A 288,358-nucleotide genomic window follows, 5' to 3' on the forward strand; every position below is an offset into this window, starting at 1 on the left:
GTCCAGGACTGACGAGATGGCTCAGTGATGAAGAGCACTGGCTGTTCCCGCAGAGGACCTGAGTTTGAGTCCCAGTACCCACATGGCCGTTCATACCTGTCTGCAGCTCCAGTTCCAAAGGATTGAATTCACCATTCCATCGTCCTTGTGTTCACTAGTCCGTCCTCCATGCACAAGGTGCGTGGACAGACCTGCAGACAAAACACCCACATGCATTCCTATGGTGAATAAATAAAGTGATTAAAGCTTTTAGAAAAAGAACTGTGCTGGGCCCTGAACAAGGGCTCAGAATTATCAGTCGATGGCCCAGCACAATGCCTTGGCGGAGAAAGATGCCTGCCACCTGAATTCAATCCTCTGGCCCCACACAATCGAGGAGAGAACTGCCTCCAGCAAGTTATCCTGTGACCACACATGTGTTCATGGCATTACACACCTACCTACATATTAATATACATATTAAATAAATAAATGTAATAAAAATGTAACAGTTGAGTACTTGCATCATTATGTTAATAAGATAGCAGGGAAATTTTTAGATTCTGTTGTTCTCCTAAATTCAGTTTTAAAAGTTGTATCCATTCATTTTTTTCCCCTGAGAAGAAAATTTACGCTGCCTTGTCAAATTGAATTATCTATCTTTAAAAAGAAACCCACATAGGTATTGTTTGCCAGATTACTGCGCTTTTCCACATTACTCATCCTATAAGGTTATTTTAGGTCTACTTCCCTGAGAATGTACTCTTTCCCACTGACAAGCCTTTCCCAAATATCTCCAAATACTACAACTTGTCCATAACTAGAACCGTGGCATGTTGAAAGACTCAATACAGTACATAAAAACTGATAGGAAAAATCATGCAAATCTGTGAGGATAGATATTAAAAACTGAAGACACACTGACCAATGCTCAGCATCTTTTAAATTTCCCCTATTGTAGCACTTAGATATAGCTGGGTGGTAGCTTCTTCTGCACAAAGCTGTAGGTTCAATCCTTAGCACAAGAAAGTAACTAATTATTGTAAAAATATTTTTCCAGATCATTATATGCTCATATACATAGCTCATTATAATATTAATAGCATTATAATAATAATAAATATATCCACCATCTGAAATAGTAACTATAATAGTATGCCTAATAAATGTTAGACATGCTTTACTAGAAACAGTAAGAATTAATTTGTAAGTTTCTTTTTTTTTTTTTTAATTTGTAAGTTTCTAAGATTTTCATGTCTTCTTTGCTTGTTATTATTTCTACTGCCAGCAAAGCTAAGGCAAATTTACCTTTCTAGTATACTCATTATAAAACTTTTCATGAAGTAAAATTTCAAATATTCTAGTATGTCTCAAATTGTTATCAGACATTTATATTTTTGTTAACCAAAAAGAAGTTTTAAATCAAACGAACCCCAAATTCTGCTTATATTTATTTTGAATATATCACAAAAAGACATATCCAAGGATCTGATCAGTCACGTGGTTCTCTTCCGGGAGAGCATCTCCACAAACTACCTTTGCAAATACTTAGGCACCAGTTTTGCTCATGTTTCTCTTTCTTTTGGCATCCCACTGTAGTAAGTGTGAAAAGCCTTCAAACGGCTGGACACAGCACAGTCTTCAGTTTCTCACTGAGAAAATAATTTGGTAAGACTGTCTTATATTTCTAAAAAAAAAAAAAAAAAACAAGCACTAGAAAAACCCTATAACATGAATTATTTTGGCTAAATTAAAAGCTCTAGTTCTCCAAACACCAGCCTTATGACGTCACTTCCTTTCTTGTGGATGTGGCATGGATTTTCCTTCACTGGGTATTTGCCTTACTCACTGATGCGTTCTGTCCTTTGCTTTCTCATCTATTGACTCACAGTCATTAAACAACTATTTCAAAGCGTCCATGTGTGCACTGTGTAAGTGTGGAGGGCTGCAAAGAACTATTGTAGCACTTAGGCATAGTTTGTCAACTTTGGGCAGGGGTTACAATAAAAATACCTGAAACAACTTTAAAAAGTGGGAACCATGGGGATTTATAGAGTTATAGTGAGTGTCAGCATCCAAATATTCTAGGGTAAGCTTTTAGTGTATGCTCCTATGTTTGTGGATAATGTTTCAAAATCTGAGTTCAAATCAACAACATGAGAATTATTTGAGAAGTGACTTCCTCTTGCTCCTGATTTATTGTTTAAATTCACACACAGTTCTTTAGCTTTTGTTGTTGTTGTTTGGTTTGGTTTTCATAGCCCAATGGAAATAAAAATTAGCAACCCACATACAAGTTGGTCACTGCTGGATAATTGATCTCTAAGCAGGGGCCCGGTAAGGTGTATTTCTTCTTATGGTGAAGATTTCAGTTTAAAATGTTTTCCTCGGTTTCCTCTACTCAGCAAAATGGTACAGATTCCACCAACTTTGTAAAGAAACGCACGCTTGATTTTTAGCCACATTACATATTCTTTAAACTGTGCCCACAAGGCAGGACACGTTGTTATTTACGGTCTGTGTGCTCATATTTAGATTCCAAACCATGTTCAAACTAGTTTGACTGTTTCAACTGACTACTCAGGGGGTTGGTGCACAGTGATATTATTTGAACTGATCAAATCAGTCTGATCAGCCTTAAAATGCGAACTACTCACAGAAAGGGAGTGCACTGCTAACTCTCATGGGAAACACAACCCAGTATCTTAAAAGAACATGTTTCTAGTCAGTGTTCACGATTGGGCTGAAAAACAAAAGAAAGCAAAAACATAAGAGCGCCCCTTCACCTCCTCTTTGGCATCCTTTAATGTCAGTGTCACTTGCTGTGATTTGCACCGGGCAAGGGAAGGCACTGCCCTTTCCTCCCAGCACATCAGACAAGCAGGGACACTCTGGGCATGTTGTACAATGGAAGGTCCATCAGTAAGTCCACTTCCCCTTCATCCCCTTCTGCCGGAGCATAAGAGATGGGTTACTTAAAATTCAAGTGTCAGGCAAGTCCATTGTAAAAAGAGAAATATTTTCAAATGAATTCCGTTTGATTTTTTATTTTTTAATAAGAGGTTCCTTCCAGTGTCTGTAGACCCTGAAAACCAATTAGTCTCAGCGCAGAGACCACAGACCAGGTTGAAATGGCTCCTTTTTAATTTTAGGGGATATAATTTCAGCCAGGAAGTCTAGTCAATTGTCAGATAGTGTACTCAGTACGTGTTTAACTCTCAAGCACACACATTGGAGTGCCCTTCGGAGAATGCGGATTTGGGGAGCCTGACTCCTAGAAATGAATTAGATCTGGTCGCCTTCCAAATCCTGCAGCTCTGACAGTGGCATAACATCACAGGGCCACCTCATCTTTCACATAACCGCGCCAACCAAGTTTTCTAAGAAGCCTTCTGTCCCAGCATTTCAGCAGCTTTTTCCTAGCCATACCCTGCCCCCATTTTCCATGCAATTCCTAGGGTTAGAGGCTCCCCCCACCCCCCACCAGCCCCCACCGGTTCCAAAGTAGCAGAAATAATTGGAGTAACTTGGATTTTAATTTTTTTTTTTTAAGTGCAGGTCTTTGGGAGAAGGAAAATGTGATTCAAAAGGGGGGAAACCGGAAACAATTAAAGCCTTTGCCTGACTTCACCTTCTTATCCTGAACCTGGCTTAATTCTTGAAGGTGAAAAAAGCACCAGCTGGGTTGGCCTTTTCTTTCTCAACATTGCAGAGCCAAAGAGGGGTGTGTGTGTGTATGTCTGGCGCTTTGAGAGGGTTGAGGTGAGGGGAGTCTTGATACCCCCCTGGGAAGATCAGCAGAGCGGAGGAACCCTGGGGTCGCATCCCCCACCCCCTTGGTGAGAGCCTAGTGCCCTAGCGGCTCCTCCTGCCCCTGCAGCGAGTTCTGCGCTTTGGAGCTGTGCCAGGACCTCTGACAGAGCCTGGCAGGTTCATGAGTGGGGGGCGGGGGCTTGGTATTCTATTTGCAGAAGACGCCCATCTGGGGGTCTCCCCTATTTTTCTGGCGCTTAGTGGCCCGCCCCCATCTCCCGACCCCTATCATTTTAACACTGATCACACACGATGGTGAACTTGCGGCTCAGCTTCCTGCCGCCTCCTTGACCCAGGAGCACCATCAGCCTGCGGGCCTCGCCCTCCGCTCTCCCTCCTCTCCTGGAAACCCCGCGGCCTCGGGGCGCGGGTGGGGGTTTCGAGTGGGCCGGAACTACGCCAGGGGCGTGCAGGGCGCGGGGTCTCGGCAGGGAGCTCACAGAGAGCGGCGCCAGGGCGGCCCAGCTTCCTGGAGCTGTGCTCCTTTGACCCCAGTGGCAGTCCCTGTCACTGCACCGCTCGCACTCCCTTCGCTCGCCGCGCCCTCGCTGCCTCTTCTCGCCCCCTCGCTCGATCTCTCCCCAGATCGGAGCTGCTCGGGTCCTCTCCACCTCCCCCTGCAGCGACCCCGCGTCCCGCTCGCGCCGCGCCCCCGTGCCGCCCCCCAGGCCCTGGATCAGCGGCGGGGACCTCCGGGGTCGAAGGTTCTGGCCCGCCCGCGCCCCTCGCCCCTGCACCCCCCAGCGCTGCTCTGAGCCGGCTCTTGTGGCTCTGCGATGGCTCGCCCGCACACCCGGCGCTGAAGGCATCCCCGGGACCCGGAGCGCAGCCCGGGAAAGGTAATCCGCCCGGGGAAGGGAGGCGGAGGGCGGGGGAGGGGGGAGGAGGCGGCCGGCGGCCGGTGCCGGGCGCGAGAGGAAGGGGAAAAAAATGCACACACAAAGCGGAGCCCGGGTGAGAGGTGCCTTGTCAGAGGCGCGTGCGAGGGCGCGGGGGCTGCGGAGCGCGGCGGCCCCGCCGACCCTGAGGTTGACCGAGTGGACACTGGAGGACCTGGGGAGAGCAGATCCCCCCCCCACACACACACACAGCGAGAGCGAATTTCTTTCCATAGCCGTCCTCCCTCCCACTCCCCATCTCATCCTCTGTTCTCCTTCCCCATGACCTAGCCTACAGCCACCGACCTTTCGGGGTCCCCACCTCCCTGCCCCCTCCTCCGCCCCGAATTCTCTAGAAGGAGGGGGGGTGTCCGCTACAGCCGGCGGCTGAAACCCCGCGGCTGGGATGGGGGTGGGGCCCAGGAGTCCGAGGTCTGTTTACTAGAAAGTCCTGGGGTCGTGCGCTGCAGCTGCCCCGGCCTAGGCCCGCGTGCATTGTTTTGGCCCGAGCCCTGTGCGCCGGCGGCGGCCCCGGGCCAGGTGCAGTGGCTGGACGGTTCGCAGCAGCTTTGTGCTCGGGGCTCCCGCGCGCGCAGCGCTCCCGCGCGGACCGCGCTCCGACCTTAGTCTTCGGTCTAGGCGATCGCTGCCTGCCAAGCGAGGGAGCTGGGAGGCGGGGTAGGGCAGCGCGGAAAAGTAACCGTGGCCGCTCAATTTCTTTTCTACCTAAGCAGTAGTTGTGTGGTTTTTTCCACCCTACTTATATTTACATGTGCCAAGGTTGTTGTTTTTTTTTTGTTTTTTTTTGTTTTTTTTAATCTTTTGAATTCTGGGCTTTTGCGGCCTAGGAGGTGGAGATATATATATATATATATATATATATATATATATATATATATATATATATATATATATATATATATATATATATATAATTTTTTTACTAGAGGTTCGAGAGGGCGTTGGAATCCCCAGCAAGAAAAGAGCACAGAAAGATGAGCAGTAGGACTGATTTATAGCGCACCCCCGATACACCCGGAATTAAGAGCGAATGAGGGTCATGAAAAATGTGTAATTGATTTGTGATGGTAACCACATTAACAGGTCAGGGTGGGGGAAACAAACACAACTTTAACTGGAAAGGAAAGACTTCCAAAAAAAAGGCGGCAAGGCGGTGGCCTCCACACCCCGCTCCAGCCTGGTGGCTGGCTGGGTCCCTTCACAACCCAGCCATTCCGGGGAAGGCGCCTAGCAGCTCCCGGACCGAGCGCGGAGACGGGTGCTCTTGGTGCGGAATCCGGCTCCAGTCTGTGCTCGGATATGCCAGCGCGCTTCAGAGGCTTGCGTCCCAGAACAGGGGCTACTATGCCCCACCTAGGAAGGCAGCGGCGTCAGAAACCATTCTACGCTGTCCTAGTAGGTCCCCAGCTAGGAGAGAAAAGGTGTAGGGTAGATGCTTAGCCAACCCTAGGGCAGAGAGTCTAGTATCCTTACCAGGACCAGGCAGCGAGAACAGGGCAGGGCAGGGCATGTGAGTGAGTGAGTGAGTGAGTAAGTGAGTGTGTGTGTGTGTGTGTGTGTGTGTGTGTGTGTGTGTGTGTAGTAGCTGCAGCCTCCCACCTCATCTGCCCAGCCTAGATTTAAAACAAACAAACCAATCCAAAGTAGAGAATTCTGCGCCCCCACTCACCCCACCATATATAGACCCCACGCTTTGTCAGAGGCGCAAGAGAAAAGTCGTGCCCTCCCTCTCCGAAAGAATGTGCCAGCTGGGTGTCAGCAGTGCTGGAGACAAGTTCAGGTGTAAGTGTGATTGGAAGGGAGGGAACTTAGTGGACAGAGGCACGTGGAACTTTGTCAGCATCTCCAGAAAAATAAACTAACGGAGCAACTGCAGAGAAGGCGTGTGGACATCGCTGCCGCATGCGGGGATGAGTAACTGGAAATGGGCATTAAAGAGCAGGGACCTGAGTTAAGAAGGTTCTTGATCTGTGAGGCAGAGGGAGGAGAGAAAGAAATTTGGCGGGGTTGGACCTGGGACGAACTCCAAAGTCCCTCCACCCAGTTAGTGGGGCGGCTATCTTCCTGATTAAAATGACCACCATTCTTTAAGCAAGGAAAGCGAAGTCCAGGGCTCATTTCTCTTAGGCTTGGCTTGGACGGCAGGGGCAGGTCAGAAATTGTTGCTTTGAAAGTTTAGGCAAATCGGACTTCTGGTGTCTAGGAGATGGAGACAGTTACTTAAGCCTTTAGTTTTTAATCCCTTCCTTGCCAGCAGACTTTAAGAGGTTTTCCAAGTGGGTTCTTGGAAAAGAAAATTTCCAGTCCTACCGCTTAGGAAGTGACTGCTGTCTAGGAAAAGCTCAGTGTGCTCACGTGGGCTTTTTTTTTTTTTTTTTCAAACAGAAACTAACACCAGCGTGAATGCTTGGCAGTAACAGTCCTGTTTAGATTTTTCTTTAGGCATTTGGGCATCTTGTACTGTGTGCCTTTGTTTGTGGATAAAATGCATTGAAGTATAAAATTAAAAGAAGAAAGCTGCTCCCTTTAACTGTTGAGAAAAGGATGTGCTTGGGAGGGTTTACAGCCTGAGTATTTGAAGGAAGGAGATGCTGCTTCTTTGAAGGTTAAGGTGGGATCCTTGCATCGTTCAAGCTCTCCCCCAAACCTCATGTGAAGTGAAGAGGTTTTGTTCATTTTTTTTTTTCACGGAGAGCCCCACCCAATTCCACATACACCAGTCTCAGGATATGTTCATGTTCGTTTTGAGGTGTGGATGGGATTGAAAGTAGCTTTTTTTTTTTTTTTTTTAAATAAGCCCTCTCTTGGCTTGTCTGTAAAGGTGCTATGAAAGTTTTGAAGCTCCCTGCCACAGTCTGACATTTCCTTCAAAGGACATCAGATTAAAGAAGATAGACCCGGCAGGTGCACTGTTTCGATAAAACATTTGAAAGGGAACAAGGCAAAGATGAATTCAAATGAGGTGCCAGCCACCCATTTAGCCCTTCAGAATTGCAGGGGTCTGGGCTTGCTGATAGAGAGATATTGTTTGCCTTGCTGGGGGCAGAGGTGCAAAGAGGCATAGGTGTTTCCTGACAGAAAATGAAAATCTGCAGGGTGACTTTAGCATAGAGTGGACCACTTAGAAGTGGGACTCCGGTTCCTAAGTTCAGCCTCTTGGCTTCAATTAGGATGGCTTAAGAGGGTACCCTTCTAACCACTTTGAGTCACTGTAAATACTCAGTAAGTGTATTTTATTTCTGGCCTATACTCTCTTAGTTTAATTAGTAAGTTTTCTCTCCAAACATTTAGATTCTTTCTGCCAAGGGGTACAGATACTGGCTCTGAGGTCATAGTGGCCTAGACATGAATTTGGTTTCTGTTGCCTCTGAGATGCTCTGTATCTCACACAATAGACATTGATGGAAGAAAAATAAGAATCGCCATGCAATTTTTATACCGTTCTCTAATTTATGCAAACACTAAGTTCTCGTATTCTGAAAATGTGTATTTTCCCCCTCTGTGCTTTGATGGCTAACATTCTTTTTAATGACAGTCATTTCTGTAACAGGAAGATGTTTTCATTTGTATTTACTTTTCAGCAGCACGCAATTATGCAGCTCCGCGCTTCAGTTGTGTCTCGGCACTTTGTGTCTCAAAAGAGAATTACAGCACTTGGAACAGGACTGCAATTTGAAGCAGGTGTTGTGTTTTACTGTTATGCAAAAATAACAGTAAAATATAATTGTGTAGGAAATTAAGGAAACAGCTGCAAACTTAGTATGAAAACTGCTACATTATGATTGGTAAGCAGTTCTTGATAGATATCTTTATATCAGAGGAGCAGGGCAGGGTTTGATTTAGCTAATCCTACTGGTCAGATAGCCTATCAACTAGTACTTAAGGGAGCCATACCTCCCATGAAGGCAGGAAGAAGGAGAAACCAAGGTAACATTTTGCTGAAAATGTCAAAACACCAGAACTCCTCTCTTGGCTGTGGGAATATTCTGGGAACAGAGGCCAAGTGGGTGTAACCTAGCTTGCTTTACTGATGTGAAGACAACAATCTTTTGAGTAGAACATCCTGGAATTTCTTAGCCCAGCTAGCATATGGAGGCCTACAGGAGCCCTGAGTTGCAAAATAATAAAATAAATGGCCTATGGCAAGCCATCTGCCTTTGGTTCGATATTTTAAGGTGTTTCATTGCCAATTCCAATCTAATCTTATTATTCTAAATATTTTTATTTGAGATAGCTGCTAAGATTTCTGGAGCTTAATGGTGCACATGGCAAATGAATTTGGATGCAGTGTTTAGAGAGGAGAGCAAATTAGCCAAGGGTTATCCAAGGAGTGTGTGGCGCCTCCTCCTTCCTTCAGCTGATCATCGATTGCAACAACTTCAATGCAAGGGCTTGTTTCCCTCCATCTTTGAACATCTGCTATAAGAATAGACACCTTTATTTCCATACCCTGTGTGGCAACTAAGAGATTGACACTTACAAAAAGAATCAGAACTGCTGAAAATTTCCACCTCCTAAGAACTGCATAGCACCAAGAATGAGGCCACAGATGTAATGGCTGCCCTCCCTAAATGCTCCTTTAGGGAGGGACAAGGGAAGTCAGGGTTACAAGGTGACTTATGATTCTGTGAGCATCTGGCTTTCCATTGAGTGACTGGAGTATTGAAAGAAAGCGTGCCACAGCTAGCTCTTAAAAGTATTGGCCTTACCGTAAAGTTCTTGGCCAGAGAGAAGTTTGTATATACCAGCCATGTGTATTTAGAAAAAGTGTCTCAAGGCGGATTTATGTGTAGCGTGTGCAGTATGCTCAGTTTTCTGTTCATGAGCACAGAACCTTAAGTTTGCATTTGTCATTGTGTTCTGTGGATTGTAGAAGCATCAAGATTTCAAGTGATTGTATAATGTGATACCAATTTTGTAAGAAGCAAATATTTCAATTAGCTGGAAGGCTTGGAAGAGTCTTCAAGCACAAGCCATTTATAGCCAGACACCATGGCAACTGTGGATTTGGTCCCTCTGCAATCCACGCTAAGTGCCATCATTATAATTAGAGAGGAATTCTTAGTTTGAACTTCATTGAGACAATTCACCAGCATCTAGTTATACCACCTAGGGTGCAACGTGCATTGTAAGGGAAATGCAGAAAAGAGTAGACAAGTTACAGCCACGAGGACATAATAATGTTTTTTTTTGTGTGTGTGTGTGTGTGAACCAGTTTTATATCTAGATTGCAAACTTAATGTTTTTTAGAACCATCTTACTCATTGTTCTTATTTTAAAAATTTATATACACACCTACACATATATGGTTTTTTTTTTTTTTCTTCTAGAACGTACAGTGGTATTGATGAGTAGATCCTTGGATTCAGAGGTTGGCTGAAACACACCATGCCTGCTTCCAGCTTTTGCTCCGGAGAGTTGTGAATTGCTAATGCCTATAGGGAGGAAGGATGGCACATGGGATTCCTTCTCAAGGCAAAGTTACCATAACGGTGGATGAGTATAGCTCAAACCCCACCCAGGCATTCACACACTACAACATCAACCAGAGCAGATTCCAGCCGCCACACGTACATATGTAAGTATTTCTCATGAATGTAAAACAGAAAAAAAAAAAAAATAGCAATCAAGAAAAGAGAAGCAAATTGAAAGAAAAACTAGTCCCTCAACATTTTGCTAGGGAGAGTGGAAGTCAATGATTTCCAAAACAGATGGGTATCTGTGGTTTTAAATGTAGCCCAGGAGGAACCCTTTGCATCTGCATAACTATTCACTTTTTTTTTTTAACAGCACATTCTACAATAAAAAGAAGCTAGGTCTTCAGAGTCTCTGAAGGATTATGATGAGAACCGCGAGGTTAAAGAATCTTCCTAATGTCACATGGTGGATGTTAGCAATGTCATCTCACCCTTAGTTTGCTCTACCAAGTATTGCTTACGTCCTTGATGAAATATTTCTCTTTAAATTTTCTCCAATCTTTTCTTACACTTCACCCTACTAAGCCTTGACATTCAGCTGGGAAATAGGCCTAATTGGAACTAATCGTCCAGCTACTGCTAAACCCATTGTCTCGCCTGTTGCTAGTGAAACATGGGCCTCGTTGTGCAAGACTTGAACAATGTGGGGAACAAAGCCATAGGGGAGAATGGAACAGTTGGTCTCAGGAATCTTACTTTTTTTTCACTCCCTGATATTACGGAAAACATGTCTAGCTTTAAGCTATTTAGGGAGAAAGGGTGGGAGAGAGCCAGAGGCAAGGGCGGCAGAGCACCTGGTCACACAACAACGTTTGTCTGGTCCTCTGCTGCAGGAGTACCAGGCTTTTGGTGGAAGGGGCAGGGGTCATCATCTCTCTTGTTTATTCAAGGCCTGGTGCCCGTTCTGTAGGGGCTCCCTTCCGATGTCTAACATGAGTCTTTTGTGGCGGGACTGGATATCTTTGACCACCATTGTGTAGTCTAGAGAGAAAGGAGGTTAGGATTTTGTTGGCTATTTTTACTTTTGGCAGAATTGAACTCAGGGCATGCCCAAGTCACAAGCTCTTTATTCCAGTAATTGATTTATGTGGGCATTTTAAAAATGCCCTACTTCTCTCTCTCTCTCTCTCTCTCTCTCTCTCTCTCTCTCTCTCTCTCTCTCTCTCTCTCTCTCTCTCTCTCTCCAATTCAGAAACATTAACCAAATAGAGCAGTATTTTCCTTGATTGTCTGGATATTAGTGTAAATAGTGGGGTAGTGTTTTGTAAGTAAGCTCTGGACGGCCACATAAAGTACCTGTGATGAGGTTTATGCAAAGTGGGAAAAACCAAAACAACAGGCTTGGATGGGGGAAAAATACCACTACCACCACCAGCAGCAACAACAAAAATCCCAATGAAAAAGAAAAAGAACAAAACCATCTTTGCAAAGGGTTGGTTTCTAAGAACTTCCTGCTGGCTGTTATGGGAGACTCTGCTGGTGATTATGAGGGACTGCTCACAGAATATAAGACAGAGGTTTGTAGGTGATGTGTCCTCTCTTTTTTGAGATGGTAGGTTTTCTGAACAATAAATACGTATTTGTTTCAAGTACTCCTTTTACTGTTTCCATTTGTGTTATAAAATCTGTGCATGGCGCAGTTTGGGGATCCCTGTAGCTTGCTTTGGCAGGCTGATGTTTGTGTTACAGAATCTCAGGGAAGTCTGGGGATCTTGTTTCCAGTGAGGCGGCATGAATGCTGCTCTGCCCAGATTCCTTGGGAAATGAGTGGAAAGTTCGGCTATTGCCAGGCTCTGTAGACACCTCTTTCTTGCCCTTGACCACAGGAGTCCACTGGTGAACTGTGACTGCTTGCTTAGAGTTTTGAAATCATGTAAGCTTAGAACAGATCTTAGATACAGCTATGGAAACTTTGAAAGGGGTCTCTCTGTCTCTTTGTCTCTCTCTCTCTTTCGGAGGGGGGGGGAGCTAAAAACAACAACAACAACAACAAAAGGGACTTTTTAATGGCAACCTAGACAGCAGTGGGGCCTGTCACCAGACTCCAGCCTGGGAATACATGGGCTCCTCCCAGGAGGCTGCAAGTGGGTTTTCCCTTTCATTCTCGCTCAGCGTGGCTTCCTCTCACCTGACAGCACCTTGAGCCCCTGTGTCAGTGCCTTTGAGTTGGCTCTTTCTCATAGCTGGGGCTCTTTTCTGCTCTGATTGTCATTGAGGTTCTGAGCTAGTTTAGTTTCCTGCAACTACCGGAAGCCTCTTGTGTTCTGTCTTGTTACTTCCTTCCCAATTCAGGGTGATTCTGTGCACCCTAGGTAGTTGTCTTTTAATTTCTAGGACTTCTATTGTCTGTCTGTCTATTTATCTATCTATCTATCTTTCCTTCATCTGTTATTATCTTTTGCTATCTGTGTCTAACATCTGTCATCCACTATTACTTTTCTATCTACCCAACTATCATCTATCATATTTTATCTATTTAGTTTTATTGAAATAATTTATTTTCATTTATTATTAATTTGTATCCATTTATAGATCTATATATTTATGTAAATTTGCATTTATTTTATTATCTTTAAGCTAGCAATATCCATCACTTACTTCATATATCATATTTATCTATTTATCATATCAAACATCATAATATTTTCTATTTTATTATTTTTCTATCTATATTAACTATTACTGTTTTCTACCAATCATATATCACCATCTGTCTGTCTTCTGTCTACCTACCTGCTTACTTGTCTGTTTGATCTTCTGATCAATACATTTGATTGTGTGTTGACAGGCGAAACCAGGGTCATTCTGGGAGTGTGAAGGTATGCTTTGCCAGGAGTGTGGTTCCCCATCCCCTCAGCCCTACCTGCTCATGGAAGGGTCTGCCATTGCTTGGCAGGGTGATGGCCAAGCTTGTGATGATAGCCCCTGGTGGGTTGTAACTTGTGATAGCCCCTGGTGGGTTGTAGCTTGTGATAGCCCCTGGTGGGTTGTAGCTTGTGATAGCCCCTGGTGGGTTGTAGCTTGTGATAGCCCCTGGTGGGTTGTAGCTTGTGATAGCCCCTGGTGGGTTGTAGCTTGTGATAGACCCTGGTGGGTTGTAGCTTGTGATAGACCCTGGTGGGTTGTAGCTTGTGATAGACCCTGGTGGGTTGTAGGCGCTTGGGCATCTTCCTTGACTGCAGTCATGTTCTATTTTGGTTGCATTAAAAAACACTACCCTTTGTCAAAATAGACACTTTCAGTGACCAGAAAAATATCTCCGTGTGTTGAACCTAAAATTTCTCCAGAGTTTTGGGAATATCCCAACATGTCATGGCAGAGTTTTGGTCCATTCCTATAGCGAGTTTGTCTTTCCGCTTGAGGCATTACATATGTATTTTGCTGCGGATTCTTCAAGCATTCACTTTGTTTTCTCACTCCCATCTAAGGTCTATGAAGGCCCTTGATAAATCCTAGGGCGCTTTGTCTTCTTTTGTGTGCCCTAGTGGGAGCAGTGGGTATGGCCTGATGTGGTTGGTCTCAGCTCAGCTCTGTATCTCGCCCTTGTGCAGGTCCCCCTTCTGATCAACCTCCCTTCCCCAGGCAGCAGAGTATTGATTTGGTAAAATAATTGCACCAAACGACAGGCATTGTTTTCAACCGTGACTTTTAAGGCTGCAATGAAAACAGTGCCACTGTGAGGGACAAAATAAGAGGCAGTCTCCATCATTATGAAGCGTACCTACTTTAGAGCTGGGCTTGAAGAGGTTTGGGGTTAGTCCTTATCTGTTAAACTCTAACAAGATTGCTACCAGACTTTCTAAGAACCATCGCTTTGAATTTGCTTCTGACGTAGGATTTTCTTTCTTTCTTTCTTTCTTTTTTTTTAAGTAATCCTATCTGGCTTTAGAAAAGAAATATCAAAGCACAGCTGGAGTTAGTAGACCAAAATGTAGCCTAGAATATGAGTCTTTTCTTACTCAGTCTTGATTATACTGGTAGATGAGATGACCAAAACCTAGCAATTAATAGGTCTTCATGTGCCCACAAGCCCTTCATCTTTCCCGAACAGAACGTTGACAAAGGTATTTAGTGTTTTTAATGATGATTAGAGAAAGCATTAAAAGAACCATTTTGGTTCTGAAGACTTGTGTTTTTAATGAAGGAAAGCCTAACCATACACTCTAAAACTGTGTTGATAAGGCGTCTCCAGCCCTGTTGGTTCTAGTACTGGAAATTCGACTATGAGAAACAAGGCAGGATGGTCAATCACACTACTGAGATTAATTTATATTCTTTTTCTTTTTTTTTTAATTTATATTCTTTTTCATTTTGTTTCGTTTTGTTTATGCACTTTGCCTTGTCCACACTTTCAGTTACTAGGGCCCCAGCATTTTCTTTCTTCCCAGCTCTTTACCAGACTTTAGGAAAGTGGCATCAGGTGAGAGTGGCTGTCACCAGTGGAATGTCATTGTCTTTTTTTCATCTGTAAGGTGAGGTTGGTAAAAGGTTGTGAAAGTAAAGGGGTGCAGAAGAATTCTGAGTGGTACCCACTGTATATCTAGTGCCAGTGATTTTATGAGTGTCTGTTTCACTGACTCCGAGTTTCTTATTCCATTCGTATTTGCTGCTCTATCCAGTCACTGATCAGTTTTGTCTTGTCTCCTGAAAGGAGTCACTGGGGGGCACCATAGAGGCTTTTCCTGGTGGGATTTGGGGTACAGTCTTCTGCATTGTCAAGGTTAGCAGGTGATTGAGTGCCTGTCAAGATCATAAGGAGCCAGGAAGGTCTTTATACCTGCAGCTACACCAGGAGAGGAGCAGCCCCAAATGGGTAGAAATCCTATACCATGTGGCTGTTCAGTGATGAGCACCAAGCTTTTCCTTCTCCTGGTTGGGCCTGACTTCTGTGCCCCTGTCAATGTCTCTGGCTGCCCTACTGGTATTTGTGGTTAAAACAGACACATGTTTAGCAGGATTGTTGCAGGCTACCTCAGCAGAAGAAAGGGGATATGACAGCTGAGAATGTGTAATTATGCCTCTTACTGGCTTGTTGGGGAAAAATGTGTGGTTCTCAGTATTGTCATCTATGAAATGGGCTTAATGTCATAAGGCTTGTTAACCCTAAATGCACCCCTTTCATTGCCCATGCCTGCGGTTACCACCAGCATCCTTCGGGTCAGACAGGACCAAAAGGAGGTGCTTGGTATACAGATGTGATGCCAGTTGTGTTTTTGTGTATTCATGATGACCACAGAATTCAGAAGCTTCTGAACTTTTTGGCCATATAAAACATGTCAGGTCCAGCTTTGTTCTCGTTGCACTGTTGCCTTGTATAGCATTCATCTGTCCTGTTTGGGCACTGAAAAACCAAGATGTGATCTTTTGAGGTGCCTGAACAATCATCTCAGGACAGACTCATATAGTTTTAACAGATGTTTCATTTGATCCGAGGTTTCATTCTTTGAGAATGTGGTAGGAAGCACATTGTTTTCAGGGTTCTGTTAAGTAGCCATAGTTCAGGAAAAAAAAGGAGAGTGAGGTGTGGATGTGAAATATCCTCACATGCACCTGTCAGAAAAACTTGGCTACAGCTCATGATGCCTTTTGGGGGTTGTGGATGCCATGGCATGTGGGGCCTAGCTGAAGCAAGTTTATCACTGCAGGACAGGCCTTGCGATCTGCAGCTCAGCAAAGTACCTTCTTTGCTTCCTGATCCCCAAAGGGCAGAGTGTGGTCAGGCGCCCACTGTCATGCCTTCCCCGTCACAGCTGATTGGATCTCATCATGCCGCCAGCCAGAACAGATCCTGACTCCATTAAGTCGCTTCTTGATGAGTATTTGGTTGTGAGAACAAAACAGCAATGCAGTTATTATATAAAACGATGTTTGCTTATGTATATAAACTCGTGGGAAGGACAAACATCAGTTTTACCGATGATAGCTTTCTTAACCACTTGATGTCATTATTTTGGGTACTGACCTTTCTACGTTATGGACTTAAATATAGTTGGAATTAATTTTGTAAAACTACTAGTACTTTTATGTTATTTTTTTCAGCAGAATGATGATTTGTCTTTTGTGCTGTGTTTTCAACAAGGTTTGTGTTGAAGGCTTACTTCTGTTTATATCTTCTCATTTCTTTGGGTCTCACTTAGCTTCCTAGGGTGACTCTCTCTTCTTTATAACGCAGTCAAGGAGCAAGCCAGAGGCTGTTCATCTTGTTCCCGTGTGGGAGAGCAAAGACGATGTCAGTCATACTGTCTCCTTCCTAGGCCTCTGGACAAAGAGACTTTTAAAATGTTATTTTGTTTGCTGTGTGCGTGTCTGTGTGTGCGTGCCCTCGCGCACACGCACGTTCACGTGTGCCAACGTGCATGTGAGTGTGAGGTCAGAGGGTAACCTTTGAGGGTCGTTGTTCTCTTTCCCCCTTATTGGACGGTGTCTCGCTTGTCCCACTCTAGACTCCAGGCTCGCTGGCCCATGAGCTCCCAGGACATTTTCCTGTTTGCTGGGTTTACACATCCCCCTTTTTTGTGAGTTCCGGAGGTTGAGCTGCTGTTGTTGGGCTTGTATGGTGAGGCAAACACTCCTCTGACCCCCACCCCCACCAATGAGCATTTCACTCACTCAGTGAGGAAAGTTTTAAAATGTGTCTTAAACCCATTCTGAGAAGGCAGCAGTGACTAATCGTATCCACAGCTTGCTGTCACTCACACAGGAGTGTTTCAGGGACCTTGGATTCTGGTCTTGTTGGGGTCTCCAGGGAGCTAGGCTTCTCTGAACTCTGGGCTGCTCCCTAGCTACCAGCTCCATAGCCTTGAATATCCTCATCTTTTTCTGGAATTTCTGTTCCTTACCTTAAATCCATGGGGAAAGAATATTAGCGGGACATTGTGGAGACGCTGTGTGGGAAAGAAGTGATCTTGAGCTGTCTGTCACATTGGGGAAAGTAGTACCAGTGAGTGAGTTAATGTCTGGGGTTCAGCAGAACCTCTAACAAGGTAGGTATTTATTCTTTACTTGCAAGGCTGAGCTGCATTAACTGGTTGTGCAAAGTCTAAACATACACTTCTCTCAGAAAGCCACATTTTCTTTCTTATTACAGGCTTATCACTGGCCTGCACTAGCCTGACCATAAGTTATAAAAGTATTTTCAATCTGAAATTTGCCTTGTATATACTGAATGGTCCTTTTTAGTTTGCACAAAGAACAGTGGCTTCCTTTTCTTTCCCTCTCTGTTTTTTTTTTTTTTTTTAAACATAAGTTCATTTTCTATGCACACCCCCAGGGCACCATCTTGTGATCTGTGACAGTTGGACTTCATTTTTCAGCTAACTTTCCCCTTATTTTGCAGATATCTCTATTTGCATTCAAGTGATAACAGTCTAAGATTAGGTATTTTGTCCACAAGGGTTTATTCTTAGGAACCTCGTTGTACTAGTGTATAACCGGGTAGACATGTTTTGTCCTTCTTTGGCAACTGGGATACCAGGGAGAAAAAATAATTTAGCAAATAAAACCATCTGGGTTTTTTAATTTATTTATTTGTCTGGGTCAGATCTGGATTTTTTATTTGTGTGTACATGTCTCTTTGTGTATATATACATTTGGTGTTTGTGCACATTCAAGTGTTCTTAAGTATACTGGGGTGTGTTTATTTATGCACACATGTGTGGTTATTCGTATGCAAGTGTTCTTAAATGTGCTGGTGTGTGTGTGTGGCTGTGCACATGCAAGTATTCATATATGTGCTGGTGTGTGTGTATGCACACATGTGTTTTTAAATGTGTTCTGTGTGTGCATATGTGTGTGTTTGCATGTTGTGTGTTTGTGTGTGGGGGCCAGAAAAGAATTGTGGTTGTCATCCTCAGGGACAGTGTCCAGCTCCTTTGACACGAGGCCTCTTATTGACCTATTGCTCACCAGTAAAGCTCAACCGATTGGCTAGTGAGCCCTAGAAATGCTCTAGTCTCTGCCTCCCCAGTGCAGGGGTAACAAGCATGAACCTCCATTCCTGGCATCTTTATGTGGTTCTAGGGATCAGTTCCATGCTGTCATGTGTGGGAGGCTTGCCTTTTCCTGCCAGGCCATCTCCCTAGCCCTGAATCTGTTAGTCGGTCTTTGTTTTGCTCTATACCTCAGACTGACCTTAGATAGCCCATCTTCCCACTTCAGCTTCCAGAGTTCCAAAGGGCTGAGCAGCACAGCACTCAGACACGTCTGTGTTTTTGTTTTCCATATTTGGGGCACTGAGAAAGGTGATAGAGAAAGCATGCCCACAGTTAGTGGGCAGATAGGCCATGATGCCTGGAAGTCCACAGGCCAGCCTTTCACAGTGGTTTCTCTCTCCTGATTTACGTTCAGGCTTTTTCACAGCTTCTTTGCCTGAGATTCTCTGATGGAATGACAGGATGAAGTAGGTGTACAGGTCATAAATTCAGCTTTAATTCTGAGATTTTTTTAGAACTTATGAAGGTGAGATTTTAAGATGTAAAAGCATGGTTGATACTACTCAGCCTTCCATCTCTTACTACACCGAGGGCCATTATGAGGCAAAGTCTTCCGCGTTCTGAAAGGTCTGTGTGTGAGTGTACTTCTTCTCTTCTCAGGATTTCCTCAGGTCTCTTCTCACAGCACACCAGTATGGCTAGGCGATACCATATCAGTGTAGACACCCTGAAGACCACTGTGTCAGTGTGGCTTTCTCTCTCGGCACACAGACTTCCAGTCTAGTCGGTGTGGCAGTAGTAACTTGAAAAAATGGTTGGATTTCTTGGCCCTTGTGGTATTTGGGTTCACATATTTTTTTACTATTTGCTTTGGAGACTTTTTCTCTTCAGCTTCTGTCATTGACAACGAAGGGGTGAAATACATAGGCATGTAAGAAAATGCATTTTTTTGCAGTGTTTCCGATTTTTTCCTTTCTTACTGTAAATCAGGAATATAAGCTATTCTAGTTTATGTTTAATATTTTGTCCCTTTTTAGTGTTATGTGCTTTAAAAAAAAGGAAAGCAACAGCAAGGCAGACAAGGTGGCTCAGAGAATAAAGCTGCTTGCCACCAAACCCGATGCCTCGAGCTTGCTCTGCAGCACACACATGGCAGGAAGAGAGCACTGATCCCTCACGTCGTCCTATGATTCCCGCAAGCCTGCTGTGGCACAGGTGCACCCCACCCACTCCACTGCCTTTAAATAAACAAACAGAACATAGGGAAAAATGTATTAAAAGCAGAGAAGACAAGCTTCACGAGCATTCAGTAAAGCTAACAGACAAAGTTGTAGTGTTGCTCTTAGAAACCTCAGCAAGAGCAAGTGTTATTGGTGTTCCAGGCTTGGCTTCTGTAAAAGACAGCAGGACTCTGGTTCATAACATGGACCCTGCTCAAACCCATTTATTTATTGTACAGACAGCCCATGAAACCTTCCAGCTCAAAGATTTGATAATTCTTGGATGACGCAGATGCCTTTTCCCATCTTGCTGTGGGCTATTTTGGCATTGACGCTGGTTGGCTTAGTGAGTGCATTACTCTTAGTTGGTTTCAGGGATCTGTGTCACAGTCCAGAGATTCAAACCTTTTACATGTTGTTTTAAAATGTGCTTTGAACAAAGACAAACAGCTGAAATCAAGAAAAACTAACTCCTCGAACTACGCAGCCTTAGCATGCTTTGCTAATTCCTTGAAAGATTTATTAGCCTTTGGCTGTGACATAGACATTTTACCAGCTCGGTATAAGTTTTGAGTTTTTTTGGGAAAAAAAAATCTCAATTTTCTCTCAGTCGGATTTGCTCTAATATTTAGAGATAATATGAAATCATCAAGTGGTGCATGTGTGTGTGTGTGTGTGCGTGACATGTGTGTTTGGGAGTTTGAGTGAACATCTGCATTTATGTATTTATGGGGAGGGTACAGGTCATCTCTACCTTAATTTTTTTAAAGACAAATCTCTCCCTGTGGCTGGAGTTCACTGTCTGGCCACTGATCTTCAAGCACCTGCCTCCATCCATGCCACAGTGCTAGAGTTACAGGCATATGCTGCTGTGCCCAGCTTTTACATGGGCACTGGGGCACAGAACTCAGATCCACATGCTTGAGAAGCAGCAAGCACTCTATCTACGGAGCCATCTACCCACCCTGTATTTTATTTTATAATTACAAAAATCCCCATTGCTCTTATCATGCTTTCTTTAACACATTCTACTTTTGAAACATATCCAGTGCTCTCTCTCTCTCTAATATATATATTAGAGGATATATATATATCCTGCTTGGATCAATGTTATGTGTGATATTTAAATATTTGTGTTTCTTCAAGATTTATATAGTGAAATTCTAATGTCCAAATCATAATATTATGAGGTGGAGCCCTTGGGAGGTGGCTTGTTCCTGAGGGTAAAGTCCATATGAGGGTGCAGTAGAAGGATGGTCATCTTTGAGTCAGGAAATGGACCTTCATCAGACATGCAGTCTGCTTTGACCTTGAACTTTCTGGAGAACATATAGTAGATATATCCAAAGATCAGAGCTCTGATGACCTGGCCGTGGCTTTCACACTGGGAGAGGATCAGTATCCATGAACTCTTTGGTCAGCAAGGAGATGAGAGAAAAATGCCTGGGTTTTCTTGAGATCACAGCATGACTCAACATATCAGTGAGTCTACAAACGGCTGGGACAGCAACTTTTGGTGTGTTGTTGACCCATTTTTATTTCCGTGATGGAATGATATTTTTTTTCAGGCCATTTTAGATAATTCAAAACTTAACATTTGGATTTCATTTTCCTTTGTAAGTCCGTGTGACACGTGGTGAACTGTGAACCGGCTTTTGAGAAACATAAGAAGGCTTGAAGCGATGGTGTCCTGAGTTCACCATCCGTTAGGACCCGGGAGATGTAGTGTATGCCTGAGCCCCCACTCTGACTTCTGCAGCCTCGCTTGTTTTCTAGCTTGCTTAACCTCACATTTTGGGCATGGCTGGTAGCACTGAAATGTGTTTTGAGCTACCAAACCTAGAAAAGGGAAGAATGGGGAAGGGTGGATGCTTGGTGAAACTGGACAGGGAAGAGCTAATCCCTTAAGAACCTTAAATCTTAATTCATCTATACCGCATACCATAGAGTCTGTCTTCTTCCCATCCTGAGGTATCCTGTCCTACCTTGAGATAGGAAGGCTTGGCTGTTCTGCTCTGTATCACATAGAGACCCCTGTTCTCTCTGAACTCCAACAGCACGCCCCTGATAATCCAGAAAGGAAGAAATAACCCCTGGGAGATGGTCTGTGCCCCACTCCCGCCCTTGATGATTGGTCCTGGATGGCTCCTTTCCCCTTTTCCACCCCACCAGGAGGCTAATGACCATGGCACGCTTCACTGTTTATCTTGGAATTTGATACCATCATCTTGGCAACCGAACTGGGACCTTTATTGCTTGGATTGTTTGTCATTTGTTGTTAATTATCTGTTTCCATAAATTCTTCACTTTGAGAAAAAAGAGAATGTTTTGAAATATTTCCTCCAACATGTAAGCAGGGCTTCATTTTCTGCAGACAAAAAAAGAAAGAACGGTGCTCTTTGGTAACTCAGAGCCACCAAGTGTTCTGTTTTTTTTGTTTTGTTTTGTTTTTTTCCCCTACAGGCTCAGCTAGACCCTGCTAATTCAACCAGGATTTGTGCTGAAAGAGCCTTTTGCTGGGGTGGGGGGTGGGGGGAGGTGTTGGGGCGGGGACAGAGACTAAAAAGAACAATTTAACTTTACATAAGGGCTTTGCTTTGGTTCTAAGCTCTTTATGCGAGAGCTTGGCTTTGCGCTTGCTGGGGTCACTTCCCTTCAGCTGGTCTGAACAGCTCAGGGTGAGAGAGCCTTCTGCCTATGCGTCCTCTGGCCATTAGAGCACTTTAGTCTGGAGCTCACACTGCACAGGCAGGGCTCACCATGTTATACACACGCAGTGCTGTTTTCTGAGGTGCTGGACCCCAGGCTCGTCTCAGCATAAAGGGCTAAGTAGTAGAGATGTGGGAATGTGAGCTTGAGTGCTTGTGCTTTAAACTGGGGAGTTTGGGAATGGTGTGATCATTGCAAAGCAGAAATGTGGGCGCAAGTAAAAGTATTTGTGAAAAATGAAAACATTGGGGAAGTCGTTAGCACAAAATATAGACAGACTTCAGCTGACCCCTTCCTTGTCCGCTTTCCATGTGCTCTTCATGTTTAGTCTCTGCTACTGAGGACTTGTCTTTATAGACAAGATATTTTTTAAAGAATTTTTAAGAAGGGAAAAAAGAGAGGGAGGAAGGGATGGAGAGAGAAGGAGGGTGTGTGTGTGTGTGTGTGTGTGTGTGTGTGTGTGTGTGTGTATCAGAGAAAAACTGTGGGAGTCATTTCTCTCCTTTCTACCATGTGGATCCTGGGGCATTGAACTCAGGTCACTAGGCTTGGTAGTAAGTGCCTTCACTATAGAGTCAGCTAAAGGCTGCTGGAGAGGATCTTAGTGTTGTGGCCCCCCCCCCGCCCCCATTACCAGCAACAGGGACAATGACAAAATGAGTAAGGTCGTTTTTGACCATGCGTGCGGACCTAAGTTTGATCTCATAATATCTATGTGTGTACATGCATGCATATGTGTGTATTCATACACACACACACACACACACACACACACACACACACATATCTAATTAGAATTTTTTCAAGTAATGCTGAGTGTGGTGACATGTACCTTTAACCCCAGATCTCAGGAGGCAAAGGCAGGCTGATCTCTGAGTTCAGGTCCAGCCAGGGCTATGCAGTAAGACCTTGTATTTAAAAGAAACCTAGCATTGGGAGGTAGAGACAAATGGATCCTAAGAGGGAGCTTCCTGTCCAGATAACTTGGCTGAATGAAAGTTCACGTCATTGAAGCGTCTTATCTCAAGCCTGCACATATGTGCCCATGGCCACTAAGCCCCTCCAGAGTCGTGTTCTCGTAACACACATACATTATAAATATTCATTTAAAGAGTATAGTATCTATACCTTTTCTGCTTTTAGAACTTAGTAAAGCTTTCTTTAAAAAGTAATGCTGAGGTTCTATTAGATGATGCGTGGTGCTTATGCAGCATGATTCAGTTACTGTTATTAATAGTGCTATCATGATTATGTCTGTGGCACCAGCACTCCAGCAGCCTCAGTAGCAGTAGTATATGGTCTGCCGTTACTGTGGCTTTTTTCCCTGCTCTTACATTTGGTGTGCTGGGGCACTTTTAGGGCAGTACTGCCTCCTAGGAGATCTTGAACCGGGACAGAGGAAGTGAGTCATGGTGAACTTTCTGACAGGACACAGACACTCAGTGAACACCATGCCCCCTACTCGTACAGTACACCACCTGGCCAGGGGCCAAGGGATGGGATGATGTGACTCTCACTGTGCCTGTCACTGGGTTTGTGGAACCAAAAGGGCAAAGAGGCTTTTCCCAAACTCGTAAGCAATGAGGTTCCCGTTCTGTCCCTGATGTCAAGCAGTGTTTGTTTCTAAGCATTTTGCTTTCATCATCCTTTTTCTCGCTCGTAAGGGATTTTTTTGAAGTGTCACATATAAAAAAAAAACTTTAGGATTGAGTAAGTATTCAAGACATTAGTGAACTTAACAGCTGTTTATTAGAATAGGAGATTGGGGGATAGTGGGAATTGGGGAACAAACACCTTCTGATTGCTCTGGGGGAGGCTGGGAAAAGGATTTAACACTTCAGATTTTTGAGAAGCCATTAACCATCTGACTGGATCGGATTACTTGACTGCACATCTGAAACTCGAGACTCTTGCCCTAAACCATGCAATTGAGTTAAGCTCAGAATCCAAGGCCTCCCTGTAAGCCTGGCCTCTGGGCGAGCCACATTCTTGATCACAAAATTATTTCCTTTGAGAAGAGCAAGACTACAGAGAGGTTTTCATGGCCAATTTAGTCTGCATGTTGGTGCCAGCCAGACATTTGGCAATGGTTAATGCCAGCTTTGGTGAGATGTCCACTGACATTTCCCAAGGTCTTCAAAGCTGTCTGGATTCTGTGCTGACATTGAAGGAAAGCTGCATTTCAATTCCTAGACACTCTTTATTTCTGGGTTTTTTTTTCCTAATGGAAGAGGTATGGTGGGTGCCCAAGATCAGCAGGCTGGTCCTCTACCCTCAGTACCAAGTCTCTGAGTGAGCCTGGGGCTCTACTACCATTCTTGTCACTTTTCTCTGTGTGTGTATGTGGGAAGGGGTGTGTGTGTGGTTGGAGGTTCTCATGTTAGCCCAGCCTGGTCTTGCATTGGCTATGTAGCCAAGGATGACTTTGAACTTATGATCCTCCTGCCTCAACTTCCCAAATACTTGGAGTAAATGTTGAGCTATTGGACCTTGTTTGTGTTTTACCAAGGATCAGACCCAGGGCTTCATGTGTTAAACATGATGTCTGTGAACCGAACTACGTGGCCTGCCGCTGTCATCACTTTTTAGGGAAACCCTCTAGCTTAAACTCAGAGTGTTGATAACTAAGACTTACCTCCAAAGTATGTTTTCTTTCTAAAGATTGATTTGTGTGTGTGTGTGTGTGTGTGTGTGTGTGTGTGTGTGTGTGTGTGTGTGTTCTGCCACATGTGTGCAAGTGTCTGAATGATACACAAGAGGACATCAGATCCCTTGGAACTGGAGTTAAAGGAAGTTATGAGCTGCTTGACAGGGGGACTGAGATCCCCTCCAGAGGAATAGGACACACTTGCTCCTGATCAAAGTGTATTCTCCCATTGTGAAACATTGCCTTCCACCAGGCTGTAATCTGAAGATAGCACCTCTGTTGACTGTTCTTGTTTTCTTTCTCATACTTGTATACCATGCCATGGTCTTAGCTGGAGTCTGGGCAACCTTCCAATACCTGTTGAATGGAGCTGCGTTTCCAGGGTTTCAAAGGTGGTATGTGCTTCTCCAAGAAGTCAGCGGCATCTGGTAATATCCCTTCACTTTGAGACCATGTACTTATACTTAACATTGTAGTTAGTTTGCATAAAAGATAATTTAGGAAATTCTCTCATATGGTTTTCAGGATGGAGCTGAAAGATCCTCAGTACTTGGGTGGTTCCTACAGTAATGCAGCAGTCTATTCTGCCTCGGGTCAACTCTGACCTGGTTTGCAACTTTCCTAATACGGTGACCCTTTAACAGTTCCTCATGTTTTGGTGACCCCCCCCCACAGCCATAAAATGGTTTCCTTGCTAATTCATAACTGTAATTTTGCTACTGTTAGGAATCATAATGTAAATATCTGTGACCCCAAAGGGGTTGCAACCCACAGGTTGAGAAACACTGAATTAGGCCCTAGAGATTCAAAGTTCCTATGTTGATTTGTAACTTTAAAGGTGAGGGAAAGCATAGTGTTTTAACTCAGTTACTGCTCATGTCTTGATCCTGTTGGAAGTCAGTGACTGTGGACTGAGGGTTAGAAGTGTGAAATTAACTTAGATCTATCTATTTCTGCCCATGTTCTAGGAATCTGGCTAGCAACTCCCTACTCTGTGGCGTATACTTGCAGGGAAGACTGAGCAAGCAAATGTATTAACTGCCATAACAGGAATCATGAGTTTTGTATAAGGCAAACTGTATTCTGTACTTCTGTGTTTTTAGCAGATCTTCTGTAGTTTTTGCAATAGTACATTCATTCTTTTGTCTCAAAACTTTTTTAAGTTAGTAAAAAAAAAAAAAAAAAAAAAGTAATGGGTTTCAGTACGATATTTTCACACATATACACAATTATACTTTGTTTTTATACAGGTCCCCTACCCTCAACCCCTCTACCCTCAACCCCTCTACCCCCCAACCCCCTACCCTCCCCACTCCACCCCCCGCCTTTCCCTCCTCATTTGTTCCTTTCTATATTCTGAAAGATCTCATAGGTGGTCATGGCAGTGCACACCTTTAATGTCAACACTGAGAAGGCAGAGATAGTCTCTGTGATTTCAAGGCCAGCCTGGTCTACATAGTGAGGAAAACAAAACAAGCAAACCAAAAGCTCTTATAGATCCACTGTCTTCACAGAGTCTCTGATTACAACTTTGGTATTATAGAAACTGGAAAGCCTTTTTAAAATGGACTTAAAGGGAAACCAAATAAAAGCCAGACCAAGACTGTGGCAGAATTTTAAGTATGAGCAGATGATTAAAAGAAGTAAACTCCCCAGAAAAAAAAAAAGAAAAGAAAACCCTTCTCTAAAGTTCCCATCTTAAGAAAGAATTTTACATGGGGTGGAAACGCTCAGGAAGGAGAGAGAATAAGAGAGTAATGCTGCGTTGCATTGTAAGCCCTTTGGGAGTAGGAAGTTTTTAATTTAGGTGACTGAGTCCAAGTTTTCTCCCCAGCTCTTCCTGGGCTGTGGCTGCCCCAATGGGTTGTGTAATTAGCCTTTCTGGCCATGCCCTTTGGCTGAGGACCTAATTGAGTCTCTGGACTTACAAGCAGGGTTAGAGCTGGTGCAGCTTTCTAGCCTGCAGGTAGACACACTTTGATGGACCTGCCTCTTTGAAAAGTACCCATAACAGCTGGCAGTGACATTATTTGGGTAAAGCAGGGTTTAGTAAGTGGGGAGTCAGTCCTTTTTAGTATATGACAATCTCTCTAAAATAGAGAAAACACCAAAATCCACACGTACAATTTAAATGAGCCTGCATTGTGCGTTATAAATATGCACCGGATGCCAAGTAGAAAACACCGGAACACTCTCTCAGGATGCTGTTAGGGCCAAGCGGAATCTCATTAGGGACAGCTTCAAAGATCAGTTCCTCGTGTCCATAAAAACAAGTGTAAATTATCTGGTGCGCGCCTGCTGTTAGTGGCTGTGGTGTTGCATTATGCATGATTTGAGATTGCACAGAGGAGGTGGGGCAGCACGGAGTTCACAATAGACATGGGGATTTCTCACCTTTGTGTGTGTGTGTGTGTGTGTGTGTGTGTGTGTGCTGAGTCTACATTTTGGAAATTTATTGGTGTGTTTCAGCTAATGGAGGATGCCATATATAACCGGCGCCTACATTTTTGATGAATTGGAGTCAGTTCAGAGAGGGATGATAAGGTCTGAGTTGTTTATAGGAGCCACCAATCCACTTAGATTTGTGTATCTTGTTAGGTTACATGTGGATTGGGCGAGGGCATAGGAAGGGGGTCCTTGTAGGTAGAATCCAGTGAATTTGTTTCCGTCCTGTGCACTCTCTCTGTTTCTCGGCCTTTCTAAGAGTGGAAGTGTTCAGAATTTAAGGAAACATGGTAACGTTTGACATAAAAGGTGTAGTAGTTCTGAAATAGGTTTTGAGATCTAGAATTATATTCTCAGCCTTTATTGCTTGAGGAGTTAGAGACTCAATAGGATGTAGTGTTCGGGAACATGGGCTGAAGCAAATCTGAGTCATCCACTGTCTGTCAGGATAAGTACTTAGTAGAGTTCTTAAGTGTGGGCAGCTAAACTAGTCCCCTGTAGTACCAGATGATTAGGAGAAGAAAAATCCCCAGGATAAAAGAAAACTTTAAATGTCTAAGTGCTTCCCCAGAAAATGGAGTGATTCCTGGTCACAGGGTTTTGTTTGTTTGTTTGTTTGTTTGTTTAACTCAGTTATTATTTATGTAGCCATCCTGTTGTGTGTTATTTATTGAAGTGAACTTTCCTGTTTTCTTACTTGTAAGTGGGGGGGGGGGGGATTGTTGTGTTCCATCTGAGCCAGTGGAAATGTTAAATGAATTGATGTGTATATCTTACCTACGTTTCCTGGGCTGCAATACGTCTCGGGGAAGTTTTTATTTGCTTGGATGTTACCATCGTTAGCTTGTTAGGAGGCAGCAGGTTTCCCAGTGTGCCCAGGGATGTACAGGTGTGCAACCCTGAGCCTGCGTTCACAAGCCTCTGTGGTTTGAGTGTGTATGTACTCCTGCATGCTGAAGCTGAAGGCAGACAACCTTAGGGAGCAGTTACCTTAGGGATAAGTAAGCAGGGGGAAACACAGGCACAGAGAACTATGTGACCCTGAGGAATGGTAAAGAAATAGCCAGAAAGGCTGCTTTCCTGTCTCTTGCTGGGAAACAGTGTCTGTGCCTTCTCTTGGTTGTGTGTGCTTTTTTGGAGCCTAGTTCCAGAGCAGAAAAAGAAAAAAACCAAACAAAGTCAAAAACACTTACATGAGAGAAAGAGCAAAAGGTCAACCTTACTTGATGTCACATGACTTACTCCCATGATCATTCTAGAACCAGTTACTTTTGGTTTTGAATTGACAACTTGTCGAATATCTGCATTGACAGTTCTAGATGTCAGCAGTTTCCTTTCTGGAGTAGAAGCTCTTTGAGGAAAGGCTAGATGTTGGCTCATCTTGAATCCTGCAGTGCCCCTGAACCCTCCTTTATGAAGTGCATCTCACGCCCATCACTGAAGTCTTCAGAAGCCATTTCCTCTGTTAGATTGGCTCAGAGCCATTTCGCTGTGAATCCCCTCTGCTGAGAGATGTCACCCACATCAATATGCTCACTCAGTCACTCCTTTATTACTTACCTTGCTTGCCTCAGATTTGCTCTTTATGGTTTCCCCTCTATTTCCTGTCACTTGCTCATTAATGTGTTAAGGAAGGCTTATTTTTGGCACATCTCATATGGGACATTAAGTAATAGTTGGCTACTTTGGGATTCTACAGTCCTTTGGCACAACTTTTTTTCCCCATGTGAGAAAGAGAAATTGTTTGGCCGCATATTGGGGTGATATTGAAAGTGTCACAATTAGTTGATCAATTGACTTATTGAGAGTAGCAAGGGGAACAGAGACCATGGCTGTACTGTCTGTCTCCTATGCATAAGATAGTACCTAGTATATGAATAAACTGGTATTGACAGATGAGTGAGTTTAACAGGCAGAATAATGTAGAACCCTAAACCACCCAGTCCTCATTAATTATGAAGGCAGTCAAATAAGTCATGATTAAACAATATCTGTTAAAGTCATCATACATAATATTAAGGTTAGGACACACACATACACATGTATGTTCACTGTGAAGGAAACAGGAGTAGATACCTTTACCTGTTAACAGCTCAGAGACATTGAGAGGACCACAGAGGATGGCTGGTTTTCAGTACAGTGTGCCCCTTCATGACTCTTAATTGGCTTCTGATCTCTAGGGAACCCACACTTAGAGGCAGACAATACATGCTGACTAAGGCAGAGAGTCAAGGGAGAATTTCTTTAACACCATAGCTAAAACAAGCCTTTTAAGGATATTGGACTTGATTCTACTACATGGCCTTTCGATGTTACATTTAAAGTTTCCCCAGGAGACATGCACCAGGACAGTTAAAAGGTTCTCAAGTCTGATTCTTCTCCTAAACCTGAAGGAAGGTAGGTTCCCTGTAGGAGGCACCATGCAATGGAAGATTACATTTTTAAAAAGTATCCACCTTTCTAAGTTGGCAGAGCATACTTTGCTTTCATTTCAGAACATTTCTTCCTGTTCCTGCCACTCTGTGCCCCTTTTCTCCCTCTCAAGTCTGGCAGAAGCTCCTGGCCCAGTGGGTTCTATAAACCACTGCCATTTCTCACACTGAGCTTGTACACACTTGGACAGCAGTTGCATTTTTGCTAGGATGTGGGAGTTGAGAAGTGCGCAGCCATATGCCATGCACTTGGATGGTGGCTTACATTCCAAACAAGTTAGATGCTTTCTGGCCCTCAGCTTGTGCTGTGGGGGGAAATGAGCAAACCTTCGTGTTTCTAGGTCTTTCTGTTTGGAGACAGGAGGATAGAAGGTTGAATGTGTCAACCCAGTACATTTTATATAACTCACTTTGCATATTGTTTTGAGACCTACGTAGGGTGGCAGAGCCTAAGATCTAGGGTAACTTGAAAGTACCTCCTCTGTTTGAGACATTCCTAGATGTTATTGTTTGAAGCGATGTCTCTAGCCAGAAAGAAGTGGTGCCATTGCTCAGAAAATTATTTCTCTCCATCGCTGCTTTTGGCATCCCTTGTAGATCACTGAAGTGTGTCACCCTCACTGGGGTTTGAAAAACGCTGTGGCCACCCCTTCTCTGGGTAACATTTTTAGATACAGGCAATTTCCTTCTTGGAAAATGTATTGTGGCAGGTGGGAGGCATCACATGAAACTTTTTCATGTTATAGCAGCAGCTGGGCCCAAGTTGGCTTGGCAGTGGTCCTCTTTGCCTAGGATGCTGCTGGTCTAGCTGTCAGTCAGGCCTGAGCCAGATGCCTAAGTTGTAAGTATTGTGGCTGGTAGCTGAATATTGGTTTGCTGGCCATGGGAGGTGTGTGTGTGTGGGGGGGCATCCAATAGTATCTGTTTTGTCTTTAAGACCAGAGCATCATAGGAAATGGAAGATTTCTGCCGGCTCTTGTGCTCTTCTGGGGAGATCAGAGAAGGCACCACTTTCCCATGTGGTGACTTTCACATGTAGTTGATATGATTGAACAGCACAGTGAGCTTGATTGTTGAGCTTTATAATAGAAAAATTATAAAAGCTCTCAGTTTTGGGGTGATGTTGAAAATAGTATCCCTGGAGTGCGCAAGATCCAACTTACTAGACAGAGTTCTTAAAATATTTCCTGTGAGGCATCCAACTAGTGAATATATTTGTCACAGCTGTCTTCACTTCACTGTAAAAATTACACATGATATTATATCTATAGAAGTGTGTGTGTGTGTGTGTGTGTGTGTGTGTGTGTGTGTGTGTGTGTGTGTGTACACCCACCCAGAGAAATGAAGGTTTTGGATCAGACACACTTGTGTTTACTGAACTATGTGCTTGGCCACCTGAAAAACAAAATAAGCATGGGCCAGTGTCTGCCTTTGGGCCGCACATCTCAGCTAGTGATCACTTGCATAGTTGACCTTGCCTTTTATTGAGGGCACCGGGGAGCCACGTTATTAAGCACCTTGGGCCAACCCTGATTCACCTTACCATCATTTTTCTTTCTGCACAGATGAAAAGGTCCTCAGCCAGATTGTTTTCTTTTTGTTCTACACTGGGTGGTAGTGATGGGGTGGGGGAGAGGCATGATTTTTGCATGACTATGGGTCTGCTCTATAAATACGCAAATTCAGGCCTTTGTTTTAAATGTAATCAGCAAGATTGCATTTGCATTGCTTGTAAGTGAATCACATAAGTGAAATTACATTGCCTGCATCTCATTTGGTATCATAAAATGTTATGGGATACAGGCTGTTTTTCTCCAACTAAAGTATCTCGAGTTAGTATTAGGGAGCTTGCTTTCATTTTCCTTTGTGACCAAATTTGTTGTGTTCTTCAGAGCCACGGTCGTATTTTCACTTATGCTGGTTAGGAGAGAAATTCTCATTGGAGTCCTCTAGAATGAGCTAAGATATTGGTTCAGTAGGGGGTAAATGGGAGTTTTAAGACTATCTCGTCTCATGTCCTGTCGTGTAGCGAGCGATTGCTAATCACTTTCTGTCGCTAGTGACAACTGCTTACTAAGAGTAAATGCCAGTCACTGTTGGTTGGGGGCTATAAAGCAATTTGAAGCTCTTCAGGCAGTTGGCTATGGAAAGTAGTTTATATGATTAAAAAAAAAGCAATCTAACTTGAGTCAATTACCATGTTTTTGGTAACACTTTGAAATCACATTTTCCTAGTTGTCTAAAAGATATCCTTAAAGCCTGTGACTTGGACTGCATTTTGAGATTTCTTCACATTTTTCCTTCAAACAATTAACATAATAAAAATTAATAGTGACTTCAAAAGTCCCAGTAACGAGTGAGCATGTCTGATTTCCTTTCCCAAATTTCTCCTTTTTTCCTTTTCTCTTTTAAGATGCAGTCTATTATATAAATAGTTCAGCTTGGCTTCGAAGTTGTGATCCTCTTGCCTGAGTGCCCCGAGTGCTGATTTCACTGCCTTGTTCCCCCATGTCCTTTGAAGGTTTTTGTAATTCACGGGTTTAGGTGTGGTTGCCCACAAAACCTCTTTATTAGGCACATGACTGATAAAGCCCAGCTGAGCATGAAGACCATGTTCAAAGATAAGCCAGTTACAGCTGACCCCAGCGAAGCACAGACCCTCGGAGGTGAGGCCCATCTTTGGCTTTGGGAGCAGTGTTAAAAAGATACCTCTTCAGGTGGGTCAAACAGGTCAGAGAACTCGGAAGGGTAGAATGTCGGGGATGAAAACTACACCTTTAGAGTAAGGTAAGTTTTACTTAGTTGGTTATTTCTCCTGTCAGAATGGAAGATTTCAGCTTATGTGAAGAGAAAACTTAGCTTTTCCCTTCACTTATTTTCAACAGGATTCAGTTTCATACTCTTAGGTCATTAAAAAAAACATCTATCCATGAGAAATACATTTAATAGAGAAGAGGAAGACTGAGTATGGTGTCTCTTTAATTAGTAAACTCTCAATTGAAACATAACAGGCAAATAGGAAGTCTTCAAGTTAAATGTGTTCTAGGCTATAAACTCCTACAAAGCAAACATACTTGTGTGACCAGTTTGGAGTGTAGTTTAAGGATCGTTTTGTTTGTTGTACTTGGTAAGATAATATTAAAAGGTCATAATAATTAAAATATTGTTGCTCTCTATGTTTTTTTAATGCACAAAAAAGATGGTTTTCCAATTGCCAAGCGGTTCATAAAGGAGATAACTGCATGGGTTGAAGTTCCAGTCCCTCCCGTAAAGCCCTTCGCGGCTGGATCTTCTGGGGTATAGAGTTACCTGCCTGTCTGCTGTGACTTTTATTTCACTTGTAGTCACTTAGGATTTCCTGAGCATTGCTCTCTGATTGAAAAAAAAAATTCTCTGGATAGTGTTTCCGAATTGATGGCCTTCTTGAGTTAAGACATTTCTTTTTTTTTGTCTAGCTTTACAGATAGCTTTATTTTATATTCCATTCATCACCATTTTCTCATTGAAAAAATTAACTATGCTTATCCAGCTTCAAATGAGCAGCTGCGCTTTGAAACCGGATCTGACTCTGGGCTGTAATTGGCCCAGTGAAGGAGACCAGGCTTGCTCATTCTGAAAAGAATTGCTTCTGACTGTGAAGCATTCTTCTGCTTTCTTCTTTCTTCTTCTTTTTTTCCTCCAAATTTGGAGTCTTCCCAAGCCATGAAATAAAAAGAAAGAAGAAAGAAGGGTGAGGGGGAAGGAGGGAGGGAGGGAGGGAAAGAGGGAGAGAAAGAGAAGAGAAAGGGACTAAAGAAAGAAAAGACAAAAAAAGGGGCTCACAGCAGTTTTTGAATACTGAGAGCAAAGCACCCCATTTCCTGTGCCTTCTGAGAGATGACTTGAGACTAAGGCAGGGTGGAGAAGCCGGGAGAGGGAAGTGGAACCGCTCATCCCAGAATCTAGTTGAAGCCTCAAAGAAACCAACAAAGCAGCCAGAACTACAGTGCAGAGAGCAACTGTTTAAGGTCCTGGTGTCTTCCAGCCATAAACCTGGAATTTTCTAGGGATCTCCAGAAACTCCACTTACAGGCAGAAAGCGTGGACTGACCCCCTTGTGAAGCTCTGGTGACTGCTGCTCCCACCTTATCAGATTATAATTCCATCCAAGGGATCCCCAGCACCACTTCACATACAAAGGAGAGAAAAGGGTTCTTAGCAACTTCTGACACGTGACTTGACAGCCACCAAAATGGTGTATATAGCTGGTGTTTAACAGTCATTTTGCCTGTCTCTTGAGGAGCCAGTACCCACCCTTGAGGCTGTCTTACTTTTCCCTACTCTTTCTTTAAGAAGCTGACATTCAACTTCACCATATCATTACCTGGCTAGTACTGAAATTATTAGTGTAAGTGTCACAAATGCCCTATATGTATGACTTGAATTGAGCTCCCTAAAAGTCTAAGAGTACTCCCTGGGCTGCATTGTGCCATTGTGTCTCTGTCACATCACAGCTGTTGGCTTGAGTCTTTATCACAGAGCTAGATTTTTCTCCTTTTAAAAGTACATTTAACAGAATAAGCGAAACAGTTAACAAGGTAGGTCCCATGCCTGTGTCTGGGTCTTTTGTGTTTGTTCTGTTGGGTAAGTTATTTCTACAGTACTCAGGCAGCCAAGAGAGCAAAAATCAGCTCTATGAGAGAGAATTAGGCATTAAGAGCAAGTTTATGTGGCACATACAGAGTCTTCTTCCATGTTCCTCAGCCCCAGAAATCATCTTCACTCATAATCATTCAAATAGCTCAGGACCTGGCAAAGTGCATACAGCAGTAAATCTCATGAGTAAGTTTTTACACTTCACTTTTTCCCTCTGGGCACAAGGGTCTTTAGACTCACCAGGCTAAATGCCTTGGATTGGACCCATCATGGAAAGTTTTCTTATGCATATTGTCATAGCAACTTTCCACTTGCTCACAAAGGTATTGGACTGACTACTAGAAAGCTGCTGTAAAAGTTGACCCCAATGATCCTTTATACATGGCAAATAGCATCTAATAGCTTAGAGGCAGATAGTTGTGTATTTTGTTTTTAAGAGCATCAAGAAAAAATATTTGAAATGCTCACTGGTAAGTTATTTAATGAGCACTATTTAAACAAAAACAACAACAACAAGCCCAAACAACAACAACAAAACTAGGAAACAAGCCACCATACTATACTATCTGGCTATGTGTATATTATACCCCATAATAACCAGAAAACAGCATTTTCAAAGAACATGAATCATAGCATTGTTTATTGTATTGGAAGCTAATAATATGTCTTGACTGTATAGCTACTTTTGGGATATCAGCATCCATGAATAAACACAATTCTAAACGGATATTTGATTTTTGTGTTATACAAATTGTGCATTGTCTCCTAGAAAGAGGTTGGAATTGATGCCTCTAGTTAAAGTAGACATGTTCAAAAATCTTATCATAGCCTTGTAAATAGAATGGTGAACTCAAGTATTCCATTTTGATAGGCTTGTTTGGTATAGTCCTTCTTTTACTCATTCACTCATTGTTATTGAATTCCTGATATATATTGCCAGGCAAACAAATTGCAAGTCTGGAACTTTTTTAACAACTTGGAATGAGAATCTCCTAAATTCATTGTGGGCAGAGTTGTTCCATGCGCTGCCCACAGATGATTTGTTTGTCTAACGCTTATTCTTTTGGTTGTTTTTCTTCATATTACTATTTTATGCTAGTTAAACATGGCCTCTTCTCTTTCCTTCAGGATATCTTAACCTCTTTGAACTACAATGCCTACATATAGCCTAAGTTAGACAAAGGAAACAGCTCAAAAGAGGCAGACCAACTGAGCGGAAGCAAACCTCACCAAGACCATGTTGGTGATGGTGGTGATAACGATGGTGGTGATGATGAGGAAACGTGTTAGCCATGTGCTAGTTATCCTAATAAAATAACATAAATTGTCCCTACTTGTAGTGGGGTCCAATGGTACCTGTGTCCCAAAAAGGTACAATGGTAGTTCCTTTTTGTAGATGAGAGAACCAAATGAAAGGGAGCTGTCCAGAGTGACCTGGATTTCATAGTTGTTCAGTTTGCTGAAGTTTATTGTTGGTTTTGGGTCCTGCTAGTCTCCCAAGGAGTCCTTGATATAGATTAAAGATGTGGGTTTTCACTATTTTCTTTTACAAAGCGAAGTGTATGATAAAACCATGTGGACCTGAGGTCACAAAGAAATGTAAAGGAAGTATAACCTAGACTTGCAAGCAGATTTGGAATGGCTCCACTGACAGAGGATCTGTGGAGAAGCCTGTCCGAGGATGACTTCTTCAACTTGAAACACAAATACGGAGGGACTCGGTGTAAGGAGGCGTGGAGAAATCATGTTGAATGTGGAGTTAGCAGGTAGCTTAGGCTTCAACTCCCTTCTTTGTACAATGAGGCCAGTGTTGGCTGGAGCCAGTGGTCCCCAAGGCTCCTTACAATTTCAAGCATTCTAAGCGATCAGGACAAAGTTACGTAGCTCTCCTTACATCAGATGCTGGACTTGGAAAAAGTTGCATGGATTGTGTGAGAATTCAGTACAGAAGTCCCCATGGAAACATCACAGTCATATACTCATAGGTCATGGATTATAGAGGGACCACTTAAAACTGTTATTTTATTCACCTAAACACCCGAACTGAGGAGAAAAAAAAATATCAAAAAGAAAAGCTCTTTCCCAACCTTGAGGTATTTTGGAAGCCTCATGAAAGGAATGTCTCAAGGGTCAGGCTGATACAGAGGCTTTAACGAGGTGAAGAGTACCCTGGCCTGTGACAGGTTGGAATAAAGCACTTGAGATTCTGGAAGAACTGGTCAAGGGTGTTCTGCTTCGAATCATAAACACATATATGGCACAAAACTATGAACACTGGCCTAAGCAACTGTCTCGAGCTTCTAGTATCAGTATTGCTGTTGATTCACTTTTAATTCCAATATCTGACTCCCATTTTATTTACTATGAAAGGTGGACTTGGTACCTAGAACCTGCTCCCTGGTTCTAGCATTCTGAATGGGTTGGGATGGCTCCCATAGCTCAGAGTAGGTTTGGAGTAGTTAGGTTCTCATGGGGGATGGGTCATAGATGTAACTGGTTTGAGGATAGTTTCTATGAGAGGGGGAGACAAAAGAGAAGCCCACCATGTACAGATAACTCACATCTGAGTCAGAACAGGTTGCTGTGTGGAGTCGATGATGACGCTGCTGTCATAGACACTGGCATCTGGAAAATGGCAAGAGAGGCAGGTCAGTGCTTCACGGCATTGTTGTGGAGTCATGGAGACCGTTTGCTCTGGGAGTCGCTGAGCCACCATCTTGAAATAAAATCTGTGGAATTCTGTGCTCTAACTGCGGTCAGAGAGGCTAGCATGTGATGCCAGTGCTAAATGCAGCAAATGTAAGGAGTCTTCCAACACCAGGGAACTGTTTCCAGCTTCTCCAGAGGAACAGAACCAATAGAATAAATATTTATTACAACGAAGTGTTAGGCTGGGTAGTCCAGCAATGGCTGCCTACACACTTGAATACCTGAAAGCCTCAGAGCTTCCCAGCCAATGAGGATGGATGCCTCAGTAGACACAGTCTGGCACTGGAAAGCCTGCAGGAATCCTGGAGAGCCACTGGCCTGCGGTCCATGTAGGAAGGCTGACGAAGTTGATGTTGACAAAGGCTGGCAGCACAATAATGTTGTAGGTGCGCCCACCAGCAAGAACTGAAAAGGACAAGGGCACACCTCTGCTTGTGCCTGCACATCTAGCTGCTGTCAGGAAGTTTAAGTCTTCCTTCAGTTAACGCCTCCTGGATATACCCTCGCAGACGTGCCAGAGGTCTGTTTCTTAGTTGATCCCAGATATCATCAAGTGACAATGTTAGTCATCATGCTGGGCAGTGGAAGCTGGACTCAGGTGGACATGCTGGGACTATAAGGAAGAAGCTTTAAAATCTGAGCCTTTCCTGAAAGGAGGAAGACAAGGACAAACTGTAGTCTCTGGAATTAAGCCTGTGGTCTCACAGCTTAGTAAACAGTGCTGAGGTCTGTTTCCTAACCTGAAGTAAGGCGAACAGAGAGAGAGGTCGGAGTGGTTTATCCCCTTCTTGTGTGAAGCTTGGATTAGAACTTTTTGAATGCAGCCATCGACTGTCAAATTGAGCTCAGGATCCTGGCCTTGGACTGAGCTGAGTGGTCAGGCTGCCACATCTTTGGGGAGCTGATTGGCACAGGGCTGGAAATGACGGCTCTGCAGTTGGGATGTTCACAGACTGCAGAGAAGGTTCTAAATTTGGTGTTCTAAATCGAGGCTGTCTCAGGATAACTTGGGAAGGGTGCGCGTCTCTCCCTCCTTCTTCATCACGTACATAAAATGAAAAAGAAGTACTAGTCTTAATTGTTTAGCCTCCAGGCCCTTGGTGTTTGCTGTGTGTACGGTCATTTGCTTCCCTAAACTTCCATGCAGTTTGACGTTGCTGACAGCTGACATCCTGTGGTATAAGAATTTTCCTATTGCCTCTAATTGTCCACTAATACCGAAAAGCCCTGGGTTTTGTTTTTGTTTTTGTTTTTTTTTTTAATGATATACCTGCCTGACATCCCGCATGGGGTTTGGCATTCTAGATGCCACATTTAATACCCAAAGAACTTTTTGAAGCGGCTGTTGACAGCCATGAGGCTTGAACCAGAATTGTCCCAGCTCTTCTTGTGACACGGTCCGTTCTTTTTCATTATATTATTCTTTGAATTTGATGCATTTAGTTCTGCATTCTCACTCTGGTGTTCTCCAGAGCAATGGTGATCTTTCAGACTTTTCTCGTGCCGTGCCTGGAAATTTAAAAATGCTGTCTTCTCTTTGCTTACCCTCTAATTGCTTAAAGCAGGAATCTACCAGCATTTGCTTGTTTTAACTGTGGGAAATACCAATGAAGCTTACCATTTGTTCTGTTCTCCGTACCACCAATGGTGAGTGGAAAGATTTGGCCCTGAGTGATGGTCATGCCTGATAACACCAGAACTGAGTGGGCCCTAGTGATGGTGTTGGCTGTCATCAGCTTTATATACTTTGAAGATAAACAATTTCACTATTGTTTTCTTTACTAAACTCTTGTCCTTCTTTCTTTTTTTTCTTTTAACCCATGAAAGAAAATAAAATGAATGTGATACAGCCCATAAAACAGATTTTTATGGTACACTTGGTGGCCAGTGATATTGAGTGGTGATGGAACAGTGACTTCAGAAATAAACTGAGTGGAGGGAGAGGAGAAAAGAAGCCATTCACATCTGGGCTCTGATTTGCACTGAACGTCAGCTGCAAAGGTGGGAGGCATTTTTGATTCTCCCTGTTCCCGCTGTGGGTGGCCAGAGCTGCCAAAAGCATGATTTTATTTATCTTGGAGGAGTTGCTGTAATTGTTGACCAGAGCTACTGGCATTTGAAACTCATATACTGCTGAATACATGGTCTGTTGGCATTCGAAGAATATGGCCATGGTATTTCTCACCCCAGGACAGAAGTTACATAGCTGGTTCCCTCAATGGCCTGGCTCAGGACTATAGGCATCTCCCATCACCCGGAATGTACACAGGCAATTGTGTCTGGGTTTGACAGCTTAAATGCCCTTGGGGTGGGTTCAGTAGAGAGAAATGGTTAAGAAAATTGTGACAAAACCACCACATGCAATATTCTGCAGCCAGTGCCAATGTTTACAAGGAGCCTTTGGGAACATTCAACATGCTGATGTTATAATGATTGAAGTGGAACAGGAAAAACACACACACAAAGAAGAAAACCTAGAATATAACATTTTGAGCACATAATGATCCCAATTCTGTTTTTTAAAAAAAATCACAGAAGGAAGAGGAAACGGAAAGATACCAGAATGTTACTAGTAGCTATTTCTGGGTGGAAGAATTACGAGCTCTTCTTTTTTTGCTTTTTATACATGTGCACTCTTGATTTTACCAAAGTTCTTCCTAACTTTAGTAAGCCTACATTTTTATAATCAGAGGAGCACTTTTTTTTTTCTTTTTAATAGTAAAACCTGATTTCTCCTACTTTGGGGGAACTCTCCTTTGTGGACAGGGACACTCGCTCACCGCTGGCCTCTGTGCTTTCTCTGAGTGACTGCACTAACACATTGTGGTGTGAAAGTAACACCTACTTGACAGGAGCATGAGGCAGCCCTGGAAGATTTGACAGTGTATACGGTGAGAATACGGAGTGTCAGGGATAGGGCTAACTTAAGGAGCATGGTTTCCTCCAGTGAGGGGATGGGGCTTTGTTGTCTGTTTATATACCAAGACTGGATGTGGAGCAGTTCATCAAGGACAGTATTCAGGTTCCGTCACCCTGCTTAAATTAGGGCAATCCCAAGGCAGAAATAGCAGAGAAACAATAACCCTATAATTAGTGGTCCTCTGCCTTGTGCTTTGTGGCTTTTCATTACTTCTCCGCAGTATCCTTAGGAAGCAAGTATTTTTACCTAAATACAAATTCAAAACTGGAGCAGGTTTAGTTCTTGCCTGCATCTCAGAGGTTGTCAGTTTGTGCATTTGGAATTTAAATCTGTGCCCATGTGTCTCCAGAACCTACTGTGCTCATGAAATTTTCTCTCGAGAGTCTAGTAAAATTCACGCAGGAATTTATATTAAGCCATTTGCTTTTCTTTTAAATGAAATAAGACATGGAAGCCAATGACATTTGGATTAGTAAAAAGACCTGACAGAGAATAGAAGTTTTTAGTTTTTAAAGTATTCTCTGTTTGGCATTATCAATGTTGTCAAAACTAGACTTTCAGAAAATTTTTAGGTACTTAGAAGTAATTTATTTGAAATCTGATGCATACTTGTATTTCTCCCTCTGAGCATTGGATTACTTAGAAGAAGGGATCAGCCAGGGAGGCAGTACAATGGTGAATAGTCCTAGGAGTCAGACAGACTCCTCATGTAGTTGAAGCTTCGTGCTTTATGGTGGTTCTGACATTGGGGAAATTATTTAACTTCATAGCCCACTATCTCTCATCTGTAAAATGGGATTGATAATACCCACTTCAGGCTTCTTGCAACAAATAGATGATGTAATGCTTGGAAAGCATTTGGCACAGTTCCCAACCCATGGTCATAGCTCCCATTGATGACAACTATTATTTTTATTGCTGGGAGTTGAGAAGCTTGGAGCCTGTGCTCAGTTCTACTGTTGACTTTGGCTTTAAGAAAATCACTCAACCTCTGGCCTTAGCCTCCCTGTGGGATAGTAACAATGTTCTAGAAGGTAAAGATGGGACAGAAATTATGCATGAGGAAGTGTTCTCAAAGGGTGTGGGACCTCACTGATAGTTGTGAGCAGCGGTGAGCAGCAGACAGCGAATCATTCACTCTTTTTGGGTTGAAGTCTTTATTCTGGCTCGTCTATGGGAGCGCAGCCTGCACAGAACAAGTCCACGAATTACACCGAGTCCCCCTGGGGTAGAGAAGCTTTCTTTTACCCAGAAGCATTGCAGTGCTATCCATCCATCCGCCTGATTTGTTGCCTCTCAACAAGGAAGAGCTCAACTCAGACAGGAGCCTGGTAGTAGAACTTAATGCATCTTTCTGGCTTATAGAGAGTCTCCTGACAGGGCTGCTGCTGTTGGTGCTTTCTTTCAGGAAAGAGGGGAGGGTGAAAAGAGACTGTTGCTTTCTGCCTTGCAAGCTGTGTAAGCATGTGGGGGGGCTGGGGAACACCAGACAGACGCAATGACTGTGTGCCTGTGTGTAAGCTTATCTGTACCCCTTAGACCAAGTGACTGCTCATCTTTGCTGCAACCCTTTGCAACCCTAGTTGCCATCAGTGTTCAGCAAAACTTCACCCTGGTAAGTTCACATCGAAATCCCTGCCTCTTTTTGCAATCCCCATAGTGCAAGTATTGAATAGCTGCACTCTCGTAGTAACCATTTGAGAGTCAGAGCAAATAGAGGGAAATTATATTCTATTCCCACTGCACCCATGGCCACGAATTCAGCACTCTTGATGTGCTTCTCGCGTGGTGATGCAAGAATGAGAATGGCGCAGTACGTTCTTCAGAGCCAAAGGCTGACTCTTGCTGGGGACGAGCAATCTTTTCAGAGACAGTTTCCCAGTTCTCTTCAAATATTAGATTCCCTGGGGACTTCCACTGCCTCCACAGAAGAGGCCCAGCCCAGCATTAACCAAACTTAGTGTCTCAGCAGAGCCTGCTTCCCTACAGTGGACATTTGGGGATGTCACCTGCTACAGTGACTTGTTTCCCATTTTCTGGGAACTATTCTGGGGCTTGATAAGGGAGCCGCCATGTTTATATTACTGTGACTATACAGAAGAATACAGACTCAAAGGTGTTCCCTTAACTACCCCTCCCTAAAAGATGATTTAAAGCAGACAGCGAGCTACAGAATTTGCAAGGCGAACTTTCTCATGTGGAAGAGAAAAATTATTGCGATGCCCTTTAGCTAAGTACACTCACTTTAGCCTTTATGGATGGTGGCGGTCTAGTGCTCACTTCACAAGGAAGAGAGCTTGAAGCTATTTCAAGGCAGAACCCAGAGATGGCCTGGAAAGATATGTGATACTGCAGCACACGCAGTACCTGGTGAGAGTAGCTCTCTCTCTCTCTCTCTCTCTCTCTCTCTCTCTCTCTCTCTCTCTCTCTCTCTCTCTCTCTCTCTCTCCTCTCTCTCTCTCTCTCTCTCTCTCTCTCTCCCCACACACACACCCCCACCTCTCTCTTTCAAGGAAGGTGTGTGTTCCTGCAGAAAAAGGCAGAATGAACTAAGCCCTCTTCCATTTACTCAGCAGTGCTTTAGCCGAGATGGCTGCCGTTCCTGAGTCTTAGCAGGGCTGCAGAGGCTACAATAAGCTACTTGTCAGAATGCACATGTGAGGCGTGCATCTTGTGGAGTTTAATATTCACAAAAGTACATAGAAAGAAGCGTAAATGGAAGTACAGTTGGAGTTGTACAAACGGTGGATGAAAGTTTTCTAGTAAGGCTTCAGCAAATGTTGACACACAACCGAGGATTAGCTGCAGTTCGTTTCACCAGCCAAACTATCCCAAGAAGTGTCTGATGTGGAGTAGAACAGGAAGGATTTGGATGCAAACCATCATGAGACCAACAGAATGAGGAAAGGACATATGAGCAGACACAGGAAGAAAGTGGCTCTTCCTGAGTGCAAAACCGGGATCTTGAGAGGTTTGTGTACTGTTTTACTGTATATACATACATGTATGTGTACACATGTAGGCTAGCTATTGTTTCATCTGGATAGAGTTTGAGCCATACTTTCGGCTTAGAAGTTTTCACTTGTGCATTTCTGTTGCTTATGAAGTTTGACACTTTATTCCTGAAAGATACTGAATTAATTGGGGGGGTCAGTCTTAACTGTAATAATGATTAATGTTCAGATTTTGTAAAAATTGATATTTGAGTAATAATTACAACTAGGCGCCAGTAATCTTGATGCAGTTGTGAAGGAGAAATACAAGCTTTAACGAATTTAGGAAACGTCACCTTGCAAATGGAAAACTCTTCTTGTAAACTTGAACTGAAGACTTCACCATTTCTTCCCTTTCCATCTTCCCCTTCCAATGTTAAATACTGCTTCTGTTTTGTCAAAAAGACTTCACTCTGGCTCTCCACTGTTAAACTACTGAGTTTTCATGGAGCGGGCCAAAGAAAACAAGCCCTCTTCAGTGTAGACATCCCCATCTCCAAATAATCCCTTTCATTCATGTTTCTCATGGAAGACGGTCATCAATAGTAGATAAAGCAAATGTCTGTGACAGCATGTGAAAGATGGGTCATTTATAAAGAAAGTCTCCATTCTGAGTTCTGTTCATTAGCAAATCCAGGATCAGGGTGTCAGTGTCTGCAGAGGTCCTGTTTTGCTTGCATTGTCCCAAGGCAGAAAGCAGGAGGCTGGGACATGGCATGAGCAAGAGGAGGCCGAGCTTGCTTTCATAGTAAACTCTCTCTCCGATGAAGAATCACTGTAAAGATAGATGACAGTGCTGTTAATCCACCAGTAGCCGAGGGTGCCACCTCTGACACTGTTGTGTTAACAGGGGTTAACTTTTTAATGCTGCTTGAGGGACGCACATGGGAACTGTCCCAGTGTAGCAGTTATGCCTTTGTTCAGCCTCAGAGGCAAGCCCAGATTACAGTTGTAAACAAGCAGTCACTTGTTCAGGGTAGAGCCATGGTGAACAGGCAGGTCTTGATCCTCTAGATGACCTGGAGTGTCACACACACACACACACACACACACACACACACACACACACACACACACACACGTATAATTCCTTGCATGTTGATTATATTTTGTTATAATCATAAATGGAAATTGAAGACTCCAGATGATAGAAATAGCCTTGTGGTACTCTCCTGTCTAGATGTAAGATGAATGCTGCCAAACTCTTATCGTGGAAAGGATGGGGCAGAAAGTTATACAATCTCATGTGAAATTAAAAAACATATTAAACTAATTTATAAACACACAGAAAATTAGAGTAGGAGTTAGTTGACCCTCAACTGAATGCAGGTTGTTTGCATCTACAGGCAAAAATTATTTTCATTGCTTTCAGTGCTCTGTAAATTGCACAGGTTTAGAGTGGCCCAAAGAATAAGGCTGGTGGCCTCTATTAGGTCATGTAACCCCAGTGGCTTGAACACTGCCTTAAAGGACGACTGCTTCAAAGCCTTACATTTTCCTCCACACCACCAAGGGACACTACTATATAGCAAAGAGTGCATGAATTTAAACAGGCCAGGATCTAAATGCAAATCTCCAGGATTAGTGACTGAACACCAAGGAATTTTGAAGAACACAAAAGAGGTGCACAAATGCACCCAGTCTTCCCAAGATTAAAGGTAACAATGTCCCAAAGCCCCAGACACAGAAGATGAGCGATGCTGACAATTAGGCCTCACTATTATGAAATAGGGAGCCTGGCTCTCTCACTTTAAGTTGTTACTTAGAAGATGTCTGCTGGGCTGGAGAGATGGCACAGTGGTTAAAAGCGCTTGCTGCTCCAGCGGAGAACCTAGGATCAGAGCCCAGCTTCCACATGGCTGCTTAGAACCATCTATAACTCCATATCCAAGATTATTTGCAACCCTCTTCTGGCCTCCTTGGCTAGATATATCATACAACAAACACACACACATAAGTAAAAAGAAAATACATCTTAAAATAATGAATGCAAATGTCTGTTGAGTGGCCGAATCCAGAGACGGCAAACCTTGCTGTTGAAGCTCTGACTATGCCACTCCCAAATATGATATCCTGGTTATTCAGTGCTGAGTCACTTGGAAAATAGCAAATGCTCAAGAGGTTTTCTCCAAATTTTGCTTATCTGCCTAAAGACAGCTCCTCCAAGAGACTCAATGTCACCCCTGTCTGTCCCAGAAGTTTCATCAGCCAAAGAAATTCGAATGCTGTCACAGGAGAAAAGGCCTGCCAGTGAGCTATGCCACAGTGATTCTTCCTGTTTCTCCCCAAGGACCCAGGCCCCCTCCCTCAAAAGCATCCTTACCTAAGCTCTCTCTCTCTGTCCCTGTCTCCTTTCCCTTGGGAAGGCAACAATATTAATGGCCAGGTTTCCCTGCCTTTTTGAATGCTTGCTTGTGGGTGCACAGATGCATGTGTGTGACCTATCCTCTAAATGTCTAGACAGTAAATATTTTAGGCTTTACAGGCCATATGGTATTTGTTGCAACTATAAAACTCGGCCTTGGTGTATTGAAAGCAGCCATAGACAATAGTTAAACAAATAAATGTGGTTGTTTGCCAGTAAAATGTTACAAAAACAGTCACTGGGCTAGATTTCGTCTATGGCCTAGACTAAATAGATAGAGAGGCCAATTGGAAAGGGTAGGGAAGATTGGTTGCCCAGTGTTCTTATCGGTAGACCTTGCTGGTGTCCTGCAACAGGAAAACTCAGGCAGAGCTTGGGCAGTGCTAACAGAAACTGCAGTAACATGAGAGATGGCATTGCTCGGGTTATTGTTAGACATAATTGGGCGCTAGGATTCCAGTCAGACCTCCAGCGGATTTTCATCTCAGCTGATTGGCCAGAAGCACTCTAGTTTATCAACTTGGATACAGCAACTCATAGAGAAGCATATATGTCGAGCTCTAGCTTGGCAGCACCCCCAATGCACCCCTCAGAGTGGGGAGAGGATAGTCTTCCATTGCCACTAGTCAGTTAGTTAGCCATTTCAGCGAGGGGTATAAATGCAGGACTAAAGGCTTTTGAAAAGTAATTAAATGTTAGAACCTGTTAAGGGTCTTAGAACTGCTCACTTACCTTGAAACATATTTACATGAATTTCCATATTTGGGTGAGAATTGTGTTTTTGCCTTAAGCATGACTAGTTTTGTGACTCTATCAACTAATCAAAGATGGAAAAAGAAACCAACAATGACCCGTAAAACCTAGTCCAAGTGGGCCCTGCTTTCTTCTTCTTCTTCTTCTTTCTTCTTCTTCTTCTTCTTCTTCTTCTTCTTCTTCTTCTTCTTCTCTTCTCTCCTTCTTCTCTTTTCTCTTTTCTTCTTCTTCTTCTTTCTCTTCTTCTTCTTCTTCTCCGTCTCCTTCTCCTTCTTCTCCTTCTTCTCCTTCGCCTTCTCTTCTCCTCGTCCTTCTTCTCTCTTCTCTCCTCTTCTTCCTCTCCTTCTTCTTCTCTTCTCTTCTTCTCTTTCTTCTTCTTCTTCTTCTTCTTCTTCTTCTTCTTCTGCAAGTGTGTTGCACAGTACCCAGCATCTAAATAAATACAACTGCTACCATTCATTAACTGTCATGATGCTATTTTAAGAATGCTGTGTATTCAGATCATGGTTGCAGGAGACTGCCTAGGTGGCTGCTCATATATACCCCTTGTGCAAGTGTGAGTATGATGGTTCTGTGCATGATGTCGTCACTTCCCTATTGCCTCTCCCTCATGTTCTCAGCCCTGTTTCCCCCTCTCGACTCAGCTTGCCTGTGACACCATGTGTCTCTGGCTTTTGTAGTCACTGCTGAGCTGACCTTTCCTCTTTTGCTCTCCTTCTCTCTTCCCCTATGTGGAGCCATGTCTGTCAGCTTTCCTAAGATTAGGAGCCCCTTTGAAGCTGTGAGGCCTCAGCTCCATAGTCCGGCTCTCTCTGGCTCAGTCTCCCTCCAGTCTTACTTGGGCTTCAAAACTTCTGCTTCTCACAGTCACAGGGACACTCTTCCGGCCACACCTCCTTACTCACAGGTCCCCCGAAGGCTAAGTAGCTCCACAGACCTGCATGACCCTTATTTCTTCCCGACTTTTAAAGTTCTATGTTTTCATCCAAAGTCAGATTCCAACATTGGGTCATTCTTGGGTCCCATCTTTCTGACTCCTTAGAACAGACAGATACTGCCTCCCACCTTTCCCTCCCCCAAGTACCTGACATTGACACACTCACTGCCCTGGGTTCTGAGTTCACCGTCATGCCCTTTCCTTACTAGCCACACATAGGCAGTGCCCGCTGTGCTCTACTTTATCCCATACTCTGCAGAAGTCTTCCATTGTGATGCATGCATGTAGCTCCCCATACCCTGCGTTCACACGCCACATCTCAGTGCTCCTGACAGCTGCCTCCACAACCCCTCATGTAATCCGTGGGCTCTAGGAGGTGCTCAGCAAGTCCTTGTGAAATAACCAAATCACCAAGATGCTTGCCAGTAGTAGTTTTAACTTGTTGACTATTGCAGAATTCTTAAAGATTCTTTGTCTCCTTGCACCCTGCATGGTTCCTGACACACATATAAAATAAGTGGTTAAGAAATAGTTGTTGACTGACTTATCTGACCAGCTCACTGCTTGGAGGAATCAACTTCCAAGAAAGTGTCATATGTCACCTTTTGGCAAGCATAGGACCATTATCTAGAATTTTAAGCTAATCAATATGGCTGTCACATTGGAGTAGAGACAGACATTTAACCCTGGACAATGTGTGTCTGGTGGGTCACTTACACCTAATGCTGTGCCATCTGAGTGACTTCCAAGGTTGATACAGTAGCTGGCGTGATGGGATGCAAACACCTCGAATGTCACCACACTTGTGGAACTGTGAGATCACATCACATGCAGTGCTTTATGATTTAAATTGTTACCACTTAATATTCACTGAACGTCAGCACTGTACTTTCGTACTCAGGAAAAAAAAAATAGAGGCAGCATGCACTCGTGAAGTGGGCTTTGTTCTCTATAATTAGTTGGTGGTAGAACAGTGTTGATACAGCGGTTCAGCAGTTACAGGGGAGCGGTGCCCTCGGTGCAAATGGGAATGTATTTATATACCTGGTTCTGTTCTGCACACTCCTTCACCTCTGTGATGGTTCTCGGGTGTGGTGGCCAAACCAGGGAAGCTTCATCAGCTTGTAGTTTCAGGAAAAAGAGAACAGCTCCATCTGGAAGCACCTTAGTTAGAGTGGACATTTTTTCCTTTGGTTTTGTGTGCTATCTAGTATTCGGTCACCCTTCGCAGCAGCAGATACTCCTCGGAGCTCTGCCTGGACACTGGAGTTGCCAGTTCATAACTCTTCTACAAAGTCTCCCTAGTTCTGTCTTTATTTGGGTGGGTCTGGACTGCAGTTAAGGTTATCAGGGACCCAGACTGTGAAGCCAAAACAAGAAGATGTGTTAAAAGACCTTAGCACCCAGGTGTGATGTCACTTGCCCACAGTCCTAGCACTAGGGATGAAGAGGAGGGAGATTCAAGAATCAGCACTAGCCTTGCCTACATAATAAATTCAAGGTTGGCCTGGGTTATATTAGACCCTGTTTCAGAGAGACAGAGAGACAAGAGAGAAGGAGGGATGGAGGGAAGGAGAGAAGGAAGGAGAAAGGGAGGGAGGGAGAAGATGGTGGATTGTTTTCCTGGAACCCTGTTGATCTGGCCCTGTTTCTATACACAGGAAAGGAGGAAGTGGCATGCCCAGTGTCTGGAAGGCCACATGTACTAAAAGCACACATCCCTGGACTCCATGGTCAGGGCTCGTTTTAAGGTTTATCAGTGGAATTAGCCTCTCTTCAGAGACCCGCATTTAAAATCACAAGTTTGTGCTTGTGACTTAAAATCTTTAAGAATGCAGGTTTCTATGTCCAATAGTATTTTAAAAATCAAACTTTTATGTTGTTCTTTCCCTTAGTGCACTATAATATGAGTTAAGAATTTGAGAGTCTTCATAAGATGGTAACTTTCATAAGAACTGAGGTCTCTTTAAATATTATTGGCTGACAGAGTTTAGGGGATTGATTTATTGGACTTTTCATCAAATTTTATTATTTTTTATTTATTGTGTGTGTGTATGTATGAGTGTGTGTGTGTGTGTGTGTGTGTGTGTGTGTGTGTGTGTGTGTGTGTAGGCAGGTAGGTCAAGACAGCTTTCAGGAGTTGCTTCTCTCTTTCTGCCATGTGAGTTGCATGGATTGAGTTCAAGTTGTCAGGCCTGATAGCAAGCATTTTTAACTGAGCCATTTCACTGGCCCACATTTTACGATTTTTAAAATCACTATATATTCTTCAGGTCCTGATAACTTCCAAAGCAAAGTGGATGAAAAGAGAAAGGTACTGGAGCTCTGAAGCCAGGATGTAGCTCCTCAGGGAAGTGTGAGGCACTTTGCACCAATCAGTGTTTCCCAAAGTGTGAGATGTGTTACTATTGGTGCTGGGTGAGATGTGTTAGAGTGGATGAAGCTTAGATAGAATTGAATTTATTTTAATGTGTAATTGAAAAGAATGGCAAACATAACATCAGAGATGATATTCTTCTTGTACAAACTAAAAAATACATAAAGTGTGAGAACTATAAGACCCTTAAGAAATTAACAGTAAACTGAAGACTGTGAGTGAAGCTAATGATTACAGAAGATACAGATGTGGTTGAGCTGAGTTCTTTCCAGTGTTAAGAGCTCTATAATTCTTAGCCTAACCTGTATGTATGTATGTATGTATTTATGTATGTATGTATGTATGTATGTATTGTAAGATTGTTTCTATGTGTATATGTGTTTTGCCTGTATGCATATCTGGGCACACATGCATGTCTTGTGTCTAAGGATGCCAGAAGAAGGCATCTGGATGCCCTGGACTACAGTTACAGGCAACTATGAGCTGCCATGCAGGTGCTGGGAATTGAACCCTGGGTCCTCCAGAAGAGCAGTCAGTGCTCTCACATGCAGAGCCATCTCTCCAGCCCCATTCCTTATGTTTTTAATTGTTGTACTTGCAGGTTTTGCATTTGTCTTATATCAAACAAAATGTCTAGTTCTGGAGGTATTATAGCGCACATAGAATTTTAGCTTTCATGCTATCTGAAATATTCTATGTTAAAAATGAAAAACTTAATGTCACATTGGAAGGTTTTGCAGATAAAACCAGCAAATTGCATCAGTGAGACGTGATGGGTTTAGAGTGGAGCAGAGGCTGATAAATACATTGAGATCCTGTTGAAGTGCTTGATAAGGGGCATATTCCACCTTCACAGCAATGAGAGGCTAACACAGTGATTATTGTGCTTAGGGTCTAAAGAATAAATCCATACCACATGGTAAGGACATTTCCTAAAGATTTGTTAATGGACACACTATTGCGGAAGCAGTGGTACTCTGATATTTGGGGGAGAGTTGGTAAAAACCACAAATGTGTCAGTACTAAATAGTGACATACTTCCTTTGTTTGAATGTCCAACTTATACTTAAGCTCCAGAAACAACATTTGAGACACGCAGAAAATGGGTATAGTTTGAGGCCCGAGAGAATTTAAAAAACAAGAACAACCCAGGGTTCCTCTGTGTAGCCTTGGCTGTCCTGGACTCACTTTGTAGAGCAGACTGGCCTTGAACTCACAGTGAACTGCCTGCCTCTGCCTCCCCAGTGCTGGGATTAAAGGTGTGTGCCACCAGGCCAGGCTAACTGTGTAGAGTCTTAGTAGTTCAGAGCAATTGCTGCTCTTGTGGAGGACTTAGATTCTGTTCCCAGAACCCTCATGGTAGTTCACAAATTGCCTGGAACTCCAGCTCCTAGGTATTTGACACCTTTTTTCTGGTCTCAGAGGTCACCAGATGGAGGCAATGGTGTACAAACATACACAACAGTAAAACACTCATTAAATAAGGCAAAACAAAATGGAGAACTAATTGGAAGTGAGTTCGAGACGGTCGTTTGGACATCTCCATGGTCTAGGTTAGTGCTTGTTTTTCATGAATTCATTGATCTGTCAACTCACACAATGAATTCTGACACCAGAAGTATAGCGGCTCCAACCAATGTCTCTGTACCTAGGATAGGCTCCCAGGGTTCAGAGATCACTACGTACCCTGAAACACACAGGGAAAGTGGAGAAACTGACCACTTGGCCAGCGTCCCAATTACAGAGGACCACAGAAGATGTTTTGAAATACTTGGAGAACTGTTGTGTGGAAAAGTGACTGGACTCTTATTCTCTTACTATTTAAAAAAGCAGAATGAGGACCAAGAAGCAGTGATGGCAGGAAATAAGTTCTCAGAGTGTGGACTCTATGGCTATTTTCGTGCCATATGTTGTGTATAAGAGAGATCACCTTCTTATTTTCATGTGAATGTGCCTGTTGTGTGCATATGCACATATATGTGGCAACAGGCACTATTATATCCCCTTTCTTCCAGATGAAGGAAACAGGCAAAGGGTTAAGCCAGTTAATGTGATTTTTTTTTTTTTTTTTTTTACACCATGCATGGTTTGAATCTGAAATGTCCCAAAGGCCATTTGCTCTTTTAAAGGTTACTTTGCTAGTAGTCTGTGGTTGCTGTTGGGAAGTGGTGCAGTCTGTAGGAGAGCAGTGAGGAAGTGAGGCCAGGGGAGGCATATCCTTGAAGTAGTAGGACCTTGGCCTCTTCTCTCAGTCACTATTAGCACAACTATGAGAGCAGCTTTGGTCCACCACACGCTCCTTGCCATAACTTTTGGCCTTAACCCAAGTCCAGAGCAACAGGACCAAGGGACTGTGAACTGAACCGCTGCAGTTGTGAGCCAAAGGAAACCTTTCCCCGTTTAAGTTACTCATCTCAGGTGCTTTGACACTATGACACACACTTTCATACCTGTTAAGTGGGATTCAGAGCTGTGTATGTAGTCTGGCTCTGCAGCCTCATGTACTTTGTTACTCTGCTTCGATTTTCAGAGCATGTGCTTTGTGCGTACGCTGTATTTGACAGTTTACATTTTCACAGCAGCATAGCAAATTAGGCATTGCTATTTTCATTTTATAGACGGAGAGAAACAAGGCTCAAAGGAATTAAGAAACTTGCCCAAAGCAAATGACTCAGAATTGCCACACAATAGGATTCTTGGATCATGCTTACTTCCCCAAGAGATACAGAATCTGGAGCTAAAATCTTTTGTAAGGGGAGTTAGGTATCTTTCACTCATTGAACATTCTATGCGTTTATATCATGTATATTATCCATATCTAAACAACACTACTTCCCTGGTTCCTTCACTCCTCCCCTCTCAGCTTGCCCTCCTCTTTTTCTTTTTCTTTTCTGTTATTAATAACCTTCCAGGTCCAATTAGTGCTGCCATATGCACATGGGTGTCTGGTCACCCACTGAGGCACAAGTAACCTAGCAATGGCCACATGCCCAAAGGAGGGTGACTGACTCTGCCTTCTTCAGCAGTCGTTGATGGCCAGGAGCTCCTCCCATAGGGTAGGGCCTCTGCCATCCATGCTAGAATTTTAACTAGTTTGGTCTTAGGTCTTGCGTGGCTAACCATAGCTATTGTGAGGCAGTGTGTGGAGCAGCCACATCGTGTCCAGAAGTCAGCATTTCACAGCTCCCCTCACCAGAGTTCTCTAAGCTCCTTCTACCTTGAAGCTCCCTGAGCCTTGGGTGGTAAGGGCTTGATAGAGACAACCCACCCAGAGTTGAGCATTGAGTTAGCTACCCTCAGCACACCAAACAGTTGTGAGTCTCGGAAATAACCACTATCCACTGCAAAGGAAACATCTGTGACCAAAGTTGAGAGCTGCCCAAATCTATGTTGTTTGTCTGAATGGGACGAAAACTATGTGCTGAGGAAACTTACCTCAGCAATTGGAATGGCACTGGGCAAATAGAAGGAGCTTGAGATCTCCCTTTCTCTGCAAACTTTGGGATGGAAATTAATGTCAGCTAGGCAGGGAAAGGGTAAAGGGGATGTAAGCTTTGTACAAAGTATTGAACAGGACACTAAGATTTTGCCGTTGTTTGGGGGTTTAATAAAAACTGTGTTTTCTTCTCATCTCTCCACATAATCTTGTTTCCCCCTGAGAGTACTCAAGTGTGTGCAGATCTCACGCTGATGTTTGAATCTGGCCCTGGGGCTTCGGTGGCCTTGGTAAAGTGCTCACATCTTAAGATACTTGACATGATGCTCTAGGGAAAACAGTGGGTCATCTGAGAAGTCAGTGGCATGAGCAGTGAGTAGCAAAGCTATTGACTACAGAGAAAAACGGGGTGTGAGTCTTCCCACAGGTGAACGGGCAGATCTGCCTCCCACAGACAGTCTCTTGCGCGTTCTCTGTAGCCAAAGCATCCGGCTTGACTTGTCTTTTCAAGGTGTTTATCAGATGCTCAGTGTAGAAGCACTAGTTTTCTGCGGGGTTGTCTCCACTTTAATTACCCCTACTGAAACTTACCTACTGTCCCAGACATCTTACTGTCGATTTTGGAGTCTGTGGGAGGAGATACGTTCCTTTTGTGGACTCCCAGGTGATATTTATCAAGCTGTCCTATGATGTGGCCCTGTGGTGCCCAGTCTTATCTTCTGTAGCCATCTCCTGCTTTGAACTTTAAGTTGTAGGAAACGACCTTCCTGTCTCAAGGTCAGAGTGTGTGCATTCATTTTTTTTTAATCCTCCCCAGCTGCTTTCTTCAGTCATTCCTCTGTCCGTCTCCCAAATGCGTACCATTTGTCTTTGATAATATCATGCTGGTAGAGTCCATGAGTGACATGTCTCTGCATGTCTTTTCTTTCTGTCTAACTTGACGTCTTCAACTCATTCTGGCCCAAAGTGGAAGTGAGGTATTTTCTCTCTTGTTCTTGTCCCCCACCCCCATTTCCACTACCGTGCACTCCATGCATTAATTCTGAGCTTGTGTGTGTTTCTCTGGAGGGTGTGGGAGGGTGCAGAAAGAAGCTGAAGTGACTCAAAAAGCGAGGGCGTTCCCCATGGTTTCCCAAAGATCACTGTCCAACGAGTAGTCGAGATGGGGAAACGTTCTGTGCCGTGTGATGATTGGCTGCTGGCATGCTGCTAAGATGGGAACCATCGAGGCTGAGCATGGGAGCATCTCTTGAGTATAGTGAAGAGGGCTCACGAGCCATAGATGAGATCAGTGGGTCAGTAAACTTTCTCTGGGTAACAGCATATTCATTCATAGGCCTGACAGGAAAAAGCCTTGGATGTGTTTTGTACATGTGAAACTTCATTTGGGGATTTCTAATTAGATTGACTTCAATCACTGCATCTGAGCTCCTGACTCCGCCTTACTCTTCTCTCTCCTTCTTCTCCTTTCTTCTTCTTTACTTTGCTTCTTTGACAAAGATGAAAAGAGTACGCTCACATGGAAGAAATTTGAGGACTATCCAGGCTGCATACGAATGTCTTTATTTTTCTTACTGCAATTACCTTGTTAAAGAAATTGTTTTTCTAAGAAGACAGAGAAAAAGAAATTAAATAAGCCCTGCGGAGGCATTCTGCATCAGAAGATTATATGTGTTTCCCTGTGTTGTCTGATGCCTGCCAACTATCAAGGGTGGGGCTGTGACATAAAGTACATTTCCTTATTTAATGCTTGACACTCCAACCTCCACTTTGCCTAGTCTCCTCTCTGGTGGCCTTCGCTTCGCCCTTAGAACGGCTGCTTTCCCTCTGTAGTCCACGACAAGTGCACATGCCTGAAGAGAGACTGAAGGAGGCTGTCGGAGGAGAGTTGAGACAGTTGAACCATCTTTAACTTGGAACAAACCTCTTAAATAATTAAAACTGTATGTTCCAAGAGAGCCAGATTTGCATTCCTTTACCACACTTATTTTAGCACACTTTGTTACACTCAATTAAATGAAAATGTTCTGTTTCATTTTCTCTACTTTGGGTTGATCACTTTGCCTTTTGGTTCTTATGGCCCTCATGTAATTTCACAGTGCTTAGGTCTCTGAAACTGTATGTGTAATAATGCATACACAGGTATACACAAATCTATTAGAAGACATGCTATTTGTACTAAAGAGAATCTTTGCCCAAGGTGTCTGAGCATCCCCTCGAATCTAAGGGGTAATGTGGACTACAGGTAATTCCTGGCGGTAAAGATGAACTTGACAAAGTTCTTCTGGTGTTTAAAAACAAGCAAACAAACAATGCCCTCCACACAAACAAACAAAAGCAAAACAAAACAACAACAACACTAAAAAACCCTATTATGTGGCATTCCTTCACCTCCCCCACAATTCGATCAGTAAACCTCATAGCAAAAGTCTGCAGACATGAGAATGAGAGTGGAAAGGAAACTAAAGGAAACTGACCGTGAGTGCTGTTTCCACATCTCCTGGCTGAGCATGCGCAGGCTGCTCTCTGGAAATTAGCTCTTCGCTTAATCTGTGCATGTTTAAGAAGGAACAAATGAGATATCTGCTTCCCAATGAGCGGTGGGATACTGGAAACATGATGAGAGAGAAGGGCCATAATCTCACTTCCTCGGTTGGGTCTCAATCTCCTGAAACTTCAGTATTAATCACTATCAGTTGCTTGGACTTTTTCTGACTCTTCCCTTTTAATTTTTTTTTTTTTTTTAACCAGGTAAGTCACACACTTAAGAGTTTTCCTAGTAGGACTGTAGATGAGGAATGCTGTCTTCTTCATATCCCCCAGGTGTCCCTTTCTGTCCTTGCATTGGATTGTTTGGGTGTGTGCATGATGACAGTTGATATGTATGTGTGATGACTATTAACATGTTTAACTATTACGGGATCTATTATGTCTACTTCAGGGTCGACCCCATCCCATATGACACTCCAAAACCAGCGGGCCACACGCGGTTTGTCTGCATCTCAGACACACACTCCAGAACAGATGGTATCCAGATGCCTTATGGGGACATCCTTCTCCACACAGGCGATTTCACCGAGCTGGGACTGCCCTCAGAGGTTAAGAAGTTTAATGACTGGTTAGGTAAGGAATGATTGCGTTCTGGCGGCCCCAATTAACCTTTCCCGGTCTGAGTGTCACTCACTGCGTCCTAATTGAATTAGAGCACTTGGAAGCCAGCTCAGCCATTTCTTGTATGATATGCTGTGGTGTCTAGCTTTAATCCAATTTTGTTAATTAAAGATGAATTTTTAGATATTTAATTTTACTGTGCATCCTTTCGATGTCTGGCCCCAGCGGCTCTGGGGCAAAGAGATGGGAAGCCCTGAAACCAATCTTGTCTCTCTCACCCTGCTTTAATGAGGACATCCACTGGCACACACACAAGGCCTAGAATCATATTTCAATTCATTGGCTCTAGTCTTTCTGAGCCATCAGGAGCAAAGATGTACAAATGATGTAGCAGAAAGCGAATACTGATTAACAGAGAGGGTGAGAAAGTCTCTCTAGGAAGCACAGTTCCTCAGCTCTGTACTGCCTAGAAAGTGCTTTCCTTGATGTCCTCCTGAACAATGCCCAGCACTCCTCAGACATCAGCTGTCCTGACATAAAATTCATCAGATTTGCCTGAACATGGGGGTTGGGGAGGGGGGAGGAAATACCAAGGGATAACTGGACAGACATGGACTATCCATTGGTCCATAATTCAAACAAACCTTGGGGCCTGGGAAAGTAGCTCCCAGTTGTTAGCATTGCAAGGCCACCTGGATTTAGTCACACCTGTATGAGAAGAAAGCTTTAGGGCTGGCGTGCAGCTCCGTGGTAGAGTGCAAACCTACCCCCTGTTCATCTGCAAGCTCTCGAGGTCAGTCCAAGCACCATAAAGGAAATAAAGAACGCAAATAAAATAAAAAACAAAGAAGGGTAAAGCATTTCTGAAGACACTGAAGAATTATATGGTTACAAGCAAGAAAATAATTCTGGAAGAATGATGCCACGAGTATTATGTGAGCCAATGAAAACATAATGACTGTGGAGACTTAGACAGAAACCTTAAGGGGTTTGTTTTTGTTTTTTAATCAAACTAGAGCAAGGTAAGGAAAAGTTTTAAGTTATTGATTAGAGATGATAAAAAACATGTGTTAATTGACAATAATGCTCATTGAAATGTTTAAAATATATTAAGAATAAACAATAAGATGAACTATGATCAATTTTGCTTTTTCATGTGTTTGTGGCTATCAACTTGTACATAATTGTCTGAGGAGTCTCTATCACTTTTTGCTACTTTTGTTTGATATTATTGGTAGGACTAACCATCTTTGTGTGATTTCCATATTTATCCCTTTTAGTGACAACATAGCATACTGTCTATAGTATTCTTTGGTAAGATGTATATTTGAAAAGATAGCAGTTTGCCCTTTGGCAGCAAAAACTGAAATGTAAATTTTCTGATGTATATGTCTTTTTTTTTGTTTTGTGGAGACACTGACTTTGTTTTAAGTGTAAAGGACTACTTAGGAGTTAAAGTCTCAAGCCAGAGCCCTACAATTCTCTTGTTGCAGCTGTGTACCGTGGTCTCCGGGCTCCATTAGCGATGAGTGATGCACCTGTCTATCATATCTCGCCATTGGATGTGGGTGCTTTTACATTTTCTGCCCTTTCAGAAGGTGCTCAGTCGTATTTAAAGCAGACAGATATTTTAGAAGTTATTTAGCAGAGTAATCTCGTTTTTATACATGTCAGAGATGCAAAGAAATTAAGGGACTTTTTTAGTCTCTCTGGGGCAGGGTTGGGTGTAATCCAAAATCTTTTTTTGCCTCAGCAAACTTTTCTTTCAAGTATTATCTACTCATTTTAACCACTCTTTAAAGTCAAAGGTGTGTGTGTGTGTGTGTGTGTGTGTGTGTGTGTGTGTGTGTGTGTGTGTGTGTAAATGCTGAGTCCAAGAAAGCCAGAGGTGTCAAATTCACTGAAGATGGAGTTGCAGGCTTTTTTAAAGCCACTCTTTATCAATGACCTCTTTGCAGCTAAAGTTATTTGGGAGTAAGAAATGAGTCTGTTTAGGCATTAAGAAGCTGTATGGACCATATTTTGTTGTTGTTTGTTCTGAGGAAGGGCACAGCTTCGGGGAGGTGTTTAGGGAAACACAGACAGGTTAGGTCCTGGTTATGATCTTGTGGCTATACTGACCTTGGGCGCCTGAGTTCACCTCTTTCCCCTTGGTTTCCCTCCGCAGAACTAAGGATTAATACTACCTGTCTTTCTGGATTGCTGTGTAGATTAATCAGTAAATGATTGTTGGTAGTGAGTTTTGTGGGCCATTAATAATGGAATGGGGAATGTGGTGAGTGAACCATCAACAGATATTTAAAGGGTAAAAACAAGAAGAGGTCAGAGGAATTATTTAGTAGATTAGAAATAAACACTTGGAGATTTTATAAGGGAAAGTACTCCATAAATGGAAATGTGCCGTAACTAAGGAAATAAAATGATAAGGAAATAAAAAGCTAAAGCCCCGCTGCACATCAGATCCTCTTCCCTCTCCTTCCCCAGCCCCCACCCATCTAGTGGGGCAGGAGGGAGAGGTCTCAGTAAGGGGTGTAGAACAAGAGACCAAAGGGAGCCCATGGGAAATGGGTAGAGAAGCTGGGTTCCCATAGAGAAGGCTGAGAATAGCTCACTGTTACCAGGGCAACTCAGGGTGCTCAGAGGGTGAGAGATGGTGTGTGATTACTCTGCCACTTGGCTCAGACAGGAACCTCTCCCTGGAAAGGGTGCTTCCAGCCCTCTCTGCAAGGTAGGAGTCGGGCTGAGACTAGGGCCTCTGCCACAATAGGACACTGGACTCTCACCAGCTTGGGTCAGTGACCTCTCACTGACTGATTCTTATCTTTCCACTCCACGGTCCTGCTCTTTGCAAACAACACCGTGTTCTCTCATGCTCCATTTCTCTACATTGGGTCAGTCTGGTTCAGTGACAGCCCAGGCCCTCTCCATCTGTCTGCTAATGTTATTCCCATTTTACAGGCAACTTTCTCCAAAGTCATTTAGTAGGACTTCAAAGGAGCCAGTGAGATGACCTAGCAGGTGAGGGCACCTGCCACCATGTGTGACGACCTCAGTTCTATTTCTAGGTCCCACATGGTAGAGAGAGAGAGCTGACTTCTACACATGCACCATCACACACACACACACACACACACACACACACACACACACGCACACACACGTACACACACACACGTACACACACGTACATATATATACACATATATATCATAAATAAATGAATGTAATAGTAAATAAAACTCCAGAGGAGCTAAGTGCTCTGCCCACATCTACTCATTGGGTAAATGTGGGGCTGTGCGGCTATAAAGTGTGACTTCAGTCCCTGCTCATGAGCTTATGAACATGGAAGAAGCTAGAACTACATCAGCAGCTTCACTCGGAAGTTGAGGAGCTGTTTCCCAGGTGCTCCTGGTGTACACATTTGAAGGATGGGCTTCAGTCCTGCTTGTCCTCACGCTCACCCTGACCCTCCTGTCAGCTCACTGTTCATTCAGAGATGGCAGGCCCTCATTAATATTTCCATATGGCACAGGGCAGGTGTGACACAGAAAGTTATTAATATGGGATAATTTATGAGAAGAGCTACAACGGTCACAAGATCAAGCTGAAAAATGGGATAGCAAGTTGAAGTTATAAGCAGTGGAATACACCTGCTTTCCTATTTACTGTTTTAAATAAATTGCTTAATTTCCTGATTGACTTTTGGGGTCCCTTTTTGGTAAAATGGGCAATAATAAAAAATGTTATTTCAGCTGGGCAGTGGTGGCACACACCTTTAATCCCAGCACTGAGGAGTTACGGGCAGGCAGATCTCTGTGAGTTCAAGGTCTACAGAGCTGAGCTCCAGGACTTCCAGGGCTACATAGAGACACACTGTCTCCAAAAACATAATAATAATAACAACAACAATAATAACAATAATAATAATACTTCATGGTTGTTGTGGCATGTCCCAGTCAGGGTTTCTATTGTTTTGATGAAACACTATGACCAAAAGCAAGCAGAGGAGGAAAATATTTATTTGGCTTACACTTCTGTTGTTCATCATTGAAAGAAGTCAGGACAAGGACTCAAAACAGGGCAGGAACCTGGAGGCTGGAGCTGATGGAAAGGACATGAAGGGGTGCTACTTACTGGCTTTTTCAGCCTGTTTTCTCACAGAACCCAGGACCACCAGCCCAGGGATGGCACTACCCACGATGATGTAGGCCCTTCCCCATCAATCACCTAGTAAGAAAATGCTCTGCAGCCAGATCTTACTGAAGTATTTTCTCAAATGAGGCTCCCCATTTTCAGATAACTTTATTGCATCAAGTTGTCATAAAACCAGCCGGCACATGAGGGTCTACTCTGGGATCCGGCTTATTGCATTATGTAGTGTGCCAGCATGATGGTTAGTGTTGTCACTTTGACAGAATCTAGAATCACCTGGGAGATGTACCTCTGGGCATGCCTCTAGGGGTATCTTGATTGTCTTAATTGATGAGGGATAGAGAAAGGGAGCAGAGAAGCAGTGGGCACTGGTTGCTTTCTGCGTTCTGATTGTGGGTTCAATGGGACTGACTGCTTCGCTTCTGCTGCCCTCACCTCTGCACTTAGTTTCTCACTGTTAGATAGAATAAACCCCTCTCCCTTAGGTTGCTTTTGTCAGAGTATTTTAGCATAGCAGAAAAGAAACTAAGACATCTGTCCACAGTTACTGCAGAGGAAGAGAAGACAGTCATCAGCATAGGCTTCAGGATACAGAAACTCAGCGGGGGTGGAGTGGAGTGGGGTGGGGGTGGAGGGTGGGGGTGGGGGGCGATGGCCCATGCCTGTAATCCTAGCACTCTGAGAGGCAGAAGCAGCTGGATCTCTGTGAGTTCGAGGCTAGCATGGTCTACAAAGCAAGTCCAGACAGCCAAGGCTACACAGAGAAACTCTGTCTCAACAAACAACAACAACAACAAGAAAAATATGCAGAAACTCAAAGTTGCTGACACACGGGTGTAAAACAGCTTGGGATGAAGCCTCCCTTTCCACAGAGTGTTTAGACTGGAAGAACCCTCAGATGCCTCTTGTTTAATAGACATAGAAAATGGAGAATTCAAATGATTTGCTGTGCATCTCACTTAATAAATGGTCAAATTGGGACTAGAGCTTGTAAGTGGCAGGGTGGGATGGGTGCACTGAGACATCTTACCTATGAGGAATCAGCCCCAATGTCATGTACTGTTCCATGCAATCCTCTAAATGGCCTGTTAGTAAGAGCTAAGGTGTCATTAACTAGTTAAGTGCATACAACTAGGAAGTGGCCTCAGGTTTTGATCAGAGATCCATCAGACTCCAGTGTCCAGTCTACTGAATACCTGTGCCCTAATCTGCTATCTCTGCAGAGAAAAGCTGCCTTTCACTCTATCTAGCTGCTGTCTTCTAGGAAAACCAGGCCAGGGTTAGAAAGAAAAGTGGTTTCTAGAGCCAGGCATTGAGTGTGGGATTGTGGCAAAGAGACATACATCCTTCTTCCCCAGTTTAAAAAAGAATGGTAGTTACATAATATAGTCCCATCTGTATTTTATCCCATACATGCTGCAAGGATGTCAGGAGCATGCAGACACTGCTTAGCCAAGCTAAGGCCCCGCCACCCATCCAAATGCGACGTTTCCTTTTTCACCTTGGCAAAAAATAGATCCCAGTCCCAGCTTTGGGTTAAACTTGTTAACGACAAAGTAGCTGTCAGTTAAAATGTGATTATTTTTATTGCTTTTTCTTAAATTCTAGACATCAGTAGCTTCTAATACCACCTTCCCTGGAGGCACACTTTACGAGGTGCCTTTTCTGATTGCTGTTGGCCATGTCTTTCCACTACCAGAGCCTGTTTACTGATGCTCGTCACTGTTCACTAGATTTCATCTGTGCTGGCTTCTTGTTTTCGGAATATATCTGGCAGGCCTCTTATTATTGTATACGTGGTGACAGATGCTATATCAATGCCTTTAGGGGTTCTATTTAATTGTTTAGCCCTTTTCTCAGAGCCAACTTTCAAGGACTCCTCCATTGAGTTTCTGCCCACTTCTCACATGCACCATGCCCCTTCCCACCTCTTTCCATTTGTAAACCCTGTTCCTACTTATTTATAAAGAGACCTTTTTAACAGAGCTCGCTCATCCCTCGGGACGGTCCCATAGATGCTTCCCTTAACACGGTGGCCAGACAATCAGCACAACCCGTCCTGTGGTTGAAGCAGAATCATTTGCCTGTGTTTCACTCTACTGGGCAATGGCATGCACCTCACGAGGGCTCTTCAAACATGTGATGTACACAGATGTTTGTTGAATCAGTGAGTCAATGAACATAAAATATAAGACCTTTTTTTTTTTCATCACATACTCTGGCCCAAACACTAAAATTGAGTAACAGTGCTTTCAGCCTTTCTCTTCCCTCTCTTCTCTGTTCCTTTTCTCATAAAACCTTTTCTAGCATCCAGCTCCTTGTTGCTAGTGACTGGCATCCTCCACAGAAGTATGAAGCGTTTGCTTCTGCTGCTGCTTGCCTTCCAAGACAATGAACTGGGAATACAAAGGTCCTGTGGTCTATTCTGACAGCTGGAAGTTCATGCATAATAATTGAGTTAGCCAGAATGCTCCTTTAACATAGCCCCAATACCACAAACTCCTAAATAGGACTTTTCTTTGGTTTGGATTATCACTGAATACCTCTGAGCTTTAGCTTCTCTAGGACCAAGAGGGAGGGTGCAAATGCTTCCAAGACTCTCTTGGGAATGGTCTGGTTTTAGGAGCATCATGTGAGAGATGGTTTTAACTGTGGGACTGTAACCAGCATCCCAGACGTACACACAAATCAATTTTGCTCCACTCCAAAGACCATGCTCCCTTTCCCAAGATTTTGCTGTTGATACAACAGGAAACGCCTTCGCAGCCTCAGCTGTTAGCCTTGTATATACCCTATGTGTGTTCATATTTACAGTTTAGAAAACAGATTGTGGTAGGAAGGAGGCAAAATACCTGTGGAGAGATAGACATAGCCACATGAATTTTAATATAAATCCTTGTGGAATGTTTTCTGTCCTGCCTCTAACACACACACACACACACACACACACACACTTCCACAGAAAACAGCAATGCTCTTTTGTAGCTGTTTCTTAACAACATATCATGAACAACTTTAACATCAATCAAGATACCTTAAATACTTTTTCCCAAAGAATACTTTCATTGTAAGATACACGCCTATTAACTATAGAAGTCCAAATATGTGAACATGCACAATTGAAAATGCACAGGTCTCCACAATCCTGTCTCCAGAGGAATTATTATTTGGCAGATACTATGTTGGAAATGTTTCTGCTTTCATTTATGCTTTGAAAAGCCTTAGTCATAAGTCATATATACTCTCTGAGGACTTTAATGACAATTAAAAAAACAACAACAACAACAACAGTTAGTAGAGCTGTACGTGTTAATTTGCAACTTTAAAACACGTAGCCTGCTATGCTTTGTTGGTGTCAGTAGGGCGTGAGTTTACTGCTGTTTGCTAGTCCCTTCTCCACCACTAAACACCTAAGGTGTTGCCTGCCATCTTTCATTATCAGAGGCACTGTTGTGGTCAACACCGTTCTTGCTCTGTCTCTGTAAACATCATAAATTACATTTGTAGGGTTAACTCCTAGAAGTAGAGTGGTTCCTTCGAATGACATACATTGTAAGAAGAGCCTTTGTATTATGTGTTACCAAGTTTCCATGGTGAAGGCTGCTGTGTCTCTTTAATACTCCTGGCGGTGTTAGAGGATCTGTGTCATGCGTGTTTGAGTGCCCTTATTGGAAGGAAATCTTACCCTTTAAGTGCTCACACAAAGTGACTACCCACTCTTTTTCTTTCTAATTCTGAAAGTTTAGGTGGTTCATAATTTTTAAAGCTAAAAAGAATGGTACACACAACAATTTGGGGTTAACAGTGTACCCCGTCGCCTCCAAGCAGCTGCTCTGAACAAAGGCTGTACATGCTGTACATACATATACATGTGTGCATACGTATATGTCTAGCCATGAAGAGGCGGTGTGCTATCAAGAACAGTGTGAGCACTGAGTGTAGTCTGCCAGTGTTTAGATTCTGGTTTACCCTTGTTAATCATGGGATCTTCAATCCATTCACCTGTAAAAGGACAAGCATTACGAGTTCCAAAGCTGAGCACAGGGCTGTTATGAGATTAAACACAATAAAGCATACCCAACACGTTGAGGTAGTGCCCTAGTTTGCTTTCTATTTCTGTGATAAAACATTCTGACCGAATGCACCATGAGGGCAGGGTTTATTTGGCTTACACTTCCACATCCCAGTCCATCGCTGAGGGAGGTCAGGGCAAGAACCTAGAGGTGGGAACTGATTTTGTACAACCTAGAACCACCCTACCAGGGATGGTACCACCCACAGTGTGCTGGGCCCTCCCACAGCATAGACTTACCTACGGGACAATCTGATGGAGACATTTTCTTAATTGAAGTTCCCTCTTCCCAGATGTCTCCAGCCATGTCAAAGTGACAAAGACACCACTAACCAGCACAAGTGGAGGAAGGTGAAGAATGTGATTTGCCACTGCTATGTTTGCAAAATGTGCCGCATAGTCCTCGTACCTGATTGTTCCTTTCTTGTTCCTTGGGAGGAAGGGAATTGAGGGCAATAGGATGTCTGGGGAAGTGACATTATAGTCCTTTGTGCTACACTCACCCACTTCCCCCTCTGCAGAACAGAGAGAGTGAGTACTCTGCCTTTGTCTGCCCATCAGACACCTGACACTGCCCACTCTATAAGCATGTCAGACCAAACACGCATGGCATCTCAGGTTCTGGTCGACCTCTGACCCCTTGAGAAAGGTCTCCTGTTCATCTCCTATCCTCCCCCCTCTTTTGTTTCTCTTCTTTATTCTCATTACTTGCTCTCCCCTCCAGTGTCCCCTTTGCTCCTTCTAGAATGATCCTTACAACTCTAGCACACCAAACTTCAGCCCAGATATCAGGGACAGGGTTCAGTTCATGTTTAGAATTGTCATATAGTACTTTGGAGGCATGACTTGATTGTTTAAGATTTTTGATTTTTTTTTTTTTTTTTTTTTTTTTGGTTTTTCGAGACAGGGTTTCTCTGTGTAGCCTTGGCTGTCCTAGACTCGCTTTGTAGACCAGGCTGGCCTCGAACTCACAGCGATCCGCCTGCCTCTGCCTCCCGAGTGCTGGGATTAAAGGCGTGTGCCACCACCGCCCGGCTGGTTTTTGATTATTTTTAAATAGCTAAAGTTTTTTGAAAGTGGAATTGGCAAACTGAGCAGTTTGGACTCTGCCATTTTGAGCAAAGAGTGGTGCAGTAAGGTCTGCTCACGAGGGCGGCACCTGGCACATGAGAGCTGGGGTTAAATGGAGTTGTGTAGCCTCATGGCAGTATCCAGTCACATTATGGCCACTAACCAGTAAGACCTAATAAAGAAGTAAAAGAAGGCAGTTGTAAGATGGAGCATGAGTGCTTTTTCCTGTGGTTTCCGGAGGCACCTGAGCCAGAGTTCCAAAACCAAACCCCCTGGTCCTTATGTGGGGCATTTAAGACCAATAACATTTCTTACTGTTTGCTCACAAATATAGTTATCTGCCATGCTATCCTTTTCAGTTTTTGAGTCATATTTGGTTTTTTTTTCTAGTTACCTTTCTAGAATTATAAATTTTAAATAGACTCTATTTCAAGTCTATTAAAGTCTACCATTCTCTCTCTCTCTCTCTCTCTCTCTCTCTCTCTCTCTCCTCCTCTCCTCTCTCTCTCTCTCTCCTCTCTCTTCTCTTCTGCTCTCTCTCTCCTCTCTGTCTCTCTCTGTGTCTGTCTGTCTCTCTGTCTCTCTCTGTCTCTCTCTGTCTCTCGTGTGTGTGCGTGTGTGTGTGTGTGTGTGTGTGTGTGTGTGTGTGTGTGTATGCTGTGGTATGTGGCTGCATGTTTGTACACATATGTGCACATGCTTGTAGAGGTCTGAAGCTGACACTGAGTACTTTTCTGGATCACTATTCACCCAGGCAGTGTCTCACTGAACCTGGAGCTCCCCAATCCGGCTAATCCGACCAGCCAGTTTATCCTGCAGGTTCTCTGTCTCCAAGTTGCCAGTGCTAAGATCACTGGCAGGCCATCATGCCTGCCCAACTTTACTTGGGTTCTTGGGATCTTGACCAGTGTTATAGTTTTGCCTCCTGTTACTGTGACTGAAGCACCCTGACAATAGCAATTAAGGGAGAAAGAGTTTATTTGGTTCACAACCCCAGAGTATAGCCCATCACTGTGGGAAATTCAAGGCATCAGGAACTTGAAGCACCTAGACACATCGCATCCACAGTTAACAGCAAAGAGTGATGGATTAAGGAGTGCTTGCTTTTACTTGGCTCGCTTTCCCCACTCCTATACAACCCTCCCCAGCCTTACACACAGGCATTGCTCTACACAACCCCTCACTGAGGCTCCCTTTCCAGGTGATTCTAGATTGGATCAAGTTGAGAATGAATACTAACATTTTTGGAAGGTACTTTCTCCACTGAGCTATTTGGCCAGTCTGGCTATTTTTTTTCTTGGTCTGTAAATCTAATATTTGATCAGGTTCTCTTGATTTGCCTACATAATCTATCCTGTGACAGTTACACACCTTGCATTCCCGTCTGTGATGTCAGATATGTAGTTTGCTTAATCTGAATAACAGTTGGTTTGTGCTTATTATTTACTTGTCTTTATGCTGAAGAGTCTTTGTTCTAGAAATAAATTATTTTATGAGTGGTCTAATTTATATATAGGTACATTTTATCAGTAAAGACAAAATTAAAGTGTAGTTCAGATTGGGTATAGGATTAAGTTAAATTCTTTGGAAAGAAACTGAAGCCAAATATTTTGTCAAATGAGTTGACAGCATTGGGTTTTATCCCATTTGATGGGCTCCTTGGTGACCCAAGGGCGTGGTGACAGGTCTTCTGTGATCCATGTGATCCTGTCCCTCTGTGTTATGGGTAGTCTTTTAAAAATTATATTAATTATAATGCCTATAATTTAAGTGACAGCTTTCATACAAAGAACTCAAAGTACCCTTGAATGTATTAGCTCATTAATGCTCTATAATGGTCCAGGGAGGTTGATGTGAGCAGACAATAGTAGCTCCGTCTTACTGACAGATGGATGGAGATCCAGAGAGGTGGGAGGACAGTGGGGACACACGGCATCCAGTGCAAGAGTGAGGCAAGAGCCAGTTACTGGCCTTTTCTTGATGCTTCTAGCTCTGGATCCTAAAGCTAAGTGCACTTTCCGTTTCTGAGAGAGCTGTACTTCACAGGGCAAGAAACATACATGTACTCCTTGCTTTCTCAGCTTAAGAGAAAACATTAGGTCAGAATTCCCCTTAGAAAGGCTGAGTTATTAAAGCATTTTACTGTTTTTAAAATTGTGTTATTAAAATTAAAATAAAAAGGAAACTGTTTAAAACCACAAATTTTCCCAAACCAAGCCAAACTTTAAAAAACCCAACCAGCTTTTTCAAACCATGTAATCAAAACCAGAAACATGTAGAGCCCAATCTCTATCCTAAAGCAAGGCCCTTGTATCTGGAATGTATCGGGATAGCCCAGCCATGGTGGCACTTGCATGTAATCCCAGCACCCAGCAGATGGAGACAGTAGGATTATGAATTTGAGACCATCCTGGGCTACAAAGTAAGATCTTGTTTAGAAAAAGGTGGATGAGACAATGAAAGAAGGAATAAATGAAGGAATTACTAGGCATGGTGGCCCAAGTTCTTTGTCCCAGAATTCAAGATGCTCAGACAGGAGAAACATTGTGAGTTCTGGATCACATAGAAAAATCCCTGTTCAAAATAAACAAATAAACAAACAAAACAAAAAACTAAACCTTGTTTGAAAAATAAAACAGCAACACAAAGAAATTTAATTCTCAGAAAATTAGTTGCAGACAGTCTAAAGGAAGTGTGAGTCTGGGGGGAGTTGGAGAAGAGGTACATGAGTACTGTTCAAAATTCTCAAAAAACTAATGAAAAGGTGTGAAAGAAGACTGTAGCAGTCTGCCTTATCCTCTGGCATCTGTGGGTGCCTGCACCATGCCTTAGTCTGAATCTGTACTCAGGAAACTGAATGATAAATATTTGTACTTAGTCCTGGTTCTTATTGGACCTGAATGCCATGCTCATTGTCCCCTGAGAACGCTTGCTCACTCTTCAAAACTCAATTCAAAGGTGCCCTCTGTTACGACACTCTCCAGTTGGTCTTTCCCTCCATCCTGTGTTCAGATCACAGGCACGCACAACGTTTAGCACTTCTGGGCTCCTCTCTCCATCAACTCACTGGTGAAGTCCTTAAGAATCAATAGCCTTTCAAGAAATGCTTACTTTTCTTCACACCCCTCTAATGCTCTTCTTCTGTGTATGTGGCTTCCCTTTACTACTTCTTCTCTGTATGAAGGAGAGGCAATCACAGAATTGAATGAAGTGTAAAGACCATCCTTGGGAGATGTGCGGTGCCATGCAAATGTTAGAGATGACTGTCACTTCCTTGTTAGCATCCCGACCTATCATCGACCTACATCAGAGACATCCAGATGCATTTCCAGGATGCGATGAAGTTCTTGCAGGAGGACTGCAGTCTCATATCCTTTGATTTGGCTTTGAACTTGCTGATGCTGCATAGATGGCTTCCATTTTACTCCCCCTACCTTCCCCAGGCTGTCTGCCTATTGTTTCCAGGAATCTTGATTCCAGCTGTCCCCTGGGTTTTTGAATGACATTTCCCTGGCCTTTCTAGCTCTGCAGAGACTCAGTTCTGCTTCTAGTATATCATTCGACTCACTGATTCTTGTCATTTCCCCTCCCCACCTTTGACTGATAAATTTTCATTATTGGTTTTACGTGAACCTCTTCAGAGTTCCACGCTGCCTGACCCCTGTGGTCACTTAGTGATTACATGCGCCAGCTGAGGTAATTTATTCACTTTGTTTTGGTGTGAACATGTCCCATGGGGCTTGTAACTGTTGTAATCACTTGACCCTGGTGACTGTTAAATGCTTTAAACACAGTTATTTTAAATTTATAATTGTTTTCATTAAAAATCCCTCCTAGTAACATAACTGACCTTGCTGTCAGCATGGCATTATGTGCAGGAAGAAGAAATGAAAATATTATGATGCACATAATACCATGGTCATCAGAGATGCGTGGCAAATCATTAGCTTATCCTACACACTTTCATTTGGAATCCCGCAAGGCAGATAAAAGGGAAGGACATAATTACAGCACCCTCCCTGTAATTCAATATGGCCATTCCCCATTCAGGCCAGGCTGGCAGCCTAGGGACTGGAAAGTGGTATGGCGTCTGAGGTGAAGTACCAGAAGGGCTTCGTGAGGTCAGGCTCATTGCCTGTGTACATAGTGCACATAGGCCTGATGAATGATTTTTTAAAAATCTACATAGTTTAGCTCTCAATTTGAAATATTTTTCAAGTCTCATAAAAGTTGCAAGGATACTACAGTGAACCCCCATGTGTGCTCCACATGGATCCCGTTGGCTTTGTTCCTCTCTCACCCTTCCTTGCTCTCAATTCCTGGGTCTTCCTGTTATACACAGACATGACTGTACATACCTCACCAAGGTCAAAGAACACAGGTGTTAACTGAATGAACTCACTATATTAATCAAAATCAAGAAATATGAAACACTTGGGTATAATAATTCCAATACCTTATTTGCATACTTTCCCCACATATTTACAACTGTATTGCTAATAAAGATGTGTGTGTGTGTGTGTGTGTGTGTGTGTGTGCATATGTGTGAGAGAGGACATCTGTGCCACAGTACACATGTGCAGGTCAGAGTGCAGTGGCCCTCAGCATTCATCCTGAGACAGGATCTCTTGTTTCCTGCTGTGTGTACTCCAGGTTGAGCCGACTGAGCACTAGTGTCAGGAGCTTCTGCCTCCATCCCACCATAGGACACTGAGATTAAAGACGAGCACTGCCATGCCCCACTTTACTTTGGTTCTGAGGATTTGAACTTGGGTCCTTGCTTTATGTACTAAGGCATCTCCCCAGCTCCAATACTATTCTTTATAGCAACTATTTTTCTGTGTCAGGATCCAGTTCTGAACCATACATTTAATTGGCTCTAGAAATCCAACTAAATCAAAACAGTTTATCACCTCCTCTTCTTCCTCCTTTCTCCTCTTTCTCCTTTCTCCTCCTCCTCCTCTTCTTCTTCTAATGAAAAAGCTGTTATAGTGGAAACCTGATCATATGAAACTGATATTTTTTACTTAGTTTATAAATAATAAGTTTACACGTTTCTGGGTAGTAAGTCACAAGGAGAGGATGCTAGGTGATTATTTTAAATACATTTGTTTCATTCAGTCCCCCTAAATACCAAGAAGTCATTCTTGATCTGCAACTACAGTGGATGCAATTTCTGGAAGTGACTGTGTTCTGGGTCACATAGCTCTCATGGGCAGTGTCCATACTCCAGCTCTTCTCTCTGTAACACATGGATGTGGGTGGGGGTGGGGTCAAAGTGGAACTCAGTGCTCTCAAGACTGAGGCCAGGAGAATAGGAGGATATTACACTTGTTTCATTTCTAGTTTTTGCTTTGCCTGGCAAATATTAGAAAATACAGATATATTTCACTTGCCTGTATTTTTTGGCTCCTAAAAAGTCTACCTGATATGTCAATTATAAAATTTGAGAAAAGTAGTAAGAAAATGCCACACAAATTTTGAAGGAAGAAGTCCTGCACACACGCAACTTTTAAAATCATGGTTCCTTGGTAATGGGTCTGGTGTTCCTGAAAACCTCAACACTGAGATACAGTGTGTGTTCCTGGCCTGGTTAAGTTTGTCCTTGTAGAAAATTGAAGATCTATTGTGGATTAAAAGAAAGTCTTTTTAATTAAAACTTTATTGTAAAGAATTTGAAGGCAAAAAAAAAGTCACAGAGAGATTAGTCAGACCCCAGGACTACACATCTCAATGAACTTTTGTCCAATTAGAACAACCATGTGGATGCTGGGGAGATTCACGCTGGATCTTACAGTTCATTGAGAATCACTGTAGGACATTCAGAGTTAAGCTCCAATAGGGGAAAATTCAGTCCAGAGCACACAGTTACATCCTTATATTTGCTTTTGCTTATTTTTTATTTTTTCTTTATTTTTTTGTTCCATGAGGATGGGTAGGAAGCAGAGGTAGTTTTGCACTTTAGTTTGAATGCTCTTCTGTTTTTCTAATGTGTTATTCCTGGTCAGGGATGCTGTTTGTCAAGGAATTGCTTTTGTACAGAAGTGTACAGGGTCATCCCCAGGGCCCTGTAGTCACATGCTTAGTGCACGGCAGACAGCACCACTAATGGCGCAGTGCACCAAGAATCTGTAGTCTTCTCTGTTAATAGATGTGGTGCCAAATGAATATGTGTTTTGTTTGTGGATCCATGCCACCACATTTTAATTGCCTGTATGTGGTGAATTTTCTTGTGCAGTTGCTTTTCTCTACTTACTACCTTTTATGTGTCATTTTCGTGTTTAGTATTTTGAAACAAGGGATATTTAAGGCATTTGGTTTTTGGCATCTTATAAAACATGTATACTTCTAAATATATGAACTTATTCCACCAAGATGTCTCTAACTTTAGATATTTAAGGAAATCTTTTTCATGATGTTCCAGAAAAGAACATCATTTTATGGGAAAATGACTGTTGACATTGGCCATACTGCTTGCGTGTCTCAACTTTGTTTACATTTGCAGTTTCCATTAGAACCACGTTTGCTACATCCAGGGTAAATCATTAAGCAGCTATCACATGCACTGTGGGTCTCCCAGATTTAGACATTATTGTGACAAATTTCATAGGCATTATGAAATTGAAGCGAACTTTTTCCCATAGGGTTTTAAGAACTCAGCTCAAATTTCAGAAATAGGGAATGAAACCAACCAACCACACAACAAAGAGGAAAAAAAAACTCCCTTTTTCCCCCTTTAATTTCAGAATACTGTTGTATAAGTGAACTGTGCTGTCTTTCTTCTCCTGGGTGTGCACAGTCTCACTTAGCTTTTCTGCTTCTCTACTTAGTTTGGAATTCAGTAGACTGGTGCTCTCTCTTGTTTTGAGGAGACTACTCTTGGACACTTTAGAGCAGGGAACCCCAGAGCATGGGTTCCTCTGTAAGATACCCAGAGTGAAAGAGCCTCTGTTCTGTTTTCTGACTCTGTTGATTGTATTATTCCGTTGTTTGCGACTCGGGCACACTGTGCTCTGTGCACTTGGTTCCCTCTGTCACTTGAATTTGGAGCTGATAGGCAGCCAGCAGCTCAGAGCAGTAGTCTTTGTGGTCATGGTAGAGTTGGTAATACTACCTGGTGGCTCACTTTCAGCAACTAAAGAGTTTAACCAGTCAACACTTCAGACAAAGCAAAACGCCCTTCAAATAATAACCACATAAATAACAGATTCTCAGCCTGAAGCATGCAGAGGTGTGTGCTATAGCATGCAGGCCTCTCCTGTGAATGCGGATAGAGTCATAGTCCAACCCTGTCTTCCTGGGGCACGCCATGTTTGTCATTTTGCTATTTGAACCATAGAATCCTATATTTTTAGCATATTTTTAAAAAGTCATCACAGCGAAATTATATTATTATGCAAAGGAGTGTAGCTAAGTGGTCTGGGGCAACTGTACAGGGAGTGGCCACGTGCAGGTGGCTACGAGGGATGGCTGCTGATTCTCAACAGTTTTGACATTATTAGTCACGGGGAACAGTCAGAGTGTGTCTCAGGACATTGCTGACTCTTATCCAGACATTAGATCCAGACACTCTCAGGAAGGTTCATTGTGTGAGTTTTCGTAGCTCTTCTCTATGCAGTGTCTCACTGTCAGCCATTAGCACCTTAGTTTGCAGATGTAAGCTTTTAGCTCCTCCTTACCCATGTGAAGATGAATATGTCTTTACTGCCCACAAGTCAGTGTGTATGCGGATGTCTTTGTTTTTTATTATAAGTAAAACACACTGCGGCTCAGCTCCATCCTCCATGGGGTAAGGTATCAAAATACGAACTTGTGAACTGGTGACATGGCTCAGTGCCTAAATCTGTACTTCCTGCCAAGCCTGATCACCCGAGCACCATCCCTGGGACCCACATGTGAGAAGGGAAGAATTGACTCCTACAAGTTGTCCAGTTGCCCTCTGACACACACACACACACACACACACACACACACACACACACACATCACACCACACACTTTTCTCTTCCCCCATAAACAAACAAACAAACAAAAAAGAGGAGAATGCATGTTAGGAAGAATCCTGCCTTTCTGTAAGCTCGAACATGGTTGTCCTCAGGCACACATCCCCTCCTGTGATGGAAGGAAGAAGGAGCAGGAAACCTATCTTGGATGCCTTGCTTCCGTTTCTTATTTCTTATTTTTATCAGAAATAGAGATTTAAGACTGAGATTGTCCCTGCCCTTAGACAGAGGTCTTTTCGTTCTCATTAATAATAATCTTTCCATCACTCATGGAGTGTGAGAAACCTGCCAACTGGACAAGAGCACACCCCTGACACTCAGGCTCATACTCCAGCAGGGTTCCTGTCACTTTTACACTTGGCACATCTGGAGTTTCTGCTATAGCTGCTTCACTGAACACCCACCATGCAGTGCAGAGCATCCATCTTCCAAACTGAGCATTACTCCTCAGTGTGTCTGGTTTTGAAATCCCTTTAGCCCATGTGTACATTGGGCTCTATGCTTTTAGAAAACTTCTGCTTGTGGTATTAGGAAAATATGCCTGGCATTAATATTATTATTTTCTTATGCCTTCATGTGAAATATAGATAAACACAACTCACAATAGCTATAAAATGAAATCTTGCACAGAATCATACCCTCCCTCTCCAGTCAGCAGGAATAATGCTTTTAGGGTTGAAGATGAGCTATCTTAATGAGGAGGTAGGAACGTGGGCAGTAAAGGGTGGGTCATAGCAGCTCAAGAAGTCAGGAGGAGAATGCACTGCAAATTTTAGTATAATGCATAATGTTGGAAGACATTTTATCCCATCATAAAGATTAGCAGGCTGTGTAATTCAATTTAAAATTGGTCGGCGTGTCCTGACTATTATAAAGCTCTTCTTTTTTGTTTTATCACCATTGCATCCTTTTATGTTTTACCCCGGTGTAGAATGGAGCATACAGTGAAATCATATAGAATCTCCTTCCACGGTCCCCACCTCTGGGAGAAATTGTTGATGAATGGAAGAGATTACCTTAAAATGAGTTAAGAAAATGCTTGTTCAATTGAATGCCTCCTTGTTTTCTTTCTTTCTCTCCTGTTTAATGGAAAATGAATTTCTTCTGAGCAAGCACCCATTGACAGTGAAATTCTTTTAAAAGCATTTGCTGGACACAGGGCTTAGCTCTCAAAATTAGCACTTATCTCCAGTATTGTTGGCTTCACTGTGGTATTGAAAACCCAAATGCAGAAGCTTATATTAATGCAAGACTGACAGACCCATGTCTGATGGCCTTTACCCAGCCTAGGGGTTAATAAATGGGCTTACGATTGCTCTCTTGATTTTTTTTTATTATAAGAAAAATGGGCCATTCCTAAGCCATGCCTACTGGTTCTTGCTAGCAGCCTGGATGAGTTGTTAGTCAACCATTTTGGTTCTAGTGCTTCATAAGCTCTTCACAGTTAAGCATTCTTGTTAGAGAAATGCCAAACTTGCACACACACAAACACACACACGCACACACGCACACGCACGCGCGCGCGCGCACACACACACACACACACACACACTCACTTACCACACGCACATGCACACACACACCTTAAATGAAATTCAGCAAACATTTATCCAAGTTCCTTTTTATGTAGAGCAGCTGAAACAGTGGGGGATGAGACAGGATGCAGCAGAAAGGATTTGGAAAATGGGTAGGTACTACTTTCTCTCCACATCCCCCGCCCCTTTTCTAGTAGGGAGAGATCTGGACCTCTTTTTTTTTCACATTTAGAGATGGCTTCAGAGAAATCCCATTGGCTAGCTCACTTTGTTGAGAAGTCTGCTCATGTCCGTTCTGACTCAGTGGAAGAGGTGTTATGATTGATTAGCAGTATGTGCCATGCTGTAGGGCAGGGCTGAGATTAGTTCCAGGACAGCCAAGGCTACACAGAGAAACCGTGTCTCAAAAAGGAAAAAAAAAACCTTACATACTGTGACTTTACTACTTCTGGTTTAGTGTCATTCATCTTAGGGGAACTATGTCTCCTTAAACAGCCACTGGTGAAGGAAGCAGCCATGACTGTCCACCAGACAGGATCCGAGCCTAACTCTACCTTTCCTGAATGTGTGGCTTCACAGAGAAAGATGCAAAATGTTCAGAACTGTGAGGGCTGTGCCATGATGGCTTCTAGTAGGCTGTGACCATTGTTTCATTTGTCTATGAATGCATTTGCATGCTATCTTCAAGAGAGTGGCCTATTTTTATAAAATGGTGTCCATTTGGCGTAATTTATTATTATGGCATGCCATCACTTAGCCATTGCAGCCTTGGTTGACATTTTAAAATACTATACTTGATCACCTTGTTCTCTGTCTTTTTTCTTTTTTCTTTTCCTTTTTTTTTTTTTTTTTAACATTTATCTGTTTGGTGTATGCATGCTTGTGTGTGCATGCCATGGCATGCAGAGGTTAGAGGACCTTTGTTGTTGTTGTTTTTGAGACAGGTTTTCTCTGTGTAACCCTGGCTGTCCTAGGACTCACTTAGTAGTCTAAGCTAGCCTTGAACTCAGAAATCCACCTGCCTCAGCCTCCCAAGTTCTGGGATCAAAGACATGTGCTACCGTGCCCTACCAAGAGGACAGCTTTTGAGAGTTGGTTCTCTCTTTCCACCAAGTGGATTCCAAAGATGGTACTCAGGTTGTCAGGCTTGGCAGCAAGAGCCTTGATCAACTGATCCACATCTCTAGCCCTTCCTGTCTTATTCCTGATTTAAAAAAAAAAAAAAAAAAAAAACAACTTATACTCCCTTTCTCTTTGACCCTTTCTTCCTTTCTTTTGTTTTATCTCGTGTCAGTGCCATAAACAATCTAAAGGATCCTTCTAATAGTGTGTGAGGTTTTCCTAGTATACATGAGTCAAGATTATAGGATATATTGTGAGGTTGAACTCCAAAGATGTGGGAGGCAGAGCCCATCTGGGAGTGTTATTAAATGGCTTTCTTCTTGGAGATGCATGACTTTTATCACTTTGCCAGGCTGAAACGAGAGTCCTGACGACAGCCCAGAAGGCATCCTCTTAACAATTCCAGTTGATTTACTTATTGACATCACTGGTCATAGACAAGTTTGGCTGGAGCTGGAACCCATTGGTACAGAGTGTCAAGCATCCCGTATTGTGCCTGCTGAGAGACCTACACCAGCTCACCACACTGCTCCCTGCCAGCTGTCTGAGCCCATTCCCTTTGGGCATGGCCTGTGTAGCTCTGTGACTAGACTGATGACTCCCTCTTCCTATGGGTTAGAATGAAAATGGGACACGAGGCTTCTCTTTCAGCTCTTTGCTAGGGTACTTTTTTTTTTTTATTAAGTGCTAGAAGAGAGTGGAAATACAAATAGAAAATGTTTTCCCTTAAGGTCATGGCCCACTCAGTTCTGTAAAATCAGAATCTCCTCAGCTGGAGACTGGAATCTGACCTCAGAGGGGAAGAAAAGAAAAAAAAAAGAAGAAGAAGAAGAAAGAAAGGAAATTCCTCATGTAATTCTCAGACCGGCAGGTTTAGGAGAAACTGGCTGAAGAGGCTGTGTGTTTTGGGCACCTCCGATGACTGGAAGGGTTGCACAGTTCAACTGGTAGGGTAGTGCATTTCCAACTATGTTCCAAAGGCTTAGAGAGGAATCTATAAGCACCTCAGGCCAGAATCCCATCCATTTCTCCATCTGCAGCCTGTCTTAAGTAATGCAGAGAAGCTTAAGTTTCCTAGTGAATTTTGCTTTAAACAAAAATTTTCCAGAATCCTCTCATATGCTCCACCATGCTAACTAACCATAGTGACCTGTCACTGCGCCAAGATACAGGCCTGACTCGCTTCTGAGTTCTGTGGTTATCATGTTGCCTTTGGAGAGCTAAGAGCAGAGTTCCGTCAAGGCCCCCGAGTATCTGAGCTTTTGGGAAGTAGCTGTGGAAAGTCTGTGGTGGAGGAGTGGAAAGACCATGGAAGTGAGCCCTGAGCCGAGGACTAGCCCCAAGAGCTCCTGGGGACCCAATGCCAGTGAGCACTGACCTCACAAGGACTGGCAGTGCCGTATGCCAGACATCCTCTTACTCCAGCCATTGTGTTCTGACAACCTCCAAGGAGGAATCTAAGGAAATAAGTGTTGCTGAGATGCTTCAGGCCAACCCTGCACCACAGCTGACTTTCAGGGCAGGCACAGCCTTACTGTGTGTACACTGCTTTCTCACAGTTGTCTCAATAGTACAGCCTCACTGTGCTATCTTCACTAAGGCAGGAGGCCGAATAAACACATTTTTAGAAAGATGTTTGAATACAAGGGCAGGCTTTTAAAAATCCAGCCAGCGAACCGTAGAAGAATGCTGTGTCTGAGTGTTTTTATGAAAACAGATTTTAAAGAAGCCAAATGCTTTCGATACTGTTTTATCATCTCTTCTGTATATGGCTGGGTGTGCTTCCTGCCCTCTTATGCTACACGGGGCAAGGGAAGTAAGTTTTTTTTTTTTTTTTTTTTGTGAATCTCTACTGATCATTGCTCAAAGGGTGAGCAGACAAAAGAAAATATGTTCGTTGATTTCCTTCAAAGGGATCTCCCCTGACTGCCACATTTCAGTCATTTCCTGTTACTCTGGTTCATACAACCTGATAACTTTTTTCTGAGCTTGGCCATGAACGTCTCAGATGTGACAGGCTCTCTTTACTTCTCTGGGTGTCTATTGGTCCCACCTGAGCATACCTCCAATGAGGGTAGATATACCTTGTCACTTTTCACAGCATTCTTCCCAGCTGTCACTAAATGCCTTGCCTGTTAAATCCTAGAACTCCAGAAAATGATAGTGGAATGTTGTAGGAAGATTGAGACCATTCCGTCAACACATGGAGACCCTATTTAACTAGGAAACCTCATCTTGACTTTCACAGGGGTCAGAGATCGCCTCATGGGATTAAATGGGACCTGGTTAGAACTCTTTTCTAAAACGTAGTTGGATTTGAAAAGTAGGTTAAGACCTGACTTTGCTAGAGCATTTACATAAGCTAAATGGAAATAAGAGTGAGGGAAAAGTAGGAGTCATGGAGATGGGTGCTCACTGCATGAAAATGGCAGGTTGAGTGGGGATCCCAGCATGCATATAAAAGCCAGGCACGGAGGAGCATGTCTGCAATCCCAGTGCGTTGAGGTGGAGCTGCATGGCTCTCTCAGAGGCTTCCAAGTCTGGCTCAAGGTCCCAGGAGAGACTTTGTTTTAAAAAAAAAAAAAGACGGAGAGTGTCATAGGAACACAGCAACATCTGCATGTGGCCTCCACATACGCATGACACACAGGTGAGCATACCCCACACACAGGAACACAGACAGACCCACAAAAAGTAAGAAAAGGGAGAGTTAAATCACAAAGTGAGCTACCTGAGGATTAGAGTTGAAAATGAAAATTTTACACAACAGAATTAAAAAGAAAAAGAAATTTAACTCAAAGTACTCCAGTCATACCAGAAGTTTTGAATGGCTTTGGAGAGAAGGATTTAAATGCCAAGTTAGGTTACAACCTACAGAACATTGTCTTCCTTCGGTGTGCTTCACTGTCAAAACACACTGAAGGAATTCAACTTTAAAAAAAAAAAAGTCTATGATCAAAACACATTGTATGAATCTCAAAACTCTCAAAGAACTAATAAAAATAAATAAATGTAGCTTATTTTCAAAGAAACTTCTGACCTCCATTTTCAACCTTTAAGAGCCAGTAATCTTGGCTATTGTTCCAGGAGGAAATACAGTTCCTTATGAGGAGGATAATCCCAGTGAGAAACAAAAAAAGGCTGGATTTCAGAACCACATACCGAGGACACTGTCATTGCAGTAAGCGTACATACTACAACAATCTAGGAACATTTACCCTGCAAACATTGACAAAGCACTTTGTTACTTGAAAGGAAGTGGAGATGCCTTGTTGGTTGAGTGTAATTGAATGTAGCCCCTTAGCTATTGACACAGAACAGAAGAATTGAGATAGGGTATCCCAGTATCGGTAGTCTCCGTTTTTTTAAAGGATGTTTCATTAACTGCATCGTGGAAAGAAGTGAAATTTGGAGGAACTGGGTCTGGATCAGGGAGGTTGTTTCCATCACCTTACCTACTCTCTGATCTGAACTCACAATGTAAATGGCCGAACTGATGACTAAAATGAAAAGAAAAAAAAAAAAAAGGCTGTGAACTATAATAGAAGGGACTGAAAGAGAACAGCCAAGTGTGTTAGACTGTCACCGTGTGATGCAAACTGAGAGAAACAGAATAAAGGAGATTTCTTTTTCTTGATCTCAGAGGTGTCGGTCCATTGTCTTACAGCGCCTTTGCTTTAGGTGTGAGACAGGTGAAAGGTTATGGCAGTGATGGTGTGTGAATGAGGACGATGTTTTACCTCATGGTAGCTAGGGAGCAGAAGGCGAGGAAAAAGGAGGTAGGGACAGTGTCTATCTTTCCAGGGCAAATCCCAGCAGGCCAGAGCAGCCCCTTACTGTGAGTTCATTAAGAAATTAGTCAGGCTGGGTGATAGTGGCGCATGCCTTTATTCCTAGCACTCAGGAGGCTGAGGCAGGCAGATTGCTGTGAGTGTGAGTTCGAGGCCAGCCTGGTCTATAGAGAGAGTTTCCAGGACAGCCAAAGCTGCACAGAGAAACCCAGAAGAGGTGGTGGGGAGGAGAGAGAGAGAGACCCATTGATCAGACCAGGACCTAGAGGAGCCAGTCACTTAACGAAGACCATCAGTTGGCAATCAAGTCTCTAATATATGAAGCTGTAGGAGATATATTAGATTCAAATACACGTGGCTAGAGTATCCCAAGGATGAACTCTGCGCTGCCATCAGTATCTGAGATAATAGAAAATTTTTATGTATGCCTTGTATATTATTTGCTGTTACCTCTAGATAGCAGCGGGTTTTAATATAGGAATTCGCCCTCATGATTAGAAAGATCATATTCTTTAGAAAAGCCTCAGTTCCTCTAAACTGAAAAGTTCTGATCTGTAAAGCAAAGCACGAGAACTATCTCAGACTCAAATGTTGACCGGCCCCCTTGTGTGACATAGTGGAGGAGGAGAGGATGGGTGTGCAGAAGCAGGCATCCCATGCTGTCCCTGACTTACCAGCTGAGCTTAGCGGAGACTTGCAGCCTTGAGAGGTCTGTTTCCATTCCAGAGAAGGAAGGACTCTGACTGCTGAGGGCTCTGCAAGTTTGGAATTCAGTCAGCCTGGCCTCAGAGGAGAGGTCAGTAGCACCCTGCTGCCCCTTGATTTTCTGGTGAAAGACAAAGGAGAGAGCTGGGCCTGCACATAAATTAGCACAGATTCTTTCATCTGACCCAGTGTCTTGGGGGCCTGAGAAGATGCACCCACATGTCCTGGATGGGCCCAGGCCATGGCTCATTTATAAAGAGTGGCCTGTACAGAACCAGCTGTCAAAACAGAGGTGATTTGTCTGAGTGGCCTAGGAGTGAAAACGTTCAGATGAAGAGATGCAATGAGGAAGAAATACAGAAACCTCTTTCAAATAATCAAATAATAAATGGCCAACCTATTAATTCCATCTATTTTTTCCAAATACTGGGAAAAAAGGATGGAAAATTTTCCGAATGAGAGATATTAAATAGCAAAAACAATATCCTTCTCTTTCAAAATGACAGTGCATTATTTATGGGATGCTTTCTTGGACTCGTTTATTTACCTGTTCGCTGTTAACTCAGTCAATAAAATTGAGTTTTTACTACATTGACCCACCTTCTTTGCTACACTTTGACCACCAAAGGGTCCACCTTATAACATGCTTTCAAAGTTGGATTTAGCTGGAATTCTGGTGAGATGACTGGGTTGGTAAAGAGCTTGGCAAACATGAGGGCCTGAGTTCAGATCCACAGTTCCCACATAAGAGGTGTGGCAGCATGTGGTGCCCTTGTAATCCTGCAATTGAGCCAGTGTGGCAGAAGTGGAAGAAATAGAGGAAAGATACCTGGCGCTTTCTGGTCAGCCAGCCCTCCATCCGGTGGTCTTTGAATTGAATGAGAAACACCTACTCAAAAAAAACAAAACAAAAGATGAAGAGCAGTGGAGGCAGACAATGGTTGCTGACTTCTGACCTCCACTTGTGTGTGTACACGTACAACATGGGTATGCACACATGCACACACATACAAACATGTGTACCTACCCCCCTACATACACACTTACACAAAGATTTAGCTGGGCATGCAAATGTAAGTATAATCCCAGCACCTGGCATGCTGAAGCAAGAAGAGGGTGTATAAAAGTCCAGCCTGGGCTACATGCTGAGACCCTGTTTCAAGAAAAAGAAGAGAAAAAAAATCAGATTTAGTTTCTTGATTACCAGTGAATCACATATCTCAGGATGTATTTAATTGTTGACATTCTAGAGTAAAATACAAGTAGGATTTTTAAAACTTTGAAGCTATATTGAATACAAAATTGTGGTACAAAGCCAGTATATTCATGGTAGAGTTTGACTTCTCCTGAGGGTTTTCCTTGACTTGTAGATGACTGTCACTTGCTGTGTGTCTGGCTTTCCTCATCTGTATTTGCACCTCTGGTCTCTTTACGTCCAGTTCTTCTAAGGATGAAGGCCTACTGGGATGTCCTCTTTAAAGTCCTCGTAATGTGTTGAGGTACTTAGGGTGACAGCCTCCTCTTGTGAATTTAGTAGGGGCAGTTTGGCCCATCCCAGAAATGAGCTGCAATCTGAGTTTGTTTTTTTTTTTTTTTTAATACTGTCTAACGAGGGTATGCAGGAAGAGGGTAGAGATGCCCATTACAAAGGACACAAAGTGCATTGTGAGAAGCAATTCTAAGCAGTAGCAGGGTGTATTCGCTTTACTCCAAATGCCCAGGAGCAGAGACCCTGGCAGAACAAGAGCCACTCTGCTTTGTATTCGCTGGACTGGAGCAGTGGGAACTGTGCTCAGTAGACTGCACTGTCCCCAGCTCCTATATATTCCTTAAAACATTGTGAATTATTTAACCAAGAGCTTCAAAGAATGCCTTATATCTCATGCACCCTGCTATGCTATGACAAAGCATGGGTTCCAGAAGACACAGTGTGAATTTACCTCTTCAGTTGTCACTTAAGCTGGAGCTAGGTCCTCAAGACACCAGAAAACAATGAGAATACAAATGACAGGGACCTGACAGAGACCTGCAAACTAGAAACACCGGCTCTCAAGAGACATGACAGACTTTTCTAGAAATACGTTAGTGCTGAAGAACACACATTGTGCAGTTTGGGAAGGGGACTGTGGCATCACAACACAGAGTGGTGTCTAAGGAGACCCTGGGAACACAGTGCCAAAGGAACCAAAGTTCATCTGTGGAAGTTCCCTTAGCATCTGTGATTGAGTGCAGTTCCTCCTTGTAAGAAATTGGTGCCAACTGAGAGAAGAGACAGAGAAACCCTGGAAGAGAAATAAGCGCCATCTCTGTCTCCCCTATCTTATCAGTGTCACCACTGATCACAGTAACGTCCCCTGCGAGGTTTCCCTGTGAATTTTACCCTTGAAGTGCTTCATTACACTTTATAAAAGGGGAAAAGTCAATTTTATTGGATCCTAAATTTTACTCAAAGCAACTTCCTGTCCAGGGTGCAAATTATTAAAATTGACATAGGATGCATGTGCGAGGTAATGTCCCCCTTCGTAGGCCTCTCTCTAAATTTAAGAAACTCTGCAGAGTGGATTAGATTTACAGGGTGTGGGGACTCTGAAAAGAAAATAGAATTGTGTATTGATGCCTTCAGAAATATTATTTGATGGCAATAAAATATTCCCTGAAATTCCCTTCAGAGGGGGAGAAAATGGAGTTTGTTTTCCGTAATTGCATTTTCTAGCATTTGCCCTCACACTTTCCAATATAAGCCAATTGCAACCTGTGATTTGGTTTTGCTTATTGGCAAAAATACCATGTAAATTGATCTGTGATGCATTTAAAGAAGATGCTTTGAAAGTTTGGAAATCGAGATGGCTTTTTCTTATTAGATTTCGAGAGTATTAGGGTTCATTTCTATATTTTAGTCTAATGTAATATTAGCCAAATATGTTCTTTTTCAATTTAGTTTTAATCAAGTTCTAGAAGACCATTTTCATCCAGCCCCAGTGGTGCTGTTAAGGCAGAGATTGTATTTCTACTGTCAGCCCTCCACTCTGGCTTCTGCAGCCCTCTAAAGCCTTGCATGTTGAATCTTCACATTCATGGACGCCAGTGTTATTTGTGGACAGAAAAAGAGCAATTATTTCAGAAGGATTTTTTAAAAATTCTATTTTCAAGGTTAAGGAGGAGGGAATTTAAGAAGCCTCTAAAATAGTTATTTCTCTTAAAAGATATGGCCTTTACGCCTTGTGTTATTTTTATTTAATTTGGTCTTCACCATGCTTAATGATGTAAAATGCAAACACACGGGATTTGCATTTGTTCGCCTAATTATTCAGTAGAATAATTGCCACTTATTTTATAATCATTGCTGGGAGGAACACCTTCCTCTCAGTTGCTTTTGAAAGGCTTTGTGGGGGGAAAAGAGCCAACATATTTGTCAGCTCATCATAGAGCCTTGACATGGGCACTTCTATGTTAATAAGGAAATTTACTGAGCACTGTCTTAAAGGGCTAGGAAGGAAGTAGGAAGTCAGTTGCTTAGCCCGAATGAAGTTACAATGCAAAACAAAGTGTAGCTCTGAACTACAAGAGTAGTCGTTAGCATTTGTGTGTCCGGCATTGTATCCAATCTTTGCTGATTCGGCATATTTTCCTGTCCACTTTGTAAGGTAGGTCACGTAATTGTCTTTCTTCTGATGGATCATATTAAGTTAAATACCGTGTTTTCAGTTTGAGTTCTGGAGGGAATAAGTGATGGAACCCGGCCCCTGATCTGGGGTTTGTGTGGTCCTGAGGCCAGTGCTCTCTCCTCCATGTCTTGTATTCGTATTCTCCCACCCTCTGCAGGGATAGAAACATACAGCTGACAGGGATGGCACATGACAATGTCTTTACCAATTTGTCTTGGTGCTGTCTTATAAAACCCTGATTTGGATCCAACTTTCTGTAGTGGAAGGAGATAGCTTGAAGGGTGTTTAGAAGGTAGTCCATTCAGTTCAAATTTGCTGCGTGCTATTCTACATTATTCTCAGCAAGCCAAGACCCTGGTCTGTAAGGAAAAGGCTTGAGCAAACAAACAACAGAACTCACTGCTGTGGACTGCTGTTGTCCAGACAGATAGTACTTATGTGACTGAGCCATCTTCAGTCAGAAATAGCAATATAGACAGGTACCACAGTGGCTTCACATGTGCCACATAGCATGCTCGGCTGGTGGCAACTTAGAGGCATATTATTCACTAGAGAACAAGGAGGTGTCGGTCATTATGCTTATTACACATAATGTCGGCACATAAATACAGGTATGGAGTGGGGAGAGGGAGGGAGGGAGTTATGTGTTAGCTAAGTTATGGTTGAAATAAAAATGCATATAAACAAGAAGTTGCTGGGGGACTACAATCCCTGTGTGTCGTCATGGTCTCTAAAACTAGCGAGCACTAACGGCTTCACTCTTGTGGCTTTGCACTTCTCAGTTATATCAGTCCTCATTGGTGAATTGGTGACTATTTGGGTCAAGAGAGCACTTTGGGGCCCTAGGGCGATGAGGTAGACTTCTGTCTCCTCTGTGTGCAGCAATGCCTGTAGTGTCTCTGTTACCTTTGCAGTCTCGCTATAAAGGAGGCTGAAGAGGATGAGGGAGCTTCTCTGCTGCCTTTGTATGATTCCCCGTAATTCCTGCAGTGGGCTGTCAGGCTTTCCTCACTCAGCATTCCTTCGCTCTCCTGGGATTCTGGCTCGGCCCTGACATTATTGTAATCTAGTTTTCTGTGTTTAATATTTCTTAGACTTGGTTTCCCATTGAAAGCATGGAAGAAACCCTAATGCATGAGTTTCAGAGGAGAAGGTAGCAGTCTGAACCTGCTGTGTGGCTCCATCAGCAAGTGTGAGTATTAACGTGAGAGCTGTCAGGACTTGTGGAAATTAATGGAGCCTGACGGGGGACAGACTGAGGTCAGAGACAGAGCTTGCCCTGACTGAATGTTTCTGGTGGTTTTGCAGCTGAGGCAAGTGAGTGCGAATGTGGAGCCAAGAGGAATTCCTGGGTGTCTGTGCATTCATTAAGTGCGTGGGCAGTGGGCATCTAGTGCCAAAGTCTTTCCTAGGCATAGGAGTTGCCACAGGAAATAGTGGCCTCTTCCTTCTTGTAGCTAATTGTGTTCCCTTCTTCCTAATAGTGCAGCCTTCTTTGCAGTCCCCACCTTGTAATCCCCAAGCAAGGAATTGAGAGGAAATTGTCTCCTCAGGCATCTTGAGCCTCATTTCTCCTATCCGCCTAGCCACTGGGGTTACTTATTCTTCCTTTCATCCTTCTGCAGAATTTTCTGCTTGGTCAATCTTCTAGCTTGAGTTTTTCTTAGTCATTCCTTAGCAGAACATTGCCTGCGGTCCTCCTGGAATCACAATTTTTAAAATATAATACTAATTTTAAGCAAGAGCATCGCAGAGTCTGTGTGTCGAGCTGGTGTTCTAACATCCCTGCCACTGCTGCAGGACGGCACAAGACCTCAGGAACCTGAATTCCTGAGTTGCAGTCTGTCGATGATATCTCTCCTTTTGTTTAGAAATGATCCAACGATAACCATGGTGTGTTTACTATTAACTGGGCTCTGTGTGATCCTACAAGTGAGGTTGCTATCCCGCACACCAGGCCAGAAGGAAGGTGAGCCTGGGGCTGTGTGTGAGTCTGATTTCCCTGAGCACCTGGACGCCTAGCGTGGTCTCCTGCTCTGACCTTGCCTCTCTTTCTTCTCTTCTTGCTACAGTCTGAGCTTTACTTACTGGCAGTCTTATGACATTGGTAACCTTGATGTCTTTGCACGTTTTCAAAATCTCTAATTTAGGAGACTGGAGAGGATTGCACACAGGAAGTAGAGGTCTTAAATTTTGCTTCAGAACTAGGTTTTCTTTTACAGGTGAAAGCTAGAGAACCACATTGGCTTTGGATTTGTTTGTTTGTTTGATTGATTGTTTTCAAGACAGGGTTTCTCTGTGTAGCCTTGGCTATCCTGGACTCACTTTGTAGACCAGGGTGGCCTCAAACTCACATCGATCTGCCTACCTCTGCATCTTGATTGCTGGGATTAAAGGTATGTGCCACCACGCCCAGCTGTTTTAGTTTTGTTTGTTTTCTGCGCCTGTGCTAGAGTTCCCGCATGGCTTTAGCAGACACAAATAGGAGATCACAATCAATTAGCCTTCTTTACAAGTTTCTTGATTTAAAATATAGGCCATGGGGAAGGTGGTTTTGTCATTAGCCACAAACTAATAAGCCACTTGGTTGCCCCATTTCCCATAATCCCTACTGAGGAGGAATGAAAAGTGTCAGGCAAGCCCATGTGGAAGGCAGATGCCCTGGAAAAGCAAATTGTTGAAATACCTTCTATAATGATTTATAGCAGGAAAAATGGGCTGCAGTTATATGATACTTAATTTTGAGGCACATTAATTTTTATTGAAGGAGTGGAGCAAGCTATTCTGAGAATCTTATTTATCCAGAATAGCACTTGTATATGATCATTTAAAACTGAAGAACCAATACCCTATTTCTAACGCTCTCTATTATTTTCCAGGTTACTTCAGTTCCCAGGCCTATCCCATGCCTTTCCAGCTCCTATAGGTGTTTGGACTTATTATCTTTGCCTTCCATTCTCTTTTCCAAGCTTTGTCCTACTTCTTGTAATACAGCCAATAAATTTCAAAATTCTGGAGCCTCACATCAAGTTGACCCTCCCTTCCTAGGGGAGGTGCCCATATTCTCCTGGGAGATAGCAAGCTATACCAACAGCTGCAGTAGAATTTTGAGAATGCCTTAAGTGAGCCAAGATATGTGTTGTCATAGCATGGGGCTGACATTGCTCCCCCCCCCCCCAATGGCTCATGCAAAAGAAACCCATGACATAGCTAGAGAAACATCTAGAATGGAGAATTCTGTTTCATGTTACAAATGAAAGGGGGCATATAGTTTAGAAATGGAGAAAAGATCACCATGGGTAGGGAAGTGGCCCAGGAAGTTCTAATAACACTCTAGTAACACTCAAGAATATGGGCGGTTGCCATATTCTTCCATAGTTTTCAGAGGTTTCTTTTCCATATTCTGTTGTGATTCTTTGCCTGCAGTGGTATTGTGTGTGTGGCATCAAGGAGGGATCTAATCTGTGGAGTGATGCCTCTCAGAGGGCAGTGGGGAGGTGTAGTCTCCAGCAGTAGTGACAGCTCAGCTAATATCTGCTGAGTGAATAGAGTGTCAGAAATTGTTTAGGATCCTGCTTAATCCCACTGAAGTCATACTATTATGCTTTCCTACTTATATTTTAAGAAAGCATAGTTTGAAAGGCATGTACTAAAACTTAGCTGGCTAGGCCAGATGTTGAAGTCACAAAATAGGACACTTTATAAAAACTTAAACTTGGAAGAAAACATGACACTGAGTTACATTTTGTCATAGCCTTGTATGCCAAGCCTAGTTCCTAGAGTGTAAGAAGCTTCTGGCAATCCTTGCAGAAGTTCATTCATTGTATTGCTAAGCAAATATGAGTTGTGTACTTACCATTGGAAAGTATTGGACTGAGTTCTTTGAGTCAAACAAGGAACCACAGCCACTATCCATGCCTTAAGTCAAAAAGGAGATGAGCCACACATGAGAAGCAACACTGAAAGCTAGAGTTCCGGTAGTGGCCATGTTTACTTTGACATATATGTGCTTCTGAAGCTTTAAATCGTGCTACTGTTGCCATTGTCTCCCTGAGAACAGAGGGCATATGTCAAAGCCATGCAGTCAGTACACAGTAGGGCCTGCACTGCTTTTAACCCCCTGATCCTCTGCAGCCATGTGGTACTGGATTAAAGCTGAGTTGTAAGAATAGAAATTTGAAAAGTATGAGAAGACAGCACTACATAATATCTGAAGATGTAAGGAGGATGAAGGAGGGCATCATAGAGTGGGAGAGGATGCAAAGACATCTAAAGAAGAAGAGAGAGGTGACACTAGATAAGAAGGCAGGGGACACAGAGAGCATAGCATCTGAAACCAAGGGGGTGGGCATTTGCAGTGACAGTGATGTCAAGGTTGTCAGACCAGCCCAGGTAAGAACTGAGAAGAGACTTGGCTTTGTCCCCCAGGCAGTTATTAGTGATGTTCCAGGAAAGCTTTTGGAGGATAATAAAAACAGAACCCAGATTGCCTTGGGTTGTGTGTTTTTCAGTATAAAACTATAGTGGCCCATCAGGGAAAGCCAATGTGGGCCAAGCAGGAGCAACAGTAAGAGCAAGAAGCTCAGTAGAATTTGTAAGTGCTGCTGGATATTTTTGGTGTTCCAAGAGAAGGTGAGAAGTCCTGAAATTGTGTGTGTGTGTGTGTGTGTGTGTGTGTGTGTGTGTGTGTGTGTGTAATATCTTCTGCTTTCTAAATGTTAGTTCATCTTATAAAAGTAAAATTCAGTGAAGAACTCAACAGAACATACCCTTAGGTTGAACTTATCATATCTGGGCTTCTTCTAGGAGTTTCAAAGCGAAATGTTCAAACATCTTGATTCATTTGGAATCATGTTTGCAGCAGATACACCTGTTTGCATGCTAATGGTCACTTGTTCTTACTTACCTGGGAGGGGTAAATGTAAACTCACAGCAGAAGAGTCCATGAATAGAAAACTGATGCCCAGGAAAGAAGATATTTGAAGACCAAAACAAAGTGTTTGTGGGCATGTGAGATTAGGAGTTTAGTTGATGTTGGGCGATGGTGGCACACATCTTTAATCCCAATACTTGGGAGGCAAAGGCAGGTGGATCTCTGCGTGTGAGGCCAGCCTGGTCTATAGAGTGAGTTCCAGGGCAGCCAGTGCTACACAGAGAAACCATGTCCCTGAAAGCCAAAACCAAACCAAACCAAACCAAAAAAAAAAAAAAAAAAAAAAAAAGTTGAGTTTCTAGAAATATAAGTTGCAACCAAGATGGAATGACGGCAAAGTGAAGACTAAGAAGAAGCAGAAAGGCCTTTTGTCCTCCTTCGTCCATGTGGTTGACAATCCAGAGATTGAAGAGAAACTGGAAAAAGTTCATGGTCTTTAAAAACTTTACAGTGTCTGCAGCAACCATGACGGGCAGTTGGCCTTCATGTCGTCTGCTCCTTTTCTGAGTACAGAGTCTCACTCTGTATCCCAGGTTGTTCTAGAACTTTGTTGGGACTGCAGGCCTGAGCTAACACACTCAGCCATGGGTCTCTCTATGTGCTGTGTCTGAATGCCTGTCAACCCACTCAGAATCTTTAACTGTACCCTGAATTGATGGCTGGGTTCCTAGATTTCATTCATTCATTTGCTACCATTGCGACATTGTCGCTGTGCCTGTAACTGACCTGTACTGTTGTTTATTCAAAAGTGGTCTGACGGTAACATATGTGTGTGTATGCATATATATTCCACATATGTTACATATATTTTACTACATATATGCAAAAATAGTGCTACAAACCACATTTACATGAGCTCTCCAACTATGCATTTTAAAGAAACATATAAACTACTTAACATTTTATTGAGAGCTCCTCTTCATTTTGCCTAGAGTAATCCTGGCTGTCGCTCCCAGGACACGCTATCTAATTCCAATAGTTAGTTCTTCGGGTCCTGCAGAGCAGGGATTTCTTGTGCTTTAGGAAAGCAGAATATGGCCTTGCTTTTTATTCAAGTGGGTTGGCCTAGATGGCCTGATCTGAATAAAATGGATAAAGGCAGGCACCTCTTTGTCTGACAATTTGAAAGTGATGCTATTTGAATACCAAGAAGCTTGAAGCTTGACTGCGGAGCCTTCCAAATTAATCTAGTCTTGTGGGAGGAAAAAAAAAAAAAGAAGGAAAGAAAGAAAATGCCATCAAGTAACAGGAGATTTGTCAGCCGCCCTGCTTACACTTTTCATATAAAACAGAAAGGTTGGCAGATTATAGATGAAAGGTCAGCTCGGCAAAAAGGAAAATCTGTCAGACAATCTCATAACATAGGTAACCCAGGGCGGAACTTGGAAACTGCTATTGGATTCTCAGAGTGAGATGAGTCTGTCGGCGGCGTGTAAATATCATCACCGCTCCTGCCGCTGTTCACTTCGGTGGCTCCTTCGCTAGCGGAGTCTCTGAAATCTGATTTTAAAAACGCGGAGGACGCCTGTTTTCCTGAGGAGGCTTTACTTCGCCGAAGCTTCACCTTTTATTTCTTGTTTGATTGCTTTGAACAGCTAAAGGAGTCGGGGAAGGCACCTCTGTTGCCCAGTGTTTCATTCTCAACTGTTCTGAACCAAAAATCAAAAATGAGGACATAGTGAGACCCAATGTCTGTTGCCACACCAGTGGTGACTACGAAATGAGTTTCCAAGGAGCCCACGGTCACTGACCGAGGTTACAGACGGCCATGGCGTATAGTGTGCTGTGAACCAGAAGCTAAGGCCCACTCAGCCAGCACCTGCCTCAGAACAGACTGCAGCTCATGAAAAACATTTTTAGCCTGTTCTGACATGCGGAGCCCAGGTGAATCTGTGGGTGCATTATCCAACCACAGAGCCATGATAGCAGAGTGGTGGGGCCTCACCAGTTTCAGCACAGACAGTGCTGGGAATTTGAGGCCTTATTGATCCATCTTTCATCTGTGCTTCAAGTGCAGGAATTATGCGCAATGGCAGCACCATTCTAAGGCGCTTGCGACACACATCCCCTCCTAATTACCCAACTTGCATGAGCATGCCTTTGAGAGTAGCTTCCTACTCCAACTGCACTCTTCCACACAGCTCTGCAAATAACTGGGGCCAACGGTGTGTCCCACAGCAGTGTGCATGGGTCACCACCAGGCATCCCTTACCTCTTGGCCTGTGCTTGTGATTCTCTCACTTGGCTTTCACCTTTCCCTCTAGCCTCTCCATCACAGTGCATGCTATATATGCGATTCTGTTACCCATAGAAACTGGAAATCAAGAGCTGAAGAAAAACTGTAATGCTATACGATGTCGCCACTGTCTTACTCATGGCTGTATGTGCTTCCGGCTGGTGGCACGGTGGGGACTCTACAATGCAGTCTTAACAGATCGCTCTGCTGAAATCCAAGTGCCAGTGATAGAAGTTACTACCACTCACAATAAAAAGCCTCTTCCCACTAAGCTTCCTTAATTAAATCATCAGCTCTGGCTTGCTGGTAAGGATCAGTTCGTACAAGAGCATTCTATTTCCTGCTCAGAGTAACCTTAATTCTTCCCAGAATAGCAAGCAACATTAATTTTGCGCTGGACCCTGGAGTCTCAGCAAGGCGGAATTATATGTGCCACTGTCCCACCCTTTTTTCCCTCCAAAATAAAATAAAGCCAGCCCATTGGTGACTTTTGAGGAATGCATAGCCACAGAGCAGCAAAAAAGGCATTAATCTCAGGATGGAGATGGCTGCCCGGTTCTATCTCCCCTTGGAATTTTGGTTCTTACAGCATCACAGTGAGTTATTAATATGTATGACCTGTACTTTATTCAAACATTATAAATCTATGCAGAAGTCTGGTGTTTGGGTTTTCCTTTATAGCTTTCATTCTTCTTCCCAGAATTATCTCATTTCGATCGGGAAACTTTTGCATAAAGAGCGCACACCGAGAACTCCCATTTCCATAGCATAAATATTAAAGGGGGGTTAAGCCTTACAGTTTCTTTTCCCATCCCAATGGGAGAAGAGCTGGCCTTCCAATCACGGGCCCTTAATAATGTTCTGTTTACTCAGAAGCCAAAAGATAAATGTAAAATTAGACTTGCAATATGGCATTGTAGGTTCCTTATCTGGTCTTAGGATGCACTGTTGAATGCTTAGGTGTGCCACGTCTTTTGTTTGAAGGATATATTAAAAGTCTAGCATTTGTGCAAGCTGTTAAAAATACTTCGTTGTCTTTTTTTTTTTTTTTTTTTTTTAAGAACAAAACTGAGTCTAAACCTTCTCTTTAGGACCATGGTGAGTCTCAAAACAAAACAAAACAAAGACTGGATAGTTGTGTGTAGAGTCATCACAGTGGATCTGTAAAATCTAGACAGAAATGGAGCCACAAACTTGATGGCTTCTTAGCAGCTGTTTAGCTCAGTATGGCTCCCTGTCTGCAGGTTATCGTCATTTTGGGTAGCACAAAAGAACATCTCACATATAGAAATATGTGAGCATCTTATTTGAGTGAGCCATCTGCTGATCACAGTCTTGGCTATTGTATTTTGTGATAGGAATAAATGAGCTAATTGATGCTTTCCCCCCTCCTTATTATTGTTACAGGAAACCTGCCATATGAATATAAGATTGTGATTGCTGGGAATCATGAACTGACATTTGATAAGGAATTCATGGCAGACCTCGTTAAACAGGACTACTACCGTTTCCCCTCTGTGTCCAAATTGAAACCAGAGGACTTTGACAACGTTCAGTCCCTCCTGACAAACAGTATTTACTTGCAAGATTCGGAAGTCACCGTGAAGGGATTCAGGATATACGGTGCACCTTGGTAAGTGCTCATTCCACAGATGTGCTCTGTTTTCAGGTCGGGAACTAAGGGAACATGTTTGGGACTTAGTTGCTTGACATGAAAATGACTAGCATGGAAGGAAAGGCTCTTGCTTCATTGACAACAAAACACATCATCTGGTACCGCTCATCATCAAACAGACTCCTTTAGGTGACAAGTACGAGAGGAAAACTTTGGTAGACATGCATGTGACTGGGGCTCTACATGTGTCTGTGCAATGTAGATTTGCAAAAGACTATCCTGGTGCTCTTCACAGGTTTAGCTATGCTGAACAGTTCATGAGAGTATTCCCCTATCAGTTACGTGGAAGCAGTCATGACCTGCCTGGCATATAGATCAAGTTCTCTTAGGTCTCTCTACACATCGCACTGACCAGGTCTATAAAGACAGCTTTTGAAACTCTAGTCCCCAGAACCCCCTGATTCTCCTCCCTTAGAGAAACCCCAGAGACCCATGTTTTTATAAAGGCTTTCCAGATGAAACAGATGCTCAGGCAAGGTGGAGGTTGTTGATTGACAGCACAGTACTGGGAGTCTAGAATTGTGCTCCAGGACATGTGGACCAGGCACATGTCCTAGGAGCCTCGCAGGGGGACTCTAGATCTTGGTTCTGCTGGTTTTCATCACCAGGTTTAACTCTGTGTTGCTAAACCTTAGATTTTGTACATTTACAATGGTGAAAATAAATAGTGCCATTGAAGGACTATGTTGGTGACACATGCAGTGGATTTAGAGGAGAGCCTAGTAATTGGTCTACAATAACTGTTATCAGTTTTATGCTCTTGGCTTCACCACTGTGCTTTGGGTAGAAATGGGCAAGTCATCCTGCAGAAACCAATGTTTTCATCTCTGAAATGAGAAGTTTGGACTGAAGATTATCTGTATCAGTGTTCCAGTGTTGTCTGTGTGCCTTGAGCAGACCAACTAACCTTTCCCATCCCTCCTGGAAAAGCCCACAAAGTCCTTTGCTACAAACTGGGGGACGGGACTGCAAGAGGAGTGGCAGGGTGAACTCCCATCGCCTCTCCAATCAAAGGGTCCGTGTGTGTTTGAAAAAGATCTTGGTATTCATAACTGATAAGGGGTGTGGTTTTGTTTTCACTTCAACTTGACAATGACTGTGAGTTCCTCATCAACTACCATAAGCTGGGCACTGTTTTAAGTCTGTTGTATCAGTTGTCTAATTTAGTCTTCAATCTGCCTATAGGATTTAGGAACCACTGTGATTCTCATTTGGCAAACATGCAAACTGAGGCACAGAAGGTTAAATGGCTGCTTAGGAAACAACAGGTAATAAATGGTAGCCCTACTACCCTAAAATTGTGCTTGACTAAGGGGGGGATATAATGTGGCCAAGGCGTTGAGTAGCGATGGTAGTGCTGGTGGTAGTGTGATAATTAGTGGTTAGAACTTGCAGGTCCAGTTTAAATGTGGCTCTATTAAAATCCATCCATTTATTTTTTTTTTTTTTAATGCATGAGAAGATGGCAGAGGGTAATAGGATGAGTAGCAGGCATGAGCCCTGTTCAGTTGTGATTTGAAAAATGATCTCTGAGTGAAGCAGAGTGCTGATGTCTGTGGTTCTGGGTACCAGCAAGGGTGTGAGCGGTTTTGGTCCAGTTTTTAATACAATTTAATAGTTGAAGAATGACCCCTGGTTTTCAGAGATGCTTGATGTGTTAGCTAAAATCATTTGTTTAAGTATGTGGTGTTTTTTGCGCAATCTTCAAAAGGCCAGGACACAGAGCTGGTTATGAACAGCTTTCAAAGATCCCAGATTGCTAATCACTGGAACAATGACAGGAAAATGGAAAAAACATCCCCCATGGCTTAAGCTGATCCAAATCTGTTCAGAGTAGAACTAGCTGAACAAAATTAGAGCTGTGATGAATGAGTGGTTAGGATCCCAAAGCAGACACAGGAGTATCCCACGATAGTAAAACAAATTGGTAATTGAAATATGGGTTACAGTGGGGTATGACCCAGTCTGGGTGGTCAATTCAGGCTGCAGATAAAATTTATATCAGAACTACCTTACTATCACTTACAATTTTTTAATCACTAAAAAATTTTAAATTCAATATTAGAGAAGGTAATTGAAGCCAGAAATTAGGCAGCACGGTTGTGTCTTGAAATGTAGCCCTGAGAAAATGTTCCTTGTAGTGTGTATTGAGATTTTTTAAAGAATTTGACTCCTCATTCCTGCTGAACACGTCTTTACACAGAAGATAACCTACAGATAGGATTTGGGGCATCTGTAGGTGCGATTCGTCCCACCCACCGAGACGGTTGGGAATTTGTTTTGTTTTGTTTTGTTTTGTTTGATGAAGAATGCAGATACTGGTGAAGGGGAGATTTCCATTTCATCCTATTCTCCTGAGATATCAGTTGTTTGAATGTGGCTATGAATTAAATGACTATTCCGAGGGTTGAATATTCTGAACGCTGACTCCGGAACTTCTGCCTCAGTATTTCTGTGCAGTGAGGACCATGTTCCCTGTTTCCACCACATACTCCCTGGGACCCTTGGATAAGTTCTTTGTCTCTACTTTGTTTGACTTTCAACCTCTCCGTGCCTCTTTCCAGTATCACTTCCTTCAGATGGTTGTTTTGAAGATAAACTTTAATGCATCCACAGCATAGAGAAGACACCAAGCCAAGAGATACCATTTTAGAAGTGTACCTGTTACCAGGAGCAGTGAAGTATTGACGCTGTTCACTCTAGTGGAGACTACACTCAGGGTCAGATGGGTGTGTTCTGACCTTGGTTCAGACTCTGCTGATTGGAAGACGCTAGATGAGCCATGTGACTTCTGGATTTAGTATAGGAAACAGAAGAAGTGACGTGTGTTCTAGGCTCTTTCATCCTTCAACCACATAAATGTACACCAAAGCTAAAATCTTCAAAGATAATACATATTGGTAGACATGGATATTTTTAATGTTGTACATAATTTTAAACTTTCACTCTTAAAAATCTGGATAAAAGCAAAATTTGAGGGAAACTACACCACAATCAGTACTTTTCTCATTTCAGGAGTTAAGGTCTTATCATTTTTATTGTATCTCTGAGATTTCCCTCCAGGTAAATACCTCCACAATGGCCCAATAGATTTTACAAAATAATAGAAATTAGTTCATTTTTACCTCCATGCTTTCCAGTGAATTTTCTAGAGGAAATGTTAAGTTTGGAACTAATGATACCACTAGTGCTTTTCATTCAAAAGCAAAAATCTGAACAAGAATCTTTAACCTAGGGCTTCCCAGCATGCCATCCGTGGGCTTCACAAAACCAGGTGCCATCAGACCAAGGAAATTGCTCTAACTCTTGAATTTTAAAAATCTAAAATTGGAGCGTAGTGGGCATGCTTAGTATGCACAAGGCCCCAGAGTTTTGTTCTGCAGCACCACATTTCCCCATGAGATAAAATAAAATGGTTGTTATGTGCTTTAACTTCAGAAAAGGAATTCATCTGCCTTCATTGTGTGTTTGTAACTTGTGTCACAGCTGAAGGCTTCTTAAAGACTAGAGAGAATACTGTTGTTTCCCGGTTTACAACTTAACGGGAATTTATATACAGAAAGTAGCTTGCGATGTGTCTCAGCCTTCGTGTATTTTTGCAGCTGGAATGTGCTATGCCACTTACTGTGTCTCCAGTGAAGAGGGTTTGGATGTGCCTCAGTGGGTCTGAGAAAATTTAGTGTTCCAAACAGCAGAAGTTGTAAACGGGATGTTAGTCTGGAAGGAGAGGGGGGTAGCTCCTTGGAAGGATGACAAGTCTAGGTGAGTTTTGCGGGAAGCTTCTTGGCCTCAAGGCAAATGTGGCAGGAACAGTTTTCTGTGTTCTGTCTGCATTCCTTCACCAGCTCCTTCCATGAACCTAAAGAAAAGCAGTCAGACGTGCTCTTTACTAATTTGCTCACAGATTGTCTTAACTTCTGCAGTCATTTTCTTTTGTTTGTTTTGGGAGGCAAGAGAGTGGGGTTGTGTTGTTATCGGATAGCTGGACCAGACTTCAGCTTTGAAAGCTCATAGGCTTCCCATGCCTAGCGTTTGTGCTTGGCCTCCACGATGGGCCTTTGTTTCCTCTTTCTGGCTGCCCTCTGCAGCATCTTTCCCAAAGGCGAAGAATACCTGGGGAAAAAGAAATTATAATCTGTCCAGTATCAGCCACCGTAGTACTAACTAATTACTGTCTGTTGGTACTAAAGGGGAGGTGGAATTTTGGAGTCATCCTCACATTTTTGGTTACTGAACCTGTAGCCAACCTTTTAATGCAAGTGGGTTTAGTTTAAAACTTGCAGAACAGACTGTGAAAATCAACCGGGTCTTCTTTTATTACTGATCTCAGTTGCTCTTTTGATAGCAAAATGCTGTGTCAAGGAAAAAACAAACCCACACTTAAGAGATCAGCAAACCCTGTTGCAAAAAGTAGACAGACCCTGGCCATAGCCCTCGCACTTGGACTAGAGCTGTTATCTTTTTCCGTGCTGGGCTGCAACTTACACCTCTTGCACAAAACCAGTCTCCCCTGGTGTTTAATGAACTCGAGTGGAGCTCTCCTGTGTCTGGGAATTTGGTCTCTCAGCCAACCAAGGGGTCAGGAACAAAGAGCGTGTTTTCCACGTTAGAATGGACACAGGTGTAATTTGTCAGATTTAGTGACTGGAGAAGAAGTGCCTTAACTTCTACAGCAGGAAAATTAGGTCAAGCCCAGGCCTGGCAGTTCTAAAATGGCCAAAGGAGGGAGAGAGGGCCCACAGTTCATTTCAAAGGAAGCATGAGCAGGGACCCCCCCCACCTTCTTCCTCTGTGCCCTTCATTTGGTGTCTTAAACATGTTGAGTCCATTCATTCATTTAGATGTAATTTCCTCTGCGTTCCTTGAAGCCAGAGTTAAGTGTCGAGACTACGCTGTGGCATCGATAATTGCGTCTGCACACAAATCGCTACAAGGTTGCTGGTGCTGCCTTGTTGTGATCAGGGCGGCAGTGCTTTATGGTCACCCTGTCAGAAAAGCTTCAGATGTTTTTATTTCCAATTATAAGTTCCGTGATGCATCATGTATTTTGCTGACAGTCTCCAAGTTCTTGAAATAGCGAACAAATTAACAGCAGATACTGAGTGAGAGGATTAGAAAGCCAATTGGCAACTCATGATAGAACTCAGATACAGGAATTGGGTGGAACAGGCTCATTTATTTTATTTTCACAGTCATACTTTGTAATTAGCTTGGGCGAAGGAAGGAAGGAAGGAAAAGAAAAAGAAAAATCTCAGAGTGTCTTCATGGTCAACAGGAATGTCTGTCTATGCTAAGATCAGGTTATAATCACCATTGGTTCTGAACACTGTTTTCAGGGATCCCCAGCTTTTATCTAAGAGAGTTCCACAAGGTACTGGCACAGAAACGTGTGTGTGTATGTGTGTGTGTGTGTGTGTGTGTGTGTGTAAGAGAGAGAGAGAGAGAGAGAGAGAGAGAGAGAGAGAGAGAGAGTTAAACAAATATGCACCCTGCTTTTACATGATTCTGTTTAAAGGCCCAGGCTAACATTTCATTTTGTTTGGCTCCAGGCCCATAGGCACAAACCTATGGCCGCTCTGACTTGGTCTAGAGTTACAGGGCTCTGTTTACATTATTGCCTGTTTCAGAATGCAGCTGACTGCTCTTAAAGCCACACAGGATCAGATTCACTTCTGGTTTTAACAAATGCCTTGTTTATTTGAAAAAGGGAGAACGCAAAAGCAATTGGCTTTGCTTCCTACCTCCCATTGATAGCCAGATCAGCACGGTAAATACCGCCTCCAAGGCCAGTTTATACAGTTTGTCACCTTGGATCCAATTCAGACCTTTCTTGCAGCAGCTCCAACCAGCTCATCCTGTGCAGCCTCTCCTGCTTCAAACCTTTACCTGATATGGGGAGGGGACCAAAGCATGATCAGTCGCACTTCCCTAGGCTTCGAATTAGCTGCTACCACCATTTAGAGCTTTGCTTGCATGTGGCTGAGCCAGCAGCTCAGCAAACAGCACTGGTAGACTTACATGTGGACCGCGGTATTCACTCAGAGCTTGTACAAATGATGTCTCCTTTGGGCAGCCTAGAAGTTCTCAAAACCATGTCGTCACTCACAAGAGTTAATCAGACCTAAGATTTTCAAGCATTGATGTATCAGGTGTTCGGCTGTATTGTTGCTTTTGGACAGAGTCCAAATTAGGGCAGAAGGTGATCAACCTCCCCGAGCCAGTGTGAGACATAGGACCCGGATCTAGAATTGTTTTGCCAGGCTCTTTAAATTGAGATAGTCCAGCAAGGACATCCATCCACTCCTGAGACTGAACCAAATCAGCCAATGACCGCTCCTCCTTATCTTTGAAAACATGGATGCTTCCATTTAGTTGTAAAAGGTCTACACGTTAATCCAGACCATGCTGCACTTGAGGGGATCTTGTGGGATTTAGTGTTCCTATGGAGAAGGGCAATAGAAGTATTGAGAAGACAAGGATGATTTGGTGTCTTCTGCATGGTATGCTTCAGAGACAGGGCGTGGCGGGGGGGGGCGTTGAAGAAGAGAAATCTCCATCTCCATATATTGCATGACATTCTGGTCTTTCTGCTTTGCTGATGTTCTGCCCACACCACAGATCAGGAGCCAAAAGCCCATCCTGTCTCCCCAATCTGAGCATTAATAGCAAGAGGAGTGAGGGTGGCTGGGCATAAGCCTCACGTGCTGGCCCCTCAGAACCAGGTTGACATGGACCTCTGGAAAGATCTGAACTATCTCATTGAGGTTGGCCTGAGCTGGTATGCAGCTGGGTGCTCTTCCGTTCTTCATGTGATAGGCTCCTCCTCTTAACTCCTAGTTGCTGCTAGTAGGGAGAAGGGGATTCCAACGTAGCTTCAAGCTCCCCAAACATAACCGTGACCAATCGGCTTTGTTCTCTGTGCTTACTCAGGGCTAGCTCAGTGCAGACCTACTGAGTGCCCAGGCCATATCTAATGATCAAATGAATAAATGAACAAATGATGGTGGCAGCAGAGATATGAACCAAAGGTCTACACAAACAAGGTAGCACTTGTAAGCAAAAATACCTCCAATACAAAGTCACACAGAATGGTGAACGGAGAGAATGAGAGATGGAACAGCAAAGTGGAAACAAACAAACAAACAAACAAAGATCTAAGCTGTGCCCCAAGCCTTCAAGAACAGGTCTGGATCCTTCCCAGGCCCTGGGGTCTGTGGGGAGTACAGTGCGTCCGCAGGTGAGCCTGGAGAATGTTCTTTCAAGGCTGTATTCAGGAAGGGCAGCACAATGCTGAGATTTTTGGGAAGTTAGACCAAGTGGACTCTGAACATCCTCTGGATATTGCAAAGAGGCCACAGATGTCCACTGGATGGCTGAGTCCCCACTGCCTAGATTCTTTATGTTAGAGCACAGAGATTCTTTACAGTTTATTATTGAGGTATTTGATAGATGGAGAGTCTGTGCTCTGAATTATAAACCTAGGGTGGCTTTTCTCAGATTGTACCACTTAGTAACCTATTCAGGTCCCATGACAGACTCCGCCCACATCAGCCTGCTGCTCTGTGTTGTGCCCTGTAGCTCAGATGTGTTCATGGACCAGTACAGGTCACTGTACATGTTGCTTTAATGCTTCCTATGGTCCGGTAATGAAGGCGAAGTGGGCCCAGTTGCCCTTCCACCCTGCCTCCCCTTCAGCTCACTCTGCCTCTTCGTAGCACCACCACAGAACTCCCTTCCCTCCTTTTCCTGAAAGTCTGCAAGCTGCCAGTTGTTTCACAATGCAGTCTGAACAACCTAAAGCTAGGCTGCATTCTTTGCTTGACAGGAAGAAGCCCTCTGCTCTTCTAGGCTGCTCTGTGAGAGGGTTGTCAAAGCATGATGTCCTTTACTGTCCCAAGAGTTCATCTGTAAACCTGTGGGAAGCTTGGTAGAGCACAGGCTCCGCCTTGTTATACTTAAAAACATCCTGCTGCCATTGAAGACCTTACCGAAACTGGGGTAAGCTCTGCTTGTGGCTTCTTTCTTCTCTTAAACCGTCTGTTCGTCAGGCTAACACTTGTGCCTAGAGCTTCACCGGAGGAAGACATATGCTGAAACCTTAGCTCCCTGTGTCAAACAGAAGCAGGCACTACCCAGTCTACCTGCCGAAGGAGGGAGGGAGGAGGCAGTTCTGTAAACCTGTGCAGGCTCTGTGCATCTCAGTTTTACCAGCTAGACCTTGAAAACCACTATCTAACTTCTCTGAGCCATAACTTTATCTGTGAAATGGCCATGCAAACCCTAACCCATTTTGTATAGAGCATCACCTACATGTGAATACATACAGCATGTGTTTAAACTTGGCCTATACATTCCTATGATGTGCCATTATCTCTCCACCTCGGAAAACAAGAGGATACAAATCATTACAGAAGTTAAATAACTCACCTAATATCCTCACTCCTCAAAGGACAGGAAATCCCCCAAAATCAGACGCAAACTATGTGGACCTATAGTTTTTTCTTTTTTTTTTTTTTTTTTTTACCAGTCATGTAGTCTCCATGGAATTAATGAGAAACTGTGTATGTTAACTTCTTGGTACTCATTAAGTGATAAATAAAGCATCCTTTTATTCCCTGAACAGTGAGTTTTTAGTTCTCTGGTGGCTGGTATTATTTGTTTGTTTGTAATCATACTAAGGTAAAGGGGCAGAAGTGAAGTAAATATCTGTGTAAGTATGTGAGAGAGACAGAGACGGAGACGAAGACAGAGAGACAGAATCAGTGCATCAGGAGGACAGAGAAAGAAAGAGAGTTTTAAGAGGTAAATATCGTCCACTTCCCCTGGCATGACAAGATGCTTATGATGTAGGCTAGTAGAAGCCATTTAGAAAATAAACCCTGTATATTGGTTGCATTTGGTTCAAAAGCATGGAAGAATGAATAGATGATGGAAGAGTGGATAGATGGCTGTTACATGAAGACAAATGGGACAGTTTTAAGTTCACTGAAATGGAGTATCATTTTCAATGTATGAGTAACACTTAGCAGAATGTCCTCACCCAGGAAAGATAAAGGTAATGTTGGAAAGTGACTATAAATTCATGTGGACTATTCTAGGAAGGGTGTTTCAGCTAGAGACTAGAGGCAGATTTGCAAGCCTCTGGGTTAACAGAATGTGTGTAAATTCTGCACAAATCAGGGAAGATGAGCTGAAAAATCTGCATTAACTCAGGACAGGATGGAAGACGACTGCTCAAGAGTTAGAAAAGATCATCTGTTAAAATACAAACATAGTCACTGCAACTAACAATAGTCACATATGCCATTTGCATCAAAAAGATGGGCAGGCCATTAGAAAACAAGTGTCTGGTATATATGAGACATAGAAATAATATAGATATAGATATACATACCCCAAGTTCTTGCACCTATGTGTGGTATGCATGCACATATGGATTGTGCATCTGTGTGCACGTGTCTGTACCCACAGACATGTGTATACTGCATATGTCTTCCTGGATGGGCATGCATGTGTGTGCCCACAGCAGAGACTGGGCATCTTCTTTGCTGTCTACTGAAAGAAGGCCTCTTGCTGAACCCAGAGCTCACTAAATCATTAGTGTCAGCTTCCCGAGCACTGAGAGAAGAGAAGCCATCAAAGGTCCTCAGCTTTTCTGTGGGTTCTGGAGACCCCCACAGCAGTCCTTATGTAGGGTCAATTTTCTTAACCAATATATTTTATTAACAACTTAGTGACTGAGCATATGCCACTTATAACCCGACTAGCCAAAACAATAGGAAATGAGGATTAATGGACACAATAACAAAACCTTAAGGATATCAGTTCCGAGGACTGATTCTCGAGGCGTGAGCTGCAGGATTTCTTCTGCTGGAACCTGGGGTAACTAGAACCCAGAACCTCAGCAGGAGCCAGAGCCTCGAAGCTTTCTCTTGAGTGGTTCTCTCTAGGAGAGTCTTGAAGTGCAGCGATGAACAGCCAAATCTATCCCAAATCTCCAAAAGCCCCCACCTCCAGTTCTGGGCTCATTTATACATCTCCTCCCAGAGTCTATTCACGGGATCTTTTCAGCTGGCAACACTTAAGCTCCTGCAGGAGGTGGTTGCTCTGCTAGTGAATTAACCTCACCTGTTCTCTCACGAGACCGTTCTGATCCCACACTTGGAATCCTAAAAAACAGGTTTACCTCTCCTTCATCCTTATGCTCACATAGCAAATGTGTTATGTCCTGAGCCACCAAGCCAGCCTCTGGCCTCTGTTTTTATTAAGCAATCAGGAACCAGTAGAGAAATTCTTCTTGATTTTATCTTTTCAGTACAAAATAATAGATACTTAACTAAAACCTGATCAGAAAGTGGGGGCAAAACCAGCTGGGCATGCACCTTTGTGTTTGCAAGGCGCCTCTTGTTCTTTCTGTCTCTTTGATGTTATAAGAAGAAGCAAGTTTGTTTTGAAACACTTAGGTATATTTATAGGTGGATTTTTTTTTGTATCATTTAAAACAGCTGGTACACAGGTAGCCTTGGAGAATGAGGGTTTTAGACTCTGTGGGTGCTGCCTGTAATGAAACAAATTAACACTGTTTTCTCCCCCTCAAGTTGGAACTGCAGATTCCATGGTTTTCTTGCTCAAATGCAACCTTTCCTAAAACGAGATTGAAAACAAAAAAGGTACTCACCTCTTGGGTCAAGAGTCAAAATAAAAGCAGGAAGCGACAAGTGTTTGTTCGATTGAGAATCTGACCTTTACTCATTTACAGAGATGTTACTAAACGTGAGGGCAGCCTCAGAGGAGGCCGGAGGCTGATGAGGGAATCTGCAGGACCCAGGTCCCCTTTCAGTCCATTGCATGTGCCGCCCTATTAAAGGGAAAACCCGAGGCCTGGGGATAGGTTAAGAAGTAAATTAACCTTCTGCAGAGTTTGGACTCCTAACGTGGAAAGCAGAAGAGACACAGGTGCCTTCTTGGGGTGTGTAGAGGTGTGGCTAACCTACAGACATAGACTTAGAAGTTTTGACTATTGATACAAGTTTTCACATTGAATTGGTTTTGCCCTGTTGTCACATTAAACAAAATAACAGAATTATTGATAAAACAGAGCAAAGATCACCAGAGGATTCCCATTGTCTGTGTCTCTTTCAAAGCCTCAAACCAAACACTCTTGAGAATGGCATCAGAAAAATCTTTGTTTTGCACATAAGGAAAAAATGGAGTGAAAAATATTTAAAAATCATCTAGGATGATGTGTGGTGACTGTGCTTCAGCAAAACTGTTTCCAGCCATGTTCATATCCCTTTGTTTTGTGTGTAGGAGAGGACTTGTGTGAAGGCCATAGCGAAACTCGTGGCAGTCCATTCTCTTTTTCCACCATGTGGGTCCAGGAAGGGAACTCAGGTCCTCGGGCCCATTGGCAGGCCCCTTACCTCTGAGCCATCTCACCAGCCCCAGACCTGTTTTGAATGGCATTTCTCTAGAATGTTCTCTGTTCAGATGGTGAATGAGAAGCTAGGAATACTACTACTACTACCACCACCGTCACTGATGATGATAATGATGATGATAAGATAAATAAAATGGTATCAGATGCACCATAGGAATAAAGCTCTGTTGTTTTCTGGGATTTTGTTGTTTGATTTTTCCTTTAAAGACACTGCTAGATGTCTCTGCAAATTTGTTCAGATGGTTGTAGAACCTGAGAAAGCTATTGCTGCTACTAATGCTGTGTGTGTGTGTGTGTGTGTGTGTGTGTGTGTGTGTGTGTGTTGTGTGTAATTTGAATTTCTGGAAAGTATCCCAGTTTACTGTGTGGAAGTGACATTATTCTATAGAAATTAACAACCATGTTTGGTGTAGAAATGTTACACTTATTATTTTTTCTTTTCTTTTCTTTTTTCTTTTTTTTTTTTTTTTTTGCATTTTTACAGGAGTAATGCCATGTGTTAAACATGTAAGGGCTTATCTTGGATTTGATTGCAGAAACTAAAATTCTCTGAATAATGAAGAAAAATTAGAAAATCATTAAGCATAGAAACTGTAAAGTATAATAGGCATCTCAGTGTTTGATGACTTTTTTCCTGGTATAACCATTCACAATTCCAGTAAAGCAAATCACAGCATCATCTCAAGTGTTGTTGGACACAGAGGATCTGGTGTCATTTATTAGAGAGACTTGTTAAGTCTGGCTTCTTTTAATTACCAATAAGCATTTTTGAAGCCATATGCCTACCTGAGTGTACCGATGGATTCTAACATTATAAAAATGGCATATATCAACAGGAAGTCAGAGGTAGGGATGCCATCCCTCAAGGACAGCAGGGAGTTTGCCACGAATGTCTTTCCTTTCCCCTCTACTTTTCCTAGGATTTTGTGGGTTCTTATGGAGTCAGGAAAAAAATAGGCCATATTCTGTAGTTTTAAAACGTGCATCCCTTGGTGATAGCAAGATGAACTGTGGTATTCTGACTTTTGCTCTGCTTGCTTATACAGTCTGGGGCATTTGCTGGCCTGTGCTCAGGCGTGCACTTCACAAATCACCTGTGGGACAGGCCATTACGAAGGATGGGGGAGTTGGACGTGTTTGCGCTGGTCAACAAGTGCCTGGCTTTGCCCTGCTGAAATGGAAGCCGTCCCCCCAAAGCACCCAGAGCTATGCATCCTACCGCTACAAAATCCTGTTTCCCTTTTAAATCAGAGCCTCAGGAAGGCAGAACCATGGTGCTTCACAAGCTGGCTAATAAAAGCCAGCCTTCTTTGGGGGCTTGCCTTTCAACTCATTCCTTAATGTGATACCCTGGGAAGGGGAACCCTGAGTCTAGCTTTACAGGCTGTGACTTCAGTAGAGGAGAGCCTGGTGCCTACCTTTGCTGATTTGTATGCTAGTGCCGCACCGTCCCCTCCTCTCGTATGTCTTTGTTCTATTAATCTGTGAAACAGGGCTCAACTCGTGATTAGTCCTTGGAGCTTGTTTCTATTAATCAGTCTGCAAAACAGGTCGCCTCGGATGCTTTTGTTCAAGAGCTTAATGTGGTTCCCTTGTCAAGCTGTGGCTCGGGCTGCAAGCTCTGCCTTAAACAGAACCAAGCAGCAGCGGGATTTGGGTTTGTATGCTGATTGCATTGTCAGGGAAGAAAACACTGTCTGAAAAGACAACAGAGGAACACTAGTGCAGAACGGCAGGATTAGTTTTAGAAAGGACACATGTTTGTCAAAGATATGACTTACGTGACCTAACTCTGACCCACAATAAACGGGGTTGTGGAGCTGACCAGAACAGTAAACAATGCCTTGTACTTCTACCCCCAGAAATACTGTGTCAAGCAAGAGTTGCCTATTAATAATACTTTTTGTGCGTCGGAAGTGTAATTCTCTTTTGATAACTCCAAGCAGACACATGGTCCTTTAGCCACTGCATTAGGTAATTATGAAAAGACTAGATGCTGTTTGTGAAATTCTTTACTTTGCTCTTTCCACTCTCCCTTGTGCCAAATGACGCTGCCACGGCTTTAAAAATTATTTTACCTGTTACACAGGGGAAATTCTGTCTCTCAATTTTCTTCGTTATCAAGGGACAAGGACTGACCTACCTGTGGAGATCGAGTGGGTTAACGAAGTGATGGTTATAAATTGCTTCATAAAATGCTCATTATCCCCGTTGTAAAAATTCTCCTAATGTGATGAGCAAAGGCTGGCGCTGCTGGGAAAGAATTCTGATGGGCAGTTTCTCCCTGTGTCCTGAGCTCTAGGAAAAAGACTTTTCCAGTAAAATTCTTGAGTATATTTAGCATTCATTACTTGTGAAATAACTGCCCCCCCCAATCAAGTGTATGCAAGGAGCAGATTCTGATTCTCAAATTAAATTTGTCATCGGTGATAAATTTAGTCCTGTAAGATACTTTAATAAGTGCTTCAGTGTGATTTATTGGTTGTGTTAGTTAACATGCTTACATTATGTCTTGTACTGGATTTTAGCAGAAGCGGTTTCTGAGTAGACCTTTCCTTGATTATAATTTAAAAATGAAAGTCTCATTTTTGTCACGACGGTAATTATTTTAGGACTAAATTGGAAGGTAAGCACACTGTCGCCCTGTCATTGTTTTAAAAGTAAAGACAGAAAAGAGGAAGAGAGATGTCAAAATGTGATGGGGAAAGCATTGAAAAGAGTCTACGTCTTTATGTTTGGACACCCTGCATTCCTTTGTGTGTATGCAGCAGAACATCTAGGCTGTTTTATTGGCTGGGGCTTAAGATGCAGCCCTTGCATATATAATCGCTAATGAGTGTCAGGATTCAGCTGCTAATTTGAAAAGCTTTGTGGCTCTTTCACCCCAGACACTAGCAGCTTCATTAGGCACCGCTTTGTCCAGCCTGACCTTCGCTGGCCTGCGGATCTCAGCTAAATACCAACATTGCACTAGCACCCTCCCGCCTGAAACAGTCCAGACGAGATCCTTCAATGCAGCCCTTATCAGAACCTGCTGCTGACGTAAATGTGATTGGCCTGTAGCTTAGCTTGCTACATAATTAGGATTACCTTCCCTAGAGAGGTCTGATTTACTTAAACCCATGGGGGTGTTTAGCCGCTTGCAAATTTGAATTTTAGAGCAGTTAACAATTTCTCAATATTCTCTCTCTCTCTCTCTCTCTCTCTCTCTCTCTCTCTCTCTCTCTCTCTCTCTCTCTCTCTCTTTCTCTCTCTCTCTCTCTGTCTGTCTCTCTCTCTCAAGTGCATTATTATAAAACATAGCTTTAAATATGTGTGTTCATGTCTGATTCTGTGAAAGCAACAGCCAGCCACCTGGGCAGAAAATGTATTCAGGCCATAGATAAGAGAACTAAGAGGAAAAGCTAATAGTATCTTTTTCTTTGGAGTTTTGTCTTCTGGAAGTCATTCTCCTTAGAATCAAACCACGTGGGATAAAGGTGTAAAGAAAGAACTTCAGGTTTGTTTTTGTTCATATCAAAAGCCTGAGAAATGCAAAGAGGGTCATGACTTGTCACACTTTGGTTTGCTATTATTGTTTATTGGTCAGTAATGTTGCTTCTGTGTTCCTCCCATATTGTTCCGAACTTCCAGAAGAAAAAAAACCTTGTTTTTGCTTAAAATTGTACCCAAGTTACTCCTAGGAAGCCATGGTTACTTGGAGGGGTCTTTTGACATTTTGTGTAATTAATGCAAACAAACTAATAAACAAACAAAAAGTGTCAATAAGCTTTCTGCTTATCAGTTTCAGTCTTCTGAGCCAGATCTTATTTTGAAGGGGTTTGAATTCTCCTCCCTTTTAAGAGAGACTCATAAAATTAAGGATGGGAAAGAAGTGTTTGATGACATCACTTTTTCCAGCCCCTTCGCCAGTATGATCCCCATCCTTCTGGCATAGTCCCCTAGTGTTCATCAACTTCCCGTCAGATAATAAGATTGAGGAGAGTGCTTGTCTAGTCGCCTCTGGGAACAGGCCCCACAATCCTTGACATGGGAACATGCAAGTCAGCATGCACAGGAGCCATTTTTCCTACTCTACGAAAGCCTGTGCATTCTTAGGTTGAGTCTCATTTCTTGCCCTTCTTTTGCTGCTGTTGTTTGTTTGTTCATTTGTTTTTGGTTTTTGTCACAGGGATTTTCTGTGTAGCCCTGGCTGTCCTGAAACTCGCTTTTGTAGACCAGGTTGACTTGAACTCAAAGATCCACCTGCTTCTGCTTCCAAAATGCTAGGACTAAGTCATGCGCCACTACTATTGTCCTTCCTTACTTCTAAAAACCTCCAGAACTTTTACTTTTTTGAACAGTGTATTATGAAAACAGTCACAATACACACATAAATGGTTTTATCTCTATTTTTCCATTTAACTATGTGTCTAAGACTTGCACATATGCTAATGGTCCATGAATTTCACTTGTAGATGGTTTTCATAAATCCTTAGCCATTTCTTAGATCCTGTGACTATAGCTTCCTGGGATCTTATTGTTGTTGAGACTTTGGGAGGATCCAGTAGTAAAAGGAGAACTATATTTGGTTTTAGATAAATAAAATTAAAATAATCCAAGTTCTTCGTTAATGACAAACTGTCATGGTTAGTCCATTTATTAATAAATATGCTGAATATTCATTAACCCATGCTCTCACAAAGATCTAGAACTGTGACATAATTTTATTTATTTGTATGTTTTCCTGGAGATGCTCTTGTCCCCTAAGTGTACAATTAATCTGTCTTTTTCCCCTTGCTTGCTTAACTTGTGTGTGTGTGTATGTGTGTGTGTGTGTGTGTGTGTGTGTGTCTGTCTGTCTGTCTGTTTGTTTGTCTGTGTAAACATCTTATAGCTATTATTTTTGGAACCTTAAAAAATTCTTTCAGTTATGGAAGGCTGAGCTTGTAACAGATTGAACCTTCCACAAATAACTGTGGAAAGTTCTGGGAGAACAGAAGCTCAAAACTTGAGGACCTGTGGCTCTAATTCAGTAGTGGAACACTTGCATAGCATGTTCAAGGCCCTGGCCTCATCCATGAAGTACAGTCATAACAGTCATAAATAACTCTCAAATCTTTGTTGAGTTAGGGTGGATGCGGACCTTGCAAGAAGCTGCTGCTGCCATGGACCTCTTCATTTCTATAGTCTGGGCCCTGGCAGTAGCCACAGTTAACTACAGCTGTGGTATGGCTAAAATTCCAACAGAGTTTATTCATTTTGGCAACAGGAGTTATTTAGAAGAGCTTAGAGTAACCAGAACCACCAGAAAGTAAGGCAGAATCCCAAGTGGAAGAAGACACAAATAAGAGGAGCACCAATTCTGAGAGTAACTGGTATGGATGACCACTGACTTGTGTGTATGGACAGACAGCATCTGAGTGCAGATTGTGAGCTAATAGCCACCCTGCAGTAGAGTTGGGAGTTTGGTCCTCAGCAAGTTAATTATGTGCCAAAACAAATGATCTGCCTGGCTCCACAGGTGATACTTAAAACATCCACTAGTGTTTGACATACGAAGAGTCAGGATAAATTTTACTTTCTGCTAAGGGAAGAAACAACAGAAGCCAGCTTTAAGATGAATCAGATTACCAGACACCATTTTAAAGTATATGTTATAACTGCTAAGTATGAATAAGGGAACTGTGTTTATAGAGAATAAAATCCAGCAATGACAGAAGTAAAATAGAAAATTTTAAACCAACCAGAAAGTTTGTAATGGAAAAAAAAAAAAACATAACATTTGAAAACATTATTCACAGATGGGAGTCAGTAGCCTATCAGCTGAGAGAAAAGGAAGAGTGCCTCTGACGTTAGGTTAACAGATCTAATTTGACAAGAGAATTATTGAAATGAATATCAGATTTAAAGATATGAGATAATAACCAAAAGTTTAGTAGAGTGATCTGAGACCTAGAGTAAAGGAAAGAATTTGACTTTATGAAATACAACATTTTACATATAGCAAGGTATAGCTAGCTAGAAACCTGAAAAATATGAAGAACTATGGTGAGGCCTAAGATACTTGGCATCTAAGAAGAAGGAAGCGTTTAGATTAAAACAAATTACTTATGGGGAAATGATGAAAATCACAGGGCTTTTTAAGTAAGAGTTTTAGGTATTGCATGAAATGGTGTGGAATTAGCTAACTTTAAATAGGCTATAAAATGCTAAGGATTTATAATGTAATCTTTAGAACAACCGATAAAGACATATAGTTTTTTTTTTAAACCAATTGATAATTAAAATAGAGTTCTAGTAATTTTGAAACAGTACAAAAAACTCAAAAAGAGACTACAGAAATAAGAAAAATTATTTAAGTATGTTAGAAAACAAATGCTACCTAAAAGCACATTTAAAGTATTTTAAAAGAGAGTGGTATGGAAGAATGGGAGCATAGAAGGACCCAGAGAACCCAGGAACCCCACAAGAAGACCATCAAGGCTGGTGAATCTGGACCCAGGGGGGCCCACACAAACTGTTGTACCAACCAAGGACAATGCATGCAGTAAACCTAGACCCCCTGTTCAGATTTACCCAATGAACAGCTCATTCTCCACAGTTGTGGAGAGAGTAGGGACTACCTCTGACATGAACTCTACTGTCCTGATTTGATCACTTCCCCTTGATGGGGAGGCAAGCAAGCACACAGAGGAAGAGGAAGCAGGCTATCTGGATGAGACCTGATAGGCTGTGGTCATATAGTGGGGAAGAGGTCCCCTTCTGTCAGAGGTCTAGGGGAGGGGAATAGGCCAGAAGTAGGAGGGAGGGTGCAATCAAGAAACTATAAGTGAGGGGATAACAATCAGGATGTAATCTGAATAAATTATAATAAATGTTTAAAAAGTAAAAAAGTAAAGATGCACTCTAAATAAAATTGGTTGATGTGAATGGATAGGATTATACGGGTAGATACAGATGGTTAGTGTAAGAAGGCTGGAGTGGCTTTGTTAATAATCAGGTGAAGTAGATTAAGACAGAAGAGTGTTACCAAAGGTAACAGGGGGCAATCAAAATGGAAGAAAAAGGAGTCAATTCCTCAGAAGGACAAAATAATTACGAGCCTGTATGCATTTTTAGCCTTGGACCTTAAAAATACACAAAATAAATAGTTATAGTATTTTTACAAGTCCCCCAATCATAAATAGTTTGTAATATTCTTCTCTCCTTAACTGATTTAAAAACTAGACATACCCCTCAAAAAATTGATAAATAAATAAATAGGCAAATAGGGGCTTTGAACAACAGGACTGATTACCTTGACCCAATCTGTATTTGTAGAACATGTCACTTAACACAAGTACAGAATGTAAATTCTTTTCAAATGTATATGGTACTATCCCCAAGTCTAAACCATGCTGGGCCATGAAATAACTCCCACTAAGTGTAAGATAGAAATCATGTCAAGTTCTTTGTTTGGGTATAGTGAATCTAAGAAGTGAGCAGCAGTGAGCCCCAGTTCCTACCCCACCCCAACACTAGGATGTTAAATGGCACAGTCCTAAGTCAAAAAAAAATCTTCAGATATTCTTTCAAATTGGATGATACAGAAGTGCAGCACATTACAATATGTGGGTACAAATAAACCATGTCTTTATGTTGACACATTTTGAAACATTACATTGAGTGCACAACTGTCATTAAAAATAAACACTAAAAAGGAAAGAGAGAGCACACAAAATAAGATATAAAATGTGAGTGTCGTGTCTCAATGTAATGATTAAGGTGAATTCACTTAAACAACCTTTCACCATGAAAATGTAAGTCACAGTGTCTCTAATGATGAGTTTCATCAAATAGTCAAAGAAGAAGAGAGACCACTTACCATCTTATTTTATGGTCAACATACCATCTAACAAAGAGAAAAAACTATTATAGAAAACTGAATGATACCATGAACAGACACACACGAATATACTATATAAAATACTCACAGATCAAATCGAACATCATGCAAAAAATAAAAAATAATAGTAACACTAGGCCAATTTAAAACGATCCCAGAATCAGGATCTGTGTGTGTGCCATTATAGAGAGGGAGGGGGTTGGGAAGGAGGTAGGGTGCAGGACTGGAAGAACAAGTGAGACAGGGAGGGACGCACGGAGGGAAGGAAAAGAGAGTAGTAAGTCAGCCAATGTAATTGTTTCCATTGGCAATAAAGAAGAAACTCAGGTGGTCATATCAGTAGGTGAGGAAATGATTTTTAAATTACAGTCTATGATTAAAAACTCTTAGAAACAAGGGTGGGAAGAACAATTAATACCACCTTAACCTCTGTTTGTTGCACTTACTCTCAGATCAGGTCCACATCAAAGAAAAAGACTGGCCACATGTCTAGTTGCTACTTTTACAAATGTTTTAAAGTATCATGGAGCACAAATAAGGAAATGAAAGTTGTAAATGAAGAAAACTAAAAGGATTTAGAATTAGAAAAGGAAACAAGACTAACAGAAACATATAACTATACACTAGTGTTTTTCTGTTGCTGAAGACCTAAACCAGGGCCTTTTAAAACAGCACCAAAGGTATAAAATGCTTAGGAGCAAATATGGCAAAACCTATGAAAATTTTCTTTACTGAAAACTAAACAACTTGACTGAAAAATATTTTTAAACCTATACAGACGAAGATGTGTCATGCTGTGGTTTGCTTATTCTCAGACTTGTCTGTGGATTCAAATATAAATTTGATATCTATTCTAGATTCTAGATCCAAGTTCTAGATCCCATGTCGATGGATTTTTCAAGCACTGCAGAACGGCCCCTCAAGAACCAACAGACTCTAGAGATGACGGGCTGCATTTAGGAGAGGTTGCTGCTCTTGCAGAGGACCCAGATTTCATTCCCAGCATCCACATCTATCTGTAACTCAAGTTCCAGGGGATCCAACACTCCCTCCCATACTTTGTAGGCACTGGACACACACACACACACACACACACACACACACACACACTGTACATGTGTGCAAGTATGCAAGCATTCACAAGAGGGAAAACGATTATTTAGACTATGTCTTATAAATGGATTTGTTGTCCTTCAGGAAGCCTTGGCTTGTGTGGAGTAGGGAGAAAAAGAAAGCCAAAGAGAGGCAGACGGTAAACAGCCTAAGACAGCCTTCTGAAGCTGTCATCGTGGTTGAAATGTATTCTTTCACTGTTTTGAGTTTTATATGGGGGGTTAATTAGCTTAGTTATTGAGAGCCTGTTCCATGCAGTGTGTCAACACAGTGCTTGATGCTTGAGACCTGAGCGTGACCAAAACAAGCCACTGACCCTGGGGGACCTTGTAGGACACTTACTAAAGAAAGAGACAAGCAAGAGATTTAACCACTAATGTTGTAAGGTTGCTTTGGAGACAGACACAGTGAGCAACTAGTCCAGTCTGGGTGGGTAAGGAGATGCTTCAGGGAGACTGAGAAGAACCCGGAAGAGGATAGATAATTCGGGTGCTAAGAGACAAGCACACATATGGGAATAGAGCTAGTGGTCGCTAAGAGCTTAGGATGTGCAGGCAATTGACCTGCCCTGGAATGCCATGCGCGGTGGGCTGAGAGCAGCCTGTCAGGGTCACAGTGCTTTGTGGAAGAGTCTGGATAGCATCCTGTGGCTCCAGGGAAACTTACTTGGTTTTGTCTTTCTTTTGGAAGAACGCTAGCTTCAGTGCATACTAAAATGAAAGTATTGAGGAAGGAAAGGGGGCGAGGACAGCAAGCGGGAGCATTGCAGCTCTCTGGAACAACTGAAGTTCTTACTTTACTTGAGATATGCCAAGGCATTAGTACTGAGAGATTAAAGTCTTACGGGCTAAAAGCAGGTGAGAAATTGAGATTAGACTTCTGGCCTGCTGACTTGCACGAAATAATTCTTGCAACTTGATAATGAACCAGTAATTGTTTTCCAAAGAGGGCGGTTGTGAAAGACGTTTATTTGCTCAGGCTGCAACTGGACACCCTCTGCAGATAGGAAGCACAACTTATTAGTTCCTCTCTGGCATTATCTCTGACATTATCTTAGCTCATGGAGAATCTTAGAGATTGGAAACCTAGATACATAAACTGGAAGACAGAAGGCAGAAGAGGCGGAGAAGCCATTGTCCTAGGCAGCAGGGGACACAGCTAATGATGGAGCAAAGGGAGCCTGGAAATATAAATAAGCCATCAGGCTCTCAGGTGGGAGGAAAGGAGGTGGCTCCTGTGGCTCCCAGGAGCACAGGGACTAGTGAGTTAAGTCTGTAGGTGACAAGAAGATATTGAATATCTACCTTTAGGTGGTGTTTGGTGCTTTATTATAGGTTTTGCTTGCTTGAAAGACCATCCTGAACCATGGGACTGGGGAGAATGTGAAGGAGAAAATTTTTCAGGGTTGCAGCAGTGACCAGTGATAGCCTGCTCGCTTGTACACAAGCCCTGGGTTTGATCCTGAGCCCTGTAAATTAATAAATGGGGAAAATCAAAGACAGATTTAAAAAAAAGAAAAGAAAAGCTTTCCACAGCCTCTTGTTTATAATCATGAATTGTCTACATGGCTGTTTACCTCAAGATGGGTCATCCTTTTATGCTTTGAGTGTGAAATGATAATAAAAAAGCATAAGAGAATATGCTAAAAATAAAAGTGATAGAATGATAACAAGAGATGGGCGAAAAATTCAGGTGTGAAGCGCAAGTATATCGCACACAAGCAAGCAAGACCTTTTTGAGCTGAGGCAGCTGCAAACCATGCATTTGATGTTGCTTGAAGGCTATGGTTCAAGGTAGGCTAAAAGCACATCTCATAGGCTTCTCTGGGTACCTTCCCAGACACTAAAGGAAATCCTGAGGTTAGAACATATTTTTTTTTCTTAAACATTTGTCTGTTTATATTGTCAGATTCATAGGTTCAGAGAGGAAAGTAGAATTGCCTCCTGATCAGTGGGGACTGTGGAAGGAGGAGCCATTGTGGTTATAATGGCATTGGTGCTGGTAACACCCTGCACTTGGAGGCTTACAGTCCTGCAAGCCCGAGCCCTCTAAAGGACTATACCCACCTTTCCGTTTCATCTTTGTAGCCACCCCTCCTTAGGCACCTCCAACGCTGCAGCTGAAGGCTGGGTTCAAAGGAATTAATTAACCCCCATGATATTAACTCTTATTAGAAAGGCAGAATTCACTTTATGTGTATAGTGTGTGGCAGCTACATCTTGAACTCTGAGTTGCTTCATTATAAAAAAGGAGGAGGAGGATCATATCCATTTTAGCCCCAGTAGATTTTTGGCTCTGGACAACATGTAGAGGAGTTAGTACATGGAAACTTTCAAGTCTCTTACTTGTCTTGTCAGTGTTCAATGAATATTGACCATCATTTCATATCATTGTCATCATTATTTCATACTATCTTGCATATCTATTTTATGTGTATGAATGGTTTGCTCACATGTACGTGTACATCACAGGGTGTGCCCAGTGCCCACAGAGGTCAGAAGAAGGCATCAGATCCCCTGGAACTGGAGTTATAGATGATTGGCTAAGCCACCATGTGGGTGCTGGGAATTAACCATAGGTCATTTGGAAGAACAAGTACTCTTAACCACTGAACCATGTCTCCAGTTCATTGCTATATTTTCAGTCCTTTTTAAAAAGGGTTCTTCTCATAAGAAAAAGGCACACAGGACATGGAAAACAAATGCACACACGTGCGGTCACTGAAACCACCATTCTTCTTGCTCCACCAAAGGCTGTCAGTGTGTGGGACCTGCCATTGTGTATTTATTCAGACATCAATCCTAATCAGTTCCTTTGCTGCTTTGGCGGTAAGGGCATTGTAATTCTATTTTTATCGGTTCCTTCCTGTGCCCCAGACATTCAAAATAGCGTGAGTAAGGATCAAAAATATCTTAATAGGTTTGGTTCCCAGAGATATCGGTGACCAGAGGAAGAGTTTTGCAAGGATTTCTTCCTGAGATGATAAGGAGGGTAAGTAGGGAAGGAGAGGGTGAGTCCCCTGTGCACAGGGCCACATGTCTCCAGGGGCAGAAAGTCACAGTTGAGTGTCATTGTGATGCAAGGGACCCTGATGTGTAACAGTTGAGGGCAATGCTGCCGTTCATGAGGTAACTGCCCTTTTGATAAACAGACTTCCTGGTGCTCAGGATCATCGCTCAGACACATGCGCAAACACAGCTCTCTCTCTCTCTCTCTCTCTCTCTCTCTCCTCTCCTCCTCTCTCTCTCCTCCACTCGCTCTCTCTCTCTCTCTCTCTCTCTCTCTCTCTCTCTCTCTCTCTCTGCCATTAGCATTTCTGTTTGCCCAGGAATCTCTTCCTGTATCTTATTCTCCCTTCTTTCTGTTTGTATCACTTCTTCACTCTCTTCTACCTAGCGTTCTTCTTCTTTCAGTAATGTTTTATATTCAAACCCATCATTACCTGTAAGTAATCAAAGTTTGGAAGCCATGAGAAAAGGAAGAAGACACTAGAATCAGAACAGCTAGTGCCACCGTTGTACAATGCCTAGATGCACACTTGTCTTTTAGTAATTTGGCATTTTTACATGCATATTGCAAAGTGTATGGGTGTGTGTAGCATATCACACTTGTAATTTCATGGATATTGTCATTTGGGGTGAGGATAAATTTAAGTAATAAAACTGTCCGTGTGTAGAGAAATATTTGGTAGACATTAGTACAGGTGTTATGCAGATGTGGCAAGTGAATCATGCCTGAAGCCCATCAGGGCACAAGCTAGAGACACACTCTGGTGCACAGCATCTTTTTTATTTCAGTTAGGGCTCAGTAGGGAACTCCAGAGGATGGAGGTCCATTCCAAGTCACCTCCAAAGAGCATCCACAGCACCTCACCTTGGTTCTGTCATAGCTTCAGTGAATCTATCTCAGAGGTAAGGGTTGAGAATGGAGCTAGCCTCCTCTTAGGCACCTCAGCTAAAAATTTGCCACAGTTGTGTGGCTTAACAAACGCCCAAGGCATGAGCAATAACTTCTGCGGCAGCAGCTCTCATTTTTAAGCATTTAAAAATGAATGGCAGGTGTGAGTGTTTTTTCAGTATGACTTGCAGATGCAAGTAATTGCACACCAGGGTGTGTGTTTGTTTTTAGAGTTGAAGCACATCGCAGTCTGAGCCCTTGGCCCTCAGTGTGTGGGGTAATGGATGTACTCCTGATAAAAGATCTCTGTGTGGGTTCCTAGTCAAGGCCTTAAGGATACACCGTCTGTTTGGAACAGACTGTAGGGATCAGTCCAAAGCTGGCCTTGGTTTGCAACTCAGGCCCTTGATAAGAGGGCGTGGCTATTTTCTCTGGCCTCATCTTAGAGTCCCTGCCCCACCTTAGGGTGAAAGCATGATTCGGCTGCTGTGCGGAGTGCTACACAGCTGTTTCTTCTGACAGCTTGTCATTGCTCACTCGCCTGCCCCTTGCCAGAACTTCTATTTGGACCTTCACTTCACTTCACCACAGACCTGTTTTTTGTTTGTTTGTTTGTTTTGTTTTGTTTTGTTTTGTTTTTCTGCGTAGGAACCCCCTCTTTTCTTGTCTTGATGCTATACAAGTCCTTCCCTCCATCCAATCCCCAGAGGTGCTCTCCAAGCTCCCTGGCTCAATGCCCATCAAGCTTTTTGCCTCTGATGAAAGCAAAAAACTAGGAAAGGTAAAGGTGACAATTTTTCTAGAAACTTCTGTTTCAGCCATCACATATAAACACTCCTGAGGCAAATGAACACAAAGGCTTTCCTAGAATAAAGGAGGGGAAAACCAAATACAGATTGGTGCATCTATGAACTGTTTTGTCGTGTACAAAGTAACAACATTTAAGTGTGTACATATACCTAAATTATGTGTCATATTGTTAAACACATTTTCGTAGGCTTTGTGCTCAGATGAGCATAGTATCAAATGTGGCTTTCCAATCTTACCAATCCCAGCTCGTACAGAATTATAGGCTCTAAGTGCCTGGCTTGTTTGCGTTTCAATGATCATCATTTTCAAATACTTTTTATCCAGAAACATATTAGGCATTTGGGGCTGAAAAACCACCATTTCAGTTGAAATTGAAAAAGTGTTCCAAGCCAGGCATGATGGTGCACACCTTTAATCCCAGCACTCCAGAGGCAGAGGCAGGTGGATCCCTGTGAGTTTGAGGCCAGCCTGGTCTACAAAGCAAGTCCAGGACAGCCAGGGCTACACAGAGAAACACTGTCTTGAAAAACCAAAAAAAAAAAAGGAAAAAGAAAAAAACAAGAAAGAAAAGAAAAAGAGTATTCCGAAGGGGGTAAGGAAGCGCTCTCTCGGTAGCACCCTTCGGTGTGCTGATCTTTGGTCTCTTCATTTGCACCTACGCCCTGCCCTTTCTTCTCTACTCTGTGCGGCATAGCAGAACGGACTCTGCCAATAAGGGTCTTTCCCCGGACTCCTTTGCCAGCAGGCTATCAGTTCTGCATTCTGGCTTCCATCAAAGGTCTTTTCTTGGACAGGCTCATGTTCTGCAGGTCAGGCCACAATGACACCAGCTGGGGGTGGTCCTGGCATCCCGGACCAACACTTCCTCTGTCACTCTAGCCCCAAGCAGTAAGTGATATCCATCAGTTGCTATATTCACAGTTCTCCGTATTAGTTATATTAATTCTTTGATTGAATTACCTGACAATCATACCTTACTCTCCTGGCTGGGTCTTAGATCAAGGAGGGAAATTGATCGATTTGGCTTCACTAAATTCCTAATTTGAAAATAGTGGTTCATGGGGGCTGGAGAAACGGCTCAGCGCTTAAGGGCACTGACTGCTCTTTCAGAGGTCCTGAGTTCAATTCCCAGCAACCACATGGTGCCTCACAACCATCTAGAATGTAATCTGATGCCCTCTTCTGACCTGCAGGTGTGCATACAGGCAGAGCACTGTATAAGTAATAATAAATAATTTTTAAAAAAAAGAAAATAGTGGTTCTGCATAAAAGTCCATGTTGAAAAATATAACATTTTTCATTGCTATCAATCACGAAGTAGTTTACAGGTCACCTTTCATGTCCAGGCTTCAGAGCAAAGGCCTTTGTTCTCATTAAGTTTGGCTTCCAGCAAGGAATAGATATGCCAACCAGAAAAAAAATGTGAACAAGAGCTTCAGATATTAGGATTTGTGCATGGGCCCAGGTGTCAAGGTCCGAGTGGAGCTACTTTTGAAAGCCCTTCCTCCAAGCCTGGGTGCTGCTTTCAAAGTCAGCCTGCTTGCTGAAGCCCATTACTGTTTGTGATGTTCCAAAGACCACTGGATAAGAGAGGGCTACATTTGCTCCCCAAGAAAACTGTTGGCCAAGTTCAGTATTGTAGTTATGTGAGAACAAAAGTCTTGGTGTGGAATCCGTACTGGGTGAAGTATCAGTCTACCTTGCTAATTTCAGCTTCTTCAAAACCCAGCTTCACTAGCTGTGCCTATGCACACTTTAAGTGCAGCACTGGTCTGGACTGGGTGAGATAGTTTTCATTTGAAAAGGATTATTTTCTGTTTTGAGAACTTAACCATGTACCAGGATGCTGGCCTGAACATCTCGTCTCTACAACCGAGGAAGGAAACCATACTATGCTTCATTTTGTAGGGAATGCTTATTTAAGACCTCTCACTGGCATGAGACCATGGCGCTGGTAAGTGGTAGGGACGGGAATCAGACTTGACCCGCTGCATGCTGACACTGACCTCTTGCCTGATCAGAACTGATCATAAAACTGAAAAGTGGCCCGTGATATCTCATGGGGGTTAGCATTGGCTTCTCAAACCTATGAATGTCTTGAGACGTTTGCCTTCGGACCCTATCACCTAAAAACTAAATCTAGGAGGTGGTAAATCTATAATGTTATATCGTTATGTGCCATAACACTAAGCTGATGCAAAGTGAGTGACAGGCCATAACTTAGAATATTCCTAGATGTTTCTCTGAGTTGGAGCAGAGATTTTTTGGATAAGCTCAGTAGTTCAGCAGGTCTCTTCCTGGTGGCAGGAAATAAACACATGAAATGCCAACCCTTTGCCCAGATGATTGTGAAGAGCCAGTCAGAATTAGTGGGAGCCCTAAGCTTCAAAATGGTCTTTTTAAATCCAGTGCATTAAGAAAGGAGAGGAGAGGCTCTGGAGGAGTCTCAGCCAGTGAAGTGCTCTTCCCCAGCCTGTGGATCTCAGTTGATCCCTGAGAACTCAAGTGCACTCAGAATCCCAGCACTGTGAAGGCAGAGACAGCAGGAATCCTAGGATTTGCTGGACAGCCAGTCTACCTAGTGCAGATTTAGGTTCAGAGAGAGAAAGGGAGGGGGAGGGAGATCGTGAGCAGGAGGGTGCCCATGCACACACGTTATTGGTATTATCGTGGCAAAGGGAAAAAATAAAGGGCCATGGTATACATGCTGTTTTAGCTTATTGGGCTTTCTGGCACTGTCAGAACCATGGGGGAAGCTCTCTAGTATTCTTTAATTATGTCCATCTGACACCTTGGGCTTGAAACTTTTTTATAATACAATGACAATATTCACACATGTTTTGCATTTGAGAGCCCATGTGCATGGTTTTGTGTTGTAGTATCCTTTCTTAGCAAAATAAAACACACATACACACACACACCAATAAATAAATAAATAAATAAATAAATAACAGAAGAAAACAAGATCTAAAAGTGGAGCAACTCCTGGCTCTGATAAAAGGTCAGCTCATGGAGGCCAAGTGCTTCTCATAGCATTTGTTTGTGGTGAGTGCACTTATAGTTTACATATATGCCAATGTAATTAATCCAGTTTTGTTGGATTTTACTATATTTCTCCCCCCTCCTCTCCTCCCTTCTCTCCCTCCTCTCCCTCCTTCTCTCCTCTTCCTCTCCCTCCTCTTCCTCCTTCTCTCTTTTTACTCCTTTCCTTCCTCCTCCTTCTCTTTTCCTTCTCTTGCACCTCCTCCTGTACCACCTCCTCCTCCTTCTCCCCTCCCCCAGCCCCCTTCCTCTTCTCTTTTGTTTTCTCTTTCATCCCCTTCACAGTTTAGCGGTAATCTCATATTGGGCAGGACTTCTGTACTGCCAGTAGTAGATACCTTATCATAAACTGTCTTGGACAGATGGACTAGACTGCGTCACATATTTGAAACAATTCAAAGGTGTGTATGGCTTTAGAGAAGGGCCTTGGTGTGGCTGCAGTGGGACCAACACACTCTCTTCCTCTGTGCTTCAGAGCTCCATTTCTTACAGACTGGCTTCGTGCTTAGGCCTACTATTGTCTCCTAAGCCTTTCAAAACAACCACATTGTTGTGAGGGACAGAGGTTGAGAAAAAGTGACAGAATCTGAAGGTGGCTCTTTTAGCTGACTTGAGTCCTTGTGTTCACCCTGAACAGAATGGGCAGAGCCAGGAAGAGGAAGTACACTAACGAAGAGCTTTAGCTCAGGCAGGAACACCGTTTTGCTAGGGCCTAAAGTAGTCATCTGACCCAAGGGGAAACTGAGGCTGTTGGAGAGAGAAGATGGAGGGATGGATATGGCAAATAGCAAACATATGACCAGCAAGAAATGTTTGCTGAGCATGAAAAATGGATGCTTTGTTTGATTTTTCTGACAGGGCTCTCTCTGTCGGCAATGGCAGCCTGGGACTTGCTGTGTAATCCAGACTGACCTCAAATTTCCACCAATCCTACTGCCTTGTCTCCATAAGTACTGGAATGACAGTGGAGCTCATGTTTTAACATAATGACCACGGTTCCTTGCTTGTTTTATGGTAGCTGGTAATTTAGCATTACCCCGAAGAGGTGCCAGAGAGCCCCTTCTTAGTAACATCAGTCCCTACAAAGAATTGGTTGACATTTCTAGCCTTTTATCCCCTATTTTATAAATTTGCTATTTGAATTAAAATAGACAGATTCAATCCAAAGTCCCTCCAACTATGTCTGACTGTCCCCATCACAGTTTCTTTAGAAAAGCCAATCTTTCTTCTCTGCCCCCACAGCCTCTTTCTGTGGGACTCTCTTCTTTCCAGATTTAAAGGCTCTCAGATGAGCCTCTTTAGAGCTTTTATTAAACATGGATTCTAGATGAGAGAATGCCCTTTCCGTACTCTCTGCCATGTGGCCGTAAGTGCATCTATTTACTCCACTTTCCATCGATTAAAAATAATACAGTGGCTTTTTATTAAATCAGTCGTGGATTTTGGAAGGGGTGGGACTTGAGACTTGTTTTCAAGTGCTCGGGCATTAGTAAACTTTTCTTGGGAATCCAGTCTAGGAAAATAGATTTCTTGCCAGAAATAGAAGCATTTTTTTCCTAAATGAAGGAAGTCATTGTTTAAAATAATACTTAAATGTCTTTAAAGAGACTAATTGTTCCCTTCCTTTTTAAAAATATTTCTGAACCCATTTTTAAGAGCTGGTATCCTTTGCTATTTTTAAGTCATTATGCAGTGGTTTTATGTAGCTTTACTAACAGTGAAGCCTTACTAATCCTTCATGCCTGATTGAGTCTACAGATTGGTTGTGATGCCTGGTGTCATGGAATGAGATGGATGAATTTATACTGGTGGTAGGGCTTGTGGAGTTTGGGGACTCTTTTTTCTTCTTTTTGCCTTTTTTTGTTTTCAGTTCATTGTTCATCTAAAGGAATGCTTCTATTTTTAGTTGCACTCAATGGGAGCTCTATTTTATTTTTTTGATGCACACAAGAGCCTAGGCAACCTCAACAAGCACCTTAACACGGACCTTCCCTGCTCTCTCTCCCTCCAGTCCAGGCTTCCCAGAGCGTTGAGTCTGATAGGACTCAAAAGGGGGCATAACAAGTTGCTGGCTTACAACTGATGGTTTGATCAAATGAATTTATGCAGGACAGTGAGTTCCCAGTATCAACACCCGGATGTTCAAACAGGATGATCTTCTGGAATGTAACGAGTTTCCAATTGTGATTTAAAAAACAAACAAACAAAAAACATGCTGCTCAACTTCAGAATCTGAAATAAAGGGTGTGGCAAATCATAGAGATTAAATTGTCATGATGAGTTTTGCGTCAATGCAAGGGGGCAGGAGAACATTCACTCTGGATGAAGGATATTTAGCCACTACAGCCAACTTCCAGGAGTTATCTCTGTATCTTCAGGTATTTCTCACTACATACCAGCCTTGGGGAGCTAGCCTCTGGACTAAGAAGTCTCTTTCTTTGTCTTCTAATGACTCGACAGTCATGCTACCCATGAAGCAGTGGAAGGTTCCAGATACAAGAGCACCCTTTCCATATCACAGGGATAGACACCTGCTCTCAGTTTCACTGTGGCACAAAGAAGTCCTCATGGAGACCTGTTCCTGCTACCTGTGGTACAGTGCTGTTTCTTATCAGGTTTCTCTTTTAGTTCTTTTTTACTGTACCAAAATGCGCATAGCATACAGTTTCCTACCTCAGCCATTTCTAAGCGGACATCAGTTTCTCTGTCTACACTCACATTGGGGCATGACACTGAACACTTTCCATCTCAGAGCTGAAGCTGAAATCCCATGTCCGCCAAGCAGTAACTCCTATTTCCTCTGCGAGCCATCCCCTGACACGCTTGTCCTATTCACTGCTCATGTGAGTTCAGTGGACCTAGAGACTCCTACAAATGGAATTACCTATTCCATATTCATATTCCATATTCCATATTCATATACCATGTTTTGTTTATTCATTCACCTGCTGATGGGTGCAGGGTTGTTACCATGTATTATGGATTCTAAAATCTGCTATTGTGAGCACGTGCGTACAAGTCCCCGCTTTTACTTCTTGCTGTACAATATGATAATTTTACTTTTAACTTGCTAAGGAATTGTACTATCATTTTCTCTAGTGGTTGCCTCTTCTACAGTCCTACCAGTACTCTGTCTGGTTGTTTTCAGCAGAAATCATTGTTGTCTCCCACTGCTCCCCATAATCCAACTCTGCGACTCTTGATTCTTGTTACCAAAGATCTTTTCCACTGAGAGTCAAGAAGAGAAGCAAACTTCTCACTTTACACTGTGGCCAGGAATATGTAGAGATGTTCAAGAAGAGGCTGTTATGGCTGGACAAAGAACAGCAACACTCAAAGAAGATACAGCACCATCTGAACTAAAACAAAATACACTCCAAGAGGAGTGTAAAACTCCCATCTGTCCAGCACTACTTCAGGGTGTACCTGGCCGGATGTGTGCCGCTGTAACAGTTGTGTTCATGGTGTCTGCAGAATGTACCAGATGCCAGACAGACTCTCAGACAAAGCCTCCTTGTGGCTATCTGCCTCCGTATAGTTCAATCCAGGTCTTTTTGTTCCTGGGAAAATGACTGTCTGTCTGGATTTCTGACACTTCCCACCTCTGAGCGACATTAACCATGATACTTAACACATTCTTTTCAGAACTTCCAAAGAGAAAGACTTGTTTCCCCTGTTGCCCAACTTGCACTTGTACAGGGTCTTGGGGAACAGGAGAGGAGTCAGAAGACGTGTTGTTTTGAATAAGAATAGTCCCTATAGTCTCATATATTTAAATGCTTAGGGGAGAGCACTATTTGAAAGAGTTGGGGGCATGGCCTTGTTAGAGGAAGTGTGTTACTGGATGTGGGCTTTGGTGTTTTAAAAGCTAATGCCAGGCCCAGTGTCTCTCTATTCCTGTTGCCTGTGGATCTGGATGTAGAACTCTCAGCTCCTTCTCCAGCACCTCATCAATAATGGACTAAAGCTCTGAAACTATATATAAGCCCCAGTTAAACACTCTCCTTTATAAGAGTTGCTGTGGTCATGGTATCTCTTCACAGCAGTAGAGCACTAAAACAGGAGGGCATTATTTCTGCTTTCTCGTAACTTCGCTAACTTGAGCTAACTCTGTGGCCCCAGGGAGAATGCCTCAGAGTGAAATGCTTTGGATTTGAAAACTGCTTGCTGAGTACTTTATTATCTTCCTGTGAGGTCCCTTTGTATGCTGAGACCCAGAAGCCCTGTCTTGGCCTCTTCTTTACGAAGACGGGAACATTTGCATTTGCTACAAAACCTCAAGGGAACCAAACGGGCATCCCAGAGCCACAGTTTGGGCTTTATTTTCTATGCTGGGATGTCTGTGGGCTCTCTTCTTGTAAAATTAGGGTTGCCACAGGGACATCTGTTTCAAACCAGGTATTTCATCGTCTCAGGAAAGACCTCCTTAGGAAACGTATGACCATGTTAGGACCACTCACAGGAGTAAGGCCACTCAGACGGAGAAGCATCTCTAGTAGATGGCTTGTGGGTGAATTTAAATCTCTGATGGTTAAGCCAAAATTATTTTGTCCTCCTAGCTGTTCAAAATCATCCCTAAGAATTTTAAGCCTGGGTTCTCCAGTGTCTCCTGGTGACCAGAATCAGCAATGTTCTGTTGGCCCTGTTTGCTTAGCCTTTGGGCTTGTGTTTCTCAGTCTTGACCCAAATGCGTGTTATCAGTGTGTGAAGCCTTCTGTGAATCCTAACCCTGTGGGACAGGAAATCTTTACTTTACCACTCAGGTGATTTTTATGCTCACTGATGAATAACTGGATTTGAAGCTACAGGTATTTCATTTGGCTGTGAACTTATTCCTAGAATCGGCTGTGTAAGTTGGCACCTGATTGGGGTGGGGGTGGGGCATCTTTCTGCCTCTTTCCTGTAAAACTAAAATTAAGCCCAATTAACTTAGAAGCTAGGCTGGGTAGGACATGGCTAATTGTAAGATTTTTTTTTTTTTTTAAGAAAAAACATACTTCTTTTTAATTACTTGTTTTATTTCAAGCTCATTCTGCTGTGTTGTAGGAGGGTGGGCAAGAAACTTAGGAATGCCAATTATACTTTCTGTTTGCACCTAGTAATGTGATTTTGGATGCCACCCTGTCCCTTGGTCTCCACCTTCTTTACCTATAAAATGAGACTATTGCATTAACATTTTGTAATTCTAGTTTGTTTTTTTTTTTTTTTCTGTCCCACCCTAGAACCATCTTTTCATGCATGGAACTAGGAAAAAAAACTTTTATCTAACATTTAAAAAAATCATTTAAGACAAGAGAAAATGGCCTGGAAGTAGACTAGAGGTGTGCTACCTTGAGTCAAGCTTTAAAGAATCCTGGGGGACCCCAGGGTTCTGGGCTTTTTCCTGTGTGCTTTGAATTACATTTGGCATCACACAGGGACTCTGTGCTGCCTATTCCAGTAATACCCCATAAGCATTAAGTTCTGCTACAGCAGAGCTCCACTGAACCTTTGGAAATTACAAGTTTCATGTAGATGAGTGTCGATTGGTTCATTTGTGTCATCAAACTGTCTCTTCACTCAGAGGTTGGAGACTGTGGGGAAGCAGACATGGCTGTAGCCATCTTCAAACGCCCACTGTGTGACTGTTGGGAATCCTGTAGGAAGCCAAGGCAACCCTCTGGCATACTGAAAAGAAAACATTTATTTCCTTCCTATTTGTTTGTTCTTCAAACTATAAATTTTCAGGATTGTTATATCCCTTTATATTTATCTAGTCATGTGGCAATGCAGTCCTATTACATGAACACACACACGTGGGCACATGCATATACACATATACACACTGTACGGAGAGAGATGCATATTCATATTGCCCAAGTTGTATGTGGCATGTGACCAGGACACCTGATACCCAAATATGATTAGACTAATTTTGCTGGCTGAGTTCCAGCGTCCTGCCTCTGACACTGTTACATGTTTGTCCCTCTTAACTGAGAGCCATTTAGCAGGCAAGCATACAAGCTCTGTCCTCACTTCCGTCAGCGGAGCCCACCTGCCTCAGCCTCCATCCACATGTCAGATAGCTCCTCAAACAGTGGAAGGAACTTGGGGCTTTCCGTAATCATGTCTTTTCCCAGAGACCTTTCCCTGGTTTTTGTTCCCATCCTTTCCTCCTAACTGTAGAAAACTGAAGGAGTTACTCTATGCTTCTTCTAGTCATACTAGGACCTGTCTTCCACAGAGAAACAACACAAAGAACAGCTAAAGTGTTTAATTCTTGAAAGCCAAGACATGGTGGCTTTGAGTTCAGGATGTACTGGTACAGTATCCAAGCACATCCCGCTAAGATTAGGCTGCAGACACTTAGTCACGGGTCCTCCTGGCTGAAGAAACATCAGCAGGCCAGTCTTGCAGAGCAGAAAGACTGGTGACAGGCGAGAACTGCATGTGCCCCTGGGGCGGTTCGAAGCTTGGCAGGCCTGTCCAGGTGAGGAACCTACCTCTGTGTGGCGGAGCTCCCATATCTCATCATGTTAAGGCAAGCTTAGCAGCAGAGCGATGGCGTCCTTCGGGGAATAGCTGGGGAGTAATTGATTTCCATTGTTGAGGAAGCACACACTGGTGTGATTTCTGATTGCCTCCCATCCCATATGGGGAGGAAGGCGTGGGTTGTTGAAGCAGACCCTGGAATTGAAAATAACAGCAAAAAGACAAGCTGCAGGAGCCATTTAAGGACTTACATGTAGCTTTTAAAACATGAATGGAAAACAACTTTGATATTCCAAATGTATACTTTAATAATAAAAACAGAATTATGACCAAAACTTACTCCAGGAGGCAGCCTAATCAGCCTTTTGAGGGGATTGCTACTGAGCTCTTGCACCACCATCACCACCCCTTCCATGGCCCTACTGTTGGTGTACTGACCGTGGGCCAGCATCCTCTCCCTGTTTGGGAGCTGGGGGTGCTGTAGGGTGGGCACAAGGCTGGACCCTAGACCTGTTTGCCGTGAGCACCACCAGTCAAGTCAGATTTGGGTTTTTCCTCACCTGCTGCTGCAGCAATAAGGACAGGTCCACTAGGCTAGCATGGAAACAAGGAAGAAACTGCTTGGGACAACTGGGAAATTTCATTTACACAGAATGTCAGGACATAGTCTCTAGTGTAAATACTAGAGGCTTTGTCCTGTCCTGTTATGCAATAGTGTTTGGTGTGAAATTAAATCAAAGCCTAGTGAAAGTCTAGATAGGATTTGGAAGTGTGGGTAATAGTCAGGTTCGCCCCCTTGTTTAGGAAACTGTGAAATTCTCCAGGTTTCGCCATTACTAGAACCCGGAAGAGGCTCCAGTTTCGTTGAATTGGAACCTGTTATTCTGTCCTTTCTCACTTGGAGGCTCTTGTTTTGTTTATTTATTTGTTTGCGAGTCTTTTGCTGAGTACCACAGGCTGACCTTGATCTTGTGATTCCTCCTTTCCCTGCCTCCCTGAGATTCCAGGCTTGAACCACTTGGCCTAGCCGAGAGGAATTTTTTTAAAGGAAGAGAAACGGAGTCATTCTCACCCGATTGGCAACCTTTTTATTGTTGTTTTTCAGAGACCAAATTGGGAAATTTTAACACCACTCCCACTTTCTGAACGTAGTCCTGAGTTTCCAAGACCATTGTTATTCTCAGCCAAACGTGGAACTCAAACAAAACAAAACAAAACTGTCTAGTCTCGCCTCTCCCCAGTCAGTGCCCTGCCCCCACACTCGCTGCTGAGGGGAAGCATTTGCCTGCTCTCCATCCAGCCCCGTGCATTGTTAAACAGATGCAGTGTTTACACACATCATGGTTATGGCTGTAGCCCTGCTATTGTTGAAGAATGTTAGGCAGCCGTTTATCACCCTGAGCCAGTAAAGCCATTGTAAAAATGTCCGACTAGTTAAATGAAGTTTCCATTTAATGAGGCTGTAAGAATGAACCGGGTTTGTCATACTGTAAATAAGGTTCCTGTAGCGGTGTCTTGGGGAGGAAGGTGCGGGACTTCTTTTGTTTTCAAGCAACAATGGTCTCCATGCCAAGGTAGAAAGAAGCCACTCTGTTTTAAATATAGCTTTTGAAGTTGCAAGCTCAAAAGAAATGCTTAAAACATAAAGGCATGTGGCACAGAGGTGACAAGATTGGGGTGAACCCTTTGTGAATGCAGTTGTGTACCCCAGGAGCCCCAAGAGTGTCAGAAGCCCTCTTGTGGAGTCCAGGGGAGGACCAGGCCTTGTAGTGAAGTGGCATAGCTAGACCTGGCAGGAGGGCATTTGTCTCTGACAGGCAGGAGGGAAAGTGGGAGAAGAAAGTCTCCTTGGCTTGCACTTAGCAGGGTCTAGTAAATTTGCTGTATTGAGGCCACAGAGAAAACTGCAGGAAATGATCTAAAATGTTTCAACTTCCCAATCAGGAAGAAAACTCAGTCAGTTATTTTCCTAATGCCTAAGGAAACAAATTCTGTGAAAATTCGACCCCTACACAGCCAGCAGTGGGGAGCTGGGCTTTGGTGGTTCGGTTATAGCACACGATTTTCAAAAATAGCCAGTCTTGAAATTGCCCTATTGGAAACAAATTTGATTGTCCCAGAAATAAGATAAAGTGGCCCCCATCCTTATTTTGCCAGAACCCCCACAAAGCCTCAATTCAACAAGATCACTTTTACAAGAAGACTACATGAAAGGGTGCCTTGAGAGCCAGTGACAGGCAACTAGCTGCGTTTCCCCGGTATCTTTCTGGATGCGATATGGCAGTCTGTCCACTTCATCTTGAACTCTAAGCTCTCTTCCCAACGAAAAGACCCCAATGAAGTTGGTAGAGCACTTGCCTAGCATGCACAAAGCCATGGATTCAGCCCCCAGAACCCCATAAAACTAAGCATAGTGGTGAATGTCTATAATCCCTCCTGTAGGGGAGTGAATGCAGAGGCAGGAGGATTTGGAGTTCAAGGGGATTAGGAGTTTAAGGTCATTCTCAGCTACAAAATCAGCTTGAGGCCGTCCTGGGCTTCCATTGCAGTTGTATACATGCAAGAGGTTTCTTCACTTTAGCTTCTGACAGTTCAGTTATTTGTATTTATTTAACTTTATGAGTTTAAAAAAATGGATTTCTGTATTTTCCACCAATGCCAACAGCAAATGACTCCATCATACATTTTTTTTCAGGGAATGCCTGCTGGCTTCTTCACATTTGGACAAGGTGTCATATGTGTCATCCTCAGGCAGGGTTAAACTCTTCTTCAGTCTCCAACGTCAGTTGTCTGCATTCCTGCTGACCCCTACCCCTGCTCACCCACACCAGGCTCCTCTTTCCTACACTCGGTTTTTTTTTTTTTTTTTTCAGAGTCACATGGAGTAATGATGGCACAGAAACTAAGCAATAGTCCCTTAGCTCTTTGATCCTGACAGCCATTTAAACAGTGCCACACAGCTAGACAAGTGTGTTTCTATAGGCACCCTAAGGTGGTTCATCATCAGACAGAGGGTTTGGCCCTGGACACAGAGCAGTTAATCAGACACAGTTTCTGCCACTCAGTAGACTGGGATTCTTAAACTTTACTGTGACATCAGGGACTGTGACATCAGAGTTTGACTGTGAACCACATATCTTCTTTTCTAATGCAAGGACCGTGAGAGAAACGCTGATCCGGAAGCACAGGGAAGCTCTGGCGGGAACCACCAAGATCAGTCAGGGTTGCAGGAAAATGGGAAAGTGTTTTCACAACAAAATGGATTAATAGAGGGCTGGCCAGATACAAAGCCAAAGGTAAGCCAGACCTTGAAGGATGGCTGGACCGTGGTTAAACCCAAGCAGTGCTAGAGCCAAGACCTTATGAACTGGCACGCTGATCAGGGGATTGAGGCCAAAGGGTAAAGGGCAGAAGACTCAGTGAAACTAGAGTATGGCTTCAGGGCAGATCCTGTGTTCCACCCTTCCCCCCCCCCCCCAATGAAGTTTATTTATTGGTAGTACAAAGTTACAAAGTCTTGGGATATTTTAAAGTGGAAAAGTGTTACAATCATATTTTGGGGTTTTTCTCCCCTTGCTAATCAGAATAAAGTCCAGGTAGTTTTACCAGGCATTCCATGCACAATAAAGCAAACCAAAGAGAAGAGACAGGCAATGGGATTGTCTTCTGGCTCCTTTTGACTCCCTGTGTTCCTTTGAGGCAGATTCTAATTGGTGTGTTTCTATTCTCATTTAAGAAATCAAGGTTAAACACTTGCCCACAGTGGCACAGAGGGACTGGAACTAGGGCATAGGCCTGCCTCCTCCAGATTGGCAACTGGATGCCAGTCAACAAAATCAATCAAGTCAGGCACTTGAAAATGCTCCCTACCTTGAAATTATGGGACTCCTTGTGAGTCCCACACAGAAATCATTTGTGTGAGCATCTCTGACTTATTGAAATGTATATGAAATTATGAAAGTATGTGAACATTTATAGTCCAAGGTTCCTCTAACATAAAGTCTCATGATAAAAGTCTAAGTAAAATAGATTTCTGGTCCTAAGGTTAATAATATTCCCTAATAGCAAAATCCCTCAATCAACCAGACTAGGATAATAAATGGACACTGAGCTGGAGGTGGTGGCACACACCTAAATCCCAGCATTCTGGGAGACAGAGGCAGGCAGATCTCTGTCCTGAAAAAACAATAGAGAAAGAGAGGGAGGGAGGAAGAAAAAGAGAGGGGCAAAGAGGGGAGGGAAGGAGGGAGGGAGAGAAGAAGAGAAGGAGAGAGAGAATTAAAGGATACTGACTATGTAGAAACCCTGGTTTCCATCTGGAAGGGTCCACTTCCTCATCTTGAGCTTCTGCCTCAAGTCACACATGGGAGAAGCTAGCAGTGAGAATCTGGCGCCTGATGGCCAAGGTCCCTAGATGTGAGAAGTCTCAGCTTTGTCTCATCCAGTCCATCCAATCCTTAAACATCATAAAAGTAGCTAAAAAAAAAAATAAAGAAATCCTCAAATGGAGAAAGGAGGAGTTAGATCTACTATCCCATTGAGTTTCAGAACTGGAAAATGACTGATAGTGTGGCCCAAGTCACTTCCTCTCCTTCCTGCCTCTTTGTGTGTGTGTGGGGTAGAGGGTCGCAGGGGTGTATTGCATATTAATGTGTGTGGAGTACCTTTTTTTTTTTTTTTTTTTGAGACCATCTATCAGTGAACCTGAAATTCTGAAATTCATCCATTTTGTTAAGCCGGCTGGCAGATGAACTTCAAACCTTCTTCTGTCTCCCACAGCATTGGTTCAGCCTTTTATGTGGACGACTCAATGCTGGGTCCTTGTGCTTGCATGACAGGCACTTTACTGACTGATCTATCTTCCCAGCTTCTTCTAACAGAGCCCAGAGAGGGGATGCCCATTTGACCGGACCCCCATTTCAGTCGGCTTCACCGTGGTAGTGGGATACGTAACTCACCTGGATGGCTCTTCCCTCCCACCACACCAGACAGCTGCTGCTCTCTGGGCTCATAGTCCTGTGTTCCCTGTTCATTGAGATAAATTCATAGGAATTCTAAATGCTAAACTCAAGATGACTCTGGAAAGCCGAAGAGCCTAGAGCCTAGGGCACCAGGTTCAGTTCTTACTTGTTCTGTTTACCAGCTGCATGGTCCCAGGCTCCGCCATCATCTGCCTACTGCATCTGCAGGTGTTCAAGTCTCTCTGAGGGGGAAATGCCGAGTGTTATGTGAAAGAATTTGGCAAATCAGAAGGCTGATTAAACCATCCGCCATTGGAGTTAAGTGAAGAACAGACTGGAAAGCAGTTCATGTCTGTGGCTGTGGTTTTCTGTGTATCTATTTCTTAGGTGCCGTAAAAGTAGCTAACGGTAGCCTTATCAGTCACCCTATGGATGATGGATATAGGATTGGGGCCCAGATCTATTCATTGCCAAATCCCAGCTCCCCGTAAAACTGGAATTCATGTTTTTACCTGACTAATAATACATCCAGTATATAGAGGATGTGTGTAAATTATTTCATGCAGTACCTGAACTATAAGAATGACTTGCAGCCGGGCGTGGTGGTGCACGCCTTTAATCCCAGCACTCGGGAGGCAGAGGCAGGCGGATCGCTGTGAGTCCAGGATGGCCAAGGCTACACAGAGAAACCCTGTCTTGAAAAAAAAAAAAAAAAAAGAATGACTTGCATTTAACAGCTCTTATCCAAATATTGTTTAACTACCCATAGTCATGGTGTATCTGGCTTAGTAGGGTCCCACGAGGACAAGGGCACAACTGTTCTGTTACTAACCTCAGCAACAACTTCAGATCTGGTGTGGACCTAACAGACATGGATGCTCACTTTGTACTTTAGAATCGGGTAACTCCATAAGGGAAGAAAACAAACTAACGGACCTTTCTTTTGCTTCTAAAGTTTTATGACTGAAACTCATGAGTACAACCGACAATAGAGAGCAAGGGGAAAGCACTCTTTTTTCTTTTTTGGTATTTTTAATTAACTGTACCCAATGGTTCCTAAGAATAAGTGACAACCCAAAGAAGTAGCTATGCTCTGTGGGATGACATACCATTTTAACAAAAAGAGTCAAGTAATGAGAAAAGAAACTAGAGGAGCAGAGAAGATGTGGGCACCTAGGACCCAGACATGGTGGGGACACATCTAGGAAAGCCATGGAGATAGATGTTAAAGCCAGAGAGTAATTTTAGTAAGGGCTGAGTGTATGACTTATCTCTGTGCTGTCTCCGTATCTCTGGGCATAAGAGTTGCTCTCTTCATCTTGGGGTGAGGGGGCAGATGTATACCATCTGCTTTAAGTGCCAAGAGAGGCAAGTAGAGGCCATTCCCTATGCACTTTAATTCTCAGTTGCCTTCAGCAGTAGATCTCACACCTCAGCCATATACTTGAGAATGGAATGTTCTAGGCTTTTTGTACACTTACAGCAGATCCCTAAGACCCTTGGTACTCTGATTCATGCAGCTGGGCACTTTACTGCTATATGTTCACTCATCAACTCGCTCCGACAGCATTCACTGAGCACCTACTCTATGCCATGCGGCTTACCTTCAGACCTAGCTGAGGCTGACATAGATGGTTAAAAACAAAATACAAGGGTGGATCGCAGTATGTGCTATAGGACGTGGGGCTCGTAGAGCAAAGATTGGAACAACAGAATGTGCTTTCCTGGGTCATTGATAAAAGTTAGCCTTCTGAGTTTTATCTTTAAGAATGTTGCCTAAAACACCTGTTTGATTACAGGTCAAAGTGTACCTATAGCTTTACCCTCCTTACGGCTACTGGAAGAATGTGGTAACAGTGTAAAGCTAGTACAGAGCGTGATGATCTATGCATGTCATGCCGCAACCCAGAGATGAAGCACGAATGCCCTGGCGTTGTGATGCTGGATCCTTAGCTATTCCCACTGTCGGCTCACGTCTGAGATCCCTGCTCATGCTGGAAGTTGTTAATTCCCCTGTGGTACAGCTTTTCTGGGCATCGTGGTTCCCTACCAATAGGGTCATTCCTTTAGAGGGGCTGGAGTCTTTGATAGGAATCCTTACCTCCTTCAAAAAATGGATGCCCTTGTGATTTGACTCATTCTGCTCCTACAAATGATGCTCATTCACTTCTGAAAAGGCTCATCAGGGACTGTCTTAAAAAAAAATGTCTGTGCTGGGCTTCAGTTCCGTGAACACCTTAACATTGTATGCAAAGTTTGTGCCTTTGATACGAACCGAACCAGTGTTTCTTGCTTTCTCTGTTCTTCCGGGAGTGTGTCCCACACCCCACCCACCCTGAGGCAAGAAGCACTTTAGTAGGGTAGTCTCAGTATTCCTTTTCTCACACCCAGTATCAGCTTGTGAGGAAGCACTTCACCAGTCAAGATGCATTTTGGAGCAAGCCCCATCAGCTGTCAGCACTGGACAAAGCAAAGCTCTCCCTTTGCCACCGCCTTGCTTCTGCCTCATTGGCCACCCCCTTTTGGCTGTGGCACCCTCGTTTATGTGCCCTCTATGCCTGCTTCTTTATCAGCTATCAGTATCCCTCGGGGGCTGCCTCCTGTCAGTCTAATGTCTGCTCGCTGCTGCTTCTTGACAGTGCATTTCGTCAGCCACACACTGCTTGGATCCCATTACCAGAGATCTCGGCATCACTAATAAACAGCAACATCGAGGCCATATTTCCCAGTCCCTGTCAGGCTGCCGCCTTCCTGGGTGAAATGAAAGTCCTATTAACATGCTCCTGTTCATTGCTTCTGACAGACTGATTAATTAGGCCTCCTCACTGATGGCCTCTTCACTGACACAACAAGGAGGTGAATATAAAATGAACAGTTAGCCCACATAGTGCGCTACTCATGAGTTTGGGATGTCCATCATATCGAACTGTCAGAACTTTCAGAGTTGTATGGTATTTGCCATGCATGCATCAGCAACAGCTTCGTAGGAGAAAGGGCAGCTTCTAGCCCAGTGCATACCCAGGCAAAGGGTACCCACCTGGCAGCAGCTTCTGCCTTGCCCATGATGGCCCTCAGTTTATGCTACCCAGTTCATAGAGCGCAAATCTAATGTTCTTTGAACATTATCAAATCAAATGACCTTTTGTTTTCAACAGCTTTTCCCCCTCCTTCCCTCCCTGCCTGCTAGAAAGCACAGTATGTTAACTTTGTGTTGCTGCCTCCCTGAAGGCTAATGCAAACCATTACAGAGAAGAACCGTGTTAAATTTCCACATTTTCATTATGAGTTCCTGTTTTCAGGAAATCAGTACATCGGATGTGAATAGTCATTTCAGACTGGGGCTCAGCTTCAAGGGGTGGGGGTGGGGGGCCAATGCCATCAGTCTTGGCAGCAAAAGGGTTTCTTGCTTTTCATTATGGGAGTGTGGAGTTTGTGAGGGGGAGAACACTCATTGGCTGCTTTTGCTGGTAGGCTCTTCTCTAGCAAGGAAAGCCATTAGCCAGATTGAAATATCTAAGTGGCTCTCTAATTGCTCTGTGGAGCAGGCTTTGTAGATGTTTAAAATCCTGTCTCTAAGAAAGAAGGCAACAGCCAGGCAGAGCGTGGGGACAGCAGCAATCAGGCAGAAAGTGTCAAGAGACCCAGAAGGCTGATCCAGTTGCTGTGTTGCCTTCCTTTTTGTTTTGTAGAGGTAACTTTGTAAACATGCAGTCCCATCAGTACCAGGCCAAAAGGAGAGTTCTAGGGATCTGAGCCTGGCTAGTGAATACTGTGCCTGGGACTAACCTGGCAAGATGCATTCCCAGTGAGTCAACTGTTGAGAGGAAAGTTATGGAGAGAGAATTGGCTAATCTGCTTTAGCAAACGCTGTTTTGAGCCAGGCCTGGTGCACACTTTAATCCCAGGCAGAGGCAGACAGATATCTTTGAGTTTGAGGCCAGCCTGGTCTACAAAGTGAGTCCAGGACAGTCAAGGCTATACAGAGAAACCTTCTGTCTTGAAAAACCAAAACAAAAAACAAACAAAAATTAAAAAAAAAAAAAGAAAGAAAAAGAAAAATGCTATTTTGGTTTTTCTTCCTCCTCCTTCTCTTTCTCCTCCTCCTCCCCTGTTCCTCCTCCTCCTCCTTCTTCAGGTGTGTGTGAGGGGAAGGGCTGTATGTGTTTGTGTGTGCTCATGTTCCTGTGTATGTGCTCATGAATGTGGAGGCCAGAGGTTGATGTTACTACCTTTCTCTATCTCTCTTCATCTTATTTTTTGAGTCAGTGTCTCTTACTGAACATAGAGGATTAGAAAAAAACCTATCTGGCCTCTGAGCACCAGGGATCCTGTTTCTACCATCCCAGCTCTAAGGCTGCAGGCTCACACCACATGGCTGGCTTTTTATGTGGGTGCTGGCGATCAAATCAGGCTCTGATGCTCACACAGCAGAGCAGTTTACTGATGACCCATCTCTCTGATGCTCATTTCCTAACTTCCGTACATAATTGAAATCCCCATAGCCAGGATGAAACCCGAAGGCTTTGACCTGACTTCAAAGCTACTTATCTTGGATTGGTCTTAACTTGAGCAAGGGTTGCAACTGTTTGCGACCATCTAGGGGAGCACTGGTTAGCCCACAGAGAACAGACAAAACCATTGAAAAACAAGTGCCTCTAAAAGGTACCAATCTACCTTGCTATCGTTTTAAAAGTGATGTTACATACCCTGGTGGCTAAAAGAAATCACTAATTAGGGATGGTCAGGACTAAAATTGAGAGTCCCTGAGAGAAAGCCCTTTAGTCCATTAGCCAGCAGGCGTGGGATCCAGTGCAAGGTCTTTGACAAACCATCCCAGCCGTTTATGCCTCATCTCCTCTCAGTACTGCAGAAGGGCTGAACAGCACCTCACGGTCCAGCCTTGTGTGCTTGGGGCCTTCCTCCAGGAGTTTGCTGCTAGATGTTGGAATGACAGCTGCCTGGCTCCTGCTCTCTGTATTGTCTTTATCACAGGTTCATGCAGGGACTGAGTACCAGGTATTGTCAGTAGGAAGGAGTTAAAGGAAAGGAAGAAGTCAGAAGGGACTGTGTAGCTCCCCCAAACTTAATTTCACAACTCCCAAAGAGGAAAATAAATTAATGGAGTTCCTATTAAGAAATTGCCCTGTGTCTTGTTCTGTCATCCCAAAGTGGGTGATCACTGACTCACAAAAACTCCTGACAAAGAAGCCAGAGGACACATAGGAACCTTTTAAAAACCATTGCTGCAGCTAGCTCTCACACAGTTTTAGGAGTTTAAGAATATTATGCACTGTCTGGTGCGAAGGCCAGAGTCAGCCTAGGTGGCCTTCTGCAGGAGCCAGGCAGCAGCCACTTCCCTCCCTCCTTCCCTCCCTCCTTCCATCTCTCCCTCCTTCCATCTCTCCCTCCTTCTCTCCCTCCTTCCCTCTCTCCCTCCCTCCCTCCCTCCTTCCCTCTCTCCCTCCCTTCTTCCTTCCCTCTATTTCTGTAGTCTCTGACTGGCCTGGAACTCACCAAGCAGGCTAGGCTGGCAGGTCAGTCAACATCTCCCCAGTACTGGGATTACACAGGTACACACCACCACCACGAGTAGCTTTTCCACACTGGTTCTTCAGATGAGCCCAATCCTCTTGGTATTTAAAGTAGAATAAATTAAGCAATGGGAAACTTCTCCCCCAAACAGTACAACCCCCACATACAGTTCAAACAGCTGAAATAAAGACAGAGTGGACTGAGGCCATTGCAAATGTCTTTTTTTTAAATGAGTATTTATTCTTGTTAAAACATACACTGTTATTTAGAATCACATTGAGTCTACATTCTCTCTCTTGTCACAACCCTGAGATGAGTTCTCTTGGAATGTGCATTTCAAATGGATGTAGTTGTGATGGAGTTAAGTTTTCTTTGAAAATAAAAAAAATGTCCTTTCAAAATAAGAAAAATGAAGAATCCAAAAGGACAAAAACAAACAATCTTGGTGCTATGCTCCAGAGTAAGTCAGAAAGGTCTGCTAATTTGAAGTCCTGCTTTTGACTCCTCCAGAAAGGCTAATGTGTTCAATGTGTCTGAAGCACTTTGTGGAACAAGACAATGGGTGGAGAGATCGACAGGGACAGCCTTGCCCAGTGCAGCGGGCCGCCCCCCCCCCCCCCCCACTTCTCTCTCTCTCTTCCTCCCTCTCTCCTCTCCTCTTTCTTTCTCTCTCTCCCCCCCCCCCCCCCCCCTCTCTCTCTCTCTCTCTCTCTCGTCTTCTGGATGCCTTTATATGTCTTTCCCACAGTTTGCCCTTTCTTTTCTTTCTGGTAATAGGAATTGCTGTCTAAGGAGCACAGTGAGTCAGGACACTGATCTAGAGGCAGACAAGCCAGAGCCTAGCTCCCCCTGTGCAGGGTGGCCTCACTGGCCTCAGTGGTGACAGTGACCCCAGCATGGAAACACCTTGCCTGGTACCTTAGAGGGAGGCAGCAATTTACTGTCTTTTTATAAATACTTTCTCTCTTATATTTTCTAATATTAGAAAATCATAACTTCCCACAAAATGCAGCAGAGCAGATGAAGGAGAGGTGCTGAGAAGGGCTAGTACCCACGTGTCTGTGATCAGAGACCGGAAGTATTAACATTCATCTGAACAATCACTCCGATGATAGGCCCAAACTGTCAAAGTCAAGGCTAATGGCAAAACACATATTAGAAATTAATAAAATAATAATAATAACAACCAAATGCCCCACTCCATGTGGTATTTCCTGAGACTTTCCCAGCTGGTCCTTTAGCCTTGGTCTAACTAAAGGAACGATGCGTGTGTTATGGCTGAATGGGTGTGTGGGGAACGGCTGGCACACTCAAGGTGTTGTTGTCACATGACTTCATGCTGTGTCATCTTACTGGAGTGTGGGATGCAGGGAGATTTGACGTCTCTCTTCCCAGGCGACCCTGGCACAGTGCTTCATACAGAGTGGATTATGGGTACACTTTCTCTGTTATCTTTTCGGACTCCATCAGAGGCGGCCTTTACCCATGTGTGGGTTCTAATTGGCTGCTGCCTCACGTCCTGGATCTTCGTCTCTTGTACCTCACTCCAGTTTTCTATGAAACAGCCTGTAAGGATTTATGGTCTGAAGTTTCCCTTTTCATAGTTTTCATACCTATGGATCTCAGAACTTGTATTTTAATTTGTGAGGGATGTGTTTATGTATGTATGTATGTATGTATTTTGAGACACTGCCTCATGTAGTTCAAACTCACTTTGTACCACAGATGACCTTAAGCGTGTGAGTCAGGCATGCACCCCCACACCTGGCTTCAGAATTTCTCCTTAAACTGTCGTCTTTCAGGAGTCTTCTCTGTCCCTGTAATGCTTCTTTCCTTTTCCTTTCACAACTTCCCAATAATTCTTACGTTTCTCCTTAAACCACGTGTCTTGACTGTACATGAGATGCTCTCTTGTGCTCTGAGACAGTCTTCCTGTGAGCTAGGGCTTGTCAAACACAACTATTTACTCCACATCTCCTCGGTGTCTACGAGGATAAACAGGATGCAAGATGGGGATTCCGTGGACCCTTAGTGCTGATCTGGAGTGGCGCGTCTGTGTGGAGAGAGAGTTTCAAGGGGTTTGTAGGGAATGAGGAAGAGCCAAGGACTGAGCTCGGGGACTGACTTGGCCTTGGGAATGGAGAAGCAAGCATACATAAAAAAGAAAAAGGGGGTAAAGAAAGCAGGTTCTGCTAGGAAAGCATTTGGGGTCCCTGCTTTTATAATTGGTATTGAATTGGAGGACACAGTGGGAGAGAAGGCCAGGATGGGACCACAGAATCACAGATCTGCTGCCAGGCTCCTGGGATAGGGGCATTGCTTGGAGGCATAATTAAGGCGTGACCACAAGATTGTAGCCAATTGTAAGCATTTTATGTGTTGCAGATGCTTTTGAGAGTGATTGGCTTGGTGGAAGGGGATTGTGGCAAGCATAGTATAAAAACATGGTCTCTCACTTGCTCTTTTCTGAGTTTCCACATGGACCAGATGATCTGCATTGACTCATCATTAGGCCAGAATAAGGAAAGTCAGGGGAGCTTAGAAGAATAAACTGCTACTTCAGGCTTTCGGCAGCCCTGCAAAGCATGTGTTGCCAGTAATAACTCCTGGGAACTCTCTGGTCAGTAAGTGCTTCAGCTATAATTAAAAGGGCATTTTCTTGGTTTTAATTTCTTTTAATTAATTAAAAAACATGTCATCTGGGTATGGGGAGGTATAATCCCTTCCTAGAAATGAGAAAATAATGATTCCTGAGACCAAAGCTCAGTATTTCCCAAGGAGTACTCTGAAGCCCACAGTCCTCACGGAGCGGAGTGACTGGGTAGTGCCCCTCACTGTGTCCCGTTAGAGGTCCTCAGGCGCGGTAATGCACTAAAGGCCCTGAGAAGTCCTGCGGTAAAGAGACCTTTTTAACTAAGTTGTCCGCCCATGTATTTGACTGACTGCAGCATCCTGTTCATAGTACAAGATGCAATACCATTCTGCTGAACGCATATTGTGGGAAACGGGTATGTAGTAGTCAGATTTCTGTTGTTGTTGTTGTTGTTGTTGTTGTTGTTGTTGTTGTTGTTGTTGTTGAGACACGTTCTCACTGTAGCTCATGATGGCCTGGAGCCCCACTATGTAGTCCAGGCTTACCTCAAGCTTGAGGCAGTCTTCCTTCCTCAGCCTTCCAAGTGCTGGTATTATGGGTGTGTACATCACTATGGCGACTCTAACCCAAAAGGTCTTACACACTGGCACACCTCATTCCAGTCTAGAACAGGGCTCTTTGAGGTATCATGCTCTTCCCCCACCCTTCACAGAGAGCCAGGCAATTTGTATCATTGACTTTGCAGACCTGGTGGGATCTGCTTTCTATGTCCCCTTCTGTAGCATGGAAGCAGCAGCCAGATAGCATATAAAGGAGCATTTGGTTGTATCCCTCAGCAAAGCAGGTCCAGCCAGCGGGTCACACAGTGAGCTGACTTCTGCTCTAGGTATGTAAATGTCTTTAACACATATCATGTCTAACTCTGTGGGCCTATCTATGGGACTAACACAGCCCATAATTCCACTTGTCCCCAAGGAAGCTGAGGCACAGAGCTTTTGGGTCACCTACTGAAGACGCTATCACTAAAGGGCGGGAGTAAGAACTGTGTTTTTACCAACTGAGCTGAGCTCGCAATCCATGTGACATCATGAGGCATATGCCCACAAAATACACTATTGTCTAAATAAATGCCTGCCAGGGCTAGCAGAGGCAACTGAAGAAAAGTCTGCATGTATCACAGAAGTTGAGCATCCCCTCTGTTTCCACCCCCACCTCTGCCCTGCTTCACTATCTCCACACTCAATGGTGACTGGGATTTCTGAGACATTGTAATCCAAAGGAGTCACCTCTATTTTTCTAGAATCACCACACTTTATTAAACACTACAGCGACACTGCAAATGTGTCTTAAAATTCAAGCAGTGGGGTGCAGGGTTGCTACAGATGGGCTTAATCAGAAACATCTCAGCCTACTTCTAACACACGCAGACTATTTCTTAATAAAGAATAACCCCGTGCACATTTACCTGTGCTTTTCCTTCCTAAGTGGAGTAAAGCTAGCCCTAGAGTCAAGTTTGAAATTATTTTCATAATTTTGGGTAATTAAGACACTTCCCAGATCTCATTAGCAAAAGCCCAAAATAGAATAATTGCCATATAATTAGTGATTGGAACCTTCAGAGAGTTGAAGGGCTGTTCTTGTCTGAGCCTGGAGGTTCAGGGGCCTAGCCTGGGTTTATCTGAACCCAGGACCTTTCACTTCTAGATACTAGCTCCTCCCCACGTCCCTTGCCTTAGTCCTACTTGGCTCGAGCTCCCCTTCCCCCCCCCCCCGGGGGGCCTGGTCATTGTTTTGTGCTTTCTCATTCCTGCGTTCCTCCCTGGTGTAATCTTGTTCTCTAGCAATGTTTATGCTTCTACTCAGTGTCTCCAGTCTGCTACAGAAGTACACCATAGGGATAAGGTGCCCCTGTGCCCTCTGTGTCCCGCCTAAGCGGGTAGACATGGCTGTGTGGAAGTGTGTCATGGGAGAGAGAAGGCAGGTTCCTCTGTCAGAGTTAGGGCATCCTGCCTTCCCGAGGATTTGAAGGGCTTTGGGAGGAGGAGCAGTTTTCCTTGCTGTTCTCAAAATAATTCGAAGAGACCATATAAGGAGCACAGCAATCGGTACTGTCTGTCAGCTAAAGAAACTATGGGGAACTGGGAGTAGAGACATCAGTTAATGTCTGCTGGGCTAAGAACTATCCCTGTCAGATACAGAAGGCCAGGCGTGGTGGCCCATGCTTGGAGTCCTAGTGCTGTGCTGGGGGTGAGGCTGGGGTGAAAGTAGGCAGATTCCTGCCCTTGCTGGCCGGCCAACCTGCCAAACTGAGTCCCAGGCCCCAACCAGTAAGAGAGCCTATCTCCAGAAGCAAGGTAGAGGGCTTCTGAGGAAGGATACCTTCTGACCTCTGACCTCCACACACATGCACATGCATACACAAAAACATGTTACACATACACACACACACACACACACACACACAGGGACTGCTAACTTCTCTAAAGTCACACTGTTATATTTGGGCTGGAAACAACAAAGTCAGTTCTCCTCCTTCTGTTCACACTTGTCCATTGGGATGCTGGAGACCGTAGAACAAGGTTCCCTCATTTTATTTCAATGGAAAGGAGGAGGGAGCGTGGTGTTGTAGTGCACACTAGCACTTGGGAGGCAAAGGTAGGCGAATCTCTGTGAGTTCAAGGCAAAGGTAGGCGAATCTCTGTGAGTTCAAAGCCAGCCGTGGCTATATAGCCAGTTCCAAGCCAGCCAGGACAGCATAGAGTCCCTGTCTCAAAAGGGGGTAGGAGGACTTTCAATTTGGGCATCTCTGAAACAAAAGCTTAGCCAATGGGTTTTTGAGGCCAGTAACAATTTTTTTAGCTGCCTCCTCACAGGTAGCTTGAGACTATCATCCTGTCTTGCAAGATTTCTGTAGGAGTTAAAGCAAAGAGCTGTGGAGGTGGCCAAAAGGGTGGATGAGATAACAACCAGAAGCCATTATATCCTCTAGAGTGCATCAATTTTATGGCACTCGGTGTTGTTCTCAAGTCTGTCTCCTTTAATAGAACATGAACTCCGAGAGAATAGCAGCAATTCCCTGGTCAATCCCAAAATCCAGTAGGCTCAATGCGTTTATTCACTTAACAACTACCTAGCACTCACTGTGCTCCAGGCACAGGTCAAAGCATTTTGCATATTTTAACTAAGCCCCATGGTCATCACTTGAGGCAGAAGAAACATCCTGTCACATATGGTAAGAAGCAGGCACTGGGATGCATACCGCTGTGCAGTTACTTTACTCACTGCCGTGATGAGATACCTGAGCAGGGTGTCTTACAGAAGGAAAGGTTTATTCTGGCCCATAGTTTCTGAATAGAGTCCCTCCCTCAGGATGAGGAGGTAGAGGCTATGGCAGCAAACGCCTCTGAGGCAGCAAGTCACTGCGCTTTCACAGTCAGGAAGCAGAGATGGACTCCCAGGCTTAGCTAGCTTTCTGCTTTTCATTGTGGTGGGGTATCCTTGTCTGTGGGATGGTGCTCCCACATGCAGGGTGGCTCTTCTCCCCTCTGTTAAATAGCTCTCTAGAAACACCTGCCCAGACACTGCCAAAGGTGTGTCTCCTGTATGACTCAAAATCTCCAAGGGGAGACAAGATGGCCTATCACCATCACTCTTCACCCACCTGTTAAATCCTAAAACAATGCCTTGGCCACCTGCTGCGGACTCGGCGTCCTTGTCCGCTGCCACGGGCTACCACCATTTGGAAAGGGTTGGGTGGACCAGGCTCCCATCTGGCCCAGTTCTTACCTCTCACAAGACTCCTGACTCCGAGATTCTAGGATCACCTTTTGCCAGGTCAGAGTTCTTCTAGTGCCACCCCCACCCCCACCCCCCAATCCACACAACCTGTTCCGAGGTAGCAAGTCAGGAAGACAGCTAAGCCCTGGCCTAAGTTTCAGAACAGAGTCTAGATGTGAATCAGACGAAGGGATAAGATACATTCTAGTCAGTCAGCATGGACAGCTTGTGTAAGTGTTGCATGAAAGCAACACCAGCTGACACGGTGACAGGACAATACAGGCTCCTCATCTCCTTCCTGCAAGAGATGCTGGCTTGGAAGTAGGCTGTCACCTTCCCAATTGCTCTCATGTCTTTCTAGGGTTGGAAGTTGATAGGGAAAATAGAAATTTTGAGACTTTACTTGAAAGTCAGAGACAAAACAAGGAACTCCATATCCCAGTGAGGTAGTTTGAGACACTTGCAAAGTGTCTAATGCATGTGATAGAGTCACAGAGAAGCTTGAACAAACATGAAAAGGGACATATTAAAGCAAATGGAAGGCATTAGAAAGAAAAGAGCTGTAGGTGGATAACTCTGTTTAGGCCCTGGTTTGTTTTTTTTTTGTTTTTTTTTTTTGTTTTGTTTTGTTTTTGTTTTTCTTTTTCTTTTTCTTTTTTTTTTTTTTTTTTTTTTTTTTTTTTTTTTTTTTTTTTTTTTTTTTTTTTTTTTGATTGCATACCAACAACTTGTGAGCCCAGCCACTCTGAGGTAGTCTTAGGGATGACAATATCCATTAAAGTTAATTTCCTGGTAAAGCCCACTTCAATCTGATTGTCTTTTTATTTTTTAATTTGTTTTACTACTAGTATCCTTCAGCTTAAATAGAAGATTCTCTGTGTACCTTCTGCAGCCAAGGCAGGCAGTTCCGGGGAGGAAGGTGGTACCTATTAGACCCTGAACAAAGCCAGAGTGACTGTCAAGCCACATCCCCCAGGGCAGATGCTGGTGTTTCTCTTGGGTACCTAGATGGTCTCTGGTTTGGTTATGTAGGTGCTCATCCTTAAGGTCTAGAGGTTCTGTGGCTTAGTAAATGGTTGATTTGTTGTTTCTCAACTAAGGCCTCAACACATAAGCCTTCCCTGAAAGCAAATATGTGATGCTATGGGAGGCAGAATGATGACCCTCTTCTAAGATAGCCTGCCCCAGGCCCTGAAGCCTGTGAGCCTTACCTCCCTTGGCAAAGGAGATTTGCTGGTGCAGTCAGTTAAGCATCTGGAGATAGGCAGTGCATCCTGGATTCCTTGGGTGAGCCCTGTGTGATCACAAGGTCCTGGTAAGGGGGAGGCAGGAGTGTCAAAGTAAGAAATGGAGCTCTGAGCACAAGGTTAGTTACATTGAGGCTGGAACCGAAGCCCTCAGTTCTTTTTCTAGAAGTGAAGGGAAGAAAGTGACTCTTCCCTTCCAGCCCCCAAAGGCAGCCTATTCTGCGAGTATGCTAGTGTCAGTCCTATTTGACTGAGTTGAGATTCTGTCAGATAATAAATGCATATTATTTCAAGTGCCTCCACTCATGCAACGCGGTTATAACAGCAATAGAAAACTAATTTCCCAGGACCTGTGAACCCGCATCTTTTGCCAAGCCCTTCAGCTTTGTCATTCTCTGGTGCAAAAGGAGAAAACATTTAACTCTTGGAAATTTTCCAGATTTAGCTTGGGACACAAGAAGAAGAGACCACTGTGAGAAAAGAAAAAATGAGAGGGGCCACCTGGAGCAGGCCGGGCCTGCACATTGGACTATGTTTCCTAAACTAAAGCTGAAAAAGAATTTTCCTTACTAGGGTTTATTTTGGCATGGAGGGTAAGCGTTGACCCTGGTTTGACCTTAGGAACCTTTCCTCTCTTGTTTTCTCCCCTGTAAAGTGAGACTTGGTATCCGCCGTGAACACTCTGTATGAAAGGAGTTCCTGTGCATAACATGCTTGGAACGGGACTTGCCACACTGTCAATTTTACATAAACGCCATTGAGTAAGAACAGACATTATTGTAAAAGCAGGACAGGGCTTACAGAGTCCTAATTGTTTGGACCATGTTCAAATAGATTAGGTTGGGCAGGTTTCTTCCTCATGAGCTTCTCAGAGACTTCACTCTGGTAACTTTCCCTTTTTGCACACAGCCTGGTGCTGAAAGACCACACGTCTCAGACTTACTTAACTATAGAGTCCTTTTAGACACAGAACGGTCTCAGTAGATCAGACACAATGTGCTAAGGGAACAGTGCACCAAGAAACTTCTTACCTCGCCCCACCATGTTGTTCATTCCCCATTCCTCAATCCACCAGTGACCCAGGCCCTGGGACAAGAGTGCCATCGGTACAAGGAGGCACCTGTCTTACTTTCTAGACATACAAATCCAAGGCTGTTTTCCACCTTTTGTTTATTGTAGCATACTCCTTGTCAGGGCATGTGGGTTGTCATCTAAGCCAAGTTGTTCCTGGGAGCTGGAGTCGGATCCTTGAGTTTTTGTTGAATTGTGACATTTAGCTTGCAGCCCAGCAACCTAGCAATAACTCATCTAGTTCTCAACCTGGGGCAGGGACAGTGGGTTCCTTTTTAACATAGTGCTGTTGGTTTATGAGCAAATAACTGAGGGTTTATCTATCAAAATGGTTAATATATTCTTCATAGTAATTTTCAGAAAAAGCCCATGTATCTTAAAGGGACAGCATAGCTGAGTTTTATTCATTCTGAGGCCCCAGAGAAACAAACATAACTCCATCTGGTGTGTGGTGTGGTTACCCCGTGGTGTGGTTACCTCGTGATATGGTTACTTCACATAGGAAGTGTCATGGAAACACTGACAACCTAATTTCTGGAGAATTCCATTCCAGGAGCTCAGGCCTCGCTCACAGAAGAATACTTTCAAAGCTTAGACACAGCACATTCGGTTAAGCCCTGGTGTTTTAGTTTGTTTTGCTTTCGAAAGCTGTAAAGAAATAAACTAGAGCCCTGTTTATTTTTAGAAGACACCTCTAGAAAATCCTGAAATTTCCTATTTATAAAACAGAAAGACTGTTTTCATGCCAACTGGCTTAGAAATCAGAATGAATAGACCGGAGCATCAGAAAAGCAACCGTTTCTGTTTGCAAGATCCCTTTAATCCATCAGCAACTCTAAAATGCCTCTAGGCATTTGACCTGGTTCCTGGTTTTGCTTTTGGCTAATGAAAGGCTACCCAGAAATTGATAGGTTGGTCTTAATTTTCTGAATACATTAGAACTGAGTGGGTGGCACAATGGGATTTTCAAAAAGTGAGATTTGAAATGCAAATGGTGTTCACGAGTGATGCTTCAGAGTGAAAAGACAGTGAACTGAAATAATTTTTTGGGTAAATTATTTCAATATGACATTATATAGAACATTTATAATTTCATCATCCTTTAAGGCATTAAAAGCGAAATGAAACCTTGGTTAAGTAAATTCAATGGCTGTAAGATATTCTAGAAATTGAAAGTAAGTGGCCCAGTGCAAGTAGAGGGCAGGGTAGGGAGCAGGCAGGCTGCACCCTTCCATTGAATCATTCCAATCAGTGAGGTACCATGCTGTGTTTCTAAACACTGTGGTAGCAGTGGAAACAATAAGACCAACAGGTGTTCAGTTCTTACTATGAGTCAAACATTCTGTTAGAAATTATTTAGAGTTATTTAATTTAATAAAAAATATCCCAATGAAGTATTTTTCCCATCTTATGGATGGAGAAAGTGAGATTTTGGAAGATGTAGCAACTTGTCAAAACTCACACTCTGAAAGTGTTGAAGCTGCTTCAGACAGTTTTAGAGCTACAGCTGAGGGGTCCCCTGATTACTCCTGGAGCTGGCACTGAGCCAGCAATGAACAACTCAGTGCCAGGAGACTGAGTCTTGCTTGTCACTGTCTCGTTCTGATAATAACCCGAGAGAGTTTGGGAATCTAAGGCAAACCTTGTATCCCCATACTCAAAGGACGGCTCTATTGTTTTTTTTTTTTCCTCCACATTATCTCCATCCATTGAATTAGCCCAGGAGAACCTAGGCCTGATCTCTACCAGGTGTCATACCTCAAAAGTGTTTCCATTCTTCCTCACCGCCATCTGCTTTCCTGGGGTGGCCCTCCAGTCTCCATTCATCTCTAATTCGGATCTTTCTTAATACAAGACCTGGTGTGTATCAGCCATACGGGAGCTGTATGAGAAGCTAAAGAAAACAAGTGCCTGCATCCATGCAGACTGCATGTAGATCTGGGCAATCTGTTCAGTGTGCTGGGGGCTGGTGGTTGGAGCCATGTTTCTAAGAATGTCTTGTGTTGCTACCTAACTATAATTCATGCCTGTGTAGAACACCTTACTGAATATTTCAATAGTGCTAATTTTCTCGACCATTCCTTTTAATGCAGTCTGAAGGATATAATTGCTTCCAGTATTTTACTCTTATAAATAACATTCATACTGAAGAGTTCTATGCACAGCATTTTATTTGATCTTGGATTATTTCATTAGCATATGATTTCTGAGTAGAGATTACTAGATCACAATATAAGCCATGTGTAAGGCCTGTTATATACTGACCCAATCTACTTTTTCTGTTTCCTATTATTTATTTTATTTTTATTAATGTGTGTGTGCGCACACACACACTACATTTGTGTCGGTGCCTGTGGCAGCCAGAAGAAGGCCTTGATTTTCCTGCAGCTAGAGTTACAGAGAAGCAGTTGTGAGCCATATGACATGGGTGCTAGGAACCAAACTCGGGTCCTTTGTAGGAGCAGAAAATCCTTTTAACCACTGAATCATTTCTCTAGTCCTCACTCTCCAATTTAAGTAAAACATGAACCACATAATGTAAAAGTATTTGGGGGAGCCATTTTAAAAAGAAAATAATGAATAAAATTCATTTTAATAGGTTTCATTTAACCAAGCTATCTACAATGTTATTTTTTTATTTATTTATTTATTTATTTATTTATTTATATATTTATTCACTCACTTTACATCCCAACCACAGCCCCCTCCTTCCTTTTTTTGGTGGTGCCACCTTCCCTTCCTCTTCCCTATATCCCCCCTCCCCTCCCCTAAGAAAAAGTAGCCCACCACTACCACCTACCCATCTAAGCAGGTCAAGTCGCATCAGGACTGAGTGCATCCTTTACCACGTTGGCCTGGCAAGGAAGCCCTGCCAGGGAGAAGTAATCTAAAAGCATACAATAAAGTCCTTGTCAGAGACAGCCTCCAGTCAACTTACTAGAGGACCCACATGAGCAAGCTGCCCATAAAGTCCATACGTGTAGGGGGCCTAGGTCCAGTCCATACATGGTTCTTGGTTGGTGCTTCAGTCTCCACAGGCCACTCTGAGCCCAGGTTAGTTGGCTCTAATGGTCTTCTTGTGGAGTTCCTGTCCCTTTGGGTACGTCTATCCTTCATCCCACTCTTCCACAAGGCTCTCCGTGCTTTGCTAAACGTTTGGCTGTGAGTCTTAGCATCTGTTTTGGTCCATTGCTGGATGGGCCCTGTCAGAGGACAGTTATGCTAGGCTCCTGTCTGCAAACATAGCAAAGTGGCATTAATAGCGTCAGGGATTGGCTCTCTTGCAGGGTGTGGCCAGGCATTAATTGGACAATCCCTCAACCTCTATTCTTTCTTTATCCCTGCACATCTTATAGGTAGACATTATTATTTTAATATGTGTTTACTACAAAGCTTTTTAAGAAAAACTTAACATCTTTTTTCCTATGAAGTATCCAAAATGTGGTGATGCTTCAAAGTTGGTAAATCTGAATTGAGACTAATCTCATGCATAAGTCTCAGTAACCATTAGTGCTGTCATATTAGGCAACATTAGCCTATGGTATATATGTACACATGTGCATTATGTATATATATACATGCTATAACCTAATAGTTTTAAATGCCCTTTCATGTTGGAAAGCCTAGCTATACCTTGCCACATCCTGTCCGCCAATTAAGTGCATTATTTGGCTGTCTCCTTTTAACATTTATTCTAAATATCCTGGTAATTTTTTTTCATTATTGGGACTACTTTCCTCATATCTGTTTCAAGTTACTCATTTTACTGGATCTTAAGGGACACCAAGATGAATCAGAAATGGCTTGCAATCTGCTGGGGAAGAACGACTTAACAAAATGGACTAAAATGCTTTTAGGAGTAAAGGTAAGCACATGTACACACCTCAGAAATAATGTGAACTGTGATAAAGTTCACAAATGAGAATTAAACAAAAGGCTGAGGGGATTAGAGAAAGCTTCTTGAGGAAAATATAATTATGACTTGAGCCTTCAGGGTACAGTAAAAATTTAATGGGCAGAAAGAGAGGGAGAGAGACAGAGAGAGAGAGAGACAGGGGTGGGGGGGTGGGGGGGGGCAGACAGTTTTGCCAGTAACTATCTGGTTATCCCAACCAGATGGCAGGCTGGCGAAGGCTGGGATGCTGCTTCTCTTTGTGCTTAGCTTTCTCCAGAGCGCCTTGCCAGAGTTTCACAGTAGAACGTACTTGTAATGTTTGCTGAGCCCAATTAATAATACATGGTTGGCTGGCACCCGGTGAGGGAGACACTGGCCTGTGTGCCTACCGGCACCTCTGAATTGAAGAGGCCGCTTAAGTGTTTCATTCATTCCTGACTGTGGTGCAGTCACGGCTTCCTCACCTCACTAAATCACTCTGAAGCAAAACGAGCTCTTTAGAGCCAAAATGGTAGATAAATGGGGGCCAGAGCTTTAACTTCCATCTGACCCATTTGTCACATACTCCGATTCCTCTGAGCTTCCAAGCAGTGTAAATAGGGCACAAGGACAACCGGTGACCTGGGAATGGGCAGGTACTTCATCGGCAGGGACTTTTGTTTTATTTGCAGCTTCAGTATACTGGCATTTGCTTGACAACCTGGAAAGTTCCATAGGAATTGTTAGCCCTGTTTCACGATTCAGGAAATGGGAATTCAGAGAGGTTTACTTGCTCGAGTGGCTTTGAGGAGTCAAAACTAGAAATCTCATCTTCTAATAGCCAAGCCTGTGTCTTTCTGTTAACCAAAGTCGACCCACCTGTGTTAAAGGCTTTAACTCCGTTGCTTTGTGATGTGTCTACTCAGGTTTTCCTATTTAAGAAGTAGGAAAGGGGGAAACTTCCTGGTCCTATAGTGTGCAGTAGAGAACAAAAGCTAAAGAAGTGAAGATGGGAACACGTGAGCAATACTGACACACCTTACAGCAGGTGCTAGCCTTGAGCTTTAAATTATAAGGAAGAGTATTCTCAGTGAGCTACGCATATTATCATATTTAATTCTCACGACAGATCTGTGGGCTATGTATCCTCATACCCATTTTACAGACTGGAAAACATATTAGCTATGTGCATGTACCCAGAGTCATTCTGCTAAGTAGCAAGCAATGCAAATGTGGACTCGGGCCTGACTTTCAGTCCTTCTTACAAAGTTAAGCCTGCTTAGTACTACAAAGCTATGTTAAGCTTAAATTTTGGTACACTGGCTTTTCCATACCTTGTTTTCATCTCTGGGTTATTGTAAACTGAAATGGTGAGTATTGTTTGTAACCAGCAAAGTACTCCAAGGGTCTGTGACATTTTTGAAATAACATGGTTAGATAGGAGATGTACCCCACCAACACAGTGGCCAGAGCCATTTAGTAAAGCTTGGTGTCTGGATTAACTGAATAAATAAATAAATGAGCCGGGTGTGGTGGCATACGCCTTTACTCCCAGCACGCGGGAGGCAGAGGCGGGCGGATTGCTGTGAGTTCGAGGCCAGCCTGGTCTACAAAGCGAGCCCAGGACAGCCAAGGCTAACATTGAGAGACTCTGTCACAAAAAAAAAAAAAAAAGAAAAAGAAAAAAAGAAAAAGAAAAAAAAAGAAAGGAAGGAAGAAAGAAAGAAAGAAAGAAAGAAAATATAAATAAAAATATAAATAAATAACTAATGCTCCAAGGGCTCCTTCTTGTTCCCACAAATGGTACAAGGAGTAGAGAGAAGGCAGGTCCTTCACCTCATGCTTATTAATTTCACCAGCTCCTGGAAGAAAGGTCTTCCGTGCACATTCCACCTACACTTAACCATATGGAGATACTTATATGCAATAACACTTCTCCCTAAATGGTATGCAATCGTTGTTCATAAAAGTAAGGACTAATAAAAAGAAGAACATCACTCATAATGCCCTTACCCTAAGACAACTATTTGGTATAGCAGTCTGGGGTTTATCCAAGCTTTTTTGTGTTTATACTGATAAATTAAAAGATGATGCTTTGGTTTACACTGACCATCAAGGAACACACATTTTCTCATGATGTCAGAGACTCTTCATGAAGACTCATTCTTGATTCAGCTGGTGAATTCTCCTGTGTTGGGGCTGGGATCGCTGTGGTGAGCTGACGGAAGCTACTAAGCTTTCAGCCTAACTTCTCAGCTTAAGACTACATTCGGCTTTCACATCAACTGAGCAGTTATTCTTTGGTGTGTCTTTTTTTTTTTTTTCAGATGATGGGCTCTCTGGCTAGTGAATTCCTCCCCAGCTGTACACCCTTTGTGCCCCAGAACATTAAATAGCATATAAAAGAAAGTATCATTAGCCACATAAATGTCTGACATACACACACTCTGAACTTAACCACAGTAGAGTTATCCTGTCCTCTAATGTACTATCCTCCATCACATCATTTTTCATCACACCATCCTCTATCATACCATTCTCCATCACACCATCCTCTATCATACCAGCCTCCATCATACCAGCCTCCATCATACCAGCCTCCGTCACATCAGCCTCCATCACACCATCCTCTATCATACCAGCCTCCATCACACCAGCCTCCATCACACCATCCTCTATCATACCAGCCTCCATCATACCAGCCTCCATCATACCAGCCTCCATCATACCAGCCTCCGTCACATCAGCCTCCATCACACCATCCTCTATCATACCAGCCTCCATCATACCAGCCTCCATCATACCAGCCTCCATCATACCAGCCTCCGTCACATCAGCCTCCATCACACCATCCTCTATCATACCAGCCTCCATCATACCAGCCTCCATCATACCAGCCTCCATCATACCAGCCTCCATCATACCAGCCTCCATCATACCAGCCTCCGTCACATCAGCCTCCATCACACCATCCTCTATCATACCAGCCTCCATCACACCAGCCTCCATCACACCATCCTCTATCATACCAACATCTACTGCACTGTTCCTCATCACACCAGCCTCTGTCATAAGCCTCCACTGTGCCACAGTTCATCACACCATCCTGAAACATATGTCCCTCTGTTGGTCTATCCTCTATTGCACCATCCATTATACTATCCTCTCTGCTACTACGCTTCACCTACTACCCTTGTGGCACTGTCCTCTATTGCTCTATATTCTACTGTACAGTCTCTTCTGTTTGGGGCAGAGACCTCATTAGTCTTCCTGTATCCATTACAATCAAACCCTAAGGGTTTACTCTGTAACAAGACAAAATCCAGCTTAACCCTGTGCTCACCTCTCTCTGTTTCTCACTCTTTAAAAACTGAATAAAGCAGGGTCTGCTTGCTTGGTTCTCATAGCATGCCTGCAGCTAAGCAGGTGGAGGGGGGAGCACAGGTGTTCTCTGCCCAGTGCCCAAGTACTTGGCAGTCTTCCCACCTCTTTTCTCTGTCCTGTTCGTTCTGTGCCTTATCACCAGCCAGGCATGTGACACACAGTGCCCCCTGGCTCGGTCTCTTCGGGGACATGGCTTTTGTGTTTCCTGGTGCTACGTCTACTTGCATGCTAGGAGTATTTGAAGGAAAAGGTGACTTCCCTGCAGTCCTACCCAGTGTTTCCAGGTCACTTCTGATGTGGGAACGAATCCACTTTGGGAACTGCTCCCTTATTTTTTTTCGGGTCATTCAGAGCTTCCTGGAGGACTTCTGAAATCACATTACTTAGAAAAGAAGCCAGAGTTTAGACAGCTCGTCCCATGGCACCTTTATATCTGAAATAGCTGACTGTGGTTTGGTTTTGTTTTTTTAAGAAAGCTGTTGTGGATTTTCTTTGTGTAGTACCTTGCTTTCCAGAACATGGCTCACAAAAGGAACCTAAACCAAAAGGATGGATGAGTGGATGCTCTGGGGGCTCGCCAAGCCATCCTCACTGGGTTTCTAACCCACCAAGTGTGTTCTACACAAAGAAAAGGGCTGGAATTCACTCTTCACGTGTCTCTATGGCCAGGCTTAGTGCTGGGCATGCACTGGGCACTCTGAAGTCTTAGGTAAACAATGGACACTGCATTCCCAAACAGTGGGATAGCATTCAACCACAAAAGGAGTCGATTTCTGACACATGGTGTGTCATAAAAACATTACGCTAAGAGACACAAACAGATAGTTGTTGTCTGATTGCACTTATGTGAGGTTTCTAGATTATTCTCATTTGTTAGAGACAGAAAGTATGAGTGTTTACCAGTTGCTGGAGGAGTAAACCAATAGGAAGCTGCCATTTAATGGTGTGCACAGAGTTCCAGGGTGGATAGCAATGACAGTTGCACTGCACTGTGAATGCTTAATAGAACCCAATTATACCCAACACAATTAAAGGTAAATTTTGTATTGTATATATTTTACCATAATAAAATATTATCCATTTCTCTCCTTAAAGGATAAAATACTACTTTTTTTCTTCTTAGTTCTCATTACCAGTTAAGCCACCTTCCTTATGATGCATTTGTGCTAGATGCCCTTGCTGAAGAACCCTCCCTATTGGAGTGAATTGAAAATGCTGTTATCATGGTAGGCTCCTCAGTTCAAGGCCCTTTCTGGGACAGTCTCAGTCTGAGCAGGAGATAATCTCTATTCTAACTGAAGGTACCTTTGGTTTTCTTGGCTTCAAAATAACACTCCTACAAGCATCATCGGGTCATGCCCAACTTCTCTCCTGCCCACAGCAACACGGTCTTTCCTGTCTTGTTACCCTGCCAGACTCTCATGGTGTGATGGGTGACTTCATATTCTCAGCCTTATGGAAGGGAAACTAAAAACATGAAGAGATTGAAAAGACTTCTTTCCCTGCTATGCTGGTGATGGTGTGTGTGTGTGTGTGTGTGTGTGTGTGTGTGTGTGTGTGTGTGTGTGTAGGGGGTGTGCATGCATGCGCTTGTGTGTGTGCATGTGTGTGTGTGAGCTTGTATGGGGTGAGGTGGCTTGGGGGTGTTTCTGTGTGGGAGCGTGTACATGTCCGTGTGTGGAGGCTGGGAGAGGATATCAGGTGTGCTCCTCTATCCCTCTCTGAATAACAAGCCCCAGTGATCTTCCTGTCTTCTGTCCCCAGCTCTCTCAGCTTTGGGGTTACAGGAACACACAGCCACTCCTGGCTTTAATGTGCGTGCTAGGGCCCTGAACTCAGGTCCTCAAGCTTGTGTAGCAGGCTCTCTTACTCACTGAACTATCTCCCCAGTTTGCTCTTCCTGCTCAGAACTTGTTTATAAGACTAAAGGCCAGTCTGCTTGGGAGGGCTGTGCAGACACTGAAACATCATTCTTAATAATTCATAGTGAACCATGTTTGAAAACGGGTCATAATGTCTTGTTTCTAGATTTCCAAAGCAAGCCCTGCTCACACCACCTCCTTTCCACTGGGGGAAGTGAATGGTAACAGGGCCTGGCTTCTGACACCTGCTCCTTGTTAGTTACAAGGCAGGGCCACAGTTGGCATGTTGGAAAAGACTGCAGTGTCTGATCCTTTGGCTCATGAAGCCCCGCCTGTAGGTCACGGGGCTCAGGGGACAGCCTGGTACAATTTCATCCTTTTGCATACACAGCACACAGAGCACATTAGTCACCCAGGACTGCCCTTTATCAAAACAGTGTCTTTTCATCCCTAGTACCTTACGACTAAAGGCGACACTACAAAGTCTTAGTGAAGAGCTGGGACAAGAAAGGCCTGCAGTGCCCTTTGGAGGCAGCTGAGCCGGTTTTCTGTGAGGCAGGCTGTCCAAGCCACTGCACAGGGTAGGCAGTGTCAGGTTGCTTTTTCCCTCTCCCTGCTAGCAATGGTGTGTGTGTGTGTGTGTGTGTGTGTGTGTGTGTGTGTGTGTGTGTGTGTGTTTGGTCTGTGGGCCAAAGCAAGACATCTTTTTGACTGTGCCGTAGAGTAACATGCACAGGACAGACTTATGTAGGGGAGAGAAGGATTTCTCAAAATGCAGAGCGGAAAAGGGGAAATCAAGGCAGGGGTGAAGGAGAAGGGACCAGGTATCTGCCTTTCATCCGGATATTCAGAGTGGTATATCTGGTGCCAGGGAAACTGCTCTTTCTACCTGACAGAGAAGCTTTGCAAACAGGGGAGGGCTCAGCCGTCAGGTGAGCTGAGATCGAGAATTATCCTGACAGCTTCATGGCATGTGAGCGCACGGCGATTTTCACCAGCGGTGCTTAAATTAGCTTCTCTCGGACCTGGTGCAGTCGGAGAAGGACGGATGGTGGCGGGAAGAAGGAGGCTGTGATTCTGAAGCACACTTCACTCCCCCCACCCCCTGCACATCCCCTAACCCCCACACACACCTCCCCACTCCCCGTCTAGGAAAGAAGGAAAGTACGTGTGAAAACTACCCCTTAGATTCTGAGTTTGATTTAACGGAGGTGCCAGGCAGCACTGGTGCCATTAATTAGTAGCTTGTCAGTTCCTCCAGTGGACCTCTCTGAGTCCTCTATTATAAATATTCCAAGGACCCTGAATACCAGCCCCACCCCCACCCACCACCGACACTGAACTTCCTCACTTGAAAATCTTGCCAAAATCTAATCACCTGTGCCAGCCAGCCAAGCAGCCTTGACTAACCGTTTTGCCCTATGCACTTGCGTTTCAGGGATTTGTCTGTGCAAGACTGAGTGAACGAATGAGTGAGCAAGTGCCTTTTTGAAAAATCTTCCACTCAAATGCAAATTGAGGAAGTGCCTTTTAATAAGTAATCAGCTGGAAGAAATCAAGATGTCTAGCCATCTAGGAACGCATGCTGGATCACTGGGGACCTTTAAAACATTCTGGAGCAGGGGGTTCTAAGATTTGTTGAGTGCATGGCTAAAAATTCTAGATGGAAGGAAGGAAGAATCTGAGCAGTTCTCTGTGTGTGCACATATCTACACATATAGATACACATATAAACAGGTGTCTTGCTAATATATATCATATATAAATTGAAGCTACAAATTAGCACTCCCAGCCAGTGTCCTGCTAAAGGTTTTACATACAGTTATTTTTATCTACATTGTAAGATAACGGTTTTTAATTTCAAAGATGAGGAAGCTAAAACTCGAAGAAGGCAAAGAAGTGATTGGCAGGTGTGGAACTTAACTCCATAATCCACACTCTTAACCTCTGCCTCTCAATAAGGATGGCTGGCTTTTATAGAGCCTCTGGGTTCTCCTGACTCTAACTAGGCTAGCTTGCCAGGTCCCACAGCTGGGTGTTACAGGAACCATTGACCTCTCCTTCTGAACTTCTAAGGAAGTGAAAGACACCCCAGGGCTTCTGAGCCTTGCAGAAGTACTCAGCAGACCCGATACACTAGACCCCCCCCCCCCCCAGTCTTTGCGGTACAGCCAGCCCAGTACTTGTCGGTCCATAGAAGACAGGTGGACACTGACCGACACCAGAGCTGCCAACCTGAGCCACACACCTGGCCTCCAGTTTTGCTGTCTGTAAATCCTGCTTTGCCAGGACAGGCCCCACCCCCTCCAAAGTTTGTGGCAGGAGTAAACAACCATTCTCTGTCCAGTCTCCTAGGATTTACAGCCAGCAGCTCCTTCTGCCTGCACGGATGTGCTGTGTACTGCAAACACAGATGACCTTTGCAGTGATTTCATCTCAGCCTGCTTCCGTGTAGAAGACCTGTCTTCTTTATTGACGTTGTTTCCAACTAGTCCTGCCAGTTAACTCTCTTGACTCCTGCTGCTCTAGGAAAGGCAGCCACAGAGGCTAACAGCCAGTAATTCAAGAGCCAAGGTCTGATTGTTGCCTTGAAAGTGTCCCCAGTTCCCTATCCGTCCTTCTGCGTCTCAGGCCCAGTGGTTTGAGGCAGATGAAATTGCTCCCCTTCCCTCCAGACCTTTCTAATCCCTCCCCAGGAGGGGACGGGTTTCAGGCACAGATTGGCCTACTGGCATTAAGGTGCTTTGTGAGTCCTTTTCTTACAAGTTGGTTCCCATGTGGTATTTGTTAGTCACAGCTAATTATGAAGTCCTTGGCCAAGGCATTAGACATTGTTCCTTGGATTCCTTCCTCCCTTTTTCTCCTGCCCCCCGCCCCCTCCCCCATTGCTGCAGAACAAAACCTATTGTGGGGCTCTGGAGGTTGGCTATGCACATATTTTCCAATGAAACTCTGATGGGCTCACTGCTGGGGTCTCATGTTTCAGGTTCAAACTGAACTGGATAGAGCATTATTCACCAACCTGACAGAGCCCGCCTCTGTTATGTGTAGACATTTCTTCCACACTACACTTGGTCCCTCACAGGCAATTTGGACAATTCACTGAGAATAATTCACAGCATTACTCAGAACCTGGATAATCGGTACAGAACGGTAGAATGTTATGAGCGTTAGATCATAAGAAGCTCAGGTGCCAGGTTTTGCCAGCTGCCCTGGGCAGCAAGGTTGCAGAGTCTGAGGGGACCCATGTGTCTCTCTTTCCTGTTCCCTGGGGAGAGTGCCTCAGCATGTACCTGCACTTCCACATAAAACTTCCTCATCCTAGCAGGGCACTGTGGTGCAGGTCTGCAATCCCAGCAGTTGGGGAAGCTGAGGTAGGTGGATCTTTGTGAGTTCAAGGCCAGCCTGGTCTACAAAGTGAGTCCAGAACAGCCAGGCTACACAGAGAAACCCTGTCTCAAAAACAAAAAACAAAAACCAAACAAACCAACAAACAAAACAAAACATTCCACATCTTAAAAGCCATCTTGAAATCCATAATGGAGTCCCGTCACTTGTTTGTTCTTCAGAGGAAGAGACTGGCCACTGAGGGTCCTTCCCTTACGTAAGGTCCACATGAGCAAGTGAATCTAAGGTCAGAATGAAAATTAGAGCCCAGATCTCCCAACTTCCAGAAGCCGTGTTTTTTTCCTGTGCTAGCCGGTCTGAAAACATCACCAGGCTGCTTTTCTCCCTGGCTTACTGCCATTATTTTATGGGAAGACCTCATGTACAGGAGACGGGAGCTGTAAGACCTAGGAAGGCCTTAGCACACTGTTTTCCCTAAGAGCTACCTCATAATTCCATGCCATCTTCTGGAATCATCCAGCATTTGGACTGAAAGGCTGATGCAACTGCCATTAATTTTTACATCGTGTGAATGAGACCCACATTAAAATTACCTTAGAAGGTTTTCAGAAAGTTTTTGTCACTATTGTTTAATGGAAGACCATACATAACCTTTGGAGCAGGCCCATTTGGGATTACACGGTAGCTACAAACACTAGTTCTGGAGATGTAGGCAAACTGTTATCACTAGTGTCATGCTTCTATCTAAATATAGAATGAAAATACGTAGTTAAGGAGTGCTGGGAGAAGTTAAAGCCAATAATGTAGATAAAGTCTCAGTGTAAAACATATCAGGGCCTTGATAAACGCTCCTGTCACTATAACTTAGCCACTCACTGTAGCTTGAGTTCAAATAAAAGCCAGACACATTAAAACTTTGTCCTTTACTTGGGCCCTTTCTGCATTTTGTCACAAGCTTAACATTAACCAAATGCAGTTAGGATTATCTACAGGCCGTGAGTTCAGCCTAGTTTTGCTCTGGAAGTTTATAAAATCGAGCACTTCCTGAGAAAGGGGAGGGCATGACCACAGGCTTCTAAGAGAAGAACCTGCATGAGGAACATTCAGAGAAAAACTAAGTCCTGTTCCGTTGACTATGATAGTTCCTAGCGTGTTCTGGGGCTTGAAGCTGCCTGTCTCCAGCAAGACCAAGCCCCTCGCTGTCCCACGGCCCCTCGCTGTCCCACAGCCCCTCGCTGTCCCACAGCTTGGGTGTGCCTGGGACGCTTTCAGACTCTTCTTTGCCCAGAAGCTTGTTTTCAGAGTTGGAAGCAGATGTTTTTGCTTATTTTTCTTTCGTCTCTCTTCTGCCAAAATGCTGACTTTTTGTTGGGTTCTGTAGTTGTTTTTCTGTTTTGTCTTGTTTTTGCTTTTAAGACAATTCTTGGGATGAGGGTCATTGTAAAGGGAGGAAGGGTTGGCCTTCCCAAGCTGGGGACTCAGTTTTTTAAAGATTAATGAAAATATGCAGAACCTTACAATGGGCCCCGCGAGAGGACAGGAGAGAACACGACCGGAAGGTTCCTTCCTAGGAGACTCTCAGGGTTCCTTCCCAGCCCTGACTCTGGGGCTGCCTGGTTAGTCAGGAATAGAACAGTGAATGTGGCTTCCTCACAGAATCCTAGATGTTAGCAGCTCAGCTTGTATGGATGGAGCACACACTGCACGCCAAGTAAGGCCCAGCACTACTCATGGGCCCTATGCTTCCCCGACTGCTAACACACACAGTAGAAAAGGTAGACATTGATCAGTTTCTATTGCCTCCTGAACCAATCAGCAGGAATCAAAGCCATGCCCAACACAAACATGTCATGTTTGTTAGTGCTAGTCAGAAGTCTGATTCCTCCTACTGAACTAAAACATAGGTGTGATGGGCTGCATTTCTTTTGAGAGTCTCAGTGAGAACTTATCATTATTATTATTATTATTATTATTATTATTATTATTATTATTATTATTATTATTATTATTATCATTATGGATCTTACTATGTAGCCCTGGCTAGTCTGGCCTCTAACTCAGAGATCTGCCTGCCAAATTCTGGGGTTAAAGGCCACACTGGATCTGCCTGTATAACCCAGGATTATGTCCCTATTTTAAGGTTGCTGAATTTCTTGAGTGACCTTTGCCACTGAGGATATATTTGCAGGTTCTAGGTGTGAGACCTTTTAGCAGGAAGCACTATTGCCCACAACAGATAACACAGGCCATTTTTTATATGAATACAATGGTTGTATGTAGTAGAGCTTTCAGTCATAAGAAGTGGAACCTCACAGAAGCTAATGAAAAGAAAAGGATCTTGTTGGTTCAAATGCTTGGAGGGAGGAGTTCACTTGGTGTCAGATACAGCAGCGGCTGTGTGTGTAAGGACATCATGGAAGCCTTCTCTCTCCTAAAGTGGGTCTCTGGTGGTGCGTTCATTCACGACAAGAGACTAAAGGTTAGCTGAGACACCTACCAGTCAATTCCAGGGTTGCTCAGTTCTTGAGACTTGAGATTCCAGAGAGGGAACATGACCTCCCCTGTAGCAATGCTAATGAACTCCTAAGGGTAGCACACAGCTGCCCAGCCTGGGCCTTGTATACCCTTGTAAGGGAATCATCACAGGCACATCCTGTCCAGGCAAATGCAAGTTGCTTCCTCCAGGATTCAGAATGGGATCAGCCTTACTGGAAGCACATGTATCATGTCAGGGAGAGGTTAACTTACCGACCAACCCATGGCATTGTCACCAGAAGAAGGAAAGAGCTGGGTATGCCAATGCAGCAGGCATCTACTCCATCACGTTACAGCTTGACTTCAGAACCATGAAATGAAGACAGCACTTGGCTTCAAGCTGCAGGCATGCTTGAAAGAGCTCAGAAGTGGTTCATCTAAGGCAAGCGAGTTAAGGCAGGTAGTACACAGAAAGGGGGTTGGGGTGGTAGACAAAGTCATTGGTGTTGGAACCAGATTGCCTTGGTTTATGTCCAAGATAGGTTTACTTAGTTTGATCATTTGTAAAATAGGGATGGCATTCTCCAGAGTCCTCGGGAGTGCGAAGCCTTGTGTTGTCAAAGTGTGTGATAAAGTGTTTAGAGTAGAAGAGCCCCGACAATGTAAACAGCTAATGAGCAACGCTTGTCCTCATGGTTATTCCCATTTTGTTATCACCTGCTGGGCATAAACTCCAGGAAGATGGTGTGGGGAGTTCGAAAGGGGGTAGGAAGTAAATCAAGTACTTTATTGGGTTCCACTTTCTAGCTGGAGCCAGTCTCTTCTTTCTTAGACTTTCTATCTTTACCACGGCGAGGAGGTTGATATTGTCATTGGAAATGTGGGCTTTGACATGATTACATTGGCCATCCTTCTGCCCCTGGCATTGACTGTGCATGTCCACCACCAAATGAATGTTCAGTCAGTGTTTGTGAGTTTGGGTTCTTGAGGCAATCCTGTGAGTTTGGCCAGTGATTGTCCTCAAATAAGAGTGCAGTCCATTTGATCAACTGTAACCGCCCACAGGGTAGGTTAAGCTGAAAGGAAAGTGGGGCGCTAGCCGAAAGGTGAGCATTTTCCCTTTTTCAACTGTACTGAGCAAAGCAGAATTTCCCTACAGAACAAAGAAGCCATTTTCAGAGAATACTGGTCAACATGAATGCTTTGGATGAGGACACTTGGAAATGTCTCGTAGAAGCATGTTAAGCCCGCAAGATTCATAGAGAAAAGCTGTTCGCTGTCTCACTAACAAATAGGACGTTTGTAAATGAGGCACTGGCAGGCCGGTTAGACAGATAGCCCCACTTCTTCTTGGCTCACAAAGCCTCTGTCTCAGAAACTCACTCCTGAAGCTGAAGAAGCTCCGGAAAGATGTTCATAGGTACTGTGGGAAGCAAACTCCAGAGGAACCAGGCATGTCCCCAGAATCATCCCTGTTGTGGCAGGAAGAGCTTCTGGTGACCCCTTTCACCTTTCAGAGAGTCCCCAGGCTGCTCTCAGTGGCCTCCATCTAGACTGTTTAGGATATTTCAGCAGACAGAGTATTTTTTTTCCTCAAGCAAGTGTTCTTTTCTCTGAGACCATAACAAGGACCTCTGAGCTGCACTGCTACAGTAACAGGGAGGGTCAAGAAGTCCTGGTGGGGTTTCTTGTCTCTGCAGCACTGAGGGAGGGTGGGAATGCTTTGGACCAGGGCTGTTTATCTTGGGAAGCACTGAGATTTGGGAGGAGACAAAGCATTGTCACCATTTTGATAGAAGCCTGCTGGGAAAGTGCCCACCGTAGAGGCTCCAGTGCTCCTTTCTAGTTGAACAATTCGTAGGCTCCATGCCTGCTTTCAAATGGATTGGTTTTGAAGCAGTCAACAGAAAAGCAGCCCGCTGCCAAGGCCAACCATCAAAAGAGAAAAGAGAGCATTGCAAGCCGTGGGTGAATGTGCGTGAGAAATACGACAAGTGCAGAAGCTCGTTCTGTGGGCCTGACCTGTGTGCGTTATCTCCCCAAAGGACCCCGTGGTTTAATGGATGGGGCTTTAACCTACCCAGAGGCCAGTCTCTGCTGGACAAATGGAACCTGATCCCTGAGGGCATCGACATACTCATGACACATGGACCTCCTCTAGGTAAGTGGTGCAAAGGTTGTCCTTTCATCATACAAAACACTCCCCTCCCCCAGCATAATGAATGATGCTCTGGGAATAATAATTTCCCTTCAAAAAAAAAAGTGAATGCAAAAAATAAAATCAATGTCTTTAAAGAAACCCGGTATGGTAATTAAACTCAGCAGTTAGGCTAGGCTTACAGATGTTCATGAAATTAAATTTTTTTTTTATTTAGTCAAGTTGGGTGGGGGTGTCAAATGAGCATGGAACACCACAGTCTTTTAAGCTTGGTAATTTATTTTAAGAACTGTATCCCCTTCACAGTGAAGGGGTAGGATGAGGCACGGAAGAAGACAGACCTACCAATCTCGGGCATTTGAATGGCAGTGAAATGAAAGAAACTTTTGTTCAAAGAAGCTCATTTTCCTTTCACACATGCCACTGGGCCTGGGGTATCTTTAAAGTTTAACAGCTGAGCTGATTATATGAGAAAAAGTTTGAGGTAAAGTATTTTCAGCAAGGATTTTCCCTGAAAATTACTTACAGGTAGGCATTTTCAGGCATATTGTGGCAAGCATTCAGACTTTCATTATCTCTGGGTGCCAAAGCTACTTCCCTAGTGACCCAGATTATTGGTCAGGAGATGGTTATTTGATTTAGATTATTAGATTCTAATTACTCATGAGCTTGTTACTGGACATTTTCAACTAAGACCCACCACCTTGATCTCACCATCTACTTTGTACATATTATGCCAGGACACTTCCTGGCCAGCTCAAGCATGCTCATAAAATTTAAACATTCTACTTTAAATACACGTGCTGATGTTTGTTTGTTTTTTAATGGGGTAACATTGTTTTAATATTATTGTAATGCATGGCATTAACAGGTCTCCTTGGTCATTCTGGGCTGAAGGGGAAACAATGTAGGTGCAAGCGACTTAAATGATTTTGGTTGTTGTTATCTTCTTAAGAGTGAAATTTCCCTCTTCTTACCAGCCTGCAGAACAAAACGTTTTGCTACTCATTCTTGATCATGTTTAATCTTTGCAGATACCTTTGTTAAGAACCACTCCGTACTGCTTTCCTTCCCTTACTAAGGGAGGGAAACCATGTTTCTTGAACAATTGGAGACTGAGAACATGGAGCCAGATGTTAGCGATGGGGGAAGCTGGGAAGAGAAGCTAACTCTGTTGTAGTCCGTGTGGTACATGCCCTTCGTCTCCTCCTGCATTCTGCAAGACTGGGGTTTGCCAAAGGTCCTAATCAAATCATTATCAATTTATCTCCCTATTTATACTGATTTAATCATTAAATTCCTAGCCAAATATTCTGACTGATTTAATCATTAAATTCCTAGCCAAATATTCTGACTTATTCAACAAGCACGCAGTGCATGGAACCATGCCAGCCGCCTGGGTTCCTCTACCTGAGCAGCCCGGCTGGGTGCAGCTCATGGTGAGGGTCCTGGATAGCTACAGCTCAGAAGCACTGCCGCCACTGGAGCGGTCCTTAGAATACGACATCCAACAGAACACCCAGTTCGCAACCGAGTCGTTCATTTTGGCAAGAAGCAAGTGGTAGTAATACAGAATTCCGACATCCCAGTAACTCTTATAACAGAGGCTACCAACTCTGTTTTTGTAGTAAAAGTGAGGCAAACCAGTGTGTGTGTGTGTGTGTGTGTGTGTGTGAGGTCCACACACAGACGCTTCATAAGAATTTAGACAAAGCTTTCACAATGTAAAGACGAGTCTTAAGTCTGAGATTCTTTGGAAAATGCTGTGCTGGGTTTGCGGGGGAGGGTCTGGAGAGTTTGAATTCTTGAATTCTCAGGTGGAAGAAGCCGAAAGTGCTATTTACTATTATAGTCTTAGCAAGATGTTGTCTGAGGTGCTCATATACCCAGTGAAGGTCTTTTCCTTCTTCAAGAAAACACATCCATGTGTGAGTTCGGGCTTTTTCCCTTTTCTTGGTAATTTTGAGTATCCTTGTTTGATTTTTGCTAGGAACTCCACTTTCATCTGATAGTCTTGCTGTTCTCTCTAGGCCCTGCCCACACCCCAGCTAACCTGTCTTTACAGAAACTAAATATTCATACCTGCTGCCTAGCCAAACAGAACAGAAATCTGTCCCTTCCTGCCCGGCCATTTCTACCAGTAGAAAGTACCTAATGGGGCTGTGGAATGGATTTCCACAGATTATGATTCAACCTTCCATCCCACCTGCCTTCTTTATGGCCCGTCCTGCTGAGGTGTATGGATTTCATTTTAGACCATAATCATCTAGATAGCTGACTTTTGCTATAATTGATGTCAGTTTTTTATAGATTTTCTGCATTAAGCGGAGGACTAAGTGGCTTTTACTTTAAAACTGGTCAATTAGCCCAAGCTTGCTGGATGCCATCGTGAGGTCATGTTGTCTGTTGTTAAAGAGGAGTGCAGAAGCAGCCGGGTATTCCAGATCTTTGGTTGTCAGGAGCCACCAAGGGTTAAGCATCATGTCTCTAAGCAGAGCAAGGCATCCTATGGCCAGCTCCCAGACAGCTCTCCCAGATCTCCTTTCTGTGGACCGTCATGAGAATAAACTGGTATAGCTACATATAAGAAGGAATTCTGAAAAAGAAAAAGAAGAGGATCGAGGGGGGAAAGCTATTATTGGCTGCCGGGAATATATGTCATTGATCTCATGAAGAAGATTCTAAACCTGTGGCTGAATAAATCAAACTTCTTGCAGGAAAAGATTGTTAATTAACTGGAAAGGGGGAAAATGGAAACCAAAAAAAAAAAAAATTAATGAAGAGTCCAGAGAAGACAAAGTGATGAGTGAAAGTCCCTTAAAAGCCATAGAGTGAGCTGTAATGGAGAGGCTAGGATTACAGATAACATAATAAACCTTCCTTGAGTTACGGCTTCCTGAAAGTCGGGATGAAACCTTACCTGAAAATTAAGAGTATTGATTGCATTCTGCCCTTAGGTTTCCGAGACTGGGTTCCAAAGGAGCTTCAAAGGGTGGGCTGTGTAGAGCTCCTAAACACCGTCCAGAGGCGAGTCCGGCCCAAACTCCATGTATTCGGTGGAATTCACGAAGGTAAGAACACAGGGATGATCCAAGACCTCACCCTCTCCAGCAGGCAGCCTCAGCTAGACAGCAATGAGAGGAACACAGAGGCTCTCGAACTGTCACAAAGGAAGCTTTGATGAGATGAAACCTCAGGAGTAAAGCTCACATGACTATTTTGTATTGTTGTCTTTTACATAGAGAGGCAAGTAGGAGCGCTGCGTGGCTTGCTTTACTGCAGACCCCTCCCTCCCCACAGCAGCACTGGAATCTAGGGCCTGTAAAGAGAAATAACTAGCAGCTATTGCTGGGGCACCAAGAAGGTCAGATCTTCTTGTTAAGGGAGCTAGATGAAGTATCCTGAAGGTTAGACACAACGTGAAGGACCTATAGTCCCTGACTGTAACTGTGGGCATAAACACACACACACACACACACACACACACCACAGAAAGAGCAAGATTACTGTGTACATGCAAAGAAAGGTTCCCAACATCTGTGAAAGGAAATGCCCTGTGCAGATCAACATTTCCTTACTATGCTCAGAAGTGTCAGAAATCATTAGCACTGTTGCCTGAAGCTAACGATAATTGGAACAGTGAATTATCTAACTGAGAAAATGTCCACTTGTTGGCTTCTGTCTTTCAAGGTAAGCTGAGTCATAGTCCCAGAATCCCAAAGCCTCGAGGAACCTTCAGGGCTCTGGGTTGGGTCTGCTCTGCCTTTTTCAAAGCAGATGTCACTAAGCTTTTTTGGACAAGCAGTCTTCTGTCAGCTCCTTGAGGTCTTGGAACCAACAAGCTGGCCTGGGCATGCAAATGTGTGTAGCAGAGCACTTAGGTGGGAGGCCGTCATGTTTCCCAGCCCCTGCTCACTGTGGCTCTTTGGAGTGATGGATGAATGTCAGAGTCAAGGTGTGGTGTGTAATGCTGTGTGCTTGATGAGACAAAATGTAGTTTACAGAGTTCACAAACACGGTCGCTTCCTGGTTAGGTGGCTAATAGAGAGAATATTGAAAAGTGTTGTACTGAGGCCAGAGAAAATTCAGAGCCTGCTCCAAAGCAGGCACTAGGGGAGTGCTTTCCAGACACTGGAAAGCAGGGGTGTAGCTCCTGGGCAGGAGGCAGGAAGGGGTGGGGGGTTGGGCAGGGTGGAGCTCAATCTCTCCTGCTCCCTAAGCAGAAGGGGCGAACAGAGACATGGAACTGCCTATCTAAACTGCATTTCCTGGAGCACATTGGGGGTGGGGGAGGAGGTAGGGGGGCTGTCTTGGAAACTAGTTTGAATTCCTGAAAGATTCTTTGGAGTTTAAATTTCACCCTTTCAAAAAAAGAAGTGCAAATTATTAATTTACCTTAAACTGGCCAGACAATTGGAGAATTCCACTGAATCCCCACAAATAATAAACTTGCTTTAAAGGGAAGTGATCATATTCAAATAAACTTGTCTTGCTTTTATTCACTTAAGACAGCTAAAGAGGGCAGAGAGAGGGCAAATACCAGCCTCTTGATGGAGAGAGATAACAAGACTTTATGACCCCGGAACCAAACAGCGCACATTTTAAACGCAGCTTTCTTTTCTTAAGAGATTTTTCCATTGACCCTCATTAAGCTCTCGGCAGGCTGACTTGGAAAAATTTTAGCAAATGGAGCAAGGGGAGGGTGGAGGGATAAGAACCTTATCAGTAATTTCTGTAAGTCCTGTTCATTTTATTTCTTCACGGCTGTATTTTTATGTGCCGTGGAGTTCAGTATGAATGTAGAATTACAGACTGAAGCTGTAAGGTGTCCGAGGAAATGTGTAAACCTCCAAGAAGCCTAAAAATGTCAACATGCTAAAAATTACAAAGGACGTCTACATGCCAGGGGGGGGGGGGCTATGACATTTTCTCAGCTTCCTTTCAAGAGATCATTTGTGCTGTGTGGGGGAGTGTTTTCCATCCGTGTGCTGTCTGGGTACAGTTAGGAAACGGGGTCCTGCAGTGATCCCGCTACCTACCACAGTTGAAGAGGCAATGCTTTTGAGTGAATGGAACTTAGCATGAAGGCCACATAACTCAAGGTAGAACCAGTCACTTGGGGTTAAGTGTCCTGGAAATAGGACTGTAGTGAGGAGGAGGCTGGACAGTCATCCACACCTCAGCTCTCCACCCCTCCCCTGCCAGGTTACCCACTTGGAGCCCGGGATGCTCTAGGCTGCGCGCTCACTCCTTCCCTGAAAGTCAACAGTTAATGCAGGGGTTTGAAATGAAAATGATACTTTAAAGGTGGGGGAATACTTTTCTTTACGCTCAGTATACAGGTATCATCTCTTTCTCCCTCACGAGTTCATTATTTAAGCAACGGGGCACAGGGAAGAATCGCTCTTTGTTGAAGGGGAGAACCCTCCCCTTTTAAAGAAAACAGAGCAAAATTGGACAGAAGACCCTGGAATCTGTGGCGTCTGGGAAGGTCCACTGAATTTCATCCCCCTGCCCTCTGACAAAGATGTTGTTGTTCTCCCTGCCTGATGGCCCTGCGTCCAGCCACTGTCGTTGTATATATTGTAGTAACTATGACACTGTCTTCCTACAGGGTACGGCATCATGACCGATGGTTACACCACCTACATCAATGCCTCAACCTGTACAGTCAGCTTTCAACCCACCAACCCTCCGATCATATTTGACCTTCCAAACCCGCAGGGCTCCTAAAGCTCTCAGCATCCTATTGGAATGTGAGGGACGGTCTACAAACTGCCGTTTTTTTTTCTAATTATAAACTTACATTCTCTGACTTGTTTATTTCCAAATCCTGTGAGTTCTTTTTGTAAATTGTTGGAACCGGGGGGGAAAAATGATGCTAGCATTGTGTCGCTTCTTTTTTGCTTTTTAAGTGGGGTATCCATTTGAAATCAAAGGAGCATTGTGAATTTGTAAAAATGACTTCTGTTTGCTCAAAGGCCACGCCATTGTAAATTGTTAGTGTTTGCCAAAGGACAGCCAAGCTTTCTTAAAAAAAAAAAATGATGATTTTAAAAAGTCTTATTTGAATATGCTTTAAGCGGAAAGAAAAAGATTTAAAGAAGAACAGAAACACATAGGCAGTGTTTTGAAAATTACCCAGATTTGCACAACTCTTTGAGTATTATTTGCTGTGTTTTGTTGTTGTCTTCTTGGTATTGCTTCATTTTTATTTTACAGATGTGGCCCCAATTTAGAGCAATCTCGACAGAGGTAGGCCTGGAGAAACCTTTGCTTCACACTGGCTTATAAAGAAGACTGTGTCCAAGATGGTGAAGAAGAGCCCTCATTCAAAGGCTCAGCCCGGGAGAGAGCCATACCATGGTTATACAAACTCAAACTGTTTCTCTTAAATTATTTGAGCTTTAAAAATACAGAAATAAGAATCTGTCAAGAGCAGATATTCATGCAAGGAAAAAAAGTGTGCAAAACTCCTTTTCAATATGGATTTATATATATATATAAATATTTTTTGTGCATTATGACTAAGTTGGGAGTTTAAATTGCCAAGGACAGTACAACTGCGAAGCAACCCTGTGCAACAGCACACCAGAAGTCCGAAGGAACTGATCCATTTTTTTTTTTTTCTCTGAACGCAAGGTCTTAAAGAGCTTGAGTTCAGTCTAGGTACAGTAACACGTGTGTATAGACTTCAATGGATGCATTGGAAGCAAACTAAAATAAGACTTAGTTGTCCTTTCTATTTAAATGCCCTGCGTTGTCTTCTCACTTCCTTCCCCACTCCCATTTTGCACTGTGTGTTGATGCAATCTTCGCTAGAACAAAATATTGTCGCTAATAATCCTTTCTGTTCTCCCATTGTCAATGCCATTGAGCTCTATTCTATTTTATGTTACCTTAAAATTTAGGAAAGCAGTTGTTTTCTTTAAATTTATTGTGATATTCTATATCTAGCGGCCTTTATATGCAAATAAAATTGCAAGATTTTTAAATCTGTCCTGTGTGGTTGGGCTACCTAGGGAAGGACAGTAGATTTATCCTGGAGCTAGTAAGATTTATTTGCCTGCAATTTGAGTTAGCCCCCTTCTGAATAATTAGAATAGTGAGTTTGTTTTTCTAATTTTCTTTTTTTCTTTTTTTCTTTTTTTTTTTTCTAATTTTCAATACATGTTTGTGCCCTACCAATCACAAGCTGGCAGGTACATCGATAAGGCACTGAGGGCGCTCGCTCCTTGCAGCACACTGCTATCTGTCTTGCCTTAGGTGTCAGAAGATGCAGCTTCTGTCTTTGGCGATTGTAATGCCTCAGGGACAGAGAGACCGTTGAGGCTGTGGCTGCTGTTTGTGGCGTGTCAGTGGTAGTAAGTAGAGGATGCCACAGAGCCACAGAGGACAAGGCACCTACTCACTGGACGAAAATTGTATATACCTCTTTTATTTTGTCTAGAATGGTGGTTCTCAATTTTCCTCTCCTTATGTGTTGACCCCAACCATAAAATCATTTCATTATTATTTCATAACTGCAATTTTGCTACTGCAATGAATCATAATATAAATATCTGACATACAGGATATCTGATATTCAACCTCGTGGGAGTTGCAACCCTCAGGTTGAGAACCACTGGTCTAGAAGAACCATTGAGGAAAATCAATGGCTCCCAATATTTTTGTTGTTTGCGGGGGCTTTGATTGTCTATGGAAAGTTTATTTTATTTTATTATTTTATTGTTGTCATCTCAATGTTCTGAAATAGTGTCTCATTTAACCCCGGCTGATCTAGAACTCTGTGTAACAGAGGATGGATGGCCTTCAACTTTTGACCCTCCTGTCTCTACACTAACTGCTGGGTTTATAAGTGTACACAGCCACACCCAGAACAGCAGTAAGATCTTAAATCTGTAGTGCATCTGTGCGCTACTTCCAAGTCAATGCCCACTCAATTGCATTTCCATTCTGTCTATCCACTGTGGTTCCTTTGATGCAATTCCTGGAGGGAATTCCTGATTTCAACACCAGCTGGGACAGTGTTCTTAGAATGATAGCACAAATTCTCATAATCATCTCAGTCCATTTTAGTTGCATCTACTAGGCTTGTCATCTTCTGATCTGAGACTATACAACAGGTGCATGGGCTTCCCAACAAGAGGAGTCCAGTGGGACTGTGGTAGCTCAGATGGATCAGGTGAGGTCCTGAGAGAAGCTGTCAATACTCCCTTCATCTGCTGACTTCATGTGAAGACTGTTGCCTTCCTGCCCCTTCATAGGGGATGGACAGAGATACAGAGCACTGAACGAACATTGCAGCTGGAAATTAATCAAGACATGGGCTCAGATGGGCTGGGCGTGGTGGTGCACGTCTTTAATCCCAGCATTCAGGAGGCAGAGGCAGGCAGATTGCTTTGAGTTCGAGGCTAGCCTGGTCTACAAAGTGAGTCCAGAACAGCCAAGGCTACATAGAGAAACCCTGTCTCAAACCCCCCACCCCCAAAAAAAGACATGGGCTCAAATATCTCTAAAAAAGTCGAAGGAAGATCTCCAAGAACAGGTAGATGATCCTGAGGATTGGGGTGGTGCATGCACACAGGCCTTGAGAGCACATTTGGACACAAGCTAATTAAGTGAAACACTTACTAGAATTGTCGTCCAGTGTGTACTAGCAGAAAATGACCCATTCTGCTGTGTCTAGAGCATTGCACTGCCCATTCACAGAAATTCCTGCAACCAGGCCACACTACGTGCATGAACTACTTCCAGAGATTCCATAGTGACTGTTCTAAAGCCTTCTTTGTTGGCTCTTATAGCAAGGAAACTTTCAAAAACGGTGGTTACAAATCTACCACTTCCTATTTCATTACCAGGCACTCTGCTGAACAGGTTTCATACTTTTATCTTCTTCAAGTTCTAAGCATTCATATGCCCTAGGTTTTAGGAAAGCAACACCACTGCCAACAGAACAGCTCTCCTCAGGAAAGTGGAAGGTTCTTAACCAGATCTATCTGAGTCCATAGCAATGCCCTTTCATTTACTCTGCCTATGAACCAATGCGTTAGAGCTAACAGAAGATCGAAGGGCCCGGGATATTATCTGTTCCTCATGTAAGAGCCTGCTGAAGTACCTTGCAACGTGGCTTGATGCCAACATCAAGGTGGACCGCTACCTCTGCGCTTGAGGCCAGGGACACAGAAATGGCCATAGAAGCCCCAGAGCTAACCCAAATCCTGCCTTCCTCTTGGACTAACAACAATGTCTTCAGGAAGAAGCATGGTGTGTGAATTCTGACATGGAGATCTCTGCCTGGCATCTGGTAAATAGTGTGTGTGTGTGTGTGTGTGTGTGTGTGTGTGTGTGTGTGTGTGTGTGTTCAGTTTGGTCACCCTGCCTTGTCTCTAGATTCTCCAGGCAGGACTCTGTCTGTAACCCTTTACCCTGGACAGATTCAGTGGCTTTGTGTCTCGGGGGCTGTATTTGTGTTCATGCGTTGTGAACTGTAACCAACTCCCTTTTTAAGAAACATGGGCTTTTATGAGAAGCAGACCAGAGTACCTAACTTTCCAGCTTGGATGTCATACCTTACAAAACCTCTTCTAATCCTTGATTAGAGAGGGGTTTTGAGTAAGAAGTCACTAACATGGCACACATGGGGCAGCTGTGTCTTGGAGTGTCTCTCTCCCACTGCATCCCTCACTGTCTCCTTCTAGCTCTGATAGAGAATTATCTGCCCTTGTGCCACAATATTATTTTGTCTTACAAAGATGACAGGAGATTGCTGAAATCCCCTTCAGGGACAAGTCAGCATTACTCTGACAGATGGCCAGCATTACATCCGCCTTCTTCTACATCTCGTAAGTAAATAAGACTGTGACCTAGGTCAACTGGGAGGATTTGGGGTTTGTCAACTGCAGATAAAGCTCTTGGTGTGCCCCAAAATGATGCCACCCTCCAAGTCCCCAAAAACGCCTGACTCGGGTAGACCTAGGATACCCTTCTGTTTGCTTCCCTTTGTCTTTTCCTGTACTATTCCCATTTGCTGAATTGCTAAACAACAGTGAACTGAGGTGTCCTTCGTCTTAAAACTGAGGCATTTTTGAACGCTGCTGTGCCTGGGTAGGGAGGCTCTCAGTTCAGAAGTCTTTATCTGTGCTTTCATAGAAAGTCCCTGAGTTCTTGCTAGAAATTAGCCTTAAGACATAATGCTTTTCTCTGACTTTGTAACCAATAGCACAACTGGCTGTGTGTATGTGAACTACAGAGCTTCTGGAAATTCCCACTCACTCTTCTTCTGCTTTAAATATCTGCCTCACTGCACCATGGAAGACGAAAACACACCGTTACCCAAGCGCCATAAGAAACCCCACTCTTACTTGGTACCTCATACAGTTCACCTCTGCAGATCATATGAGGTTCACAGAGGGCCACTGGCCCTCACCATGGACACAAAGGGTAATCAAAGGTAGAACCCCCACATTGATATTGGACTCCTAATGTTGAACTTGAGTAGTTTTCAACTTGACTTTCAGGAATAGTCAGAATGGTGAGGTCAGCTTTGGCCAGAGAGAGTATGACTTTGTAGTCGAGGATCACTAACCTGTGAGGGGCAAACTGAGTAATTCAAAAGAAACCTCAGGGTGGATCCTCTGGATGGTCCTCAAAGGGTGAGCTTTCCCTCTGTTCAACAGTCTGCTTGTGGCAACTCTGAACAGACCTAATTACTCCTGGTCAAGAGAGATGGATGCACAGTGTCTTACTCATCTACCTCAGAAATCAGTCCCCTGTCATGTGCTGTGACACACACATGCATGTGTGTGCAAGTTCTGGAAGCTGTTGAGTTATGGTAAGATGCCCACCTCTGAAAGATGCTGATGGCCTTGGCTATGCTTTTCTTCCCCCAGCCCCAGATTCCACCCTATGGAATGGCTATAATCCATCCCTCACCACATATTTCAGACTTGAGAAGGTAATACCTTCGACCCATGAGGAGGATTTAATTATTCTGCTCATTATAATTTTTTTAAAGCAAAATTGTTTTTTTTTTTTTTTAAGGAAGATTAAAACCCCACCATTTATCTTACTTTCTGTTAGTCACAGCCCTTCAGAGGAGAAAGCTAATCCTTGAGACTGCATGGTGTGTTAGGGAACTGGAAACCCACACTGGCAGCCTGAAATGAGCTTTTTAAATTCCTCTCTGTCTTTGAACTACCTGAAAAAATATTGTGGTGGGTTCCCCTGACTCCTCCCGTTTCCTTCTGGGATAAGGAATGCCTTGCAAGAGAAAAATCCTGAGGTAAAAGGCTCTTTCCTATCGGAGAGCATCTGTATCTGGGTGATGGTGAGAGAGGAATGCGTTTCCATTAGGAGGCACAGCCACAGTGGCACTAAAAGCAGGAATAGACTAAACACGCAGACACACAGTGCCTCCTCCCATCAATCAGCTTTGATTTTTATGAGGCCACAGTGACCATGAGGTGCATCTGAGCACTCTCGGAGCCTGCTCACCAGGGGAAAGGCTCTGATCTCATGGCCCATTTCTGCCTCTGTGTTAGTGACCATGTTAGTGGAGCTAGGTTGAGCTTTTCTGTAGAAGCTCCTAAAATGTAAGTGACTTGGAACACAAATGCTCCTCCCATGCATGGCCTTGCTAACATGCACCTGCAGCTTTCTCCTATGTCGCTCACAGGACAACTGCTTCATTCTTCAAAGAACTCTCATTTTCTGGTTGTTTCCCTCAGCCTCCTCAGTCCCTCTGATGCTGCAGTAGCTGCCCACGCCTCCATCAATCTGTGTCCTTTTCTGAGTGCTGCTTGTGTGCCTGTGAGCTGAGTCCAGTGGCCATTCCTTCTATACACGTTTCCAGCTACTCCGGTCAAAGACATGATTTCCTAACGAACTCATCAGTCTGGCAAACAATAGCTCAGCCTGTGATAACAATGAACAAAATTAATCGCGGATGAAGTCGACAAGTATGCATTGGCTACTATAGACCAGGTTCTGCCCTAGCAAGATTTCTTTATAGGACCCAGCACTTGCTTCAGAGGAATCTTACACTTAGGTGGCGAGAATGAACTAGTGTCACATGAAGGTGAACAGCAAAAACAGGGTCAAGTCACCATTCAAGACAATGAAGAAAAGTCAGGGTTGATCAGACGGAGCTTCTCAGTTGCATGAGTGGCCATAGTTATAGAGACATAAAAGTGAAGGTCCAAGTCTCAGACAGACATAGACAACTAACCCAAAGAAGGGATTCTGTGGTAGTCCTGTGCAGCTTCATTCCAGGAGAAAAGCAGCACGGCCAGTGGCAACTCCAAGTGTGTCACGTAGCTGGGTTGTTTTCTTAATTTACTCTATGAAATGGCTTTCTCTAATGGCATGCCATTGACGAAATGCACCATAATGTCCCCATCCATCACCTCCAAATGCTTTTGCATGCATCAGTTGTTGACTTGTTTTCTCCTGTTCAGCACATAAATGAGAGGAATGATTTATCCAAGGCCACCAGTTACTTTTATATGGTATCTGAAATAGCTCTCGGGAGAAATACTGCCCTGAGCACTTCTGTCTCCATGCTGCTCCAAGCTCATACCTACAGGGTATCTTTGGCTGAGCGTTGCATCGGTACTCTCTTGATGACTATTTCCAGGGGAACTGGCCCAGATGTGCATCCACTTTGCCTGTGACTCCTGGATGTGATGACAGCTGACATTCAGTAAGTGTGACCGTGAATGAGCACTGTATGATGGGGTGTGGAAATCAGGGTGCTGGCCTTTGTTATTGTGAGTGAACATTGATTTAGCCATCAGATACCTCCCAACCTCCACCCCACCCCCAAGAAGCTTTCCTGAAGTCACACTCCTCACATATACAAGTGAGTGGCGTTTCCCCCCCCACTTTACCTACCTGCTTCCTTGACCTCTGTTTCCCCTTGGTGGGAATCGCTAGCTCCTTGTCCCTCAGGATTTTGCATAGACCAATAGATAAGAAGTGAGAGATTAATAGGACCATCGCAGTAATTCTAACCAGCTAAAGGGTCTTTGAGGGGGCAGAGTAAGGCACCTCTAAATAGGACCTAACACTGTTTCAAATGCGAGAAGGCAATGGTCTCCATAGTTCTGTCTTCAGAGATAATGATAGCCAACATAAAGGGATCAAAGCATCAAGTGACAAAGATCTGCACCATTAAATGCACCATTCCTGGCTGTAGTGCTAATTTAGTGGAACCATCCTTAAAGCGCCATGTTTACCTTTTCAATTCTTATCTCAAAATTTTGTAAAATGTAACTTGGACAGTTTTAATTGAGAATATTTGTTGAAATCAGCTGTGTGGGGGCACCAGAACTTATTAAGCATCACACATGGCTTTGCGTTGAAGTGTTCTTGGTAGGTATGCATGCCTCATTAATGTGATATCTGGTATGTAACACATTCACCCTTAATAAAAGTGAAATAAGGTGTTCAGAAGGTAGGAGCTTTCTTACTTTTCTAAAGGGCTGAATGACCAATATTAGAAACATCAGGACACTAGTCCCAGTGGGAGCCACACACTAGCTTCATCTCTTCTAAAAAGATGCATAAACTATGGCAGATTGGCATTGCATTCTTTTCTTGAATGTTTTTGTTGTTGTTTAATAAATCATCTTTAAATAAAAGGATGGTGTTGGTGGAAATAGCATGCAAGAATAATGACAATAAGGAAATTTATTTTTCTTTTTATTGAAAATAGATTTTTTTCATATAATACATTCTGATCACAGTTTCCCCTCCCTCTTCTCCTTCCCAATCCTCAATCCTCCCTTCTCCCCTACCCTCCCAACTCCATGCCTTCTATCTCTCTCTTTAGAAAGCAAACAGGCAAAAGAAAAAAACTAACAACCAGAATAGGGCAAAACAAACAAACAAACAAACTGGAAAAAAGAAAGAAACAACAGCACAAGAAGCTCGTGAAAACTCAAACACATACAGGAATTCCAGAAAACCACAACATATAAGCAAAAGAGCAGTTAGGTTTAAAAAAATAAATACCCAAACAACACTTTATGAGACAAAACATCTTTAAATATATAATTGGGTTTGTTTTGTGTTGGCCATGTACTGCAGGACATGTGCCCTTAAGTGCTGTTTATATAACCAGTGAGACTCTGTTGGAGAAAACTAACTTTTTTTTTTTTTTTTTTTTTCTTTTTTTTTTTTTTTAATAGTTTTTTTTTTTAAAGATTTATTTATTATTATACAGTACTCTGCCTGACTGTACACCTGCAGGGAAGAAGAGGGCATCAGATCACATTATAGACGGTTGTGAGCCACCATGTGGTTGCTGGGAATTGAACTTAGGACCTCTGAAAGAGCAGTCAGTGCTCTTAACCTCTGAGCCATCTCTCCAGCCCAAAACTAACTTTTTCTTTGTGAGTGGTTGTTAAGCTCAAAGATTATATGGAGAAATGTGAGGTGGAGATCAGACCAGACGGTGGCATAGAGGAATGAAAAAGATCATGTTAAAACTCAAAATTACACCTTCTAAAGCTATCTGGTGTGAGTTAAGCTCTTTCCTTGGTCCTTTTCTTTCTCTAAATTATGAATTGACAAATTTGTCTTCTTGAACAAAGGGACATGTGAGCCATTGGGTTATTTCATTAATATCGAATCTACTGGCTCTATGGGAGACTAGGAGGATTGGACCCCTCCCCACAATATCTTAGCTTTCCTAACACAGGGACACTGGCTGTTTCATGAGGCTATTCCTCTAACAGAAAGCTGTCCCCCAGGAAATTACATATCCAGCAAAGTGACAGTGTGCAGGTGGTTCTCGCTGTCTGTGGATTCAGCGGTATCCTATTTATTGGCATGAATATTTATACCCATGCCGGTCAGTTGTATAACTTGGCTGGGATGCTCAGAACATCACCTACTGTGTTTTAAAGCTCAGCATTCTCAGGGCTATTTAAGGAACTCCTCCATCACCACCACTTTGGACCAATGCTAAAAGCAATTCAACAGAAACACTCTCTCACATCCCCTTAAATAATTATTGCTGACCTACAAGCAGTTCTGCAGGGAAATATACATTAATATTATATGGCTCCCTATCAATAAAGTTTTGTAAAATTATAATCATCCTTCAGTTGAACTCATGAGCCATCCCTTTATCTTGTTACAAAGTGTTTTTACTATTCACATTAATTCAAAGAGATGCTGTTCTGGTCCTCAGTCCAGGGATGAGGTTTGGAAGTGGAGGTGGCATACCAATATGCATATCTATAGGTTCTGTTGAGGTCAATGATGCAGATCTACCCCCTGCAGGAGTTATCACGTGGCCATTGTGTGCCAGGTTCTCAGTGGAAGATTCAGTCCAGAGTTAGGCCTTAACCTAGGTTCAGGAACCTTAAACCATGGTGGTTCAACCTGCACCAGGACAAATGAATTGGTTTTATAGCAAGAGACTGGTGTAAAAATCAACAATATTATTGTACTTTCCCAGCTCACCCTTCTGTAGTACACAGTCCAAATATTCTCCAGCGATTTTTGCAAGCTATGGCATATGACAGGGAAAATTCATAAGTTCCTTGAAGAAGATTTTATGATAAATCTGTTTTGCTGGGAAAAGAATATGTAGTAATTGATTTCAGGAACACAGTTGATAGTGGATATAGATAAAACCTGGCTAATGCTAAATATCAGAAATGGAAGTATGATCTCTTCATAAATTCCACTGGGTGCTATATTAGAGCCAGCTAATAACTGCTCTTTCTGTTTTCCAACCATTTCAAATGTCTCTGACTAACACGAATATTAACATCAGTAACGCCATGTTGGAGCACACCCAAATAATGTCAAAGGTCTGTGCCACCTTTAAACTCCAGAAGTGTGTGTGCCCCCACCTTCCCAAAAGTCAGCCAGAACAACTCTCCACAAATACGTCTCTGTTTTTAAAGGGCAGAGTTATAAGGTCAAGACTTTAAATATGTCTCTAAAACAATTAAGAGTTTCAGGTCAGCCTTTGTTGTATGATGTAGAAAGGTGGGGGGATGGGTGTGCATGGGAGATGGGAGGTGTGCTTTATTAAATTACACAAACATAAAGTCTAAGTATTATGGCTTTAGTTGTTATCCAGAAAGTGTGCTGTTTAGCTGGTGTCCAACCACTTGACACACTTATTTGGATTGTATATGACGTCTTCAATGGAATGAAATATCTCTATCCTTCCCTCATTTGCCATTTGCACATGAAAAATACGTTAAACTTTCCATAAAGTTATAATATAATTCTAATGATGAATGCAGAATCACATTTCAAAGACATGCGACAGTCTTTGGTCATTTCATTCTACTCTGGGCAATGCCTGCCAACATCGCAGAAGTAGAGATTTGAAAAGGTACCAGTTTAAAAGATGCTGAGAACTGATCCCAGTTCCTCTGGAAGGAGTCTAAATCTAGAAGAAAGGAGAATCATACTATTTTTTCTTTACCTGTGTAATTAGGCAATTCTTAAGCAAATAAATTAAAGGAGGTGGTTTTTACAAGACATAAAAAAATGTAGACATTGAATGAAAACCCCCAACAGAGTTAATGAGACAATATCAGCCTATATGTCCTAGACTTGAATTTAATGTATATGGTGATTAGGTCTTCATAAAATTGAGTTTTTTTCCTTAATGTTTCCAAACCTTACCAAGGACAAAGAGAATGCTCTCTATTTTGTCACATTATGTTGTGCTGTATAGGTTGATGGTTTAATAGAATTGTTATGGAAGAGATGGTCACCAAGGTACATCAGACTGTCTTTAAAAAACAAGTAATACTTTATAAGGCATATGATAGCACCCAAATGTATCTTATTTGTTCTATGGCTCCTGGAAAATAAAACAAAACAAGTGAACAAACAAACAAAAATCCAACAACAACAACTGACCAAAATGAGTTGTGACCAAACTAAAGATAGGTCAATCCCTTAGCCCATTGTGGGAAAGTTAATTACTTCTGGGTGTCTCTAATCACATACTATTGAGCAAAGGTACATGTGTACTCCCAAAGACTTCTTCCTGGTTTTGAAAGAAGCTTTAAAACATCCCCCTCAGTTGGATGTTGATTGATTCCAAGAAACCAAAATTCCAACCAAGCTCAGGGAGGTTATGTTAGTAACAGACACAATAAATAACAAGACTCAAGCAAGATCAGGAGGAAATAGGATCATGGATCTCTAGGCACATCAATAGGCTAAGTAACTATTCACAGATTTCAATTAGAAACATCCTAGCATTTGAATGCATCTGTAATTTATCCAATTAGTTTCTTCCTACTCAATCAATGGGTACCCCCCCCCCCCCGTCTCTGTTACTAACTCAGTTACAGTAGCCAGGGTCATGGGAGGCATAGAACTATGCTTCCTGCGAGGGAATGGAGCAGGTTAAATTTCATTCAGAGCAATGTACAGGTGAGGACAAGTTTGCAGTATGACCCTTACAATGATTACTCATTACTGTTCTTGTCTGTGGCCTCAAACCATTTCAGTCCCACTACTTAACCATCATCAGCATGAGTATGGGGATTGAAAGAAGACTGAGTGGATGGAAGTAAGTCTATCCTTTCACAGGAGGGCAAACTAATTCATAACCTCCGGTGTACTGACAGCCATCATTAGTGCCATGCTGATCTGCAATGGGTCAAACTAAAGCAAAGAATCAGCCCCGTTATACCATGGAGTGCCTCTTGCACGGTGTGGGTTTACGCACATTAAAGACCACAGTAGGCTGGTTTTAATTATATAGTTGAGCAGGTCACAGCATACTTACTTAAAAGGGTTAGCCTGAGATGATGATTGCAGTGGAATATTATATCTGAAACACATCTGGAACCAAGCAAGCAGACTTGGTTCAAGGGAGGACTCCATTGCTCACTCAATACCTGTAGTGTTTTTTGTTTGTTTTATCAAGTTACATAATTGTTTTTTTAGCCTTAGTTCTTTCATTGTTAAAATGAAGACATCAGTTGAGAAAAAAAATGGATGGAGAAGTTAGCAGAGTGTAGGGAACAAAGGAACTCCTGAGTGAAAGTGTGTTGTTGACAAAGGCATGACCATATTAAGGACCTCAACATCCCTGCCCCAGGAGAGTAACAGATTTCCCCGATGAGACTCAGAGGGACGAAAAAAGTCCTAGCCTGGTCTGAGGTGCAAATTTTGACAGTGTGTGCAGAAAATGTCCACCTAGCATTCTCACCCAGGTGGTTGTCTGAAGATTGCTTCAGTTGCTTCAGTACAGAGCCTGCTCCTGCCAAGATTAGCTAAGCCTACCTCCTCATTCAGCTGAATATAACCATCCTGCCTCCTTTTTGAGCTGTGTGTACTAACCCTGCCTCCTTGTTCAGCTGCATGCAAAAAACGCACTTCCCTGGTTCACTGTATAGTAAACACACTGCACTCCATCTGAAAGCACACACTATGAGATCCAAGCCTCTGATTGTCATCTCTTCATTCCCTGTTCAGCCCAAAGAGATCAGTCCCTGGAGTCCTGCAAGAACAGACCAGCATAGAGCTTGCACATGTGAATGACCATTATAAAGACATATCTCCACACTTTTTATGAACACCAGCTGTTGCTCCATGAATTAATCTTCTTGAATAAAGACAACAGTTTGATGAACATAGAGCAATTAGTGTAATAGTTAAGACAGATTATTATGATTTCTTCACCCAAGATGAGCTAATTGATAGCTAATATTATAAATTCAACCCATAATTATCAAGCAAGTATAGGAGAAAAATAAATAGGTGTCTTACATTATTTTTATGGTTTGATAATTTCATACATGCATATAACGTGTTTTTATTAAATCCACCCCCATTCCTTCTCCTACAATTGCTCCTCTATTCCCACCGCCACTTTTCCCTCCTAACTTCATGTTGTCTTCTTCTTAAACCTACTGAATTCACTTAGTTCTTTCTATGTGCGTGTGGTGGAGGGAGGGTATAGGACAGTCTACTGGAATGTCTCTCTACTGAAAGCCTCTCAGGAACTATACTCCTGAAGAAAGCTGACTGTCCTTGCATCCACAGCCATCAGTTTCAGTAGCTCCCTAATTGGGGGTAGGACTGTATGAGGCCTTCTACTATCCAAGCTGAGATTTTGACAGGCTTGATCTTGTTGAAGTCTTCTGCCTCCATTTACGTACATGTGTCATGTGTGCAATGGTGCTGTCCCATCTAGAAAATGCTGTTTGATGCAGACTTTCACTACCTCTGGCTCTTATGATTGTGCTGTCTCCTGTTCTCGCATGATTCCTCAACCAGGAGGGGAAAGTTGCAGTATAGTCATTCTGCTTAGAACTGGGCACACCACAGCCTCTTATTCTTTGTACATTGACTAGTTGTGGGGCCTCTGTTTTAATCACCACTCACTACAAAAAGAAACTTCTTTGATGATGCTTGAACGATGCACTAACTATGGATAGGAAGATAAGAAATTAGGGAGCAATTTATCATTACATCCGCCTAGCTGAATCATAATATCAGGCTCCTCTCTAGGGCTTAAAGTCCAACAAGTTACAGGATTTTGTCCCAATTAACAATACTGGGCATGGGATCCATCTTGCAGAGCGGGCTTAAAAATCCAATCAGAAAATAGCAAGTTACTTTCATCATAACATTTATGCCACTATTGCACCATTTTGAATATCTTGTCATGTCAGTCATTATTGTAGGTCACATGGTTCACAGCTCTGTAAGACTTGGCTACTTTTCTCTTCCGGTAGTATACATAGATTGACCACTATGAGAAACAGCCAGTTAAGAAGCTTCCATGTCAGTTCCAGCATAATGTTTCCATGTCCTGTGTCTCAGGTATGTGGTATCTTCAGCAATAGGGGCTTACCATCATAGTTAGAAGGGTAACCAAGAGCCGTGGTGTCTTGCTTTGCTTTTCTGTTGCTGTGATTAATACCACAGCTAAAAGCAAGTTAGAGAAGAAAGGATTTATTTTTACCTCATAAGTTGTAATTTATCATCCACAGGAGTTAGGTCAGTAGTTCAAGGCAAGAACCTGGAGGCAGGAACTGAAGCTGAGTCCATAGAGGAATGCTGCTTATTGGCTTGGTTCCTTGGCTTGCGCAGGCTGCCTGCTCACACAACCGGGAACACCTGCCTAGAGGCTGCACTTGCCCAAAGTTTCCTGGGCCCACCCATATCATTCACTAATCAAACAAATGCCCCACAGATATGCTCACATGACAAACTGATGGAAGAGGCAATTTCTCACTTGTTCCCAGATAACTTTACTTTGTGTCAAGTTGGCAAGAAGTAGACAGCATAACTGGCACTAGAGTGTAAAGTTTGGGGTTGTCTATGGGACATTGACCAACAACTTGAAAAGAATTAACCCATAACAGGCATTATGTATTTTATTTAATAGCTTATGTAATCTAGGAAAGGCATTGCCCCCGACTCAACTTATAAAAGACAGTAAAGATCCAACCAGAAAACTCTTATAGCTCAACATGTTCATCAAAACAGCTGGATGTCAAATTAGCACACAAAACAAGTAGCTTTTCTATATATCCAGGACAAACACACTGAGAACAAGATCAGAAATATAATTACATTTGCAATTACCTCAAAAAATGAAAGGTCTCCTTAGATTAACTCTGAGGGATTAAAAAATTGTACAAGTAAACATTAAGACACTGACAGAAGAAATTGAAGATACCAAAAGATGGAAAGGCCTCCTATGCTCATGGATTGACAGGATTAATATTGTGAAAATGGCCATGCTACCAAAATCAGCCTACAGATTCAAAGAGCACTCTCCCTCAAAATTCCAATATAATTCTTCACAGAAACTGAAAACAGTCTCTAATTTGATATTGAAAAAGAAAAGACTCAGCATGATAGCCAAAACAAGCAGGAACAATAAGATCACTGCTGAAGGCATCATCGATTCTGTTTTCAGTTCTATTAAAAAGCAATAGTAATAAAAACAGTATGGTACTAGCATAGCAGCAGACACATTAATCAATGGAATCAAACTGAAGATCCACATACAAGCCCATATGACAGCCACCCGATTTTTAAAAAGGAGCTCATTCATTTATACTGGAAGAAGGACAGTATCTTTAACCAAGAGTGCTGCTCAAGCTAATTAGCTACATGTCAAAGAATGACATTTGATCCATATCTCTCACCCCACACAAAACTCAACTCCAAGTCTGTCAAGGACTTTGACTTAATTCTCTGATACCCTGAATCTGATTGGTAAGAAAGTAGGGAATATGCTTGAGTTCCTTGATGCAATAAGGGCTTTCTGAATAAGACATAGATAGTGTTAAGACCAACAATTGACAAGTGGGGCTTCACGGAATAAAATGTTTCTATATAACAAAAGACACTGTCATTCAAGTGGAGAAGCAGCCTACAAGGTGGAGGCAGAGGAAGCTTTATAGCTAGACATCTGATAGAAGGCTAGTGTCTATAATACAAAGAACAAAACAATCCAATTAAAAATTGGAGTGTAAAAATGTTCAATATACTTAGCCATCAGGGAAATGCAAAGTAAAACTACTTTGACATTTCATTTTGCCAGAATCAGAGTAGCCAAGATAAGAAAAGCAAATGATGACACATAATGCTGGTGATGTGGGAAAGGGGAAGATTTACTGCTGGTGGGACTACAAACTGGTGCAATCACTATGGAAATCAGTGTGGAGTTTCCTGAAATACTAGAATATTTCTACCGTGTAACTTAGTATACCGCCCCACTGATATTCCCAGAGAACTCTACTATAGAGATGCTTGCTGTTCTGTGTTCATTGCTGCTCTATTCACAGTAACCAGGAAAAAGAAGCATTCTAGATGTCCATCAAGTGACCAGTGCTTAGTGAAAATGTGATACATATACACTATGTGATAGTATTCAGCTGTAAAGAAAAATCAAGTTCACAGGTAAATGGGTAGAGTAGGAAACAATCATTTTTAGTAAGTTTAACCTAGACACAGGAAGACAGAAGCTGAATGTTCTTTCTTATATGTGGATGTTAGCTTTGAATTTGTGTGTGTGTGTGTGTGTGTGTGTGTGTGTGTGTGTGTGTAAATTGGGTTACCACAGAGGTCAGGAAACCTGTCAGGGGCCATGGTAAAACTTCAAGGAAGGTACGAGAGAATGCAGGTAGTATGGAGAAGCAAACGGAGTAATAGAACATGAAGGGTTAAATGAGATGGAGAAGTAGAAGGGCGAGATAAAGAGGACAGTGGGAAAAATAACTAACACTAAAGACCTTTGGCAGGCCATATGAAAACCCACCACTGTAGACACTGTCTAAAACATATGCATGCATAAATAGATTTTTTTTAATTAAGAACTTTCAAACGTATGCCACCTACATACTCTACATGCTCTATTTCAAAAAGTTACCCCAGAAGATGCTCAAAAACAAAACAAAACCAACCAAACAAACAAACAAAACCTACTGAAAGAATCCAGGGTGAACAGAAAAGTCTATGAACAGAAAGCAGTTGTTTAAAGTGGTACAGAGCCAGGTGGTGGTGGCGCACGCCTTTAATCCCAGCACTTGAGAGGTAGAGACAGTTGGATCTTTGCGAGTTCAGGGCCAGCCTGGTCTACAAAGTGAGTCCAGGGTAGTCAAGGCTACACTGAGAAACACTGTCTCGAAAAACTAACTAACTAACTAACTAACTAACTAACTAACTAAACTAACTAACTAAATAAAATGGTACATAATTTCTAGCTCTGCTTCCAGGGAAGTCTTATACCGTCTTCTGGTCTCCACAGGCACCAAGCATGTATGTCGTAAACAGGCACACATGCAGACAAAACATCCATACACTTCAATTAAAAAAAAAACACAAAATACCAAATATATTATATTTTTGAAAGCTCAGAATGATGTTATACACCTCCAGTCCCAGTACTTAGGAGATAAAGACAAATCAGGAGGTCAAGGACACCCTCAGCCACATAGTGCGCTTTAGGCTAGACTAGGCTACATGAGACCAAAAGAAAAATATTTTATTTTGAGAGTTTAATATCCATGTTTCTTGGGCTGGAGAGATGGCTCAGAGGTTAAGGGCAGTGACCACTCCTCCAAAGGTCCTGAGTTCAATGCCCAGCAACCATATGGTGGCTCACAACCATCTATAATGTGATCTAATGCCCTCTTCTGGCTTGTAGCTGTACATGCAGGCAAAGTACTGTATCTATCATAATAAATAAATCTTTTAAAATATCCATGCTTCTTAATATAATTATATTTGCTGATACTATAGTGAGTTGTCTTTTTTTTTAATCACAACACAGAAAATGCTGTTTTCACTATTACCATTTGCACATAAAACACAACACTACAGCTACAGGACACAGTTTAAATCTGGACGGTGTGAGTAGAACAACAGAGTTAACACAAAATTAAAGGTAGAAAAGGGGAAAGAGGTGCACATTAGGTATTTAACATCTCATCTTCCCCTGTGGACAGTAAGGGGCTAGCACTAACACACCATCTTACCTTCTAAACTTTAACCACTGCTGACATACTCACCCTGAGCTTGGGAAGGGCCTGAGAGAATTATCCTTTTTCTCTTCTATGATTCTGTCCTCTTTGAACTCCACTTTGGATGGATACGCAAAGCAAAATAGCTGCTTCTTTTTGTTTTTTAAAACAAACAATCTGAAAAGAGCATTTTAGCAGTGGCTGGGATGGGGATACTTTTGACTCTGAACTCAGAAGAAAACCTGTCGCTTCCTTCAGTAAATTTGGTTTCCTACTATCTCCTTGTTTTCAGCTAAAATGCCAAATTAGACAGCACTTATTCCAGAAAAATTCTGTGAAGCCATTTTCAAGATTTGCATTTATAGCAACCATAAAGTATGTAGTTAAGTCTGAGTAGAAAGAATCTGCTCCCTGGAGGATTTGAAATTCAAGGGAAATTGCAGATACCCATTGCCAGCTGCTAAGGGCCAGGACGGAATATGTTTGTCCATCAGTGTTTGCTGCTATGAAAGGTCTGAATTTGTACAGACAGAACGTCCAAAGGGCTTCTGGGGGCGGGGTCAAGTCACTCCAGATAGTTTGTAAGGTTATATTGTCTGCAAATCAATGATTCTGCTTTATATTCCTGCGCAGGGGAGCCAAAGGACAGGGTGAGCTTCTTAGTCCCAGGGACTCCAAGCTGTAGTGAATAGCCAATGCCCAGGATAGGAGGCTAGGTCAGAGATCTGAAATACAGAGCGCTGCTGGAGTGCGCTGATCCCTAAGAAGGGTCTCAGTATGATAAATAAGAACTCCTCAAGCTGGACAGGGAATGGAAATTTAAGAACTGGTGAGGTGAAAGATCAGGAAATTTATGACGATTATCTGCGGTTACAGTGTAGAGTGTTTGAGGATGGCTTAAGTCAAAGAAGCCCCGTGCCTGTAAATCTTGAGGGTGATATTAATACCTCTGCAAGTGTGTGTATACAACATTTCTGAAAAGATTGATTGCAAGGGCCAGTTCCCAGGAAAGACAAGCAGGTAATTGGCATTTAATTAATGAGAATAAGTTCTATTAAATTAAGGATGTATGACCCCTGATTATTTATCTTCTTGTAGCCAGTGTGACAACTTACTCCTAGATTATTAAGTCGGCACTGTTTTTCTAAGAAGCCAAAGTAACCATCTATCCCGACTGTATAAACAGGAATATGTTTGCATCTCAACCATGGGAACAAAACAGCCATTGGGAAAGCACAAGTGAGCATTTTGTAATAGAAATGATTTTTTTAAAAAATTAAGTCCAGCAAAGTATTGTGGTACTGGTAGGCCTTCTCCAAATGCCAGAAGCCAGAGGAGCTGACCTAAGAGCCCGAGGACTAGCCTGGCCTGACCTGGGGTTGAGACCTAGCTCTGGCTTCTATTAACTGAGCAGCAATGGACACATTGTTAAAGTTGTCTGAGGTTCCTGTGTCTGTGTGTGTCTGTGTGTGTGTGTGTTAGTCTTCAGAAAGAAAAAAAAAATACCAACTGAAATTCTTTATTTTAAAAATTAGGTAATAATGTAAGTGCTCGTGGTCCATTGCTAATCACAGAAACTGCTCAGAAATGTTCAGCGTGGGCTAAGCATGGGCTCAGAGGGTCACCTCACCTTCTGCCAAGCCGGATGACCTTGGTTGATCCCCAGGATTCACATGGTAGAAGAGGAGAATTCCTTCTCGAGTTGTTCTCTGACGTCCTCTTTCAAGCCATCCTAACACAAAACAAACAAATAAAACATTAAGACAGTATTTAGCCTTTTCTCATCATTTTCTGTTTGGTAGCCTGGGAGGATAATAGTTGGAAAATAATTCCAGATGGAAGTTAGAAGACCTGTTGTGGTTGCGTGCGTTTAATAGTCAGTCATGAGGCCATGGAGCTGCTGGCGAGTGGGTGGACGCTGTGCGTGGAAGAAGAGCCAGTAGCAGAGCAGCACCAAGTGTGGCAAAGGCAGCACACTGGAGAGAGGCTTGTCATTTCAACAGCCGTGTTAGGAAAATTTCCCCCTTTCCTTGTCTCTCTTCCTCCCTTCTTCCCACTCCTCTCCACCCTTCCTGGACCTCCCTCCCCCTTCCTCCTCCTCCTCCTCCTCCTCCTCCTCCTCCTCCTCCTCCTCCTTTTGTCTTTTTGAGATAGGGTCTCAGACAGTCCAGAAACTCAAAATCACTCTTTTGCCTCAGTCTCCGGAGGGCTGGGGTTACAGGTGTCCTGGTCTAAGACACCACACACATAATCCATGGAAGAAACTGCATTTTTGAACCATATAGCTCATGTTATTTAACTCCAAAGGAATCATCAACCTAAATAACAAACATAAATCTAGAAAGACTATCACAGTAGATCCGCATGCCCCAGGATAAGGCAGTGTTCTGATATAAGACACCACACACATAATCCATGAAAGAAAAAGTTAGGTTGAACTCAATTAAAGTGAAAAACCTGCTGCATTGAAGACATTCTTCGAGAAATGAAAAGACATGCTATGAACTGGGAAAAATATATTATCAAATGATGTGTTCCAAAAGGGTGTTGTAGCTGTAATGTATAGGAGTTTTAAAATTCAATCAAGTCAAAATATATAAAATACTAAAAAGCACTTTACTGAAGAAGATAAATGGATGGTAAGTGAACGACAATTGTGTTCAACATGGTTAGTTTGAGAGAACTACAAATGTAAATTCAAACCACAGTGAGATATTACCACATGCCTATTCAGGTAACTAACAGCCATTAATTAACCAGTTAATCAATTGGCAAAAAATGAAAATCTGACAATATCAAGAGCATACAACCATGAGATTTCTCATGTTTTACTGCTTGTAAGAGAAAAAAAAAAGTGAAGCCCTTGAAAATATTTTGACAGTTTCTTATCCATTTAAACATATTTACCATATGGTCCAACAATCCTACTCTCAGGTATTTGCCCTAAAGAAACCACAGGGATTTATGTTCACACAGAAACATGCATATACATATTTATAGCATATTTATTTATATCACCAGAAAACAAGTCTATTTTATCACGTTAATAGGTAAATTGTGGCTTAACCATACTGTGTAATATTGATTGGAAATTAAAAGGAGCAAATATTAACATATACAATAGGGTGAGTTCATGTCAAAGGTGTTAATTATCCTGAGTAAAGGAAGAAGTCTCAAAGATTTCCTTTTTGTGGTTTTCTTTATGAGAAGAAAGCACTCTAGTGATCAGTGGTTGCTGGGGCTAGTGTGAAGCAAGAGATTGTTGCAAAGGTGTATCTCAGGTGGGTGTTTAGAGATGAAGACATTGATTATCATAGTGGTACATAAGTCCACACATGTACTAAAATTCATAGAGCAATATCCTAGTGAAAGGTGTTAAGTTGTAAGTCACATTAAAAATAGAATAAACTAAAAAGAATCAAGGAGTTTGATAACTGGCTCCCTCAGAAAATAATTCTAATAAATAAGATAAAATAACCTAAAGCTTTAGCTTTCACTTTATTTTTTTATTGGACACATTTATTGAGCTCTGTCTATGTACTCACTTTATTGGTCATGGAGAATAGATGCACCATAGGGACAAAAAGGAAGTGAGGAAATATGTAAATGTAGTGAGGATATATATGGTAAATGGGGCAGGGAGGGGGGCTGGGGAGGTGGCTCAGTTGGTAAAGTGTTTGCTGATAAACAAAACCTGAATTCAGGTCCATGACACCCTGCAGAGAAAATTTAATCCAGCAGTGTGACTACTCTGGGTGGAATACAGACATGCCCTTAGTATACACCTTTAATCCCAAACAATGAAGGTAAAGTTAGTTGGTAGGAGGAAGCACCCATATTTGAAAGTGGTATCTAATTGAGAGGCAGACAAAGTGTCAAATCAGAGAAAGATTTGACGAAATAGGATATGCCCAACTGTCACGGGAACAGAGAGGAAAGCAAGGTGACTTTAAAGGGAGCAGTGGAGAGAGAGAGAGAGAGAGAGAGAGAGAGAGAGAGAGAGAGAGAGAGAGAGAGAGAGAGAGAGAGAGAGAGAGAGAAGAAGAAAGAAGAAGAAGAAGAAGAAGAAGAAGAAGAAGAAGAAGAAGAAGAAGAAGAAGAAGAAGAAGAAGAAGAAGGAAGGAAGGAAGGAAGTTTACAGAGACAGGTTGTAGAGAGAACAAGCTAGACACAGAATGAAGCCACAGAATGAGAAGGAGCCAAGGTAGAACAGATTGGTAGAGTTAGTTGGGCCAAGCAAAGCAAAAAGTCAGGCGCTGAGAGAAAGCAAATTGAATCAGTCAGCTTGGAGAGAAGTTTGAGCCAAAAGAGTTAGGTTGAATCAGGCAGTCAGAGTTCAGAAAGAACAAGAAAGGGGGAGCCTATTCAGCAGTGTCTTAGAGGCTGATAGTTTTCCAGGCCTTGGTTAGACTGTATGGAGGCTAGAAGTTTCCAGGACTAAACCTAGGTTAGCAGAAAGAGGCAGTAAGCCTCGGGAACGACAATCAAATCAGGCCAATAAAGTTACTTTTAGAGTATCCACATAGAAAAGACAGGCATACCAGCATGCATATGTTCCAGCCCTGGTAAAACAGAGATAGGGGGCAATATCTGAAATGTGCTGGCCAGCTAGTCTAGCTGAAGTGGTGAGTTCCTGGTTCAATGAGAGACTCTGTCTCAAAAACCAATAAGGTAGAAAGTGACCGAGCACAACACTCACATGTACAGGTAAACCCATACTCCACACCTGCATGCATATAAAGAAAAAGAGCAATGTTAGCTGGAACCCAAGACTCTGTACAAGCCTCACCAGTCTTGTTGAAACCTAAGAGCAGAACCCCCGAGAACCATTTTAGAACCCCGAGGTTTTGAAACGACACACACCATGAAACCACTGCATTGGTTAAGTTTCTTCAGGAAGATAGAATCATTAGAATACATGAGAGAGGCTTTATTAGCTGGACTTGCATGGAGGCTGTCTGTAAGCTATAAAGTCAGAACAATCAATAGCTGCTCATTTCAAAGAGCTGGGAGCCTCAGAATACAAGAAATGCCAACGGTACAGCCCAGTCCAAGGTGAAATCCCTGAAAGGGTCCCAGGAAACCACTGGAGAGGAACCCGGCTCAAAGGCTGAGATACCTTGACTCTGGTTTCCACACAAGATGGCAATAAAAAAACACCAACAAGAAGCCAGCATCTGGGAGAGTAGACTTTCTGCTCTTTGACTCTTGTTGTCCATCAGGGCCCGCCTTCTTCTCTTGGCTTGTACCATCCGCGTTCAGGGTGTGTTCTTCACATCAGTTAGCTGACTCAAACACCATCTTCTCTGGACACGCAGATATATCCAGCCAAATTCTTGACCAATTTCAAGACATCATTCAAAGCAGTCAGGTTGAACAGCAACAATTAGCCATCACAGCCATCAAGTCAAACTGTCACTGTAAGGACTTAGTTTTGCTTGAGAGCAAGAAAAAGATAATTCACTATACAAGGGCTCTTATTCAGCACCAACATGAATTCTGGTCCAAGAGTCTTGTGTGTTGGAGACTCTCGTTAGCCTACAAGGTAAAGCTCCATTCACCTACCTAAGAACCACAGAATCTGTGGCCAACATGTGGTGTGGGCAGAGAGAATCAGCTTGCCTCTTAGCAAAAAAGCAAAGTGGGGAGACTGCCAGTGGCTCTTCAGGGAGGAGGTATGTGGAGAAAGAAACAGCTGTAGAAATGAGGTTGCAAACTCTAGGAGTGAACATTCCAAGCATTGATGGTTGGGAAGACTGTTAGGAGAGACAAGACCAGCAGAGTAGACAATGCCTAAGCCAAAATTATGCTGGTACCCAGGTGCAGAGGGCAAGAAGGAGGATAGGAGGATTAGAAAGAAACTAGTGATGGATTGCAGCCTGTTCATCTAACTTGAGCCCTGAGGGGAGCTGGTCCTCTCCACCTTTCTCGGGCCATCATGTTTCTTTCCTCTGGGATAACCTTCTATGGCTGCTCTTAGAGTCGTTCTTGAAAGAAGGCACATTGGAAGTGAGGTGAGTAAAGTGTTTGCCCATCACTTTAGCCTCTCCAGTACCTCGCTCTTTCCTAAGCTTGAGCTGAGAAAATCCAAGGGAACATGTTCCTTTAAGAACCAGTGGCCAGCAGAGACTGGCTTTTTGCCAGTATGGAAAAGTAGAGAGCGAGACATTTAAAGCTCCATTTGAAAGCTGTCATTTTTTTCCCAATGACCTCAGGTGGAGTGATTAATCAAGAAGCAATTCCGGAGAGAAGCCATCTTCTTTACCTACTTAAATCTCCCAGGTTAAGTTGTATTTTAAGCCCTGAATTATTTTTAGACAAGTTTGTCGCTGTTGCCTAACCCTATGTTAAAGCAATTATTGTCTGCAAGGGTCACACAGAGTTCACTAGAACTGGAAAATTCACAGTCTTTAGTATTGATGGGGTTAGCAGCCTGGTCAGGGGCTTTTCCTTAAAGAGACAGACCAATGTGAACAATCAATATGGATAAAACCACACGTGGCTTCAAGAGGGAAAGAAAACCCATTCTCTTTGTGACCTCTGGCAAAGACCCTGGAATCAAACCAGCAAACAAAGAGAACGCAGCCAATCCTCGCATTTTACAGGCTCAGAAAAGGTTGGTGACTTTGTTATTTGAATCTAAGTGGGAAATTAGATGTCTGAAAAGTGGAGGAGACAGACCTACTATGTGTTGGGCTGCTGCTTATCTGTGGGTCTAAGCAAGTTCCCTTAATCCTCGCACCTGCTCCTTTGGAACTGTCCTGTGCACACTGTGATTGTATGTGATTTACAGGAGAGGAAAAGAACGCTTGGGTAAGTAACTTGCTCAAGATTACACACACCTAGTAACTTCCAAAGCCAGCTTAGAAGCCAGGTCACCCTGACTACAGGATGACGGAAGACCCTTTTACACCATCTCAGTACAATGTTCATATAACCAAAGGTCAACAGCGGACCAGAGTTCAGCTCCCAGCACTCACTTGGTACCTCACAACTATCTGAAAAGCCAATGGCAGGACATTTAATGCCCTCTCTAGCCCTCTACACACATGCGTGCGTGCGCGCGCACACACACACACACACACACACACACTATATATATATATATAAAATTTCTTGTTACAAAAAACAAATGGTAGTACCCTAAAAGGTAACCACAGGGGTTGAACTTTTCTTAAGAGTTTATGAAGACGTATTATAAAAATCATTTCAGACTTCTATTTCAAATCTGGCTTCCAAATTGATTGAAAAATAATAAAAACTCACATTTAAGAAGCAAGATGGTAGGATGTCATTGAGCCCACAAGGAGCACATACAGGATTCAAATGTGTCTAATATGTAGTAATTGTCCCATTTTACACAGGCAAAAGCTGAGGTGTGTGGATTAATTTTCCTTTCATGGGCAGTGTGTCTTATGGCCAGGATTCAATCCCAGACATTTTGATAGAGAGCCTACAGGGACTGTGGCTCCACTGACCTAAGTAATAAACCTCAACACCCGTCCCACATTGGCTTTTTGGATGTGAACGGTGTGGAAGGAAAGGTGACAAGCTCTCACTGGAGTCCATTTCCCCTCTAGCCTGTGGCTCTGAGATCCCTTAAGGAAAGAGTTACTAGGTTGCCTTCCCAGGAAAGCTCTTTGAGAAGGTAATCAGAGCCACTGGGCTCGAGTTTCAGACCTCATCCCACCCAGCTTCTTGAAGGCTTAGATCTTTTCCCTTCACTTCCATGACCTGCAGCCCATCTGCGGTGTGACTGGTATATTTTGTTCTAATTCCTTAATATCCCACTCGTCCAAACCCCTTTGCATTCAAAGTTTACCATTTCTCCCATCCTGGGCTAGAGTCTGTTTCCATAACACTTGAATTTAAATTACTGGTGCACAGTAGTTACTTTTCTCATCACTACAAAATACCTGATCAAAGCAACTTAGGGGAGGATGATTTATCTGCACTTATGGCGCATTCTGCCATAGTGGGATGGCACAGCAGAGCGGCTCGCTCCCTAGCACAAGGAGCTTCTTGCGCTTTGGTGGGTGAGGGAACAGAGAAGAGGGCCAGGATAAAAGCTTTAATGGCCTCTAATCATCAGTGACTTGCCTCCTCTAGCCATGCCAAAGCAACATCAATAGCTGGAAACCAAGAAGTCAAACATAAAAGCCAGTGGAGGGCATTTTCTATTCAAAGCACCACATGCATTGCGTAAATGTTTCACTGAGGCCACGTCTGTAAAGAAACTGATATCCACAGAATCTGAGAAACCCTATAGAGGAGAAGTGAGGCATCTAATGAATAGCCAGCTCCCACTACCACACAGGTGATAGCGAAGGTATCTCCATCTTCTAACTGAGCTGATCCTACAGCCTAAGGCTCTGTATGAGTGAACAGAGGCAAAACCAACATAGCAACCTGGGGTCAAACCACAAATACAAGAAAAATAATTAATTGCTGTTTTCAGCTAATACTGTTACACAGCAGAGGCTGACTGAAGCTGTTCTTTTGAGGTTAAGGCGGATACGTTTGATTGACCCACTTTGGAGGCTACCACAAGGCAATCAGTTGCAATGAAGTTCTCTTTAGCCCTGTCTCCATTAACATAATTTTCACCCTGATAGTAAAATACTTAGAACTTGAATATTCCTCCCTTTGTCTCTGAAGAAAACAGTTGCAGAATTTGGAGAGATGGCTCAGTGGGTAAAGTGCTTGGTGCACAAGTGTGAGATCCTGAGTTTGGATCCTCAGCACCATGTAGAAGAGCAAAGCATGGCAGTACATGTCTGGGATTCCAGACCTAGAGAAATGAAGACAGGGGGATCCTCAGGGCTCTCTGGACAGCAGTCTAGCAGATTCAGTGAACTGCTGGTTCAAAGCTGCTGGAGAGTGATTGACACCTGACATCATCCTCCAGCCTCCATGCTCACCGGCATACATGTGCACTATAATGTACATTATTATAAGTAAATTGTCATGTGCTGTTTGAGCTCGCCGAGAGACAGGATCTGGAAGCAGAGCTTCATCTCCATATATATTTCCAGCCCAAGCGTGTTTGCCTCAGTGTCCTCCAAGGCCCTGTGTCTGTGGATGGGCTATGCCCCTAATTCTGGAAAGGAGAACATAGCCCACGAGTAAAACCGTTGTGCCTTTGAGAGGAGCTAGAAAGGAAACTATTTTCAACTGTTGTTATTGTGGTTGTTCCATGAGAGAAAACAACCTGCAGAGAGAAAGGGAACGTTGAGAATGGATAGGAACTTCACTGGGAACTCCAGCGGACTGCCTCACCCTGCTCAGCTGATTTGTACTTGCTGCTGTGAGTGCTTTATGAGATCCATTGCTACCTGCTCTTTTACTTGGGAGGCTCACCTCAGGGATGCTGAGGACTCTCACCCAGCACTCTTTCTATTGGAAGCTCTAAGTTCCTTAAAGAGGTTTCTCCTGTGGATTTCTGCTGGATGTTGAGTATATAGTCTTATGATGATTTACCACCTACCTGTCCACTTCTTACTTATTCACCTATTTTTGACTTGTTAGATACTTAGTCAATTCACCTATTCAAAACTCAAAATGTGGACATTATAGATTATTCTTGGAACTATACAACACATGTACACATGTGGACACACACAGAGACACAGGAAAGAACAGAGAATTTAAAAGCAACGTAAAGATCTAAATTAAAAAAATATATTTGTTTGAACATTTGTGAAATGTAATATTCTAGCTAGTTGCCTGCATTTCACCATTTTTATGAAAATATATTTGACAAGAATTGTTTCATTAAGTCAATGATACAGGTGGTGATTTAAGGTCCATGAGGAAGAGATTAAGTGGCTCTGGGCATTACGGATACTGAAGGATCTAAGATCTCCTTGTTTGGCCATTAAGTTGTACTCCACTACCCTAGCACTTATCTTAACCTGCGAGAACTTCCATAACCCAGAGTAAAGGCAACTAACTAGCTTCAGCAGAGAAGCTGTGGACAATAGAGTATGTTCTAGAGAAGCAGGGGATTATGGGAGCACCAGGACATTATGAGGTATGTAAGGAAGACCAGTGAGGATTATGTCAATATTCACTGGCTAATTGAAAATCACTGTTGTTTTTTTGAGACTTATTCTTTTAGCCCAAATCTCATCTGAAGAAAGGAAGCAGAGGATTCCTGAACTTCTGCACACTAGACTAACAAACGCCGCCAGCCCATTTGATGAAACTGGAGAAGGAAAGCTGGTGTCGAAGCTTAGCAGGAGACGTCATGCTCATTAGCCTTGTTCCACATTATCCTCAGGAGAATAGGCAGCCCCTAGGTTACCATTTTCAAATGTGAGTATTGGTTGCATCTGCCTGGGTGGGTGTCTTCGGTTTTCTGGATGCCTGTCAAGTATGTTTGTTGGTTTGGGCATATACCTAATCTTAATTAACTTTCCCCTGAATCCAGTGTAAGTTGTTGAAGGACTATGTTGAAGAAAGGGGTCAGCTCTCCTGACGGGAGGTCATGAGGATCATAAACTGAACCCGTGAATCACTTCTGTGAGGCAACTGCTTGGTGGAAGAGCTCCGTTAAGAGCCAAGATTGCTCTTAATTTAATCTAGTGTAGTCGGTTCTCTGGAGAGGTGCCAAGGGGTTGTTTATGAGGACGGGGAAGTAATCAATACACCATCTGAAAGACAATTTAAGTCATGGTCATCTTAAGGAGGGCAGGTTTTCCAGAAGGAGCCCTGTATAATTGTAGAGAGGGGGAGCGGAGATAGGCAGGGAAGAGAAGAAAGAAAGAAGTGGAACGGAAACTTTTTTTTCCCTAACAGTAACGAACACTGATCTTTTTAAATAGATGGTTCCTGTCACAGTTACTGCTCCACAACACAGAGGTTTATTAAGTGTCATTTTAGCTCCTTGCACTCCTAGTCACTCATATGAATCAGACTGTGAGTCCCTTTCATACACCATCCAAGTTTCTCACCCGTTGGTAGTAACTCTCAAACCCTGCTTCAGCCTAAAAGCATTCATCCTCCAGTGGAAACGCCTGTCAAGCTTGTGGTCTCTCTGTTACAAATGCCTTGGAGTGGAAGCACCCGGATATTTTAGACAGTGTTTGAGCAAAGCTTAAAACAACAGTGGAGAGTATGAATTGTTCATTTGTGCACACTAAGTGTATTTGTTTCTACACTTTAAAAATACAATATTTGGTGGTCTGATGATGGCTCAGTGGTTAAGAGTGCTTATGGCTCTGGCAGAAGACCCTCATTCAGTTTTCAGCATCCAGGTTGGGAGGCTCGTAGTTGCCTGTAACTCCAGCTCCAGGAGATCAGATGGCCTCTTCTGGGCCGTGCAGGCACCTGCGCCTGCAACGCATAAGCCCACACTTGTGCAGAAATATAAACACATAATTTAAAAATAAACATTTTAAAAATATAAAAAGGCCTTTAAGATATAATACTGGCAAATGTTAAAAACTAGTTTTAAAATAAGTCTCCCTGCCTTCTAATGTGTGCAACCCCTTCCAGAACTGTCTTCTAAGCTAGCATTTCAGACAGTGTTACTTTGTGTTATTTCCACTTCGTGTGCGCCTTAGATCTCATTCTTCCAGTGTCTGTAGATCAGTCTCCTGTTTTCAATCCCACTGAAAGCCCCTCCTATGTGAATGTTTGTTGCCTCCAGTTTTTTCAGTTTGTTTGTCTTGCCTTTTTCTGATAAGCGTTTTGAGCTGCCCCGCCCCCCCCCCCCCAGTGGGTTGAGGACAAGAGGACAAAGGACAAATCAGATAGATGACTCTTGCGCCCAGATGCTTTATAGTCATCAGTAGAGACCACTGTTGGTTGGCTTATTAGCATAGGAGCTGTATGAACCGGCTGTGAAGCAGGAACTAGGAGAGGGAGGAAGGAGAGCATCCGCCCTTCCTTGATGGGCTGCACCCGGAGGATAAATAAAGGCGCACATGTACCTAAGAAAGCAGTCTGATTGGCCCTTCTCTAAGCCTCATCTGCTCTACCGCCAAAAGTTCCCTTCTGCGTTGTCTCTCCCAAATCCTCAAAACAGCCTCCAACAATAACTGCAAAACCCTCTCAGATCTAAGCCACACCCTCTCCTCCCAGGCTGTGTGGACCCTTCCGTGGGAGAAAGGCCTGTCTGTCTCCCTTCTTAAAGTCCAGGCGGGCTTCCATGCATCTGCCCCTGAATTGTGTGTGGCAGTTGCAGTCTGGGAGCTGAGTGACACAGCAGGTGCCGCCTGCCTGCAGACAATTCCATATTGCAATGGAGCACCGCCACCAAAGCTTATTATCTAGGGCAATAAAGTTTGGGATTAGGGGGATTCGGGATGATTGTACGATTCTCCACAAAGCTTATCTTCTAATAGACCAGCTGCTTTATTGGGCCGCCCCCACCCGTAGCAGGCCCTTCCCAAGGCATCCAGAGACCCAGGCAGCAGAGGGGGGCCTTGAAGGCAGCAGTGGGAGACAGCTGGGGGTATCATATCACCCTCTGTCTCCATCTGCGAGTGTTAAATTACAGGCGGCTTCCAGCTGGGCACAACCCAGATCCTACCTTCTTCCCACAAAGCCAGCCTAGGTCATTGTCACACTGCGGCATCTGCAGTATTTTGCTGCCTCTCCCCCTGCTGGTCCCTACCTCTGAACCCTGAAAAGGCCAGGCCTGGGAATTCACTTGTTTTGAAAGTTGTCACTGTCACTGTTTGGGAGTGTAGATGAGGGCTTTGGAAAAAGGGTCACAGTGGAAATTCCCTTTGCAAATGGCACTCTGCTGAAACTGTTCACTGTAAATACGGGATTGTATGGGATTATACAGACTGGGTTGTACCCAGCAGAACCCTCCAAAAACTGTAAGCTTAAAAACTTCTGGCAGATGTATTCCCAGACTGCAGACTCATGAACCCTGGAGTATCTAGGGTGGGGCTCACTCTCGCTGTCTCCCTGACCCTGCTGTTCAGTTACTTTTCTGAGCAGGGTCCCATGGTGGGCAGCACTGAAGCCACGCCCAGTTCTCTCCCTTGCTGAGGCTGTTTGGTCCCCATTCTCTGTCAGAAGATGATCATTGCGGAAGAGTTTATTAGCAAACGTTGGTGAGCATACTAAGAACCTGGGGGAATTTACAAGTATGCTTCAGGCTTAATGGAATGTTTCAAAAGGGGTGTTCCTCACATTGAACTGGCGCACACATAGCACTTGTGTGTGGCGTTTAGAAAACTTGCCATAGAATTTTACCGAGTTCCCACTTCAGGTACTATGATGCTATCATGTTAGCTATTGGAAACAGAGTTGGCCTTTGTGCCTGTGTGTTATTAAATAAGAAGTTACTGTGGGGCTGGCGAATGGTCTCTGTGGGTAACGATGCCAAGTCTGAGGACCTGATTTTGATCTGAGGGACCAACATTCAGAAGAATACTGACTCCCACAAGTTGTCTTCTGGTTATCACATGTGTACTTTATCATGGGCATATCTACATAACCAAACACACACAACTAAATAAATAAATGTGTATTTTTTTACATATAGCATGTAAGACATCATGTCTTAGATGCTCAAACCATAACATAGTCTGAGCATTAGTAGTCTAAAGATACTGGGCAGTGGTGATGCACACCTTTAAACCCAGCATTGGGGATACAAAGGCAGGTGGATCTTGATGAGATCGAGCCTAGCCTAGTCTACAAAGTGAGTCCAGAATAGCCAGCGCGACACAAAAAAATTGTGCACAGACGGGCACTGTTCTAAGAATACAAGAACTGTCTCTGGTACTCAAATTCTATTGGAGAAAGAAAGAAAATGAAATGGAAATCGGGTTATTAAAAGTATTATTTTTAAATTTTAAGGCATCTGATCAAGAAAATAATCCAATTACCATGATATAAATTGATTGGGACAGTGTAGAGGCACAGAGAATAAAAGCAAAGAGAGAGATTAAAGACAGAGTCTGACAGGAAACTGTGTGAGAGAAGACCTAACTGATGAGGGCAAGGCCCCCTCAGGAAGATCCAGGCAGAGATGCAGAGTGTGCACAGCATGCAGACAGAGAAGCGGCAAAAAGGCCAGTATGAAGAAGCAAAGCAGTGGAGGGGAGAAAGTCTAGGCAGATGCTCCATCACATCTAGGAAGACAGAAAGAAGTCTGCAGCCATTGCATCCCAGTGGGATCTGCTTGTTGGGCAGGTCTACAGCGCTCCTGCCTTCACAACCCTGGACTTGCATGAAGGGCCATTACCAAGTCAACCAACAGAAATCCCATTAGTCACCCAAACAGTTTAGGAAGCCAGGACAGTAGGAGGCTTAAGCTACAAAGGACCAGACACCAAACGCTGATATACTGGAAGCAAGAAGCCAAGGAGGATCCTTTACTGGGGACAAGCTCACACTGAATTGAGGCTGCATCAACATCACATTCCCTACCAGCTTGAGACCTTGAGGCTCCACAACTAATGCCAAGCACAACAGCAAGAGGTTATGGCTGATGATCATTTGAATTTGCTACTATGCCTGCTGCTCTTTTTCCTGTCTCTGCCTCTTACACACACATTACAAATTTCACCTCAGTGCCTTGTCTTAGAGAATTTGATTTTAATAGATTCACACAGGAAACCTGTTTAATAGGGAAGAAGATAAATAACGTGTCTTTTCTACTCTGCAAAGCTGTTAGGAGTCATATGGAGCCAGATACACTAGGTTCACTGATATGTCTTGTTATTTTGTTACAAACTCTTGTCAGCCTATGGTATAGTATGAAGCACAGAAATCAGCCATCAGGAAATTTGAAGTTTGATTTTGGCACCAGTTCTAACTGGTAACACAAACTCTGATGAAATTTTTTTTTTCTGAATTAAGTTTTATTTGATCATATGTGCATTCAGTAACAGCTCCCATGATTGAAAATCAAACTGACAGCAGATTGGATACTTTCCAGGTCCCATAAGAAGCTTCATGTGGAGCAGAATGAAGTCTTCTTTTAAAACAGGTATGGTGATGCTCGCCTATTGTATTAGGCCATCTTTGCTGGGACAAAATACCTGACAAGAACAACTTAAGGCTTATTTGGACTTACTGTTCAAGGGGATACAGTCCTTCGTGGTAAGGAAGGGAGGCAACAGAAGAGTGCGTAGCTAGTCACATTGCATCTGCTGCCAGGAAGCAGAGAGCAACTGCTGCTGTTAAGTTCCCTTTCTTCTTTTTATACAGTTCAGAACCCTACTCTGTGGAGTAGTGTTAGAGTAGGTCTTCACACCTCAGCCAGCCCAATCTAACCCAACTCCCACAGACATGCCCAGAGGCTTGTCTCCTTTGTCACTCTAGATTCCATCACACCTATCATGTCAGTATTGGAAAGACTGAGGCAGGAAGATCATGAGTTCAAGGAAAGCCAGGACTATACAAAGATATCTTATTTCAAAAAGAAATAAACTCCCAAGGTCATTGTGAAACTCTTTAGAAACATTTGAAATTGGAAGGGTGTCTGTGCACTAGCACCAAAGAGATGAGATTTCAGTGTCCTTGAGAAATGAGATTGTATGTTTGGGTAATCATAGTGACATCTACTGCATTATAAGCACTTAAAGTTGATGTTTGCTGAAATCAAATTGATGCTGTTAATTGTCACTGTTTTCCTTAAAGGCAGAAAACTCAAAGACTCAAGCAGAATTCAGCAAATGTGTAAATCAGTTAGGGCAGAAACAAAGAATCCGGTCTGCTGGAAATCTCAAAACTGTGGTGATATAATAGACACTAAACTGGGAGTTGATGGCACATTGTTGACTTGCACGTAGCAGAGATGGCTAGGTCATGAGGAACATGTTCTACTTAAGAAAGGCAAGGAGGACTTTCATATAATACAACAGTAATTTCTGTCAATTGACCAGAAAAGAAATCTATTGTAATGTGTTTGTTCACAAACATTTACTAAGATGATATAGTATATTGGGTAAAAAAGGGAGGGTATATAGAGAGTGCCTTTCTTTTTTATTGTTGTTTTGTTTGTTCAGTTTTTCAGGTTTTTTTATTGTTGTTTGAGACAAGGCTTCTCTGTGTAGCCCTGGCTATCCTGGAACCTGCTTTGTAGATTAGGTTGGCCTTGAACTCATAGAGATCTGCCTGCCTCTGCCTCTGAGGGCTGGGACTAATTTATATTCAATTGGGATATCCTGAAATACACATGTATCACAGACCTACGCTAGAAAATGACTTCAGGAATCTTAACAACAGAATTTCAGTAAAGCCATATAAGTCCATCTGAGAAAACAATGAACAAACGCAAATATGCTTTTAAACTATGCATGGATGTGCACATTGCTTGATTTGGGAGGTAGAGACAGGAAGATAAAAAGTTTGAAATTACTCCAACATACATAGTAAGTTTGAAGCTAGCTTGGATTACCTAAAACCATCTCCTAAATGAGAAACAAAGTTCATTGTATTCCAAAGCGTAGGGGCTACAGTAAGTAATAAAAGTTATCAAGAAAACTGTTCATTATTAATGCCCATCATGTTACCATGGAGACAGATTAGAAAAAAGTAAGAATAACCACATTACAATGGTACATGGTGTGTGTGTGTGTGTGTGTGTTTGTGTGTGTGGAGAGAGAGAGAGAGAGAGAGAGAGAGAGAGAGAGAGAGAGAGAGAGAGAGAGAGATCCCTCTCTTGAATCACGTATTGACAATCTGTTCAACAGCTTCCATTTCACAAAAGCCCAATATATACTATCTGATTTCATTTTACAAGAAACTTTTAGGCTGTTGTAATTTAAGTGTTTTTAAATGTAAAAGTACTTAATGGGAGATTATGAGCCCCTATAAATAGGCATGTGTGTGCTGAAAAGAATTGGAATGTGTATAAGACGGGTACCATTAAACATGAAAAGTCTCTGTGGCATCTAGCTTGGGTAATGAGTGTAGAGAAGAACCCATCAAGATGCACTTGGAGATAATTCCTTTAGCACAGAAGGCAGAAGCGCTAATTGATGGATGCGATGCCCGTGCATCACAGTGAGCTCCCGAGCATGACAGCTTCCATTGGGCAATGCAAAAATAAAATAAAGTGAAATGAAACAAAGCCTTTCAGACTGAGTCACTTTAGAAGAAGGAAGGGGTCAACTAACTGGTCACTGAGCAGCCATCTATAGTGATGCAGGACCTTTGTCTAGTTAAGGCACCCTTGAAGCAAAAATTGGGACAGGATTTCTTCATTTTCATTTTTTAAAATTTATTTATTCATTCACTTTACATCCCTCCTTTCCTCCTGGTCACACCCTCACTCCCTCTTCTCCCTATCCCCCCTCCCTACTTCTCAGATAAGGGGAGCCCCCTCCACTAAACCACCACAGCACATCAAGTCACACACTCTCTTCCCCTGTGGCCTGAAGAAGCAGTCCTGTCAGGGGGAAGTAATAAAAAAACAGGCAACCTAATCCATGTCAGAGACGGTCCCTATGTCCCTTACTAGAGGACCCACAATGAAGACCAAGCTACCCATTGGGTACATCTGTGTAAAGGGGCCTTGGTCCAGTTCATGAGTTATCCTTGGTTGGTTCTCCAATCTCTTCAAGCCCCTCTGGGCCCTCGTTAGCTGCCTCTGTTGGTCTTCTCATGGTGCTCTTGTCCCCCTTAGGTCCTTCTATTCTTCTCCCCACTTTTCCACAAGACTCCCTATGTTTGGCTGTGAATATCATTGTCTTTTTCTTTTAAAAAATCATCATTATGAAATCTCTCACAATGAAGAGCAGAAAAGAAAAAACTGTTTTGCTTTTACAAAATTAATTCTCTTGAGAGACGCTATGCAAGTCTCTGCCTGTGTCCACATAAATGGGAGGCTTGAGCATACGGTCCTGATTGTAAAGATCGTAACCAAGGTGAAGGGACCTTATACTATGCTCAGCCCAAGCTTCAAGCTTCAGATTTCTGTAGAAGGAAGCAGTTGATCCTGATCCTGCCCTACACATGGAAGACTACACAGATTCCAGTTTCATGGTGCTGAGAGCAGGAACCAGATGCCCTGGCCAGGCCTCCCTAACCCCAACTGTTCCAACTTTTGCTCAGTATTTCTCTTCTCTGAGCACATGGATGATTCAATGATGTGGCCCTTTCACAGGTCGGGCAAGCCAGACAATCAGAAAGAAAACAAGCAGAGGCCAGAAGGGCAGTGTGCATGGTAATAACCATACGGGGGGCGGGGGGGAAACGGATACAGGCAGAGAGTCCGTGTTAAGCAGAGGTAGGTCAAGATTCTGACTTGGCCACCCACACATAGAAGCAATGGAAACCACCTGCTTAAGCCTCCTGTTTTTACTTCTAGAACTGAAGATTACAACACCTACCTGGAGATTACACAGAGAAAAATGGGGGGGGGGGGAGGAGTTGCAGGGCAGGTATTTGCCTAGAGTCAGTGCCCAGTGTTTGAAAGTATTACCTCCAAGAGAAAGCAGAATGCCTGGGTTGAGATTTGGAACGACTGGTGCAGCTAACTAGGAAAAGAGCTATGGGAAATAGGACTGTTTCAGAATCTCTTGTAAAAATAAAGAGCTCCCTCCCCGAGGCTAACTCACAGTTTTGCAAATGTGGTGAAAGCTTGAGGTAAATTATATAATTTGTGAGTGCTAATATCTCTGTCTTTTGGTGGATGTTAATGACCTCAGAGATAACGTGTCTCCATTGCCGAGCAGCGTCACTCATAGCGAGCCCTGATTCCAACAGCCCAAATGTGGCTCCAAATACACCCCAGTTTCTACTGGCATTCCTTAAAGACATCCTAAGGACTGAAGGATCAGCTCACAGCAGTATTTAGTCAGGTTTTGCTTATCCCCCACCCACTCATTTACCCCTGCACTGTTCCCAGCCTCCCCCCAAATACAGCTGAAAAGCAAAACTGATCCTGCACTCCACTGATCTACCACGGTGGTGTCCAGCTTCAGGCTCTTCTTCAGTAACTCAGTAATCAGATCAACAGGGTGAGCGCCTCTCCCCACTTTTCTCCACTTGAGAGAAAGAAGTATAAGGGAAAATTTAGTTATTACAGGTGTCAGTCTGTTGAGCTAGGCAGATCTGTGAGCATTAAAAATGATTATTCTCGCATCTGCTCCATAAGAATATGATGAGAATCAAATGGATAACACCTAAAATTTACTAAAGCCTTGAATAGAGTAAATTTACAGTGAATTTTGTATATCATCATTAGCTTGAAGGTGCATGCTCAGTGAGTCTTATAAACCAGCAAAAATGCAAACAGATAAGGGGATATAATTGTACATCAGCATAGATCTTAAGACCCTGATGTTTCACAGCTTATCCACCTGGGCCTGTTATACCTCCTTGGGCCTTATGCTTTGAGCTGACCTGCATGGAAATGACCCTTGCTTTCCTAGGAACCCACATAGGCTCTTTTCTTCCCTGGTCCTCACAGGCAAAGCTATCTCATTACAATCCTCACCCTAGACTCCACCATGTGTAGATAGAACTCTTGTTAGGGAAGAGCTCTAGAAATTTTCATCACCTGGCACTCCAGCACTCTTTGGAGACTCCTGTCAACAGAAATGAAAAACATGCCCTAGCAAACCTTTTGCCTCCATTTGGTAACCCATCCCTCTCTTACAGCAGAAAGGTCTGGACAATTGTCATCTTAAATGGTATCCCCACATTGGTGATGGGTTGTGTCTGCATGCAGACAGGTGTAAAATAAGCCTCTGAGTGTTTACTTCCCCGCCATTTCCCTGAGCATTTGCTCATAACACTCTGAGAAAGCAGTCATGAAAACGGACACAGATGATCAGGGGACACTTCCGCCTTCTGGCTACACCCACCCACACACCCACATCCCCCCCGCGCACACACACACACACACACACACACACACACACACAAATACACTCACTTTTAAAAATCAAGTGTTAATTTTGGCAGAGGTTATTGACGTTGCCCAGCTCTGACAGCCTCAGTTCCACATTAGGAGACGTGCTAGGAGGTGAAGGGGACACAGTAATGCTTTCGCCTTTCATTAGTCAACCAGATTGCAGAGTCCATCAATTACCCCAGCATTGACAGTCGGGTGAATTAATTGGTGCATTTGACAAGGACAGCTATTACCCTATGTTGTTCTGACAGCTGGTTTTCATATCGGGAATTTGTCAACCTCCCTTTCGGTTCACTGGAGCAGCAGGAGAGATGGCTGAGTGGATCAGTTGAGAACATTGCAGACTCTCCCCAGACAGCTTGCTCCCAGCTGGAGTCTATGACATCCTAGACCAGAGCAGGCCAACACACACCCAACTCTCAGAGCCCAGTGATGTGTACTGAGTGGGGTTAATGCAATGAAAAAACAGATTGGGGGAATGTTGATGCTTGTGCTAACCCTTTCAGAGTGGAATGTGTGCCTGCCAGAGCCCGGCTATCATTGCTGGACTCACTTTCCTGGGTTAGTTATGTGGCAATGATGCAGTGTACAGGACCATGAAAAGGCTGTCTTCGGTGGCCATGTGTGTGGCAGGATGTGTGACCAACTTTATATCGAGAAGCTGTTCAAGGCATAGTTAGGGAAATAAGTGGCTTTTAAGGTCCCTTGGAACTTTAAGATGCTTAAGAATCTAAAGTTTTTTATACCTCCTACTGCAACTTTTGTTTTAGAAGTTTAAAAAAGGGGAGGGGGTTGGAGAGATGGCTCAGCGGTTAAGAGCACTGACTGTTCTTCCAGAGGTCATGAGTTCAATTCGCAGCAACCACTGGTGGCTCACAACCATCTATAATGTGGTCTGATGCCCTCCTCTGGCCTGCAGGTGTACATGTAGGCAGAGCTCTGTATACATAATAATAAATAAATAAATCTTAAAAAAAAAAAAAAAAAAAAGGAAACCACAAAACAGACAGGGTTAGCATTCTAACCCTGTGTGTGACTTTGAAGAAGCCACAGATTTGTTGTAGGTTTCTGTAACCTGCCTGTATACTGGAGAATATAGCTCCTGCAGCTTCTAAATACAATTTCTAAAGATAAGGCTGTCTTGGGGGAAGAAAGGGCTTGTTTGGCTTAAGCTTCCATATCTCTGCTCATCATTGAAGGACGTGAGGAACTCAAACAAGGCAGGAACCTGGAGGCAAGAACTGATGCAGAGGCCATGGAGGAGTGCTGCTTAGTGGCCTGCCCTCAGGCCTTGCTTAACCTGATTTTTGTTTGTTTGTTTGTTTGGTTGGTTGGTTTTTTGTTTGTTTGTTTTGTTTTGTTCTGTTTAATAGAAACCAGAACTACTAGCCCGAGGGTAGCCTACCCACAAACCTGGCCCTCTCACATCAATCACTAAAAAAATGTCCTACAGGTTTGTCTGCAGACAGGTCTTATGGAGACATTTTCTCAACTGAAGCTTCCTTCTTTCTGATGACTTCAGTTTGTGACAAGTTGACAAAACAAAAAAATAAAAACAAAAACAAAGAACAACAGAAAATAAAAACAAACAAAGAAACAAACAAAAAACCCAAAAATTATCTAGAGCTAGGGAGGTAGTCAGCTTGGGATAGCCACATGAACTGTTCTAAAGACAAGCACACTTAACACAAGTCATTATCTTTCCATTCCTCCTGGGGTTTTGCTGGGTGAAAAGCAAGAGCAGAGTGCTGATTTCGCTGGGCCGCTCAGAGGGCAGGTGTTAATCACTGTATGCTACAGTGCTACAGTCGCTGGGTGTAACTACTCGCAGACATTAGTGCTGACCGCGTGAGTTAACAACTCAGTAGGTCCGCAATTGTCTGGGGTTGGGCAAGAAGTGCTGAGCAGTAAACGTAATCCGCAATCCATAAAATTACGCCCGGTGGAGAAAACGCAGCTCAAGGACATTTAAAACAGCCAGGCAAGAGGAAAACTGATGCTCAGTTACGTTTTCCGGGTGGCATGTTGGGCTTATGGTGTGGAAGTGACCCCTGGAAAGGTTAATATCAAAGCGTTAGTGGAGGCTGAGCCTTGGGATGTGATTAGGTCTCTGGGAAGTGTGTGGAGGTGTTTCTTGTCAGAGTCAGCTGCGGCTTCTTTGCTTCACTGAAGAGGAGGCCTAAAACTGATCTTGCTTCTGAGCCCTAAGTTCCCCTTCATAAAAAGTTGATGTTCTTAAGAAAATGACACCCCATTTCCTTTAAAGGGGGGGTCGGGTAAGTTTTTGGTTGCTTTCTTGGGCTCTAGAGGGTTATTATCAATGGGAGTTGGTTACAAGTTATTATTGGCCTTATCTAGAGAGAAAACAAGGTTAGACTCAGCAATGTCTCTCTTTTCCTTTACCTTACACTCTTAGGCTTGGAGATAAGGGTTGAAAAGAAAGAAGGGGGAATACAGAAATATATACAGAAGTTAAAACAAAAAGTAGATTAGTGAATCTACCCCTCAACTTAATGCCTCAGTTGTTACTCACAATGTTATTTTTAATTCACTGGTATAGAATTTTGTATATAGATGCAAAATAAGTTTAATTCTAGATACAATGTTATAGAATTCAAATGAAAGTTTATTCTTCACACACATTATGTATATATTTCTACTCTACTATGAGGTATTGTACCCATATAACTCAATTATAATACAAGGTTTACTTCCAACACTTTGAAAGTGCTATTGCAGGCTGTTTTGGATAAATAAATTATACAAGCTAATTGGTAGTTGATCAAATCACGGTCATGTCAATTACCAGTCTACTTTTATCACAAGAATATACATCTTAAGTGTGGCAGATAGCTGTGATTCTATAGAAAGATAAAGTATGCTAGTTAGATAAGGTCTTCAAAAACCTCAGAGACATGCAGAATCCGGCATTTAAAATATGTTTTTATTATTTTAAAGACTCACTTACAATGAGACAGGTTAACTCCTGGCAACACCCAGCCTACCTCACAGAGGCTGATGAGCATCAAAGAACCTCCTTATGGATATGGCTTCAAATGTGGTAAACATGTCACTGGGCAGAATGTCCTTGCTTCTGCCATAGACAGAATTCTTCCTAAAAAAGGGCAAGCTTGAATGCAGGCAGAGTAGACAGCCAAACTCTACCAAGACAGGATAAGCAAATCCTCAATAGTTCCTGCCTCACAAATATGTCTGTCAGATATATTGGGCCAGAAGGCTGAAGAAGATGCTCCAACATTATAGTTAGCAAACTGTTTCTGTCATCTTCTCGTTTGGAAAGCTACTAACCTGCCCTCCCAACATACTAAGGTAATCAAGTTTATTCCTTCTCAAGTCTCTGATGGAGCTGAAGACCAGGTAGCTTAGTTGATCAGGGGTTAAGATGTTTTTAGGTCTAGATAGATGTTTTAAGTTGATAATGATAACATGTGATGGAGATTGATTTATATTCAAAATTTTAGATGCACAAGATAGGAAAGATGTTTTTTTCAAGGCTGTCAAATACAAATAGGTAAAACACTAAGAATGTAACATTTATATAATTCCTGATTTTGTCATGGTTCTTCTTGCTATAGATAGCTTATTGTATATGTGTGTAATAATATAAATGTATATGTAAAAGTTTTTTAAATATGGAAAAAAGTTGCTGCCCCCATTTTCTGTCATTATTCCTACTCCTTTCAAGCCCCTCCTTTAGATTCTACTGCCAGAGTTGGGTTGGATGGCTAAGGAGAGTCTTACCACACAGGGAGAAGAAGGGACTGCATCAGAGTACTTCTGTAGCTCCTTAAACCCCATTGGCCTTGCTCGCTAGCTAGGCCCACATACTTGTGAGTGGCTGTGTGACCCTGGAGTTTTTACTGCAATGAGTCCACTAGCCTGGATCTCACTGCTCACCATGAGTTCTCTCTTCCTGTTTCAAAAGCTGGGAATATGATTTTATTTTCCCTTAAATTGACTTGAAATTTGTCATGCTACAGTTTCTCCTGTTATTTATAGATGTATTCTTCTGGTACCATGTGAAACAAGCCTGACCAACTCTCCACAAAACCACTCTGAAAATAGCTAACCCATGCCTCCCCCAATGAAATGAATTCCAGTTCCATAGAGACAAAGCTCAGAGACCTTGAGAGGCCCTCTGTAAGAAAATGATACAACATTGTAAAACAACCTTAACCCCAAAAGTAAAATCTGACTAAGAAATTAAATTACAATAAAGCAAACATTTTAAAAGCTGGTAATGCAAACATCACAAAAATCGAAAACAATAAGACTCATTTAATTGATAATTGGTCTGGAATGTGTCCTTATTACTTTTCATTTCTTACATCCTTTGGATCAAAACTTGTATTTGAAAATGATGTGTTATTATGTTTTTCTAAGAAAAAATGAAAAATAATTCATTCTTTTAAAAGTTTGATTGATTGACTTGTGTGTTGGGGTGGTCAGTGCATGTATATACCATGGCATACACGTGGACTTCAGAAGACAACTTTGGGGAGTTTTTTCTCTCCTTTCAGTACACCTGTCGTCAGGCTTGGTGACAAGTGCTTTTTATCCTCTGAGCTATCTCGCTCTCTTGTTATCTTCTCTTTATCTTCCAAATTCACCTTTTACTTTTTAACTTTTCTTTGGATTCAAAAATTTTATTTAGTTCTCAAGTTTAATAGTTATCAAATTTAAATAATTCTGGATTTTGCAATTGGCATGTGTTTTTCTTTTTGAATTCTCAGATCATGCTTTATTGCTAAAAAACATATGCATACAGGTGCACTTTCCAATTCTCCGAACAGTTGTTTTTCCAAAGAGTCAGTGTTTTTCGAAACTCCCAAAGATGCATAGATTAAGAAGCTGTCTTTTAGTACTTCAAACAGCTTTTTTAGCATGAAGATCTGGTGAACAACCTTGACACTGGTGCTTGAAGGACAGGAAGTGAACAGTCTTAAGTAGATTATGCTAACATTCTTAATTACTTTCATTATAGAGATGTGTAGGTCTAAAGACTGGAGAGATAGTTCAGCTATTAAAAGCTTGGCTCACAACCAGTATGTGTGTGTATACATATACATATAAATATATATATATATATATATATATATATATATATATATATATATATATATATACATATATATGATACCTTAAAATTTTTCAAAGTTACTTTTTAACTATACCAGTTCTGATAGGTAATGTCAATAAATTATTATTGGGATTTTTTTGAAATTTGAGGAAGCCTTTTAAAGGTTTTTTTTTTTTTTTTTGAGCTCTAAGATTTGAAAGGATTTTCTGTAGGAAAATGTCTAGTCCTAAATATTTCATACGTTATTTGTATGTGCTACCCATGAACTTCGGACATCAAGTATTGAGTGGCATTTACTGTACACACAGCCCTGGCCTTTTGTCTTCAAGATGTCTATGATGGATGGGACAGCACAGGAAAAAGTATTCCTGGAAGCTGTTTTTACTCCAGGACATCCTTAACTGTACAAAATTGAATGCAAAGCACACAAAGGTGTCCTACTACACACAAACTAAAACTATTCTGAACTCTTGTTCTATTTAGCCTGAATTGACCAGACCTAGGACCACCCTAATATTCCCTGACACGTGAGGGAGATGGAGCTGGTAGGGAAAGAAACATTGGTCTTAGCCAATCTCCATCACAATAGTGTTCTTTTGCAAATCAATGACCACGTCTACATCCTGTCAGCTGTGTTCCTCTGTGAAGACCGTATCATCTGTGTCAAAGTGATTCTTGGAACCTTGAACTTCACCAGACTTCAGCTGTGAGTTCTCAGAGCAAAACACTCTGTCTGACCAGGTCAGGCTCTGGTTTCCCTGAAGATATGACCTGGGCCAGGAGGAGTGAGAAAACAGCAGCATGAATGAGCTCAGGAGGCTATATCTTGCCCTGTGGTAGATGTGGGTTTTCCAGCTTTTACTGGAAAAACGAACTAATGGCTTTCTTTTCTTACCCTCTTCTCATCTATTTTCTTTATTTATCCTTCTTCCTTAACTCAACCTTTCATCTCTTGCTGCTTATTTCTATCAAGTTCAACTCTTTGGAAACATAACTTTATTTTTCTTTCTGGTTTTTTTTTCTTTCTTCTTTTTTAAAATTTAATTAATTTATTCAGATTACATCTCAATTGTTATCCCATCCCTTGTATCCACCCATTCTTCCCTCCCTCCCACTTTGACCCAATTCCCCTCCCCTATGTCAGTGACCGAGCGGGACCTCCTCCCCCACTATATGATCATAGGCCATCAAATCTCATCTTGGTGGCATTCAGAGAAAGGAAATATAACTTTAAATCTTGGTTTTCCCATTTGCCTGCAGTATGAGTCTTGGCAAAAGATATACTCACAAGGGGGCTGTTCCTGAATTTTTAAAATAAGGTTTATAAATATTCCCCTTAAAGTCATCATGAGGATCTGAGAAAATAATGCAGTAGGGCTCAAACCTTTAGAAACAAATGATTATTATTACTTTGCAAATACTAATATTTTTTATTGTTCAAAAATAAAATTTTCAAATAATATAACCTATAAGTATAATAATAAAAAATCATCACAATGTCTCTGTTTAATTTGAGGAAGATATAAAATAAAAAGCAGCATAATAAAATAGCTTATAAATGCTCAGAGGCATAGACAAGAGTCTGTAAGGAAGTTGTCTGGGGTTTGCACCCACATTTTCCTCCTCATACAAGACAGGATCAAGTATAGACCAAAACAGCATTGTATTAGCAACCAAAGTAGCATAGAGAGGAGTAGAAAGTGCAGGCTTTCCTCGGTTTATTAATACTTGCTTTATGGCTAAGCTCTATGTATATAACATAATTCATAAATGAAAGAAATTCTGGTTCTAGGCTCAGATAATTATAAATATTTACTTCTGATACCAAAAATGTAGCTCTGATGTTAAAATGCTTGCCCAGGATGCCCACAGCCCTGGGTTTGAGCCTTAACACAGCACAGAACAGGTATGGTGGTGAGTGCCTGTAATCCCAACATTCAGGAGGATCAGAAGTTCAAGGTCATCCCCAGCCTGGGTTCCGTGAGACCCTGCCTCAGAAGAAGGAAGCACAAGCCTGTTCAGGGATGTATTGCTGGTGCCAGTCTTAGTGCTCTCAACTGATTATTGCATAAAAAGCGGGCATGTGTGTACATGTGTATGTTGTGGCATGATATTCCTGGGCTGAGAGATACTACTGTCCCTAAGTGGTTGGGGTCCAAAAGAGCTAGCAAAATTTGAAAGCTTTTCAGTCTCTCTAAAAAATACGATGTCCACTAATATGTTGTCAAAAAAAAAAAAAAAAAAACAAAAAAAAAAAAACAAACAAACAAAAAAAACAAAAAAAATCCTAAATCAAAGAATGTAAAAAGGCCAGACCGAAGCACCCAAGATCGGTGGCCTGTTACTCCATGTATTCTGCAACACAAATTCTGACATGTTTCTTAAAAACACTAAAAAAAAAAAAAAAAAAAATGAGGAAGACAGGGCAAAATATGGTGAAGAGAATGAAGGAAGTCAACAACATGGTAGCTCACAACCATCTATAATGAGATGTGCCCTCTTCATGCAGGCAGAATACTGTATAAATAATAAACAAACCCTTTTTAAAAAGGTAATAAGTGATCAGATCTTGAAAAAAAAAAAGTAAGAAAGAAATAGAGATGGGGAAATCTAGGAAGCTAGAGGGAAGAAAAAAGAAAGAGAAGAAAGATAATATTGAAGCCCTTGGCCCCTTAAAGAACTAAGATCTCCAGTAAGGCCTTAGGACTCACTCTCAATGAAGGGAAACTTACAGAATGAAGAGCTCCCATGCCCTCTCTGAGTAAATACGCCAAACAAGAAAAACTGTCCAGACCTCACAGCTAAGAGGTTTCCACTGAAACTTGAGGCACAATCAGTGAAACAATTTTGATCTTCTGAGCACCTGGTCTGAGTCTATTTAGCCCCCTCACCATCTGATTGGTTTATCAAATTTGGTTTTCACACAGGAGATTCCAAGAGTGTCAGAAGTTCCATCAGGAAACTAGGGACAAATACTATTTTTTTTTAAATTATGTAATACCACCCCATAAACTCTAATAATGTTCTGTTTTCATTTTATTTATACTTTAAGATTTATTTTTTTGTGTGTATGTGCATGTGTTTGTCTGGATCTAGGAGCACATGGGTGCAGGCACCCAATAGGTGCAAGACAGAGTATCAGATAGCTTGTCACTAGAGTTCCAGGTGGTAGATCATGAGTGGTCTATCCTGAACCAATTGGGTCTTTTATAAGAACAGAGCATGCTCTCAAATGCTAAGCCAGAGTCACGCACAAAGAGGTAGCCTCAACTGAGATCAAGTTGGCCGGCAGGCAAGTTTGTGGGACATTTTATAGATTAATGATTGATATCTAAGTGCCACTGTAAGTGGTGCCATCCCTGGGCAAGCGATCATGGCTTGAATAAGAAGCAGGCTGAGAAAGCCATGCAGAGCAAGGCAGTAAGCAACATTCCTCCATTGCCTAGGCTTCAGTTCCTGCCTCTAGGCTTCTCCTTGAATTCCAGCCGTGATTTTGCTAAATGATGGGCTGTCGCATGAGCGCCTAAGTCACGTAAATCTTTTCTTCCCCAAGTTTCTTTTGGTCATGATGGGTTTTTTTTTTCAGCTATAGAAAAACAAACTAGGACCCTCAGTTTTTATGATAAACAACAAAAATAGCTTCACACATTTTTCAGAGAGGATGATCATTTGATTAGGTGTACCAAATGCATTTTAATGTATACATATCAATAGTTTCATTGAAGTGCAACCTGTTACAAGACAAAGGACATCTATTTACAAATCACTGAAGGATAAGTCAATGAAAAATACTGACATCAGTGAGAGAGTAAATTAATTTATTGGTAGATATGAATTTCACCATGTCCAAATAATTTCAAAACATCAATAAAAAGATTAAGGGAATAGTTTTGATTGTGTTTAAGATTGCATTGAAAATAAAAGTGACATCAGAGCTCTTGCCAACGGGGAGATCTCTAAGATCTGCCCGGCGAAGGAGAGCAGACAATGTGGGCTCATCCAACCGTTCCCTGCAAGTCTCTGAATAAAGTTGTTCTAACAATTAAAAAAAAAAAAGTGACATCAGATTTCCTATAGGATTTGATTTGTGTTATTGGGAAACCAGAAAGGGGTTGCCTGTGGCAAGAAGAACATGCTGAGCCATAGTAGTTCCTATGAGTGCCTATGTACCCCTGGGAAAACCCAGTGCCAGTGGAAGATTCCAGATTCTAAGAAACTATTTCTCTTGGGAATCACTACAAGACTTTGAGCTTGGACCTGGGGCAAGAAAAGAGCCTGAGAAAGAGAAGGTAATAGAATAGGCCATTCCAGAATGCACCCTGATGCTCCTACCAGCCAGCTCAGTGTGGCAATGGGTGTTAACTCCTTCATCCTCATCACTCTTCCCTGAATTCATTTTAGAACAGAGGCCTGAGAATATTTCAAAAGACAAGGCTCTGAAGAACACCCAGACAAGCAGGTGAAAGGATCCCAGCTCCTTTGCAGGTAGAGAAGTGGTGGTGTCTTGATGAGAATAGTGGTAAAGGAAAAGGAACCGGCCCATCACAGTTTCTACTGAGTTACTACTTACCACTTGGCTCATTATGAATACAACAACAAATATATCTTTAGTGCCGAGATCAAAAGAAGCAGGATAATCCTTGTAGGAGTGAAAGACAGGCTTTATTCTCCTGTTTCATAGATGATAGGAGCTCAGTTGCTGGAGGTTACGTGCTTTGGCAAAGAGGCTCACAGTTAAAAGAAGTGGCTGAATCAAGGTGGGAACAGAATGCACCTAACAATAGAGCCCTTCCTTCTCTCTCTCTCTCTCTCTCTCTCTCTCTCTCTCTCTCTCTCTCTCTCTCTCTCTCTCTCTCTCTCTCCTCTCTCTCTCTCTCTCTCTCTCTCTCTCTCTCTCTCTCTCTCCTCTCCCCTCCTTCCCTCTCTCGGGTTAAAATTATAATTAAGTTAGTTCTTTTTTTGCTAAAGTACTATCTAAATCTTGGGGCATAGTGGTAAACACATGTTCAAAAATACAAATAAAATTCAGAAGCAAAAGAAAGTTTGGTTAGCTGGGCGTGGTGGAGCATGCCTTTAATCCCAGCACTCGGGAGGCAGAGGCAGGCGGATCGCTGTGAGTTTGAGGCCAGCCTGGTCTACAAAGTGAGTCCAGGATAATCAAGGCTACACAGAGAAACCCTGTCTCGAAAAAAAAAGAAAAGAAAGAAAGTTTGGTTAATTTGACCACACAAAAAAACTGAATACAAATTTGCAGGATAAGAAACAGCATTTAAAAATATTGAAAGGGCTCTTTCTCTTCTGGTCTCAGGCACTGCAGGATCTGTGGGTTACTGTGCAGACATAGCCAAGCCCAAGAAATACACCACACATAACCAGTCCAACAAATGGCACAGAAATGACATCAAGAAACCCCAGTCACAAAGATAGGAATCTCTTAAGGGGGTTGACCCCCAAGTTCTTGAGGTCTTTGCAAAGAAGCACAAGAAGAAAAGCCTGAGAATTAGTTATCAGGAAAATGCAAATCAAAATGACTATGATACTTCATCTTACACTGGTCAAAATGGCTAAGATCATAAACTCAAGTGACAGAGCAAGCTGGAGAGGATGTGGAGAAAGGGGAACACTTCTCCATTGCTGGTGAGAATGCAAACTTGTACAACCACTGTGGAAATCAGTCTGGCGCATTCTCAGTAATTGGGAATCGCTCTATCTCAAGACCCAGCTCCTGGGCATATAACAGCTATACCAAAAGATGCTCTACCATACAATAAGGACATTTGCTCAACTATGTTCATAGTAGCTTTATTCATTATAGCCAGAATCTGGAAACAACCTAGGTGCCTCTCAACTCAAGAATGGATAAAGAAACTGAGGTACATTTGCACAATGGGCTACTACTCAGCTATTAAAAACAAGAAAATCATGAAATTTGCAGGCAAATGGATAGAACTAGAAAAGATCATTCTAAGTGAGATAACCTGGACCCAGAAAGACAAATGGTATGTATTCACTTATAAGTAGATTTTAGCCATATAGTACAGGATAAACATACAGACCCCCAAAAGATAAGTAACAGAGAGAATCCAAGGACAGGGACAGAGGACCTGCAGAGAGAAGAAAAACCATGAGCAGAGGCATCTTTGTGACAAGCTGTAGACCTACTTGGCTTCTGGGAGGATGTGGGAGTCACTCCAGCTGAGATTCCTAGTAACAGGGTTCATGGAGACTAAAGAGGACACCCTCTAACTAAACAGGGTTCCTAGTGAAATGAAGAACACACCAACCCACACAAAAAAAACCATCAACCCAACATTTACTCTGCCTACAAGATGTGCAGGGGTAAAGACAGAGCAGAGATCAAGGGAGTGTCTAGCCAATGCTTGCCTCAACCTGAGACCCACCACATGGGAGAGAGCCATACCCTGACACTATTAAAGATACTCTGCTATGCTTGCAGGCAGGAGCCTAGCATAGCTGTCCTCTGAGAGGCTACACCTAGCAGCAGATCCAAACAGATGTGGAGACTCATGGCCAAATAATGGGTAAAGTTTAGGAAGTCTTGTGGAAAAGTTGGGGGATGCATAGAAGGAACATCTGTGTGGCCTGGGTCTAGTCCATGCCTGGATCTTGGTTGGTGCTTCAGTCTCCAATAGGCCCTGTGGGCCCTGGTTAGTTGGCTCTGTTGCTTTTCTTGTTGAGCTCTTGCTGTCTCTAGATCCTTTTTTATCTATCCCCTCAAGTTCTCACAAAACTGCCTAGCTTTGCCCAGTGTTTGGCTGTGAGTCTCAGCATCTGTTTTGAGGCTCTTCTGGGTGGAGCTTCTCACAGGACAGCTACATTAGGCTCCTGTCTGCAAGTATAATAGAGTATCTTTAATTGTGTCAGGAGTTGCTTCTCTCCCATGAGGTGGGTCTTGGGTTGGGCCAGGCACTTCTTGGACATTCCTTCAATCTTTGCAATGCCTCAAAACCAGCTCCATCTCACACTGCCAAAGGTCCCCAGGTCCTTGTGAAAGCCTCATATGAAGGGTTTCTGCCAATGTGAAGAGAGATGGACTGGTGTGACACACCTTCCTACACACTGTTTGTAGATGACCAGTGTCCTAGCTGGTTTTACAAATAAATGATCTGTTTACATATATATTGAGAGGTAATCAGAACTAAGGGGAAATATTTTCAGTGTATGCAACAGGTAGAAGGAAAGTCTACTTATTACAAAAGGAACTCAGCAAATTTGACTGAAATGTTAATAAAAAATTTAAATACATTAACAGTACAAACATACACAAACCTCAACATATAAAAAAGATTTAACTTGTCAATCATTATTAGGTAAATGTAAAGTAAATCATTCCTTCAGCTACACTGTTTATCCAGAAACACCCTTCTGTGCACACTCTAAGAATGCTTAACCAAATATCTAGGCAGCTATGGCTTAGTCCAGTTGACATGAAAAAACAGCCATTACTCTACTCATCCCTCTATGTATCACTCATCTGTTCATCAGTCTATCTCTCTGTATGTCCATCCATACATCTATCCATCCATCCATAATGATGACTTCATGCTGATGCTTATGATTACAGTCAAACTCTGCACATCCTCCTTTTCTTTTTTTTTAAATTTTATTTACTTTACATCTGATTGTAGGCCCCTCCCTCCTCTTCTCCCAGCCTTACCCTCCCTCCATCTTGTTTGTTTGTTTGTTTGTTTCAGCTACCGCAGCATTTTTATTTTTCTTTAAACAATGACGTGTTGCTGGGGCCTAATGTTCTCACTGAACAGTAGAAAAACAAAATTTGTCATTTATTAAAGAATTAAGTACAAAAAAACTTACATAAATTAAACGATGAATATATTTACAGGTGTCAATTCAAATGTTCCCAACTCAAGGCAAGTAACAACCCATGGCCATTAGGAGAGAAAGAAAAAGAAAAAAAAAAAAAAAAAAAAACCAGAATAAAAACTGAAGCCTAAGGTTCAGACTTTCCCACCCTGTTAGACAGGCAAGACGGAAGTGGTGACTGGATCAGAAACCCTTGCCAGCCTTGAGAAATCCTGGAAGTCAGCTGTCGGCTAATACCCTGCACAGATCACTACACAGTGCACACACTGATCCACAGTGCACAGGCTAGGGATTTCTCTTCCACCTGGTGCCTTCCCTAGCCACCAAGTGACCAGGCCACATGGACTAAGGGTGAAATCAAAATATGCACAAGGTATTAAACATATACCAAGGGAACAGTTAACTTGAATACAAAGTCAAAATCAGCAACAAGTTCTATGATCCAGTGCTGATATTGGATACATGCTTCAAGGACAAATTTCTTTTCACAGGCTTATTCCAGTTTCATGAGGCTAGCATGAGGTGTGTACATTTGTCAGGGCAAATCCATATTTCAGAATCAGCTCATGCAGCAGATGCCTGGCACTTGCTCAGTCCATCTAGAAGCATTTGCGTTGGAGGATGAAGGGGCCCCAACTCGTCATACTCCTTCCTGCTTGCTGATCCACATCTGCTGCATGGTAGACAGGGAGGCCAGGATGGAGCCGCAGATACAGACTGAGCACTTGTGCCCAGGAGGAGCAATGATCTTAATCTTCATTGTGCTGAGTGCTAGGGCTGTGATCTTCTGCATCCTATCAGCAATGCCTGGATACATGGTGGTACCACCAGACAGCACTATGTTGGCATACAGGTCCTTGAGGATGTCCACATCACACTTCATGATGGAGTTGAAGGTGGTCTAATGAATGCCACACAACTCCATGCCCAGGAAGGAAGGCTGGAAGAGCACCTCTGGACATCAGAATTGTTCATTGTGGATGGTGCTCACTTGCCCATAAGGCAACTCACAGCTCTTCTCCAAGGAGGAAGAGGATGCAGCAGTAGCCATTTCTTGCTCAAAATCCAGGGCCACATAGCACAGCTTCTCCTTAATGTCATGCACAATTTCCCGCTCAGCAGTGGTGGGAAAGCTGTAGTCCCGCTCAATCAGGATCTTCACGAGGTAGTCTGTCAGGTCCCAGCCAGCCAGATCTAGACAAAAGATGGTGTGGGGAAGGGCATAGCCCTTGTAGATGGGCACTGTATGTGTGACTCCCATCACTAGAGTCCATGACAATGTCAGTGGTGCGCCCAAATGCGTACAAGGACAGCATTGCCTGAATAGCCACGTACATGGCTGGGGCATTGAAGGTTTCAAACATTATCTGTGTTATCTTTTCTCTGTTCTTTTTTGGGTTCAGAGGGGCCTTGGTCAGAAGCACCGGGTGCTCCTCAGGGGCCACACGCAGCTCAATGTAGAAAGTGTGGTGCCAGATCTTCTTCATGTCATCCCAGTTGGTGACAATGCCGTGCTCCATGGGGGTACTTCAGGGTCAGGATACTTCTCTTGCTCTGGGCCTTGTCACCCACATAGGAATCTTTCTGGCCAATGCCTACCATGACACCCTGGTGTCAGGGGCAACCAACGATGGAAGGAAACATGGCACTGGGGGTGAAGTCGCCAGCAAAGCCAGCTTTGAACATGACAGAGCCATTGTCAATGGTATGGCGATTTAGAGAGAGGACACACACAGTGAGCCAGAGGTGGAGTGTGAGCACTCTTCCTCCCTCTTCCTCTTCCCCCTCCTAGATCTCTGTGGGAAAGACTAAACTTTGTCACAGGTAAAAACAATCTTGGCAGGCTTTACCCTTGGACACCCCATAAATACCTTGTGACAGACTGAGTAGAGCCATCCTGAGTCTGAAATTCAGGAAGCAGACCTGGGAACCCCACCTGGACTACTGTTTTTCTAATTGACCCTCAACGGGAAAAGGAGACTGCCCTTCACACGTGACTCAGACAGGTGGGGAGGAGAGAACTGCAACAGGTTCAGCCCGGGCTTGAGCGCACATAGATCAGCAAACAGGCTGGACCAGCACGCAGGCCAGAGACATCTAAGGACCCATCCTGTAAAACGGATACCGGAAGGTTCACTCTTTTTTCCCTTTAACCTTTTTTCCTTCTTGTGTAAGCTAGTTAGGTTATATAATAAAGTTTAATTGTTAAAAAACAGAGCCTACAGACCTCAGAAAGGGAGAGTCCTCTGGCTCTACCATCTGACCCCAGCCTAACAATTCTAATCAGGACTGTCTGTATCCTTTTCCTTTGTGGCCTGGTAAGGCACTCCACCAGGGGGAAGTGATCAACAAAGTAGGCAACAGAGTCCATGTCAGAGACAACCCCTACTCCTCATATTAGGGGACACAGATGTAATCCTCCTTTTCTTACCAGCAATGTTTTTCTGCTACAGTGGGAGACCTGAATTTCATCAGCAAATATATATATATATATATGTGTATATATATGTGTATATATGCAATTTCAGGACACACACAGGATTTCAGACTTGCTGGTCCCCACCTTGTGAAAAGCACATTTAATTTGCTGACCTAAATACAGTATCTGTGTAGAATTGTTTTATTTTAACCTAGCAACATACAATAAAAACATTATCTCCCCAAATTTCGTGGGCTTCTCCTCTCATTGTGACGTATTATACCATGAACTTGTCATAAAATAAGGTTCACAATTATTGTTTGCATTCAGCTAAGAATCTCTTCACATACTGGCTGATGCTAACTTCTGAAGTTAAATTTGGGGGTGTGCTAGCTACAGTAAAAACCAGGGCCATACACTTAAACTGATCAACTCAGAAGAGGCTCACTGTCCCTCATCCTGACCTTCTACGCCATTCTCATCTCCACAACTCCTCCCTCTCCATTCAGTAGCTATTGTCAGTAGTTACCCTCCCTCTTTCTTCTATACATGAGGGGACACTGGAATATTCTCCTCTTATCTTCTTTTTTCACATATGACATCATACCATTGGCCACCTTGAGCTTTATTTTTTTTTCCATGGGACAGTGCATGCTAGACATTCCTGTTGTTCTTTTAATACTGACATAGTACACTACTAAGCAATTGTGCCATGGACTATACAATGAGGGCTCTAATATGAGCATTTGAGGTCTTTTTAATATTTAGTAATTGCAGCATGTATTGACATACTGAAATAGCCCTTTGTATGTGCATTTGTATATAATTGGATGTACACCTCCAGTGTGGATTTTTTTTCAGAATAAAAGTAGAATTCCTTGGCCAATAAGAAAGTATGACTGTGCACACATGTACACACACCTCTGTGTGGAAATACATATTTCCATATACGTACATATATACATACATATGTATATATACACATACCCATGTGTGTGTATGTATATATATGTATATATATGTGTGTATATATATATTTGGGCATGGATATATATACATACATATATATATTTTTAGACATGGTATTTTATCTACATATAACACACATATATAATATATATGTATATCCATTTCCACATTAAATTTCCAAATGGTGTACCAGGTTAAGGTCTTAAGGTCTCATTAGTATCATAGGAAAATGGTTGTTTCTCCACAGCCTTGCCCATAAAACATCATATTTGCACACCAGGTTTTCTATGCTTCTTGCTGTTAAAGGATTGTGGTTCTAGAGTTCTTCAGTGCACAGTGCTAGGAAATCTATAAAAAGTTCTTTTCTTTGTCTCTGTATCTCCTCTCTCTCTCTGTTTCTGTCTGTCTGTCTGTCTGTCTCTCTCTCTCTCTCAACACACACCAATATACATGCATCTATCCACCCATGTTCCATCATCTACTGTTCTGCCATATGCATGGAAAGCCAGTCATGTCAGTTCAGTCTGGGTTTCTGGATTTCAAATTTATTTTGTGACACAAGCCTGTCCTCAAGCTGGTGTGTGTGTGTGTGTGTGTGTGTGTGTGTGTGTGTGTGTGTGTGTGTGTGTGTTGTATGTGTGTGTGTTTAAAGAATATTATGAGACCAGCTTCTACAGAATACATTTTGCTCTGAGGGATTTCCTCTGTTTTTAGATTATTTTCAATATATAAAATCATGTGACTGTCTGGTGTCATTATTGCAAACCTTATGACCAAATCTTAGAAGTACAATTACTGTTCAAAGAGCAGTGAGTTTTCAGAGTTCCTGAATGCTCAATAATCAATATGTGGCCATGAAGGAACTACTCATTAACATTGTCACTGGTGGTGCATGAAAGGAAAGATCAATGGCTACAAAGATTGCCTTCAGATGCTGAGAAAAGAGAGGTGGTGCACTACAGGTTGCAGCCATCTTCCTGAACACATTTATTTTTAAAGAATTCAATATGTATCTTTAGTTTCTTAGAATTTTCAATGGAAGAGTTCAATACTGGTCCAGTGATGAGAGAGTTAAGTGACAGCTGTATAGTAATGGCTAGTATTCACTGTCTTACTGAAAGTATTGCACTCACCCACCTTTAATTTTCCCCTAAAGTTTAAAACAATAGATTCCTTTATATCAAAGAATTCCTATGACTAGTCAAAATTATTGTTTGCTATCCTTCCAGTCTAGATACCAGAAGGTTGTAAGAACTGGATCAATGTGGGGTGGCGGGGCCCTCTTTCTTGACACGTGAATCCATGTTCCCCTACTGTTGGCATCATCAGAAATGATGAAGTAGGAGCCATAGCAGTCTCCTCGACCTCCATGCTTGGGTCCAAGATTATCTCTGGATTTCAGTCGGAAATTGTTTGGCTCTTCTGGAGAGGCCAAAGTCTGGCACTTTCAGATAGCCTCTGAAGCTTGGTTTATAGTAAGGGCACTCCCTTTCTCACCAGGGTTCCCTCTCTACCTGAACCCTAGAAACTCATAGTCAGCAAGGAAGATTACAGGCCTGACCCTTTTCTGATTGAACTTGTTCATCAAGCACCTGGGAATTCCTGGAAATACCCCACCTGATGCTAAGGAAATCCTAGACTTCAGCAAATATCCTTCAATCGTACCTGGAAGTTCTTCCCCCAGCCATAGGATAATTAAGTGCTGTGCTCTCCTTCTTGTGATAGGACCTCTTGCTACTGCATGTAAATGCTGTACTGTATCACTGCATATAAATCAAGCATCTGTAGCACCCTAGCCCCAGTGAATCAGACACATTCACCCTTAAACTCCTCCCCACTGCCCAAGGTTTATAAATTCCCAATTCACGAAAATAAAGGTTGGCTGGCTTCCTCCACCATGGCCATCTGAGACTCCATTTACTCTGGGGCTGGAGGGCTCCCCTCCTCCCTGGGGAACTGCTGCTAGATCCCCAGGGCAATGAAGGCAGAACTGCCTTGGCAGCCACTAAAGCCCACTCCATCATGACACTACACCTGCCTTCTGAGGTGTCCACTTGCATCATCTGCTGCTTAACAAAGGGCTATAACACTGTTGGTATCATCAGGGTCTTGTAGAGCTCTTCAGTCCTCACTGCCATCTGATATCACCAATCTTATTCTAAAGGAGCTAACTGTAACACCCTGTGGAAAATTATTTCCACCTTCCCCACTGAGACTGGGAACCTCGCTAGAGCACGGGCCTCACTCTGAATGCTCTAAGCTGCCCCCAGAGTGAGAAACAGGGTCCTTACTTGAGGAGCAGACTTGACCCTGAGGCAAGTCTGTTCTCATCTGGAAGCAAGCAGTACCTGGACCAGCTTGCCAGATGTGGGACCCGGGCTACTGCCGGATGCTGAATGACAGCGAACAAAGGGACTCTTTTGTTGACCTGTGGCTATGTCAATCTCTGAAGAAACTCAGAGACCTCAGCTAGTATTTCATAAAAATTGCTAAAAGTTGGAAACCATGTAATCATATTAAGTCTCTGAGCCATAATTCTGTATGAAACCTACTAGATACTAGATTGGTTTTCAAAGCATAGTGGCATCTGTTGGCTTTTGGAAGAGAATGAGGAGGTAGTACAGTGCAAGGACATCCCTCAACAAAGGATGTTGCCACTATGCTAACTTATTAACTAGCAGTGGATCCTTGGGCCTCCTGCAAATCTCAGGTCTTGAATTATTTTATGGGCATGCCTGTATTTTGACAAAAAGTCAAAATTATTGCAAGGAAATAAAACATTTAATTTGTAATCTCCACCATTGCTCAGAGCGCATCAGTAAGTTGGACAGCTGCATGGATAATTTAAGTTTCTCTCTGAGAGAGTGCATCAGATGCCAGGTAGCTTACATGCTGACTTTCCAACCTGCCCAGTTCCAGCTGGCCTCAGGGCATTTGCACTCACTACTGTTTGCCAGAAGATGCCTCCTTTTGACATGCAGCTATTTCTTTCCTTTGTCAAATATTATTTTCCATATGTATATATATATATATTAAATAATTGTGTGATATAGTTGTGCAATGTGCAATGATCAAGACAATATGGTTAACATTTTCATCTTACGCGTTTAACAGTTTTTAAATAATATAATTGTACATGTTTATGTGACATTTTAAAATATACATATACGGATATTTCATTCAGCTTAAATCTTTCAAAAGAGGCTGCCACTCACTCTCAAGCCCAGCATTGTTCCATCATAATTCCTTCACAAAATCTGAAATGATTAAACTTACATATATGCTTGTTGGGCTGCTTCTTTCCATAAAACATAAGCTCCATGAAACACAGCTCTATGGTGCAGTGTGAACTATGCCTAGAACGTTACCTTCTACTGTAAATAGCTTGAGGCAGGAAGTGCCAGGGGGTTGGAAAGCAGCAGTGAGGCCATGTGGCTATAACTTTCAAGTGGGAAGAAAAATAGCCAAAAAACAAACAAAAAAAAAGTGACAGATGTCAAGGAAGTGGACAGAGGCCAGGCCACAGAGAGTCTGGGAGTGAGGCTGTAATTGGAAACCTTTGAAGCAATTCAGAGGATGCATACATCACAAATACCCATAGATGATCTATTATTAGTAATCATCTGTTAGATACGTCCATTATGGCTGATCACCATATCCCAGTGTGATACAACTTTATAGTATGTAGGCACTATTTTTTTAATCTGTTTTCTCTGGGTTCTTATAATTCTACCTCCCTTCCAACCTTTATTCCATCTTAATCCCTTCCAACTCTCTAACACTAGGAAGGAGAGAAAGAAGGTTAGAGGTGCAGGGGCCATAGACCTCTATAGACTACTTCCTGCTGATTGGGGACACAGAGTTCCTTGGGGCAAGTCCAACCTTCATCATCAGGATATCTCCAACTTCTCATCAAACTGCAGCAATAGCAACTATGAGTAGCAGAGGGGAACAGGAGCCACCTTCTTTTTCTTGCTAGTACCTTCCATCTGTCTCTGGGCTCTGGCATCTGTCCCCCTCTCCAGAGTCCCCAAAATTAAACTGTTTGTGGCTGGCAGAGATCAAGCTGCCGCTAGTACAGGAGACAATCATAGTTAAAGGCTGTGGACAAACTGGAGCAGCCCCATATCCCACACCTGGGATTAAAATAAAAACATATTCACACAGCATAACTGGGTGTTTTTTATAACTGGGTTTTTAAAGAAACCAAAACTTTCATTACAATAGTGTTATATATATATATAAGAACCTTAAAAACAAAGGACCTTCCTGTAGGCTCCATGACGGGGCTTTAGAGAACGTGTGACTCCTTGAAGTGAAAGGGAAAATCTTTCTGATAAAGGCTGATGTGCAGGGGCTAACTACTTCAACATGTTCTCCAGAGGCACTAGAGCTTCCAGATTGAAGAATCGTTGATCCTTACTTTTATCTTTCCCAGAATAACCTTCTTTCCTCAGCACCTCATCCTGAGCTAGCTAATACTCTGGCCATTTAAATTTCAACTTAAATTTGTGAATTATATTGTCTTTGTTAAGCAGGCAAGAATGGAAAATGGTCACTTTTGGGGGGGGGAGAGATTAATTTGCAAATGACAACCAAGGATAAATTATGTGTCCACATGTTAACTCACGTGACCCTCAGGTGGCAAGAGCCAGGCTCCTCTAATTTCAACAGCTGAAATATCCATATAAGATGATCTTTAAATATTTGACTGTTGCCTTCAAAGGGCTGGCTTGATCTTCTTCTTCTTCTTCTTTTTTTTTTTTTTAAAAAAAACAGAACATAATTTTAAAACCTTTAGCTTATTTTTAATTTATAGGCATTGGAAAAAATAAGTGGCTGGCCCAATCATTTATATGCCCGGGCAAAAGCAATACATCTATATAAAAGCACAGTGATATATTTCTGTCGCAGTTTTAATGTGCTGTTCCTCGCCCCGTATGTTCTGATTCATTGGAGAGTGGCAATCATGTCGACAGGCGCTGTTCTTCAGTTCCCATCAGCGACAACTAAAGGCCAATTCAAGGTTGTGGTGGGGTCATGAATCTAACACAGGCACTGATAGAACAATTTCCCTTCCACACAGCATTGTCAGTGGGACACACCAGGAATAGACAGGGAGGGGTGGCTGTGTGTATCTCTATCCCCTTGCTTTTTCTTTTGTTTCCCAGCCAGTGTCTGTGGTGTGTACCACTGTAGTGCCATTAGGGAATAGAGAGCCAACCCATGGAAAATTGATAAGGGGCAGAATTTCTAACACCTCCAGAATTGGGGGGGGGCATGGGGGAGGTGTCCCTCTGTGCAAACAAGTCATCTAACAATGTATTACAGGGGGTTCAAGAGCACAGAAACAGAAGTAGAGGCAGAAATTGAGACCTGCTGGTTGGACGCAAGAGAGGACTCAGAGCTTTACAGAGAAAATGTTTGCATTTCTGAGACTCTGAGGGTTAATTAAATCATCAGTTTGCTGTTCTTCCATTTCCCAGGTAGTATCTGCCTGAGTGAAGATGCGGCAGGGGCTGCTTTCTGTGCTAGGCTGCACTCAAGGTTGACCAGAAAGCCAAGTTTCCTACTTGCCCAATCAGCTCAGAGGAAGGGATGAATTTAATAGAAAACAAAGTCAGAAGAGAGGACATGTCAGGCAATGCTTCCAGAGACAGCATCACAACTTTTGTGATCAAACTTCAAGTTTGCCTGAAATAGAGAAATCTGGGAAGTGCGGTAAAGAATTCACAGTTCTTGGTTTCCTTTATCATGGACAGCATTTCATGATATTTAAAATCTGGGCTTGGGATTCAGAGAAAGCAACAAAGGGCTAGAAATTCTCTCAAGGACATTTATGGATGTGGAGCTGTGGTGTAAACTAGGACTGTTTGAGTCCATAGCCCACAATATCAGTCACTAGACACAAAGGACCCAGCACAGGATTGCCACAGCAAGGTTAGTCACCATATGCCCTCTGACCCTGGTGGCAAGTCTTCCTTTGCTCTAATGGAACCAAAGGCTTCTGACACATTATAAAAAATGGTATGTAAAATGCTGTTCATAATTATTGTAAGGTGGCAGAGATGGGGCTGGCGCCAGCTACTGTTGTGTAGCTAACAGGTTTGTGCTTCCTGTAACAAGGACAGTGGCTTTCAAGGGATCATGATAAATGCAAATTAAACCCAGTTAATAAGCCCACATATGCATCACCACAAATGCTCTAATATATATCTGAGGTGTACTTCAAGGACTCTTACTCCTTCGAGTTTTCCCTCCCTCCTTTTCTCCCTTCCTCCCTCCTTCCCTCTCTTCCTTTTTCTTCCTTCCTTCCTTGTTTCTACAGTGCTGGGGATGAAAACCAGGGCCTTTCTTATATTGGCCTTCTTTCTTTTTATAAAAGAAAAAAACTGAATTAGGTACATCACTATTACAGAGCAATTTGGAATCTCTCAAAACCAAATAAAGGAATGGATTATCCTGAGCACTCTCACACTGGCCATGCTTTAGTGATTGCTTCCAGCCTTTTGAGTGAGTAGCTTTTGTTTGTTGTTTAACAGGTTTATATAATTTTGAAACCTCATTTTAAAAACTTAACATTTTATGCTAGCATTTTCCCATTTTGTTGTACTCTCAATAAATTTAATGTTAATGTCTGTTTAATAGACCAACAAGTAGGTACTTCAATGTTTATCTAACAATTCCTCTGTTATTAGACATTAGCTGGGTTTTAGGATTTTTATTATTACAAGTAATGAATAACCAATATTTGGTGGTATTTTTGTTTATTTTCTTAGAAGTAGAATGGCAGGGTCATTCTTAAGAAATCTGGCCATGCTGCTGAGAGAGTGGATGATGTCTGCACTGTTGCTGGTGACTAATGAAACAAAGCTGCAATGACAAGGAATATCTATGGAGTTTAAACTTCGTTACCCAGTCTGAGCTCAGTCTACCTCGTGGCTACTTGACCCTTTACTAGGATGCTTATTGGCATCCCTAGTTTGCCCTCTGGAATCTCATCACAGCCACAGTTGGGACAATAGCACCTGCTTCCAGATGCTGTGAGGGCAAGTTATAGCTAACAGAGATTCACTGTGTCAGAGGCACTTCAGCATGTTTCTGAATGCTGCCATATTCTAGTATACCATGGTATGTCATGGTGGGTACTTGCTTCATCCCCTTGGCTGTTGTGAGCAGGTTTTTGTTTGTTTGGTTGGTTGGTTTTTGTGTTTTTACTTTGTTTTGTCTACTCAACACAAGAAAGACTCATCAGAGAAAAGGGAACGTCAATTGAAAACAAATGCCTCCATAAGATTGGCCTGTACAAGAGAGCAGCCTAAGCAATTGTGAAGAGCAATCCAGCGAGCAGCATGCCTTCATGGCTTCTGCTTCAGGTCTTGCCTGGATGTTTCTGCCTTGGGTTTCTGCTCTGACTTCTCTCAAATGATGGACTGTGGAGGTGACAGATGAAAAACAAGCAAACAAAAACCAACCTTTTCTCCTCAAGTTGATTTTAGTCAAGGTGTTTTATTACAACAATAGGAATCATAACTGTGTCATGATTTAATAACTATAAGCTGGTCACATGCCACTCAGGGAGTTAGCACGATAATCAAATGAGAGGTAGAGTAGAAGTTGGTATGTGGAAAAGAGGTTGTTATCTTTGCAATGAAGATATTAGGGGATCTCCCTGTGTGATGAAGAAAAGCCACTGAGGCCAGGCACGTGTCAGGGATATCCCTGCATGGAGGCCTAGAGGGGCCATTGCGCGAAGCTGTGAAGGTGAAGCTTGGGTTACTTTGCAGACGCCAAGATGCTGCGGATGCCAGAGCTGTGGGATACCTGCTGGAGAGCTGTTTACTGGGGCTGGGGCACGGCCCCCTTGTTCAATTAAATCTTCACCAGGTTTCTGTCTTTGATGCTTTCCTTCACTGACTAAGCTTGGCTATCCTGAAACTCTGTAAACCAGGCTGGCCTTGAACTCGTAGATCTACCTGCCTATGACCTCAGAGTGCTGGGATTAAAGGTGTCCACCACCATTCCTAGCTCTAAGTTTTTCTTTAATACATTTCCACAAGTTGGAAGCTTAGCTGGGTAGGATCTTGCCCTGAGGACACCACTCCCTTTGTTCCATTTCATATCAGGATTTTCTTTACACTGTCTATCTCTTTGAACACAGGACATATAGCTCCATTCTACTTCCAGTTGGCCCCTTTCACCTCAAACTGTACATTTTGTATTTTTCCTTGCTGATCTTGCTCCTTTTCACTGTATCTCTGCATAAGAGTCACCACTAATAAACACAAGACAGAGTCAATACTAGGTTGTTTTGAGAGTTCCTTTGCTAATGCAGTTAACCCAAATTTCTTCAATTTGGTCTCAGGTAGATTTTTCTGACAAGGACACAAAGTAGCCCCAGTCATAGCCAAAACATCACGAGAACATTCTCTAAGCTACATACAAATATTCTCCTCCTCCTCTGAAACCTCTTGAACTTGGCCCTCACAGTTCAAACCACGCTCAGCACCACCGTCTCCCATGCTTCTGCTAGCATGGCCCATTAATACCCACTTACAGCAACCTACTGCTTTTCTAAACTAAAGTCCACGTTCCTTCAAAGAAAAGCACGGTCAGGCCTATTATAACAATAGCCCACTCCTGGCATCAACTTTTGTTTTAGTAAGTCGGGTTTTGTTGCTGTGAAGAGACACCATGACCATGGCAACTCTTATAAAGGAAGACGTTTAACTGGGTCTGCCTTACAGTTCAGAGGTTTAGTCCAGTATCATCATGGCAGGAAGCATGGCAGCATTCAGGCAGACATGGTGCTGAAGAAGACGAGAGTTCTATATTTTAATCCAAAGGTAGCATCAAAAGACTGTGCCACTGGGCCTGACTTGAGCTTCTAAGACCTCAAAACCCATATCTTAGTGACACACTTCCTCCAAGAAGGCCACATCTACTCCCACAAGACTTATACCTCCTAATAGTGCCATTCTCTATGGACCTATGGGGGCCATTTTTATTCAAACCACCACAGTAACAATGCTTCTTTTGAGACCATATTTCAATTATATTTTTCTCTTCTCTTTCCTCCCTCCAAACCCTCCCTACTTTCCTTTAAATTCATTTTCTTTTATGATCAATTGTTATTGCACGTATATATGTATTTGTATGTACATATATATTCCTAAATATAACCTGTTGTCCTGGTCAATAGTCTATTGATTTGAAGAGACATCATTACCACAGGTACTCTTATAAAGGAAGCATTAAATTGGGGCTTGCTCACAATTTCAGAGGTTTGGTCCATTATCAGCATGGCAGGAAGCATGGTGACACATAAGCAGACAAGGTGCTGGAGAAGGAGCCGAGAGTTCTATATCTGGATCCACAGCAAACAGGGATAGAGAGAGGCTGGGCCTAGCTTGACACTTGAAAACCCAAAGTCCACCCCCAGTGACATATTCCCAAAAAGGCCACACCTCCCAGACCCTATCAAGTAGCACCATCCCCTAATGAACAAGCATTCAAATATATGAGCCTATGGGGGCCATTCCTATTCAAACCAGTCGAATCCATGTAACGTTACTACCCTTTATAGACAGGCAGATCAAACCCCTCTCCTTTCTCTGGACCAACAGTGAGCTTGTAAAGGACCCATAGAAAGTGTGACCTTTACCCTTTCTGCTTTGAATGTCTGGAAAAATAAAGTACTGGGGGGAGAGAAACTATGATAGATACTAAGAACAACAGAAGTACCAGCAGGCTGGAGCGCTCCCTCTTATAGCTTGTTCCAGTGGCTTGAGAGAGATTAGAGAATTCACCCAACCGAGTTTCTCTTTCTAATGGCAAATGACAATGTTGACCGTCTTTGATAAGGTGCTCTCGGTGGCAGCTGTTTCTAAATCAGCTTTTGTAATAGTTGATGACTCAGCTCTCAGGTGTATCTGGTAAGCTTGCCCACAAGTAGAAACACATGTTTGAGTGTTTTCTTCCTTCAGTTCAAATTCAATTTTATATCAAAATCTCAACATGCACTTGAATTCAAAGATGAGAGTGCAGTGCATTCTATTCTACTGGGCCCCTGTTTGGCAACTTGACTCTCCTGCAAAGCTTGGTTTCTCAGGAGCTCCTGCAGTGGAAAATTTCCCAGTGCAATCTTGAAAGGTGGGAGGGAGTGGCTGTGTAGCGTTTAATATTTGCAGCTTTTGAAATGATTTTTTTTTTAATTTCAAGGTTTCAAAACACCTCTTTATGTTTTGAAAATATGATTCATCCATTTCTGCCTCCTGCTATTCATTTCAGAGTTACGCAGCAGGGTTTGTTAGAAGACCACAGGCGACCATTAACCCCCTCAAAGGCAGTTTCTCTATGTAAACATCCCACAGGCAGATTGCTTGAGGCAGTGTTTATTTGTTTCCTGGGATTCTTCATTGCATTTCTCGCTTCTTGAATGTGGGAGCCCTTTGCTTTGGGAGCCTCATTTCTAAACAGGAATTTAGTTGCAGCTGTTGGCCAAGTGGAGAGCTTCACAAACTGGGGCTAACAGACATGTTCCCCCCGAATTCTCAGGATGCAGAAGATGAGCTAGATGGGCTTGGTTGGCATCCACAACAGAACAGGGACCATGTCCTAGCTTCATAGTGCAGGATGCACTGCACCAATCATGTCCAGTTACAAACTAGGTGCACAGTCATGAAAAGTGGCATGGAAGGACCAGAAACAGCCCTAAGTGGAAATGGGTTTAGCATTGTTTGCTTAGATGTGTCTACTTGCTTGCGAGGAAAAATATTAGACATGAAATGATTGGGGGGGAAAACTAGAAAAAATCTATACCAATTTACTAAATCTGAACAAGAATACAATTCAATTCCCCCACTCCACAGATACCATGCCCCAGCCCACTAGGTACGCTCTTCAGGGCAGGGAGATGGTCCAGAATATGACCAAGAGACAGGCCAGAGGAGTTCAAATGAAAACCACCTAATTCTAACCAGTAAACAAAGTAAAATTACAATAACGTTCTTTATTCCTCTGTGCAAGACGGAGCATTCTTAAAAATACAACGATTTGAGAAAAGTAACTCTCTTTAGTAGAAATACCATTTTTCCAATTGCAGAGTAATAAATGTCCACATGAGCCTTTTACTCTTTAATCAGCTGAGCAGGGTAAGGGTACTACCTGAAGAGAGTGTGTCTCCTCTTGAGGAAGGCAGTAGGTTGGTTTAGATGCAGAGAAACAATGCCTCCAAGGCAAGGAGCAGCACTGGAGGCTTGAAGGCTTCACTGCTTGGGTGGACTGTCGGTTATGGAGAGACTGGAATATTCCAGCTGCTTTCCTAAACCAGTATAATGTAGAGTAAAAAGCTTCAGAAGTACAAGGAGTATTTCTGGAAGGTAGACTCTCTTTGAGGCCACAGCAATTCACCCTTCTAAGCATCAATCTCAATCCTGACATCCTCTGTCTATGAGGCCTGATACTTGGCCCTCCCTGGGTGTAGAAGCAGGCCTTAGCAGCTTTGGGGCTTAGTTTCTGAACAAAGTAGAGAGGAATCAGGATTAAGCTCAGTTGGAGGAATTTTAGGCATAGGGTAAAACTTAACTTTCTGCATGTGAGGACGGAGAGCTGAGCTTGAGCACTAATGAAAGATTCCAGGCAAAGAAGTCAGGGCCAGCTGCCAGTTCACAGACTGAGCTTGGCAGACAGACAGGGTAGCCCTGACAGGGAGCTCTCTGCACATTTTAGCAGAAGGTAGAATAGATCTAAATGCAGCCAACCTATTGATTTATTCTCTTTGTACTGGACATGGCTTTTTATTAAAGAAAGCAGATATTCAATAGTGTTAACTAGTAATGGGAATTGACTTTTCACTAATTGCACAGACCTTGGCATTAATACACTTTAATGGAAGCTGGGCTCTGTGGCCCTCAGATCAATCCTTGAGTTTTTCTCTAACTTTTCCTGGTCAAAGGACACGAATAGCATTGTCAATGACAAGACCTTTTGAAACATGAATATATTTTTTAATTCATGGGCTGAACAGGCACAGGAATTTTCTTTTACTCTAGAAAAGTAGAAAGAGGAATAGTTTCAGAATCCGTAAAATATATTGAAACTTCATGGTCTCAAAGAACTTGGAGTTTGATGTGGGCTGTTTCGACTTCATTTATGAATGCTGAGGAGAGCTCGACTTCCCATGTACCTGGCTGGGTCCTGCCCTTGCTGGGTTCTCTGAGGCAGAAGACTCATCACTTATTTATTGTTCATTTGTTAGCTTTATAAAAAGTAAACAGGATCTCTGACAGCTGCTAGGCTCATGGGTGGACCTGGGACTGGAGATGTGAGAGTCTACGCTGCTCCAGCAAAACTACATAAAAACCTGACCTCAGCCTCAGGCCCACAGCTCCTCCCTTTCACCCACCCCTCCCCCACCTCCTGCCAGGGAGGGAGCACATTCCTGCATTTCCCACAAGGGGAAATGTCCCATCTCCCTTTGTCCTGGGTTGAGAGCTAGATTTTTCCACTGGCCTTTAAGATGAAGAGGATTCTTTGCAGCGAAGCAGCTTCATGCTTAACTGTGGGCCTTGATGGTCTGTGGGAGGGCTTCTGTGTCTTATCCGTCGGTGACTGTTTCATTGCATAGAGTGATAGTCAAACACACACTACTTCAGTCTCTGAATATTCCACCTTAAGTGCAAAAAGAAATGAAAGAAAAAAGAGGGGAAAAAAGAAAGAAGGAAAGAAAGAGAAAAAGAAAGAAAACTGTTTTGGGGGACTAAGGGTTGAGAGATTTAAATAAGATTTTTTTTATAAAGGCTTACTATCTGCAAGCCTTTTAGCTTTTGGGGATACCATCAATGAATGGCGGTTGTGATCAGCTTTATTTTTGAATTCATTGGCCTTGGTAAAGCAAGGTTTGTGAATGGATTTGCTCTTTGCTTTTACTAGTGTTTTGCCTATTGTATGCCAAAAACGGTTCTACTGTGCACGAAACAGCCCTGAGTTTCCAGAGTTTATAACTGAGTGGGGATCACAGAAAGCAAAAGTTAGAAAAGGTTAGTTGATGAGTAGACTTTCTAAAATATGATTTTGTATAGAGAGAAATGCTGATGGATGAGGTGTGTGTGTGTGGGAGGGGGTTAAATAGACACGTAAATAAGTAAGTGAGTAAATAAATAAATAAGAATAGAGATAATTGGTTGGGATCCCCTGCTCACTCCTGCACATGTTGGGAAACACTGTCTGCCTTCCTTCCCCAACTCTATTTACCAACACCGAGAAAATTCTGAGCAAAGAAGTGTTGCTAAAAGCTCAGTTCCAAATTTCTAGCACCCAACGTTCTGATATGACCAGCCCACTCAAGTGCCTGCCCTGGTGCTCAGCTTTCGGCCATATTTGGGCGCAGTCCCAACTCCTGGCTTACATGTTACTACGCCCTGTCTAAGATCTATAAAGTCCCCTTGCCTTAGCCTGGGCATGCAACTTCCTCAGCCTTATTGTTTGTGACTGGTGAACCTGCCCAGCAGCAGAGCCCAATAAACCTGCATTTATCTGGTTTTAATCAGGTCTGATCTGGCCTGTATTTGCAGCACCAAGAGAGAGAAAATACCTAATATCTTGGTGCCAAACCCCTGGAGGAGTTGAGCCCCAGCTCAGTGGACCAGATCCCCTGGCTGCATGGGAACTGCTCCTCTCTTATCTTTTTCTCTGACACAATTGACTTCCTACTCAGGGTAAGTTTCCCAGCTGCTGCCCAGGAGGCACCAGGTGGTTCTTCTAGACTTAGGTCCCCTACCAAGCCATGGTCCTGCCAGGGGAAGCCCTAGAGGAGCGGAGGCGATCTCTGTTCCAGGGAGCCTTTGGGTTTGGAGATGTCCTTCCCAAGGCTACCCCACTTCCACTGCTGGACCCCAGGCTATTGTGCTATCTTGTCCTAGTCAGTTTTATAGTTAATAAAAGATGATAAGAGAATAAGATATTATATTATGGAGAAGCGTATGAAATGAGGATAGGGGAGAACAAAGAGGGAGAGTGGTACCCCAGAGAACAAAGAAAGAGGAAGAGAGAAGAGAGAGAAAGAGAAAGGGTAGTGGTGAGAGAGAGAGAGAGACAGACAGACAGACAGAGACAGAGACACAAAGGAAGAGGAAGAGACAAAGAAGTAGAAGGAAAGGGAGAAAGGGGATAAGAGAGAGAAAGAGGGAGGGACGAGGTAGGCCTGACCTTTTATATTCTGAGCAGGGCCACGCCCCCCATGGCAAGTAGACAATGACATCACAGGTAGGCAGACTGAAGCAGAATTCTAACAGTCTCGGCACAAGCTTGTAAATGGGCAGTGCTGGGTTTAAATCTGATACTCAGTCATCCCTGGATTGCCTGCTGTAAAATTTATCCAAATTGGTGTTGTCTCAGACCTTGTGCCCAAAACAGTCTGATTTTCTTTTGTTCTGTGGCCTGGCCTCAGTACACTCTAGATACGCAGTCTAAGAGGTCACCAGAGGGCACCCTTAACATTAACACTCTTCCTGATCTTGAAAGGGTCTGAACTCCCTTCCACCCTGGGCGGTTGGGCTTTTGTGCTCCCTTCCCTCCCTCTGTAGTCAGTGTTCTATGCCCAGGACTTGTTGGCCAGGGTTGCTGAGCCTCTGGATGCCCTTTCATCCTGGGGCTTGGACTCTGAGCCTTCTGCCCTGACTGAGGGGCCTGGTTGAGTCACTGGCACCTCCACCCTTTCCCCAAACCCTGCCTACTCCTCACCCTCCTACACCTCCATGTACTCTAACTAGTGTCAGACCTTCCTCCCTTGTACTCATCCCTGCCTCTTCCTTCCCCATGCAGGACAAAGGTTGAAGGCAAACCTCCTCCTTCCTACCCATCTCCTTCTTCCCCTCTCTCTCCTTCCACTGCTCTGTCATCCCCTTCTTTACTACCACAGGCTCTGTCCCACTATCCACCTCCTCCCTCCTCTTCCTCCTTTAAGAGTGACCCATGAGCCTCAATCAAACCAAGCAGCGCCAGCAGCTCTAGGCCCCGTCGGCCTCCTAGACTGTGCTGCTCTCTCTCTCCAGAGGAGCAAATCACATTAATCCTTCTATGACGCCACGAGCCACACCACCGTCCACATCCACACAGTGGCCTACTCTTGAATCCTCCCCTGTGGTCCTGACAGACCCCCCCCCTGCTCTTCCCTGCCCCCTCTGGTTGGTACCCGGAACTGAGGAGGTTGAGTCCTCCAGGATCTCTCCCAGATTGAAAAGCTGCTATGCTTTTCTTCCACTAACTCATCCACCTTTGTCAAAAAGGTCTGCTGTCTTTCCCAGGCCTATGACCTAACATGGCATGACAGTTATGTCATCCAGGCTTCCACTCTCACTCCTGAGGAGCAGCAGCACTGATCTGTTCAGGCAGCAGCCAGGACGGATGCAGATCAGACCCACATAGTGGACAATATTGTCCCCATGGGTGACATGACTGTACCAGCTTTGGATCCCAACTGAGACTATTGGCTGGGTCAAAAGAGCCACGAGAGGGGGGTACTTCAGCATCTGCTGCCTTCTTCAGGGTATGGAAGCAGTCTCAGACAAGGTTGTTGACTTTGATAAGCTCGTCAAAATTAAACAACAAGATGATGAAAACCATGCCATTTTCCTAAGTCAATTACAAGAAACCATGGTTTACTATACCTACCTTGACCCAGCCTCTCAAACAGGAGCCATGGTCCTGGCTACTCATTTCATTTCTCGGACATTGCCATATATTTGGGAGAAAAAAAAAAAATCTAAAAAAGGCTGAGGATGGTCCCCCAAGCCCCATACAGGAGTTGGTAAAAACGGCCTTTAATGTCTTTTTGCTTTTGTTTTTGTTTTTTTAAAACAGGGTTTCTCTGTATAGAAGCCCTGGTTACCCTGGAACTCTCTTTGTAGACAAGGCTGGCCTTGAACTCAGAGATCTCCCTGCCTCTGCTTTCTGAGTTCTGGGATTAAAGGTGTGCACCACCACACCTGGTAGCCTTTAAAGTCTTTAACACCTGAAAGGAGGCAGTGAGTCTTTTTTCTTTCTTTCTTTCTTTCTTTTTTTTTTTTTTGAGAGATGCATTTTTTATTTTATTAATTTATTCAGATTACAACTCAATTGTTATCCCATCATTTGTATCCTTCCGTTCCTCCCTCCCTCCTGCTTTCATGCTATTCCCTCCCTTAGGTCTATGACCGAGGGGGATCTCCTCCTCCACTGTATGGTCATAGGCTATCAAGTCTCATCTTGGTAGCCTGCTTATTCTTTCTTTGAGTGCCACCAGGCCTCCCCACCAAGGAGAGGTGGTCAAATATGGGGCACCAGAGTTCATGTCAGAGTCAGTCCCCGCTCTCCACAGACTGTGGAGAATGTCTTGTCCATTGGCTAGATCATAGAAGGGATTCGATGCTAACTACTTGTATTGTCCTTGGTTAGTGCAATCAAAACACAACACAACACAATTCTACACTCCAGGCCCAAGCCTTGTTAGCTGCCCTGAGGCCAACGGCATTCCCACAGAGGGTACCAGGGAGGTCTACCTGGCCCCATCCTGCCAGGGCCCAACCGAAATCAACTCTGCTGGGGTTGTTTCAAATGTGGCCAGGAAGGCCACTGATTCTCCAACCAGTCCATGCCTCACCTGCTGGTAGCCTGGCCACTAGAAGACAGAATGCCCCTGTGTGGTGTGGGCTCATCCTTTGAGCCCACATCACAGATGTCCAAAGCCATAAGCTCAGGTACCTTAGACCCTTCTGGCCTGCAAACTCCTTGCCTTGGCAGAGGACTGTGCCCAGAACTCCCAGTACCCTCACAGAGCCCAGGGTAACACTCTAGGTAGTGGACAGGTTTAGCACCTTCCTGGTGGACATGGGACATACCTTCTCTGTTTTGACTTTGCACTTGGGTCCCATTGTCCCCTCGCTGATGAATGTTATGGAGGCCAGACAGGATGTCCCCTGCTTTTAACCTAAGACTCTGTCACTCCACTGCATTCTTTTTGTTTGTTTGTTTTGAGACAGGGTTTCTTTGTGTAGCCCTGGCTGTCCTGAACTCACTTTGTAGAACAGGCTGGCCTCAAACTCACAGCAATCCACCTGCCTCTGCCTCCCAAGCGCTGGCATTAAAGGCATGCACCACCACTGCCCAGTCCCTTGCATTCTTGAAGGCAATTCTCATACTCTTCTGGTCACGCCCATCTGCCCAGTGAAATTACAGCTGCTTTGGGACCACCCTCTCGCTGGTCTCCACAGTCTTTCCTGACTCCCATCTTCTCCTTCCCCCAGACTTTCCTGTCCATCCCTTATCGGACCAGCTTGGCCCCACCCCCAAGTATCACCCTGGTGATTGCTACCCACCACCAGCTGGTCTTCCTTCCTCTCCAGACCCCAGTGTCCCCTTTCTAAAATTCATTGCCATGGTCTTGAGTCTGTCATTACCCACCTCCTATTGGAGCTCCCCCAATCCCTGTTGACTCACCTTCTAACACCTCCCCCTCCCACCAGTGCCCACCGCTTAGTTCAGGACCTCTGCCTCATGAATGGGACCCCATTGGGGGGTCATTCCAATTCACCCGATGGTTACCAACGCCTACACCCTCGTCTCTAACATTCCTCCTACAACCTCACATTTTACCGTCCTGGACTGTTCCTCTGCACTCTGACTAGTATCTTCTCCTTGTTTTCACCTGGGAGGCCCCCAATACATGAACTGCAAGGCAACTCACATGGACAGTTTTCTTTCAGGGCTTGTGGGATAGTCCCAATGTCTTTGGCCAAGCCTTGGCCCCAGAACTTCTCCTCCTTAGCCCTCAGTCCTAGACACTTCTCCAGTTTGTAGGTGTCCCAATGAGACACCTCTTTGCTCCTAAACAATCTTGGCTCCCTGGGACACTGCACCTCCCTGTCTAAAGCTCAGATGGGGCATTTAACTCAGCCTAGGGTCTAAGACCCTCACCTTTGACTGAGTCTAAGCCCCTCTTTGATGGCACCAATCTTTGAGCCCATATTGCAGAGCTCACTCTTCCTGCCAGACATGTGCCAAGGCCAAGCTACAGGGGCCTGTCCAGATATGCCAGCTCCCTGTATCAGTTCGAAAGACACCACCCAGGCAAGGATTGGCAGACTGACTTCACCCATGTGCCCAAGCATAAAAAGCTCTGCTATTTGCTAACTTTTGTGACACCTTTACAGGGTGAATAGAGGTGGTCCCTCATCCAGGAAAATGGAGGATGTGGGGGCTCGGGGACTCCTGGAGCTCATCTTTCCTTAGTTGAGCTCATCTCAGAAGCTTTAAATATCTCCTGGAACCTTCATATTCTGTGCTGCCCGCATTCATCAGGAAAGGTAGAGAGAGCCAAGGCCTCATTAAACAACTCACCAATACAGAAGATTCCCCTTATTTGTGTGTGTGTGTGTGTGTGTGTGTGTGTGTGTGTGTGTGAGAGAGAGAGAGAGAGAGAGAGAGAGAGAGAGAGAGAGAGAGAGAGAGAATACCTAATAACGATGGTGCTTAATTTCGATTTTCACCTTGATGACATTTAGAACCACCATGAGGACAAGTATGTGGCGTGTCTGTGAGGGATTATCTTGATTACGTTCATGGAGGTGGGGAGACCCACTCCAAATGTGGGCAGCAGTGAACCACAGGCTCAGAGTGAGTAAGATGAAGAAGGGACCATTGTTATCTCCTCAGAATGCAACGTGAACAACTGCCTGATGCTCCTGCCACCGTGACATCCCTGCCGTGAAGGACTAGCAGAGCCTCACACCGTGAGCCCTCTTTATGTTGCCTCTGCCAGGCATTTACACCAGCGATGCATAAAGAACCAACACAGGCATCACCCCAACACCTATGCAAATACCCACTACACATTCTGCTTTGTTTTACTTCTTCTGGTCATGAAATTATTCAACCCCCCGCACCAGTTTACTGAAAGTTTTCCTGTATTTATTTTTCTAGAAAACATATGATTTATGTTTTTTTTTTCAGATATTTTCCATTCCCCCCACCCCCGCCTCACAGACATGCAAAGTAGGGGATCACAGAATGGCATTGTCATACAAACATAAAATGTGTGCGTGCAAAGTATACCCATGCTAGGCAGTTTCTTACCACACAACCAAGGACTATAGTTTCTAATAGGTGAGTCTTTAGTCCCTTCCCTGTTTGACCTTGTGTTCTGTCCCTGCAAAAGCCTGCCTTCCATCTGAAACCAAGGACTTCATCTCACAAGTGAAGGCAATCTTCTGGAAACGACATAACACTTTGACTGGAAGGAGTCAAACGCCCCTGTCCTCACAGCTCACTCTGCTCTCCCAGCCTTACCTCCCTGGAGTGGGTAGCCATGAAAAATGTCTTGGAGTTTGACAGGGGCTTTGCCTTTTCTTCGGCCTTGCAAACTGTTCCACCACTGGACTGCCATATGGAATTATTTTCAACAGTAGAAGTTCTTTATGCCACATCTCAGACCAAGCTCTAATTTGAAAGTAATAACATTTGGGCAAAGCTGGGCTGTACTTAGTTGCTGCTGAGGGCTTGGTGGGTTTTGAGGTAATTGGTTTTACTCAGTTGCTGATGCTTCACTTGGACAAACGAGAAATCAAACTACAGCTCAGTTTGCAGAAAAGCGCAAGTCAGCAGGTTAGTCCAGCTGCTATTTCAGGGCTTGTTATGTTGTTGGCAATAAAATGCAACTAATATACTGTTAATTAATATTGCAACCTACAGCTAATTTATCACATAATTAATCGGAGTGATAAAACTATGGAAAACGCAGCCCACCTTTAGTGTCTCTTCATCTCATTTAAGCACTTGTATTTATGCACAATACTTGTTATGGTCAACACTGCCAAGTGTTTGGTTGTTCCTGGATGAATGTATTCTATTTTCAAACACTTACTTGCCCCTCAGGAATATTTTATTTAGCAAGACAGGACTTAAAGCGAAAGGGTAACCATTTCTGATCGTAACCTTGGCTTTGTGCTTCTAGTAATTATCCTTTAATTGCATTACCCTATTTGAAATAGAGTTGTAATTGGAAAAAAACAATTTGACATTCCCTGATGCTTACTCTGACATGCACTATTTGCTTTTTATTCAAATGTAAATTTTCTCCATAATACTATCAAAGAAAGAAAAAAAATTAAGCAAAATTGAAATGTCAGTAGCAATTTCTGACATGTAGGCAGCGTCATTCACTGGCGTTGTCTGGTAGCCAAGACCTTCAGTTCGAATAGAAAGAAGAAAAAAAAAAATCAAACTCTGAAATTAGCATGCTCTGCGAGAAGGGAGCGATGGATGGCAGAATCACGATCTATCCCTTTGGGAAACATGTCCACTTTGCACAATGGCTTCAAAGTATGAAGTCAGCTGCCAGCTCTAATTTTTGGAGGAACGCCTCTTTGTGCTTCCAATAAAAATGTTTTTTTTTTCCTTCAAAAGGGAAAGATCACAAACTTAACTCTGTTTCACCTTCGGCATCTGGAAAGTGCGATTTTAATCTGGAGCGTGTATTAGGGAGCCCTGAAAGCGACTCCTCTGATTCCCGTCTCCTGCTACACCCTTCTGCAGTCCCTTCCCTTTGATTGTGGATTGGACCTTTTGACTCCATTCTAATGAATAGAACATGGCAAAAGTAATGGCGTGTCACTTCGAAGATTAGGTTACACAAAGTACCAGTGGCTTCTGCTGCTCGCCTCTCTCTCTCTCTCTCTCTCTCCCTCTCCCTCTCCCTCCCCCTCCCCCTCTCTGCCCCCCTCCCCCTCTTCCTCTCTCCCTCTCCCCCTCCCTCCCTCCCTCTCCCCCCCCTCCCCAGGCTTGCTGTTCAGGAAGCCAGCTGCCATGTTGGGAGACGGTCTGCGGTGAGGCCACATGGTAACTGAAGGAGATTTCTCTCCAACAGCCAAGGAAGGATGAAAGCTCTCATTACACTAGCTCACAATCTTGTCAACATTGTGGACGTAACCATCCCTTAGCTGACCTCCAGATGAGCACACAGGCTCCCTAGGTTTCTGACTGGAGGGAACCGCATGAGAGCCTTTACCCCAGTGGCACCCAGCTGAGCAGCACCTGGATTCCCCAAAAACCCAGAAACCAAGAAAATAAATGAATGCTGCTTAGAGCTACTAAGTCTTCAGGTGATTTCTTAGTGGTGATAGATGAACAATACAGGGACAGAGAGCTAAGTCTAGATGTGTTTTTCTTGTCACACTATTTGGTAGGTGTGGAGGGTTTGAGTAGGAATGGCCCCAGAGACTCATGCGTTTTGAATGCATGACCCATAGGGAGTGGCACTACAAGGAGGTGTGGCCTTGTTGGTGTAAGTGCTGTGTTGGAAGAGGTGTGTCACTGTGGTGGAGGGCTTTGAGGTCTCCGATGCTCAAGCTATGTTCATTGTGGCATGCAGTCTCCTCCTGCTGCCTGCGGATCAAGATGTAGAACTCACGGCTCCTCCAGCACCATGTCTGCCTGCGTGCTGCCATGCTTCCTGCTGTGATTTTTAATGGACTGAAACTGTAAGCCAGCCCTTCTTAAATGTTAACCTTTACGTGAGTGGCCATGGTCATGGTACCTCTTCACAGCAATGAAACCCTAATGGGGACAGTAGAGGAAAACAGGAACAGTAGACACAAAACCTTATTTTTCTATATCCTTACATATACCTAATGTCAGAAATTTATAAATTTGTATCTATCATTTGACCCCAGGGGTTGGCACCATATTTACCCGTCCTTGATAGTCAAACTTTCCTTTTTTGCTTAATTTTCATCAGTGTTGTATCCCATGCAGTGTGGTTCAGGAGGAAGGTTTGAACTACTACTGTTAACTTTAAGGGTGCCTTTTAATCTGAGTATTCTGGTCTAGAGGTCATTTTCATGAGAGTAGAAATGGAAAACAATGCACTATGCACACTCTTAGTGTGTTTTCTCATGTAAGACATAACCTTTCTAGGCTTTATTTTTCTTATCTTGACTATAGATCAAATTTACTCAATTTTCTATGCCTCAATTTTTAAAAATCTCAATAATGTATGCAATCTACTCATGACATTTGTTGAGGGAACATTGATGTAAAGGATGCAAAAGTGCTCACAAATGGCCAGAGTTCCGTATGTCTTTGAAGTAATTAGTGTGAAAAGTTCTTCATAGATGGGACAGAAATGTTTTGTTTTGATGTAGGTCGCTGTGTGAAGTAGGGTGGGCAATGAACATTTGTAAAACCTGCATTCTAAGCTGGGCTTCTTTATCCCTGCTCGGTGTGACCTTGAGGAAGCAACTCCAGTTCCATCAGTTTCTATTTTCTGATCCAATAAACATTTAGACACCAAAAGGAATGGAAACAGGATTGGTATGTTTTGATTGATGAGAGTAGCCTAGGAGGGAGGGTACAGTAATTGGGACCTTTGGTCAAAAGTGACAGAAATCGAACATGAAATGGATCATCTCTAGGATCTGCTTTTGGTTTCAAAATATTGGCATTCATTTGTCCATCTATTTGTCTATCTATCTATCTATCTATCTATCTATCTATCTATCTATCTATCTATCTTTTACTTATATTTTTTAAGTGATTAGCTTTTACTAGGTTTCCAACAGAAAATTTCTCTCACCTGAGTCTACTTTTAAGGAGATTTTCATGTCTGAGTGAAAGCAAAAAATATGTTTCTCAAAAGCATGCTTAGTCAATGAAATGAGTTACACATGAAGGCACTGAGCAGACATGTCCAGATGCCAGACCTCACAGAATAGACCACATAGACCTGATTGCCCTCAGATTTCTCATCCAACATAGCCTAAAAGAAATGTCTTAACTTCTTAAAGTCTGTCACACACTCCTGGAGTATGAATGTTTCAACTGTGACCAGATTTCAGGACCAAGACGAGCCTTATGCTATCTTGAGTGGAGGCAGCTCCTTGATTTGTCCAACCCTTAGGATCTTACCTGCTCACTCTAGCTTTGTCCCCATGTAATCCTCTAATCTCAGCACACATAAGAACAGTGCCTTTCATTGTAGGAGGAAGACGTCTGCTTAACTAGAATTCTGAACACCCTGTGAGGAACCCTTGACTACATCATCTCCCATACTGTCCTTTTCAGTATCCCACAGTATAAGCATCAAGTTTCTTCCCATTGGAGGTATCAGAAAAAGAACACGGAATTCAGAAGCAAATGATGTCAGTTGAAATCCAGGCTTTGGCAGAAAATATCTGAAGGTATTTGTTCAAGTTAAGTTATCTGAACCTAAGTTTTCTATTTTTTAAATAGAAATACCTGCCCCTCTTGCTTTTTGATATGGATCATTCAAAATGGCAATCAAAAAACATTTTGAAAATGGAACAGCAGACTATATGTGATGACTTTAGTGGTGAGCAGGGATAAGGTTATCTGTTCAAATTGAAGATACTGATGAGAAGGGGCAGGCTGAGGAAGTTTGGTCAGTGAATTCAAAAGAGAACATGGGCATATGGACTGAAATTCAGCATGAAATAGCTTAGGAGAAAACAAAGGGAATAGGAGAGCATCTCACGTAACCTCGACTGGAGGAAAATGGTATAGGTCTTCAGAGAAAAGAGCAGGGAGTCTTGCTGTGACATTTATTATAGTTGGGATGCAAAATGTCCCTCAGAGGCTCACATGTTTGAATATTTAGTCCTAAGTCCGTGGCCATATTTTGGCCACTTTGGAACTGTGAACTATTAGCAGCAATGGAACACGGAGGCACATGGAACCGTGCTTTTTAAGGTTGAAGTCTGGCATTTCCAGATAGCCAACTGAGTTTGGTTTATTATGACAGACTCCCTTTTTCAGTGCGGTTCTCTCTTGACCTGATCTGGGGACTCCACATAGCCCTCAGGAAGATTACAGGCCTGACCCTTTCCTGATAGGATCAGTTCAGCAAGTACCTGGAGATTCTTGGAAATACCCCACCCTATGCTAAGGAGATCCTAGCCTTTAGCAAATGACCTTTAATAGTGCCTGGAAGTTCTTCCCCCACCCATAGGATTATTAAGTACTGTGGTCTCCTTCTTGAGATAGGACCCCATGCTACTGCATGTAAATGAGGTCCTGAACCACTGCATGTAAATCAAGTATCCCTAGCACCCGCCTTCCAGGGGCACCTGCCTGCATCCCCTGCTGTGCTTAACACAACAACTTAACCAAAGAGCGGAAAGGCTGCAGCATCATCACAGGCCTTTGGAATCCCGAGTTTCTACTGCCATCTAATACCTACAATTTCATTTTAAAAGAGCTAAACTGTAACACCTGGTGGAAAATTCAATTTCTACCTTCCCCTGGTAAGACCAGGAGCCTTGCCTAGTTTAGGGGCCTCACCCTGAGTGCTCTAAGAAACCCCTGCATGAGAAATGGGACCTTTGATCTTGAGGTCCTTCTGTTCTCATCTGGAAGCAAGCGGCGCCTGGACTGGCCCACCAGACGTAGAACCCAGGGCACCTGCTGGACAGTAAAGGACAGACAGTGTTTAAAGATGTTCTCTTTTTCTGGCCCCAGTGGTCTGCTTCTTGATGTGCCATGGTGGGAAGAGCTCTGCCACACTCTTCTGCCATCTTATCTCATACCCTGTCACCATGCCTTCCTACCATGATAGACTCTTCCCTTTGAAACTATAAGCCCAAGAAAGCCCCTCCCTCTCCACTAAGTTGTTAGTGTCAATTATTTTGTCACCACAGTGAGAAAAGTAACTAATGCACCTGCCTTCACTTGGAGTCCACCTTCCTCTTCATGCAGGGAACCTGGCATGTATGATCCCAGTGTAGGGATCTGTCACTCCTACTAATCGGTAGAGCTTGGTTGGCCCTCTGCTCCATTTCAGATCTGAACAGTCCAAGGAGCAAAGTTAAGTAGTCTAACTTAGCTTAGAAACCAAGCTTGCTCTGGGGACATGGCAACTGCCTTTCCCCGAAGAGCCCTCAAAATTGTTCTCTGTAGTCATGCCCTAAGTTATGCAGTTTTCTGGGTGCCAACATAGTTTTCTCCCTGGTTCGTGTTAAAACTACAGTGCCAAATTAGGCATAAAAACAGTATGCCTCCAAGAAAGTGCAACCCAGAAGGTGGCTAAAAGGGAAGTTTTACGTACAGCCCATTAGTTCCCATGAGAGGATATAGGTGCACTAGCAAGGCCCTTCTCCACGCTTTGCTGAGGTACTAGGAGAGCAGAGGTGTGGCCAAGGAGAGGAACTAGTACCATATGACAGGATAGAATGGAAGTGCCATCAGCTACTGTCAGGGATAGGGAAGACAAAAGGACGCTACAAACTGACGGTTCCTTCTTCAGACCTGGGGAAATGATACCCATCCCGATGTTGCTGGAAGCAGCGCCCAAACAATCTGTGGAAGCAAGGTGCAGGGGAACCAGGAGGAGAGTGAGTGGGACCAAACCCACCCGCCTCCATTTGTGTCCTCTGCCGGCAGCTTGCCATGTCCTTCTCTGGGTACTCCAGGCCAGTCACATCGTGGCCCCAACCTGCCTTCCTGGATTCACCCCCTATTCTCCCTTCATTCTATAGGTGCCGTCGTTTGTTGTGTAACTCCAACCAAGTCTCACTTTCAAACTCATTCCTGGTCCTTTGTTGTTATTGTTGTTCTGCTTAGCATATTTTGCCTTTGGAAAATAGGCGGTCTGTCCATTAGGAAGCCTTTCCTGATCCTCCAAGTCAGCATGACTTGGATGCTCTTTGGCCCCCAGAACAGACTATTCTTCATTTCCCGTAACACTCACTACATCCTTTTCATAAGTGTTGTAGTTCTAGACAAAAAGGTCCTTGAGAATACAGGAAAGATGCAAAGGCAAACACGTGAACCTGACTCTGCCTCCATTGCCACAGGACGTGCGTAACAACACTCTTCACAAATGCAAAGCAAGAGCACAGCGTTAGTCCCTTCTCCAAAGTTACACAACTGAATTAGGGTCTATCTGCAGGCGGCCTCGGCCCTTCGATTAGACTACTTGTCATGGAGGTAGACGAACATTCATCGTGAAGCTCATTTTAAAACAGCACTCTATCGACTTGTACACTTATTCTTCCAAGAAGCTTTGAAAAATCATAGTAACTCCAGCTAGTCCTTGCTCACCTGTGTCTTAATGCTTGTTCGGCACTGATGGTCACTGGGCCATCACTACTACTTACTTTAATCCTTACATGGAGGTCTTACTAAGTAATCTTCACTGCCTACCTGGGTCCTTCCAGCAACCTTCTGAAAGGCAGGTTCGACTCTTTCAGATGACAACCTGGGCAGACTGAGTGCTCTTTGCTGTGGGGCACCTGCCTGGTAAGTGCCAGAGCCAGGCCTCCACTCAGAGTTCACTCCCTATGCTCTCAGAGCCTCCCATTCCTTTAGTCCCATCCCATGCAAACCACCAGGGAAGATGACTCTCCATCACAGACTCCAGCTGCCCAAGGTGAAGTCGTCCATCATGACTTCCAAATGTTCCAGCGAGCTAGACTTTTCACCCAATACAGTGTGCTTGGTGTTGCCACACAGAGAACCGGCAGCAGCTCCCCCTTGAAGACATAGAACTGAGACAACAAAGCATTTTCACTTAACGTCTCAAAACCTAATCTTGATAATTTCTTAGAGGACATTTCCTCAGGTGCCTTTCTTTAAGAGACTGTCAATGTCCTTGAATAATCGCTGAAGTGACTCTAGAAATAAAATTTCCCATATCTAGATATTTGGGACAAGTAGATGCCAATTTATCCTTCTACATGACAGAAACCCAGAGAGCTATAAAGACGTGTTTAGCTTTTGTCAGCTAAGTAACCCAATTCCTAAAGCAGTGGCTTTTTGGAGTGTTGCTCCTGTCTTAGCACTGGTCCTGGGACATCACCCACCTTATTATCTCCAAGGACGCACCATCTACGTGCTGCACAGAGCAGGACCTCTGCCAGCAGGCCAGCTTTCCTCTCCCAGTTGGTGACAAATGAGTGGCTAGAGGAGAGAAGTCAGGCTCACGAAACAGGCTGGCCTGGATGTCACCTGCGTATTCCTACCTCAGTCTGGGCATGGGTGTGCAAAGGTGTGTGTGTGTGTGTGTGTGTGTGTGTGTGTGTGTGTGTGTGGTCTCTGCATACTACATAATTTCATTCACTCACTCAGCAGATATTTACCAAGCACCTACTGAATGCCAGCCAGAGTGTTGCTAAGACTGTAACAAAGGAGTAAAACCGACAGGGCTAGTTCTTGGACATTCTGTTCGTGAAGAAGCACCTGACTCGCAGGTAATGTAGAGATGACTACTATATACATGCTTATTGTTGTAAATGCTTATGTTTACTCTCAATTTTAGATTTAAGGTAAATACTAGACTTGCTCATTAGTACATATTTTGAGTCTTTCCAAAAATGTTTTTCTTAGAATTCCTGCGTGTGCCCAACAAATCTGCTTAGTAGTAGCTGGTTCTTTGGGCCATGTCAGCTGGGCCTGGTGTGTGGGTGTCAAACTGGCTGGCTCCCTTACAAAGCTCAGCCTCTTCTCCCTTTCAGGGAGCAGGGCAGCATGAAGCAGAGAGAAGGTGTGTGCTTCACCCTACTTCTAAGAATCCTGCCATGGACTCACAGACATTTTCGCTTTTGCCTGAGCACCTTGGCAGGGCCCAGGCTGCAGAGAACACTGCCCTTTCAAGATGGCATGTTGCTACCCTGACAGGGCCCAGGCTGCAGAAGACACTGCCCTTCCTAAGGCAGCCTGTTGCTACCCTGGCAGACTTCCCACTCACTGGAGTAAACAAAAGACAGCATCAAATACATTTCCCTTTATTTTCTTTGTTTCCCCAAACCTCATTCACATTGGTCAAACCCACTTTACCTACTCAAAGGAGGGGGTCAACTTCTTTTATCAAGGATGAGGGAGAAAGGAGAGAGAGTGGAAGTATAGGAACTTGTCCATTAGACCCCACTGTCTAGTTCCATCTTTGGCTTTACTTTTTTTTTTCTTCCCATAAATCTGACCTAGTTGGATACTTTTAAAGATTTTCACTCAACAAAATGTATTCTGTACAGTCTTACTGGCCAACATTATGTTTACTATAGTGGACAGTGAACTGACCAAGACACAATTAAAAGGACAAGATTATTTAAGTTTGCTTGGAATGCTGCAGATTCAAAACTTTATGATAGCACCTATATTAATTTCCCCAGAAAATAGAAACACCAAATCCTTAACTAATGGTTTTCTCAAATGCTTGGAGTAAAGTCTCTAAGTTTTTTTTTTCAAGTTCTATGATTTTGTCCCTTCTCCATTGCCCCATAAGTTTGTCAATTTCGGAAACCTGATACCTAGTTAAATTTGAATTCCAGATAAACATATCTTTTTGTCTTTGTAATCTCAACATTACTTGAGACATACTAAAATTGTTATTTATCTCAATTCACATTCAACTGAGGGCCCTGTATTTTACCCGTGTCCTGAGAATTCTATTCCTACTGCACAGGAATTTGCGGTTCCCTGAGCATCTGCTTTTGTTCTAGGCAACAAAATGGTACATTTCCCCTATACACTGTCTCTGCAGCCAAGTTATTGCTAGTTACAGTTTGCAAGAAAGAAATTTGAGGCCTCTGAAAACCAAGTAAGTTGTCCAAAGTCAAAGCCCACAGCTGTAGATACAGTATTCAAATTCAGGCTCACTGATGTCAAGGGCCAGGCTCTGGTCTACAGAACAGCGGTATCGTCTTAATGCTGTGACTCTTTAATACAGTTCTTCATGTTGTGGTGACACCCAGCCATAAAGTTATTTTTGTTGCTATTTCATAACTTTAATCTTGCTAGCATTATGAATCTCATGTGTATATAATATACATATATGTAATAGAGATGTGCCGAAAATGTGACCCACAGGTTGAGAACCAGTGCTCTAGGCAAACAACGGATTGGTTTTGGCTTCAGTTGAAAGAATAATGCATATAGAAGTAATGTAGGAAAGAAAGAGGCCTCTTCTCCTTACCACATACTATTTAGAAGGAACACCTTTCCCTCTAAAACATGTAAAGGAAAAGACACTTCAACTGTGCTTTGCCAAAGCAGTGTAGGTTTGCAGAAAAACAGCGCTCTCTACTGGACATATTGGCATTCTGCAACAGTGATAGATTCAAAGCAGAACAAAAGTAAATTCTATTAGGTGTCCAGTCTCATTCTGAATAACTGCTATCATGTATTCTTCAGTGTGACTCCTCAGAATAGGAGCAGAGAAACTGATGACATTCCATTTACTTTTGTGGTTGTCGCTAAATGAAAAAGATAAAAATAAGCAGTGTTAACTATAGGGCACACTGAAGCAATCCTACTCCGGAACACCTAAGCCATCAGGATGAAATAGCTCCAACAAATACAAAGACCTTCACACATATAGCACGAATGAAGAAAGAACACAGCTCATGCTGGGGAACAATGGTGCTTTGGAGTAGAGTAAACCTCATTTGATTGCCTTCTTTTAAGTTGTAAGCCAGGTGGCCCTTGGAGAGTTATCTAATCTGTCTCTGTCTCTGCCTGTCTCCCTGTCTCCCTGTCTTCCTGTGTCCCTGTTTGTCTGTCCATCTGTCTCTGTCTCTCTGTGGTGTGTGTGTGTGTGTGTGTGTGTGTGTGTGTGTGTGTGTGTGTGTGTGTGAAAGAGAGAGAGAAGGAGAGAGAGAGAGAGAGAGAGAGAGAGAGAGAGAGAGAGAGAGAGAGAGAGAGAGAGAGAGAATGGAGGCCCAGATCAACCTCAGCTCTTGTTCCTCAGATGTCATGTACTTTGGTTTTTGTCACATGGTCTCTCCCTTGGCATGAACTCACCAAACAGGCTGGGCTGGTTGGCAACACTCTCTGTGATATCTGTCTCTTCCCCAGTGCTGGGATTAGAGTTGTGCAATGCTGCACTGCACTGTATTGTTTTTGTTGTTGTTGTTTGTTTTTGTTTTTTTTTTAATGTGGGTTTAGGCCCCCATGTTTATATGACAAGCACTTTTACTAACTCTTTGGGCCTCTCTAAATTCTACAAGCCTTGCTTTCCTCATCTGAAAATGAGTTACTATGAAAGTAGGCACTGAGGCTAGAGAGATAGCTCAGTGGTTAAAAGCACTGACTGTTAATCCTAAGGACCCAGGTTCAAGTCCCAGCACCCACATGGCAGCTCACCACTGTCTGTAACTTTAAGATCTGACATCCTCACACAGATCCAAGACACCAATGCAGATAAAAAAAAAAAAAAAAGTGGGCACTGAGTAGGTAGGTAAGGAAATGAGGGGTAGAGTCTGTGTTGGGGTTGATATTTAGGTCCCCTCCTCAGCCTTACATGAGGCAGTTCTTGCTTCTACATTTAGGAGGTGACAAGGCTCATGAATGGAATTGTATCTTTATAAAAGAGGCCACAGAGGGACCCGTCACCTCGACTCCCATATGCAGTAAGAAAATGACTGGCACAGGCTCTTCATCAGGCATCCAGCTGTTGCTACTTTACCTGGGAGATCTCGGTCTCCAGAACAGCGATTTCAGTTATACCTTGCTATTTATAAGCTGCTCAGTCCATGGTATAGACTTTCACTTTTGCTATAGCAACTCAGATAAGTTAAGACAATATTAATGAAGGGTAGTATACAGGTAAATTAGACTCAGCGTAGATGAGATGGTACTTCACTATTAGGTTGACAAAAATCAATTCGGTTTCGAGGCATAAGAGTCGATGATGTCGAAGCACCATGGGTGGAATGTTCTGGTGCCCACTCCCTGGCCAAGTGCATACAGCAAAGCCTGATCTCCTCTGACAGTATCAGGAGGTGGGGCCCTCTCCCACGGGATTAAGGACCTTTTAAAGTCTGTCTAGAGATGCCCCACCCCGTCCATCTACTCTGAAATAATATAGCCAAACTAGAGCTATCTAAATATGTCACAGAAGAGCTGCTCCATGGACTCTGCCAGCACTTTGTTCTCGTGTTTACCAGACTCCAGAACTCTGGGAAAGAAACTTTTCTTGTTTATGTGTTTTTTTGGTCCAAGATACTTTGTTATAGTATAGTCTAAGACATTATTTTTTTTTCTAAACACTTCTGCTTTTTTTTTAAAAATATGTTTTCCACAAAAACTTATAACAAGGTTTTAACAAACAGAAGATTTAAGTTCATCTACATGTTTTTAATGAAACCAATGGCGTCTTTACAAAGATGCTTTGGAACAGGAACTGCAGATATACAGGAAGTGGTGGATCTCCTGCTGAAGGCAATCTACACGGCTAACTGGAGGCCCTGAAGAGCCGGGCTCACATTAAATGGTCTACAAGGCTGAGAGGCCGCTGAGAGACTGGAAAGGTTGGAATGTTGCTGGACTGGAGCCAAACTGTCTTGGGCAACCTCAGCCCGTAAGTGATTTATTGCCTGTGAGTGTGTGTGCGTGTGTGTGTGTGTGTGTGTGTGTGTGTGTGTGTGTGTGTATTAGCTAAGTCCTGATGGAATGTACGAGCAGGTCCCTCACTAGCATCAACCCAACCCAGAGGCTAGGATTGTCATCAGGCATCATCTGAAGCCTGGAGAGGCCCTCGCCCCCTGTCCATTTGACTTACCTGATGTTTCTACCAATGTATTTGAAAAGCCGCTTGATTTATGATCTTCTTTGTTGGTACCTATAAAAACTTCATGAAACTGTTGGAACCTGGTATGTGAGGTAATCTAAACCTGAGCTCCTGGGCCATGGTCACTCATTCTTGACTCGAGAATAAACCATCTCTTATTCCCTTTGGGATGAAAATTGTGTTTATGTTATTGCCTTAATCTCAAAGCTGAGAGCGGACTTTAAAAGCACATTAGTATGCTAAAATATTAAAGCATAGAAACGTCTCTACCATGGGGATTAAGTTTAGCCTGCTTTCTAAGACACTGTCAACTACACAGTTGGCCTTTTGGCACTATTGTTATTGGAAATGACACATAAAATATTGTACTTTGTAGTTCCCTTTTGTTTGGTGGGAGCCACATCTTCATATCCTCTTTGTCAATGTCACAGACCTAAGTACCTGTAGGGACATTTGCAAGAAGAATGTGAGCTGATGTGCTGACATTCATTTTACTGGTCTTGGACTATAAATCACAAACTTTAGTCCATAGTATAAGTTTAATTCTCTGTAAAGTTAATTAATTCAGAGTGATCCTTTAAACATTCCTGCTCGTTTGGCTTAGGACTGACTGAGCTTTAGCCGCGAAGCACCAGGTTATGGAGAGAATGCTATGAGTATTCAAACAATCTCAAGTATGCCCAGTGCTTTAGAAGCAAGGCCAACATAAATACTGAACAGGGATAGCTTTATTGTGGGCATCTTAATATTGTTGTAGTATGTTAGTCACTCTGGGCAAATGACTCCAGGCCACGCAACATTTGCATAGAAGAGGCCAAACTCAGATTCACAGGAACGAGAGACCTTTTGGCTGAGCTTTAGGATAGGAATGAAGACTTGGGCATGGGTCCCAGCTGTTTGCTTTCCTTTCCTAAAATATATGAATGCTCCCAAAGGGTGTGGGTTCTAGACAGGACGTTCTGCCCTTGAGCTCCTTTGGAAGTGTCAGAGTTGACTGTGCATCTGTCAGCATCTTGTATTCAAATGGCAGGTGGACAAGGTGCAAAGGGAGACAGTGAATGAGCTACACAACAATGCTAGGTTATAGCTTCAGACAACTCAACCCTCGCCTAGCTTGGCCTATGTCCATTGCTTTCATCTGTATTATTTCAAGGAGACATGGCAAGGACAAGGGAAGACCGTGAGCTGTTGATACTTAAATGTAATTTTCTAGCACTGTTGTTATAAATCACAAACTGTAGTAAATGATATTCTTTTAACTGCTCGAGAAGCTAATTAATCAGCCTGAGCTATTAAAACATTTCTGGTCATCTCACTTAGAACTGAGTTTTAGGCTGTGTGAATGCCTGTATTGGGAAAGCTGAGCAATCCCTATTGGAAAAGCGTCTGTCTTATTCTCATCACAGGCAGAAGACTGGCAACTCATTGGTTCTGAGTGGCCTGGTTGGTCATGTGCTCACTTTTAGAAAGTTCACCATGGCTTCAAGTGGTGTTTGGTGTCATACCCTCCAAAGCCAGGCGTTGCAGTGCATCCTAGAATCATCAAAGTGAGCCTTTCTCAACCATACGGGCTCGGGGCGGAACCATGCCTTCCCGAAGACAGAAGGAAGAGAGCTAACTTGGGAAGGGGGAATTGACACTGGGCCCGGAAAACGGTAAGCCACAGCTGCTGTCCTCAAAATAAAGTTACACAAAAAGGAGCTGGGGATACCTGAGTTCAATTCCCAGAACTGGTGTAGAAACAAAACAAGCCAGATAGGGCTGGAGCGATGGTTCAGCAGTTAAGAGCATTTGCTCCTCTTCTAAAGAACCTAGCTCAATTCTCAGCTCCCACAGGGCAGCTCACATTCTGTAACTCCAGCTCCTAGCGATCTGATGCCCTCTTCTGGACCACTGAAACTTGAATTCAAACCGTTTTGAGTCCGCGTGTGCGTGATGGAAACACAAGCCTGGTCCTCTGGAAGCATAACCAGTGTTCTTATGCACTGAGCCATCGCGCCAGCCCCATCTTGTGGACATTTTTAGAAACTGCACATTCTCAGGGTTTCATCTATCTATCTATCTATCTATCTATCTATCTATCTATCTATCTATCTATCTATTTTTGTAGCTGGCAATGCTTTTTAACGAGGGTATGGATCAAGCCTTTCTTTTTTTCACCTGGCTGGAGTGAAAAGCGTTTTCCCCATAGTATGCAAAATAAGAAAAGTGTGATTAAGGGACCTGGCTGAAATCCGTGATCCATGATGTCCTTCCTACCTAGCAACCCTTTCTCAATGTAAGAGAATCACAAAGCCAGATACAGTTGTGTTGGGGGCTACCTGCCAGTATCACAGTCTGCAGATATAAAGGAAACTTGAAGAGGTGACAATGAAAACTTGGTACAGTCAGACTTGGTTACTCAAGACTGGATCAAACCTTCTAGGGCAGTGGTTCTCAACTTGTGACCTCCTGGAGTGGCATAGCAGATATTACTCTTTGTAACTGTAGCAAAATTATGAAAGAGCAACAAAAATAATTTTATGGCTGGGGGTGACCACAACCTGAGGAACTGTATTAAAGGGTCGCAGCTTTAGGAGGGTTGAGGATCACTGTTCTAGAAAGTGTGATCCGTGGTTTAATTTTCTTACACATTTAAACACAGTAACATTGGGGAGAGTCTCCATGTGACAATTCTTGTAACAAAGCTCCAGGGATAGCTATATTACAATTTCCCCGAAAAATACCCCACTAGAGCAAAGCACCTGAGACCTTTACCATAAGAAGAAGTTCTATTGGCTGGAGAACAGTGCTGGGACTAGGACATAGAAAAGATGACTTTGTAATAGGTGCAAGGATGCTATTGATGGGGTCTCTTTCATAAGGATAAGTTTTATCCACTAAGAGACAAAGCCCAGGATTAGGGCCTAAACAGTTCTCAGGATTTGGGAGAAGTTCAGGTGGAGGCTGGCTTCTAATAGAACAGCCAAGGTCCACAGCGGTTTGGCCACTTCTACTGTCATGTTCCAAGTGACCACTGAGGGAAGCATCTCGGTGAGCTTAGCAATCCTGGTTGCTCCAGTGCTTATTCTAGGCTGTGCTTTCTACACTGCTGTACAAAAAGAAAATCTAGTGAAGGATTTATTTTTACTTAGACTTAAAGCCAGGGTCTTTCTGGAAACTATTTTAGGACAAGTTAATTGGGTTATTGTATCAGCTGTTAGAGAAACAGACTCAATTGGGTTGTATTATATAATCTAGACATACAAATTCTATAACTCATTAACTAGACACTAACTAGATGTCTCAATATAAATGTTAGTAACTGTTATTGAAGTAGAATAAAGCAGCAAAGACCAATTATTAGACGCGGATTTGTTGATCTATTTAGTAATTTAATGCGTTGTTTCTGCTGCCCATTTCCCAAACACAACTTCACTTGCTACCTAAAACAGAAATGACCTGGTGAAATAGCTGAAGCAATGGGTTGTTGCCTTTAACAACCTACTGACTGCTACTTAGGCTTCTATAAAATCTTGCTTGCCAGCCCCACCTGTACTTTGAGAGGACTGCAAACTGGACCCAATACCAAGGCCTTTAGGAGCAAGCCTGGCTTCCAGCCACCGGTGATGACATCTTCTCTCTTGCCCTCCTTGGTGTTGGAGTTTTAGGAAGACTCGGGTAAAACTATCAATCGGAAAAGAAAGGAGCAGAAGATGGCTCATCTGACAGAAACCTGGTGACCTGAGTTGGATGTCCAGGACCCATGTAAAGGTGGAAGGAGGGGACTGGATCCAGGTGTCCTCTGACCCCCACACTATGACACTCATGCACAAAACATCTCCCTGTCATCTCTAAAAACTAGTTTGCTTTCTATCCCTCTGACAATACCTAATACAACTTTTAAGTGTTGCTTGGCTCCCAGGTTCGTAAGCTGTGGGGTCTGTGCTATTTGTTTTCATGGAGATACCAGCAGATGTCAGCAAAAACTAAGGTGTCACATGAATCTCCACTAAGTGCTGTAAGCTGTTTCGCAGGTGATTACAATTCAAGTGGGAAGTTTAACGTGAAAGGTCAGTCTGGATAGGACACAACGGCTTGTTGTGCACTGTCAAATTTTAATTAATTTTTTTGGAGGTGAGAGGGGTGTGAGCTGCGATTGGAATATGGGCTTCTGGGCAATAAAACTTTCAAATAATCAATGTTCTTGTTAAACAAGCAACAAACAAAACCTACACCAAATAACAAGACAGGATTCTTTCAGTGGCAAGATGGCTCGGTGGATAGTGCTTGCTGTTCAAGTGAGGATGGGTCTGGATCCCGAGCACCCATTAAAAGCCTGTAGGTGTGGTGGCTCATCTGTAATCACAGAGCTCGGGGAAGACTGGTGACCCTGGGCAAGCTGGCTAGCTAAATCTGTCCAATCAGCAAGCTCCCGGGCTAGTGAGTCACCCAGCCTCAGCAAATAGAGTGGCAAGCAGTTTAGATATCCAAGTCAACCTTCGGTTTTCCATTCACATGCACACATACTGCATATGTGCCCACATGGGTGAATGTGTATGCAGGCTAGCATGGAGGCAGGCATACACGTGCGGGCACACACACACACACACACACACACACACACACACACACACACACACACACACACACACACATCCCTTAAAAAAAGTGTCTACATTTAGTTCTGAAAGTCTTTATTACTCAAGATCATATATACATATGTATATATGTATGTATGTATGTATAAACACTACAATATGTTCATTGTTTAGTCCCCAAATGGACACAAAGAACAAACAGCAAAACTGTTAAGAACTTTTCCCATGGAAAAAGTTATTACTGTCTTTACAAGAAGGACAGATCTGGTCTAAGGAACATTTAAATATAGCCTTTAAAAAATACAAAGTCTTCTCTATGAGAAATATACTCCTATTGTAAGCAAAAATAAATGCCTAAAACTTTAACAGCATGGTGACACATGCATGTCACCCCAGCATGAAGGCGGCTGTGGTAAGAAGGCTGCTGAGTTCCAGAGTCAGCTTGGCCTACATAGCAAAGCCTGTTGCAAGGAAAACAGAAGAAAACAAAAACATGCTACAAATTCTCTCTGAAGAGCCTAAGCAATGAACAGTCCTAATTCACACTTAGGAGCGGGGGGAAAAAAAAAAAAAAAGAAACAAACAAACAATAGAAAAATGACTAAAACAAAATGATTCTAAGGATACAGATAAAAATTGGAGTCTACCTATGTCCCTGCAAAATTATTTCCTCAGTTCAGAAAAAGTAAACAATTCTGCCTTTTAATTTGAAAATAGTTAAAAAACTTTTCTGATACCACTCAGATGACATCTAGATCCAAGGATTGGCCAGCTCCTTGGGCTTCTGACACTTCGGCCAAAGGCAAATCCTAATTCCAAGTTGAAAAAGACTCTTTATCAAAGAAAAGCCATCGAGTGTGGAAATAACCAACAAACAAAAGTGGTATTCTAGTGGTCAACTCAGACTGGCTACATAGATTTAGCTTCCACACTACAAAAAATTTTAAACTGCTAACAGTTTGGTTGAGACACTGGACTCAGCAACACCAGAGCCTTGGTTTAATGGCTGTCTGCTAAGTGACAGGAGCCTTCAAAAGGCTTCAGTTAGTGAGAAGTGCTGGAGACACTCCCCTTGCCCCACAAACATCCATTCAGATTTCTTACCAAGATTTAATCAGTATCCAGAATCTTTACTTCTACACCATGTTCCAGGTTCTCCATTTCTTTCATCACTCCCTTGAGAAACATTTTTAGGAGTCTCAATCCTCATGTTTACCAACAGTTTTAACAGTGGGCTGGATGATTTGAGTAAGGACCCCCACAGGCTTAGTCATCAGGGAGTGGCATTATGAAGAATTAGGAGGTGTGACTTATTGGAAAAGCGCATCACTGGTGGTGAGTATTGAGGTGTCAGAAGCCCACGGCAGGCACAGCCTCTTGTTGCCTGCCCATCTGGGTGTCAGGGTCTCAGATACCACTCCAGAATCTGTCTGCATGGCCCCACTCTCCCTGCCATGATGGACTAGGCCTCTGAAACGGCAAACGAGCTCCCATTAAATGCTTTCTTTTATTAAGACTTGCCTTAGTCATGGTATCTCTTCATAGCAACAAGACAAATACGTGACCATTTATGTACTGTACAAACACTCATGTTTTATATGTAAAAAGTGGAAAGAATTTTTCTTCAGGAACAATTTTCACCAAGAATGCATAGATTAAAAAACAAAAAGCTGATAGTATAAGGAGAATTTTGTTCATCTCTGTTTGGAAGAAAAAGAACTGTATCTTAGCACTTAGGTATCTAGGCTATTTTCAAAATAGGTTAACATCCAACTACTCTGTTGCACGAAGAGGTATTTTCTGTGTAGTAGTCCCAGCTGAGGGCTGGGTCTGTTTGCACAGTAGTGTGGGGCCAGGCACCAAAGAAATGCTAAGAATCAAGGGGAAAGAGGATGGCTATATGACCTTTAAACATCCATCAAAACATCGAAATCTTGTCGTTGTAAATAAACAAGAAAATTAAAGTTTATGTATTGAGAACTGAAGTTTTATTTTATTGCTCAAAAGTAGTCTGAACAGTGCTTGCTTGTTTTATGGATAACATATGAAATAGGAACCTTTCTGAACATTCCAGTGTTGCGAAATATCTATTAACAATAAAAGCTTTTAATGTAAAGTGTTTCCCATATCTTCCTCTAGGACAGTCCTCTTGCTCATCACAGCCACGTTTCTCAGCGATGTGGGTAAGTTTCCATCAGCAGGTTCCTGTGAAGCACATCTGTCTCCAGAGCAGCAATGGTATCAACATTCCCATGACCAGCGATGACATCTACAACTCCGTTTACGAATGATCCACATTTCACTTCCAGAACTGTCACTGCACACTTCTTTGCTGCGTTTTCGTCTTTGCTGGTCAATTATTTGGGTGATCACATTTGTAAAATATCATATGGGTGACAGGGAGATAACAGACCATATGCTTTGCTGTAAGTGAATTAAATAACAGGTGTACAGAGAGCAACCACTGGCAGAATATAAAAGAAGCTCACGATTGGCAGAGACCACGAGCACAGCTGCTAAGCACCTCCTCAGACAGAACCAAGCGCGCCCTTCCTCCTGCACTGCTGAGTTAGAGCTCCACACAGCTAAGGGTGGACTGGGGAAGCCCTGATCTGCACTAGGCTGCTAGGAGAAAGGTAAGATCACCTGAATCATCATTACTGAAATCTGTGCATAAGGGAACCCTACAAACTGCAAACTACCTACACTTGATAGACTGGTCCAGAGAGGCTTAAAGCTGACTCTGGAGAAACAACCCATCTACATTTACATTAAATAAAAAATTATAAAACACCCCGACTACAACTAAATCAATACTGAGGTGTTTCAGATTTAGTTTAACAATTAGGCTATAACTGCATCTCAAAGCGATAGAATTTTAGAAAGAAAGAGGAGTTGTAAAGACCCATAGTTTGATTCTATCAATTACCCAGCATGTTTATTATGGATTATCTCTCCTCCTTCAATTTCTATTTGCTCATAAAGCCACTTGCGGTCACAGCGGCACTCGGCCCCACATTTGGTCGAGCCACAGGTGGGACAGGCGTAGAAGCATCCCAAGCAGTCCTCGTCGAGGCAGTCACAGAGGTCCATGCCACTGAACATCAGCAGGCCCTGGCTGTCGTACACCTTACTCTTTGCTGGAATAATTTGTCTGTAAAATAAAACAGTGTGTTGCGCTTCATACATATTATTTTTGATTATTTAGTTGAGAATAAAACAACAAAAAATGAAGGAGATGAAGTATTTTTATGTAGAGAGTAGGAGGGCAGGACTGGGAGGAGAGGAGGGAAGGGGCTACATTTGGGATGTAAAGTGAGAAAATAAAGTAGCACATCACTTGTCAAGCTCAGGGCCTAATTTATACCCTGCAGAATTCCAGATGGGAAGAGGTGACCCAACTCTTAAGTCCTGAAAGCAAAAAGGCCCCCAAATGGCCACTAAAGATCAGATAGAAGCTAATTCAGGCTAGTAAGGTGGCTCAGATGGCTAACATAATGGCACAAGCCTGATAACTGAGAGATTCCTGACCCCAATGCAGGAGGCAAAAAGACTCCAGTTTTCCCCTGAGTCTTAACACCCATGCCATGGTATATGCATCCACACACATACATAGTCAGATGTCTACACAAATAATATAACTAAAAAGGAAATGTCCCTGCAAATGGCTTTACACAAACTAACACAGGAATGAGCAATTGGTAGTGATTTATTAGTTACCAAATGATACTGCTTGTGAACACGGGACATACCTCCTCTAGAGGTCTTATACTCTAACCAATCTGTTTCTTAGTTCTTAATGACTTCTGATAAATCTGTTCTGAAAAATATTTTAAATCACTCCATGGTAAATTTAGCATGGACAACTTAGGAATTGTCAATATCCTTTAGACACATTCAAGGTCAGGACACACTTTAAGTGACTTAGCTCCCTTTCCTTCTGTTGACTGTACTGGAGCTGTGTGTTTACTCTGGACCTATGCAACAGAAAGCACTCTTGGGTCCTCATAAATCCAATGGCTTTTCAGTCCGCTGTCACCCAGGAAGAAAGTAGATGTACCAAAAAGAGAGCAGTATCAAATTCTGCAACAATAACTTGCCAGCTCTAAGGCATTTCTTCAACCATTTTGCCTCTCACTTCCAAACATTACCTTGTTCACTTCATGCTACCTTCTCAGAAAGAAGCTTCTAGAGTTCCAGTGGATGCTTTACTTTTCTATGAGTAACAGCCAAGGCTTTCAGAAGGCGCAACTAATCCAGAATACAATTTAAAATGATTGGTCAGGAAATTGAGAGTTAAGTAAAAAATATAGGGATAATGCAGACGTAAGCCAGTAATTTAACAAAGAAGCTAAAGCTTCAGAACCAGCATCCCACCTGTCAGAACCAGCATCCCACCTGTCAGAACCAGTAGCCCACCAGTCAGAACCAGCATCCCCCCTGTCAGAACCAGCATCCCTCCTGTCAGAACCAGTAGCCCACCGGTCAGAACCAGCATCCCACCCATCAGAGCCAGCATCCCACCTGTCAGAACCAGCAGCCTACCTGTCAGAACCAGCATCCCACCTGTCAGAACCAGCAGCCTACCTGTCAGAACCAGCAGCCTACCTGTCAGAACCAGCGCTGGCATTTTTGGTGAGCTTCCTCTTCTCCCTTTTCCCACTCTCTGGAGCAAATTCAGTTTGCTTTCCTGGGTTTGTAAACTGCAGAGACCTCAGAGCTTTAGCAGTCCTTCCCTGAATGAAAGAAAACTATAAATTCAAACCTTGACATCAAACAATAGGACTTTACTTAGCATTAGCCCCGCCCTGCAACTCCCATCTAGAAGGCACTTTGCTAGTCTATATTCAAACATCTGTACTATTTTTGTTACTTTCATCTCTTGGACAACAGGTGCTGGAGCCTGGCATTGATGACAGCAATGGCTGCCACCACTGTAGAGAAGGCAGCAAAAGTCATCTCATAAAACAACAACAGCACAGAATGAAGGTTCAAAATAACAATTACCTGTGCTTCAGAACTTCTAACTTTATGAAGTAATGTGGCTTCGAATTCTGAACTGTTACTGATGTGTACATATACATGTATACACACATATATGTACACATCATATCAAACCACATGTATGATGTATAATATTATATATTATATAGTGGCTCTGACAAACAATAATTTTGGTGCCTAAGGCTTTAAGTCTGTTATTTGGGGAGGGAAAAACAAGCAGTCTTTCAAAATGTTTTCCTACACCCAAAGTCAACATTAGGTGACAAGGCAGTCCTGTAAGAACAATGGAGTGATGAGGTGAAGACATCCAAGTGCTAGAATCATCAAGTATCTATGATGAACGTCATATAACGCTGGTCCTGGAGATATGCCTGAGAGGAACACAATACACACAGCTTAACATTTTAATTTGGCTTATTAATACAGCAAGAAGGGGAAACCGAGAAAATGTGCCAGCAGCAAGAATTATACGCGGCTTAAAAAGAGAAGCTCAGAGAAGTGCTCCCAGAGTATAAAGGCAGCTTCACGAGTCTCAACTTTCCTGATACGTCTAAATGACCTGTATATGGGCATGTCAACAGGGAAGAGGCATAAAATATTTTCTACTTTACAATGCACAACTATGCTCTTTGAGCACAGGGAGCCCTAAATTTCACCTTAACTATATTCAGAATTTGGAGGCAGAAGCATTAATAAAAAGTCACAAATACTTAAAAATCTCAAACAAGAATGGGATAGTTTCAAAAGAGAAAAGTTGAAATTACCCTGGATGACCACAAGCCACTGTGACTCACACTGGGAAACCTTGTTGTGGGGAGGCTGACAGATGCTCTTTGTCATTGGAATGAGGCTAGTCTTGACTACATGGAGAGCTCCAGGCTCCCACCTCAAAACCAAAACAGCATCAACAATAAGCCACTTCTCCTGAGTCTTTGTTAAAGCAGTGCTTTAGTCCTACACAGAAAGAGTTGCCCTTCCTGGTGTGTAGCCTCCAGTAGGTGATACATCTATTGACCTACTTCAGTATTGGCAAAGGACCTGACTTCCGTAAGTTTGGCCTTTGCCAATATTCTAAGGCCATTCCTAAACTCTCCTTCCTAAGGTCTTAGAAACTGCAGCATCAAAGTTGGGTACATTATGTTCTTTCCTTCTAAGCCCTTATTTTCTGCTCATTCTGGACCTTCAGAAACATTTTACTTTGCCTCACCTTTAAATCTGTTATATGCTAATGAGTGCGATAAAAGTGTAACGTTCACAATGCAGAAAGCACAAGGGCATTTATACATACATCTGACTCGGGTTTCCGTCTCTGGCGGTCATCTGAATCAACATCCACACTTCCGTTGATGATCTGGGTACATTTTGGACAGAGCTTCCAACCAGGTACGAGCTGTCTTCCAAACTTTGCACTCAGAAAAGTGGCATCATCTAGGTCAATCACGTGCAGGTTCTTTTTGGCTAGCTTTTTGTGTATGTTAAATGGGTCACAGCACGACTTCTGCAACTCCTCAAATCTGTCAATGTAAATTTTTACATGATGCAAACAGATTGTATTATTCCCAGACAGTGTCATTCCAGTCCTAAGCTGAAGCAAAAGCATGTCATTTGATGACAGTTCTTGCAAAGTCTTGAAACCTGTGTGCCGAGTATAGAAGGTTTTATGGCAGTCATGTGTGGTCCGAAGCTGGACTCCAACTGAACATGGATCCATCATCCTTGCGTATATCACGCTTCCCTGTTTTATTTGTCAACCTAGAGAAAACATTAAAGACAGATCTGTACTGAAAACTCTAATTTTGAAAACTGCAGAATGCAGTAAAACCCAGCTTCTTTAGAAAACAGAAGCACAACACAGCAAACACAGCCTAGGGATTACCAAAAGCCTACACAATGTAAGAATGCATCCGTCATGGAACATGGGAAACAGTCCTTGCCCGCCAGCACTACACCAGAGTCCTGGCTGTCTCAGCTACAACTCTGAGACCATCCTACAATAGTTTAAGGAGAGAAACAGAGGAAACAGGAAATACTCATATGAGAAATATTAGGGGATTTAACAAGGATGCTGGAAACCAAAACACTGTATATTTTACACAGCATACAAATGTTACAAAACATACAAAAGGCATACAAGCCCAGTACTATTTCAATCAAAAGACAAGTGAACATTCTCCCCCATCCTGCTGGAGCTCAAAGCTGGTCTGCATGAAAGAGTAAAGGTCCAAGAAAACGTGAAAGAAAAGAATGGCTGATTTACTAGGAAGATAAATAAAGACACTATGGTATTGCTGTAGTATAGAAAACAGACTGGGGTTTGTTACATGACATGGTATTATAAGCATAGGGGGTATTGCACGTCAAAGTTAAAAGGATTACTGGCTAACATGAAAAAAGACAAAATTAGATCTCTTCTTGATGAACAAACATCAGCTACAGATGAATAACCACACATCGAAAGCTTAAGCACAACCTTTACAAGAAAATATCGAAGACTGTGAGACTGATGCAGTATGGCTTCCCCTCTGGACACCACAAGATCACCCCACAGCCACCTTAGAGTGGAGACTACCTTGGTAACCATAGCAGCTAACTGACAGTGACTGGAGAAAGGCAAACTGTAAACACTTCAAGGGAACTGACAGGCTAACTGAAAGAAGGACTCAAGGATGGAACCTCCAAAAGGTTGTTGTTCATGATGGGGTGAGACCCTTGCAGCTGTTTCACACGTTCCTGTAAATAACCTCATTAACATTCTGTAACGTAAGCCAAATAAACACACTGGCTCACCAGTGGGTACTTTGGTGTGAACATTATTTAGGTTTGTGCTTAGTGCCCCACCTGTGGTAAATAGATGCTTGTTCAGGTCTCCCCAGGGAAAGTTAGTGCAACAAACTGTGGAGTCTGTCGTGTACTATCATGGCCTGAAATCAGATGAGCAGGCAGAGACTACACTGTATTCTTGAGACCAGCATGTGTGGGATGAGACTGCCAGCAATTCATGAAGGCAGTCGCATGGCCAGTGTTATTAGAGACTCAACTTGGTGGGTGATCTGGATGAAAGACAGACTGAGATGGAGGTGCTGGTTGTCATTTCTTACAAGGACCCAAAGACTTGAACCCAAAGAGAGTCAAATGAGGTACAGAGGAGGAGAAAACTGGAGAAAATGACCTTTAATACAGGAGAAAGAAAAGTCATAATTTAGTATGCAAATGGATCCTTAGCAATGGCCTGAGGAAAGAAACTAAAAGCACTATGTTACCAACTCCTTCAAACAGACATCAGGCCCTGGGTTCAGGTCCCAGTACCTGTAAACAGTGAGGGAACAGCACTATGATCTCAGTATCTGGGAGGTAGAATGATCAGATAGTCAAGGCCGTCCTCCGCTACATAGGAAGTCCTAGGAGGCCAGTCTAGGCTACAGACTGTCTCAAAAGAGGGAGAAATGTCATCTTGGAACTTAGGAAGTCTATTTTTAGAAACCCCAGGCCGTAACATAGTTTTGTTGTTTTTGTTTTGAGACATGGTTTCTATGTGTAGCCTTGGCTGTAGACTCAATTTGTACACCGGGATGGCCTCAAACTCGCAGATCTGCCCGCCTCTGCCTCTCTAAGTGTGAGATTACAGGCGTGCGCCACCATGGCCAGATAGTACTACAATTTTCCAAGGGCCAACTGCAGAAAATTAAACTGCCCATCTAATCACTACATTAAAAACAAACAAACACATGGATGTCTGTGTACTACGTGGGTACAAAGCACCAGGTGCTCTGGGATTGGAGCAACAGTTTTTAGCTGCTATGTGAGTGCTGAGGATTCACGAAGGTCTTTGGAAAGAGCAGCCAATGCTCCTAACTGCAGGACCATCACTGATTTTTTTTTTTTTTTAAAGAAAGGATCCCTCTGGTATCACTGCTACAGTAAAATTGTTTACAGTTATTTCCAGATACAGAATTATTAGCTAAATATGTAAATGTGTGCTTCTGATAAAAATTAGAAGATTTTATTTTAATCATGTCCTACCTATTGTTAAAGTTAATCCTGTCTGTCTGAAATTCACATCTAAACTGGTATTATGCACCGTATGTGCTAAATTTGGCAACTCCCTTTTCAAAGCCTTCTAGTAAGCACAGAGCCTTATTTGGTTCCAGCTCTTTCTTTTCTTTCTTTCTTTCTTTTTCTTTTCTTTCTTTTTGAGACAGGGTTTCTCTGTGTAGCCTTGGCTGTCCTGGACTCATTTTGTAGACCAGGCTTGACTCAAACTCACATGGATCCGCCTGCCTCTGCTCTCTGAGTGCTGGGATTACAGGCATTATCCCAGGAATCCACAAAAGCAAAGAAGCTCTGGGGCATATCTGTAATCCTAGTGCTGGGAAAATGGAGGCAGGAGGATCCCTGGCACTTGCTGGCCAGCAAGACTAAAGCCAAAACAGGGAGATCCAGGCTGAGCAAAAAGACCCAGTCTCAAAACATACAGTGGAAGATGACAGAGGAAGACATTTCACATCAACCTCAGATCTCCATGTGCACCCACCCATAAATCACACGCACACACAATAGACACAAACCACTGCAACAGATATGAAATTCACAAACAATTAGATTCAGTGACCTACCAATACCATTTACTTGGGTAAACCATCTGTGTAAAAGTGCACATGCCTGGGAGTCAAGCAGGTATCACAGGGGCTAGCTGCCTCATTAGGCAGTCTGCTCATACACTGTCAAGGGTCAGGCTAGTACAGACCTTTAAGCAGGCACCCATCTTGATAGGTCATATTCTGCCTTCAAAAGGCCACACAGGGGTTGCTCCTCTCTGCTCCATCCCCCTATCCCCTCACTTCCAGCTTGTTCTGTCCTCAAAGTTCTGCTACACAGTCCTTTCTATCTGATTTCCCAGCCGCTGCTTCTTATCTCACTTGGTCTGCGTGGGGGGATTATGGCCTACAATGACTAAGTCATTTCTCAATAGCTTCATGCTGTTCCATTTACCTGCAGGGCTGTTTGTTCTTCTAAAATGTTGATAATGCTCATGCAACTCCTCTCTTTAACTAACAGTAAGACATCACTCCACCCCCTCCCATAGGGTCTTACTATGTAGCTCTGGCTGTCTTGGAGCTCAGGAATCCACCGGTTTCTGCCTCCCAAGTGCTGGGATTAAAACAGTGTGCCACCAAGACAGCTCACAAATGCACCATTTACTCTTCAGCCCCAGCAGAAACCGGAAGCACACCTCTGATGAAATATGCAGTAAACAGGCTGGGAAGTTCAATGGACTTCCCTAATTCCCTGTAGACTCTGCCAGTTTGGCCTCCATTTATACATTTCACCAGGAACTTCTTACCAGTGAACCCCCTTTTTCATCTAAAGTGATCTCTCACCTGTTACTTGGCTGATAAATACAAACACTTATCATGTATACTTTTGTGGCAGTAATGATTTACTGGCTTTCCCTTTTGTGGATAATTAGAGAAAGGCTGGTGGCCCACACCTTCAATCCCAGTCCACTGGAGGCAGGTAGATTCCTAAATTCCAGGCCAACATGGTCTACACAGTGAGTTCCAGGACTGTCTCAAAAAATAAACTAACAAGAAATATCAGTATGTTCCAGACACTCTTTGGGATGAGTACTCCCCATGCAAGAAAAATACAGTTTCTAATACAAGTTTGTAACAAACCCCAGCCCCCTAAAACTTTTACTAATCTGGATCTCATGAATTTGAGCCTTAAGGACAATTTCCAACAGTTCTAAGAAGCCCCATGTCCAAATACTTTCAAAATTATACCTAGACATTCTTATTGACAAATACTAAGACCAAACACATTACACTTTAATTCCTGAATGGAGCAACGGGTCTGCGGGCCCTTCTTGGATATGTATGGTACTGTGTATATATCTATTTTCTTTTCCAAACAGCAAAAATACTTCTGACAAGTATTTTCACTAAACCACTTGCTTTAAGCTTTTGTTGTTGTTTCGCTCTGCTTTTAAAACAGCCATTAACTGAATTCCTGGGGATTTCACCCGAGAGGAAGGTTGGGATTTCTAGTGTCCCCTTCATCCCCACTGATGAACTGCAACAAAATACTTCTCAAGCCAGCTTTAAGTCCCACCGTCTCTAGAGCCATCACTGGCCACCTCAGGCACACTGGCTCTAGCATCACCTGTTCTCTGACTGGCACTGGGTCTGCCTGTGCATTCCACTGCTCCTCAGCTTGTCCCAGCATCACTACCACTATCCTTCACCACACAGGGTGCAGGCTGTGAGAGAGTGACTTCCCATTTTCCTACTCAGAAACATCACGCCTCGTTGCTTGTTAAACTCTTCTATGTATGAAGCTCTGAGTGCAGGGAGCTACCTGATTCCTGAAGAGTCATGGCTTCTCTAAGTAATGAATCCTGGAGCTTTCCTCTTAACTTTTTTTTTTGAATGAACATATGTTTAGAAATGCCTAGAATCCCAAAGCAAGAAGGCAGATCTCCGTGAAATCCATGTGACCAGATCCTCCTTCTCTGGAGTGACTCCCACCCCAGCCCTGAATGGGATTCATGAATTAATGTCCCATCCATTGCCATGACGATATGATTCACGTCATCACAAAGGTCCAACAAACACCTAGTACGTACATGGTATGGGGGCGGGGAGGAGACGGGATGGAGACAGGGGACCCAATAAACAAACACCTTCAATCCACCAAACTGCTTAGCCAAAGCATACGGCTAGGGCTGAGAAGACTGTGAATTTTAAAGAGGGGATTAAGAGATGGTTCAATGGCTGCTGTTCTAGAAAACCAATGTTCAATTCCCAGCACCCACACAGTGGCTCATAACCCCCTGTAACTTCAGACTCCCTGTTCTGACCACTCTGGGTATCAGGCAGGCACTAGTGCACAGACACATATACAGGCAAAACACCCATACGTGTAAAACTAAGTAATTTAAAAAATTGTTTTCCCAGCACTTGAGAGGCAGAAGCAGGCGATCTCTGAGAGTTCAAGGCCACCCTTGGCTACAGAGAGAATCCCAGGACAGCCAAGACTACAGAGAAGAACTGTCTCAAAAACAAAACAAAACAAACAAACAAAAAACCAAATAAACAAAACAAACCCCCCAAAAACTAAAGATCCAAGCCTGGTGACTTATGTCTGGAAGATAGCTTAGGCAGTTTGGGAAAAGCGAGATCTCAAATTGAAGAAATTGGGGATACAGCTCAGCGGTGAAGCCTCGCAGCCCGCGCGAGGCCCTGGGTTCAAATCCTACTACAAACTAAAAAACTGCAGGCTTAGTCGGGCGTGGTGGCGCAGGCCTTTGATCCCAGCACTCGGCAGTTTGAGCGCTGTGAGTTCGAGGCCAGACTGGTCTACAAAGCGAGTCTAGGGCAGCAAAGGCTACACAGAGAAAACCTGTCTCGGGGGAAAACAAAAACAGAAAACTAGCAGGCTGTGCCTCAGAAGCGGTGGCGGTCCGACTGTGGTCAGGGTACCGCCGGGTCAGCGGGCCGCTGCTGCAAACCGCAAGTCCCCTCCGCCTTGCAGGCCTTCCCTCCCAAGCCTCCTCCGGGTCCCTCATGGTCTCCCACATTCAAGTGCCCTCTGTAGCGTCCACTCACAGCCGTGCGGCCCGAGCCACTTGAGCGGCCGCCGGTCTCCGTGAGGCTCCGGAAGCACGGTATATGCCCAGGCCAACTTCCGCGTCCCACACTCCCGCCTGCTCCGCGCTGACACCGAGAGGAGAGCGAGTGCGGCTAGAGAGACTGCGTGCACCATAAAGACGAGCCGGGAGCGGCCTAGAGCGGAAGCCCGCGTAGCGGCCTCCGGAGGCCGAAGGGCTGTGTGCAGGGACTTGGGGAATGACTCAATCCAAAGCAAGAGTTGCTTCAGATACTCGCCCTGGGGCGCTCGTGATCTCCCCAGAGGCCAACACAAGTTTCCTTTACTTGCTTTGCAAATCTGTTCTGTGCAGGATACCAAACTGCTGCACCTAGGTACCCCCTCACCCTGCAGGGGAGTGAGTTAAAAGCAATTCCGGAACAGACCCTTTATTTAAAGTTTCACAGTTCATTTTTTGCTTCATCCCAACTTTTATACACTATAAAAATTATATATATATATATATATATATATATATATATATATATATATATATATATATATATATATATATATTTTTTTTTTTTTTTTGAGTAAGCCCCAGGAATTTAGCCTTTACGTTTTTCGGTGGAGGGAAGAGAGGGAAACTTTATCATTGTTGTTTTGAGGTGTGGTGGGTTTTTGATGGTTTTGTTTTTGAGACAGGGTTTAGACCAGGTAGTTGAGGCTGGAGCCTAAAACTCTGTATGTAGTCATGCGGCTATAAATGAGGTAACTTAAGACTGATACATGAACACAGTGCGCTTGCATCAACTCCACCTCCACTGATACAATGTAGGGGTACAGGAAGGGGTTCATTCTCTTTGCTAGTTAAAGAGTTAAAAGGGAGGAAAGCGTTAACAGAAATTTTAGGGTGTGTCTGCAGAGTCAACGTATGATACCTGGGAAATTGGGTCTCTTCCTGGGGATCTTAGTTTTGTTAATAAAATAATAACGAATAGACTCAAACAGAAACTCAAGGATAACTTATTAGAGTTTAAAAAGAAAAACCCAGGGCAGGCCCCAAGAAAGAATATGGAGAAGACAATCATGGAGGCCAGCCACCATGAGCAGGCAGCCTTGCGGTGGAAGGGTAGAGCTTCAGAAAAAGAGCGAGGGAGCCCAGACCTAAGCTAGGGAGCTCTGGCCTGCATCCAAGCAGAGAGTTGAAAGAAAGAAAGAAAGAAAAACCAAATAGTTGTGCAATTTAGAGTCAGGCCTCAGAAAGTTGGTCTGACGCAGATCAGCCAAACCTAATTAAGGCTCTGCTCCTAGGGACTGCACAAGAGGGGTGGAAGTCTGGGAAGGGGAAACACATTACCTGAAGCTGGATCTGCCTTCCTAGTGGAGGCCTCCTAGTCAGTGTGAGCTGCCCCATTGGGTTAGCCTGAGGGAAGAGACAAGCAAGTTCCTACGCTGAGACATAGACTCCACGCCCTTCCCTCCAACTCCTCCCAAACCCCCTCACCATTTCTCTCTCCCAAAGTCAGGTACAACCTTTTTGCTTTTGTGGTTGTTGTTGTTGTTAATGTTGTTTTGTTTTTAAATCCGGAGCCCACTCAGGGCTGTCAGTCTTTGCTGAGTGGGCCATTCATGGGAGAGTATCAGGAGCTGCATCTCTGAAGAACACTGACTCTCTGCTCCCCAATAGCCACTAAATGCTCACAGCTCCTCAGCTAAGAGTGGGACTTCATGGGATCCCCTTGTTAGGTGCAAAGTGGCTCCCAATACGGCAGAGCCGGTGACAGTGTCCTAAATAGGAGGACTCTGGCCAGGCATGCAGAAGCCTAAAGGAAGGTTTCTGTTTAACAAGGAACCTCGCCTAATCCTTCAAGAGCCTCCCTCACCCTGTCCCAAATGTCAACTACCTTGGGCAAGGGCATCTAGTTTCCAGCCAATATGAACAGCCTACATCAACTCAAAGATTTCCCCCTCCAGTGCCCACCCCCCTCAGCCTCGACAGTTTGATTACCAGTAAACTCCTCTTTCTATCCATGGAGTGGTACAGTTCTGTGGTTTTACTATACCCTTGGTTCCAAATGAGTGTGTTGATTTGTAAGTCTATAATACGTGACACCCCCCCAACACACACACACACACACACACACACACACACACACACACACACACAACTTAAAAAGGGTCAATCCACACCTGGCACTAGGCAGACAGCATATGAGATTATTTTAGGTGTCTCCAAAAATGTGGCTGAATTAGGGCTGACAAATTGTCAGTTTAGACATGCCATGATTTTTCATAGCAGATTTTCTATTCTGTTTTTGACTGCAAGTGACCCTCTGTTCCATCATATTTTCTATTTATTTTAACTTTGGCACGCCTTATAGTTTACTAACTTACCACATATATTTAACACAACTCTGCCTATGTTTCACAAAGTGCACGCTTACTCATATCCTAAATTTAAAACATCCTACGAACTTTGCGTGTATCTCCTAAGCTACTCGCATACTTACTGGCTACAGTTACTGCTTCTTATGAATTTCATCCATCTTTAATTAAGCTGCGAAGGCACTCAGCATCGTTGGAGTGGAAAGCTGGGGGAGGCAAGTAGAAGACAAATGGTGTCCTTTTTATGCTGCATTAGATACTGTATTTTATCCATATGAAAACTGTAAAACTTTTTTTAAAAGTGTGGGATAATGAGAGGATCTTTGACTCAGAATCTCTTATGCTGATGCAAATGTCTCCAACTAAGCTGTGTCTCTATGGGGCTTACAGGGTTAGGGTAAGAGAGGTGCCCTCCTCCTAGCTCCCCCAACCCTCAAATCATGAGGCATTTGGGGCTCTCTCCACTAGGGGGTGCTAACAGGTTCTTAGGAGAGTAAGGATGGAAAAATGCTGAGCATCCTAAAAGGACCTGGATAGTCCCTGCAAGAGCTGGCAGACCCAGTGTTTCTAGCCTTACAAGTGTGAGAAGCCCTAAACTAAAGGAAAAAGAAGGCCCAGTGAGGGTAAGGGCTAACATAGAAGAAGCACTGGGAGTTTCTGGCTATTTAGCTAGAAGTGGTAAAAAGGAGAAGGTGGTTTTTGGAGTGCACAGCTGCAGAGCAGAGGGAAGAACGAGCCTGGAAGGGCGATGTTGGGGAGCTATGTTTATGACAGCAAGTGAAGATGCCCAGGTCAAAGAAAGAGTTGAGATGAGAGGACTCAAACCCGGAAGATGAGGGTTGGAGAAATGTCAGTGTATAATAACTGCCACAGCCTTGTGGATGAGGTAGGTAAAGGAAAAAATAAGCTAGCCAATGAATGTTCGGGGTGAAATGAGAAACACAATCCTGGGCCCTCGTTCTGTTTGCCTAAATCAGAGTCTCTGCATAGAAGGCCCAGGAATATGATGCTATCTGGGCAAGTGACCTTGGGTGCTTCTAAAGCATAATTGTTTGGGAACAGTAGATGGAGGTATCAGAAGAGCTGTCTGAGAAGGAGCAGGCAGTGAGACATCAGGAAAACTAGCAAAGCAGAGTCCCACAGTCCAGAGTAGGAGAGCACTGAAAACAGGCTGTAGGTAGAAATGGCTGTTGTAGGCAGAGCTGGCCAGTTCATTGTACTCACAGGTATGGTGTAAGTCAATATGGAATTGTAAGTTTTCTAGTAGAGACGTGAAAAGGGTGAAAAGAAGCAGACAACGTTAGTGTTAGAACCTTATTGTTTACAGTCATGGTGGGGTCTCAGCACTTGGGAGGCTGAGGCTGAAGGACAGTTGCACATTTTGGGGTAACCTAAGCTACAACATGCAAGGCTGCGTGAAAAACGAAATGAAGCACTCCTCCCAAAACCAAACAAACTAAAAAGAAGAGCTCAAAGGGGGGGGGGGAGAGAGAGAGAGAGAGAGAGAGAGAGACACCATTTGACCCAATCTGTCTGAAATATTTTAAGATATAATTAACATAAAAATGTGAGGTGTGCTATATTTTTTCCATATTAAAACCTGGAAATCTAAGGTTATATCTTGAGCACTTCTTTGCACTAGCCACATTCAGGTACTCAGTAGCCACACATATTAGCACAGCTGCAGCAGCATACATAAAAGAACTAAAGAAGACTGCGGAGAAAAAGAAAAGACAAAGAACAAAATTAACTCCTTCATTGTAGTGATAAGGTGTTCTTAGGGGATGTGATAAGAGCCTTCTCAGAGAAGTGATGGGAATGGAGGCCGGAATTTTTAAAAAGCACAACTGGAGATGACAGGCACACACAGAACACCTTTAGACTTGTTTGCTGTGTCAAGTATCAGGATCACACCAGTGTTCAGAGTCCAGGCAGGGTTTAAAGTGTCAGCTGGTGGAGCAGTTTCCTGGAAGACCAGACTAAGATCCTTCTCCTAGATGTGTAAAGAAATGGAAAGGAACTGAGACTCAGGAAAAGCATGGGGCCAACACAGTAGCTTAGAGTGTGGAAGCGGTGGAGGGGCTCATGAACAGTTGAAGAGAGTAAATTCTTAGCTAGCTGTTCTTCAGTTAAGCTTTTCTATTGAATTTTAACACATCCCAAAGAAGAGTTTGAGACCTACCTATCTATTGTTTTATGAATTTTTGTTTTTTTATTTCCCAGATCCAGAAACCATCAGTGTCCCCAATGCCTAGATAATTCTGCAACTCAGTTATCATCCCTTGTTACCTAGGTAACCACCACTTTAATGTCATTTACCATAGACTTTGGTAACGTTGGAACTTTGTGACAGTATCACCTATAGTTCTTCAGAGTTGGCTTCTTGGGCTTAACTTTATCTCTGAAATTCATTTGTGTTGTATGTACCAACAGTTTCTTGTATTTCTTGGTAAAATTTTATTCTAAAGATTTCACTAATGATAAAAAAAAAAAAAAAAAGATTTGGTTCATTCTACCTGCAAATCTTATAAGTAGTGCTGCTATGACATTCTGCCTCTGTCTTCAGCCATTTTCTCTGAAGACAGGATTTTTCTGTGTAGCCCAGTCTGGTCTTAAAGTCACTATGTAGCCCAGCCAAGCTGAATTTGGGCTCATAGTCCGCATCCTTCAGCCTCCTGAGTGTAAGGAGGTGTCCCTAGCCCGTTCATATTGTGTCTTTTTGGTTCACATACATTCACACTTTTATTTAGAGATGTAGTGGGGAGAGGGCATCTTGGGTTAGAGACAGTGTATGGAGTAATGGAGTAAATTCAAACAAAAAGTTTTTCAAAGTGTTTAAATCAACTCATTCTTTCTAAAGTTAATTTGTTTTCTGAAACATGCTTACCAACACTCAAGTGTTGATGTTAAATCTAGTATTATCAATTATTGTTTATTTGCCTTATAGTTACTTTAATTTTAAAAATTGTATTGTTTTATTATTAATCTCTGTCCCTGTCTCAGGTCCCCCCTTTCTGTGCAGATGTACGTGAACACGTGTATCATGTATACGGGGTTCAGAGGGAGAGTTTGTAGAGTTGTTTTTCAACTTTTACCTTTTACCTTTTAACATTACATGGGTTGATCTTAGGCCACCAGGATTCCATGGCAAGGTCCTTAGCTCACTGAGCCATCTTGCTAACCCATTTATAGGTATTCTTTTTTAAAATAAAATTTTGTTTATTTATTTATTTATTTATTTATTTACCTAGTGTATGTATTTATGTGTGGATTCAGAGCACAATTTTTGGGAGTCAGCTATCTCCTTCAAGCATATGTGGCCTGGGAATCAAACTCAGGCCATCAGACTTGGTAGCAAGTGGTTTAACCAGCAGTTATTCTGAAAGATGTGCAAGCAGTTGTTTTCTAAAGGTAAGTTGTTGTAATGTCCAAATTATGATGCAAAGCAAAACTAGAATGAGATAGCCTGATTCCATTCCTGTTGGATAACCAAAAGAAATTAATGCAGTTCTCAGTATTATTGAGGGTTTTCTAGAGTCACAGAACTTATGAAATGAATAGCTATCATCTATCTATCTATCTATCTATCTATCTATCTATCTATCTCTATACATGGAGTTTATTTTTGAATAATTTACAAGCTGCAGTCCAACTAATCAAACAATGCTTTGCTGTGAATGGAAAGTACAAGAGTCTAGTACTTGCTCAGTCTCACAAGTCCCAGCTGGTCTTCAGTATATGCTGGAATCTCAAAAGAAGTAATCTCCAATGCCAGGGAAGGAAAGGATGTGCTAGCAAGGTGAGGGCAAGCAGGTGAAGAATCAAACCTTGCTTCTTTCATGTCTACATAGGCTTCCAGAAGAAGCTGTGGCCCAAAATAAAGATGTGTATTCCCACCTCAAGCTCCACATCAAAAGCCTCAAGATCTGGATCCCAGGGGCGCTCTCCATTTCTGGGTTGTAGTTCATTTCAAACGTAGTCAAGCTGACAACTGAGAACAACCATCACATTCTCAAAGCTCCAAGTACTTACTGTAAAAACCGAGAATACTTCCAGGATTGTTGTGAGGAAGTAAATGAGTATGCATGTTCATCTGTGCATGTGTGACACCTTTACGGATGGTTTTATGAATGGTTTGGCTTAGTATCTGGCCCACAGTAAGTTCTCAATGACTAGCAGTTGTAATTATTTCTGCTATTTGTGAACCTGCTGTTGTGTCTAGAAACATTGGACAACCAGCTCACCCATGTTCTTTGCATTGTGGCATGCTACCTTTCAACCTTAGCTATTACATTAAACTGAAAAGAAAAGGTGGTTGAACAGGTTGACTCCATTTTGCATCTTGTTCCTTCATTTCTAACCACAAGCTTTCAGGGTCAGTTCATTAGCATACTTGCTTATCATGTACAAGGCTATGGGTTCCACCCTCCCTACCATCATAGAAAGGAATCAAGGCTGGTAAGAGCTACTTAATTTAAAAGCACTATGAAGTAAGGGGACTTGCTGGTGGCTGGACAGCAGGACAAATTGGCACTGCAATTTTAGCATTTGATTTTTCTCATTTGAGGAAGACTTCAGACGGTTGTGTGTGTGGGTGGAGCAGGGAAGGAAATACATATCTCCTCACATCTGCTACTCAAAAGATTAGCCATATAACCAAGTGGATTTGGCTCAAATTAAAATCCCAAGGCTGTTCATGCCACCACAATCATTATTGTATCAATTATGAGTCATCTGGGTATCCACCATGTGTCTGGCATCACATCAAGGGAGGAAGTGGATGGTTTTAGTGATGCCTTCAGCCATTTTGCTTCTGTCTGAGAATGACCCAAATGCTGTAAGGGAACAGCAGAAATAAGCCATTAAAATTTTATCACTCAACAGCACTCAGAATTGTAAAACATCAGTAACGGAAAGAGATCCAATCATTCTGTTGTGTAGTGTCTTCATCTTAAGGTTGATAAAACTCCATTCCAGGCACACCAGTGTTACCCAACTGACACTTAAGTGACAACCAATGTGTACAAAGGTTGTACACCTGGCAATTATTAGGCAACACTAAGGTGTACACCCAAGCCATCTAACTCCAAATGCAGTGTGTCTGCAACATTGCATTTCAACCTGTAAGATTACATTCTTAGTAAAGTGTAGCTTGATATATACTGTATATAAGGTTTATAGTATTGTATCTTCTTTTGAATGATTTTCTTAGACAATTACTTGAGCCATGAGCTTCTACTTGTTCTCTGGCTCCTATATTACTCATCATCACCAACAGTGAGTAAAGATGGGGTAGTAGATGCCATTGGTGAGGTGCTCTGGTTTGTTTGGCTAAAAGGCTGAAGAATTCTAAAGAATTCAGGGATTCCAGGAAAGAACTTCATTTGGGCCTCTCTGCAGGACATTGGAGAGCTATAGCATGGTGAAGCCAGCAGAGGGAGAACAGAACATTGCTTTCTCATTTTCTGCAAGTTTCTGGTTCTACTGTACTTTCTCTCCAGGTCTTATTAGAATTCTTGACAATGGCGAAGAAAACATTATCCATTCTCGCACTTGTGGGGAGACAGGGAATGCTTCTAGACTGGAGGTTATTGTGGTTTTTGTTGTTGTTGTTTGTTTGTTTTGTTTTGTTTTTTAACTCACTGGTCAATAGACTGTTAAGTCAGCTGCCTTGAATGATTCCTTAGCATAGTGGGAGTCTTCATGTTTTCACATGCTTTCCCTGTAATGTTGTGCTGATTAAATGATTTGAGGCCTGGGGATGTAGCTGAGTGGTACAGCACATAGACCTAGGTTGGATCCCTCACATCTCTTTAAAAAAAGTAGTTAAAAGATTCTCAATAGTATGTATTTTATACACACCTAAATCAAATCCTTTTCTTTCTTTCTTTCTTTCTTTCTTTCTTTCTTTCTTTCTTTCTTTCTTTCTGTTTTCTTTTTCCCATACAAGGCTCCTCCGTGTAGTCCCAGCCTTCCTAGAACTTCCTCTGTAGACCATTCTGGCCTTGAACTCAGAGACCTGCCTCCCTCTGCCTTGCTATGGCTGTGATTAAAGACGTGCATCACTGCTGCCACCACCACTGCCGCCACCGCCACTGCCACCTCACATCAAATTCTTAACTAGATGGTCTCACCTCTAATAATTACTTAGAAGAAAATGTAACAGTAGCAATAAGATTTAGACTCTTCTGATTTCTTGGCTTTTTTTTTTTCCTGCTACTTTATTTTTTGGCCAGTTGTTCACTGACTCTAAATAAAATTTAAATTATTAGATCTTTCTCACTACAGTTTTCAAGGGCATGGGTTATGGAGATGACTTGGTAGGGGAAGTCTTGCTGTCAAAAGCGTGAGGACCTGAATTAGGCTTCCTGGCACCCATGTGCTAGGCACAGTGGTAAAGAAAAGTGTGTCTCTGGAGCTTCCTGGCTAGCTAGCCTGGCTGAATCCACAAGCTTCAGGTTCAGCAAGAAAGCCTGATTCTAAATCTGAGGTGAAGTGTGGTCAAGACAGACACTGGACATTGGCCTTTGACCTCCATATGCAATGTACACATGTGTACAGTCACCTTCACAAAGAACACATATGACACAGGTATACACAGACAGATGGAGAGAAAGACAGACAGACAGACAGACAGACACACACACACACACACACACACACACACACACACACACACACACGTGCCAGTTACTTAACAAATCACCTACTCATTTCCTCCCAGCTCTTCAATACCTTCTCACGTTATTATTATTATTATTTTTGCTTGTTTTGCTGTTTGTATCTCTAGAAATTGATACAAACAGGCTTTTCGCCTGAGTCTGATTGACAATGGCTCTCAGTGAGCTCATAAGAGACAGACAGAAAAACAGATTATTACAGGTTTGTACCCTGCGCTAGACAAATTCATGGGCAGTGAAAACGCATTCAGCACAGGCCTCTAACACAATGAAGGGAGGTGGGGCACAGGCTGGACTCAGTGTCAAGGAGAAATGCCATCATGCAGTGGGCTCCCTTGTCTTCCCTGCCCTTGCTGCTTTTCTCTGGGCTTCCTGGGCCAGTGGTGGGGTCAGGCCTCCAGCTATTGCATTTGCATTTTGTATGTTGCATTTCTAGGCTATAACTGTTTGGTCCTGAGATGTACTGGGCTGGTCTGTCTCCCTCTGGAATTTTTCAGCATGGATCTGGCCTCCTACTTTGGTTTCCTGCCATTTGGAAGAGGGGAAACAACCGGGGGTTACACTGACTGGCACACAGAGGGAGGGAGGGAGGGAAGAATGGGCCGCGAAGAGAAGAGAATGTGTCCCTTGCCATTTCCCTGAGTATCTGTTCCAGTGTTACCTCTATTACAAGCACAGCCACTTCCGTGTCCCATTTTGCAAAGCATACAGATGTTCCTATAGTAAAGATTTCTGTGTTGTTTCCTCAAGCCAGCTTGGGACGGATTTCTTTGCTGGCATAGGAATTCTAGCTGAGGTGAAGAACTAAAAACGTGGGAGTTCCTGCCGTGGTATGAACAAAATTGTACATCCTGACAAGAAGACCAACCTGATCAGAAGGGTGAAGGAGAAGGAGCCATTGAGAGAAGGGCAGCCGGAAATCCGAGGCAAGAGACCTTAAAACAGGAAGCTGCCAGAGACTAAAAGTATTAAGCAGCCCTAGGGCTCACCCAGAGAAAGTAACCGCGATCTGGGGTGGGGGTGCCAAAATGGCAGCCACTGGAGAGTTAAAACAGAAATCCAGAGGGTCTTAGACAGTAATAGGTACAGACGTGAAGAGGGATGCCAAGGAGGCAGCCACTCCCTACCAGGAAGAGGGCAAGCGGAGATCCTGAGGGTCCCAGACAATCCCAGTTATAGAACTGAGGGCAGCTGACAGAGTGAGAGTGAGTTATAGATTATGGGGCAAACAGAGGAACACCAAGCCTCCGAGGGAAAAGAAAAGAAAACAACAGAAACCACAAACTTTATTAGGACAAAGGGCTCCCATCGCTGATCTGGACTCCTTCTCCTTCCTGACTGATCCAGCCTAGTAACCTGTATAGGGTCAGCTCCTTTTCCAACTGGGTCTGAGATAATTGCAAACTTCTCAGTGAAGGGAGGGGGACCACCCAGACAAGGATCAACCCTTAAAGGTCAAGTCTCTCTTTTCTAGATCTATCTATTTTCCTCTGAAACTACCTCCAGCCCCTGTAGAGGAGTTTTAGTTCAGGACATGGCTGCTTTGCCAAGAGATGACATCCAAGGACCTTCTAGGTCTGTGTGGTCTAGCTAGAGTACAGGCACACCTTTGATCCCCAGGAGTCAGAGGCAAGTAGATCTTTGAGTTCAAGGCCAGCCATGTTTAGAGCAAGTTTCAGGTAAAGAAAAAATTAGATACAGGTGTGGCTGTACATGCCTTTAATCCCAGCACTCAGACAGAAGCAAGCAGATTTTGGATTTTTAGTCAGTTCTGTTCTGGCAGTTCAGCTGAGCCAGTGAGTTGAGAGGCAGTGCAGTGGAGCTGGGTTCATAGCAGCTCACTTTGTGGATTCCCCAACAGTTGCACAAAGATAGGTTAAAGAGAGAACAAAGCTAGACACAGGTGAAGACAGATGAGTCAGAGAATGAGAAGGAGCCAGAAGATTAGAATATATTGCCAAAGTTACTATGAGGCCAAGTAGAACAATTCAGTCAGCAGCAGAGAAAACCCAGTTTGAATAAGTCAGCTAGGAGAAGAGTATGAGCCAAAACAGCTGAGTTGAACCAGCCAGCCAAAGTTCAGAAAGAAGTAGAAAGTGTGAGCTTCTTCAGCAGTAAGTCTCACATGCTGAAACATTCTGGGCCTAGGTTATATTGTACAAAGACTAGAAGCTTTCAGGACCAGGCCTAGGTTAGCGGATGGATGGAGTAAGCCTCAGAGGTAACAATTACTCCTTGCAAATAACCTGTACATTTACAAGCCCCTTCTCTCCCTAAATTGGTTTTGTTAAGGTATTTTATCATAACAACAGAAAATAAAACTGAAAAAAGTATGAACATTAAAAAACAGACACATTGGATGTCATCAAAAGCAAAAAGCTTGGTCAGAAAGAGGCTTCTGACTGCAAAGGTAGTGGTTACTTCAGAGACTCATAAAAAGTGATGAGAATACATTTTGTTTGTTTTAAAAATATTTATTTATTCATATTACATCCTTCTCTCCCTCCCTCATTCTCTCTCCCCTAATCCTTGGGAAAGGGAAGCCTCCTACCCACCCACCCCAGCTCATCAAATCAAATCAGGACTGAGTTTGCCCTCTTCCCCTGTGGCCTGGCATGGCAGTTCCATCAGGGAAAAGTGACCAAAAAATCAGGCAACAGAGTTCATGTCAGAGACAGCTTCTTTCCCCTTACTAGTGGACCCACATGAAGCCTGCGCTGCCCATTGGCAACATCTATGTAGAGAATCTAGGTCCAGTCCATGCATGGTCCTTGGTTGGTGCTTCAGACTCCATAGTCCTCTCTGGGTCCTGGTTAGTTGGCTCTGTTGGTCTTCTTGTGGAGCTCTAGTTACCTCTTGGTATTTCTATCCTTCCCCCATAGAGTCCTTACGATTCATTCAATGTTTGGCTATGAGTCTCAGCATCTGTTTCTATCTGCTGCTGGGTGGAGTCTCTCAGAGGACAACTCTGCTAGGCTCCTGTCTGCAAGCATGGAATATTGGTAATAGTGTCAGGGGTTGGCTCTCTCCCGTGGGGTGGATCTTGGCTTGGCCCAGGCATTGGTTGGACATTTCCTCAATCCCTGCTCTATATGCTCTATCTTTATCCCTGCATGTCTTGTAGGCAGGGTGAGTTTTGTATCAAAGTTTTGTGAGTGGGTTGGTGTTCTCCCCCCCTCCACTAGGAATCTTGTCCAGTTAGAGGGTGTCCTCGCCAGTCTCCATGGCCTCCGCTACTAAGAGTCTCTGCTATATTCTCCCTCATATCCTCCCCGAGGCCTGTTCTGACTTAGGTCTCCAGCTTGTCACAGAGATGCCCTCACCCACAGTTTCTCCTTTCTCTGCCAGTCTTCTCCCCTCCTGACCCCGCTCTCTGCAGGGTTGATCTCCACCCTCATTTCTCTCTGTGCTCCCTCTCTTATCTTGTTCCCTCTCTTCAACCACTACCTCTGTCTATTCTATTTCTCCTTCTGAGTGACATTTAAGCATCCTCCTTTGGGTCCTCCTTGTTAAGTATTTTCTTGGGTCTGTGCACTGTAGTGTGTTTATCCTGTACTAAATGGCTAAAATCCTCTCATAAGTAAGTACATACCATGGATGTCTTTCTGGGTCTGGGTTACATCACTCAGGATGATCTTTTCTAGTTCCCCCCATTTGCCTGCAAATTTCTTGATTCCTTTGTTTTTAGTGGCTGAGTAGTATTCCATTGTGAAAATGTACCACGGTTCCTCTATCTATAAGTTACTGTCAGTACCAAGCTATAGAAGGAGCATCTTATATCATCATTACCTTCCCCTAAGGCTCAGGGAACAAGGGTCAGAAAAGGGCAGCATAAAGAATGGGAGGCCTGGAAGATGGCATGCTTTTAAATACCATCTTCTGACCATGACAGATCTACTGCTCAGGTGAACTTCCAGCACCTGTGGCTGACTGCACAAGAGCTACAGAAGGTCAAGACTGTTAAAAATGACAGCAAGCAGGGGAAGGGACCCCAATGCCCATGCTTAGCTGTGGTGTTATTGGCTGTTTACTGAGGAGAAAGGGTCCCTTTTTTGAGCGGGGTGGGCATTGATAGGTCACCGTGCCCAGCGAATGATCTCACATTCATATGTATATTGGAATCATTAATTGGCCTCAATGGGTTATAAAAAATAAAAAAGAGAACATGAATTTGGGAAGTAGATTGTTGGAGGAGCCCTGGGAGTTGCTAGGATAGATCTATACATGTATGAACTTCTAACAGAATTAAAAAGAAAACCAAACTGTGTGTCTATTACTGTCTCTGCCATCAGTACTTTAAGCAGTTGAACACATTATATGACACTAGGAGTCCAAGCTCTCATTTATTGTATTTTCTTCTGTGGTCTGTATCATAAACATTTATCTCATTGAAAAGGCAAAAATGAAAAAGAAAACTGGAAAAGAAAGACAGATAAATACAGATATATTCGGTAAATACTCATTTCTATGCTTTATCAAAAACTCATGTAATTGAATAATAATAAGATAATATGTAGTTTATACAAAATTAGTAAATGAATTGAAGAAACTTTGGGAAAGGACATATACACTTGGCAATAGTCTTAGAAAATTCTTCCAAGTTAAGCTTGACTCAGAAATCCACTTTTAGCTGTTATGGTGGTGCATGCCTTTAATCCTAGTGTTCAGGGAGGCAGAGGCAGGCAGGCCACTGTGAGTTGGAGGCCAGCCTGGTCTACAAAGTGAGTCTAGGACAGCCAAGGCTACACAGAGAAACCCTGTCTCAAAAAACAAAAACAAAAACAAAAAACAAACAAACAAACAAAAACAACAACCCAAAACCAAACCAAAATCCCACTTTTAATGAAGTAGCACAAATCTAAGATGCTATCCACATAACAATTTGTAAAACTTTCTTTTTACTAGAGAAGATAAGGAAAGAATCAAATTATCCATTGAGTGGTGGATGAATCTATAATGGTACGTCCACATAGTGGAGTACCACTCAGTAAGAAAGGATAACGTTACTGACATATAATAACATATGTGGACCTCCAAAGCATTATTCTACATAAAGAAACTATAGACAAAACATTTCATATGGTGTGATTTTTACTTATATAACTGTTAGAAAAGGCACAAGTACAGAAATAGATAGCAAATCAGTGATTGCCATGGGGTTAATAGGTATGGCCCAGAAAGAGAAGGAATCTATAGCAATTATATCAATGTTCTATAATATTGTGAGGATTTCATAATACAGCTGTCAAAAGTCAATTATACATTTAAAATATAGTAAGTAGTGAATATTGCTTGATATAAAATTTACCTTTAAAATGCCACAGTTATTAAACGAAGAAGAGAAGAGAAGCGATCAGAACACACTCTCCAAGGGCGAGTGGCCTCTGCATTAGCAGAGGTGGAAGAGATCTTTTGAATAAAGGTTGAGGAGATGGCTTGTGCTGAAATATTTGGCTTTCTGAGTGAGGACTACGGCTTGTGGCTTTAGTGACTGTAACCTAACATTAAGGGAACTGAGAAAGCCGGAAGGCCTATGAAGGGTTCTCTTCGGTGACACAGAGATTGTCTCCTGAACAAATTTAAATAGCTTGAAGAGAAAAATTCCAAGTTAGAGCCATGAGTCATGGTTGTTTGGTGCACTGGATACACAGGCAGAAACATCTTTTGGAGACTATGAGGGTACGGTTCAGTCAGTGGGTAAAGTCATTGCTGAACAAACAAAATGACTTGAGTTCAGAACCCCAACGCCAACATGAAAATCTGGATCATAAGAATCATCCCATTGCTGAAAGGCAGAGAGAGAAGGATCCCTGGGGTTAGCTGGCCAATTAGCCAGTGCAGGAAATCACTAGGTTACAGGCTCCATGAGACTTTGCTGCAAAAAATTGAAATGAAGAAACACACCCAATGTTGTTCTCTGACTTTTCTACACATACGCACAAATCCACGCGCGCACGCGTGTGTGTGTGTGTGTGCGCGCGCGCACACACACACACACACACACACACACACACACACAAATTACAGAGCAACTATTAGAAAGGTCATCATGTGGCCCAGGATCAGCAGGCAAAGAAAGCTTAAAAAGAGTCATAGGAAGAGAGTGGAGACACAGTACAGAGACCTATTAAGGTCTTGCTTATATATTGTTTTAAAATTATCTCTATTATCAGTATGCCTGGCTAGCAATCAATTAAGACACAGACATTTGTTATGTTTTAAAATAGCCTTAGTTAATCTGGGCCAGGGCAGACATTAATCCTCTAAATTACTTCCCATAGGTGGCAGGTATCCCATACCTGCCCCAATCCCATGCCATCTGCTTCTAATAACTTCTGTCAAGCTACCTCCCATCCATAATCCCATATCCTTGCTAATGTTCTTCATCTAGGCCAAATCTCCATCCATGCCGGCCTTCTTCTTCCTTCTCCTCCTCAGGCTTCTCTCTCTTCTTTTCTTCTTCCCAAGATTCCTCTCTCTCTAAGCCTGGGAACTTAGCCACACCTATCGTCATCTGCCCTGCCCAAGTGGGATAGCTTTTTATTAATTAGCATAAAAATGCATCAGACCATCCCCCAACACTCATAGGAAAAGATGTCTGTATGAGTGGACTCAGAATAGTGAGCTGTATTTTTTTTCTTTTCTTTTTAAACTGGTACATTAAGGAACAATTTCATATGATATTCTCCACTTCTGCCCCTGCATGCTTGTGTGTGTGTGTGTGTGTGTGTGTGTGTGTGTGTATGCTAAGATTTCAACTTAAAGCCTTGCACATGTTAAGCACATCCTCTACCATTGAGATATATCACTAGTCCCCTTTAGGTTTTTATCATTGCATTATAATTTGTTGTATATTATTATAATCTGGCATTTATTTGTTTATCACATGTTAAGTGCCAGTATAGTGAATGCACAGTCCAATGATAAATAAACAAAATACAGCTCTGCCCTCCTCAGATTTATAACTTAGAAGAAAAAGCAGGCAATTAAATAGCTTTGTTCTTAATTATATCTCTGGAAGCTAGTGCATTGCTTATTAAGTGCTTAATAAAATATTTGCAGGAAGACACATTTTATACTGCCTGTGTTTGAGAATATGTTTATATAAATATTGTAATCTTTAAAGTGGATGATTAACTATGGTCTTCTTAATTTTTAAAAAATTCCCTAGCAACCTTTCATCTTGCCTTTGTCTTTTGTTGCCTGATTTATGAGAATCTAAAAACTTAAGGAAAAAAATTTTATT

At 43.1% G+C, this 288,358-nt stretch overlaps 2 protein-coding genes and 1 pseudogene across 5 annotated transcripts; 1 reads left to right on the plus strand and 2 right to left on the minus strand.

Annotated features, from left to right (window-relative positions):
• Positions 1-4,377: 4,377 nt before the first annotated feature.
• Mpped2 (metallophosphoesterase domain containing 2) lies at positions 4,378-169,846 on the plus strand. Of its 4 annotated transcripts, none has more exons than XM_051144292.1 (7): positions 4,378-4,631; positions 10,022-10,269; positions 55,619-55,800; positions 92,481-92,706; positions 163,558-163,673; positions 166,628-166,741; positions 169,285-169,846. In XM_051144292.1, the coding sequence occupies exons 2-7, from the start codon at positions 10,142-10,144 to the stop codon at positions 169,401-169,403; spliced, it is 885 nt and encodes a 294-aa protein (XP_051000249.1). In that variant the 5' UTR covers positions 4,378-4,631; positions 10,022-10,141; the 3' UTR covers positions 169,404-169,846. The 4 variants fall into 4 exon arrangements, with proteins under 4 accessions (XP_051000249.1, XP_051000250.1, XP_051000252.1 ...); XM_051144293.1 differs by lacking the exon at positions 4,378-4,631 and adding an exon at positions 6,420-6,473; XM_051144294.1 differs by lacking the exons at positions 4,378-4,631; positions 10,022-10,269 and adding an exon at positions 84,999-85,096 and having other exon boundaries at positions 55,663-55,800.
• A 50,455-nt stretch (positions 169,847-220,301) lies between these two features.
• On the minus strand, positions 220,302-221,631 carry LOC127187972 (actin, cytoplasmic 2-like; annotated as a pseudogene).
• Positions 221,632-261,477: 39,846 nt separating this feature from the next.
• Arl14ep (ADP ribosylation factor like GTPase 14 effector protein) lies at positions 261,478-266,200 on the minus strand. The gene is made up of 4 exons (XM_051144297.1): positions 265,746-266,200; positions 264,062-264,189; positions 262,383-262,607; positions 261,478-261,877 (listed from the first exon to the last, which is right to left on the minus strand). The coding sequence occupies exons 1-4, from the start codon at positions 266,169-266,171 to the stop codon at positions 261,823-261,825; spliced, it is 834 nt and encodes a 277-aa protein (XP_051000254.1). The 5' UTR covers positions 266,172-266,200; the 3' UTR covers positions 261,478-261,822.
• Between the last annotated feature and the right edge of the window lie 22,158 nt (positions 266,201-288,358).

This window comes from Acomys russatus, chromosome 4 (genome assembly GCF_903995435.1).
Source record: "Acomys russatus chromosome 4, mAcoRus1.1, whole genome shotgun sequence".
In the NCBI taxonomy this organism is placed as follows: Eukaryota; Metazoa; Chordata; class Mammalia; order Rodentia; family Muridae; genus Acomys; species Acomys russatus.

Bases quoted from the DNA above. Each gene is read 5' to 3' on its own strand.
- Mpped2 (XM_051144292.1), top strand. From the start codon at position 10,142: ATGGCACATGGGATTCCTTCTCAAGGCAAAGTTACCATAACGGTGGAT. The intron at 10,270-55,618 runs GTAAGTATTTCT...TGTCTACTTCAG, and splicing joins CAGCCGCCACACGTACATAT to GGTCGACCCCATCCCATATG. The intron at 55,801-92,480 runs GTAAGGAATGAT...TTATTGTTACAG, and splicing joins GAAGTTTAATGACTGGTTAG to GAAACCTGCCATATGAATAT.
- Arl14ep (XM_051144297.1), bottom strand. From the start codon at position 266,171: ATGATGGATCCATGTTCAGTTGGAGTCCAGCTTCGGACCACACATGAC. The intron at 262,608-264,061 runs GTAGGCTGCTGG...TTTATTTTACAG, and splicing joins GCCAGCGCTGGTTCTGACAG to ACAAATTATTCCAGCAAAGA. The intron at 261,878-262,382 runs GTAATTGATAGA...ATTCACTTACAG, and splicing joins ATCCATAATAAACATGCTGG to CAAAGCATATGGTCTGTTAT.